Source organism: Ursus americanus, chromosome 21 (assembly GCF_024610735.1).
Source record: "Ursus americanus isolate L20-20 chromosome 21, mUrsAme1.1.p, whole genome shotgun sequence".
NCBI classification, from domain to species: domain Eukaryota; kingdom Metazoa; phylum Chordata; class Mammalia; order Carnivora; family Ursidae; genus Ursus; species Ursus americanus.
The window spans coordinates 47,172,665-47,411,218 of record NC_142147.1 but is presented as its reverse complement, the minus strand read 5'-3'; the positions used below and the strand labels follow the sequence as shown (position 1 = coordinate 47,411,218).

Below are 238,554 nucleotides of genomic sequence, written 5' to 3'. Positions count from 1 at the left end.
GTGTTTGAAGCCACAGCTTGTGGTCATACAATTCCCCCATCTAAAATGTGCTATGCGGGGGGAGCGCCTGGGGGGCTCAGTCAGTTGGACTGCCTTCCGCTCAGGTCACGATCTCAGGGTCCTGGGACCGAGCCCCACATCGGGCTCCTTGCTCAGCGGGAAGCCTGCTTCTCCCTCTCCCTCTGCCTGCTGCTCCCCCTGCTTGTGCTGTCAAATAAATAAAATCTTTTTTTTTTAAGATTTTATTTATTTATTTGACAGAGAGACAGCCAGTGAGAGAGGGAACACAGCAGGGGGAGTGGGAGAGGAAGAAGCCGGCCCCCAGCAGAGGAGCCTGATGTGGGGCTCCATCCCAGAACGCCGGGATCACGCTCTGGGCTGAAGGCAGACGCTTAATGACTGAGCTACCCAGGCGCCCCCAAATAAATAAAATCTTAAAAAAAAACCAAGATGTGCTATTTGGTGGTTTTGGGTATATTACGTTATTTTTAAAAATTGTGGGAAAATAGAGTTGACAAAAATTGGCCATTTTTGGCATTTTTAAGCATACAGTTTTGTGGCATTAATCACATTCACAAGGTTGTGCAAAACTGGATATCTGTAAGCAAAAGAGTGAAGCCGGACCCTCACCTTATTCTCTATGTGCAAAGTAACTCAAAGTGGACCCCTGATGCTTTTTATAGAGGACCTAGTTAAAAATATAAAAGAGAGAGAGAAATAAGATGGGCTCTCCCCAGGGTGTCTGAGAAACTTGAGGGCTCATGTCCCTGTGGGCCTCTTTCTCCTTTTCTAAGCGAGCTCCATGCCCAGCGCGGAGCCCAATGTGGGGCTTGAACTCACGACCCTGAGATCAAGACCTGAGCTGAGATCAAGACCCTTGGGGCGCCTGGGTGGCTCACTCGTTAAGCGTCTGCCTTCGGCTCAGGTCATGATCCCAGCGTTCTGGGATCGAGCCCCGCATCTGGCTCCCTGCTCAGTGGGAAGCCTGCTTCTCCCTCTCCCACTCTCCCTGCTTGTGTTCCCTCTCTTGCTGTCTGTCAAATAAATAAATAAACTCTTAAAAAAAAAAAGTCAGACCCTTAACTGGCTGAGCCACCGGTGCCCCCCCCCCCCACCCCGGTCATTCAGGTTCTTGCTCCTATACCTCTGGTTCTGTCCCACATGCCAAAAGTCCACACAAAGTCAGCCCCTCCCCAATTCCTGCAAAAGACCTCCCTTGCACACAGCTATTCAAGGTGTAATAAATTAACTTTAATAAAGGATTTGGGGCTGGGGATGGACAAGGGTTTATGTAGCAGCAATGCCTCCCTGACGCCGTGGAGCCCTATGGGCCTTGCCACCCCCTCACTCCTCGCATTCTTCTCTGTTCACTCTCTCCCCTCCATCCAGCGCAGGTCCCAAGAACTTGTGTTCTCTTACACGGCAGCTCATGCCTCAGGATCGAGTTTAGTGTCCTGGCCCACGGTCTTAGTTCCTGCCAAGTACTTCCCCATAGACGGGTCTCGCTGTAAGAGGAATTCTGGTGCCTGCTCCCGAGATCGGAGTTCCTTATAAAGGAAACGGATCCGTTGCACCTGAGCAATCTGCCTCCCAGACCTTGGGCTGTATCCTCCCTGGTCTGAGGGCTGTCCGTGTGGTTTGCACAGCCGTCGCTTTCGCTCCCCCAGGATCTCTTCCTCCTTGTTTGGGACACTTTGCTTTCCTCGGTGGGTGACTGGCTCCCATTCTCCAGGGTCCTGTCAGGCCCAGCACGCTGGCTACACATGCTGTCCCGGGACCTGAGTCTTGGCAGAAGGTGCCAGGATCTTACATCCTTCAAGTGCACGACTGCCATTGTTTTCGCTCCTTGGACAGTGCTGAGCGGCTGAGCGCCAGCCTTGGGTTCTCTTCGGGACAAGGGTCTGTGGCTCTTTCTTGTAACCACAGGGATGCCACAGATAAAGAGATTTAGAAGCTCCAGGTCAGAGGTCGAATTCTTACAAAAGTTCTCTGGCAGTTGGAATAGTCTGTGTGGCCCCACAAGGCAGGAAAGGGTTAATCTTGCCCAAAGGGAGATTGCGCCCTTTGCCCCTGGCTCTGGGAGGTGGCCCCTAAGCCCTTGGAGTGTCTTGGCTGATAGGAGTCTTCGTCTGGGGCTCTGGGCTGCCCCACAGTCCATGCTAACTGTGTGATTCGTGGCGGGGCCCTGACCTGGGGTGGTGCTGGAGACTAAGGTCAGCTCCGTGGCTGGTGACCAGGTCTGCAATGATGCGCCCCCAATAAACACCCTGGAAACCGAGCTCAGGTGAGTGTCTCTGGTTGGCAGGACTCTGCGTGTTGTCACATATCATTGCTGGAAGAAATCAGTGCTGTCTGTGCAACTGAGCTGGTGCCCGGTCTCTCCCGGATGGTGCCCCACGTGGACCGTAACCTCCGCTGTTCATGGTAATAAACCGTAACCGTGAGCACAACGGCTTCCCTGAGTGCTGCGATTCCTTCCAGCGAATGACTGCTCCTGAGAGGGGTCATGGGGGCACTGAACTTGCACCTGTCACTGCGTTGCAGGGCAGGGGGGACATTCTTGAGGTCTGGCATGAGAAGGGTGGCCAGTCTCTTTGGAGGGAGACTTCATCCCCTGGGGCTAGGAGCCAGCTGCGAGGGCCATGTCCTCCCCAGCCCCAGTCTCTCTCTCCAACCGTCCTGGCGCTGTCACCTGGTGCTCTCTCGGTGGATCCTGGGAAGAGCTGACATTGGTGTCCACAACCGTATAGGAGACATACTAGAAGGCAGATATTCAAACTTTAGCCTCAGGGCCCTTCCCAAAAGAATCTGCCCCCTGGAGCCCAGCACGCGAAGAGCTGCAGTCCTGTCCCCTCCCCTCTCCTCTCCTTGGAGGTCAGGGCGGTGCTTCCTCAGTTGCTCTTAGCCCAAAGACCCAGAAGTGATCGGGGCAGCATTTCTTAAGGTGGGGTCATAAGTGGGGAGGGAAGGGGCACCTATGGAAATGCAGATCCCCAGCACAGACCCACCAGACCAGATGCTCAGGGCACAGGGCCTGGGAACTTGCATTTTTAGGAAACTTTTCAGGACAGTCTGCCCAGCAGGAAAGGTTGGGAACCATGGCTGGAGGCATTTGGAGAAAAAAATTCAGGACCTGGCTCCTGCCACCGTGCTGGGGTTTGGTTAAGTGCTGCAGATGCCCAGAGATGCCTGTCCCCTCCCTGGGAATGTCCAGGCAACGAGTCTGTGGTCCGTGCAGGCCCCCACACCCTCCTCAGCCCCACCGCCACACTTACGCCATTAGCAGAGGAGCTGTGTTGGTCCCGACCTAGGGAAAGAGGAGGAGAAGTTTCAGGAATGAATGACAGTGCTGGAAAGCATGGCGAGAGGACACATGCGGGTGGCAGAGCCCCTTGAATTCTCAGCGCCAGCTCTGCTATTGACACGGGGCGTGGGGCACTCCCCACAGTGGTTATTTGTAAAGCAGGACTGGGGTATAAGCCTCACCCAGTATAAATAAATATTCATTCAGCATGGATTCTGGAACCTGATAGAAGGTTTCAAATCCCAGCTCTGTCCTTTAGGAGCTGTCCGACCTTGGGCAATGGACACTCTGTACCTCAGTTTCCTCAACCATCCATCAGGGATTTATTCAGCAAATAGGAAACGTCCGCTTTGCTCCAGGTGTCTTCTGGGCGCTGGAGATACAGCTGTGAGCAAAACAGCCCCAAATCCCTGCTCTCACGGAGCTCGTACTAACCGCAGCAGTGGTACCGGCAGCAGTAATCAGAGCCTTACGTACGCACAGCGTGTGGCTTACGATGGGCCAGATGCTGCGCTAAGTGCTTCACCTGTATGATCGGGTACAGCTACTCCCATTTCACAGAGGAGGAAACTGAGTCAGAGAGAGTAGGTCATTTGCCCTTGACGACATGATTACTAAAGCAGTAGAATGGAGGCCCAGACACAGGCAGTCTGGCTCCGGAGATGCCATGCTTGGCAAACACTTCCCCAAGTGCCTCCTGTGTGCCCAGCCCAGTGGTCGGCATGACCATCACAGTTCTGGCTCTGCCCTCCTGGGGATCACAGTTCGCTGCAGAGACAGACGAGTCCCCACAGAGTGGTGTGTCCCAGAGTGGGCAAGGGTTGGGGTGGGGAAGCCCAGAGCAGGTGCTTGGCTCACTCTAGGAGATCGGGGAGGGCTTCCTGGAGGAGGAGGCCTCCAGCTGGGATGTGAGGAGGCAGTTTTGTTTAGGGGTTGAGGGAACAAGCTTTGTAGTCAACAGAACTGCCCTCTCCTCCTGACTTTGGGGCTGTGTGCCCATTGGCAGACCTCCTCTCTGCGAGCAAACATTTCCTCATCTATACAGCGGGGCTCACTGCTCGGCGTGCAGAAAGTGCTCGACAAAACGAAGCTCTTCTGCAGCTCTTCTCATGAAGCCAAAGGACTTCACCAGAAGGAGCCATGGGGAGGGTGATCCAGGCAGGGGAACAGCCTGTGCGGAGCCCTTCAGTCACGAGCATCAGGCCCTTAGGGCTGGGATTAGGATGTCCGCTGCTGCCCCTACTCCCTAAACATTTGTAAAAAGGCATCAACGTTCCAATGAGCAGGATTTTCTGAACTTAGTGGCCTCCTGTGTAACATGGGGGAAGCTCACGGTACTGAGGATTCAGCAGGAGGCTGCCGTACAAGGGGCTGACTCTAGATCATGGCAGGGGGTCAAGCGTGGCCCCATTCGCCACTGATATGCCAGAGAGGAGGGACTCACGGGGGCGTCTGAACAGCCGGAAATAAATCAGGGACACCAGCAGGGCCACACCGACCACGACTCCCACCACAGTCAGGGTAATGATGCTCACAGTGGACCAGCCTGGTTGTAGCACCTGGTTGGAAGGTTCTTCTGGAAGAGAAGCGGCAAGCACGGTTAGGTTCAGAGGCTTCTGGGGTCTTCACCTGCCCCCAAAACATTACTCCTCATCCTTTAAGGAAGCTACCACTCTGCCTCTCCTGGTCATGGTTCAGGGGGGCTTAACCCTACCCTCTGGTTCCTAGGATGGGACTCTGACCCAGGCCTGGCCGGTCAGAGCATTCTGTTCTCCCTGTTGCGATCAATTCACGGGGTGCTGGGACCCCAGCAAAGCCAGTGACAGTCAGCCCTGGGACTTCGGCTAGAGCTACTGAAAGTGGTGTTATTCTTTCCCCTGGGATTACTGAACGGGTGAGACGAGAGGCTGTAGCTGCCGAGGGACATCTCCCCTCCCTGAGGATGCAGAGAAAAGCAGAGACACGAGATGTAAAGGAAAGTTCCTGGGTGTCACTGTTGGAGTATCTGGATCCAGCCGTACCTGAAGGTGCATTTTCAATAAAGTCCCATTTTTGCTTAGACTATTTTGAACTGTGCTTCTATCACTTGCGATCGATAAAGACTCCTGCCTCATATGCTTGGAAAGGCCTTTCTGAGTCCCTGGGGACAAGCCTCACACAGCCACCCAAGCCTGGGTTTGCAGAGGGGGTGTTTCCAAGAGGCTGCACAATGGTTCCAATGGTACAGATGGCGAATTAATGGAGAGGAAAGCTGACTCCACTGGTCCTTTCATGAGGGGGATTAGGGGAAGGATGGGAGTCAGAAAGCATTCTTGTGTCTGAGGACTCCCATAACCAGGAACCACCTCCAAACTCCCCCCTCAGAGGGAATCCTGCTGTGACCTCCTCCTTCGGTCCCTCTGTGCTTGCCACCCAAAGGGCTCCTCACCTCTGACCTGGATGGTCAGTTCTGCCTGGCCAGTCCCTAGGGCGTTGGTGACACGGCAGATGAAAGTCGTGTTGATGGACTTGTCCACGGTCTGGATCAGGAGCTGCGAGTTCTGGGCCACAGCAGAGGGTGGCAGGGACCCATTGGTCCTGGCAGAGACAGAAGGGGGAGGAAGCGGCAGGTGTGAGCCCTCACATGTACTCATGCCATCTCTGATCTCAGTGGAGAGCACCCCTGGAATTTCCTGACTCTTCCTCTCATACCCATATCCCACCTATCAGCAGGTGCCGGCCGCCCCATCTCCAAAACCTCTCCAGACTCCAACCACTCCACAGGCCTCCCTGGCCACCACCCCAGGCCGATCCCCCTGCTCCCGGGCCGCCGCGGCCACCTTCTCACAGGGCTCCCTGCCTCCGCCCCATCCCTCTCTGTCCCCACGTGCAGCGGCTGGCGAGATTTTGTTAGAACTAACTTGTTCACACCCCTTCACTCTTCAGAGTCCGCCCGTGGCTCCCGCCTCACGCAGTGTCAACCCAAAGTGCTTACGTAGCCACAGACCCCAAGCGCTGGCTGCTGACACCATCAACCACACTGTCTGTGACTCTCCCCTTTGCTCTGTGTCCACGGTGGCCTCCTTGTTGATCTTTGAACACTCCCACCACAGGGTCTTTGCACACGCCGTTCCCTCTGCCTGGAATGCTCTTCCCCTGGGTACGTGCCCAGCTCATCCTTCCTTCCTGCAGGCCTCTGCTCAGATGTCACCTTAGCGACACCTTTCTTGGCTGCCCGATTTCAACTGCAACGCCCTCCCCACCCCAGCCCACCCCACCCCACCCCGCTGTACCTCTTCCACAGTCTTTATCCCCATCTGACGCGCTACTGACTTCCCATCGTTATTTTGTTTGTTTCCCTCCCCCACTAGAGTGGAAGCCTCAGGAGGGGAGGGGATTGGGTCTGCTTTATTTACCAGGGCATGTTGGCCCGTGCGATCTGGCACACAGCAAGCAGTCAACGCACTTCGGTTTAGTGGACAGAGAAGACGCAAGCATCCTGCACGGCCGGGCCAGAGCCGGCACAGAAACCCAGCCCTGTGGCTCACGAGCCTGGATCATGGCGCTCTGAGGCCGGACAGGAGGGGCGTCTGCCAACACCACCGGAACACCTTTGGCCGCGATTCCTCTGACTGACCGTAGAGACGCGGCTATGGCTATCCACATGTGCGTGGGTGCAAGCGGGACGCGAGCCCCGTATCCCACGTTCAGGGGTAGTTAAATAATTGGCAGCATGCGCATCGGACGGAATGGGATCCCAGCAGCACTGGAAAGGGGGCTGTGGGGACTCTGACGTGCCTAACAGGTGAAAGACGGATGGATGGGGAGAGGGACGGACTGATGGACGCGAGAGGGCAAATCCAGTAAAAGGTGAGCGGGAGAATCCGCGGGGTGGGCTCTTGAGAGCTCACTGGGGAAGTCTCACGTCTTTTCTGTATGTCTACTGATCACCTGATGAAATGCTGGGGCAGATGGGGACGGGGATCTACGTGCTGTGACGCGGGAAGGCGACCCTGAGATAGAGGGCAGGTTTCAAGACGGTGCCCGTGGCACGGCTTTTGTTGAGAAGCGTAGAGAATAAAACACGGGGGGGGGGGGCGGGGCATATAACAAACGGTAACGGCGGATATTTCTGGACACTTGACTTCGTCTTATTTTCTTCCTTTTGCTCATAACCGGATTGTCTAAAGCTTCTACAATGGCCATAAATTATTTTGTAATAAGAACAAAAGCCCGATACGGATTGTGTAAAACCATCCATCCCTTTGCGTTTTCCTGTCCCCCCTCTTCACCCTGGCCTTGGTACGAATCTGAGGAAATCTGAGTGCTCTGCGCCTCGGCTTCCTCACCTAGAGAATGGGGACAGCACCCGCTCCGTCAGAAGTGACTGAGTGGCTTACACGAGGTGACCGGGGAGGTGGGGTGGCCCAGCTCAGAGGTTAAGAGGATCGGTTTGGAGCCACATGCCGATTTGAGAGTCACTTTTGTACCCTTGTGGTCGTGGGACCCATGCAGATGATGGCACCTACTGGGGCCCAACTTATCTTCAACCTCGGGCACGGTGACGGTGCGGCCCGTGCCGGAGTGTGGGGGTCACACAGGGTGAGGCGACCACTGGCACACCGCAGACAACTGAAAAGAGCGGGTGTAATGGTGAGCCTGCACTAAACCCCCTCATAAACTGTGCACACAAGACAGAAATTTTACTGGGGCCTAAAGCTGACTTCTCTCTTTTTACTTTCTTGTACCTGCCTCCTCCCTCAGACCCAAGAGTCCTGCCCCTGGCCCCCTCCTCCCTCAGACCAAGGAATCAGGCCCCTAGTCCCTCCCCCCTGACGCAGGAGCGCAGGCCCCCAGCCCCTCCTCCCTCACACCCAGGGGTCCAGGCCCCCGGCCCCCTCCTACCTCACACCCAGGGGTCCAGGCCCCCGGCCCCCTCCTCCCTCACACCCAGGGGTCCAGGCCCCCGGCCCCCTCCTCCCTCACACCCAGGGGTCCAGGCCCCCGGCCCCTCCTCCCTCAGACCCGGGAGTCCAGGCCCCCGGCCCCCTCCTCCCTCACACCCAGGGGTCCAGGCCCCCGGCCCCCTCCTCCCTCACACCCAGGGGTCCAGGCCCCCGGCCCCCTCCTCCCTCACACCCAGGGGTCCAGGCCCCCGGCCCCCTCCTCCCTCAGACCCAGGAGTCCAGGCCCCCAGCCCCCCCCCCTCAGACCCAAGGGTCCAGGCCCCCAGCCCCTCCTCCCTCAGACCCGGGAGTCCAGGCCCCCGGCCCCTCCTCCCTCAGACCCAGAAGTCCAGGCCCCCAGCCCCTCCTCCCTCAGACCCAGGAGTCCAGGTCCACCCAGGACTCACGTGCTCCAGTCATAGCCTGTGGGCTCCGGTTTGCTGCGGACGTCACAGCTCAGGGTGGCCTCACCGCGGCCGAGGTACCAGTTGTCATCGTAGCCGGAGATGGAGACCTCGGGGGGGTCTGAGGGAAACAGACACACAGGCTCAGAGACAGGGACCCTTCAGAGGGGCCTAAAGATACATGGGATCATGTCATAATGAGAAAAGGCCTCAGTGGGTTTCAGGAACAGCCCAAGACAGAGAGGCCCGTGAGGAGTCTGGGGCAATGGATTCCCCCAGAGAACAGAAGGCCAGGAGTCCTCGGCACGGTGGGAGGTAGCAGGTGCTGAGGCGGCTTCTGGGGACCTGTTTCTCTCTAGTCATTTTCCCGGGTAGCCAGATCCTGGCATGCCATGGGTGTCCTGTGAGAAAAGGCCTCTTAGATGCTCATAGCACACGGGAGCATATTCAAGGCTCTGACAAGTCCTGCCGGGAAGAATCCTGGATGACCCTGCTTCAGCCCCTGTTTATCCATCCCAAATGTGATCGACAGGGAAGACTTTTCAAAGTCCCCAAGGGGAGGGCCAATGAGACAGCGTGGTTTTTTTTATGGGGAGGAGCCAGGGTTGATCCCCTCCTCCCTCAGACCCAGTGGCAATATTGAGGGTGTCCAGGGTAGACAGTGCCTGAGGGAATCAGTGTAGCAACTGGCCAGGAGGGAGTAATCATATGGCCAGTGTAGACGATGGCAAGGCAGTGTAGCAAGTGGACAAAGGAGTTGGTGTAGACAACACAGGAAACAGTGTAGTGATGCGGGCAAGGTCAGTGTAGACAGCTGCCTAGGGAAGCAGGCAGAGGCCGTGTGTGTAGGCCAGGTTCAAGGGAGCCGGGAGAGACAGTGTGGGGTGTCGGTGTAGACAGAGGCCGGGAGAGCCAGGGGACACAAGCCGGGGTGCAGCGTTGACTGTGGCCTCAGAAGCTGGGTACAGACAATGAAAGCCAGTGGTCGTGGTCCGGGGGGCCCGTGTAGGCAATGTGGGGGTGGGGTTGGAGACAGTCGGGTAGCGGCCCTTGTCCTTGCACACATTTGGGGGGCACTCACAAGGCACATCGAGAGTCACGGGCAGCAGGACGGGCTCCTCCAAGCTCTCATGTTCCACTCTGCAGGTGACAGTCTTGCCATCTGCTTGGCTTGAGGGTATTAAGGTTAAGAGGCTGGTGACGGTGAACGTGCCAGGCAGGTGTCCCGGCACCTGGCTCTCGTTGGCCTTCTCATCCAGGTGTGGCCAGGAGATCTTGGCGGGCGGGCGACCCTCACTGGAGACGCAGCAGGCCACGGGCACAGGCTCTGGGCTGAGCGGCCTGAGCGGGACCTCCTCAGTCTTGACCTCGTTCTCCGGCTGGGCTGCGGACGGGAGCAAAAGGGACTGGTCAGTCCTCGCCTGCGGTCTCTCCACAAATAGCACCGCAGCAGAGGGGCGCAGCTAGGTGAGCACGCCGGAGGGCCGGATTCAAGTCCCGGCTCTGATCCTGAGCTGCGGCTTTGGGCATGTCTGTGCTCAGTGTCTTTGTCTGTCAACGGGAGAGAATGATAGGATCACAAGCGAGGAGAATATCAGGTACAGCGCCTGAGATGGTACTTGGCGCATAATAAGTGCTCAGTAAATGCTATGATTACTGGGAATTGAATACATGGTCTGGCTAGAGGATGGGCAATGTTGGGGACCCAGCAATGCCTGAGGCAGCCCCAGGCCCTGGCTCAGGGGATACACAGTCCAAGGGGAAGACAGATTTGCCCAGATAGCGGTAACCCAGAGTGGGCAAGGCTGCGACGGGGGAGCCCAGAAAGGGGTGCCCCAGTGTTGGGGGAGTGATGAAGGAGGGCTTCATGGAGGAGAGGAGGGCTGAGCAGTGCTCTGGAGGTTGAGAAGGGAAGACAGGCTCGAGGTCACTCAGTTCTACGGCACAGAGCTGGGCTTTCACAGGAGGTCTGACTCCAAACCTATCGTGTGACCACCTCTTCATTATTCTGGTGATTCCCAAACCTGGGGCTCCGCTTGGTTCCTTCTTCATTATTACTTGTTACTGTAGTGTTATTATGGGCTGGAGATTTCTCTTACATTTGACTCACTGGTTGTGGGGTTTTTTTTGGGGGGGGGGAGATAAAATACTGGTAGTTTTCATTTTACATAAAATTTCCAAAACAATGATTATACAGTATAACAGGCATCTGCCATGAATAGGTTATTCATGGAAATTTTAAGTTAAAATCAGCTTCTAAATTTAAATTAGTCATCTCTGCCTAATGAAGAGAAAAAACAAATCACAGGTGCTGGGAATAATCTAGATTATCTCATTTTCCCCAGCTGTTGAAGCCCATTTCCTTGATCACTTGGGCTTAAGGTCAATTTATTTTGCTTTTCCTGACTTGTACTTCACTGGGCCCTTCTGAGGGATTTCACAGCTGACCTCAGCCTCATGCGCTTTTCAACGCATTATTTTATTTTATTTTGTTTTATTTTATTTTATTTTATTATTTTATTTTATTTATTTTTAACACATTATTTTATAATTTGCAAAACGCCGTTGCATTTTATTCGCAATCGGAACACTACCCGCTCCCAATGTACCGGCGAGGAGGCAGCAAAGAACATGACTCCCTGGTGTAGATGTTCCCTCCCAGCCCTAACTGATGAATATTTTAAAAGGCGTGGCATCAAAATCTCAGCGTTCCCTTTCTCTGATGGGTCTCATCAGCTTTTATAAAAATAAAACAAAAGGCATAAGCAAGGCTTAGGGGCTCGCTGCAATTCAACACCTTTCTTTCTAGTTAATGTGCAGTGAGGAGGGTTGGTCCGGGTCTATGTTGGCACGGAGTTGGGGAGGGATTCATTCCAGACACGAAAAGCTGTGTTTCCAGTTGCTTCTGATTCACCGAGGGGATCACAGCGGATGCTCTCGAATGTGGCCCACAGCCCAAGGGAAGCTCTCACAAAATTAAGGAGGTGGATTAATTTTTTTTTTCATCCGCTGCTCGAGATTTCCCAGCTGTTACTAAGATACCTAGCACGCTGACACTGTGAGCCCCACCACCATCTCCTATCATGCTGGCCTCCTCGGGTTCACGGCCAGCGCCCCGGGATGCCTCCAAAAAGGACGTTTACTCTGGTTCTCGCGCTTTGGTGGCCTCGGGTGTCTGTGGCCCACTCTAAAGCAGTCAGGAAGGGTCCAGCCCCCAGGGCTAGACCCTCTTTCCTCTTGGACTACCTGGCTTGGTAGATTGCTATCAGAGGCGTCCTGCCCGGGAGTACCCAGAATATTCGATTCAAGAATTTGATAATGAAAATGTTCTGGTGCCAATCCTGTGACCACAGCATTAGGATGACTTGTTCGTATTCCTCTGAAATCAGGTATGGTCTGATCATGTAGTAGCATGGGTCCACCCTGTTTCTGCTCTACTAAAAAAAAAATAAATAAATATATATATATATTTTTTGAGAGATGGCATAAGTGAGGCTTGCACAGGGGTGGGGTGGGGGCAGAGGGAAAGAGAGACTCCCAAGCAGGTTCCATGCCCAGCATGGAGCCTGACTCGGGGTTCGATCTCACGACCCCGAGATCATGACCTGAGCCGAAATCAAGAGTCAGACGCTCGACGGACTGAGCCACCCAGGTGCCCCTCTGCTCTACTAAACTTCTGGCTGCAGTCAGAGAAGATGATATCTCAGCTTCAGAGATATCAAACTCCAACTTTTTCCACCTTTCCAATAGGTCTTCCGTGCTCTCTTGGGTTGTGCTGGTCACACATCTAACCACGCCGGAAGTACCACGTAGCCGTTTAAGAGCTTCCCGGGCGTGGCACAGCTGCATCTTCAGTGTCAAGTGTGCCACTGAGATCCACCAAAACCGCTTTGAACCCACAGCGAGCTGCCATCCTTCATTCCCCCCACTCCGTCCTCAGCAAAGGCTCTGCTAACAGGAAAGTCAGCACGGCGACCTCGAATCCAGCCCAGGGCACCAGTGAAGCAGCCGCTAGATGCCAGGAACTGGGCCCAGGGCCGCTCACGGGTTCTGAGCTACCTGCATCCCGAACTGTGAAGACCTGAAGTCCCAGATTTGCTGAAATGCCAAGTGCTGCCTTTGGCTGGGTGCTGTGGGCACCTTTCCAAGCACTTAACGGTACGGGAGTCCGTTTCGCAAGGCCTGGATCAGATCCCTGCCTGCGAACGGTAAGTATGCATCAGCTCTTACTAATCCTCATAGGGATCTCTACTTCACAGAGCCATAGGGACTTACTCAATTGCTAAGAGGAAATGTTCTGTCATATTCTCCCTGGTGCTCCGGATCATGACTCATGAGTCCATGACAATACCTGCGGGGCATCTGGGCCCCAGGCGGGGGGGGGGGGGGGGGGGGGGGGGGAGCCTCCCGTACTGGGTGTCAGAATGGCCCTCTTTCCTGTCTGTGTATTTCAACTCTCCCTTCCTACCAAGGCGAGTAACAATGATTGACAGCCATCAGGAGCTCACAGGGGCCTCTGTTCTAAGGGTCGGCTGGATCAACTCCTGAGACCCTCAGGACAGCTTTCTGAGGGCAACACTATTGTTACTAACCGTATTTTATAGGTGAGGAAAGGAGAATCAGAGATGAAAGCATTTGCCAAGCAGGTGGTAGCCAACTGGGATGCAAACCCTGGCCTCCCCCCTTCCCAGGCCCCTGCGAGGGCTCTCGCTGTCTCCCCCTTCCTACCGGCCACCCCCATGCTCTGCACTCAGTCTGCAAGATCTTCACCTTACTGTCCAGGATCCCAACTCTTCCTAGCCTCCAGCTCCTTCCCCCGACCCCCCATCTCCTCCTTTTGTCCCCACAGAATCTCCCCGCTCCATCCCTGCGTCTCCTCCGCCCCCCTCAGCCCTCCACCCCCCTGCAGCTCTCTTCTGTCCCGCCTCCTCTGCTCACCGAGCACGCGGAGCCAGGTACGGGCGCTCCTGCTCCCCTCGGGGAACATGGCGAAGCGGCAGGTGTAGTTGGCTTCATCTTCGGCGCTCAACTCCCGCAGGGCCAGCGACCCGTCCCGCAGCTCCTCGCCCGGCCTGGCGGCCACAAACTCCAAACGGCCGGGCTCGGGGAAGCTGGGGCCCTGGGTGGGGTGGAAGACGGCCACGTTGAGGTCGTCCCCCGCCGCGTTCCGCCGCGTCCACGTCACCTGCGTCACGCGCACCTCGTGCTCCAGCGGCTGCAGTTTGCAGGACAGCTCCACCGTGTCGCCCAGGCGGCCCCGCACCTGCGCGGGCGCCAGCACGCCGACCGTCCCGGTCCCTGCGGGGAAACGCGGGGCGGGTCAGACCTGGCGTCCGCGGTCCGGATGCCTAGGGGCGCCCGGGAAGGACCTCCCTGGAAAGGCTGGACGGGGTCGGGGTCGGGGCTACCCGGCCGCGTCTGCGCGCAGCTTCGCTGGGCTGTGATTACCGTATTTCCCCGATCTCGGCATCATCGCTGCTTTAAATTGTGGCCAATATTGCGGTTAAAAACTTAAATGTGTCATTTAAATCACTTTAAAGCGCACAGTTCCATGGCACTAAGTTGTGTATGTAACTATCGCGACTGTCTAGTTCCAGAACGTTTTCATCAGCTCAGTCGATGCCACTGTGACGCTGTCATTAACTTAAGCACCTCTGACTGAGGGTTAGAGACTAAACTCTTAAGTCTTAGAATCCATGAAATATGGTATTATTATTATTATTACTATGCATGGACCCCGATTGGGAGAAGGTTTGTAGGGGATCCTGGCACAAGAAGGGAGGCGATTATAACCCAAGGATTCTGGATCCCTTCTGATCCAAACTTTCATTCCGATCCGAACCTTCAGGCAGGTTACTTAACCTCTCTGATTCTTTTCCCTAGTTTGTAATGTGGGACTAATAACAGTTAACACTCACAGGCTGTTCTGAGTGCTTCACACATCTCTCAGCATTTAGTCCTTAAACAGCTCCTTAAGGCAAGCACTACCATCAGCCCCACTTTATAGACGGGGAAACCAAGGCGGAGGGTCACAGAGAGGGTAAATGGCAGAAGAGGGATTTGAGGGGGCGCCTGGGTGGCTCAGTTGTTAAGCCTCTGCCTTTGGCTCAGGGCGTGATCCCGGGGTCCTGGGATCGAGCCCCACATCAGGCTCCTCCGCTGGGAGCCTGCGTCTTCCTCTCCCACTCCCCCTGCTTGTGTTCCCTCTCTCGCTGGCTGTCTCTCTCTGTCAAATGAATAAATAAAATCTTTTAAAAAAAGATAAAGAAGAGGGATTTGAACCCTGCAGTCTGCACTTAGGAGTCTTGACCTCTAATCCACCAGGCTCCATATTAAAATCTTTCATCCTCAGGCCTCAGCACATAGTAGGTCAATATGTCTTGGCTCTTACTGCTATTAATAGACACAATGCTATCCATTCTTATTATTAATAATAAAGATACTGGAGAAGGTGGGAAAGAGGTAAGTTCTTTGAACCCCGGTCCTGCTACTCAGCAGCTGTGAGTCCGTGTGTAGGTGGTTTCACTTCTCTGAGTCTCAGTTTTGTCATCTGTAAATTGGGGATGGTTCTAGCATAATAGGGTTGCTGGATGGATGAGGCGATGAAATCTACGTAGAGGGATTAACATGTGTCAATGACTCTGTCCTAGCGGACAGGGGTGCTGGGAGCGTGCTGTGTGGAGGAGGGCACGGTTTAGACACAGGCAACTGGGGAGTGGCGAGCATGTTAGCATGGGCTTGAATACCAGCTTGGCCACTGATGGGCTGCGTTGCTCTGGGCACGCGGGTCTCCATCTCTGGTGCTTCTCATCCACCAGATGGCAGGTCTCCTCCCTGGCAAGGCTGCCATGAAGATGACATTGGGTGAAGTGTAATGACCACACTCAGGTACCCACTCTGTGTAAGACACTGAGCTGCTTCCTTACAAGTGGCCTCCTGCAACCCTCTCCACGGCCCCATGAGATGTGCGCTCGTGTTTTCATCCCCACTGGACAGAGAGGTCAGGTGCACCTCTGAGGGTCAAGCCACTTGCCTAGGTCTACCCTGCGCCCTGGCTCCCGGGCACCAGGCTCTCCTGTCCTGGTAGAGGGGGCTCTGGCCACTATTTTGGCTCACTCATTGGACCTGCTACTTCTTGCTGGTGCCTTGGGCAAGTTGCTTCCCTTCTCCATGCCTCAGTTTCCTCATCTGTAAATGGAGGTGACAGTGGGACCCATATTGGGAATCTCCTTAAGAGGTTTGGGTTGGTGGCTCTCTGTGAACTCCTCAAGCCTTGGGCCCCTCTTTTCTGGAGAAGTGCCCGGTGTTCTGGGAATCACCTTTTGGGAAATGCTGAGATGAGGGACTGTGGCTTCCCCAAGTCTGCATTCAGTATTAATATTGTTCATATGAATTATTATCATTATTGTTCTTACCGAGTGCATTCGACTTTGCTCAGCAGCCTCCCAAGACACAGTCTTACAAGGTAGGTAGAATCCCCACCCCACCTCCCTCCGCCATCCCCAACATAGTTTAGGTAGGCAGAGAGCTTAGGAAACTCTCCTGAGCTCACACAGGTATTAAATACCAAAAGCTGGTTTGAAACCAGGGCCATCTGACTTCAGAGCTGTGTCCCCAGGGCCTGGAACACTGTCTGACACATAGTAAGCGTTCAGTAAACGTGTGGGGAATGAACGCATGCATGCATGCATGAATGAATGGCCATCCCCTTAGAGCCGTCCATTTGGGGTCAGAAAGGGGAACGGGTTATGTGCCCCCACCCTCTCTGATGAAGTCAGCGGGCCCAGCCTGTTGGGGTGTCTGGCCACGGTGAGCAGTAGCGGGAGGTGAGGTGTCTGGGCAAGAGTCATTCATTCTCGGCTGTGGGCTGTGACTTCCCGAGGCTGACGGCTGTGCTCTAAGGAACTGTGGCAGATTTCTGGGAGGCTGAGGGCCCCTCCCCCACCCGGTTCCTCCAGCCCCGGAGCAGGCCGACCATCCTGCCAATGCGGAGGGAGAGAAGGAGCGGCGGCCGCCGCGCCGTGACGGCGGCGGTGGGGGGGTGTCACTCACCAGCTTCCGTGAGCACCCAGAGCAGCGACAGCAGTGGCAGCAGCAGCAGCAGCGGCCACACCATACTGGGTTCCTCCGGCAGCTGGGTCGCCGTTCCGGACCAGCCTCCTTCCTGGTTTGCTGGGCTCCTTCTCCCTCGCCCTGTCGCCGCGGACTGGGAGCTGCAGTCTATAATCCGCGGCACCCCAGCCGCAGCAGCGAACAGGCGCGTGGAAGTTCCCGATCTTCACCTCTAAACGGAGCCGGGGGAGAGGGCGGGGCGGGGCGGGGGGGGGGGGCGGGGGGCTGCTTCCGCGCCTGCGCGGCGCCGCCGGAGACACCCTGGAAACAGCATAGCGGTGGGAGCGGCAGCCTGGAGATCTAGCGGGTGCTTTCTTCTTTTTTATCGAGGTGTAATAAACACATAGTGTATTAATTTCAGGTGTACAGTATAGTGATTCCGCACTTGGATACATTTCTCGGTGCTCACCGGGACAAGTGTACTCTTAATCCCCCTCACCTGTTTTCCCCATTCCCCCCACCCACCTCCCCTCTGGCAGCCCCCAGTTCCTTCTCTGTATTTAAAAGCCTGTCCCGTTCCCCCACCGGTGTTCTGCTTCTTAAATTCCACCTAAGTGAAATAATTTGGTGTTTGTGACTTACTTCACTTTTTAAAGGTCAAGGCTGCTAAGTGCCACAGCTGACCTTCCAACCTACAATCAGGCAGATCCTGAGTTCTTTTTTTTTTTTTTTAACTTAATAAATTTATTTGTTTGCCAGAGAGAGACAGCGCGCCAGAGCACAAGCAAAGGGAGAAGCAGGCTTTTCGCTAACGGAGGAGCCCGATGTGGGACTTGATCCTGGGACTCTGGGATCATAATCTGAGCTGAAGTCAGGTGCCTAACTGACTGAGCCACTCGGGCGTCCCCAGATCCTGGGTTCTTAACCACCAGGCCTAAACCCTCTGGAGTTTGGAGGCAGACAAGGCCTGGGCTCATACTGGGCAAGTTGCTTCCCCCCACCTTCCTCATCTGAAAAATGGACAAGACGACCCTCACAGGAAGGTATGTAAGGCTTAAACAAGTAACTGCTTAGCCCAATTCCTGGCATTACAGTTTGTACTCAGTCGACAGTAGCTGTAACAATAACAACTAGTTATCAATGTTTTTACAGCTATCACTGAATAATAATGTTGGTGAGAATGATGATTCACCCATTCTCCATTCAACAGAAATTTACTGAATCAGGCCCTATTCCTGGCACAGGGAAGGGAGCAGAAAATAACACAGACAAAAATCTCTACCTTTGTGAAGCCCACTTTCTACTGGAGGGAAACAGATGTTGACAGATGAATGCAGAGAACACCATCCTGTCTGGTGGTGATGATGGTTCTAGAGCCACGTACAACAGAGAGAAAGACGAGGGAGAGAGCGAGGGAGGGAGAGAAAGATGAGAGAAACGGAGACACTCAGAGACAATGACTAGGAGGTAGGGAGAGAGAAAGAGAAACAGATACAAAGAAAGAGACACAAGATGAGAGACTAAGAGAAAGGACAGGCAGACACAAGCATAGAGAGAGCGAGATGAGAGAGAATTGAGAGGTGAGAGAGAGATCTAGAGGGTCCTGTACTCAGACACAGAGCTTGGGAGCCTGCCTGCTCCCCAGCTGTGCCCATCCTGGCTATGGTCCCCACCAATCCCCCTCTAGCAGCTCTGACCCCTGTTCTGTAACATCCCTCTATCTTTCTGGAGAATTCCCCTTTTAGGCTTTGGCCAGTTTGGAGGTTTTTGTCTCCCGCTGACGTCTTTGACTCAGAGCAAGTGCCCACTCATGGCGCATGGCCATGAGAGGGTGGCTCTGATGCCTTGTGTCTCTCGGCTTGGACGGAGGTGAATTTCTGAATGGAAACATAGATGCTAGGCTCTGGGAAATCTCTGAATTTTCTGGCACTCTCGTTCTGGGGTGCTGAGTTATCTCTGAATCCGGAACCTGTGGCTGCTGCTACGTTCCTCCCCTGGACCATGCTGTCACCCTCCGGGGTTCCCCCTCCTCCAGGGCTCCCCAGCTCCCGCACATGGGAGCTCGGCTCAGAGCTCTGGGTGGCCAGAGGCTGCCCCCTCCTCTGCTGATGCCTGAGCTTCAGATTTGGGGCCCCCCTCATCCCCTACTCTACCTCTTCCCCACTGGACATCTGACTCCTCTTTGACTGGAACGGAGCCTCTGTTTGAAGTCAAGCCATCAGAACCCTGGTCCTAAACAATGTCACGTGAAGGGAACGATATGGGCCCTCAGTCACTGGAGCTCAAAAGTGGGGTCAAGGCAGAGCTGAGGGTCAGGGATGGGGTGAAAGTGAAGGATGGAGCCAGAGATGGGGTCAAGAAAAGGGAGCGTCTCAGGGACGGGGCTAGGATGAGGGGAGGGTCAGTGGGAGGGGGAGGGCCTTCGGTGGCTGGTATTCCTGCCCCCCCATCTCCCCCCCAAAAAGTTGGGTCAATAAATACTTGGGAAGGCCAAAAGCACTGTGCTATCAAAATCGCTGAATTAAAGTAAATGTCTTGTTTCAGGTCTGGATGAACCTCAGTGAGGATGTGATGGCGGGAGATTTTTGCCAGTTGGAATAGGTGGGTCAAGGCAAGATGTTCTCCCATTCTCTATACAGCCCCTCCCGGGACCCCTCCCCACCTCTGAGCCCTGGGGGTGGGCTGGGATCTCCTTGACACCACTCTCCTTTAGTCAAAGTGTTCCTGGGCGAGAACACACCAGCAGTTTTGAACCCTGTCCTCGGCGCATGGGCCTTTCGGGTATTTCCAATGCTTTGCCCGCGCAGAGGGTGGCGCCCCAAGTAACCACGTCCACGCCACTGCCATTTCCCGGGTGTGGGACGCAATCCGTTCCACGTGTTCCTACAAGCTGATTGGCTGGGCCCAACGGCATGCGCATTTGTGGTTTGGAAGGATATTGCCAAATTGTTCCCCAGCGCTCTTGCCAGCAAGGTAGAGGGTAGCCTTGCAGCGCTTACTACGGGGTATCCTCGTGGCAGTAAAGTGGAGCTTCTAAAATTTCAGATGTGAAGCTTTGTCCCAAGGGTCTGATGTAGGAACCAGGAGGCTGGGGGGTGGGGGAGGGGGAGGGAGACAGAAAGAGTGGGCAGGGGAGAGAGGGGAGAGGGAAGAGGGGAACGGTGGGAAAGGGAGGGGGGGGGTCCGGAGTGTGACTCTTTTGCTTCAAATTCTGGCTTCACCAATTAGTAGCTGGTGATCCTAAACAACCCGGATTATTTATCTTGCCTCCTTTTTTCCTCATCTATAAAGTAAGGGATCAAAAAACCATGTGGTGGCTAAATAAGGTGTTTGAAAGTAAGTTATGCGGTTAAACAAGTAAATTTGTTCAGGTGCTCCACAAATGGCAGAAATTATTCTTGGTGTCCCGGGGCAGAATTTTCTTCTTCTACACTCTGAGGCTAGGCAGGAGAAGAGATGGAAAGAAAACCCGAAAACCAGCACCACCTGCCTGTCCTTCCCCAAGAACCTGCTGGCTACCAGAGTGGGCATTTCCTGTCCGTCATCTCCCGCCAGCTCCCACTCCCACGTCCACTGGGGCGGTGGGGCGTAGAGGTGCCTCCCCACGGTTGTTCCCTCTTTCTTCCCTTGCAAATCCCGCAGGCCTCTCACAGCCCAAGGAAGGAAATGAAACCTGCCCTCCCCAGCCTACTTCTACCACTGGTGACTAATCAGAGCCATACCCTCTGACAGGCAGTTCTCTGTTGTATGAAGGACAAGGTCCGGATTGTAGCTCCTACATGACCTGGCCCCTGATGACAGCATGTCACTTCCTCTTCTACTTTGTAAGTCAGTCAGCCAAAGCCCTCTAAATAAACGGTGTTTGCTCACCTTCAGGCTGGGATACGTTTCCTCTGACCTCCACCCGGCAATGGCTACTCACACTTCAGTTCACGACTGAGCCCGCGCCTCCTCCCAGAAGCCTTCCTGGTTCCCCAAGCTGGGCAATCCCTCCTCTGGTGTTCCTAAGCGTCCTAAGCTGTAAGTTCCACGGAGGCATGGCCCAGAGTAGTGAGAATTCAATTCCCTCATTTCATTTTTTAAAAAAAGATGTATTTATTTATTTGAGAGAGGAGAGCAAGGGCAGGGCAGGGAGGGGCAGAGGGAGAGAATCTCAAGCAGACTCCCCACTGAGCTCAGAGCCCCAGACACAGGCTTGATCCCACGACCCTGAGATTATGACCTGAGCTGGAATCAAGAGTTGGACACTTAACTGACTGAGCCACCCAGGTGCCCCCAACTTCCTCATTTCTAAAATGGAGCTAATAATAGCATCCACTTTCCAGGATTTGGGCTAATAAACAGTAATGATTCATTAAAACCCTTTAGCATAAATAATACCTTCTAGGGACACAGTTGCTCTTGTTAATCATCTTAATGTGTTTTCCAGCACAGCTGACCCCTTCCCCAAGAAGCCCTCTTGGACCCCCGGGGCTGGATCTGGATCCCCCTCTGGGCTGCTACGTCCCAGCCTAGACTGCTCTGGGTTGTCACTGCTGGGGATGGTTCTGTTGCCCTCACTGGACGGTGAGCCCTGGGAGAGCCCTGGGTCCCCAGTACTGCCCAGCACAGGGCTCTATATGGACCAGGGACCGGAGGAAGGCATGTTGAATGAATGAATGAATGAACGAATGAATGAATGGCTTTAGCAATTATTTGATCTGACTGTTACTTGTCTGTTAGTCCTCTTTCCCACCTTAGCACATACAATTATGTTTCCTGTCGATGCTGGAATTTAGAGGAAACTTACTTATGAAGTTGTGTGTATGTGTGTGCGTGAGAGAGAGAGAGAGAGAGAGAGAAGGAGGGAGAGAGTGTAAGCTTGAGAGCTTGCGGAAGAGAGTTTGGGTGTGTTCCAAGAGGGAAGAGATGGGGGGGAAACGGGGAGGGCTGAGGACTTTGGCAAGGAATGGGCTGGAGTTTTGGATTTTGGAGATGGAGTCTGTGAACTCTGCGAAGGAAGAGGCAATGTCTGTTTTTTTGGGGGGGCCATGTCCAGCATCTAGCCACCCAGAAGATCCTCGATAAATATTCATTGGGTGAATGAATGAACCAGATGTTGTTAAAGTAGCCTAGGAATCTTGCTGTGTTCCTATAATTGTGGATCATGGTATACTTTGGGCAGGTCTTGAACCGGAAATAAGTTCTTTTTGTCCCTTTCAGGGTTGAAAGAGTCTGACTCATTGCTGATAAACATGGGAGACAAATATGGGACTGCTGTCACCACTCTATCCCAGACTTGATACTTAATACCAGCATTCCTTCCTGGGGCACGTGGGTGGGTTTCCAGAACTCTCAGTACACCACTTAGAGTAGCTACTGCCAGTCTATCAAAAAGGGTAGTTGAGGGTGCCTGGGTGGCTCAGTGAGTTAAGCGTCTGCCTTAGGCTCAGGTCATGATCCCAGGGTCCTGGGATCCAGTCCCACATCGAGCTCCCTGCTCAGCGGGGAGTCTGCTTCCCCCTCTCCCTCTGCTCCCCTTGCTTGTGCTCTCTCTCTCTGTCAAATAAATAAATAAAATCTTAAAAAAAAAAAAAAGGTAGTTGAGGAGGAATTCACCTTTGCAAAATGGATGTGAAAATGGAGAGGAATTGTGGTCGGAGGTTACAGCTAGAAATTCTATCTCCCTTCTCCCACTTCTTCCTTCTTTGATTCTGCTTGTGGTCCTCAAGCACACAACAGCCGATATGCCTGCCTGGGAGGAAAGTTCCAGGGTTTCTTTGTTTTTGTCTTCCACCCGGATACAAAGTGTGTAATGTCTACACTGTCACAGAATTAGAATGGGGGCAGGAGGGGCGCCTGGGTGGCTCAGTCGTTAAGCGTCTGCCTTCGGCTCAGGGCGTGATTCCAGCGTTCTGGGATCAAGCCCCGCATCAGGCTCCTCCACTGGAAGCCTGCCTCTTCCTCTCCCACTCCCCCTGCTTGTGTTCCCTCTCTCGCTGGCTGTCTCTTTCTCTGTCAAATAAATAAATTAATAATAATAATAAAAAAAAGAATGGGGGCGGGATTCTCAATTTCCTTATCCTGCATCTCCTACTTTTGACAGCACTTTCCACCCCCCTGGAGGGGGGGAATGTTGGGATATGATTTTGCTGTTCTTGGCTCACATTTTCACTGTGGCCCAATTCCTCCACACCTACACGTGGTCACAGGCTCCCTCCTAGTCATGGAAGCTTTGTTTTGCCAAGTGTCATTTAAATCCTTGACTTTGTGGCTTTAATCTTAGTGTTAGATGTATCCTTTGGTATCAGACTGGCTGCAAGGAACCATGGAACTAATGGTGTAAGTAAGAAAGAGGGGTATTTCTTCTTTCATGTACAAAGAATCCAGAGGTATTTAAGACAGGGCTAGTTGGATGGCTTCACGGAGCCTCTGGGCACCCATTTTTCAGTGGGGTGTTGTTAAATTGGCTCTCCAAAAAAAAAAAAAAAAAAAAACCCAACCAAAAACCCCCACAAAACCTCTGATTTGTACTGTTTTCCAATTTCCATGGTGGCATGCTGTAGCAAGTTTCATTGAGCACATACCGTGTGATGGAGATCTTGCTATGGTGCGGCTGACCAATGGATGAGTTAAATATAAATATTTAATGACACGATGTGGTTAAATGCTATCAAGCAGAACACGGCTAGGACACCGTTCCTGTGGTGCACTGAATTTATAACAGGGGTCATGAGGAGGTCTCTTTGAGGAAATTTGCCCAGTTTATTATTACTTTTTAAGATTTTTATTTTATTTATTTGACAGAGAGAAAAACAGCCAGCGAGAGAGGGAACACAACAGGGGAAGTGGGAGAGGAAGAAGCAGGCTCCTAGCGGAGGAGCCTGATGTAGGGCTCAATCCCAGAACGCTGGGATCACTCCCCGAGCCGAAGGCAGACGCTTATCGACTGAGCCACCCTGGTGCCCCTGCCCAGTTTATTTTTAGGCATGGGGAGGGACTTCCCAAAAATTCTCAGCTGTTCCAAAGGGCAAGGGAGCCAGACTTGCTACAGGCTTGGCCAGAGGACGGCTGGACGCTGGCTGGTTTGGACGGTGGCTGCTGTGTCATGACCCGGCCAGATTTGGAGCTGCAAGAACTAGGTCCCGTCCTGTCACCACCCATGCAGGAAATGACTAACTTCTTCTGTAACAATGGAGGGAAAACAGAGGAGAGAAGGGGTACAGCGCGATGCCTCAGGTGACAAAGGAACTGGTTAGATGTTAGGGGTTTCCAAGCAAATCTGAGACCTTGGACAGACCAGGGCAAGGACCCCAGAGTCACTGATCTACACATATGGGTGGTGGGGAGATTTATTTATTTATTTATTTATTTATTTATTTATTTATTATTATTTTTTAAAAAAAGATTTTATTTATTTATTCGACAGAGATAGAGACAGCCAGCGAGAGAGGGAACACAAGCAGGGGGAGTGGGAGAGGAAGAAGCAGGCTCCTAGCAGAGAAGCCTGATGTGGGGCTCGATCCTATAACGCTGGGATAACACCCTGAGCCGAAGGCAGACGCTTAACCGCTGTGCCACCCAGGCGCCTGAGATTTATTTATTTTTAACAATGAGTTAGAGTTGCGCTGTCCACTACAATAGCCAGTAGCCACAGGTGGCAATATAAATTAAAATTAAATTGAATTAAAAACAAAAATTGAGGGGCACCTGGGTGGCTCAGTCGTTTGGCTCAGGGTGTGATCCCAGGATCCTGGGATCGAGCCCCGCATCGGGCTCCCTGCTCCACTGGGAGCCTGCTTCTTCCTCTCCCACTCCCCCTGCTTGTGTTCCCTCCCTTGCTGGCTCTCTCTCTCTCTCTCTGTCAAATATATAAATAAATAAATCTTAAAAAAAAAAAACAAAAATTGAGTTCCTCAGTTACACTATCCCCATTTCAAGGTTTCAATAGCCACATGTATTGGGGGGTGCAGATACAGAATATTTCCATCGCCACGGAGAGTTCTATCGGACAGCACTGGTCTAAGGCTCGGATTTTGGAATTGGGTAGACGAGTTGACATCATGCATGGCTGTGTTACCTTGGGCAAGTCACTTGCCCTCTCTGAGCTTCACTTTTATCCTAAGTACACAAGCACAATGACCACTACCTGACACAGGAGATGGGAGCTCATGAAAGAAGAGGAAGGGGGTTCTGGCCCCGAGGAGGGAGCAATAGGAAACTGGGGTGACTGGAAACAGAGATTTCAGAGCCAGGCAAGCTGGCTTGGAGAACGGCTCCACCTTGTGCTACCCATGTGACCCTGGACAAGTCACTTACCCTCTCTCTGAGCCTCCCCTGCTTTGTCAGTAAAACGGAGGTGGATTCAGTGAAGACGATATGACCCATGTACCCATGTGAACCTAGGGTGCACGGTATTGGGGCTGGCAGACGATGTTTGAACTCAGGTCTGCTCCTATTACTACTAATCATAGTGACGTGAGAGGTGGCTTTGTGTTGGTCACAAAAGCACCGATGCTCCTCAGATGTCAGAGACATCCACGCCAGAGCTTCATCCGTACTCCTTTCCCCTCAGCCCGCCATCTACCAGGATTCTCCAAGAGCTTGAAATCAAGTGGTGAATCTTACTTACAAATGGGCCATGGATTTCTGGGGGTTCTGACCACCTCCCCCACTTCTCTGCATCCAGGTTTCTTTTTTCCTTTTCTGAAAGGGAGCAAAAATAAGCTGCATGTGTAGGAGACATTTTGGGGTGTCTGCCCAGCTTACAAGGCAAAACTTGCCCCGTTTTCTTTTCTTTTTCTTTTTTTTTAAATTTTTAAATTATGTTATGTTAGTCACCGTACAGGACATCATTTGTTTTTGATGTAATGTTCCATGATTTATTGTTTGGGTATAATACCCAGTGCTCCATGCAATATGTGTCCTCCTTAATACCCATCACCGGCCTATCCCAACCCCCCACACCCCTCCCCTCTGAAGCCCTCAGTTTGTTTCCCAGAGTCCATAGTCTCGTGGTTCATTCCCCCTTCTGTTTACCCCCCTTCATTCTTCCCTTCCTTCTCCTACTGATCTCCCTGCTATTCCTTATGTTCCATAAATGAGTGAAACCATATGATAATTGTCTTTCTCTGCTTGACTTATTTCATTTAGCATAGTCTCCTCCAGTCCCGTCCATGTTGCTGCAAATGTTGGGTAATCATTCTTTCTGAGGGCTGAGTAATGTTCCGTTGTATATATGGACCACGCCTTCTTTATCCATTCGTGTGTTGAAGGGCATCTCGGCTCCTTCCACGATTTAGCTATTGTGGACAATGCTGCTACGAACATTTTGCCCCGTTTTCTGAGCAACGAGCCCCCACAGGCAGGGCTGAGCCCCTTGAATTCTGCTTGTACAATCCTCCTGGCTCCCACCCCAGCCACAGGAACGGGACCACGGTTGACACCTGACGTGAGTGAGCCAATCAGATGCCTTCTCCAGGGGTTTTGGGGACAAGGCGAAGGGATTCTGTGGACTTAGAAGTTATGGGATTGTATCTTTCCCCAGGTGGAGAAAAACTGAGCACCCACCTGCAGAGAGAGACAGAAAGAGAACTGTGAATCCCATGTACCCAGAGAAGAGGATGACACAGGGCGAGGGCTGGGGGCTGAGAGGGGCAGAGAGCTACTACCCTGGTTCCAGCAGCATTCCTGTTTTCTGACCACACACTGCCTTCAGTGGGAGCTTGAAAACTATGGCCATAGATTCTTTCCTTCTCATCAAGAGGTGGTGTCCATTTCCTACCCCTCAAATCTGGGCTGGCCACGTGGCTGGCTTTGGCCAGAAGAATGTGGCAGAAATGATGATGTGCCATTCTTTTTTTTTTTTTTTTTTAAGATTTTATTTGAGAGACAGAGCACGAGTAGGGGGAGAGGCAGGGAGAGAGGAAGAAGCAGACTCCCCGCTGAGCAGGGACCCCCCCCCCCCAGGTCAGGATCATGACCTGAGCCGAAGGCACACGCTCATACAACTGATCCACCCAGGCACCCCAGAAATGATGATGTGCCATTCTTAACCTTGGTCCTAAGAGGCATTGGCCCTCTGCTCTCACTCCTGGAATCCCGCCTCTGTCATGTGAACAAGCTTGGGTCGGCCCGCTACAGCTAGCTGATGTGCAGGACAGGTTAATTGTTCCAGACAACTGTCCCAGTCCAGGCAGCCCCTGGGTAACTGCCAACTCATCGCAAGTGCATGAGTAGACCCAGCAGAGGCCAGAAGTATGGCCCAGCCGAGCGCAGCCCAAACTGATAACCCCGCAGAATTGTAATCGAAATCCATGGCTGTCTTTTCAAGCCATTAAATTTGAGGGTGGGTAGTTTGTCACACAGCAAGTGCTGATATGCCCTTGGAGTTTTGGAAGTCTTCCTGGATCCTTGTATTAAATTCCTCCTTTTGGGGCGCCTGGGTGGCTCAGTCGTTAAGTGTCTGCCTTCTGCTCAGGGCGTGATTCCAGCGTTCTGGGATCGAGCCCCGCAGCAGGCTCCTGCACTGGGAGCCTGCTTCTTCCTATCCCTCTCCCCCTACTTGTGTTCCCGCTCTCGCTGGCTCTCTCTCTCTCTGTCAAATAAATAAATAAATAAAATCTTAAAAAAATAAATTACTCCTTTTGTTTTTATTGAACCTCTTAAGTGAGTATCCTTTGCTTTCAGCCCACGAATTTTATGAAATGTGGACTGCTTGTGGAGATGGCTTCCAGGGATTTGGTGAGCTGGGCAGAAGGGACACTGGCAGCTGGGGAGAGGGACAGAAAGGCAGTCTCTGGGACTCTCAGCAAGATGAGAACATCCCAAAGACAAATGATCAGGAGGGAGGAGGTCTCATCTGGAGCCCCCAGGAACTGTATCCTGTCCCAGCCCCAGGATTCTCTTGCTGCCCTTCCTGGCATCACCTCTGAGGCTGACAGACAAGTGCCCACTTCAGCAGCACATCCGTATTCTTTGTCTGTTAGTCCTATGAGAGAGAGAGAGAGAGAGGGAGAGAGAGAGAGAGAGAGAGAGGGAGAAATCGTCATCATCACCACCACCATCATCATCATCACCACCATCATCACCACCATCATTAGCACCATCATCACCACCATCATCATCATCATCACCATCATCATCACCATCATCATCATCATCACCATCATCATCACCACCATCATCACCATCATCATCATCACCATCATCACCGTTATCACCACCATCATTACCACCATCATCATCACCACCATCATCATCATCACCACCATCATCATCATCATCATCACCATCATCACCACCATCATCATCACCATCATCACCACCATCATCACCATCATCATCACCACCACCATCATCACCATCATCATCACCATCATCACCATCACCATCATCACCACCATCATTACCACCATCATCATCACAACCATCATCACCATCATCATCATCATCATCACCACCATCATCATCATCACCATCCTCATCACCATCACCAACATCATCACCATCATCACCACCATCATCACCACCATCACCACCATCATCACCACCATCATCACCACCGTCATAAATGTGGCTGACAGTTACTGAAGGTTTACATTGCCAGGCACTGTTCTCAGTACTTTACTCCCACTGAGTCATGTAATCCATGCACCTTCCCTTTGAGGTAAGAATTACCATATCCGTGTTTTACAGATAGGGTAGAGGGCTAGCCTGGCTTCAGGGCCCATGGCCTTAACAGCAAACACCAGGGATCTCTCTTGGCCCTCGGTGGGTGTGATGGACATGGGTGGGGCTTCCCCTCAGCCCACAAGCCTCTTCCCCGAGGACTGCTCCTCCCCACTGGTAGGGGCAAGACAGCCACGCCTGTCCTTGTGACCTCATCTCCAAGGCTGCGGTGACTGGAAGACGCTGGTTCCTTGAGGCTGGTTCCTCCTGGCTGACGTCAGCATCTGCCCATCATTGTCTGTCTTGGCCGAAATGGTGGGAGGACAGGAAGTGAGCCCTTCTGCCTGCTCGTGGAGGCAGGGACTGGATGTCGCATCCTTCTCCTCTAAGAACGTGGTTGTGGATTTGAATCTGGGATTGGTTCAGGGTCAGCCATTTGTCAGCTGCGTGTCCCTGGACAAGGTGAGTTTCTCTGGTTCACTCACTTGGAAAATGAGGACAAGAACGTACCCCTCCCTCAGAGTAGCTGTGACTTGAAGGCTCTTGGCACATATTGAGGGCCTGGGAAGCTGCAGCTGCTGCAGGGATGAGGACGATGCAGGGGATTCAGGCAGTGGCCTGGCCCTGCCTCACTTCTGGAAGGTTCCACTTGGGACCAAGGGACTGGAGACCTGGCCCCAGCCTTTCCCACTTGATCCACAAGGCCTTTGCAAACCATGTCAGCTTGTAGTATGTAAGCTATGAAGGCTTGTGTTGTTATGGCAGGAAAAGAGGCAGTGGAGGGCAGGGGCGAGAACTAGGAGTGAGGCAGCGTTCAGGGTTTGAATCCCTCTCTAGCTGTGGGGTCTGGGCCAGTCACTTCTCTCTGAGCCTTACTTTCCTCTTTGACAAAAACGAGATCTTCTTTCTTATCCATTGCCCCCCCCCCCACTTGCAGAGCTCTTGTGGAAATTAAATAGAATAATGTTTGGCAAGAACATAATAGGCACTCAATACATGGTAAGATATTAGAGTATTGCAGTAATAGATAATACATCTAGGATTGAAATGCAAGTCAGATCCCAGCCCTCCTCTGCTCTAAACCCTCCATGGTTCTCATGTCACTCCGAACAAAAGCCAAGTCCTTATATGGCCAAGACCTTATGCTGTCTGTCCACCCCAACCCCCATTCCCTCTCTGATCTCATGCCCTATTTCTCTTCCCATTCCTCACATCACTCCAGCCACTCTGGTCTCCTTGCTATTGCTTGAACACGCCAGGCAAGTCCTACCTCGGGGCCTTTACACTGGCTATTTTCCCTGGTGGGTATGTCCTTCCGCCAGACATCCACTGACATCTATCCTTCCTTTGCTCAGTGTCTTTGCTCAGATGTCACTTTCTTGCGGAGGCCTTCACTGACTTAGTTAAACTGTGCCCCACCCCAACCCTGGCCTTACTCCCTAGCCTTACTCCGCTGCTTAGCACTCATCATTACCCAACACGCTATCTATATTTTACTTGGTCACCACGTGAATTGCTGGTGTCTCTGACTAGGATGCAAGTTCGTGAGGTCCAGGACTTCCTGCTGCTCTTCCCGTGGTTTCCCCAGGGCCGGCAGAGCGTGCACTGGACTGATACGTGTAGAAGGAACGACTGTGACGCTGACCACATCCCAGGCACAGGTGTAGCTGCTTTAGAAATACTAGCTTGTTTCACCCTCACAGCAGCCCCGAGCATGGCATTTTGCAGATGGGCAAACTGAGGCACAGACAGCGGGGCTGACTTGCCCATGGCCTCACTGCAGGTAAGGAGTAGAGCTGGGATTTGAACCTAGGCAGATGAGCTCCAGAATCCTTTTCTGTCTCTTTGTTCCCTGCTGTCACTTTGGGTGGATGCATCAGGGGTCAGTATCCTCCTCCCTGAGTCTAAAACTTCTTGGATGAGGCTACGGGTTGGGCTTCTGTCTTGCTGCAGAGTAAGCTGTGTCTTGTGGGGGCCGAGCGGACGTGAGGCCATTGCCGGGGTGAAGGACAGCACATACCTTATGCTGTGGACTATGGTAAAGCCTATGCCTCCGATCAGCATTACGGCCCCTATATTTCCAGCCAAGAGGAGGCTGATGGCAGCTCCTCCTGACACGGAGAGAACGGGGTCTGGCTCGATGGGCTCAGCATCTGTGGGATCCACGTTGTCTTCTGGGGACCAAGAAGGGGAGAGACTGGAGGAGCCATCCTCCCTCCACACCCCCACCTCCCACCATTTCACCTCCTGCATGCGTCTTCAGTCGACACCCTCCTCCCCATCCTCTGGTCTCCACCCCATCCTCCTCCTGGCTCTCCTGACCCAGTCTCTCCCCCTCCCACCTCCCCACCACTAGAAGCCAGAGGGGTCTGTGGAAAGCTCAAACTTGACCCTGTTCCTCCCCTGCTCAGAACCTTGTTGTGGCTTCCCAGGACCTGGGGAGGAAGCATCCCTCATTTTGGCCTTTGAGGCCCTGCCACTTGGCCAGCCTCAGCTCTCTTTCTCTCCCTACCTTTATAACTTATTTCCATTGGACTCTATTAAATTTCCTAAGCTCATCTCTCTTTCCTACTTCCTGGCCTAGAATGCCATTTATGCCATTTTCCTCCCGTTGGCCTGGATAATTCCTATGTATCCTAGTATCAGCTCAGATGTCCCCTCCTCCAGGAAGTCCCCCCTGACCTGCTTGCTGAGTCAGGTGGCTCCTTGGGTCCCACATCCCTTGGCTCCCCGACCCCAGTCTTGCCCACTCTGGTCATTACGATTTGTGGATGGTTCTGTCCCCCACTGGCCTGTCCCCCACTCAAACATTGCTGTTTGAGGACAGGGCCAGGGCTGTCTCCAGAATGTCCCCAGCACCGCCCAGCACGGGCTGCTCATGTAGTAAGTAGCCAATAAACATTTCCAGAATAGTTGATGAATAAATCAAGGGGGTCCTGAAAGTCATTCTCAATGAACTTATCAGAGTCACCAGCTGCTACAGGATTTAAACTTTTTTCTCCCAATGAATCACCCCCAAACCAAATCCTGAAGCTCCTGCTGGACCCTGTCTGGGAAGAAATGGCAGCTCTCTAGGACCCAGCCATGCCAGGCTTTCCATCACCCCTGCCCTTTCCATGCTCTGGACCTTTGCTCCTGTGTTCCCTGCTGCCTAAATCCCTCCCCTTCTCTACTGGCCAGATCCTCTGTACCATTCCAGCTCACTCCAGGCCTCTTGTCCTGCATGCATAAGTACACACAAAATCATATTCATGAGGGTAGCTGCTATTTAAAGGGCCTGCTTTCTTTCTTCTTCTCCTTTTTTAAAGTAGGCTCCATGCCCAACGTGGGGCTTGAGTTCATGACCCCAAGATCAAGAGTCACTTGCTCCACCGACAGAGCCAGCCAGGTGCCCTTAAAGCAGCTGCTTCCTAACAGGTGTCCTTCTGGCCTCATTCCTGTATTATTTCTGCTCCTTATGACAGCCTTGCAGAGGTATACACAGTCACCCCCATTATACACAGGAAGAAACAGAGGTTCAGAGAAGGGATGTCCCTTACCCTAAGTCACCTGGCTGGGAAGGCACAAGGGCCGGAACTGAATCCAGGCTTAACCAGCTCCCAGACCACTTTCCTGATCTCAACTGGCTGGTCCTGCTACTGCCACCTGGGGCTCCACACAGGCCACCACGTACAGTAATAGTCACAAAATTAATAATAATATGGATAATGGTAGTTGCAGCCACGATACTAGCTCGTGCTTTCTCAGCACTCACTAGTGTTCAGTAGCACTGGGCACTATTATTTTAAGCTGTTCACCTCCTTATCTCATTGAATGCTCACAACTACACTTTGGGGTGGGTGCTATTATTTTCCCAGTTTACAGATGAGGACACTGAGGCCAAGAGAAGTCAAGGCAGTGGTTTAAAGTCACACAGCAAGGAAGTGGTGGAGCCAGGATTCAAATTCCAAAGCTTGTGCTCAGAACCACTCATTATCACATGCATTTTTTTTTTTTTTTTTTGCAGGTATGTGCTGAAACCCAGAGAGGTCAAGTTCACACAGCCAGCAAATAGTTGGAGCCAGGACCTAGACAGCTGCCTCCAGATTCTGAGCTGAGCTTTTGGTAGAGTTCAACTCTGTCAGCGGCAGCCTCTGTAAAATGGGCTAAGAATCCCCACTCTGCCAGGCAGATGGAAGGATGGGATGACATCTTGGCTAGACAGGGGCTCAGAATGGACTGTTCTGGAGGTGGCTCAATGCAACCAAGGATACAGAAGTGTGGGGTGGGGGTTGGGGGACTCACGTGGCAGTGACAGCGTCACAGGATAGGAGGAATACTGTCCCTGGCTGTTCTTGGCCGTGCATACGTAGGTGCCCAGCTGCTCCCAGGACAACTTCCGGATGATCAGCATAGACCCCGTCCTGTAGGGCTCCCCATTGAGGGTCCAGTGCAGCACGGGTTTGGGGGTGATAGAAGAAGCCAGACACTCCAGGATCACTGAGTAGTTGAGGTCACTCTGGATAACGCCCTCGGAGGCATAGGGGAATGTCAGCAGCATCACCGCGTTGGAGCTGGCTGTGCAAACAGAGAGCAGGGTCGCATGGATGGAGACCACTCAAAGAGGCTGAGCACTTCTTTTGTCCAACACAGGGACATTCATTCATTCATTCATTCATTCATTCATAAACGTGTTTGGAGTTCCTGATTGGTGCCCAGTGCTGCTCCAGACACGAGGCTATAGCAGAGCTGTTGGAGTCCCCAGCCCAGCCCCTCACCCTCACCACTTCCAACTGCCACATTACACCTGTTGCCTGAGCATTCTCTGGCCGTCAGAGCCTGTTCTGGCCAAGGAGGAAGCAGGCCAGAGAACTGGGAGATGGGCATAGCCAGGGCACTATGCGATGACTGGCATGGGCTGGTATATAAATATCCCAGTTGCTCAGCCCTCCACTGGCCTGGGCTGAGGCCAAGGAGCTGGGAGGAGTGGCTGGATTCTGGATTAGTTCAAAAGCAGAGTCCACAGGATTTGCTGATGGATTGGAGAGAAAGCGAGGAGTCAAGGGGGGACCTCCAAACCTTGGGACCTTTTCCACTGGCTGTTGGGAACCCTCTTTACAGAGATGGGGCATCTATAATAGTTCTCTTCCCAGGTTAGAGACTTGAGGTCCAGGGGCTGTTAGGCCCAGGCTTCACGGTCAGAGAGAGGCACAGCGAATATTTGCCTGGAAGTCTGATGTCGTGGTGAGTACCAGGAGCCTCCACACTGAGCTGATTTCCAGTTTCAGTGCCATATGATAAAGTGAAAAGAACTTCAGCTCAAACCAAGAACTCATGAAAGGGTTGTGAAATCCCCTGTGTTTGGTACGTAGCGAGGGCTCAGTAAGTTGGAGCCAGTCCTTCCTGCTTTTCGGTGTTTACTCCAGCTGACCTCTCTGCAGGAGTACTTTCTCCCATTCTTCACGGAACAAACTTCTGTTCCTCCTTCAGGTCCCAGCTCGGATGGCCGCTCCTCTGGAGAGCTCTACCCATCTCCCAGGCTGGGTTCTCGCATGTCCCTGCCCACGAGCCCAGCATCACCCAGGACAGAGAAGGCAGTAAAAAAGGATTTGATGCATACATAAGAATTAGCGTTAGTAAGTGTTTTGTTGAGTGGAAATCTCAGGCCCCGCATGGTCTGCCCTGCAGACCACTAGGTCTACCTGTCTCCCCAGGCTACACTGAAAAGCCAACAGCCTCTCATGGCCTGCACCCCCTACCTGGCTCTGCATGCAATTTCTCCTGCTCTCTGGATCTCTCTTACCCCTCCAGGCTTTCCCATGCTCTTCTCTCTGCCTGAGAACTCAGTCCCTCTCGGCCCCACTCACCCTGGCCAGGTATCTGCTCTGTTGCACTCCTGCGTCTTCTGCTGGTTTCCAGCACTGTGTCTTGAGCTGTCCCGCTTCCGATGATCAGACTGCTTTCGGTGTCCAGCATCTCCTGGCTGGTGTGGTTGGGCCCTGGGAGGCCCTCAGAGGGGAAGATCAGGCTTTCTTGCCGGGCCTTGTGTCCTCGGAACCAGGAAGTGGAGAGAACACCATTCGGGCTTCCGGGGAAAGGCAGGCGGGCACTGGCTCCTTCGGTCAAGGGGTCTGGAGATTGGGGGGCGGGCAGCTCCAAGGAGGCAGAGCAGGCGCAGGATGTGATCAGGATGCCTTGGAGGAGGTGGGAAGGGAAAGGAGAGGGCAGAGGGAGCAAATGGGACCAAGGGTGAGCTGCTGCCCCAGCCCTTCCCGAGCTGGCAAGGAGTGTGGCATGTCGAGAGTTGATAATGGTGTTAATGACAGAAATAGTGTGTGTGTGTGTGGGGGGGGGTGCCTGGGTAGCTCGTTCGGTTAGCTGTCCGACTCTCGATTTCTGCTCAGGTCATGATCTCGGGGTCCTGGGCTCAAGCACCACTCTCAGCGGGGAGTCTGCTTGAGGATATTCTCTCTCCCTCTTCCTCTGCCCCTCCCCCTGCTTGCTAACTCTCTCTCTAAAATAAATAAATCTTATGAAAAAGAAATAAAAGGGAACATTCACTGAGCACGTCCTACAAGCCAGACACTGTTCTAAGCACTGAACATATATTATCTTACTTACTCCTTACATCGACCCCACCAAGCACACATTACTCAGGGTTTCCTGCAGATCCGTTCTCTGACCTCTTCTGCCCTGCTCTCTTCCTGAAAGGCTGACTTCTTCGAGCTGCATTGTCAGGTCCCCTTGTCTTTTGCTTGGGGTTGGCTTCTGCCAATGGGAGTGACTTTGAGGTAGTTGGTCCCACAGCTCCCTCCCTGCTCCATCAACATGGGGCTGAGCCCCTCTATTAAAGCTGTGATTGGTGTCCCTCTCCATATGCCACTGTCTTGGTGTTCTGGGGGTCTGCTCTTCCTCTTACGGCTTCTAGTGCAGAGGAGGTAACAGCTTTCTGCTGTGGCTAGCCTCTGGGCGCCGCACGATCGCAGGTGGGTTTACCTACACCCTGCCTACACCTCCTTAAATAGCCCCTTTATCAACCCCCCCTCATTACTCCTTTTGAGTGGACCATTTTCCTGCCTCAACCCTGATTAACACAACTATTATATCCCCAGGAGGATTGAGGAAATGGAAGCTCAGGGAATTGAGGACATTGGCCAGGATGTCATAGGTGATAAACAGTGGGGCTGTGATCCATACCCAGGCAGGCAAAATTCTGTCCGTGAAGTAGACCAATGAGTGTGCCCCACCATCCCCGGTTGCTCTCACTTCCTTTAATTAAATTTCCACGTGGCTTGGTGCTTGGAGTGGAATCCTCAGGGTCTGGCTCCAGACCCGATGCCCTTACCCACCCCACTCTCCTGCCTCTCATTGGATTGATGGCTATTGCAGTAAAGACACAAGGTCCAGCCATAAAAGACTGAAACATTTGAGATGGAAATGTAAAGAACTTCGGCCAAGTGGAAAAACAAAGCAAAACAAATACCACCCACCAAGTCAAAAGAACAATGACATATCAGGAAAAATGATTTGCAACAGATCTCACAGACCAAGAGCTCATTTGGCTAATATGTAAAAAGCTCTGAGATATCAACAAGAAAAATATCAGCAACCTAACAGAAACATATACAAAGGATATGGGTAGGCAATTCATAGAAAAGAAAATCCAAAGGTCTCTTGACATTGGGAAAATGTTCAGGTGTGCTCATGGTAAGAGAAACACAAATTATTATTATTATTTTAAAGACTGTATCTATTTATTTGACAGAGAGAGACAGCACAAGCAGGGGGAGCAGCAGGCAGTGAGAGAAATAGACTCCCTGCTGAGCAGAGACACCCCGCCCCCCCATGTGGAACTCAGTCCCAGGACCCTGAGATCGTGACCTGAGCCAAAGGGATTCGCTTAACCAACTGAGCCACCCAGGGGGCCCTCCATATCCTTTGACCCTGAAATTAATCATCAGGGAATGTGTTCCACAGATATACTTTATCAATACAGAATGACTAACGGGCAGGGTCATTTGCCACACCTTTGTTATAATGGCTAAAGACTGGAACTACCCAAGTGCCTGTCCATAGGGAACCAATTTAATAAACTGTGGTCCACTCACACAGTGGAACAACACACCTGTACAAAAGGGTGAGGGAGAACTCCGGAATGGCATGAACTGAGAGGGAAAGATCTCCCAGAGTATGTAGTTACGATGCGAATGCACGCTGCTGCATAGGTCTTATGGTACGCTACCTTTGCTGTAAAAATGGGAGAAAAGTAAATACGTATTTGCATTTCCTATAAACACACAAAGAAACCCTGGAAGGGTACGCCAAAACAGTGGCTCTCTGTGTGTGACGGTGGGGAGGGAAGGGTCAGGGGAACTGGGTGGGTGCATAGGACGGAGACTTCACTCAAGGTCTTTTCTGTATCTTTGAGATTTGAACCGTGGGAATGAACAACCCATTCAAAAATTAAGGAAAATTTGAATAAAGGAAATAAGAGAGCATAAGTGTTCTCAATAGTCTTTCACACACACATACACGGGTGCGCACACACAGAAATGCACACACACCAGAATGTAAGATTCAGAATTGGACGGCCAGGGTGCAAGTCCCGAAACTTACTAGCTCTGGTGACTTTGGAAAAACTACTTATCCTCTCCGAGCGCCAGTTTCCTCATCTATAAAATGGGAATGCTAATGCCTCCAGTGATTTTTACGTGGGGATGATTTGCTCCCCCCAGGGGACACTGGGAATGTCTAGAAGTCTTTCTGGTTGTCATGACGTGGGGTTTGCTGCTGGCACCCAGTGGTGGAGGCCAAGGCCAAGGAGGTTGCTCAGCCTCCTACCATGCTCAGGACAGCCCTGGCAACAAGGAAGCATTGGACCTCAAATGTGAGTAGTGCCGATGTTGAGAAGCCCCGATCCAATGCTTGTAAATAAATGGCTTAGAACAACGTACCAACAAGGTGACTGCGAAATCGATGCTTGACATTATAATTGTAATTATCATCACTAGTACCTTACTTGCTTCTGTAATTGCAAGTCCTTGGGGTGCTGTAAATTTGTCTTTTAAAGATTGAAAAAAAAAAAAAGCAATGTAATAAGTGGTTCCATTTTAAGGATCAGGAATACCCAGTGACAGAACAAATGTGAAAGCATCAGCTCTCTTCTGGAATGGGAAATGGTAGCGAGGGGTAATGACTCCCAGGGCAGCATCCCCAGATACAGACAGTGCTGGGCTCTGGAAGTGGATGTAACGGGTTGCAGAAGGGCAGCTGCGGGGGGAGGGGGCGGAGAAGGGGTTCAGCTGACACCGCGTGCTGGCTATGTGCCAGGGACTGTGTCAGATTCTCCCAACCTCGACCTCACTGGTCCCCTCCACAACTCTGAGGTCAGCACTAGTCTGATTTATAGGCAGGGAAACTGAGGCACAGTGAGCTTGAGTCTCAGACCCGAGGTCAAAAGTGGAGAGCTGGGAGGCCTTTACAGGGCCTTCTGGGTGGGTCAGGGGGCTCACTGCCCACCTCGTACCTCCACTGATTTAATCTCTGAGTTGGCAGCTGGTGTGGTTTTTCTTTTTAAAAAGATTTATTTATTTATTTGAGAGAGAGTTGGGGGAGGGGCAGAGGGAGAGAGAGAATCTCAAGCGGCCTCCCCGCTGAGCATGGAGCCCCACACGGGGTTTGATCTTATGACCCTGAGATCACGACCTGAGCCAAAATCAAGAGCCAGACACTTAACCACCCAGGTGCCCCTGGTGTGACTTTTCTATTCCCCTGCTCATAAGCCTTCTGTGGCTCCCCAGCGCTATCAGGACACAGTGCAGATCCCCTCGCGTGACACCCAACTACGTCTCCACACCCCTCCCACCACTCTTCCCTCATTGTCTGTATCAGGCGGACTGAACTCCATGCAGTTGCCCTGGCCTCCAGGCCTTTGCACGTGCGGTTCCCCCTACCCAGAATGCTGTTCCCATAAATCTTTATCTAGCTGTGATTCCAGTTTCAGCCCAGGCAACCCCCTTCTGAAGCCTTCCCTGACCCTCAGGGATGCTTGGAGATAGACACTACAGCGTCCGGGCAGGGACATCAGGAGATGGAGTGATGGGAGCTCTTGCTGCAAAGTGACAGGAACAAAGTGTTCCACCCAAGGACCTGCTCAGGATGTTGCTTTTCTATCTTGATGGAAAAAAATTTGCATTCTTACCCAGTTATGAAACAATTTGCATAAGCGACACCACATTTTCCTGAGCTCTTATTTCGATTTTGACAGCTTTGAAAGGTCCTTTTCTGGCCAGCACCTCCCCAGCTTCAGACCTCAGCCCTCTTCTTTGGGCCCCCCACATCCTGCCCTACCCACTCGGGGATGGGTCTGTCTTCTCTCTGGACTGTGAGCCCCAGGAGAGCAGGGCTGGGGCTGTCTTGGTCGCCGCTCTGTCCCCAGCACCACCCCGTACAAGCTGGGCACCCAGCAGGCTCTCAGGAGTGTTTGCTGAATAAGTGATTGAAGTGGAAGATCTCAGGTCACCCAGTCTGTATTCGGGGATGGAGTTCTTTTTTTTTTTTTTTTAATATTTTATTTATTTATTTGACAGGGAGAGAGACAGCCAGCGAGAGAGGGAACACAGGGAGGGGGAGTGGGAGAGGAAGAAGCAGGCTCCCAGCAGAGGAGCCGGATGTGGGGCTTGATCCCAGGACTCCGGGATCACGCCCTGAGCCGAAGGCAGACGCTTAATGACTGAGCCACCCAGGCGCCCCTCGGGGATGGAGTTCTGACTCTGACACCATTGCAGGTGCCTGGTGATTCAACGAGTGTCCCCAAGGCACCTTAGGAAGACCTCACGTCTTGGCGACCCTTCCTCCGGTTGCTGTAGAATCATGGTTTCACTTGTAGACTTTGAGGCCACTAGACCTGGGATCATAACCCTGACTCTGCCACTTATTATTTCTGGGCTCCAGGCCTCAGTTTTCCCGCTCATCAAGGAGGGTCGTTGATAGTAATCATTTCACAGGAGTGCCTGAGATTCAATGAGATCATGAATTTTCAGGGCTGAGGACAGTCTCATTTAGGTATTATATAGATTTTATGTATACCTGTGTGTGTATATATACACACGTTTTAAGCCTGCAGGTTGAAGGGTGGAATTTCAGAGGCAGAGCTGTAGAGATGATTCCAGAACTCTTACTTTTTAGGAGTGTGGCTATTTCAGTCGGGGATACTTCCTGAATCAGCAGATATATATATAGACACACACCAGATATTACACTTGACTTCTCCCATGCCCCAACATTTCCACAGAGGTCCCAGGGGCTGAGAACAGAAGAGCAGTGACCGAGAACCTCCATGCCCAACTAAAGTCTTGCTAACAGGGATTACATGTCACTAGCTCTGCCAGCACCGGCCACTCGACCCCTGCCAGGCTGTGGGAAGGGAGAAGAGGAGGAGGCTCAGAGTGAGGCTTTCTGGGGGGAGAGTTGAGAATGAACTGCGAGTCTGCCCCAGGGGAGAGGGAAGGCCTGGGTCTTTCCTCCTCTCCAGGCCAAGTGAGGGCAGCTCCAAGGGAACCTCTCCCAGAGAGCTAGAAATGTGTCCCCTGGAATTTGCGGGCACTTAGACCTCTAGGTCTCCAAGTGAGGGATGGCGTGGAAAGGGCCTGTGGGGCAGAGGGAGTAGAGGCTGGAGTGGAAATGACCCATGCCTCCAGCATTCTGTGTGACCACAAAGGGGTCCTCCTGTTTCCCGCGAGGCAGTGGTGGATGCCTTCGCAGGGAGCTGGCTGGAGGCTGTCTGGCAAAGACCCTTGTGCGACAGGGCTCCCAGGGGTTGACCTTGGCAGAAAGAGGCTGGAGGGAGCTGGGAGATGGTGGCGAGCCCAGTTCATGGAGCCATGGGAACATACTCTGTAGTGACGAGGGTCCTCAAAGTGCCCCCCACCCAGACAGATCCAGCAACATTGCCTCAACCACACAGAAGGACTTGTCTCCACCTCACAAGTACAATAGCCAAGTAGAAACCTTCCTGCCCCCGTCCTTGCCTTCCTCCTCTCTGCCCATGGTACATTTCTGGGTGGGGAGGAAAGGCACAAAGAGAAACTGGCCTGAGGCCCCCCCATGTCCCACTAGACTCTCACTGCAGCGGGACACGGGCCTGAGCCAGGGATGAAGCAAAGCTTTAAACAAGGTGGCATTTGGGGTTTTGAAACTACATGGGACCAGATCTTTTAAGACCTGGAAAAGGAGGCAATTCATCTACTTTCTGAGAGTGCATGTGTGTGTCATCTTTGGAAAGTGTGGTCTTGGTAGCCAGACCATCTGGGTTCAAATTCTCCCTCTGCCACTTCTAAGCTGTGTGGTCTGGGGAAGGCACATAAGCTCTCTGTGCCTCAGTTTCCCCCACTATGAAGTGGGAATTGTATAGCCCTTGCCTCATAGAATTAAATGCTACTTCATGAAAGCACCTAGAACAGGCTGGCATGTAGAAGAAGTCAGTCACATGACCTCTTGATATTATGACTTATTTTATTTTTTTTAAAGATTTTATTTATTTACTTGACAGAGATAGAGACAGCCAGCGAGAGAGGGAACACAAGCAGGGGGAGTGGGAGAGGAAGAAGCAGGCTCCTAGCGGAGGAGCCTGATGTGGGGCTCGATCCCAGAACGCCGGGATCACGCCCTGAGCTGAAGGCAGACGCCCAACCGCTGTGCCACCCAGGCGCCCCATGACTTGTTATTTTATTATTATTAAGATTTTATTTATTTATTTGAGAGAGAGAGCACGAGCAGGGGGAGGGGCAGAGGGTGAGGGAGAATCTCAAGCAGACTCCCCACTGAGCAGGGAGCCCATGCCAGGGCTCCATCCCAGGACCCGGGATCATAACCCAAGCTGAAGATAGATGCTTAACTGACTGAGCCACCCAGGCACCCCTATTATTATGTGAGTGGAAGGAGGGGCACAGGGAGAGAGAGACTCTTCAAACAGACTCTGCCATGAGTGTAGTGCCTGAGGTGGGGCTCCATCCCACGACCCACGAAACTGTGACCTGCTCTAAAACCAAGAATCCCACACTCAACCGAATGAGCCAGCCAGCGCCCCTATCTTATTATTATTATTATTTAAAAATTATTATTAGATGTAGATAGCTGGGGTAAGCCATGGTGCTCGGTGAAAAAGGGCTGGACACGGGTGGTCCTGGTCCTGAATTCTGATTCTGCCCTCACCAGCCAGCGATCTTGGACAGGTGACTCTGCCCCTCTCCAAGCCTCACTTCCTTCCTTGGTAAAAAGGGACAATATCGCGGCCTCTTGGGGGGACTTTAAGAGCTCTTGTGCATCTGTCAACTGACTAGAGGCAGAGCTCTGAGAGGGGGCAAGTCTGACTTGGATAGAGACTCTCCCTGGGGGTGTCCTCTCCCTGTCCCCAACAGTGAAGCCACTGTTCCTTACGCACCTGTCAGAAGTAGCCTCCTCCAGGCAGGGCTGTGGCCAGGTCCGGCGTCCAGAGGACACCTCATGCCGCGTTCTGTCCAGGCGCCGGCGCAAGGGAGGTCACCCTGTCAGGAGTGGGGCCTCCTAGACAGCACAGTCAAGTACGCAGCCTTGGCTCCGCCCCCGTCCTGACCACACCCCCGCTTCCCTGACTGGCTCTTGCCGGGGGCTGGGAATTCGCCACCCAGACCTGCACTCTTCTCTAGCACTGGGTTAATGGTAGTGGTGGGTGGGGAGCACTCAGGGGCAGGATTCTGGGAGAAGGGGTTCTGGGGTTTCACTCCCTTTCCTTTCTGCCTCCCCCTTCCAGCCCTCCTGGAGGGGAGAATGATGAAGGTGGAGGGTGGGGCAGAATTGTCCTGCCTCTGTCAATTCGCATCAGAGGAGAGGAATGGCCAAAGGTCATCAGGTAGGGGGTGGCCGGGACCTTGCTTGCCACCTGTCTTGGCTCCAGACTCTGGGACTATCAGCTCTGAGGCTCCATTTTCTCCTGTAAAATGGGGATGTTGATAATAGTGACCGCCTCGGTCAGAGGGGCCCAAGGACATCAGATGCCCAGCAGAGTGCCTGGCGTAGAGTAGGGGCTCATGAATGGCGGTAGCTATTAACCTGATGCGAACTATTGCTATTGGTATCCAGAATATGATGGAGGCACGTTCAGAAGCCCCTTCTCAGGGCCTTGCTCATACAATATTCTGAATTTTGGACTCTGGGAGAATAAGCCCCAAAAGCTTCTTTCTCTCATCCTTTGGATCCATCCTTTCCTCCTCAATAATTGTATTGCTGAAACTAAGTGAACACCCACCATATGCCGGGCACGGCACTTGACCTTTAGGGATTGTTGTTTAATTGAATCCTCATAGCAACCCTGCGGGCTCAGAATGATCATCCTCGTTTCCCAGTGGCGCATGGAGATTAAGTAATTCACCTAACCTCACACAGCTACTCACAATGGCTTCTGTCTGTTCTTGGAGGGAGTCACCCCAGGGCCTTAGTCCCTGCTGCTCCCTTTTCTTAGCACCTCACACAAATCATCTCACGGCTGATTGCGTCTCATTGTTCCAGTGTCAAATCAAATAGCAACTCTTCCAAAGAGCCTTCCCTAATGCCTGCGACAGGGGAGGTCCCAGCTTCTTGCTAGCAAGACACACTGTTTTCTTTTCTTTCTTTCTTTCTTTTTTTTTTAAGATTTATTTATTTATTTATTTGACAGAGAGAGAGACAGCCAGCAAGAGAGGGAACACAAGCAGGGGGAGTGGGAGAGGAAGAAGCAGGCTCCCAGCGGAGGAGCCCGACGTGGGGCTTGATCCCACAACGCCGGGATCACGCCCTGAGCCGAAGGCAGATGCCCAACGACTGCGCCACCCAGGCGCCCCTCTTTTCTTTCCAATATTTACTACTATCTGAAATTATTCATTTCTTTGTCCATTTGTTTATTATGTCTCCGCTGTCCTACACCCACCTCTCTAGAACGTCAGGAGGGTAGGGGTTTTGTCCAGATTTTGTCTGGCTGTGTCCAAAGTGTCTAGAACAGTGCCAGGCATATCAAGGGTGCTCAGTAATTTTTTTTTTTTTTATAGTGGATGAACAAGGAGTAAGTGAGTGAGTGTCATGGGAATGTTGGAATTTGAACTCCTATCTGACTCAGCAGCTCATGCCTTTCCCTCCCAAAGAGGTCCAGGTTCTACCCTGGGGCAAAGTTTCACCCACAAGTCTTTGAAAATAGTCATTATCAAGTGACTTGGTGATATCTTTATTAGCATTACCCACACTGCCTTTTTAAATGATTTTTGTGAAGGCCTGCTGGGGCGATTAACCAAGCCAGGGGATTATCAATGGGTGGTAAGCAAATATTTACAACAGGATCAATAACCGTCTGAGGATGAAGAGTCTGGGGTTTTAGCTTGTCCAGCTTTCAAGCTCTTTTACTGGGATAAGAGCATCTGGAGTTTGCATTGAGAAACCAGCCTTCTCACAGTTCCAGGGAGAGGAGGCCCAGGCCTGGCCAATTAGAGCACTTCATCTTCCAACCACAGTGATTGGGGGAGGGTTGGGCACACGACCCAAGCCTAACCAATAAGAGCATTTCAACCCGGTGCCTCAGTGATAGCTGCACACACCAGCCAACACAGGCCCAGGAAAAGCAAACAGAAGACTTCTATTGGAACTCTGGGGAATAAAGCATTTTCTTTCTGTCTGGCTCACAAAGCCGAGGGAACTTAGTGTGGAGCAGCTGGGGGCCCTCTTTCTACCATGAGTAGAAAAGCTGCCTAGAATGAGGCTAACACGTAAGAAAGCAAGCCAGTAGATGGACAGATTTCTGATGACATCACTTAAACACCTAGATCCAGCTGTGCCTGAAGCCAGTTTTGTGTCATCTGAGTCTATATATTCCCATTGATCTTCCCGGAAGTTTGACTTGCGATTCAGTTACTTGCTTCCCAAAGAACTCTGATGGAAACGGAAGGTGAAAAACAGAGTTTTCTGCGAGCACGTGATTCAGGATCTAGTGGAGACTGAGGCTGGATAAGGGATGCCTTGGGGGAGGAGGAGGATTCAGCAGGTCTGTGTTCCCCAAACCTCAGCCTTCCTCATACCACATCATAATTCCTTCTATGTGCGCACTCCACTTGCACTTTTATTTATTTACTCAATATTTTGCTTAAAAATGACTCATCTAAAAGAAGTTCTACTCAGTTTTTAAACAATAACACCCATAAAATACATCCTAATAGGCTACTTGCATCAATGCAGATGATAGCAAAAATGTAACGATGAAAATGGAACGTATCTGTCCACATAACTGCAAACAATTGTGGTGCGTCATCAAAAGAACATGCGCCCTAATCCGTTGCACCACAATGTGAAGACACTTGCTGCTGAACTGCACCTTAAAAATGGTGCAGTGGGAGGGCGCCTGGGTGGCTCTGTCGTTAAGCGTCTGCCTTCGGCTCAGGGCATGATCCCAGGGTCCTGGGATCGAGGCCCACATCAGGCTCCCTGCTCCGCTGGGAGCCTGCTTCTTCCTCTCCCACTCCCCCTGCCTGTGTTCTGTCTCTCGCTGGCTGTCTATCTCTGTGTCAAATAAATAAATAAATAAATCTTTAAAAAATGGTTAAGATGGTAAATTTTGTGTCTTGAGCTTTTTAAAAAAAAAGCCATTAAAATTTTCAAAAATTATTTAAAGAAAGAGAGAGAGAGAGGGAGAAAGAGAAGACGACAAGGAGCAATCAGTACGTAGCTTGCCTTTATGGCCCAATCAAGGTAGGATGGAGTTGAAATCAACCCTTGCTGATACTCCAAGAAATAGCTAAGTTACATTTGCAGAAATCATAACAAACCATCATCAAGTCCGTACGTAACTTGGGGAAAGGATTAACTAAGTAGGAAAACAATGCAAATGGCAGATATAACATCTAATGAGTCACTTCTCTTTCACTAGAGTCAGATAACTTAGCCAACGGAGCAAGTTTAACCTGGCTAGTGATGTTATGTGGATATTATGTAGGCCCTGAAATGATATAAGAAGAACACTTCAAGAAGAAAAGGAAGAAGCAGAAGAAGAAGCAGAAGAAGAAGCAGAAGCAGAAGCAGAAGCAGAAGCAGAAGAAGAAGAAGAAGAAGAAGAAGAAGAGGAGGAGGAAGAGGAAGAAGGGGAAGAAGGGGAAGAAGAAGGGGAAGAAGAGGAGGAGGAAAAGGAGAAGAGGAGAAGCAGGATAAGGAGGAGGAGGAGGGGAGGGGTGGGAGAGGGAGGAGAGCTACTTCATCTCCATGATATCCCCCCCAAACCCAGAATCGCAGTCTAAGTATGAGAAAAACTTAGCCAAGCCTAAATTGAGGGACATTCTACAAAATACCCTGTGTTCCTTAAAATGACCATGGCCATGAAAAAACAAGGTAGGACTGAGAAATTGTCACAAGGAGACTCAGGAGACATGAAAACTAAATGCAATGTGGGATCCTGGATTGGATCCTGGAACAGAAGGACATTAATGGAAAAATTCGTGAAATTCAAATAATGTCTATAGAGTTAAAAAAAAAAAAAGAACACGAGTTCCACTTGGAGGACAGAGTCATGACAATTGCTAGCATTTACAAAAGAACATGAGTCCTGCTTGGAGGAGAGAGTCATGACAATGACAATGACAAACGCTAGCATTTACAGACAACTTGACTCTGAGTGGGGCGCAGCACTGTAGGGCAGGGGTTGCCATTCTCCTCTTACGGAGGAGGAGAATGAAGCACAGAGAGGGTAGCCAGCTTATGAGAGGCCACGCAGCTGGTACATGACTGGGCAAACCCAGGTGCTGGTTTCCAGAATCTGTGATCTTAAGCATTACACACACCAATCTTTTAGTCACATGGGGCTCCTAACATCCATAGTGTTAGATACTGTTTCTACTTCTTCACAGGAAGAAAAAGGGATACAATGAGTGTGGTTCGATACATTGTCCAAGGCCAAACGCTCCTAAGGCACACTTACTCCAAGCCAGCCTCACTTCCTGCTGTCCTGGGATGAGGCACAGGTCAGGTCCTGTTTTCTTGGCTCCTTTAGCCCTTGCAACATCATCATTCATGTCTCCTGGTACGCATGCGCAAGGGCTTGGTGTGTTGGAGGGGAGCAGTAAAGCATCATTTCACTAATAACAGGATAAGTAGCCAGTGCTGGGGGGCTCTGGACAAAGCTGAATTGTAAAAGGCAGCCGGAAGGCCAAAAGGACCCCCTGTCCCGCCAGGGGCTAGGTTTCGATAGGGTGAGGTCTTATCCCATATGTTTCATGTCTCCATGGAAAGACTGGTCAGGGGCAACCCCAGATCCTTGCAGGGGTTTGGAAATATCTGCTTTCGTTTTGGTTGTCACCCTGCCTGAGGACAGAACAGTACTGATGTTTACTGGGCTAAATGTCCTCACAATAATAGGGGGACTGTCCTCTGCGACATAGACTCGTCTCACCTAAAATGCCAATAGTGCCCCAGTTAGAAACCTGGAGTTGGAATAAGGCTACAGCTTTTGTCCCACTTCCTTGTTATGAGATTGATGAGTCTGGGAGAGGAAACAGCTTGTGTGGCTCAGAGATGCCCTCCCTCCATTTTTGGATTTGCCTGTCTCTAGAAATAGTCCATTTTAGTCTGCCACTTCCTGCCATGTGATAAAGGGCCTACCACAAGTAAGATTATATGGAAGAGAAACTAGTGGGGCCCTCACCCCTGATCTATGAGCCCCCTCTTTCACAGTTAAAGAAATTCTCGCTGGGCACATGGTTGCCTGGAATAAATTTCCCAGCTTCCCTTGCAGCAAGCGTGGCCCGGAGGCCAGGTTCTGGTCCATGAGATGTGAGCAGAAGTGCAGTTTTGGGGTCATGCCCTTAAAGCCTGGGCCCTTCCTTTCTTGTTTTCCCTTTCTTCGGGCTACGGTGGGGACACGGTGGTGTGGCATCCTGGACCATGAGGACAAGCACAGCACCACAGGGATGGCCAAGAACAGGATGGAAGAGCCCAGGCTCCTGACACCGTCACAGAGCAGAGCTGTACACCAGCTTGCACTGTTACAGCAGAGAGAAATACATTTACATGTATTTATATGTAATTAAAGCTATTCTTATTTTGAATCTGTTACACAGAGCCAAATTTATATCCTAAATTAAGGTGCTCAATTTAAGGGAGCAGAAAAAAGGGGGAGGTGATGGCAAACCCATTGGGCCCCACAGCTCCATCATGTTTCCTGATAATTCTTTATTGTTCAGGTAATAAAGCCAACATGTTGTCTTCTCTTTTTTACTTCTGCATCTCTCTCTCTATATATCGGTTCTGCCTTTAGGTCAGGATGAAGGGTGATATTCATTGAGCTCTTAAGTCTCCACCCAGTTGCTGGTAGAAAAGTCAGTACAAAGAAACTAGAGATTATCTGGAGATTTTTCCGCAAAGCAGGCCCTACTTATGCAAGGGAAAGACCAGATATGGGTTTCCCCCTGATTGTAGGAAGCCGAAGAGAAAATGTCCCAGGGGTTTTAGATTGTGGATTTGTTTGCTCAAGCCTTCTTTCTCCCGTGCCTTTCCGTGCTACAGAGGCCGGGAAGCTAAAGCCACACTTCCTCACTCCCCGTGAAGCCAGGGTTCTGCCAATGTGACATATCTCATGAGATTTGGAAAAGGGAAGTGAAATGGGAGTCGCACTGATGATGCTTCTGCCACCGATTCTGACAAGCACCGCCAGTGACTGGCTTTGTGCATTTTGAGAGGCTCTTTTCTGTGTGAATCTAGAAAACGTGGCGTGGTTCTGGAGCCAACAACGCCAGGAGCAGCAGCTTTTCGATTCCCCACTTTTCTATGATGGTGGCGGTAGCAGCTCCCCCAGTAGGTCAGTTCTGCAACTTCAGATCTTCAGCCTGGGCGGCCTGAGGGAATCGGCTTCCTTTTCCTTCCCATCAGAATGCACCCACCCAGCTAGCTCTCTTTCCCTAGGCTGGGTCTGTCCCCTTGAGCCTCTCAGAATTGGAAGCAATCCAGTTCCTAAGTCAAATCAGATGCACAAGCATGTCGCAGCACCAGACCTACTCTCTCAACATTTAGAAAATACAGGTGCGCCAGCATTTCCCATGTGAAAGCAATTTTCTTGCGCTGCTGTTTCAGCCACAGCCCATAGATGAATAGGAGAAAAACACAAATTTAAGTGACGCGACACTATTTGTTTGAATAAGAAGGTCTGGCAGAATTATGATGTTCCTTTTAGCTCCACGAGGTTGGGAGGAGAGAGAAAAGACAATGAAAACTCCCAAGTCCTTGTACTTTTCAGGAAAAGGGAGTGTCGATGTACATATTATTAGCAAGGGCAACAGATTATTAGTTAAGACAAGCAATCCAGATTTTAGAGGTGTTACGGACTGAAGTTTGGTTCCTCCCCATTCATATGTTGAAGTCCTAAATTTCAATGTGACTGTATTGAAGACAGGACCTTTAAAGAGGTAATTAACTTTTTTTTCTAAAGACTTTATTTATTTAGAGAGAGCATATGCATGCACACACGAGTGGTGGGGAGGAGCAGAGGGAGAGGGAGAGAGAATCTCCAGCAGACTCCATGCTGAGCACAGGGCCCAGCATGAGGCTTGATCTCATGAACCTGCGATTACAACCTGAGCTGAAATCAAGAGTCAGATGCTTATTTGATTGAGCCAGCCAGGCTCAATTACCCAGAGGTAATTAACTTTAAATGAGGTCATAAGGGTGGAGGCCTAATCCAACAGGACTTCCATAAGAAGACTAAAAGACACCAGGGATATGTGCACACAGGGCAAAGGCCATCCGAGGACACAGAAGGATGTTGCCCATCTGTAGGCCAAAGACAGGCCTCAGAAGAAACAAACTCTGCCAGCACGGATCTTGAACTTTCCAACTCCAGAACCACGAGAAAAAGATTCCTGATGTTTAAGCCACTGGTCTACTCAGTAATATTTTGTTATGGCAGGTCTAGCAAACTAATGTAGGAGTTTGAAGGTGGCTGTCAGAGGATGCAGCAACATCAATCGTTGAAGTCTGGGTGTCTTATAAGACTTCTTTGTTGGGAATACATTTACAAGGACGGTCTCATGAGTCAGAGTCTGCTTTTCTGAAGCTGCAGAAGAGGACAGAACATATTCTCTTTCTTACCTTGCTGAGGTTTTTGTTACCAGCAGTTAGAACAGCCTGGAGTTCCAGTCAACATCTTGAGCACTATGAGTATAAAGAAGCAGCTGTAACATGGTAAAAACTTTCACAATGCACAGGAAATGCAAATTCTAGGATTATTGGGGAAAGTTTTCAATTGGCAGTAATCACGCCTCAGATAAACATCATTGGCTCTGACAGTGCCACTGTGCAAAGCTTATGAATAATAGGATTATTAACAGGTAAACACAAGGCATGCAACACTTTTCACCCACCAAGATAAAGAAACAAAGTAGGAGAGAAAAATAAAAACTTTGGTTTGAGTTGTTCCAGGCTGGCTTTGAACCTGGGCCATCTTTCAGACTTAATAACCAGTCACTTTATATCCCATTTGGAGGTTAATGGTGACATTTCGCTAGCCCGCATTTTGGAAAATATCTACATTTGGATAATGGCCTTGCCTCTCAGAGTTACATTTGAAAAACTCTTGTGTTCTTGCAAAGCTGAGGAGTCTACAATGGTGAGGACTCCAGTCTTCAAGTCTACTGCGGGGTGGGGGGTGGGGTTGGGCTTCTTCCCCTTAATATCCATCTGGTATTTTAAAACATTTTAATGGACATTCTAGCTCTCCACCTGTGTCCCTTCTCCTCACTCCATCCCACGCTTAACTGAGCCTGGGGTATGATCAGATGAGCAAACCAGGCTTCAAAATATGTTTGGATGGGGGCGCCTGGGTGGCACAGCGGTTAAGCGTCTGCCTTAGGCTCAAGGCGTGATCCCGGCGTTATGGGATCCAGCCCCCACATCAGGCTCTTCTGCTATGAGCCTGCTTCTTCCTCTCCCACTCCCCCTGCTGTGTTCCCTATCTCGCTGGCTGTCTCCCTCTCTGTCAAATAAATAAATAAAATCTTTAAAAAAAAAATGTTTGGATGGGGGCGCCTGGGTGGCTCAGTCATTAAGCGTCTGCCTTCCGCTCAGGGCGTGATCCCACCGTCCTAGGATCGAGCCCCACATCCGGCTCCCTGCTCCGCTGGGAGCCTGCTTCTTCCTCTTCCCCCTCCCCCTGTTTTTGTTCCCTCTCTCGCTGGCTGTCTCTGTCAAATAAATGAATAAAATCTTTAACAAACAAAAACAAAACAAAAACAAAAACATGTTTGGATGCTTCTGGCTGCATAAAATGGGTGTCTTAACTCAAAATGGTTTGAAACTCTGACATGTACTAGCCTGTGTAGCAGGGATTCCTATGATGGGGCAGTTCCTGGGCTGGTCAACACCGTGGCTCAGTGATAACTCCGAAATCCCAGGTTCTGCATCTTGCTTCCCGGCTCTCAGCATTTTGCGCCCGGAGGCCGACTCCCTACACAGGCCAAGATAACCACCACGTGCTAACAACGGAGGCTTCAGGCAGAAAAAGGGAAGCTCCCTTCAAGATCCAATAAAATCTTTCCCATCATCCCCCATCAGACTTCCTCTCACTCGACATTGGCCAGAGCAAGGTCACATGACTGTTCCTGGGACCGGGAGCATCTGATTGGCTCAGCCTTTGGCCAATCAGGATTTGTCCTTTCCCAGCGGGCTGCCGTCTGGAAGCCATGGCCCAGAGAAGGAGGGAAGAGGCTTTCGCTCCGCGCTGGGTCTCCTCCCGCGACGAAGGCAGGGAGGAGGGGGTGCTGCCGAGGCTCCCCAGCAGCCTCCGCCAGCCTCCCAGCTCTGCCGCATGCGAGGCGGCTCCCGGACCTCCAAGCCCCAGTTCACAGCCTCCCTTCCCGCGGCCCAGCCTCAGGCTCTTCTGTCTGCATTCCTTGACCCCTAAATGCAGCCCCATGGAGAGGTCTGGCTGGCTGGGGACTGGCGCCTCCTGCCAACAGCCACGGGAATGAGCCATTCTGAAAGTGGGTCTTCTACCCCAGACACGCCATCATCCTGCCTGAAAACTCGAGAGGCTGTGAGCCAGCACTGCCCAGGTAAGTGGCCCGCAAGTTCCTGACACACGGAAACTGTGTGCCATGATAACTTTTTAAACCGTGAATATTCAGAGTAATCTGTTGCACAGTAGATACACCCGTACCCAAGGGCACCAGGCAGATTCAGTGAGGTAATATGGACGCATATGTGCTTGGTGTATGGACACACTCATTTTCAATGCTACCCATTACTATTTTAATTTTTACCGTGGTTTATCAAACTCCCCCCTTCCCCCCGCCCCGCGAAGGTTTAAAATCAATCTTGTATGTGTACGCTTAGGCTTAACTGAGAGCCGTGTGTCGTCAGCCTTTGGGAAATGGGAAGCAACACTGAACAATGGAAATATGTGAGCCGTATGTGTTTTAAAATTGTCTAGTGGGCGCCCTGGGTGGCTCAGTTGGTTAAGCGTGTGCCTTCGCTCACGTCATGATCTCAGGGTCCTGGGATCCAGCCCTGTGTTGGGCTCCCTGCTCAGCAGGGAGCCTGCTTCTCCCTCTGCCGCTCCCCATACTTGTGCTCTTCTCGGGCGCTGTCAAATAAATAAAATCTTACAAAAAAATAATAAAATTGTCTAGTAGTTACATTAAAAAGCAAAAAGACAGGAAAATTATTTTCACCTGTTTGGCACTCCCTCTATAAAGTCAATTTCAGGTGGTCATCATTTTGGTTGATTTGGATTAGTAATTGTATTGAAGCTAAATGTAATATAGAGTTGTGAATCCTTGAAAATTATATCTTGAAACGTGAGTATTAGGAGCCATTAACGTAAGAAAAACTAGATGAGACTATAATATTCTTATATATGTGGAGAGTCACTGTTTTAGTGTTTCTTACCAAAAATGGATTGTCTTGACACACTGTTTTCAAGTTTTCATTTAAATTCCCATTAGTTAACATAGTGTAAAATTAGTTTCAGGTGTACAATGTAGTGATGCAACACGTCCATGCAACACCTGGTGCTCATCACAATGAGTGCACTCCTTAATCCCCATCTCCTATTTGACCCATCCCCCCACCCACCTCCCCATCAGTTTGTTCTGTAAAGAGTCTGTTTCTTGTTTTGCCTCTTTATTTCCCTATGCTAGTGTTTTCTTTCTTAAATTCCACATATGATTGAAATAATACAGTATTTGTCTTTCTCTGACTGACATATGTTGCTTAGCATAACTCTCCAGCTCTAGCCACATCGTTGCAAATGGCCAGATTTCATTCTTTTTAAAGGCTGACTTATACTCCATTGCGTATATTTGACACATCTCCCCCTCCCTTTTCTAGGGTTAGGGTCAGAATGAGGGTGAGGGTATGTACCTGGTATCCTGCAGTTCACAGACGTCTACAGAAAGTTAAGGTTAGGAGTGAGGGGTTTGGGGTAAGAGGTATGGTTAGGGTATTTGCCTGGCATCCTGCAGTTTGAGACCTCTCCAGTGAACAAATCCTCAGACTTCTGCTGGAGTGAGTGTATAGGCATGGCTGCTATCTACCCAGCTGAAGCAAGGAAGGGATTTGGGGCTCTAAATACTTTTTTTTTTTTTTTAAGGTTTTAATTTATTTTAGAATAAGTGTGTGTGTGGGGGGGAGGTGTTGCGGGAAGAAGGGCAGAAGAAGAGGAGCAGACCCCACGTTGAGCACGGGGCCTGACTCAGCTGGATCACACAACCCTGAGACCATGACCTGAGCTGAAAACAAGAGTTGGTCGCTTAACCAACTGAGTCACCCAGGTGCCCCTCTAAATACTTTTTAAATAAGTATTCAGTTGGTTCTTTTTATCTCTCACACCATTTTCAGGAATATTTACAGTTCTTAAATATTTGGAATCTTCTTCAGAATAACTAGCTTCTTCTCTCGCTTTTAAAAAAATTGTGTGTTGAGGAACCCATTTTCTCAGATCTAGGGTGAGGGTGAGTGTATGTGCTTCATACACTGCAATTCGAAGACCTCTCCAGAGGGTTAGGGGTAGGGTTAGGGTTACAGGTAGGGTATGTGACACACTGTTTTTAGTAAAAATGTGTGGTACTCATAGAAATTCATACTCAGAGATTTCTATCCTATGAATCAATGCCAGAAAACGACAACTATGTTCCTTAAATTATTTTCTTTTGTCCAGAGGAAAACAGTGACATCTTTCGTCTGGTATTTGAAGTCCTTTGTATCCTGACCTCTGCTGACCTTTCCATTCTGACTTCTGCCAGGGTTTATGGAGGCGTCTACTCTGTATGTGGCTGCAGCCACAATACCCTAATTACTGAGCAGGCAAAAAACCCTCAACTTCCTCTACTGTCCCTTTGATAACGATCTACCACCTGCCCCTCCCCCAAAGCACTGCACTCCCACTGCTTTTTGTGGCACTCATCACGTTTAGTTGAGGGAACGCCTCCACAGCTGCTCTGAGCTACCCAGAGTAAGGATGCTGCTGTGTTCTCTGCATCCCAAGTTCCCCACGCAAGGGCCCACAGGAAGCACTGAGCACATACTTTTTTGATTGGTGTGGCAGGTGCATTATATGTCAGAGAGAGAACTCTCTGCTCCTCTGTATCAGAATCCTCAGCAGAAGCTTGGTGAGCCTGCAGGTAGCTGGGCTCCATGCCAGCCCCACTCAATCAGTATTCTGCAGAGGTGGGTCTAGGTTTGTGCCCCTGGGGGCAGAAGCTCCACAGATGATTCTAATGTGGGAACAGCTGAGTTCGTAAACAGGTCACAGTAGACTTGAACTACCAGGGAAAGTTGGTAGAGGAGGGCCATGTGCCACACTTTGAAGTTTGGGCAAAGATGGAGCAGATCAAATTAAAAAAAAAAATCAACTTTATTGAAGTACAATTTACATCCATTAAAATGCACCCATTCTAAGTACAAATTATGGTCTATTTTGACCCATGTATCCACCACCATAGTCAAGATACAGAACATTTTCGTGACCCCAAAGGATACCTTCGTGCCTCTTTGCAGTTAATTCCCCCACCCCAGGCAGGCACTAATGTGCCTTTTAGAAAGATTAGATTTGCCTCCCTAAGGATTTATTAGCTGAATTACCTGAATGCACCTTCCGTACATTTTGAGCACTCCTTTCACTCAGCATAATGTTTCTGAAATTCAACCACGTGCCTTCCAAAAGGCGGCTAGTTCTTCTAGCCACGTGCCTGTCTGCTGGTTTAGGGACACCACAAGAAGGGTGCAGCCATGCCTTTGCCCCTGCTCTTCCCTTTGCCTCGAGCACCCTTGCCCTTTCTCCAGGTGTCCAAAAGATCCCTGATGCTTTCTGCTCTCACCCCCAATTCCTCCTCCCTAGAGAACAAATGTCCCTAGGCCAAGGGACTAGTTAGTTCTGGTAGTTCAGAAGGTGCTGCCTGGGTCAGGGCACCCTCTGTACTCTTCCCAGAGGCTCAGAGAGGCCTCCAGCTCCTCTTCCTATCCCGGCATCTCCAGTCTGTCCTCCACATGCCACCAGATTCTTCTTGTTGCTTGGCTCTGACCTTGTTCTGGCTGTAACAGCGTCAAGCTTTTGTTATTATGCCCCCCATCCTGAGCCACCTTACCAAGCTCTTCTCTGGAAGCTGATACGGGAATACACCTTCTCCATCTAGTTCTCACCACATAACTCTGTGGACCAGGAGGCCACTGTCTTGCGGAACCCCATTGGATGTGCTCTGTGTAAATGGCACCTCATGGTGGTGGAGGTGTATATTGGGCGGGGGGGTCACAGGTGAACGCTCCCTGTGGCTGCCACATGGGAAGACTGGGTTATTGATTAGTGTTGGCTCCTAGCCGGTCAGGAAGGGACTTTGCCCTGGGTGGGACTGGGTTGGTTTCTCTCTGAAGAAGAGAGAAGGCAGGCCTCTTAGCAAGATTAACAAGACAGGAGGGAAGGACCTGGCAGGCTACTGTTGGCCTTGTGCTGATTCCCCGGGCCACCACCTGGCCCAAGTGAGCTACACCCACTGGCCCACTGTTGATGATTTCCTTTTGGTGAAATCGGTTCTCTAAACATCTGTCAGGGAACTTCTCAGTTTAGGGGGCCCGAGGATCTTAAGGCTCATGATGCCCTCCACCTCTGCAGAAGGAGTAAGATTTTGGAAGAGAGTCCCTGATATCCATGCCCCTTTCTTCCTTGGTAATACAGACCTTGCTTTGTAAATGGACACATTGGAACCCAGCAAAAATTACATTGTCTACGTTCCCCTGAACTAACTGTGGCCATGTGACTACATTTTGACCAATAGAAGTAAAAGTATTATATGGGACTTACAGGAATTGCCCTTAAAAAAGTTTTTCTAATCCTTTCTTCCTTTTCACTACTGACTGGAATGTAGATGTGATGGCTGGAGCTCCAGCAGCCATCTTGGGTCACAAGTTATGGACTGAAGATGACAGCAATAATGTGAAAGGAGGCTCGGTCCCCTTGATTATGAAGTTCCACATTAGCCCTGGGCACTCCACCTCCAGACCCCATTTATATAAAAGCAAATTAAACTTCTGTCTTATTTAGGGTATTTGATTTTGGGGTTTTCTGTTATTTACAGCTGAGTCTAGTCATGACAGAACACTCTGTCAGGGAGGAGAAATGCAGGGGGCATCTTGTCAAGGCAGGTTCATGCCTTGTGATTTTTTTTTTTTTTTTTTTTCCCCAAACACAGGGCAGTGAGCCACCTTGAGGTAGTTTAAGGAAACTGAGGGATTTGTTATAAGGGAATTCCAAGATAGAAGTGGGGCTGTGCCTTAGGGACACCCAGAACCAAAGGCTCAAACTGCCTCAGGAATATTTTTTTCTGTCTCCCATTTGCCTCTGTGCCCTGGATTCATTCTTGTCTCTTGCACACTGGCTTTCCCCACAGAGGCCAGAACATGGCTCCTCATAGCCCTCAGGTTCTCTGAGGCTCACAGTTTTGGGCACTTGGAGGGAGATGGATTCCCTCGGGCTCACCTGACTGAATCCCGAGTGAGCACAGGTGCAGTCCTTTGTTTCAGCAGGGCCTGTGGTGTGCTGGAGGGGTCCTGACCCGGGAAGGTTGGAGCTTCCCCGCATCAAGGCCTCTGGAGACACACCCACTGTGAGCTCCCCCAGCCTCCACCCCCCCTTCCCTTTTGCCAGTGTCCCTTGTCCTGATTGTCCCAACTGGAGTAGTCACTCCGCCTTTAAAATCTGGGGCTCCTGGACGAATTGAACAGTGTGAAGAAATGTCGGTAACGTAATAGGCACTGGCGTAAAAGCCTGATAAAACTGTTTATTCCTGAAACCACTGAGCTCAGCAGTGTGTCTGTCTGTCTGGGTTTGAATCCCAGGCTCTTCACTTGCTGGTTGGTGGCTGTGGCCTTGAACGAAGCACCCCTCAGGCTTCCTTCTGTCATTTGAGAGGAGGAGAGCCTATTGTGAGGACTGGATGGGACAGGGCACATGGTGCCGTTGCCACAGGGTAGGTACTTGCCAAATGTCAGTTATCAGGGTTGTTCAGACTCCGCCCCTTCCAGTGGCTCCTGGAACCTGCTCCTACTTGCTTGGTGAGCTCTCAACTATTCCTCTAACGAACAAGCCTTGAGATCAGCCATGGTGGGAGTATGCACACCACGGGGCTTGACAAGAATAACAAATGAGGGCTTTTACTTCTTTCCAGGGAACTACAGTTGACCTACAACACTGGCTTGAAAATACGGGTCCACTTATATGCAAATTTTTTACGGTACATAGTTTACCAGCACACCACTGCCTTCTCTGTGTTTCCCGAATGTTCCTCTCTCAGGCCCACCTCCCTTCCGAGACCCAGAACAATCCATTCACCTGTCTCCTGTAAGGTGCCACGTGCAGACCCACAGGTCCCTGAAGCCCCCATGTGGGAATTCAACTTTGTCACCTCCACTCTGTGCACCTCTGTGCACATGAGACAGGTTCATGGGAGAAAAAAAACCCCAAAGTTTTAAGTATGAGCCCACGGAAGCCCAATATTGAAACTGAGACCTGGTCATTACCAAGGCACACAGTTTTTATATTTTTTTTTAGACAAGGACCATAAATCTGTGAAGAATTGACTGGATAAAGAAAGCTTAACTTCCGGGAGCTTCAAGTACTAAGGAATTCTAAACAGAGTTTGCCCTGGGGTAGTAAATTAATAAAAAGTAACAAGGTTGTTTAAACAGCCTTCTTGGTCCTGAATTTCCTATATCTGGTGATAATAAGGATGTCTCTTTACTTCCTGGTACAGGGAGGGCATCTTTCACATGGGACATTTATTTCCTGCTTTCAGGGGGACAGAGGAGGGTCTGAGTGTCCTTCTTGCACAGGCTGACTCTTAAAATAACTTTAAAATCAATATGCCAGGGGCGCCTGGGTGGCTCAGTTAGTTAAGTGTCTGACTCTTGATTTTGGCCCAGGTCATGATTTCAGGGTCGTGAGATCGAGCCCCTCGTTGTCTGCTTAGGATTCTCTCCCTTCCTCTCCTTCTGCCCCCCACCCAAAGTAAAAATAAATAAAGTCAAGGGACGCCTGGGTGGTTTGGTTGTTTAAGCACCTGACTTCGGCTCAGGTCATGAACCCAGGGTCCTGGGATTCCCTCCCCCAACTTGTGTCCCTTCTCTCTCAAATAAAATCTTTAAAAAAATCAGTACGCCAAAGTGGCACGTTGTAGGGCCACCTGCCCTTGGCCCTTATAGGCTCATCTGCAGCTCTTCTCACACCCCCATCCAGTCTAAGATTCCATTAGCTCTCCCTCCAGAATTTCTCCAGAATCTCCCATTGCTTTCCCTGCTCCCCGCCCCAGGCAACCACTGGTCAGCTTTCTGTCACTATAGGTTAGTTTGCATTTTCCCATCTTTTATGTAAATGGAACCACACAGCCGGAACTCTTTGCTTTTGTCTGACTGCTTTTACTCAGCATAATTACTGTGAGCTTTCTCCACATTGTTGTGTCATCAAGAGCTCCTTCCTTGTTCTGTGTGGTAATCCCTTCTATGAATACCCCACAGTTTATCTGGTCTCCTGTTTGTTTTGTTTTTAAAAGATTTTATTTGAGAGAGTGAGACAGAGCATAGGTGAAGGGGGGAGGGTCAGAGGCAGAAGGAGAAGCAGGCTCCCTGCTGAGCAGGGAGCCCAAAGTGGGACTGGGACTTGATTCCACGACCCTGGGATCATGACCTGAGCGGAAGGCATACACTTAACCGACTGAGCCACCCAGGGGCCCTCTGTTACCCTGCTGATGGACATCTGGGCTGTCCCAGCTTTGAGAAACCAGGAATACCCTGGTCAGAGTGCTGCCACCTGTGGTCTGGGTCATGGCGGTCACATCGCTGTGCTCCTGCTCTGGTCCCCTTACGTCTTTCTCCCACTCATAGCCACGGGGATCCCATTAAAACCTAAGTCACATCTTGTCCTTTCTCTGCTCTGTGGCGAGCGGCGTTAAGATCCAGGTCCTCACCACGCCCACATGCCGCCCCCTCCCTCCGGGTTAGCTTTCTGCTCACCTGCTCCCTGTCCTCCGTCTGGGCACACCTTCCTTGCTCTTTGGTTCTGTGCACCTGCATCATGGCCCATGCCTGGCTGCTCCCTATGTCTCAACGCTCCTCCTACAGATGTGCACTCAGTTCCTTCTCTCACCTCCTTCAGGTCCCTGTGCAAGTGTCGCCTCCCCAGAGAGCCCTCCTGACACTTCTCATCTCCCTTCCCTGCTTTAGCTGCGCAGCACTGACCACCGGCTCACGGACCCTATCATTTACTTCCTTGCGGTGTTCGTCGGCTGCCTCCCCCCGGAGGTCACCTCCCTGAGGGCGAGCACTTCGTCTTGTTCACTGCCACAGCCCCCGGACTCCGCTCAGTGCCCGGCGCACAGTAGGCACTCACTAAGTAACTGTGGAATAGCCCGGGTCTGACTGGCTGTCCCAGTTCTTCCAAGCTGCTCAAAGCCCCATCCGAATCTTCCTTGCCTTCCAAAAAGGCAGCCTTTTCTTCCCCTGGTGATCACCCCCTCACCTGTCACCACTCAGTCCCAGCGACCTCTCCTGAAAGTGCTCCTGGGCACCCAGGTGCTGGCGCTCCACACTGTTTTGTTAATACTCTCATTAAGGCGTATTTTTCATGCTGTCAAAAAGCAAGAGGCAAAGCTGCCTTGCCAGGTAACCTGGGCCGATAGAAGGTACACATGTTCTTCGGTGGCTCAGACTTCGAGTCCTGGGCTCGCCTCTCCACTTTCCCCTCTCCCGTCTCCGTTGTGGGTGAGTTGCTTTGCGCATAGGCACCTGCTGCTTCCTCCAGGGTATTGTGATGATGACTCGTGCCCCACTCTGTTGTGAGATGATTCAAGGCACATAAAGTCCCCGGCACGGAGAAGAAATTTGATAAAAGTCCATTCCCTCTGTGCTGGGGGCCATCCAGATGGGTCAGGCCCGGTGTTTGTGTTTGGGAAATTTATGGTCCTGTAAAGGAGACAAGGTCAGTGCTGTCAGGGCCCTAAGGGAGAGGAACCGCTGCTCTGAGACTCTTGGAGGGTGGGTGCCTCCTGCTTGATGCAGAAAGGTGGGTCTTTGTTCCTTCCTTCGTGCATTCATTCACCATCCAACCACGATGGCGAACCTTGCAGCTGGAAGGAGTGGGTGGGGAGTGGCCATGGCAGCGAGGAGCATCCCGGTGGAGGGAGTGGAAGGGGCACAGGGTCAGTGTCAGGGCCACTTTGGGAGGGACAGTACCACTTGAATCTCCAAGAGGAGGCCTGACTTTATCCCTGCCAAACTGCAGAACTCATTGTCCCATTTTTCTACATAAAACCCTTCAGTGGCTCGTCTTTGCTCCTGTATCAGGATCAGGTCTGTTTGTCCCCCATGTGGCTTCTGTGACCCCCCCGCCATCCTCTCTTGGACCTCGTCGCCCCTGTACTTGGTGCACCAGATCGCTCACACTTCCTGCATTTCTTTCACATAGATTCTGTCCTTTCCCCGCTGGTCCTGGTTCCCACACTCCCCTGGATGTCAGCCCCAGATGGGTCGGAGCCTCCGCTCTGCTCCCATGTCCTCTGTGGTTTTCACGCCTGTCCCAGCTCTCCTGAGTGTATTCTAGGTGACAAATTTCTTACCACTGACCCCACTCGGTTGTGTGAGTCTTTAGGGTGGGACTGGGTCTTAGCCAGCAGTACCAACTGTGTCATTGGGAGGAGGGGGGGATTGTGGACCCAAAGAAGTAAGTCTGGGTGTTGGGTGGTTCACGGTGCCTTCAACAAAAAACAGAATTACACTTAGTTTTCACTCATTTTGTGCCTGTTGGTGCTATTATACCTGCTACTGAAAGGATAGACACCCACCCCCACTGTGTCCTCACTACTGTTCTCCCCAACACACCTGGCCCTTTGAAGGGGCTGCCCTTCTACCAGCAGGTGGTCTGGATTCCCCTCCTAGTGTTGGCTCACAGACACGTGTACCTGGGCCCACACCATGCTTGAAAAATATTCTCAATGAGTTGCCAGCATTTACAAATGCAAAGATGGCGTGTCAAAGTCCAGATTTCTAAGTTCCGTTGAAAAACAGCAAGATTGGCCACGCTGGTCCACCTCCCTGCATGGCAGCCAGTATGCTGGTCCTCCTTGGGGGCCCTCCTGGTCGTCCGTCCTGAGGGCCGCCCCCTCTGTGCTGCATCAGCGAGCTCCTTGTCCTCAGGGTTTCTAGTCGGGTGCCACCACGGAAGCGTCTTTGAGAGTCTGGAGGGAGAAGATGGTGTCTCAGGGTTTGTTCCCCCAACATCACCTCGGCTGGCTGTGCTCCACTGCAGAAGGTCACAGCTCCATGGCGTGGCCTGTCCTCCACCCACAGCCTCGGTTCTGGCTCTTTCTGGGTCCTGGCAGCCCTGCCCCTGCTCCTTCACGCCTCTTAGCTATTGGTAGTCCCTAGGAGCCGCCACATCCATGACCGGTTAGCCCTGCCCACAGCTCCTCAAACCATCCATGCTTTTCAGATAGTCTGCAGGCTCTCTGTTGCCTGCCAGGACACTGCCTGCAACACCCTGAAACCCATCCTCTCTGTGCCTCTCAACCCTAACCCATGGTGTTCAGGGACATCTGTGGGGCATCATATAGACGCAGAAATATGCACCCATCATGAGCGTAAAGCTTGATGAATTTTTGCAAACTGCACACACCAGGTTTAACGAGGACCTGGATCAAAGAACATTTGCTCCGTTCCCAGCCCCCGTGCACACCCTCCCAGTCATTACCCCGCAAAGGGAACCTCCGTCCTGACTCCCAGGGCACAGGTTTGCTCCGCCTGCTCTTGTACTTTACGTATAAATGGAGTCCTCCGTTGCGCACTCCTGGGTCTGACTCTTTTTGCCCAACATCACATAGGCAAGACTCATTCATATGACTGCATTGTTGAACCCCGTGAAGTTGCTGATGTTCAGCTTCCGGTCCATGCAAACAGCCCTTCGTACGGTTTCCCCTGCCCGAGTGTTCGTTCCCATCCTGTGCAGACTGCTGTCATCCAAATAGACCGCAGTGTGTGTAGCGATCCCCTCGGGCGGGCATTTGCGTTGTGTCGTCCTATTTGCGCTGTGCTATCCTTGCAGCAGACTTGAGAGGAGAGTGAACTCCGTCTTACAGCGGTGTTTCTCTAAGTAGTGTGGAAATGGACCCTGGAGCCCGAGGGCCGTGCATTTTATGAAAAAGTAGCAGGGAGCGCGCTCCTTTGTGCAAGTGTGGGATAGTCCCTGACGTGTTTGAATCTGCAGTCAGGGACTCACTGGCTTTGCTGCTTTATGTCACCTGCTTTGGACTGTGGATTTGTGGCCTTTGCTTCTCTGACATTTGAGTGCTTCTTAACGAGAGGGGTGACAGCAGGAAGATCACACACAGGCTCCTCCTGCAGGTTACAGGACGGGTTGCGGCCCCGCTACTGTGGGCGGGTGCTGCATGCTCCCCCCAGAAGGTCTCTGCAGGGTTGGCATGCCCACCCGGGTGCCCAACACGCCCTGCTGGCTCCCTCCCTGGGAATCACCCTTTTCCAGAGGGAACTGCATGCCCCTCCCAGGTGGTCAGCCATCGATCACTGCGGGGCACAGAGGCCAACCCCCACATTGCTTTCCTGGGCCTCCCATAACCAATACCACCAGCTGGAGACTCGAGCAACAGCAAGGTACTTCTTCACAGTTCTGGAGCCCAGAAGCCCAAAGTATGGGCGTCAGCAGGATTGGTTCCTTCTGGGGGCTGGGAGGGACAGTCTGTTCCAAGGCCACTCTCTGGGCCTCTGGTAGCCTCAGAAGCTCCTTGCCTTGTAAATGGTGTTCTCTTTGTGTCTTCACTTCACCCTCCCTCTATGCCTGTTGACCCCTGGGTCCAAATTTCCCCTTTTCATAAAGGCACAGTCATATTGGGCCCGCCTTGCTGACCTCATCTTAACTTACCATCTGCAAAGACCCTATTTCCAAATAAGGTCACATTCACAGGTCCTGGGAATTAGGACTTCATCTTTTTTTTGGGACACGGAATAACCCCTTTGCCTCAGTTTGGGCCAGCCCAACCTCAGGGCTCCCCAGGGGACGGGGGTGGGCTCAGAGGGGGCAGAGGCCTGTCCGTACCCGGGCAGATGAGCTTTGCTCTCCACCAGGCCTGCCTTCCACACCACCTCACAGGCCTGGATCCGGGAGCACTCCCAGGCGAACTGCACATAGCTTCCTGTCTCAGAGTCTGTTTCCAGGGAAACCGGAGACTCTGGGTAAACGCAGGGACATGGAAACTCCCAGAATCAGCTTTGCTGGCAGTGAAGGCTGGTGATATCCTCTGAAGGGCCGTCAACCTTAAAAGTCAAACTTCTGTCAATTTACCAGCAAAAGATGGGTTTATTCAGGAATAAAAGAGAATTGCAATCTTGGACGAACGATCTGTGGCCAGACCAATCGTTGGGAAGTTCAGGAAACAAAGAGGAGGCATGCTTTTTTAAGGAGAGAAGGAGTCGGTTGGGAAGGCTTGTTATGAACCAAAGTCCACTGCAGTAAACTGGAAGTTCAAAGTGTGGTGGCTTCTCACCAGGAAAGGAGGAAAGAGTTCCTTCCTCAGGCTGGAGTAGTGTCCACGTGCAAGGTCAAGTTGTGCTCTTCCCGTTGGGTCTGCAGTTGACCACAGGTGGTAGGGTGAGAGAGTTCCTCTTGCCTCCATTTTAGTGAGGTTTCCTTCATTTTCATAGGGCCCATGTCTGGTGACCACCACTTGAAGACAGGCCTGTGTCAGGCTCTGCTTCTGTAGCAAGGGCAGTAAAGATGTCGGGCTGGATGGCCAGGGTTCAAATTCCCGTCTTGCCGCACACTGGCTGTGTGAGCTTGGGAAGTAACTGAACCTCTCTGGGCTTCAGTTTCTTCATGTCTAATGGGGATAATACTAATACCTTCTTTGTAAGGTTGATGTGAGGACTAAATGAACTCCTCCAGTAAAGCTCTTACAATTGTGCCTGGCATATAGTAAGCACTCAATAAATGCTCACTGTCATTATCCCAGTTTAGATTGAGCCAGTCTGCGGACAGTGCCTCCACACTCCCAAAGGCTCCTGACCTTCTGCTTCCAAGTCTTAGGAGACTTCTGATGACCAGCCAATCTTGCCTTCATCCCTGCTGGGAATGCGTTTTTATTAGTCCGAGTGTCGTGAAATTTCAATCACATCGAATGGACCGTGAAAATAAAACTTAGTTTTTGTTTTAGAGAGAAAAGGTGCTTAGGTAAATGGCCTGGAAAGGCCACAAAGTCTTGCCAAAGTTTATAAACTAGAACGAGAGAGCCACAAGTGTGCACCATAATCCCCATCCTTTTCAAGGCTCTGCAGGTTTTGAAAAAACAAATGTTTGCTGTAAATGCAAAGTTAAATCCAAGTGCCCTTCACATTGTTGTTTAATTGTAACTTTGCATGTTGAAATAGTTTAAGACTCAAAAGGAGTTACAAAAACAGGACTGGGAATGTCTGTGTGCACCTTCACCCGGCGTGATGTTTTTTTCTCCCAGCACTTCTGACAGCAAGGGTGGCGGTTTCTTTTCTCAAACCAACAACCAGTGTCTGATTCTCCAACACGGAGTGTCCTGCAATCTAACTCTGGCACTAAGCACCCAGAGTTAGCGTCAGACCCCACAGGTGAAGGGCTCAGTCCCACAAGACTGCCCCCACTTCAAATGCCACTCCCAAGCATTGAGTCCCCAGGTTACCCACACTTCTGTCTGACTTGTCTACAAAGTTGGGGGGTTTCCACAATCCTCCTCATTTTCAGGTTCAGTAATTTGCTAGAATGGCTCACAAAACTCAGGGAAGCACTTAAACATGCATTTTTCTGTTTTATTTTAAAGGATACAGCTCAGGAACAGCCAAATGGAAAAGATGCAGAGGGCAAGGTATGGGGGTGGTTACAGAGCTTCCGCGCCCTGAGTACCCCGCCCTTCTGGCACCTCGGTGTGTTCACCAACCCCAGAGCTCTCCGAACCCCGGTGTTTAGGGCTTTTATGTAGGTTAATACAACCTACATTATGTACATATAGTACTTAATGATTGATTAAACCATTGGCCACTGGTGATTAAGTCAACCTCCAGCCCCCCTCTCTCCTCCCTGGATACCGGGGCGGGGTGGGGCAAGGTGGGGCTGAAACTTCCAACCCTCTGACAACGTCTTGGTCTTTCTGGCGACCAGCCCCCAACCTGAAGGCCCCCAGCCACATTACTGGTGTACAGAAGACTCACTCGAGCACTCTGGAGAGTCCCAAAGGTTTTAGGACTTGCATACCAGGAACCCAGAACAAAGACCAATATTTAGTTTTTATTGTTTTTAGCTTTCCCCAGTGATCATATTTTATATAACTATACTACCTTGTAAAAATCAGCAAGTTGCTTTTTCTTTTTTTTCCTGAATAGATCTGTTAAGTGCATCTGGTCCAGTGTTAAAATCAGGAAATCGATGTTGGGACGCTACTACTGATTCAGGACAGAACTTCTCGTGCTGTTTTGTGGGTTTTTTTTTTTTTTTTTTTTTGGAAATGTCTTTAAAATACTTAGACGAACACAAAAATTAAGGAATGAAAAACCCCTTTCACGATGGGGTGAATTGTAGGTAAACTAGGCAGAGGGGGGTGGGTGGATCTTCGGCTAATTGGTCTGGTGGGCGCCAGCTTTCGGCAAATTCCCCAGCAGCTGTGGGCTGCTCGGCTCTAGTCTGAGCACCAGATGGATGCGGGGTCTGAGTGTCACAGGCTGGACCCCTGGGTGCAGCCAGTCTGTCCCATAAAACCTTGTGCCCGCAGATTGAGACAGAGGCCCGCCGTGTGCTCTGTGTCTCTGCCCACGGGAGAGATACAGAAGTAACAGCTGGGGCTTCAGGGAGCCAGTGGTGAGGAAGCCAGGAAGAGGGGGGTGCATTAATCAGCTTTGTTTGTACAGATTTCCCGGTCCCCAGTTCCCTGTCTCTGGTGACAAGGCTGCCTTCTTTCCTCCTGGGAGGGGACCTTTCATGTGGGAGTTTTATGACCTGTTTCAGGGAGTAAGTGTGAGTGTGACCTTCCTGCTTCTGCCATTTCTTAAAATTTCTTCAGCCTCGCGTATTTAATATGCCCAGGTGCCATATTTGGAGGGGGACATGTCCTGAACCCCATCCACACAGAGACTGTCTCGATTTCCAACCCAGGTTCGGAGTTCCTGATGAGGGATTTCTGGCCTCAGTCTTGCATACTTACCCTAATTTTGTAGCTTCTAAGGAAACGGGGCGCCGAGTCCTCTTCACGGCCCGGACCTTATGAACCCCCTTCCTCGCAGCCCTGCTTCTCTCTGTGCCCATCAAAGCACCCTGTCCTTTCAGTACCCCCAGCCCCGCCTCACATCTAGAACCTTGTGTCTTTCCTTTGGAGGAGACTCCCAGCGGGGATTCGAGCTTCCTTGCTGATGAGGTTGTGGAATACACGTGGGGTGGAGTCTGGAGCCGGCGACCAAGAAAGAATTCTTGAGACGTCTTTGGTGCAAAATGGTGGTTTATTAAAGCACCGGGACAGGACCCGTGGGCGGAAAGAGCTGCTGCACCGGGGTTGCAGGGGTGGCTGAATATATACCATGGGGTTGGGGGAGGTAAAGAAAAAGGGAGGTTGAGAAAATACTTGCATATGTTAAAGAAGACTCCCAGGATACCGGAGGCCCTGCCATTGTCAAGTTAAGGTTGTTTACCCCTCTAGTAAGGCATTAACCTGAAGATTGCTGGGAACTTCCTGGAGGCTGCAGATTATAAGGACATTTAATTGTATTTACATTCCCTTCTGGAAGCTAGGTTATTGATAGAAATGCTTTGTTCTTGTAGACTGCTAAGACATTTGTAAACTGAGGGAGACTCAAGTCTTGCAGGGTTGTGGTCTCCATAGGTTCACTATTTCTCCTTTAAGGCAGCCAGGAGTGCCTGGGGAATGTCACATACATCCCATGGGGCGGGGTGCGGGGTGTCAGTTTCTGCTTTGTCCTCAGCTTGCCTCTGCTTGCCTCATCATTGCCATGGCATCAATAAACCTCACTTGTCAGTTTGCCGGAAGTATTCTGCACATCTTTATCAGATAAGCTTCCTCATGCCCCCTGGTTTTGCTGTGAGGGCCTAAGAGCTAATCCACAGAAAGCACTTCAGAGAGTTCTTGGCTCGGGAACTGGATGAGCCACGTTCTTTATTTTTCGGTATTAGGAAGCATCTGGGGCCTTGCTGATCCTGGAGGGGTCCATCTCCCAGGGCTAAGTGATTCCTAGAGATGGCAAAAGGCTTGCCTGTGAGTGTGCCTTTCCTACCTAAACTAATCAACCCTGACCAGTTTTTTCTTTTCTTTCTTTCTTTTCTTTTTTTTTTTTTTATAGTGGGGGCTCTCCTGTTTTCGGCTACTCCCCTGCCTGAATCGTCCCAGGGCCAGGTACCAGACAACTAGGGACTGACCCTACACCCCAGAGCCCGCTGAAATTATTCATACTGGCCAATTTTATTTTATTTATTTATTTATTTTTATTATTTTTTAAAGATTTTATTTATTTATTTGACAGAGATAGAGACAGCCAGCGAGAGAGGGAACACAAGCAGGGGGAGTGGGAGAGGAAGAAGCAGGCTCATAGCGGAGGAGCCTGACGTGGGGCTCGATCCCAGAACGCCGGGATCACGATCCCAGAACGCCGGGATCACGCCCTGAGCCGAAGGCAGACGCTTAACCGCTGTGCCACCCAGGCGCCCCCATACTGGCCAATTTTAAACCCACTGAGCCTGCTTTACACTACTCTGCCCATTTCCTCCTGAAGAAAAAAAAACACCAAAAACCCCACAATAAATACCCTCTCTCACTCCCCTCATCTCCCACAGAGACCAACCTCATTGTTCTTTCACGTGGCCCTTCCTGGGAACTGTGAGTAAAAAACTGTTTCTTTAATGGCAATCTCCTGATCTGTTGGCCTGATCCTACCTGAATGAAAGGAAATTTTACATTTTAAAAAGTCCCACTGTGCTCACAATCTCATCTGTCATCACATTCACCTCGGCTTGCTCGGGCTGTTCCCGAATCCACCGCCCATGCTGATGGAGTCCCGAGACAAAGCCGCCATTCATGCAGAAGATGCCTCATCTGGGTGCTTGCGTAGGGGAGCTGGAGAGAGGAGCTGGATTCCTGGGGAAGGAGGAGGAGGAGGAGGAGGAGGACCGGGATGCCTGGCCTTGCCCCTTTCCCCGGGGCCTACATGCAGAGCTACCTGAGCCCAGAGTCTCCCAGCAACCCGCACCCGCCTCCAACCAGCTCCACCTGCTTGTGCTCTTGACCAGGTGAGCCTCAGGGCTGGACATCTTTTCAAATTGAGTGCCAAATGTGTGTGCCTGCATTTTCATCTGGAGAGAGGCCTGAAGATCTTGATCTTTTTTTTTTTTCCTGACTCTCCAGGGAATCTGACCCCCCTCATAGAGGAACAGTCTCATTTCAGATTTGCCTCATCAGTGTGGTGTGACAGTCACACTGGTAGTTGCCTTTGCGGGGGGAGGGTGGGGGTGGTGACTGGGAGGTACATAAGTCAGCCTCTGTCCCTGGTAGGGTTCTGGCTCATACTTATGTTGGCGTTCACAAGAATTTGAGCTGTATATTTGGCTCTTACATACTTTTCTCTAAATGCATTAGGAAAATTTGGGAGTGTGGTAAAGCAGATGTGGCAAAATGTTCATTGTGAATTTAGGTAAAGGGTTATAGATGTTCATTTTTCTACTCTTGTCAGTAGGTTTAAAATTTTTCATAATTTAAAGTTGGGTAGAATTACCAAACCCCCCCCCCCCATACATTAACACTAAAACCGTAAAGCTTTCCCAAAGAAACAGTCAGGAGTCAGACCACCTTCTATGCCCTTGCGTGTCCATCTGTCTTCTTTCTGTGGCGCAGGCTGGCTCACAAAACTTTTATCCTCCCCTTTCAGGAATTAAATCTGCTTCCCCACAACCATCACCTCCTGCAACACCCCTGCCCACCCTGCTAAGTCTTCCCAGCTCTTCCTGGGCCTGGAGCTTCAATGTTCTGTAAGTAGACTCAGAGCTCAGTCCAGGTCCCAGCGCTGCCACTTTCTAGGTGTGTTTGTTACCTATGCCGTGTAACAAGTTGCCCCCCAAATGTGACTTAGGCAACAAACGATTATCTCACCGGCCTGTGGGACCCTGAACCAGAGCCACGCCCAGTGAGCCGCTTCCTGAAGTCCTGACCCATAGAGATTGGGAGACAGGATCATGGCTGTTTCAAGCTGCTCAGTGTTGGGGTCATTCGTTAGGCTCCAGTAGCAACTGGGACCCCAACCCAGGACACTTCAAAGCAAAAACAACAACAACAACAAACCCCATGTCTTAGGACACAGTGCATGTTTTGAGAGGCCTCAGAAGAGAAAGCAGACAGAGTCAGAGCCTCATTAAAGCCTCAGTTCCCTTGCCTCTGTGGCTCTCTGCTCACCTTTTCCTCTTTTCTTGCATATCTGCTTCCCCTGTGTCTCAGTGCCCAGCATGGGGAAAGGAGGCCGCCCCCAGTGTCCCTTTTCAGAGCCTTTCTTCAAGAGGCTGAGCTAGAATCTCTTGGTTTCAATCCCACTTTCCCTGGGAAAGAGACTCTGGCGTCCATACTGGGATTCCGAAGTTGCATAGGCAGTGCCCAGCCCCAGCCCCAAGGAACCCTGACATCAGGCCCCTCCTCTGCCTGTGGCTGGGTGCCCGGGCTGGGGCTGGAGTTGGGACACTGTGCGAGTCTGGGGCCCCCAGAAGCAGCTGCTATGACCAGGCTTCTGGTGCACATGGCCGAGTTGGTTGTATAGTCCCAGGAGGCTCCTGTAGGGGGTGGGGAAGTGAGAGGGAGGGAGGCAATCCTGTGGGTGCTTGTGAGCAGGGTACTTCTGTTTCCTGTGGGCTGGGAGGTCCTGCTGGGGACCTCCAGGAACCACTTGCTAGAAAGCATTGCCTCTGAGCTCCTGTCCTTGGGGACAAGGAAGCTGTTATGGCCCAAATCATGTCACACCCCCCCCCCCCCAAATTCATTTATTGAAACCCTAACCCTCAGTGTGACTGTTTTTGGAGATAAGGGCCTCTTTAAAGGTTCCCCTTTCCCACTTTGTAATGAATTAATAATTCACAGGGAGCTATTCTGAGACTGTAAATATCATAGTCCTTATCATACTTTCACTTTGTTAATTTTATTAATCAGTATTTATTTATATATCAGTATGGACTCGTGGCTTCCTATTTTATTCAGTGCCTTGTATTTGTTACAATCTGTTGAGGGTTGAATTGTGTCCCGCCCCCTGCCCCACGTTCAACTGTGGAAGTCCTAACTCTCATGCCTCGAAATGTGACCTTATTTGGAAATAGTGTCATTGCAGATAGGATGAATCATGATGAGGTTATGCTGGAGTAGGGTGGGTCCCTAAGCCAGTATGGCTGGTGTCCTTCTAAAAAGGGGAAATTTGGACACAGACACACACACACAGGGTTGAAGGCAGAGGTCGAGGGGGTGCTTCTACACATCAGAGACTACCTGCAACTCACCAGGAGCCAAGAGCGAGCAGAGAACAGATTCCCCCTCGCAGCCTCAGAAGGAACAGACCTTGATCTGGGACTCTAGGACGGGGAGACGATCCTTTTCTGTTGCTGGAGGCCCCCAGTCGGTGGTCCTTTGTTACATCAGCCCTTAGCAATGAATATACACTATTTTGAAGCTAAAATGATCCCGTGTTTGCCCAGAAGAGCTCAGCTGGCTTCTGCATCCTGTCTGTGAGGTCGCATCTCTCCTTGCGGATGTCTTTACTTTCTGGCACAATAAGGTGTTCCAGGCTCACTTTGAACTTGCACTGCCCTGGCCTCAGAATGAGCCATATCCTCAAAGAGCCCCGGTTCCTTTGAGCGGTTAATGGTACTTGGAGGCCAGGGTCTGCTCGCTCTGTGTCACTTAGTACACGTTTATGTCAGCCTTGACTTCTATATCTCCGACTACGCGTTGAAAACCTCCAGTTTTCAGTCCCAGCCAGGGCCCTGGTGTCCTGCCAGCTCGCTCTCTCCCTTCCTTTGTGTCTCCCTGCTCTGACAGCCAGGAACCCAGCTCCCAATTTCCTGAATTCATTTATGTACTTGATTGGCCCTCTTTTTTTTTTTCTTTAAAGATTTTATTACCCAGAGAAAGAGGCTGAGGGAGAAGCAGGCTCCCTCTGCAGGGAGCCCGAAACGAAGCTCGATCCCAGAACCCTGAGATCATGACCTGAGCTGAAGGCAGACACTTAACCAATGGAGCCACCCAGGCACCCTTGATCGGTCCCTCTTGCAGGTTGTCTGTAACCCTCCCTCATGCCTGTCCCCTGCCCCCTTCACCCTAACGGGGCTCTAACTCCCTGCTCTGGGCCTCCAGTTTCCCCCTCAGCCCCTGCCTAGTTGATCTGTCCCACCTAATGGTTTTGGATTCGAAATATTCAGGGAGGGGCAGGGGCTACACTCTTACCTGCGGAACTGCTGTGTCTCCCAGGTGGAGGGGTCAGGACTCCAGGGACACAAGTTGACCCCATGTCTGTTCTTTCCTCCCTGTTCACGTAGGCTGCTGTGACAGCCATGCCTCTTGGATGAAACATCGGGCAGGACTCTTTTGTTTCAGATCCTCTCTCATAATAAAAGGGCTTGATGCTACCTTTTGTCCCAAGAGCCTTCTTGGTTCAGTAGTAAAAGTATCTAGCCCCATTTCATCATGAAACCTTGGATTGTTTTACAGATTCTTGCCTCCCCCAGTGACAAGAGCTCCAGGCTGGGAGCTGAGGTCAGAACAAAGAGTGTGGGGAATTCTCTCCTATTTTCCCTGCTTGGGCTTCTGACCCCTCCCCCCTAACCCCCTCCTCCTTCAAGACTGAGCCATGGGGGCCCCTGAAAAGCCCTCGATGGGTAGGCCCAGGTGGGGCAGGCCCCAGAACTGCCGCTGTCTCCTCAGAGGGGCCTCTCATGTACTGAAACGGAACCCAAGCCGCCAGCTCTGGAATCTGTGTGCCCCTCTCTGCGTAAAAATCACAGTGATAAACTGATGCTTTCAGTGCACTTACTGTTTGCTGGGTACTCTTCCAAGCACTTGACATGTGCGCCTCAGGCTGGGTTCTCTAGAAGGCAGACGTGGAGACTGAGTGCGCTCTGCAAGAGGTCCGCTCGGGAGACACGCCTGTGGCAGGAAACTAGAACCGGGAGAGCAGACCACACGCAGCTGTGCTGATGTCCTGGCCAGCGAGGAGCTCCGGAGCCAGGACAGCCCCTTAGAGAAGTCCTGTGTTGAGCAGAAATATCCAGACTCCAGTAGCCCCAGCAAGCTCAGTCACTGACGATGGGGCCATCCCCCAAATAGCAGAACCACAGTGCAAAGCCAGGACAGAGCCTTCACACACAGACTTGAGAATGGATGTTCGGAGCAGTGTTTGCGTAGCATTATTTCGTAGCATTATTTATGACAGCCCCACCCGGAAAGAATCCAAGTGTCCATTAAAAGATGGAGAAACAAATTGTGCAACATCCACACGGTGGAACACCACTTGGCAATAAAACAGAAACCAGAGAGGGAGACAAACCATAAGAGGCTCAACTATAGGGAACAAACTATAGGGAACAAAGGATTGCTGGAGGGGAGGTGGGAGGGGGATGGGGTAACTGGGTGTCAGGCATTAAGGAGGGCACGTGATGTGATGAGCACTGGGTGTGATATGCAACTGATGAATCACTGAACTCTACCTCTGAAACTAATACACTATATGTTAATTGATTTTAAATTTAAAAAAGAGAATGAATTCTTGATCCACACAGCAGTTGGGATGACTCTCAAATTCATGATGCTGAGCAAAAGAAGCTGAACCGGAAGGACCACATAACCTATGATTCCGTTTCCATGAACATTCCAGAAAAGAGGCCTCAGAATGTCCAAAACTGGCACCAGCAGGCTTCAACCAGGAGAACTCGTTTCCGGGATTTGAAACCAGAGAGTCGGGCGCCCTCTGGCAGCTAGCTTTGAGACAAGTCAGGGACCTGCGACAGCCATTTTCTCCCCTCGAGGGGACAGAGCCGGAGAGAATGATAATAATAAACATTATATATAACATATATAACTATATATTCTATCCGTATGCAACATATATACTGCGTGTGGAAGAACGCACACAAAGCCACACTGTGGGCCAGGCAGCTTTCCCAAAGGAAGAAAGTTCGTGTCATCACTCTCGTATATGAGAACGAGATGAGGAAACAGGGAGAGGGAAGTCACACAATGTGTGGGTGTGAAGTGTGTGGGGTGTGAAGTGGTTCATCTGACTTCGGGGCCAGGAGAGAAGCTACACCGAGGGCTTGGGGGCCCTGGCTACTCAGGCCCGTGAGACCCAGCCTTGTCCTGCCTTTGATTTGGAGGCGCCCTCTGACCTTCTGACAATAAACCCCTTTCCACTTGAACCGCTTCACGTTGGACGTTCCTGCCTCTTGAGGCTATCAGGGCATTGGCAGTTCATCGGCCTCCTCGGGGGCCCTGACTTGCTTTGGCCACTGCGCACTGAGGGCGTTCGTGTCTTGTGGTCAAGGGGATGTGGTGGGGGTGACCCATGGCACAAAAGCTCCCAGCTGTCTTTGGGAGTCCCCTACCTCTGAAGGCTTGAGTGGCCTTGGCGGGCACTCAGGGCTGTCTTTAGCAACCCCCGCTGGATGTGACCGCTGTCCTCCATGACCTCGGATCACCTCACACAGCTCCCATGAATTTTTATCCCATGTGGCTGGGTATAATAATAGAAACAGCTGCAGCAGTTGCTCTCACGGCCCTGCCCGTGTCCCTCGGGTGTTCTGTGGTACTCGAGTGGACTTCAGTGTGCATCTTGGCACCTGTGGGCTGTTTTCTGGAACCACGGAAGACCACTCTGCCTGCACGGGTCAGACTGGGAGTGCCACGGAGCTCATACCTACGGGAACAGCCTTCAGGTAACGCCTGAGAGAGATTGCAGCACGGACCCCCAGCGCACTCGCTCCTCGGGTGTGCGCCTGCCCTGCTTCCTTGAGTCTCCCTAGAGGCTGGAGCTCTGGTTACCTGCGTGGCAGCTGGCATAGCGGCCACCCTTTTTAATCTATCCTCCCTTCTCTGTATCATCCCCCATCACTGCTCCTTGAACTTCCCAGATTAGGAAGTCTCAGAGTAGTCTTCTGGGGGATTCTAAACTAAGCCAACAGCTAATACTTCTGAGCCCTCCCTAGGAGCAGGCCAGCTCCAAGCACACGTGATCTCATTTAATCTTGGCAACAACCTCAGGGGTGGGTACGACTGTTATCCCCATTTCAAGGGCGAGGAGACCGAAGCACAGAGAGGCAGGCTGAATAATGCCCCCCTAAAGATGTCCACATCTTCACCCCTCGCACCGGTGAATATGTTACCTCACGTGGCAAGAGGGACTTTGCAGACGTGATTGAGTTAAGGATCATGAGACGGAGCTACCCACCTGGATTATTTGGGTGGGCCCATTGTGATCATAAGAGTTCTTACAAGAAGGAAGCAGGAGAATCTGAGTCAGAGGAGATGGGATGACAGGAAGGGAGGTTGGAGCACTGTGAGGAGGGGCCGCGGGCTGATCTAAAGGAAAGCAGGCGTGTCTAGAAGCTGGAAAAAGCAAGGGGATGGATTATCCCCGAGAGCCCAAAGGAATGTGGCCATGCCAAGTCACATGAGCTTTCTGACTTGCAGAACTGTGAGGTAATACATCTGCGTTCTCTTAAGCTGCCAAGTTTGTAGAAATTCGTTGCATCGGCCGCAGGAAATGAAGCCAGTTGGCAGCTGCATGACTTCTTTACGACCTCACCTGGAAAGTCGTGCGTCACTTCTGTCCTACGCTATTGTCAAAGCAGTCCCAAGCCAGCCCAGATTCCAGGGAGGGGTCATGGTCCCATCCTCTCCGTGGAAGGAGCGACACAGACTTTGCAGCCATTTTAATAGCTTAACAGCCTCGTGATCAACCTGTATTGTTATGTCCACCTCTCAGATGAGGAGGAGGCTCAGAGAGATCTAGTAACTTGCCTGAGATCACTCAGCTAGAAAGTGGCTAAGCCGGAATTCAAACCCAGAGTCCATACGTTGAAGTGTTTCCAATTCGTTCTTTGAACCCAGTGTGTTCAGAGTCCTCTGTTTCCAGAAGCCAGGCCGTTGACATCTGTCACTTCCTTGATTGCTTCCGTGTGAGCTGGGTCTGGCCAGGCGCTGATGACACACGGCTCTGCCGTCAGTTCAGACACACTACCTTCAATTCCACATGTATTTTAGGAAAACGAACACCACAGAACAAAGACTTAAGAGAGCTGGAAGCATGTAATAAACAGAAGTTGAATCCCCGTTTCCAGACCCCAGAATAAATGGAGCAGACAGAACAGGGAGTGAAGATAAACCTGATGGCCTCCAGGCGAGGAAAGAGGATTGCCAGAAGTCTGAAGCTGGAGGGACACATCACAAAAACGACCCAGCCAGAGGCATTTGTTAGGACAAATCTACTAGCTGAAATAGAAAGCTCAACACAGGGCTTAACAGACTCCAGGCAGCTGATGGATGAAAAGTGAGCTGCAGTGTCAGCTCAGAGAACTTCCCGGAGACCTGACATGGTCTGGGAGCAGCGGTGAGGAGCAAGGGCGCCACCCTCCTGCCTCTAGTCACACTGGCCAAGAGCCGTGGGAGAGAAAACAGCCGCCTCTTGGGAGGGCTGTAGGGAAGGGATGCCCCAGGGGCGAGTAGGTCTACCTTGGAGCAAAGAGACAGCGGCAAAGAGGTGCTGTTGGTGAGAGCCCGAGTTTCTGGGAGCACAGAGGAAAGCTTTCTGGAACTGTGATAAGAGGTGGGATTTGTGAACAGGAATATGGGGATTAGAGTGTAGAAGGGTGACCAAGGCTTCTGGAACCCCTTGTGATTACCAGAAATTGGGGTGAAGGTCAGAGTTGGTTCAGAATTGTGGAGAGTGGTGGCGAGGCTGTGGGTGCGGCGGCAGGGAGGGGTGAGAGGTTCCTGTCAATGGAGGGTGACAGAAGTGTGCAGGGCACACCTGGCCATCCCCCAGCCCTTCAGTTTGCTGGGGTCATCTTGTCCTGTAAGTTTTAACTGTAATTGCAAATGCATTTGCCAGTTGACTTGGCCTCTGGACATTTATTCCACAGATATACTTGCACAAGTATGAGCTTGGAAACCGTTCACGTGTCCATACACAGGGGACTGGTTGTATGAACTATGACACGTTCTTACAGTGGGACCCTATGCAGCATTGAGAAGCTGTGCACCATGTGAAAGAAAACTCTGGGATGTAATAAGGGGAAAAGAGTAAGCCGCAGAACTGTGTGTATTATATATAGACCCTCAATGTGGCTTCTGAGCCCTCAGGGCTCAGTCCTTTGTAGTCGTGTGTCTCCCAGTGCTCCCCCTGTTCTGACCCTATCCCTCCACGGTAGGGATCTGGGCAGCCTTCTGCCTTTTGGGCTCATCCTTGGGTTGATCAAAACCACTCCTCCACTAGACTTACCCCTCAAAGGTGGACCCCACTATTACTTTTTGACAAAGGCAACCTGGTTCTGGGGCCTCCCATCATCAACTGGAAGATCATCCTGGAGCCAGTCCCCCAAACTTTCTAGTGTGTCAATAAGTCAACGACACCCTGAATAAGTCCATTCCTGCTTGGATTAACTAGAATGGACTCTCTTATCTGCAACCCAGAACCCTTACCGATGGAGCAATAAAGGGGGTCGGCAGCCAGGAGCACAGCTCAGATCATGCCGCATTGCTGGAGCAGAGGGGACATGGCCGCCAAGTCTGCACGTCATGCTCCCTTAGCCTGGGCAGCCACCGCTCAGTGTTCCAGTGCTGGACCCTGTCTACACCAGTGCCTCTGCTCCCTACACAAGGATTCATTGTCCTGCTTCTTTGTGTCACTAGCTCTCAATCTGAAGTCCAGAGAGGGCGGGTCACATTGCCTGAACCCAGAGCATATGTCTATTTCCTAACTCAGTGGAGGCTGGGAAAGTGGACATCAGAACTTTGGGCTTCCTTTAGGAAGGATGAGCTCAGTCACTGCCAAAACCCACACGGTGCCCATTCCTCCAAACACAGGAAAGAGTTTCAGATGTCAGGCAGCTAAAAATCCCAACAGGTATACACCATACCACATATTAGTTTGGTATGGATCTTTCTAGAGCTCTCAAAAATATGTTTACATAGGACTCTTTTGTTATTTGTTTTGTTATTTGTTTCCAATTAATGGTATGTTTTGGGACCTCTCTACATCAGTAATATACCTTATTAATTTTTTAAAAAAGATTTTATTTATTTGAGAGAGAGTGTGAGCATGCAGGTGGAAGGGCAGAAGGAGAGGGAAAGAGAATCTCAAGCAGACTCCCCACTGATTTCAGAGCCCAATGCGGGGCTCCATCTCACGACCCTGAGATCATGACTTAAGCTGAAATCAAGAGTCAGATGCTCAACTGACCGAGCCAGCCACGCGCCCCCATACCTTATTAATTTTAATGACTTTCTATTGTTTTATAGCAAAAATTTACTACAGTTTATTTAATCACTGTTATCAGTTAGCATTTAATTTGTTTCTAATCCTCTGCAATTAAGAGCAATACTTCAGCAAACATCCCGGTACCTATATTTTGTGCACATGTGCAACTATTTCTGTTGGATAGACTATTTGAATTTGGAATTTCTGGGTACAAAGGGCTCATATGTGATGTGTTTTAGTAAATACTGTCATCCCAGAGAGTTTATCGGTTTACTTTCTCTAACAGCGTTTGGATGAGCCTCTTTTCCCAGTGCTGGATATAATTCATATTTCACCGGTTATTGCCCATCTGCGTGTGAACATTGGTACCTCAACATTTTTTGGAAAGATTTATGTATGTATGTATGTATGTATGTATGTATGTATGTATTTATTTATTTATTTAGAGAGAATGCAAGCAGGGGGAGGGGCAGAGGGAGAGGGACAGTGAATGTCAAGCAGACTTCAAGCTGAGTGCCAACAGCCCGATACGGGGCTCAGTCCCAGGACCCTGAGATCATGACCTGAGCCGAAAGCAAGGGTTGGATGCTTAACCAACTGTGCCACCTCGGCACCCCCTCGACATTGTTTTTTTTTTTTTTTTAAAGATTTTATTTATTTATTAGAGACAGCCAGCGAGAGAGGGAACACAAGCAGGGGGAGTGGGAGAGGAAGAAGCAGGCTCATAGCGGAGGAGCCCTATGTGGGGCTCGATCCCACAACGCCGGGATCACGCCCTGAGCCGAAGGCAGACGCCTAACCGCTGTGCCACCCAGGCGCCCCCCCCTCGACATTGTTTTAAATTGCATTTCTATCAGTGGTAAAGCTGTGTATCTTTTCCTAAGTTTATTGGTCCTTTGGGGATGGGTGTCCTTGGGGAATTGCTTATTCATGTGTTTTGCCCATTTAAAAAATTATGCTGTTTTCCTTTTTCCTATTGCTTTTCAGGAGGTCTTTGTATATTAGGGGATTTTTTGTTCATTTACTTATTTGAGAGAGAGAGAGAAACAGCGACAGAGATCGCACGAACTGGGAGGGGAGGGAGAAGCAGACTCCCCGCTGAGCAGGGAGCCCAACGTGGGGCTCGATCCCAGGACCCTGGGATCATGACCTGAGCCAAAGGCAGATGCTTCCCTGACTGAGCCACCCAGGCACTGCATATTAGGGCATTTTAAGCATTTGCCTGGTAAATATTATCCTTGTTAATGCTAGTGAGTTGGCACACCAATGGGGCAGTGCTGGAGAGTGGCCACCAGGGGGCAGAGCTGCCCTCAGCCAAGAAGGAGATTTCCTCTAGGTCTTGGGAGGGATGTTCAAGGGATCTCCTTGAGGGAGGACTTGCTTTGACTCCTTATATCCTTTGTGTCTTCCCTTTGAGAGAGTCCTGGTTAACTAAGGGGACATCAGTGGAGATGACCACTGGTAAGTTTTCTGGGCCTCATCCAGGGGCAGTATGGCATGGTGGTTAAGAACACGGCCTTTAGCATCAGACAGACTTGGGTCCAAATCCTACATCTTCCCCTTGTGAGCTGTGTGGCTGGGAAGTGACCTGGCCTCTTTGAGCCTCCATTACTGCCTGTGTGCCGTGTAGGGATGAAAACTCTCACTTTGTATTAAATAGACTACTCGGCGCGGGAGCTCACACATTGACTCATTACATATGTTTTGAGCACCTACTATATACCAGGCACTGTCCTAGACTCTGGGCATACAACCGTGAACGAAACAGAAATCCCAGCCCTCAAGGAGCTTTTTTTTTTTTTAAGATTTTATTTATTTATTTATTTGACAGAGAGGCAGCGAGAGAGGGAACACAAGCAGGGGGAGTGGGAGAGGGAGAAGTAGGCTTCCCGCCGAGCAGGGAGCCCGATGCGGGACTCGATCCCAGAACGCTGGGATGACCTGAGCCGAAGGCTTAATGACTGAGCCACCCAAGCGCCCCGAGGAGCTGACATTTGGGGGAGGCAGATAATCAGCCAATATAGGGCAGCAGAGAGTAAGTCAGACGGCGAGGAGTGCTCTGGAGAGAAATAAACCAGGGAAGTGGGCAACAGGGAGCTGGGTGCACATAGAGTGGTCAGGGAAGGCCTCTGAAGAGGTGACATCTGAATAAGAACCTGAATGAGGTGAGGGAGGAAGCCTTGTGGGTACCTTGGGAAGACTGTTTGGAGCAGAAAGAAAGCAAGTGCAGAGGCCCTGAGGCAAGACTGTGGCCTATTTACAGAACAGGAGAGAGGCCAGTGTGGCTGGATGGGAGACAGTGGGTGGGGGGAGAAGTAGGATGAAAGCAGTGACGGGGCTACATCGTGGACCGGTGAGGGGCCACTGTAGGGACTTTGGCTTTTATTCTGAGTGAGATGGGAGCCATGGGAGGCTTTTGAGCAGGGGAGGACATAGCTGACTTGGTGTTCATAGGACCCCTCTGGCTGGCTGTGTGTGAGGAACAGACTCGGGAGGGTGAGGGCAGGAGCGGGGAGCCCCTTGAGGAGGCAGCTGAGGTGGTCCCAGCGGGAGATGGTGCTGGGGCTGGCAGAACCCTTGAGAAGTTGGTGGATTCTGGGGAGATCTGAAAGCTGAGCCACGGGTTTTATGCATTCCTTATAAAAATGAGTTTCCTTTTCCTCCTGACCATCCCACCTCAGGCTCCTGAAGTAGGTTTTTCCTTCCCATCTCCTGCCTGGGCCTTCAGATGGGCCCAGACACATAGGATCAGACTTCTGACTGACGCTTCAGTCAGGACCTGGCTTCAGAGCCTTTGTGCCATCTGGAGAAATCGCTGGTTCTCTCTGGGCCTCTCTTTCCCATTGATGTAGTGGGATGCGGAGCATCCGGCAGGCTTTCCTTGTGTTTGCCCACGCTGGGGACCACTAGCCTGAGCGAAGGGCAGGAGTCCTGGGCCAGGGATCTAGGCAAAGAGGAGGAGATAAAGGAACATTGAACAGTTGTAAACTGAGCAGGACTGTGCCAACCCCGCCCTGGGTCAGCTGCCGGTCACTTGGGCATGGCCCTCAACAGGGGGACAGAAGGCTGGGCCATCTCCCCTCAGGGCAGAGGCTCCAGGCAGGACACGCCACCTGGCTCCCTGTGGGAGGCCCAGGGGTTGTCACGGGCTGTTCTCTGCTGATTAAGTTCCCTTCAGAAGGAAGGACTTCTGGAGAATTTGAGGAATCACGACTCAACACCTGGATGTTCCCCATGGCTGGACTGAGCCCTGGATGGGGGCCCTGCTCATAGGGAGCGGCTGGGGGCCGAGGTGGGGCGGGCATTTCTTAGGGGTCTGTCCAGCCTTCAAGGCCTGACTGGCCCCACTTCCGACTCCCCAGAACCTACATACTTGACAAATACTCGTCATGTCAGATCCAGGGATGGAGTTTCTCTCTACTGAGTGATTATGTCTGAAAGGGAAGCTGCGGGGCAAGGTGGCTTTGACTGAGACAAGTCCAATCCTCACTCTACTTCTGTTGGCTCTGTGACTGAGGTAAGGCACTCCACTTCTCTGATCCTCTCAATTTCCTTATTCGTGAAATAGAGCAACAACTATATTCCCCCTTAGGGCTGCTGCGAAGGTCACGTGGACACTGTTTTGAGTGCCTGGAAAATAGCAGGGGGAGGGGTTAGGCCGTGGTTACTGGAAATGATGAAGAGATGAAGATAGGGAATGAGGATACAGTCCAGGGAGTGATAATAGTCCTGGAGGGTCACGGAGCGCTAGGATAGGCAGACGCTGCTCCAGGGGCCTTCATAATCCACTCATCTGCTCCTCACAGCCCTCTGTGCAGGAGCGCTGTTAACGTTAGCCCCACTTTCCAGATGGAGAGATTGAGGCCTGGAAGCTGCATAGTGTAGTCGCTGATGCCCTTGATTCAGATCCAGCTCTGCTGTTTACATTGCAGGAGCTTTGCCAAGCCTTTCAAGCTTCCAGGGCCTCAGCCTCCTGATCCAGAAAATGGGTAGAAACAACCCCTGACTCGTAAGGTTGCTGTGAGATTGAATAAGTTGCTCTTTGTAAAGTACACAGAACAGTCCCTGGTACACAGTAAGTGCTTAATACACGTTTAAAAGAAGACTCGTCGCGCACTGAGGTAAAGTTCTCAGACACCAATCTGAGCGGCGGTGCAGGGCTGCCTCTGCAAGGGAGAGCGGTAGCGGCTGGATTCTGGACATAGCTCTTATTTTGCTTTTTTTTTTTTTTTTCCCAATCAGAAGAGCAAGGACAGATGCCTGGAAGCGTGGGAAAGGAATACAAAGGGATGGCAAATATCTTGAAACTGTAAAGCAGGCTTGCGTTCTCCCCTATGCAGGGAGTCAGGCACGGGATAAGGCAGGAGCAGGGTATTTGGTCTGGCAATCGCCAGGCGCAGGAAGGGGGTATTGAAGGTTACATTTTGTCCTAGCTCCTAACTTACGCCCTGCCCCTGGGGATCATGGGATCCTGCTCCTACCAGGCCATTGCGTTCAACAGCCCGAGAACAGGAACGCTGCTGACGTTTCGGCTGCTGCCAGTCACCCCTTAGGGCTTACAATATACTTTCTAAGACTAACTCCACAAAACTGCCAGAGATGTGGGTAACTTGCGCAGAGTCACACAACCATGTGAAGTGGGTGCGAATCTGAGACTGGCTCTAGAATATTCCCTGTTGATCACTTGATGTTGCCTTTCAAGCACTAAATGAGGGCGTTTGGGGATCTGGAGGAGGCATCCAACCTGCTCCCAGGTCAGGAAACTTCCGGGAGGAGGTGATGTCTGAATTCACTGCTGAAAGATGAACGGGCAGGGGGAGAACAGTATCTCCCTGCCCCCCAACCTCCCACCCCCCAAAAAGGGGAAGGAAGGAGCTTAGGGGAAAGAAAGAAGTAAAAACATGCACATTCCTGTGGTATGTCTTGGTTTATGGAGTTCAATGGATTGATCAGCAAAAGAGGAAAAGCTGGGGATGGGGAGGGGGACAAGGGATAGATCAGGAGGAGTTGTATATATGAATCTATTTGCACATCACAGATTGTTTTCTTAGACCAAATTCCTGAAAGTAGAATAGCTGGGTCACATTTTAATTATTGATACATGGTATAAAACCAACCCTCAAAAGGACGTGTCAGCATAGCCTGCTATGAAGTACATATTAGAGTGTCCATTTCTGAATGTCTTTGCCCACAATGAGTATGATTGTTTTCAGATGTTGTGGTGATTTTACATCATTAAAGTTTCCAAGGGGAGGATGTTTCCATTCCCTTCCAGTGGAAGGCACAATGACTGAGGAAGAGGGACCTGGAGGGATGTGTAGGAAAGGTGCTAGGTGGGGACAGATGGGAGGTAGGAGGAAGTGATACCAGTTCATGGGTTCAACATATGGATAGATGCCAAGTGACTATTAGTTTTGAGATGCTTCCAATGGGGCAGAAATCCCAATTGGAAAACAAGACCCCCTGAGACGGTCCCCATCCTCTTTCCCTCCAGTGACTGGAAACTCACTACCTCTCCTCCTGACTTGCCTGTTACACTATCTGGTTCCTCACTCACTTTTCTGTTATCGTCTGTGTTAGTTTCCTAGGGCTGTCATGACAAGTTACTATAGACCTCATGGGAACGAGCAACAGAAGTTTATTCTCTCCCAGTGCCAGAGGCAGAAGTTGAAATCAAGGTGTGGGCGGGGCCGGCTCTCTCTGAAGGCTCTAGGAGAGGATGGCTCCTTGCCCCTTACAGCTGCTAGTGGCCCCCGGGGTTCCTTGGCTCATGACCATCACTGGTCTCTGCCTCCACGTCCATTTTCATATGGCCTCTCCTTTTTGTCCGTGTCTCTCTTCTTGTCTCTTACAAGGATACTTGTCACTGGATTTAGGGCCTACCTGGATAATCCAGGATAATCTCGAGATTTAATTTAATTATATGTGCAAAGACCCTTTTCCAGATAGGGTCACGTTCACGGTTTGCAGGTGGACATATCTACAAGCCAAGGAAAGCCAAAGGTGGCTGGTAGGACCCAGAGGCTGGAAGAGGTAAGGAAGGATTCCCCTAAGGGTTTCTGGGGGAGCGTGACACTGCTGACACCTTGATTTCAGACTTGTGGCCTCCAGTACGGTGAGGGAATGCATTTCTGTTGTTTTAAGCCACCCAGTTTGTGGTACTTTGTTATGGCAGCCCTGAGAAACTAATGCAGAGGTGGGAGGTTGTTAGAAATTGATGCCTGTGGAAGGAAGGTGAAGGAAGCAGGACGGGGCAGAGGGAGAAGTTAAGCAGCGATGGCAGTCCTGACAAAGCTTCAGCAAATTTAGCAGGGAGCTCAGGAGAGAGCATTGCCCCTCAGCCTTGTCCCACATCAGTGCACAATGGCCAGGCCTTGCTCAGTCCCCAGATACAGGCTGCCCTGGGAAGGGTGTGTCCTTGGGGGAGGTGGCAGCTGGAGGCTGTCTGCTGAGGCACTCCCCATGGATGGTGGCAAGGCCCTCCTGGAAGATGTCTGTCCATCCCATCTCTGTGTCTGTCAGTTACACAGTTAGAAGCACAGATTTGGGGACTGGAAAGCAGGGCTGTTCCAGGAATCCCCTCTCCCCTTCTCTGGTGCTCAAGACTTCTTTCTCTCCCCACCACCCCAGCCTCTCTCCTAGGCTCCTGGGCAATGCCAGTGGACTTCCAACTGACCATCACATTTGTTCCATCCCAACCGGTGGAAGGAGATAGTGTCACTTGGCTGTTTAGGGCTTGGCTGAGTGTGGGCTCCTGTCCTTCAGCTGGTTTTGAAGAGGGAGCATGGAGATGGCCCAGCAGGTCCTAACCTTCCATGTGATCTCGGGGGGCCTGACCCTTGGCCCTGCCTACATGGGCTGGAAAACAGTGAGGCCAGATGGGTCCTTGTACATTGTTGTGCTCAACCTCACAGGCGTGGGCCCCTATACCCTATGGAAGATCGTGGTGGACATGAACCATCTGATGTGGAATGTCTACTAGCCTGTGCTCAGTGAGTCCAACTGTCCCCTCCCCAGCAACCAGAGGGCTCTTCCCAGCCTCTAATCTGATCACGCCCCTTCCCTTTTCAAAACTCTTCCGTGGCCCCCTAGTGACCCAAGGACAATATGTGTATTTGCTGGGATATTTGGCTGCTGTGACACAGATTCAAACTAACAGGGACTTAAAAGATACAGGCTTGCTCCCCCACCTGCTCTCACTTGGCAGTACAGGTATGATAATTTTAGAGTGGATATAAACTGCTCTATAGCATCAGAGGCCCAGCTCCTTCTAAATCCTACCCCACTCTTAAGGAGTAGCCCTTGTCTGCATGGATCAAAATGGCTGACCACTCTGTTCCCATTCCAGTCTGGAAATGGGAAAAAGGGAGGGGGAAGTCCCTTTCCTTTAAGAACATGAATCAGAGATTATGCCCATCACTTCTACTCACATCCCATTGGCCAGAAGTTAGTCACATGGCCACACATTGCTGCAAAGGAGGTTGGGAAATGTAGTTCTTATTCTGGGAGGCCATGTGCCTAGCTAAAAATTGGGATGCTATTATTATGGAAAAAAGGGAAACAGATATTGGAGGAAACTAGCCATCTCTTCCAAGGTAGGGTTGGAAAATAGAAACTTTTTTTTTTTTTAAGATTTATTTATTTATTTTAGAGAAAGAGCAGGGGATAGGAGCAGAGAGAGGAGAGAGAATCTTAAGCAGACACACCGCTAAGCATAGAGCATGACGAGGGACTTGATCTCACAACCCTGAGATCATGACCTGAGTGGAAACCAAGAGTTGGACACTTAACCAACTGAGCCACTCAAGTGTGCCTCTAGAAACTTCTTTGTTAGGAAAAAGCACAGATTGAAAATTTTGGCCCTCCTTTGTCCTTGTCTTGATTTTAATGTAAAGGAAACAATGAAGGCCAGGAATCTTGTATAGAGCTGGAGAAGAAGCTGCTTTCCTGGGTGGACAGATTCTATATTTGTGCAGATGGGACCAGGAAAGGCCTCACTCTGAATTCATTAGGACCAAATTCAGAGACCTTGGGTCAGCTGATCCTAGTAGAAGCAAATCATCTGGGCCTTGCCTTCCTCTGAGGGGATTTCCTTGTTTTCCCTGTAAAGAGATGCAAACTCTTTTGCCTGTATATTATTATTTTTTAAATTGTGGTAAGATACATAGAACATGGAATATACTATCTGAACTATTTTTAAGGGTATAGTTCAGCATGTAGTTCAAGTATATTCACATTGTTGTGTGACCATCACCATCGTCCAGTACCCGTTAAACGTGAATTCCCCATTCTCCCTGCCCCCAGGCCCTGGCAACCACCATTCTACTTTCTGTTGCTATGAATTCAACTACTTTAGGAACCTCCACTCCCCCCTCCAAATGGAATCATACGGTAATTCTCCTTTTGTAACTAGCTTAGTTCACTTAGCATACTGTCCTCAGGGTTCATCCATGTTGTAGCCTGTGTCAGACTCTCCTTCCTCTTTAAGACTCAGTAATATTCCATCCTGTGGATTTTTTTAAAAAAGATTTTATTTATTTATTTGACAGAGACAGCCAGCGAGAGAGGGAACACAAACCGGGGGAGTGGGAGAGGGAGAAGCAGGCTCCCAGCAGAGGAGCCTGATGTGGGGCTCGATCCCAGGACCCTGGAATCACTCCCTGAGCCGAAGGCAGACGCTTAACGACTGAGCCCCCCCCCGCCCCCCCACCCCATCCTGTGGATAGACCACATTTTGTTTGTCCATTCATCCAGTGGTGGACTAGAGTTGCTTCTACCTTTTGGCTATTGTGAATAATGCTGCTGCTGTGAATATTCTTGCCCATTTAAGAAACCAACCTAGACCACCTGTGGACACTCCCTACGTGACCTTGAATTTGGGGACTCCAGATTACTTGGAATCATGTGACAGATCTGCAGCATGGCAGGAAATAGTTCATGGAATTTATGCTCGTTCTTCAAGAGCTGTAAATGGCATCACCAATATATTTCTTTCCCTCTTCAGGTCCTTTATTCTATCACTCATTTAGATAAACTCTTCAAAGCATTTCACACTTTCGTTTTCCCAACAGACAGGTTGGTCTTTAGAGGAGAGAAGTGATTGGTGAAGTGTGGCTCCTTCTGTAGTGAGCTCCCAGGTCATTGGTCTGGCACACGAGCCCCACCATCCTGTGCACCCTCCTCTTGCCCCATTTGCTGTGCCCAGACTCTACCTCTCTATCTTCTCGTCGCACCTGCTTACTTGTTCTTTCTCGGACAGGCCATGTTCTTTCTCACCTCTAGGACTTGGGCCAGGCTCTGCCTCCTCCACTGGACTGTGAGCCCCACAAAGGCGTGGACCGGGCTGCCTTGGTCCCTGCTGTGCTACTCAGAAAATACCAGTTAAATGAAGTAACAGATGGATGATGGGAGGGTAGATGGATATATGGATGGGCGGAAGGATGAATTAATGGTGGTTCCTTGATCCAGAAGATATGTTCAATCTCCTTCTTTGCTTGTACAGGCCACAGTGACATCTTTTCCCAGAGATAATTTTTTAAAAAGTAGCTCATATTTTGGGTGCTTGCTGTTCCTTTCAGATCTCAGTTCAGGTGGCTCTCCCCTACAAAGCCTTTCTGACTCCATGTCCCTGCCTCTCCAGAGCTCCAAAGTCCCCACTCCCCTCACTACTCTGGGTCATCCCTATCTGAGAACTGTAAGCCCCATGAAGGCAGGGCCGGGGCTGTCTTGGTCATCGCTGGGTCTCCACACTGCCCTACACTGGACTGGATATTGGATAGATGCTCAAGGAATGAATATTAGATGAATAAATTAGTGAAAGGAAGGATAGATGGCCTGGGTCCTCTCACTGGCTACTTATCCCTTTGTTTCCCTTCACCGGTTCCCTCCAGGAAGCCTGCCCTGATTTCAATCTCATAATTATTTAATGTCCCCCCCCATATAAGTTTGTTGAGGGTGGGATCAACTCTCTTTTTGCCAGTGCATCCCCTCCAGGAGGCCCTTCTGAGCCCCAGGCAGGGTCAGGTGCCCTCTCTGCATTCCCCCAGTCCTTTGGGCTCCTCCATTCCAGCCCTACTCACTTTGGGTTCTACCTGTCTGGGGATGGGTCTGTCTTCCCCTCCGGACCTTGAGCCCCAGGAGGGCAGGGCTGGGGATTTGTTGGTCATTACTGTGACCCTAATAATACTCAGCACAGGATGTGACCCAGAGCAGATGCCCAGTGCTTGTTAAATAAATGATAAATGGAACAAACAACATTATCCATTGACTAATACTTTGCATAACATTTGGTTTTTGTTTGCATCATCGACTCTGCATACACAGTCGACCCTTGAACAGCATGGGTTTGAACCACGCAGGTCCACTTATACATGGAAGGTTTTCAATATAGTACAGCACTATAAATGTATTTTCTCTTTCTTACCTCCTCCTCCTCCTCTTCCACCTCCTCTTCTCTTCCTCCTCCTCCTCCTCTTCCTCCTCCTCCTTCTCTTTCTCCTCCTCCTCTTCCTCCTCCTCCTCCTCCTCCTTTTTTTAAAGTAGGCTCCATGCCCAGCATGGAGCCCAGCATAGGACTTGAACCTACAATCCTGAGATCAAGACCTGAGCCAAGATGAAGAGTTGGACACTTAAGTGACTGAGTCACCCAGGCACTCCAGTCTTTCATGTGATTTTCTTAATAACATTTTCTTTTCTCTAGCTTACTTTATTGTAAAAATACAGTATATAATACATAAAACATACATGATATGGGTTAATCAACTTTATGTTATTGGTAAGGCTTCCTACAACAGTAGGTTGTTAGTAGTTAAGTTTTTGGGGAGCCAGAAGTTACGTGTGGATTTTTGACTGTGTGGGGGCCTGATGCCCCTAACTCCCGATTGTTCAAGGGTCAACTGTATTGGAAAAAAAGCACATATGTGTCTGAGAAAACAACTCATTCAGTCTGCGGAAAGCATGAACTAGGTGATCACTGGAGTCAGGTGCAGAACATCCCCTTCCCCTCCCCCTCCCCCAGGCTGTAGCCCAAGGGCAAAGACCACGGGTACATCAGTGGGCAGTCACTGTCTGCAGGATTCTGAGCTAAGGGTGTCACATACATGAACTTATGTCATCCTCACAACAGCCCTATGAGGCTGGCATTGTTGCCAGCCCACTTTTGAAGAAAACTGAGGCCCGGGGGACAGGTCAGTGTGGGTGAGCCAGGCAGTGGCTTTGCTGGATTCTGTATCCATCCCCCCTTCACAGAGAAGCTGGCCCACCCACCATCACAGCCTCCAACTTGGCTCCTCTGGGAGTTGCAGGACTCTGTTACCCTGAGCTGCCAGTCCCCAAGCAGTGATGCCACCTTCCAGTGGTTACACTGACGAGGAGCCTGTGGTGGGCAGTGAGCAGCTGGAGCTGTCCCTGGACCAGTGGGAGCTGACCATCCACCCATCGAATATGTGCTGGGTACTGACATAGACCATAGCCCCTTCCCTCAAAGAATGTAAAGACAAGTGTGTCCTGGACCCATATGGGTCCTTACTGGTGCGAGGCCAGGAACCCTGCCATCACCAGCCTCACTGAGCCCCTGCCCCTTAGTGTCATCTGTGAGTGCCCATCTCATACCTCTTGCCTCCATCAGGGTCACTCCCCAAAGACCCACCTTGCCGGGCAGATTGGGCTGTGGGGTGCTGGACCCAGGGACACTGGTGGGGTTATAAAGGTAGCAACAGCTGTAGATGCCCATGTCTTTCTAAAGCCTAAACTGGATCCCGGCCCTCTCCTCCTCAAATCCCTTCCATGGCTCCCTAGTGTCCCCAGGAGGAAGTCAAGCCTCCTCAGCTTGGGCTACAAGGCTCTGTTACCTCTCAGGGCCTCGTTTCTCACTACTCCTTATGTCCTGCCAGCAGTTTCCCTAGCACACCATGGTCTGGTTGATCCTCAGGTTTTTGCACATGCTGCTCCCTCTTTCTGGCAGGTCCTCTCCCCCACTGTTCTCATCCTTTGCCTAAATAACTCCTCCTCACTCTTCAGGTTCTGGCTCAGGCGCCCTTTTCTCCAGGAAGCCCTCCCTTCCTCAGCCTGGGTCAGGCACCCCACCCCACTCAGCCTACCCTTGGTCATTGCTATCAGGGAAAACCTAAGACAGTGCCTGGCACATGGCAAGTGCTCAAGAAACGTTTTCTGAAAAGATGGATAAATCTATTTATTCTCAGATATGTGTCTGCCTCTCTCATGGGCAGAGATGGTGCTATGTTAATATTGGTTCATTTGTCCACTCCACGTATAATGACGAAACATCGAATATGTGCTGGGTACTGACATAGACCATAGCCCCTTGCCTCAAAGAATAAAGACAGGTGCTGAGCCCACTGACCCAGAGAGGGGAGGTGAGTTTCCCAGGATCACACAGCAAGTGAGAGCCCAGGGAAGGGACCAGGTTGAGGGTGAAGGACAGGTCCCGGCAGAGACCCCAGGTCCCTGGTTGTGGCTCTCTTTGGGAATTTATTTTGGCTGCTACAGACGGTCCAGACATGCCCACAGTAACCACCACTGATGTCAGCTTCATAGCTGGTTCAACCCCACCCTCTCCTGCTCTACTGTGTGCAGCCCTCCGGGCCAGTACTCACTGATGATCAGTGAGAAATCGGGGCCCCCTGGACAGCAGGTTTTCTTGGCCACCATCCACCTGGGCACAGCTGAAGTCTACACCTGTGAGGCCACCAACCTTGCCACAGGCAACTGCGGTGCTACAAACACACTGATTGTCATCCCTGGTGAGAGGGGAGTCTGGAGGGAACTTGGGGAGCCTTGGGAGCCCACTCACTCCTACCCCAGGTCATTCCACAGAGACGGAAGGAGTTTGGTGGGAGGGGATACTCATGGTCATAGAGAAAGTAAAGGGCTGTGACCACAGGCCTTCCTCCTCAGCCCTTGAGTTCCTGAATTTCATCCTTCATCTTAGGAAAATGCCCTGAATCTCTGGACCTTGAGTTTCTGTCCCTCAAGGTTTTAGCTCCAGCCCACAGGTGATTAATATCACCTCCTGATCAATCAGACCCCATTCTTTTATTCATTCACTTATTTATTAAGTACTTAAAATGTTCCAAACACTGTTCTCCCATGGGGAGTCAGTGAGTGCCATCTCCAGCGCCCCTCGCTTGCTCTAGGTCTGGGGCATGGAGATGGTAAGGTTGAATGAGGAACAAGGGAATGGACTTCCCTATTCGTGTGTGTGTGTGTGTGTGTGTGTGTGTGTGTGGCAGGGAGGGAGGAGGGGATGGACATTAATGGTGGAAAGGCTGGTGTGAGTCATACTGTGGAGGCCTCCAACACTGAATCAAAGACTTGGGATTTTATCCCTTTGTTATGGGGAGGCAGGGAACAACTGTACCCCTAATTCTGCACCCCTTCTTCATGGCAGATGAAAATCCTTTCCCTCTGTCTTCCCTTCCAGATCAGGGTGGCTGTGTTTTCTCACCTGAGAAGGTAAGTCAGGTGCTGGTTATTGCCGATAGGGTCAGCAGGTGCACTGGAACTGGTCTTGGGGTGGGGTGCAAAATGAAGGAAGTGCGGAAGGAAGAGCTTGGAAGCTGCTGAAATGCCTCTGGAGATAAACTCCTGCACCTTCCTGTCCTCTGCCCTGCAGAAGAAGCTCAATGCTGGGCTGGAGGACCCAGGGGCTCCAGATGTGGGCGGCATGAGCAGGGGGCCCACTGGCTGGTCCAAGGGCCCCCGTTGACCCCAGTCCCCCTTCTTTTTATCACCCTCAGAAGTTATATGAAGAGTGAGAGCTTTGAAGGGGTTGGGGAAGGTCACTGCAGAAAGTCAGGGGAAATCGAGGCAGCTCCTTTTCAGCCTGCCCCAGCCCTGGCCATTCACTTAGAATACATGCCCTGGATGGTGTGAATGTGACTCCATTGGACGGTCAGCTCCATGGGAGCAGAGCCTTGTCTGTTTTGTCTGCTGTTGGGTCCACAGTGCCTTGAACAATGCCTGACCCGTGGTAGATTCCTGATATATGCTTGTTGACCAGTTGAATGAGTGGATAGATATTCTTAGGACTGCAGTGAGGACTGGTGCATAGGCTTTCAAAGCAAAAGGACTGGATTGGGAAGATGTATCACCATCCAACACTGAGGGCTTTTATCTGGCGGGATTCTCCCACCACTGTTTGTGGCTCTTCCGTCCTCTTGTCCTTGGGCTTCTAGGCTCAATCCGTGAAGGCTAAGACGTGGGGAGGGGTAGCATAACATAGAAGCTGAATCACTAAGTTATATGCCTGAAACTAATGTCACATTGTGTGTCAGCCTAACTCAAAAAAATTCTGAAAAATGCGCCCCCATTTTCACCTATGAAACTGTGCAAGTTAGTGGTGTGTTTTTATTCTTTTGGTTTTTGTTTTTGCTTTTCTTGTATTGTTGGCTTGTCACTGTCTCTCAGTGGTGGTGTTTTCAAAGATAATACCCAGGGTGGTTGAGTGTGAGGTCATTTCAAACACTGAGTTGTAACCTTGGTAGTGGACAATTTGACATGTGTAACAAAAAGCCTTGAAATTCGACCCACTCATGTGTCCGATCATAGCTGTGTGCAAAGTCAGAGCTACAAAGGTGGACATTGTAGCTTTCTTTCCTTTTTTAAAAAATGGAGGTATAATCCACATGGAACATTGTATTCGTGTTGGGGTGTACAATACAATGATTTCATCTACGTATATAGAGGGTGCAAAACGATTACCACCATAAGGTTAGTCAGCATTCACGACCTGACATAGTTACGAATTCTTTCTTTTAAGATGCAAATTTTTAAGATCTACTCTAACAACTTTCAAATATACAATTCAGTCAGTATTAGTAACCGTGGTATAGCTTTCTTCCTTAATATAAAAATAATCAGAGCTAACGGGAGCATTCAGAAGTCCAACAGTATGGTGCTAGCTATTTTGCATCTATATCTGCAGCCATAAGACAAAGTTACTGAAGAATGCTTCATGACATGGAAAGATGTACCACGTCTGTTTTATTCCTCATCTTTTATCATGCTTGTGAACATCTTTTAATGTAGATAAATATTGTGCTCCAATTTTACTTCTCAGACTTGCAAAATGTCCCATTGAGTGGATTTACCACAGTGTATTTCGAGAATACTCTATTTAGGCTGCTTCCCCACCTTTTTGTCCTCTTTCCATAAACAATGCGTCCATGATTTGCCCAGAGGCAAATATTTTCATATATCTACAATGATTACCTTAAGATAAATCCAAGAGGAATTGTGAGGTCAAAGAGAATGCATGTCCTTTGACACGTCCCGCCCAGAAAACCTGCTCCCATATACACTCATCCTCGCCAGTGCTAGCTGCCGTCATTTAAAAATTCTCAACCACTGGTTTTCAAACTCACTTTGTCCTTTGTTGTCTCCCATATTGGTCAGGTGATACATGCTTGTTGACCCTCTCTGCCCCTCCACCCACTTGCCAAGCAGACCTCAAAAAACAAAGATCAAGGTGACTTGAGTGTCCCTTCTGCAGGTTGCTTCCTCATCCACCCCTAGACCTTTGGACCCCAGCTGCGGAAACTGCTTGCCAGGCAGAATCTGAGGCGAGAGGAAGCCACCTTTTCCTGTCCTCTTGTTATCACTTGTTCCGATAAAATCACGTCTGTGATCTTCGAGGCTGTTTGATGCCAACACCTCCATACCAGGCTGCAGGTGCCTAACAAAAATTAATCCAGCGGGGCGCCTGGGTGGCTTAGTCGTTAAGCGTCTGCCTTTGGCTCAGGGCGTGATCCCAGCATTCTGGGATCGAGCCCCACATCAGGCTTCTCTGCTGGAAGCCTGCTTCTTCCTCTCCCACTCCCCCTGCTTGTGTTCCCTCTCTCGCTGGCTGTCTCTATCACTGTCAAATAAATAAATAAATCTTAAAAAAAAAAAAATTAGCCCAGAGACCAGGCTCGTGCCAGTGGCCTGTAACTCCACTTGCAGCCAACACCATATGCCTCAGGTGGCACAGAGGACCTCTGGGACACATGGAGGCTGTCCCACCTGTCCGAGGGCACACGGCCACATTCCTCATCAACAAAAGCAGCGCACGCTGCTCTTTCTGGCCGGATAGCTGGGTCATTGCAGGGTCTGCAGGAACCTGCAGAACTTTGAGACCCCAGCCTGGTACTGGTGGACCCTGCCCCAAATCTCAGGCCCTCTTCCCAGGTTCACCTCCGATACCCTGGGCACTCCTCACCCTCATTGGGACGTCTGTGCACAGAGCAGCAGGAATGATGGGCTCTCTTTGAAGATGAGGAAAATACAAGGACCTAGCAGTGGGGAGGGGCTTCTCAGACACGCTTGCTCTTCCTCTAGACCTAGACTCCAGTTGGAAGAAGTCAGAAAAACAACTAGATCATCAGGCCATCATGAAAACATGGCTGTCTCCTGGAGGGTCTCTGTGGAGGTGGTGGGCTTTGGAAATGGCTGTCTCGCAGGTAACTGCTCCATGCTCACAGTTTTCTGGTTTTCTTCCCCCCACATCTTTGCATCTTCGGAAAACAGCCCTTCATTGTTCAGGTGCTCATGCCCCCGAACTCAAAGTCTTCTCTCACTTTTCCCAGATGCTTGCTCCCCGCCACATATCAGCCAGCAAATCTTATTGGCCTCAGGATCTCAGACTTCACATTCCCAGTTTCCTCCATTTTGGTTCAAGTCACTGATCTCTCTTGCCTGGACTGTTGCGGTCACCTCCTCACTGCCTTGCTTCTGCCTTGCCAGGGGTTGCTGCATGTAACTGTACATACAGCTGGGAGCACTGTGGGTGTTACCTGTAACAGGCAGGGCAGCTCAATCCTGGGAGCTGAGCAATGTGGCGACTCTACCCTTGGACTCCAAAATCCATTCACTGTGCAGCCAGAACGAACACTTCGGAGCATAAGGCACACATCGTGTTACCCCTTAGCTCAAATCCTCCAGCGGTTCCGTAACTCGCTCAAAACACAATCTTTACAATGGTCTACAGGAGCGGGCAGGAATTGTTCCCAACCAGGGCTAATACTGCCCCCTAGTGGATATTTGGCAACGTGCGGGGGGGGGGTTCATTCTTTGGATGCCTGGAGGGAGCTTCTCGTGTAGTGGAGGGCCAGACGTTCTAAACTACTTGCAATGCGTAGGAGAGTCCCACATGATGAATAATTGTTAATAATAATAATAATAATAATAATAATAATAATAATAATAATAGTAATAATAGTAATAATAATAATAATAATTCTTACCACAGTTGCCAATAGTACCTGTGTGATGTGCCTCCCTTACCTCTCTAACCTTAGCTCCTACCTCTATTCTTTTCATTCACTCAGCTGCAGCCACACTGATCTTTCTGTTGTTCCCTTGAAACAACACCCTCACTCCTGCTGCAGGGCCTTTGCACACGCTCTTTCCTCTTCCATTTTTTTTTTTTAAAGATTTTATTTATTTATGTGACAGAGAGACAGCCAGCGAGAGAGGGAACACAAGCAGGAGGAGTGGGAGAGGAAGAAGCAGGCTCCCAGCGGAGGAGCCTGATGTGGGACTCAATCCGGGAACGCCGGGATCACGCCCTGAGCCAAAGGCAGCCGCCTAACGACTGCGACTGCTGCGCTACCCAGGCGCCCCTCCTCTTCCATTGTTGAACTCCTATGAGTGAGAATCTAAAAGGAGCTAATTCCAGTGTTGAATGCCGCCAAGTGGCCCCTGCGATAGGGCCCCTTGCCTCCTCCCTCAGCCGTCATGATTTCCTGCAGTGGGCAGGTGTCTGCCCAGCCAGCCATCACTTCCATTCCTCCCCAGGCCATCGAGGAGAACAACATCACCCTGTCTGTCCAGGGGCTCCCTCAGAATCTCATCTCCCGCAGGTGGTTCTAAGGAGCAGCCACTGCCCTGGTTACCTAGATCCTCATTTTTAAGTTCATCAACAATGACCATACTCCAGCACCAGCCCACACTGGCTAGAGACAGGTTACCTAGATCCTCATTTTTTTTTTTTTAAGATTTTATTTATTTATTCGACAGAGAGAGAGACAGCCAGCGAGAGAGGGAACACAAGCAGGGAGAGTGGGAGAGGAAGAAGCAGTCTCGTAGCGGAAAAGCCTGATGTGGGGCTCGATCCCGTAATGCCGGGATCATGCCCTGAGCTGAAGGCAGACGCTTAACTGCTGTGCCACCCAGGCGCCCCCAGATCCTCATTTTTAAGTTCATCAACCATGACCATACTCCAGGACCAGCCCACACTGGCTGCAGACAGCAGTGCTGATGGTTCCTTGACTATCACTGGCATGTGAGTGTCGATGACGGCATCTACACCCTGCAGCTCATCTCTTTTGATGGGACCAGTGGCCATCATGCTGTGCTACTTGGTCAGGGCACTCCTGGGGGGAGGACTCTCTGGTGACACAATTCTCAATAGTTAGCATTTATGAAGTGCTATCTGTGTACCTGGTACTGTTCTATACCCTCTACAGATGGGGATGTGATGGGCTCCTCACTACACCTTTTAGACTAGATTAATGAATAGGGAAACTGAGGGTCAGAGAGGCTTAACGACATGGCCAGAGACACCCATGAAACTGGGATTTGAGCCCAGTCTCTGCTTAACCCTAAAGTCCTTTTTTTTTTTTTTTTAGGACAGCATCAGAGTGTTATTATATATGAGTAAGATACTGTTACTCCCTCCCCTTTGTTAAAGTAACACACTTGTTATCTCTTGTCTTTTTGATAATAAGGGCTGTTATTTATATTTTATAAAAGTGTGATGCCGTTCAGTGCCATCAGGGATGTGGAAGGGAGCACTCCCAGGTGTGGCTGGTGTGAGTGCAGGGAAAAGCCTTTTCTGAGGGCTGTTTGGTGTTCTCTGTCAAAAAACATTTCAATGTTTTATTTGGGAATAATTTCAAATTGTGGCAAAAATAAAAAGTACAAAGAACATCCACGTCCCCCTTACCCAGATTCATCTATTGTTAATATTTACCCCCTTTCTCATTTTGTGCTCTCTGTCTCTCTCTGTCTCTCCCCATCTCCATCTGAGAGTAAGTTACAAACGTCACAACGCTTTACCCCCAAATACTCAAGTGTGTATTCCCTAGGAACAGGGATATTCTCTTACATAAACACACTATGGACTTCATAAATTTATAGCGATGCAATACGTTTACCGAATCATCCCTCCATATTCCAACACTGTCAACACAACAGAGAGTCCTTTATAGTGTATTTTCCCCCCAGCTCAGGACCCAGTCTACAGTCAGGAACTGCATTTTGTGTCCTGTCTCTTCAGCCTCCTTTAATCTGGAATTTTCTCACAGCCTCTCCTTATCGTTAATAACATTGATTTTTTCTTTTAAAAGAATATACCTCCCCCTTTATGAAATACATTTCTCATTCTATGTTTGTCTGATTTTTTCTTGTGATTAGGTTGAGATTAGGTATTCTCATCCAGAACACTGCGTGTGTGATGCTGTGTTCTTGGGGGCATTGCATTTGGGGGGGGGGGCACCATGTCCATCTGTCTACCATTGGTGATGTAATTTTGCCCAATTACTCCTCTGTATAATTACTGCTTTTCTCCTTCCTCCCTTGTAATAAATAAGCATTCTGTGGGAAGACACTTTAAGGCCATGTCCTGCTCCTCACCAAAACTCCCTCTGAGGTTTGGCATCCATTGATGGTTCTTGCTTTGAGGTCTTTACGAAGACGGTTGCAGGTGATGATTTCCTGAGTCCAACACCCTCAGCATTGACCAGTCAGCACTTGGACTTCTTCAGTAAGCAAGATCCCTCCCCCAGCTCTCTTTTGTATCATCTAATTTATTTCCTTCCTCCCTCCCTCCCTGCCTTCCTTCCTCCCTCTCATCTGTTACCTGTCATCTATTGTCTATCTATCTATCATCAGTATACACTCATGAATTTCTTTTTTAATGGTTTATAACTCATCACTGTACTTAATATTTTGGTGCTTAAATTATTCCAGATTTGGCCAGTGAGAGTCTCTTTAATTTTCCTGTGACACACCCATTCTTTTAAAGCACTTCCTTCCTTGCTGGCATAGGATCTTTTAGGCTTATGTTGTGCATCTCCTGCTCCACTTCTGGGTATATTATGCAAAGAAAAAAACACTAACTTGAAAAGATATTTGCACGCCTCACCATGTTCATTGCAGCATTATTTACAATACCCAAGATATGGAAACAACCCAAGTGTCCGCTGATGGGTGACTGAGTACAGAAAATGTGTAAATTATGTTGCACTTAAAATTTCTGTTTCCATGTTTTTTATTGCTAGTAGACAGGAATGCAGTTGAATTCTGTATGTTGATCTTGTATCTTGAGACCTTACTGAACTCACTTGCTGGTTGTAGGAGTATTTTGTCTTCGTTTTTTGTGTGTCATTTAGGATTTTCTTCGTAGACCATCATGTCACCTATAGACAGAGACAGTTTTATGTCTTCTTTTCTGATATGAATGCCTTCTATTTTCTTTTCTTGACTTATTACATTGGCTAGAACTTGTAGTACTCTGTTGAATGAGAGTAGTAAGACCAGAGATCATGACTTGTTTCTAATTTTAGGAGGAAAGAATTCATTCTATAAGCATCAAGTGTAATGTTAGCTGTAGTGTGTGTGTGTGTGTGTGTGTGTGTGTGTGTGTGTGTGTGTATAAGTAGATACCCTTTTTTAAGTTGAGGAAATTCACCTCCATTCCTAGATTTCCGAGAGTTTTTATCATGAACAGATACTGAATTTTCTCAAATGCTCTTTCTGCTTCAATTTATATGACCCTGCGATTTTTCTTTATTAGCCTGTTAATATGTTGGATGACATTAATTAGTTTTCAAACATGAAACTGGTCTTGGATCTCTGGAATAAACCCCACTTGGTGATGGTGTTCAATTCTTTCTATATATTTCTAAAGTCTATTTGTTAATATTTTGTTAAGAATTTTTGTGTCTGTATTCATGTGGAGATATGGCCTGTAACTTTCTTTCTTTGTTTTTGTACCATCTTTGGTTTTGGTATCAGGGTAATATTGGCCTCATAAAATGGATAGGGAAGTATTTCTCCCTCTTCTATATTCTGGAAAAAATTGTGTAAAATCGCTGCTGAGTCTTTAAACAGTTGGTAGAACCCTCATGCAAAACCACCTGGTCCTGGTGATTTCTTTTTCTAGAATTTCAAATTACAAAATCAGTTTCCTTAATTGTTATAGGGCTCTTCGAATAATCTGTTTCACATTGGGTTACTGATGGTAGGTCATGATCTTTGAGGAACTGGTTCATTTCCTCTAAATGGCTAAATTTATGTGTGTAGAGCTGTTTGTCATATTCCCTTATTTATCCCTCTGCCGTCAGCGGGGCCTGATGACATTGTAAGTGTGCTGCTCAGTTTCCAAATGTCTGGAGAATTTGCTGTTATCTTTCTGTTAGTTATTTCCAGTTTGAGTCCACTGTGGTCAGAGAACACACTACACTGTATGATTTCCATTTTGTTAAATTTGTTGAGGTTTGTCTTATGGCCCAGGATATGGTTTATCTTGGTATATGTTCCATGAATGTTTGAAAAGAATGTGCATTTTACTGTCATTGGGTGGAGTGTTCCATAAGTATCCAGTAGATCTTGCTGGTCGATGGTGGTGGCGTGTCCTGCCCTATCCTTGCTGATTTCCTATCTAGTTGTTCTACCAGTTCTTGAGAATAGTGCGGGGCTATCCAACTCCAATTGTGGATTTATCTATTTCTCAATTCAGTTCTATCGGTTTTTCTTCACATAGTTGTCAGCTTTGTTATTTAGTGTGTACACATTTATGGTTTCTGTCTTCTTGCTCTTTTATTGTTATGTACCGTCTCTGTCCCTGATGAATTTATTTACTCTAAAGTCCACTTTATCTGATAATAATATAGGCACTCTGGCTTTCTTTTGAATAACGTTTGCATGGTGTATCTTTTCCCGTTCTTTTATTTTCAAGAAGACATTCTATTGTATTTGAAATGAGTTTCTTGTTGGTATTATATAGTTGGCTTATTTAAAAAATACAGTCTTGGGGCACCTGGGTGGCTCAGTCAGTTGAGTGTCTGATTCTTGATTGTGGCTGAGGTCATGATCTCAGGGTCATGAGATGAGATCAAGCCCTGTGTCGGGCTCCACACTCAGTGCGGAGTCTGCTTGAGATTCTCTCTCTACCTCTGCCCCCCCCGCTCTCTCTCTCTAAAATAAATAAACAAACAAACAAGCAAATAAATAAATACAATCTTTAAAAAAATAGTCTTCATTGTAAATTAAGACTCTCTCCAGTTTGCCATTTATTTATTTATTTATTTATTTATTTATTTATTTATTTTTAAAGATTTTATTTATTTATTTGACAGAGAGACAGCCAGCGAGAGAGGGAACACAAGCAGGGGGAGTGGGAGAGGAAGAAGCAGGCTCCCAGCAGAGCAGGGAACCTGATGCGGGGCACGATCCCAGGACCCTGGGATCACGCCCTGGGCCGAAGGCAGACGCTTAATGACTGAGCCACCCAGGTGCCCCCACCATGTGTTTGTTTAACAGACACTTAGCCTTTATTAGGTACCCAATTAGGGACTTGCAGACTCATCCTGTCTGAGGTCCAAAGTCAGATAGAGACCAAGGACTTAAATTTCCCAGAAATTCCAAACCTTAGAACACCAATATTTGCAGAACCGAGAGGACTTTAAGATACCTTTCATTCTACAAATAACAAAACTGAGAAAGGGGAGGGGCTCAGCCACAATCTCACAGTGTTGGGAGTAAAGACAGAGACTTGAACCCAGCTTTCTCCCCCTCCCTCTCCTCCCTCCCTCTTGAAAAATATGAACTCCGCCGGATCCTGAAGGTTACTCTAGTTGATGCAGTGAACATGACAGACCAGCATCCCTGTCCTCGTGGAGCTGAAGTTCCTCAAGGGGCAGTGAGGGACACAGACACAACAGTGAGGGGGCTGCTGCAATAGTTGGTTCGGCCATTCATTCATTCATTGGACAAACCTTCAGGTCGTGTCACTGTGTGCCCCCCTCAATGTGTTGGGCTTCCAGCCCTGAGCTAAATGCACAGTCCGGTGGGGGGGGGGGACAGTGGTCCTTACACTCCATACTCTTCCCAATTAGGATGTTTTTCTCTTGCTCCAGATGGTCCTGACACCCCCACCGTGACCTCACCAGACCCAGATTGTGTGATTGGTTCCAACCTCACCCTAGTCTGCGTGGCTGACTCCCAGCCGCCTACCCAGTATGTGTGGAGCATCGGTGGGCTCTCCGGGCCTGACGGCTAGACCCTCTTTACTCCCAGTCTCTCCAGGGCACACTCGGAGGTCTACACCTGCAAGGCCTCAAACTCCATCTCCAGTTTGCACAACAGTGGGGATGCCAACATCCACATCTCAGGGATTGTTACGCTCTGAATGTTTGCGTCCCCTACAAATTCATATGTTGAAATCCTAACCCCCAAAGTGATGGTGTTGGGAGGCGGGGCCTTTGGGAGGTGATGAGGTCATGAGGACAGAGCCTCGTGAAGGGGATAAGTGTTTTTATAAAAGGGGCTTCAGAGAGATACGACACAGTGAGAACCAGGAGGAGGGCCTTCTCTAGAACCTGGCCATGCTGGCACCGTCCAGAACCATGAGATATAAATTTCTGTGGCTTGTAAGCTACTTTGTCTGTGTTTCGTTATAGCAGCTCCAACAGACTAAGACAAGTATGATGCTAGGTTTGAGGGTTATTGGTTAAAAATGAAATCCCCAGGGGCGCCTGGGTGGCACAGCGGTTAAGCGTCTGCCTTCGGCTCAGGGCGTGATCCCGGCGTTATGGGATCGAGCCCCACATCAGGCTCCTCCGCTAGGAGCCTGCTTCTTCCTCTCCCACTCCCCCTGCTTGTGTTCCCTCTCTCGCTGGCTGTCTCTATCTCTGTCGAATAAATAAATAAAAAATCTTAAAAAAAAATGAAATCCCCAAAATTCAAAATAGAGAAAAAAATCAAGGGATCCTTCTCTGCCCCAGGATTTTATTGGTGGAGATAGGTTTAATTTTCTTTTTAGGATTCTTTTCTTGGCTGTTCCACTTCTCTATACATTCAGCAAGGTTTTTCTAACCTGTGCTACGCAAAATAAGTTTTTACATTATTTTTTTTTAAAGATTTTATTTATTTACTTGACAGAGAGAGTGAGAGATACAAGCAGGGGGAACAGCAGAGGGAGAGGGAGAAGCAGGCTCTCTGCTAAGCAGGGAGCCCAACGTGGGGCTCGATCCTAGGACCCCAGAATCATGAACTGAGCCAAAGGCAGATGCTTAACCATCTGTGCCACCCAGGCGCCCCAGGTTTTTACACTCTTAAACCAACAAACTGACTCTTAGTTGTAGGGGTTGCTTTTTAAAAATATTGTATGCTACTTTTTCATATATATGGATTTTTAAAGATTTTTTTATTTATTTGACAGAGAGATGGAGAGCATAAGTAGGCAGAGCGGCAGGCAGAGGGAGAAGCAGGCTCCCTGCCAGGCTCAATCCCAGGACCCTGGGATCATGACCGGAGCCCAAGGCAGATGCTTAACCACCTGAGCCACCCAGGCGCCCTTTTTCATGTACTTTTAAAAGATTTTATGTATTTATTTGAGAGAGAGTGTGAGAGAGCACACGAGGGGGGAGGGGCAGAGGGAGAGGGAGAAGCAGACTCCCCGCTGAGCAGGGAGCCTGACACTGACACGGGACTTGGACTCAGGACACCCAGGATCCTGAGATCGTGACCTAAGCCGAACGCAGACACTTAACCCACTGAGTCACCCAGGTGCCCTCTACCTCTTCATCTTTTAAATAAATTTCACAAAATTATAGGAAAAGTAAAGTATACAGATAAACAAGGAGAAAAAACGTCTATAGTTAAGCCTCCCAGAGACAATGATGTGGCTTTTCTAAGTCCCTTATTTTAGTAACTACATTTAAATATATGTATTTAAAGATTTTATTTATTTGAGAGAGAGAGAGTGAGCATGAGCAGGAGGGAGGGGCAGAGGCGGAGGGAGAAGCAGACTCCCTGCTGAGCAGGGAGCCCTGATGTGGGACTCAACCCCAAGACCCTGGGATTATGACCTGAGCCAAAGGCAGACGCTTAACCAACTGAGCCACCCAGGCGCCCTAAATATATGTATTTTAAACAAAAATAGTATCATACTGTATTTGCCATTCTTTTACCTCATTTTAAACTTTAATCTTCTAATCTTTAATAGCCTTCTATGCTTTTTTTTAAAAGATTTTGTTTATTTGACAGAGAGACAGCCAGCGAGAGAGGGAACACAGGCAGGGGGAGTGGGAGAGGAAGAAGCAGGTTCCCAGCGGAGGAGCCTGATGTGGGGCTCGAACCCAGAACGCCGGGATCACGCCCTGAGCCGAAGGCAGACGCCCAACGACTGTGCCACCCAGGCGCCCCGATATCCTTCTATGTTAATATAGAGCCCACATTACATCCTACATTTGGAGTCTTTATTGAACACATACTGTATGTTCAGTGTCGAAGGTAAAGAAAGGAAAAGAAAAGGAAGAAAAACCCTATAATTCCAGAGATGACCACTGCTAATATTTCGGTATATCCTCTTATAGAGTCATTCCCTGTGCCTATTATAAATTAATAAAGACATGTGTGTATTTTCTCTTACACAAGGAGGATGTACTATGCATACTGTTTTGCAACCAGCTTTTTTAGTTTAACAAAATTTCATGAATATTGATTTAGAACAACACACATGGATCCACAGTGCAGCTTTTAGTGACCACAAGTCTTTGCGTGATGGGTGTGGGGTAACCAGCGTGGCCAGTGTCCTGTGGCAGAGCTTCTAGGCCCCTCCTGTGGGCTTTGTCCGGTCTTTCCCCATTCATGTGACAAAATCTTCTAAATACTGAGTTTTTAAAGGGCCTGGGCTGTTCTGCTTTACCTCCAATTTCATGTTTATTCAGTGTTTTTAAATTTCCAGAAAATATTCACCTCTAAGAGTCATACCACTCTGATCTCTTAAAAATAGGTTTATATAGTAACATTGTGTGTCAACTATACTTCAATAAAAAAATGTAAAAAAAGTACATAATTACATAAAATCTAGAAGAAATCATATCAGGTTCTAGGCCTCCATCGTCTTTGTGGAGTGGGGTTCACTGGTGTATACCAGGGGATGACTAGAATTTACCAGAAGGAGATTTCTCTTATTTCCAGATCAGGAGTTTCCCATTCACCCTGTGGGTTTATCGGGAAAGAGATGGGCATCTGGGGGTCAACTGGGGGTCTTGGAGTCTCTCTCTTTGGAAGGGAGGAACCCTAATTCAGAGCTGGGATTGGGGAAGGTAGCCAGGATCGTGACGGGCAGATTGGAGATGCAGAGTCCGGAGAGTGGGAGGTGGTGCCGTTTCACAGGTGAGCTTCACAGGCAGTGTTGTCTCTGGTGAGGCAGTGGGCATAGAGAGAAGGGGCCAGAGAACAGAGAATTAAAGCATGTAACCCACAGGATTTGGTGACTGATTGGGTGTTGGAGGTGAGTCAGGGAAAGGACGGCATCCAAGAGGATGTCCAGATATTTGAATTTTAGAGAAAAAAAAGAAATTGGAGGGAGGGGGTTTTGCTGACCCTGAGTGAGGAATCGGGTGTCCCACAGCCAGAGGAGGCTGAGGCATTTCTGGGTTGTGGAAGTCAGACAGAAAGCTCCTTCTGTGGGTAGGGTTGACCAAGGTTTGGTTTCGTTTCATGTTGTTTCATTTCTTTTCTTTCTTTTTTTCTCTTTCTTTCTCCCCCCCCCTTTCTTTCTTTCACAGTGAGGGCAAGGATTTTATTAATAAATGATACTGATTAATTAGATCTCTATATGGAAAAATAATTTTCGTCTCTACCTAACTGCACACAAAATTTTCAATTCCAGATAGATCACACATGTCAATGTGAGAGATAAAACAGGTAGTGACTTCTTTCTAGATATGTCTCCTAAGGCAAGGGAAACAAAAGCAAACATAAACTATTGGGACTTCATTGAAATATTGTGTAACATTTCTTACTTCTGGCCAATAATTTCCTTTAAGGTTTCTTATTTTTCAGGGAGGTGGAGGTGTCATCCGGATTGTAACAGCCTCCAAGACCCTGCCCAGAGGTGCTACATCCTTCCAAAGCCAAGAGGAGAAACTGAGGCTTGTGGCAGTGGCCGGCTATTTCAACAGATCTGAGGTTATTTGCCTAGTAGAGTAGAGGATTGAGACCTCATGGTCTCAACATGGCTGCCTCAACTCTAGATATCCGGCCCTCTCACCACATCACAGCGGTAAGCAGAACAGATGCCCACGCCCCAATCTGTGACTATGTTACAAATCTGTGGCTGTGTTACGTGACTTAGCAAGAGGAACTTTGCAGATGTAATTAGGGTCACGTACTTCAAGACAGGCAGGTAGCCTGGATTACGCAGCTGGGCCCAGTCGAACAACACAGCCCTTCAAAGCAGAGAACTTGTTCCAGCTGGAAGCAGTAGAGAAATGCAACAGGAAGAGAAGCCAGAGAGATCCCAGGCGTAAGAGAGGTTTGTCGTGCGTTGCCGGCCCTGAAATGCAGGGCTCTCATGCAAGGATTGGGGGGAGGCCCCGGGAACCAACAAGGGAACGGGGACCTCAGTCTCAACAGCTCCAAGGAACTGGGTTCTGCCAACACTCTGAATGAGCTGGCGAGTGGGTTCTTCCCACTCACGAGGGGCCCAGCCGGGGACACGTTGATGTCAGCGGGGAAGCTTGCAGAGCCGGCCTGAACTTCTGACCTGCAGAACAGTGACATGATGAATTTACGTTGTTTTAAACCGCCGAGTTTGTGGTGATTTGCTGTGATTGGTTAAGGCAGCAGTAGGCAACTCGCACAATCAGAAAGATTTTATTGATTTATTTGAGAGAGAGCATGAGAGGGGGGAGGGGCAGAGGGAGAGGGAGAAGCAGACTCCCCGCTGAGCAGGGAGCCTGATGTGGGGACAGGACCCTGGGCTCATGACGTGAGCCGAAGGCAGACGCTTAATGACTGAGCCACCCAGGCGCCCCACACAGTTATTTGAATACAGGAAGCAAGGGATGGCTCTTTGGGACCCCGCCTCCATTTTTTCAGAAGTGAAGCAATTCTCAGGAGCCTCCAGACACGTGCTTGATTCACCTTGTCACTTCCTTCAAGTTGTTCCTTGAGACTTGGTGGGTCTCCCAGGGTTGCCCTGCATCCTGCACGTCCAGCATGCTGACCCCTTGCCCTGATCCCTCAGGTCACGCGGCACTTTCTAACATCATAGATGATTCAGTTATTTAATCACGTGTCCTGCCTGTTGTCTGTCTCCCTCTGCCTCTGCCCATCCTTGCATAAAAGGTGATTTAAGGGTATTTGTTTTGTTTGCTGGTGAGCTCTGAGCACCTAAAACAGTGCCTGGCACAGAGTAGAGCCAAATAAATCTTTGCTGAGCGAACCGGGCGGGGGGCAGCCATAGAGAGGTGGTATGGGGTGGGAGTCCCGCGTGAGGCTGGTAGGTGAGGGTGTGGAAGCAGGAGGGCCCTGGGTATATTTTCACCTGTCAGAAACAAAGCGAAAGTTGTACAACAGGGAGGGGCCCAGAAGTTCCTCTTTCTTGTTGGGGCAGGACAACACAGAACGTGCCCTGGGGAGGGTAGGGAGGGGATTCTGGGAGAGAAAACCCCGCTCCTGTATGAAAGGGCAGATTTGGGAAGTCCACTCCAGTGGCGGCTCTGTGCTCTTGGGTGGGGCAGAGGTGAGGGAGAGGAGAGGGCCCCAGGATGGGAGTGGACTGAGCAGAGGAATCAGGAGGGAAGCCCGGCCAAGGAGTGAATGGATAGTCCGAAGACCCAGGAACCCCGGGAGGAAAAGGATGGAGAGATGGAGGCCTTGAATGCCGGCTCGCATGCACAGGTGCGCCCGGCACAGGGAGCCGCAGCCAGTGGGAGAGTGGTGAGCTGATGAGGCCACAGGCGTTGATTGAGCTGGGTGTACAGAGCCAGAAGCCACGTTAGGACCTGGGAAGGCAGGACAGACGGAGCCAGGTAGACCAGGACATGTGGCCTGATAGGCCGTGTGACCTCAAGCAAGTCGCCTCCCCCTCTGTGAGCTTCAGTGTTCTTAACCACGAGACAGAATGCTATATCCTCTAACCTACGCGACTTTCCATGTTTTTAAACATTTTATTAATTTCTTTGACAGAGATCAGAAGCAGAGCAGAGCGAGAGGGAGAGGCAGGCTCCCCGCTGAGCAGGAAGCCCGACATGGGGCTCGATCCCAGGACCCTGAGGTCATGACCTGAGCTGAAGGCAGCCGCTTCACCGACTGAGCCCCCCAGGCGCCCGACTTTTCATTTTTCCTTCGCCTATATCACTTCCTGATATCCCACATAACGTACCTAGTATGCTTATTGTTTATCGTCTCTGTCCGCCCTGGAACTGGATTTTCTGTCCATGTTGTGCCGAGCACGCAGGGTAGGCCCAGGAGGTGCTCAGGACACGTGTGTTGAATGACTGAGTGAGTGCACACTTCCTTGCAGGGGCTGCCGTCATCACAGTCACAGCACCTAGTGGAGATTCACACGTCCGTGCCAGGCACTGTGCCAGGCACTTGCCCAGCATTAAATCCTCTCATTCTCACAAACATCTGCACAGACGCCCCGGTCTGCAGATGGGACACGGAAGCTCACAGACAAACCACAGCTGAGGCGTGGAGGACTCAGGCCCAGCCTCCCACTCGGAGCCGCAGAGCCTCCAGAGAGGCAAGACCGTCCCCACCCCATCTTAGAGCCGAGGAAAGTGGTCACGAGGGAGGTGGAGTGACATGCCCTGGGCCACACGGTTGGCGAGTGGTGGGGCCAGGGTTTGCATCCCCGCAGTTGGTCTCCAGAGCCAGTTTGCTCAGCCACGTGCATCCCTGGAGCAGACACTGGGTGACTGCCTGTGGCATGAAGGAGACCCAGACGGGCAGCAAGCTGAGGCAGCTGGGTGACCGAGCTCTCCTCGTGATGCCGCAGTGCCTCTCTTGCCCTAGGGAATCATTTTAGAGTTTTCTCAGCCTTACCGTGAACCACCTGCCCTCTCACTTCCTCTTTTCTGGAGCCATCCGAACTTTCCTCTGTGCCTCAAGCTCAGCAATGTCCCGCATGCTGCCCTCTCTGCCTTCCAGACTCTCGCCTGACCCATTCCTGCATCTTCCAGGTCTCAGGCTTGCTGTCCTCTCCTCCAGGAAGTCCTCCCTGACCTCTAGTCCAGGTCAGGCACCTCCTCTGGGCCCGCCCAGCCCAGCCCAGTGCACGCTGGGTTGGCACTGACTGGGGACAAGCCCGTGAGCTCATGCTAGCAGGGCTGGGGATGTCTTAGTCACTACTGTGTCCCCAACACTACTAAGCACAGGGATCAGCACAGAAGAGGAGTTCAGGGAATATCTGTTAATGAATGAGGGAGTGAATGAATGAATGCATACATGGATTGATGGTTGTTAATGGTTGTTCCCTGGTCCAGTTGATCACCTCCAGTCTTCTTGGTCTGTGTGCTCCCAAAGACCATCATCTTGTCTTGCCCATAGGGAATTAAAAAAAAAAAAGCTACTCTCCTGTATTGAACCTTTACTGTGTCCCCCGTCTCAGCTCAGATGTCTGCTCCTCCAGGAAGCCCTCCTTGCCCCTTCTCCCCAGGCGGGGGTCAGGTACCCCCTAGGGTTCTCCCAACCCAGCTCATTCTGCGCTTCCTCCTTTGTGTTTATGACCAGTATCATTTCAGCTGACGTAATATTTTCAGGCTGTTCATGGTGAGCTTGGTACCGAGCTTGATTTTATTAAGCTCTCAACAATCAGGAGCCACCATTATTGTTTTGCTCTCATTACTATTGACTATCATTATCTTGGTTCCTGGTCTCCTTAACTCTAATATTCTCCAGTTGACTCCCTGGCACCCCTTCTACCCGGATTGCTTCTGCATCCTGGCAAAGAGGCAGGGAGGGGGCCTTAGGAGGAGGGGGACATAATTCTCAAGGGGACTCAGGACCAAAAGACAGGGATTTCTGTCTTCTTTTCCATCCTGGTGGAAACCCCAGGATTCCTGGGACTCTTGTTCTCTGTGCTGGACAGAGGAAGGAAAGAGAGCCCTGGGGTGGAAGGGGGAGGTGGGTCCAAAGTTCCTCCCTGGCGCCACCACCCGTCTGTCCCAGGAGCCACTGTCATCACAGTTAGGTTGCCGCAGGGCAGAGGGGAAGAAGAGGAAGCTGGAGGGGTGCAGCTGGAGTGAAGACAGTGTCTGTGTGTGCAAGCCAGGGCACGCTGGTCAGGTGCCAGGACCCATGGGGCTTGCTGACTTATGGGGCCACCACTGGGCGGGAATCCTGCTTGCAGGTGAGTGCAGTGCTCCCTTCAGAGGGGGCTGGGGATGGTGTGTGTGTGTGTGTGTGTGTGTGTGTGTGTGTGCGCGTGCGTGCACTCGCGTGTGTATCCGCAAAAGAGAGAGACAGACATAAAGAGAAATCGAGAGACACACATACACAGAGAAATGAAGACAAATACCAAAGAGATTGACAAAGGTAGAGAGAGACCAGAGATAATGACATATACAGAAAGAGTTGGAATTAGAGCCACAGAACCAGAAGCCTAGACAGAAATAGGGGGACAGAGAGGCAGAGAGTGAGAATGAGAGGAGAAACTGTAGCAGAGGGAAGAACAGGGAGGGACAGATAGGAGAGAGGAAGACAGAGAACAGACAGAGACAGCAGGGCAAGTGTACAAACGCAGAGAAATAGATTCAGGAGAGTCGTGGAGACAGCGAGAGAGAGCCAGAGAGAGAGGCAGGGAAAGAGCTGGAACGTGACGCTGAGACAGGAGAAGACGGGCAGAGGGAGGATGTGCCAGCCCCGAGTGGCCAGGTCACACCTCAGTCAGGACAGGGGATGGATGTGACATTGATGCTTAGAGTCTCGGAGGCAGAAGGAAGAAACTAGGCTATTTTGATAAGAAAAAGCATTTTGGAGGCAAAGAAATGATTTTGCAATATGTGATGTGCAAAACTCAGCCCTGCTTTGCTGTGTGGCCCTGAGACCGGCTCTCCGCCCTGGCTGACCCTGGCAGGCTGCAGGGGCTCCGGGGTTCCCCGGAGGGGCTGTGAGTTATCAGCTTCTCTGCTAAGTTTGCTTTGTGCACAGAAGGCAGGACCCTGTGGGGAGGAGGCGGGAGGGAAGGGGCCAGGTAAAGGCTGTCTGCTGAGGGAGATTTATCTCGAATGGGTGTGATGAGACCCACCGTTGATGCTTTCACTCGTAGTATTTCTTTTGTCCTTATAATGGTTACATGAGGTGGGAACTGTTATTACTCCATTTTACAGATGGGGAAACTGGGACTCACAGGACATTACCTGCCCCCAAAATATGACAAAGCTGGGATTCACAGGCAGACAGTCAGGCTCTAAGCTTGTGGACTTAACCTCTAGCAGTATTACAGGCAGAAAATACAAACATGGCAATAATAATAATGACTGAGCACTTACGGTGTCTGTTTTAAGCACGTCACATCTGATATCTCATGAAGCCTCACAACAACCCGATGAACTAAGTTAAGTTCTATTCTCCCCATTTTGCTGTTGAAGAAACTGAGGCTCACGAAGAGAAAGCCTCTTGCCCATGATGATAGACCTAGGAAGCATGAGAGTCAGTATTTGTTTCCAAATATCCTAAAAGTCCATGCCCTTAACCACTGACTGAGCAGGGAACCGGGTAGGGCTCGGCCAGACCGGAGTCCAGTGAGGGCTGGAGAGAAACATAGCTGCTAGCCTCTGGGAATTGGTCTGAGAGGAGGGGTGGCGGGTATCAAGGTCAGCTGCACATGAGCATGGCAGCTGGAGGTGGGGGGTCCCCACTCATGCCCACGGTCTCTTCAAGCCTGAATGTAGATTGGCCAAATGGAAAACCAACAACTCTTGCTATCTTGTTCCCTTTTCCTCCCGGGAGGGAAATCTCCACCTGAGGGCAAGTCTGCGGAAGTACCAAAGGTTAATTCCCCCCACCAGAGATAATAGAAGTTCCTGTTTATTAGGGATCAGCTCTGTGCCCATCCCTGGGCTCACAGGAGGAATTTTGGTGTTAAGAACACATTCCTTAGGCGCTGGCAGGCCAGGTTCAAGTTTGGCTTCTGCCACTGAACTCAAATGGTCTCGGAAAGGGACTCCACCTCTCGGAGCATCTCCTTCCCTCTGTGTGGAATGAGGAGACTGGTCATGTACCTCCTGTAGGGTGAGCATCCTGGGAGGGGGCACAGTGACCCTCGGGGGCCCCATTACAGCTTGCCGCTTGCCAGTGTTCATTACCACAGCCACCCTAAGATACAGGTGATATTATGGCCATTCTACAGCTGGACAAATTGGGGCTCAAGAAGATTACAAACATGCCACAAGTCACATGGTCAGTGAGTAATGGCTAGGAGTCAAGCCTTAGGGGTGAAGTGTCATGTCCGTGACCTAGACCTCCCTCTATGAAGACCATAACTGAACCCCCTCCACACACACCTCTCCTTCTCTGAATGCCTCTTCTCTCTTCCCCGCCAGCCTCACTTTTGACCATGTGGAGTCTGCCAGCTGCAGCCCAGCTCACCCTTGCTGCCAGCCCACTTAACATCACCCAAGGTGAGAAGGATGTTGTTCTGTCCAGGTCTGGGACCCCAGACTCGTGGCCGATTCAGAGACGTGGGCACAGAAAACAAGGCTATCGTTTTGATGCCTGCCTTCATCCTTAAGCACCCATCAGGATTCCATGCCCAGAGTCCCAACAGGACAAATCTGATTGGCCCGGCCAGGCTCTGGCAACAACCGGTCAGATCAGTTGTATTGGGGGCAGGGGTAGAGGGGTGGCCTGTGGTTGTGGGTGGAAAGGTTGGCTACGAAGTGGGCAGTGGGATCTGGCTGGCATCCCAGTTACAAACGTGATTCTCCTTACATCTGATACTAATTGACCCACTGTCCTCAGATCCTTCTGCTTTATTTGTCCAAGCCGCTTTAATGAGGCTCAGAGAGGGGAAGTAAGTTGCCCATGATCACACTTAGAATGAGCAGCAGATCTAGCATTTGAGTCCAGGCATTGAGCTCCCCTGTCTTCTGGCAATTCCGGTCCAGTCTCTCTGGGTCCCTCTGGAGCTACGTTTTGCTTGGTCCTCCTCTGTCTCTGCCTCTGTCTCCTCTCTATTTCTCCCCGTGCAGAACTGCTGGCCAGGCCCACCATTTCAATCAGCCAGGACACTGCCATAGAGCAGAGGGGACAGGTGACCCTCTTCTGTGACACCAAGAATGCCAATGTCACCATCCACTGGTTCGCCAACAATGTCCCCCTGGTGTTCCATGAGCGCATGCTGCTGTCTACAGATGGAAAGAAACTCACCATCCTCACTGTGCGGCGGGAGGACTCTGGGACTTACAAATGCAAAGCCGAGGGTTTCCGCCAGGTCCAGAGCAGTGACCCCACCTTCCTGACCGTGAACTGTGAGTCCCTGTCTGTTCTCCCCAGCTCCTCACTGATACCCCTTTCTGGGTAATTTCCTCTAGTCTCACAGCTTCCGATACCACTGAAATGTGGACTTGTCTACCCTTGGCTCCAGATGTATAACTAACTCCTTGTTGTCTCTACTTGGACTCTACTGGAAACATCCAAGTTAAAATATCCAAAACTAAGTTCCTTAACCTTCAGATGTTTGCTACAAAATCTTGCCTGGGTAGGGGCAAGGAAAGAGCATTTGCTGGTATGCTTTAGATGTGTCTTACGATCCTACTTTACCCAGGGAGAAGGCTGACGTTTAATTTCCATTAGACTCCTGTATCTCCTTTGTAATTGATCCAGAGCTTGGGTGGGGAGACGAGAAATATTAATATTTATTGACTCCCGAGGTCTCCCTAAGAGAGCCGTTGCTGATGTGATCGTTACTGCTGTGATTGTTCTTGTCCTTCCAGATGGTCCTGACCCATTTGAAATCAAGTTGGATTCTGGTGTATCCAGCAGGGAGGTGGTTGAGGTGCTAGAGGGCTCCACCATGACCTTCTCTGTGGAAACGCAGTCTTATCCACCTGCCGTCCACTCCTGGTTTCTCAACAATAACTCGGCTCCATTTTCCACCACGAGAACATTCACCATCCAGGCCATGTCCACGGAACATGAAGGCATGTATAGGTGCTTGGTGTCTAACAACGCCACCCACCTGCTCCGCCTGGGGGCTCTTGAAGTCCGAGTCCTTGGTGAGTCTCTTTGCCCTGTTCCTCTCCTTCGTTCCTCTGAGAATCAGAGCTACGCCAATATCCCAGAGGTTCAGGGGGACCCAGAAGAGTGGGGATTTCTTACGTGGCTGGAGGCAGAACAGGGCTCTGACCACAGAGAAGGACCCGGCTCCTGGCTCGGCCCATCTTCCACAAGACCTTGTTGGCTCTCTGTGGGCTGGCCGTTCTTTGATTCTGCGAAAGCTGGTGGGGGGCTGATTCTCTATCCATACAAACATTAACACAGTAGTCACATATCTCAACACAGAAATAGTAACCACATATGCACAGCACCCTCACACACATGCACAACACACACAAGACACACGTAATTCACGCACAATGAATACACCACAACCAACACACAACATGCATGCAAAGCACACACAACACGCATACAACACATAACGCAGCATTGACCTACATCACACGCTTACACAGACCCCAACACATGCAAGCAACACACTCACACATACACACAACACGTGCCACACACGGGATATACTGACGTAAAACACAGACATACGTATCGCACACGCAACACATATACCACAAACAGCACCGCAAACACACATACACTGTTGTGTAAAACATACATGCATGCAACATGTAACACACACACAACACACACATTACAGTCACTCAACACCCTCACATACAACACAGAAAATACACCACACACTATGCATTCGATACCCTCTGCGCACGTACACAACTGACACACGTTACACATACTCAGTATCTACATACCACACACACAACACAGTCACACACAAAGCGTATAGAACACCATACAACACATGTGCGTAACACATATGATACCACACACGACATACACTCATATGCAGAAAATATACACACGCAATACACACTCAGAGTGATAGTCACAAAACATCTGTACAACACACACAAACTCATACACACATGTCCATACACCGTACACTCACCATACACACGAAACCCATACCATGCATAATTGTCACACAGCACACACTCATACCTTCCATACAATGCAATCATAGGCAAAGAACACACACACACACACACACATACACACACCACCCACAACACATACACACATATTGTTGGAAAGCCCTGTGGCACCCGCCTGGGCAGGAGACTGGGGAAGGGTCCCTGACCCCCACCCCGTGTCTCTGTGTGTTTCCAGAAATGCTGACCAAGCCCAGCGTTGTGTCCCCAAGCCTGAATCTCATGGAGAATGCCAGCTCTGTGACCCTGACCTGCCAGACCTCCCACAAGGGGGCTGGAGTCCTGTGGTTCCTGAGGGGCCAGGCCCTCCTGCCTAGTGAGCACCTGGTACTGTCGGCCGACAACAGGAGCCTGGTTATCCACGGCCTTCAGAGAGATGACACGGGCCCCTATGAGTGTGAGGTCTGGAACTGGGGCAGCCAGGCACGAAGCGAGCCCCTCACGCTCACCATCAGCTGTGAGTCACCCAAGCCGGACCTTGTCCTCTTCTTGTCCTCCTTCCCTCCCTTTTGGTTGCTACTTCTAGCCATTTGTTCCACAATTATTGAATACCTGCTCTGTGCCAGGCATGTCTGGGCACGGGACAAGGCAAAGCCCCCGTCCTTGTGGGGCTTACATTCTAGTGGGCAGACACACCTTAAACAGCTAAGCAAGGGAGAGGCATGGTGTGTCGGGCGGGGACAAGGAGAACCACGAGGCAGCAGGAGGGACAGGAGAAGTTGGGAGGGGAAGGTGCTGCGGTCTTAGGTGGGGTAGTCAGGGGAGGCCTCCCTGAGGAGGCGGTGTTCACGCAGAACGTTGCAGGCAGCTAAGGAAAGAGGGCGCCGGGGGAGGGAGCAGCGTGTGAGGTGGGTGATGAGCAGTGGGCATAGGAACCCAAGGAGGCCAAGGCAACCACGCAGGTGAATTAAGGGGAGGACGGAACAGGAGAGGTCGGGAGGTGAAAGGGTGGGGGCAGATCCTGCAGGGCGCCGTGAACCGTGGAGAGGGCATCGGGAGCAACAGAAGGCTCTGAGGGGAGGGAGGAGAGGATTGGACTTAGCTTTTCACAGGGCATCCTGGACCTTTGTCTGTGGGGTGGAAGCAGGGGAGAGGGAGGAGGTTGAGAAAGTGGTGCGTTTGTTTGGGTCCTTGGAGAGGCAGACTCCAAGGTAGGATTAAAGGAGTGACACGTGCAAGGATTTTAGTAGGAGGAATGCTCCTGTGCAGAAACGTGGAGAGGGAGCCTTGGAAGGCTGGGGGAGCCAGTGACCGAGACGCTTGTCCCACCCTGAGCAAGCAAGGGAGGGGGAGGGAGAAAAGGTTGGGTGGAAGCATGGAGACCACCATGCAGTCTGAGGAACATCATCAAGGCTGTTGGGGAGCTCTGTATCTCTAAGGAAGGGGCCTGCCTCAGTTTCCCCAACACGCTCAGGTACAGGTCAGGTGCAGCCCGTGGGAGGGCTGGCAGTGGATTTCAGGGGCTGGGCACTTGGTTATTGAAACTCCTGCTGTCAGAAGTCTGCAAGGCCCCTTGTCGGGGTGGCCATAGTTGTCTGTCAGGGGAATGAGAAGTGGTTGGACCATGGGACCATGGATTCATTTTGAATCTAAAACTCAGGATTTGCTGCTGTTGACACAAGTGAAAGAGAAAGGGACAGACTCCAAGGTTTTTGCCTGAGCCACTCAGATGATGTAGCCGCCATGAGCTGAAGTGGAGAGGAGGTGCCTGCAGCAAGAGAAAGTAGGGTCCACGTGTATACGTGTTAAGTAACGGGGCGTAAGGAGATGGGGGTTACATACACCGCTGCTCTCTTGTTCCCTTCCCACTTCAGTCCTGAAACTGAAAACTGCTCTTTTGCTCTCCCTCTCTGCTGAGCAAATGTGGGGTGCTTGATACATAACAGCCATGACTTTTGGAGCTCCCAGCCTACTCGGGATGGAGAGGTCGATAATCAGGCCAAGACAAAATAGTGTCAAGAGGGCTGCCATGGGACGACAGGATTTGGGCAACCCAAAGGAAGCCCCCACCGGTCTGGGGGATGTGGGAAGGCTCATTGTGAAAGGTGGTGTCTACCAGGAGATCCAGAGGACGAGTAAGTTAGCTAGGTAGAGCAGACTCCGGGAAGAGCATTCCAAAGAAGGAAGAGAATGTGTGAAGGCTCTGAAGTAAGAGGAACCATGATAAAGAAGGAATCCAAGTAGGATCTTTTTTCTGAATTGAGAGTGGGAGGTGTGGAGAGGTGAGAGGTGGGGCTAGAGGGGTCTGCAAGGGCACAATTGTGAATGAGCTCATCAGCCATGGCCTTTGTGCTAAGGGTACTGGGGAGCCATGGAGGGTTCTGAGCAGGGGAGGGATAGTATCAGGTTTGTACTTAGGGAGCCCCTCTGGCTGCTGTGTGGAGGATTTGACACCGGGATGGGAAGATCCTAAGGGATCCTGTTGGCCATGGGGTTCGGATGGGGAGAATATCAAAGGATACCTAGGAGGGGATGGGGGCAGGATTTTCCTCCTTCCTGGAGTGTCCCAACCAGAAACTCTTTGCATCCTTCTTTCCACTAGTTCACATTAATTTAAATAAGACAAAGACCCAACTCTTAGTTTGCATGAGAAACTCAACAGCCATTTCGTTTGCTTCCTTCGTGCATGTGGGAGGAAAGCCAAGTGCCAGTGCTGTCCTTCTGGCTTCAGGAAGGAACTCCACAAGTATCTCTACTTTGGAGAATACACGGATATAAATTTAAATATTGCAACAGGGCTATTTGCTCTTCAGTAAGAAAGTCCATCAGAATGGTAAAGTTTTTGGAAGCGTGGGGCTATGCTCACAGGACACAGCAACAATTTGGGAAGCCTGGGTGCTTTATGAGGCTCCCTGGTGAAGCTCGCTTTTGCAAGGGCAGGGGGTTTGTGTTTTATTTTGATGCTGGTTTTGCTTTGGGTTTCTCCCTTCCACGTTGTAGACCTCAGTCTGCCTGCTTGGCAACTAAGGAGGAAAAGGGAACATCTTGCCAAGACTCCTTTCAATGGCTGTTGAAAGAGCCTTTGTTCTCCAGGCTACCACCTAGAATTCTGTTAGTTATACCTGAGAAGGGAGGGAAAGGGGTAAAGCTTCCAATACAGAAGGAGAGCAGGCATAACAAGAAAACTCACCGGTGGATAATATTTGCCTTTGCACACAGACGGCCCCGATCAAGTGGCCATCACCAGCGGGGCAGCGTCCGGGGTGGTCAGCACCATCAAGGCGGAGCTCAACTCCAGCCTGACCCTGCAGTGTCAGGCGGAGTCCCAGCCGGGCGCTAAGTTTCACTGGACCATTGAACACTCCACCACTGTGTATATGGGGGAGCAGTTAATCATTGGGGTCCTGACCTGGGAACACCAGGGCATCTACAACTGCACGGCCTCCAACCCACTGACCCAGCTGGCCCGCTCTGCTTCGGTCTTAGTCAGAGTGGTAGGTGAGTACCTCGGTGCCCCTTCCCCTGGGGTCCAGGCAGCTTTCCCCAGAGGGCAGCCCCACTCTCTAGACTTCTAGTGTGACAACGAGTGTGTTACATGGGGCAGGTTCCCAGTCTGGAGCTGCTGAATCCCAGCCTGTAATGCTTGGGAGCTAGAACCTCTCCTTCCTAGCTGCGTGCCCTGGAAAACCCTCTAGGTTGCTCTGAGCCTCAGTTTTCTTACCTGGAAATGGGGATTGTGGTGCCTTATCTTCCAGAGTTGTTTAGAAGTACAATGAGTCAGGGAAATAGTCAATGAGGGAAGGAGTGAACTGGTAGGAATTATATTAATTATATATTTTTAAAGATTCCATTTGCTTGAGAGCGAGTGAGCGAGAGAGAGAGAGAGAGAGAGAGAGCGAGCAGGGGGAGCAACAGAGTGAAAGGGAGAAGCAGACTCCCTGCCTGGCAAGGAGCCCGATGCAGGACTCGATCCTAGGACCCTGAGATCATGACCTGAGCTGAAGGCAGGTGCTTAACCGACTGAGCCACCCAGGCATCCCTAATTATAGGAATTATATTAATAACAACTGGGTGTGACTGGCCCTGTATTTCTGTCCTGAGTTCTTGAGAGGGCAACACAAGTGTCGCCGTTAGCCAGAGTTTTGTATCCCAGCTCCAATACTTACTGGCTGTGTGACCTTGGGCATGCTGCTTAACCTCTCTGGACCTCTGATTCCTTGTGGGTAAAACAAACATAAGAGTTGTGCTTATATCATAGGGTCATTGAAAATTAACCAACATTTGTAAGGTTTTTATGGCAGTGCCTGGCATATTGTGTTTATTAAACAAATAAAATTATTCTTTATTGAGCCTGTGCCGCATGCCTGAAACGAGCCTTTCCGTACACAGTATCAGCAAACGCTGCTTGGGTGCCCCCTGCCAGCCAGCTCTGAGCTGGGCCTGCTAGCATCTCTGTTGTGTAGGAAAGACTGAGCCCTGTCCTAGGGTTCGAAACCAGGCTGGCCACCTCAGGAGTCATGTTCTTAGTTGTGACCGAGTGGAGGACCCTGTGCAACTTCCCAAACTACCTTATTTAACCTTCAAAACAACTCTCTGGTCTTGTGAAGACCATGTGATGAATGGAGAAACAGAGGCTCGGAGGAGGAAGCAGTGAGAACGGTTGCTAGTCATGGGGGTGTTGTAGGATTTGAATGAGATCATGTGTGAAGGCCCCGTGGAGCTTAGAGCCTGATGGATGGCAGCTTCTATGGTCATCATCATCGGATCATATCATCGCCTTTTATCAAGTACCGACTGTGCGTCAGGCATAGCACTCTTACTCTTACGTGGGATCTCACTTAATCCCCTCAAAGCCTAGAGGGTTGCCAGTGGCTATGCTTGTTTGACACAGAAAGAAATGAAGGCTCAACGAATGAAACTAAGAACCCCCAATGCATCCTGGAAGCCCCCTCCTGCCCCTCCAGAGCAGAGAGCCCCTTCCTCTTCCCCCTGCTCCTCATGGCTGCCTTCCTAATCCCTGCGGCTGGACTTCACCCCTTTGGGAAGGCTTCTGGGCAGAAGCCGGATGGGCAAACACAGGCCCACGTTAATGATTACAGCTGCCATTTATTAATCCATCAGCTGTGGTGTGCCCGGCATGAGCATTCACGATCTCATTTCATCTTCACATCATCACTGTGCGGGGGGTACCATTTCCCTCACTTTGCAGATGAGGCAATGAGACTCAGAAGGGGAGGTCACTTGTCCGTGGTCACAGGGCCCAGAGAGTCAAAGGTGACTCAGGCATGAAAATGAGGGGGAAAATGGAGAGGGAGAAAGCCAGGTTTCTGGTTTTCAAAGTCCTTTCCTCTGAAAGCCATATTTGATCCATCATCCCCAAGCAGTATTGTCATCCCACCATTAACTGACCACTTTCCATGGGTCTAAATACTGTTCTGTGTTAAGCATGTTGAACATTCCATAGTTGGAACATGAATACCCTTCTGTTGAATCTTTTCAGCAACCACTGACACTATTATCCCTGTTTTACAGAGGAGACAAGTGAAGCACAGGTTAAGTAGCATGGTCAAGGTCACACAACTGAGATGTGAATAGGCCATTGACTGCAGAAATGACTCCATAAAATGCTGCCTCCCAGTGACTGGAAAACACGTGTTCATCAAGTGACAGTAGAGATAAAGCCAGAGCTTGGGAATGGGGATGGGGGCAGGCATGAGGGTGTGTCAGACCAGGGTCCTGATTCTTTCTCCTTGCCCAGCTCCCAGGTCATCCCTGTCTGCAAGAGTCATTGCTGGCATTGCCGTCGGGGCCCTGACTGTCACTGCCCTGTCCGCAGGGCTGGGCTGTTTCGTCTGCAACAGAAACGCCAGATGGTAAAGCTGGGAATGGGGTAGGGGCATGGCCTGCAGGGGGCCTGCCTGGCCGGAAGTGTTGCTGACTATGGTGCTGAGGTGTGTCTGTAGCAACTGGGGAACTCAGGGGGTTTGGGATGTTGCCCAAGAATGGATGTGAGATATGGGTAGGGCCTGTGAAAATGGCAAGGGCTGGAGGCAGAAGAATGAGGGATTTGGGGTTTCAGGTTCTCAAGGAAAAAAGCAGAGGACCCCATCCAGGAGGGAGCAACACCCACCTCTGCGGAGGGGCCCCATGCAGAGTCCTGTTCCAGTAAGTGACTTCATGGCTGATGCGATGGGGGGCTGGGGAAGGTGCTGGTATGGGGAGCCTGGGCCTCTGCTCCCAGCTTTGCCACTAGAGATCATGGATGAGACTGGAGCCAAGAACTCTGAGGAGTTCTGCCTGTTCCAACAGCCAGAGCAAAAAATAGGGCATTTGTTGCCATTCTGTCCTTCTTCACTCTCAGAAAACCTTGCTAGCTGATCGCTGTAGACAGAAAGAATCAATCACAACTCTCATCCCTGCTGAACTCAAAGTCAGCCTTATAACCCGTCTCAACACAGTGCTTCCTGTGCCCTCTACTGATGGATGGGAGCTGACTAAAGGCAAAATGAAACATCTTCGACATCTCTGGGCTAGGATTCTGGAAGGATGCCTCCCCCCAAAAATGGAAGCCCTAGAAACTGTCCAATCCAGCTCAGTTTTACAGAGAGGAAATCCATGTCCAGGAAGGATAAAGGATAAACCCACGCTACAGAGGGCCCACTAGGGCTAGGTCTTAGATTTCTGCCCTCATCCATCTCATCACACAGCCACATCCACCCAGAGCTAGATTTCCAGGACATTTCCAGGTCAAGCTCACTGGAGCTATGATGGGGAACCCAAGGAAGGAAAGAAGGGAGGAAGGGAGGAAGGGAGGAAGGGAGGGAGGAAGGGAGGGAGGGAGGGAGGGAGGAAGGAAGGAAGGAAGGAAGGAAGGAAGGAAGGAAGGAAGGAAGGAAGGAAGGAAGGAAGGAAGGAAGGGTGGGTTCTGCCACTACCTTTCTGGGGATAAGAGTGACCAGGAAAAATGGCCCCTTCCCTCACATCTCTTCCTAACTCCAGCCCCAGGCTGGCCTTCCCTTTCTCTAGACTGGCCGAGGCCCATGTACGCCACCTCACCTGAACCTCAAGGACAGGTTGGAGTCAAAAAGGTGAGCAATGCTCCAGAGGGACCCTCCCTGTTCCCCTGATTATCTGGCCCCTTCCCAGCCCAGCAGGGCTGTTCCAGTCCCATCTCTTGGGTTGGGGAGTGAGGCATGTTTTCTTGAGGATATCCAGTGCTAGCTTGGGTCTCTTTGCATCTCCTCCCCCGCCTTCTCTGGGGATCCCAAGATCCTCCCTCACTTTCCATCTCTTCTCCTTGTCTTCTTGCCCTTCAACATGACAATGCCTTGAGCTCCTCTGGGAATCAGGAGGGATGTAACTGCCTCTGAGGCCAAAGCTGTTTCTGAGAATTTCTGGGAACGGTCCCCATCCCAAGCCCATGACCTCTTCAGTACTTTCTTTTCCCCCAGGGGCTGCCACCAGACCCCCAAGCGCAGTTTTATGAGGTATGTTGGCCCTGCTGGGTTTGATTTAAAAAGCTGCAGTGGGAATACAGTCTGAGAATGTTGTATTTGACAAGTCTGAGAAGCCATCCTGCATAAATCTTTACCGTACATTGCAAGGCCAGGGATGGGGAGGAAGTGGCCCGAGGCCTCAGAGGCACCTGGGTCAGAGTCTAGGTCTCTGGCTCCTACTGTGTTCCTTTTACCTCCAGAGCTCTGAATTGGATTGCAAACAAGGTGGTTATAGCTAGCACATGGTGGGGTGCAAAGGAAGTTCTGGAGTAGAGGTTGCAAATATAGCCAGGTGAAAAGACAGAGTTCTAGGTTGGGGGCAGGGCCTTGGGTCCTAAACTTACATCCACTTCTGATTCTTTGTAAGAATCTGGTGAAGCCTATTCCTCCCTGGGGTCTCTGAAGAGTGCAGGCTGGCACTTTCCAGCCCCTGTGATTTTAAGGCAGTCTGTGCCCATGGTCCCTAACTGATCTCACCATTCACTTGCAGAAGGATCCACCATCAACAACCCCCAGGAACTATTCTCATGGCCCCAGAAAACCACTGCCCAAAGTTGCATTGGATCCATTGGTCCCCACTCTACCGAAAGGAAACATAGAGTCAAACTATGAGGTAATTTTATGCCATCCTGAATCTTTGGACAGGTGGAGAGCTGTCACCAACCTGTCTTTTCCTCCTTGCTGAAAATCTGTAGGATAAACCATCAAGAGAATTTTCCCTTCATTATTTTTCAGTTCCATTCCCATCCCATCATGTTCTACTTCATTTCATTCTGTTCCTTTCCAGTCCACTTGATTTTACTCCGTTCCATGTTTCCATCACATTTATTTTCACCCCACCTGTTAGAAGGTGGAGGAGGGGCAAGAATGTATCCCCCAAATTGAGAAGTTTCTCAGAGACCAGAAAACAAAGCTGGTGCCTCCATACCATTTACACAGAGTTTCATTCGGGGTAGCTTACCAACAGGGCATCAGGTGAATGACAATCAGGCAGCAGCGCAGCAATTCTCCACAAAGTCCTGATCTCAGTCCACAGATTGTATACAGTGAAGTCACAGGGTCTAACGCTTAACAGACCTCTTGCCGCCACCTGTGCACCAGAAGCGGTGGGGGTGGGGAAGAAACTATGTTATTTTTACCAGTTATCTAAACAACTTTAGGGAAGACCAGAACAAGACTTCCCATATTCGTTGGGGGGTAGGGGCATACCCTAACCTGCAAGGGGCCAGGAACATGTAGCCCCAAGCGAGGTCATCTCACAGACGTGAGCAAGATGGAGTCAGTCCTGTGGGCACTCCTACACCACCCATTTCCTTTCTGTCCATTTCACTTTACTCCTTTTTTTTTTTTTTGAGAGAGAATACATCCAAGAGCTTGAGGGGGAGGGGCAGAGGGAGAGAATCTCCAGCAGACCCTCCCCCCCCGACTGTTGAGTGCAGAGCCCAATGTGGGGCTCAGTCTCACAACCCTGAGATCACCACCTGCACCGAAACCAAGAGTTGGACGCTCAACTGACTGAGCCACGCGGGCGCCCCCAACTTTTCTATTTATTCTGTTTCTTTTATTTACATTTTTTTGGACACCATGCCATTTATTCCACTCCACTCCCTGACTTCAGTTTCCATTCTATTCCATTTCCCTCCATTCCTATCCCCTTCGGTGCATTGATAACCATCTATCCCTTTTAATTTGTTTCCTTTTTGAATCTTTTATTTTTTTCATAGTTACTTCTCTACATTTCTCCCATGGGGGATTTGAGGTAATTCACAGCAAGCGTATATACCACACTATATAATGGTGCTAAATTACAAATAGGAACCACAATTAGGAAAATACTTTTAATAATAGCGGGAAGTCAAGGGATGGATAAGAAAATAAATATGCTGGACCTACATAGTATCTGTCCCTATATTTCTCATTTGTCTTTGACTTTCCTGGTAGCCAAATTAAAAAAAAAAAAAAAGCATCATCAGTTTTATCACCCAAAAGGAAGAAAGCTATTAGCTTATTCAGGCAAATGGGAAGTAGAGCTTCCCATTGGAGGTTCAGATAATTCAGGTGATGCTTCCTGGTTCTAAGGATTAGTGAAGTTATTTCAGAGGACACAAGTGACAACATCCATCTTCAGGACTAACCAGATTACTCCACGTCTGGGATAGACTTTAGACAGTATCCTCTGAAGGAGTCAGTGGCCAGTCAGACTTTTAGGAGGCAAAAGAGGAAGGCCAGGACACATTTGGAAAAGAGAAACTTTAGGGACACAGAACTCCAATAATTTAGTGTCTGAAGTCCTGCCTCTTAGCCGAGCGACAACTGTGTTCCTGTTGGGCAGTCACTGGGCAGACCAGTGACTGTGGAGGGGAGATTGAAGGGTGGCTGGCTTTAGTCTAATGGACAGATGATCCATTCTCAAAAGATGTGAATGTCTTATATATCATAGTCAGGGATTTTAAACATTATCTTTTTTTAAAAGTAGGCTCCACACCCAGTGTGGGGCTTGAACTCATGATCCCAAGATCAAGAGTCCTGTGCTCTACCAACTACGCCAGCCAGGAGCCGCCATAGTCAGGGATTTTAATAAAAATACAAATCCTCTGAAAGTGATTGAGAGAACACTGGGGAATCTCAGGTAACTCAATTTCAGAAACTACGTGTGGGAGGAGAGCTACATTTGTTCCCTTTTATCAGTAAAGCAAAAGCTCTTCCTAGAAGTCTCGCTCAGGGAAATTCCTCTTCTATCTCCTTGGCCAGCATTCTGTCACATGGTATTCCTTGTTGCAAAGAAGGCTGAGAGAGTGAGGTCTTCTGCTTCCTAGTCTTGTCAATAGAAGTAGACAAGGGATAAGATATGGGGAAGAGTGTTGGGTCAGCAAACTCAGTGTCTGCAATATTCTGGAGGGATGACAAGGAGCAAACCATGTGAAGGGTCTGGAGTGGAGCATTCCAGGTTGAGGGGCATTAAGTGGAAAGGCTCTGAGGTGGGTGTATGATAATCTGTGGCTGCATAACAAGTTACCACACACGTAGCAGCTTAACACAGCATATGTCAGTGTCTCAGAGTTTCTATCCAGAGTCCAAGCACGCTTAGATGGGCCTTCTGCAAGGCTGTAATCAAAGTGCTGGCCCAGGCTCAGGTCTCATCTGAGGCTTGACTGGGGAAGGAGCCACTTCCAAGCTCACATGGTTATCGGCAGCCTTCGGTTCCTAGCAGGCTGTCATAACAAGGGCTTCAGTGTCTTACTGGCTGTCCGCTGGAGGCTGCCCTCCATCCTTTGCCATGTGGCCCTCTCTGTAGGCAGCTCACAAGATTGCATCTTGCCTTTTCAAAGCCAAGACAGAAGTCGCAATCTTACGTAACAGAATCAGTACCTGCCATCATGCACAGCCTGCCATTTTGCCATATTCTACTGGTTAGGTGCAAGTCACAGGTCTTGCCCTGAAGGGAAGGGGATGACATAAGGGCACAAATAGCAGGAGGTGAGGATTATGGGGGACACTTTAGAGTCTATCGTCCATGGTAGGGAAGTGTATGGGCCATTACAGGAACACAGAGGTACCAGCATGACTGAAGCATAGTAAGATAGGAGGAAGATCTTTGGAATTTCCAAGGATGGAGGACAGTGCCAGAGTGTCGGGGCCTTGGACTAAATATAGCAAGTAAGCCAAGAAGGCCTACCCAGGGAATGGAACTCATCTTTTCTCTTTGTGTAACAGGTGCTCGTGAATCCAGAACACAACCTTTACTGCCAAATCAACCCCTGAGTCTAACGGAAGCAGATTTCCTTTCTCCAGAAATCCTAGAGGAGTCATGCTCAATCACATCTTCAATGAAATTTATTGGGTGCCTCTGATTTTCCAGCCATTCTCTTTGTAGACCTCGTGACATTCTGTTCTAATGTGTTTTTCAAGCTCTGGACCCTAGCTGCCACCAAATCTTGGGCTTTTGATTCATGTTTCTTTAAAAGCAATAAAAACAGGGAGAATGTGACCCAGAATAAGAGGGCCAAGATTCGAGCCCCAGCAGCTGGAGATGCCATAGCTGTGTCACGAGGATGGGCAAACACTGGTGGTGGACACAGCAGCTGGGCGTGGAGGATGTGAGCCAGCCGGAGATGAGCAGGGGAGGAATACAGTGGCCAGTCTTTTCAAATCATGGCAGAAGATGAGAAACAAGGAGATATTAAGAGATGATGACAGGAAAAAACAGAATGACGTGAGAGACCAAGGCACCTGGGGAGGAACAGATGCAAGGTGCTTAGAATCCCAGGGGATTCGGGGGTGGAGGCAGTGAGAGATTTGGTGAAGCTAGAGTGAGGAGTCAAGGACGACTCCCGGGTTTTTGGCCAGAGCACGTGGATGACCGGCAGGCCACTTTGAGGCAACAATGAGGGAGGAGCACATTTGGGATAGAGAAGGAAAGTCAAGAATTTGCTTTAAGCATGTCAAAAATAGATTAGCTGGAGAATAAAACAGGCAGTTGTTCATAAAAGTCTAGATAGAGCAGGGTAGGAGAGATACATATCTGGGAGTTGTCAGTGGAGTTTAAAGTTATGGGGCTGTAGGAGATCTTGTGTCATGGTTCTCCAAGACCACCCTCAGGCTGGATGATTTGCTAGAAGGATTCACAGGACCCAGACTATTACACTCATAGTCATGGTTTATTATAGCAAAAAGATAGAGAATAAAATCAGCAAAGGGAAAGGACCTGGGGTGAAGTCTGGAGGACACCATGCATAAACTTCCGAGTGTCCTTTCTCAGTAGAGTTACCAGGGAATTCCCCCAGCAATGATGTGTGACAACACTTGTGAAAGGTTGCCAACCCAGGGAGCTCACCCTGAACCTGAGTGTTCAGGGTTTTTATAGGAGGTCAGTCACATGGGCATATATTATAGGACTGACCTGCCACTGAAGCTCCAGACCCCTAGAGAAGGAAAGCTGGTGTTCACCATAGAGCACATTGTTTGTATAAACTATGGACAAGCTGGTGCAGCATGGCTCAAGGCCTCAGGCCTGCAAAAACCCTTTATCATATAGAACATTAAGAGAGCCCGGTTCCTAGAAGCCAAGCAAGAGCTAGTTATGGAAATAGGCCCTTCTTGGGTTTGAATACTCCAGGCCTGTTGAGTTAACCCTTTCCCCTACAGATTGCAAAGAAAGTGGATAAAGACAGAATAAGTAGGGGCTGGTAACTAAGCCCTGGGTCCCTCCAATGTTTATAGTTTGAGAAGAGGAAAAGGGCTGTCTCCCCCCCCCACACACACACTGCCAAGAACCTGCCACCCCCCAGTATCCCGGGGACAGGTTATACTCCCCATCTAGTGACTCTTGCCTTTATCATCCAGCATTTAGAGCAAATGGGTTCTTGACCTTCTTGTTTCTCAGCACGAGTTGAGCCCCCACCCAAATCCTGGCCAACAGAACTCAATCCCCAAACAGCTGATAGAGAAACCTCTGGGTTCAATGGGCATCTCTCTAGAATGAGTTCCTGTTCCTCAGTCATATCTGTTCTGAAGTCTCCATAACATCCAGGTTAGGTCAGGATTTGGGCGCTCCTGGAAGTAAAACTTACCGTCTTGTTGATAGTGAAAGAAGAAAAAAGAGCAAACAAAAAGCGAAGTCAGTTTTAAATTATATATTACTAATGCATTAATGTCTGAATATCTCAAATTTTAAAAAATCGAAAAAATACAGGAAAAAAGGAAGATGAGCTCATGGTCAAAGCATCCCCTCATGATTTTGTCATATTTACGTACTGAATCTGTAATCATTCTGCAGGATTTGATGTCTTTACAACACAGCTTGTAGTATGGTGATTCTTTATCTTTTATGTCTGTCGTTGGAGTTTTGAAGGTTTCTTCATAGGCTTCATGTTTTTGCTTCTATTATGAATAAATATAAACTGTCCTGTCTTGTTTGCACACTCAGTATTGCTTATGTAGAGGAAAGATGTTGATATATGGGCAGGGGGCAATATAACGTAAAAGTTAATAGCATGAACTCTAGCAACAGACTTCTTGGACTCAATCCCAGCTCTGCCCTCACAATACAATCCAGGGTAAGTTACTTAACACTTCTGGGCCTCAATGTCATCTTCCGTAAAATGGAAGTAACAGTCCAACCTTGTATGAATTGTTATGAGGACTAAGTGAGAAACATTTATAAGGACCTTAAAGCAGTACCTGGCACAGAGTGGTATATAAATGTTTATCATTATCTGTTTCATATTCAATGCCTTTCTAGCCTCTTCTTGATGTTCATTTCTTTTAATTAATTCTCTTGGGTCTTGTGGTTTGTAATCATTTCTGCTAATCATAGTAATTTTGCATTCTCTGTGTCCAGTGGTTATGACGCATATCTTTTTTTGTTTGTTTTTGAGAGAGAGCGTGCTAGCAGGTGGGAAGGGGCAGAGGGAGAGAGAGGATCTCCTGGGTGTGGAATCTGATGTAAAGCCGGATCCCATGACCTTGAGATCAAGACCTGAGCCGAAATCAAGAGTCGGATGCTCAACTGACTGAGCCACCCAGGTGCCCCATGATGCGTATCTATTTTCTACTGAAGTTTTGCTTTGAAGATCGGTCCCTATCTTTTGGACACATGCTGAAACACTTAGAGACGAAATGAAATAATGTGTAGGATTTGCTTCAAAACCACTGGGGGAGGAGGACAGTGGAAAGCACAGGTGGGGCTAGAGATAAGAAAAGATCCAGTGGAAAATTAAGTTGCTTGACAGGCCAGAGAGGGGTGCCCTTTAACCAGTCTCTCTACTTTTGTGCTGGAAATTTAAATAGCAAAAAGTTTTTTTTAAAAAAATGTTACCTATTTCCATTTAAAAAACAACATATTTAACCCTAAAACATTAGAGGCATGCCCATTTAAAAGAGAACACAAGCAAGAATGTCACTTCTGATATTGTGAAAATGATAGCCGACACAATCTAAATGAAAGGAAACATCTGGTCAAAAATACTGGCAAGGAAGAGATGAAATAATTAGCTGTAGATGATTGTCTCACTAGAAAAGCCAAGAGTATCAAAGGAAATACTATGAGAATTCCTAACATTTCAGGGGCACCAGGGAGGCTCAGTTAAGCATCTGTCTTTGGCTCAGATCATGATCTTGGGGTCCTAGGACTGAGCCCGGTGTTGGGCTCTCTGCTCAGCAGGGAGTCAGCCTCTCTCTCATCTGTGTGCACACACACTCTCCTCAAATAAATAAATAAAAATCCTTTAAAAAATTCCTAACATTTCAGTAGGTTAACCAGATACAAAATAAATATTTTTATTTTTTAAAGTTTTTTTTATTTAAGTAATCTCTATACCCAATGTGGGGCTCAAACCCACAAACCGGAGATCAAGAGTCGCATGCTGTACCGACTGAGCCAGCCAGGCGCCCCCAACCTAAATCTTTTTTTTAAAAAAACCACGATAACCAATCGTAAGAAATTTTGGGGGGTAGAGATTACCTTTCAAATAGCAGTAATTTGTTGTTAGAAGTTATGTGAAGAAAACTACAGGAGTACTTTGACAGCACTAAAAAAGAAAAAAAAAACCTTTAAAATGCCATATTTTCATACAGCAGGGCTCCATTGTCAGCTTCTCCCTGGTGGGGTGAAAGTAAACATCGCTGTTTTCTCACAGGGTGATTGTCCCAGTTAAGGAGATGTTAATGTGTTTAACAAAGGGCCAGGAATCTTTATTTATTCAAAACAAACCGAATATTTATTGAGCGTCTATTACGTGCCAGGTACCTTAGGATGCTGGGGATACGGCACTAATCAAAGTAAATACAAATCTTTCCCCCTGTGCAATTGATAGTCTCATGGTGAAAGCAGATACACAGCAGACCAAATAAATACCTACAAAATATATTATGTTAGATAGTAAGAAGTTCTCTAGAGAATAAATAAAGAGGAGGAGGGAGGCAGGGAGTATGTGGGTGAGTGAAGGGTTTGTTTGCAAGTTTACAACGTTAATAGGGGAATGCCCGTGAGAAAGTGACATCTGTCTAAAGACCAGATGGCCAGAATCCAGGGGAATTCTCAAAGGAAGAGTCTGCCAGCCAGCATGAAAAACAAGCACGTGCAAAGGTCCCGAAGGGGGAGCCTAGTGGAGTTGCCGGAGAAGGTGGAAAGGCCAGCGTGGCCGCAAGGGAGAGAGAAAAATGGTCAGGAGATGGGGCAAAAAGCGAAGGGGAGGGTTAGAGACCAGATCCTTAAAGTCTTATAGGCAGAGAAAGAACTCTATTTAAAAAACAAAACGATTCTTGCTATTTTACTATCATGAGCGACAAAAACATATCAGCAAGTCAGATTCTTGAAGGACTTGACAGCAGCTCCCCGGACTGTGTAACGGGCTTGTAGCCACTATCTTTGGGCTTGAGGACCGAAAAGGAGACGGCGCGCCAAGAGTCTGACAAAGCAGCGGGAGCCCGGGAGGGGACCGTCCAGGCGGTCCCAGGCCAGCCTTTTCCAAGTCAGCCACTGCCCCCGCATGTACGCCTGGGCCTCCAGGTCCTGCTCCTCGTCTGGGCGCCCCACAGAAACTAGGACGCACACAGTCGCAGCCCCCAGCAGCTACCCAACCAGACGCGTCTAGCCGTAATCCCCACGCTCGCCTCCGGGAGGTGCTGGACTCCCGCCTAATCGCTGCCGGCGCCGCTGAGGCTTCTGGGAATTGTAGTCCCGGCTCACCGAGCCCAAACGCACTTCCGGGTTCGGCCAGAAACGCAGCCATTGTCCCGGGCGCGGGTGCTGCTGTCGCCGCGCACCTGGGTTCGGATGTCAGCCGAGCCGCTCTGCGGATGCTGACTAGGGGAGGGGACCGAACTAACTTAACCCGAGTCTGTCGTGTGCAGAATCGGCGCAGGGGGTTGCTTAGCCCGACCTCGTCCTGCCGCAGAGCTGTACCGGGCACTGAAGCTGGGACAGGCCGGGCCTGGGCCGCGAGCCCGTGGACGCCCAGGTCGGTGAGGGGCGGGGCGGCGCTGGGTGTCCCGTGCGCGCATGCGCAGGGCGTAGGCGGGAACGTGGGGTTGGGAGTGTTGGGTGGGCGACCTGGGACCTTCGCGGGCGGCGCTTCAGCCTCGGGTCCGCGAAGTAGGTGGAGATACTGGTGCAGCTGCAGATTCGGGACTGAGGGCATGAGCGAGTGCTTGTTCGGATAGTGCTCTTGTCCCAGGCCTGAGAATGCCCAGGTTGGTGAAGACAGGCCATATGCAGGGATGTGGGGAAAGCCGCCTTCCCCTCCTCCAGTGCCAGGCCGGTATAGTGCAGGATGTGAGGACTGAAGCCTGGGTTGATAGCAGATTTGGAGGAGAGGGACTGTGCCACTATCCCTGTATTTTGAGTAGGAAGCATGAGATGGGAGGTGAGATTCTGGGCCATTGGCTTGGTGACCCGGGGGCTCCCTGAGTGGTGGAGAGACCAGGTTTGAGTTGCACGTTCTTGCTGCAGAAGAGGCAGTGCTGCTTGAGCGAACCCTCTGAGAATCGTTGATGGGCTGCAGACTCCTACCTTAAAGGAGGGACCAGGGCCGGGAGGCGGCTTCTAGGCGGAGCACTCCCTGCACGTGCTGGGGCGTGGGGTGTGTTTGGGAAGTAGGAATTTGCACTGGTGATCCTGGGACCCAGGTAGGATAGCGCAGGGCTCTAGGCCGTTCAAGTCTGGTGGAGACTTTGGGTTGCAGGTGCAGGATTGGTCCACGAAGGACAGAACGGCAGCAGCTGCATGAAATTGACAGCTGTTTGGTAAGGAAGCAGGGTGCCGCGAGCATGAGCACAAAGTAGGCGTTCCCAGAACCTTTGCTCAGGGCCTACTCTGCTTGCAGGCACGAGAATGCCCAGGTTGGTAGAGGGACAGTCTGGGCTGCAGATTTGGACCTGGAGGGGACTGTACTCTGTGGCACCCAGGGGCTCACATTTGGGCTGGAGGAAGCAAAAGGGCCCAGTTCCCATGAGAGCTGCTCTGTCATGAGCTTGAGAACCCCCAGACAGTGAGTGCCCAAGTCCCGGGGCTGACTCTGGAATTCTTTGCTCAAGCTACCGTTAGGGTGTTCTGATATTCTGGTGTGCGAACAGGCAGTGAGGCAGGTGACACTGGAATCCTCCAGAGGCTCGTGAGTACTTGAGGTATCCTGGGTATTGTGGTGCAGATGCAGCTTCTCATCTCAGGAGCAGGGACTGCACAGTACCCTTGGGCTGGCGGAAGGCCCAGGTTCCGGATGCAGATTCTCGGTGTGAGCCTGCTCTGTGTTGTGCCAGCAAGAGGAGGGAACCAAGGAGGGCGGCCCCGTGCAGTCGCTGCTCGAGCTGCAGGTTCTGGTCTTGGGACGCCTGGCATTTGGGCAGAATGGGGAGACATGGGTGGTCCTAGGACTCTGGTACTGCCTGAGATGCCCAGGCGAGTGGAGGGAGCACCTGAAGATTTGGGGTTGCAGAGGATTAGGGCTGCTCCATGTCCCCTTGTGCGCGCGCACGTGCACACACACACACACGGGTATTTGGACTGGAAACAGCCTGGAGGTGGGGATTAGAGGGTGCTGGGTTCTTTGTGCAGGGGGTGCCCTAATCACAGCCTGGTGGTACCCAAGTTGGTGGGAAGACAGGATCTCCCTAAGCAGCAGGTGCCCAGAAGGACATTTGGGCAGGAATCTGGGCAGGTGTGGCTCACGTAGGGGCCTGTGGATGTTGGTGGAGGAAATGGTGTCTGTGCAAGTTCAGCCGCATTGTGAGCCCACACTATATTGTTGGAGTGAGAATCCAGTGGGGGTACGGGGGTGTGGGTAAGAGGGAGAGATGCTAAGATGGTGTGTGGGCTGGGATTTGCCAGGGGCTGTTCTAGTCTCAGACCCAGAAATACCGAGCTGGCACAAAGATAGCCGAGGTCCACGTTCTGGGCCTCGGAGGGGGTGGCACGTGCTGGGGTGTGTCAGGAAGCTCCCAGGCCCACGCCCGCTCTGCTGCTGATTCAGGCCTGAGGATACCCGTGTTGGTGGAGGGACCAGGTCTGAGCTACGTGTTCGGGGCTCAGGCGGGTTTGGGGCTGGGAATCCGGCTGGGGCTGTGCTGGTAGGGGCCAGTGGAGCCCAGAATGGTGGGGGCACCACGCCCTAGGTGCAGCCAAGCTCCATGCATATGCTTGGTTATTTGAGCAGGAAGTGGGAGGTGATTCATGACAGGTTGTGAGAGGGTCAGGCCACGTTAATGGAGGGGTGGGATCCTGGGAGGGGTGGGGCTGTGTCACCAGCTTCATGCATTCAGTCAGGGAGTGTGATTCTGGGTGGTCAATCCCAGAAGCCCTGCTCCTTGCCCGAGGAAGGGGTGCTGGTTTAGGGCTGCACATCCAGGTCCTGGCGGGGAAGAGCGCACACTAGGTGGTCCTCGGTGTGCTGGGCATTTGTGAGGATCCCAGAACCTAGTGGGGCAGGGAGGACCTGACGTGTACTGCCAATTTTGGTGGAAGGCAGAAGGCTGTGTTTGGGCATGACTTACAGTTAGGGGGTCCAGAGGCCTGGCATAGTAGTGGCACACCAGGTTGGGGCTGCAGAGTCTTGGCTTGGGAGAGGGACTGAGGGACTCTAGCTGCATGCACAGCTTTTCAGGCAAAAACCTCTAGATGCAAGCTTGCCACGGGGAGTGCGTCCTGGAAGCAGAGACTCATCCAGGGAGGGGGGCGCCATGGTGAACCTGGGCCAGGATGCTCTTCTCAGGGCTTCTACCCTTGCAGCTCGGGACCCTCAGGCCTCTGCCTGTGCCTGGAGGAGAGCATGGAAGAGCGGGATGAGAAGCCCCCAGAGCCCCTGAAGACCTGTGCGCAGGTGAGTGGAACTTCCCTCCCTCAAGGAGACCCAGAGCTTAGAGCTTGCTCCTGCCCAAGCCTCACAGCCCAACCCTGCAGGCGTGGGAGCTGACCGGCCCTTCTTTGCAGTGTTTTAGGGGTTTTTGGTCTCCCCCGACTTGATACACTACATTTTAGGAGGTTCCCTGCATTTCCTCACCCTTTTAACCCCGATCATTCTTCCCCGGAGGAATTTGGCACCCTGTATCAGAGGCTCTTCGAGTACTGATTCCGCTGTGGCCAGCAGCTCTCAGTTTTGCTTGGGAATGAGTAATGGGAAAAACTGTTTGAGAATGTGCCGTGCGGCAGGGGTGTTAAAGAGTTATAGGGAGGCCATGAAATGCAATATGCTGTGGCCAGTGACGTGATAATGCATATTTCCTGATGCATAAAGTTATGTAGGATCTATGCTAAGTAAATAATGTTTAGAAATGAGCATCTTTTTTTTTTTTTTTTAAGATTATTTAGAGAGAGGGAGAGAGAGCACATGTGAGCAGGGGGAGAGGGAGAGAGAGAATCCCAAGCAGACTCTGTGCTGAACATAGAGCCCAACGCAGGGCTCGATCTCACGACCCTGAGATCACAACCTGAGCCGAAACCAGGAGTCGGACACTTAACTGACTGCACCACCCAGATGCCCCTAGAAATGATCATCCTTTTTTTTTTTTCTTTTTAAATATTCAGTTATCCCAGGCAGACTCCGTGCTGAGCATGGGGCCTGATACAGGGCTCGATCTCATGACCCTGAGGTCATGACCCAAGCTGAAAACAAGAGTCAGATGCTTAACTGACTGTACCACTCAGGTGCCCCCAGAAATGATCATCTTTTTTAAAATATTTATTATTTTTTAAAAGATTTTATTTATTTATTTGTCAGAGAGAGAGAAAGACAGAGCACAAGCAGGGGGAGCAGCAGGCAGAGGGAGAAGCAGGCTCCCCGCTGAGCAAGGAGCCCAGTGCAGGACTCAATCCCAGGGTGTTGGGAGAGATCATTGTTGTTTTTTTTTTAAAAGGGATGTAGTTTGTGTGTGTATAGAAAATGTGTTAGAAGACTGTAAATATGCCAGTTAACAAAGATTATGTGCAAGTTACACCCCAAGCGACTTTATGTTTTCATTTACTTATCTATCATTTTCTGCTTCTGTACGGCACATTTTAAGGTTAAGAAATCAACAATTTAAAGCATTTCCCTACAACAAATATTCTTTGAAAACATGTAACTTCTTAAAAATGTTCAGTTAGAATTTCACCTCCCCCTTCCTAAACGGTTCAATCCTGAAGCCATTAGGTGGGGCACAGCTGGGCAGGGGTCTGCGGTTGAGGGAGGGCTCCCTCCGGTGGGGTGAGGAGGGTGTCCCTGTGGGGGGGGACTAGTGACCAAACAGGGTGAGGAAGGTGGCATCGAGAGAGCCCAAGTGGGGTGAGGTGAGTGTCCGTCTGGGGGAAGGGGATCTGCTTTGGGGTGACGGAGCCAGAGCAGGTGAGAAGGGCATCCACAGAGGGGACAGCCCAAGTGCCGTGAGTCTGTGCAAAAAGTGGCCCATGGGGTGTAAGATGTACACCCATGTCAGGGTTGGGGGCACCTCACAGCGTGGTGCATCACAGCTGAAGCAGGATGAGGTTATCAACTAACGAGGGTCGCCTAAGGTGGGGTATCACAGCCCGAGCCCAGGTTGGAAGTCGAGGGCATCCACACGGAGTCCCAAGTCCAAACCGCATGAGAGTGAGTCCCTGAGAAGAGGCCACCTGTCTGCAGAGTCAGAGCCCGAGGAGGGTGAGGAGGGCCCCTGGCCAAGTCCAGGTGGGCCGAGGGGCATCTGTGTGGGAGAGGGAGCGGCAGTGGGGATGGGAGACGAGTGACTCACAGGGGCGTTGGTCAGGTGAGTAAATATAATAAAGGTCATGGGAGCAGGGTTCTCAGTCAGATGTGGCAAGAGGAACAGTGGAATGAACTTCAGTGTTCAGTGGGGATTGTGGGGACTGATGTGGCTCGTGGTTTTTAGTAGATGTAGCTGTAGAAATACGTAGAGGTGTGTGTGTGTGTGTGTGTGTGTGTGTGTGTGTGTGTGTGTAGAGACCTACACACGTATACTCCTATTTCCATCCACTGTCAGGGCCTAGGAGCAGTGACGTTCTGATACCAATATGCCCGCCTGGTGCCCAGATTTCCACCTCTTGCCCCAGAATTTATGGGCTTACTGTAAATGGATATTTAGTGTTCCATGTTTGCTGTTACAAATAGCACTGCTGTAAATGTTCTTCTGTCTGATTCCCTGTACAGTTGACCCTTGAGCAATGTGGGGATTAGGGACACCGACACCCTTTATAGTCGAAAATCCATGTCTAACTTTTGACTCTCCCAAACCTTAACTACTAATAGCGTACTGTTGACCAGAAGTCTTACAGATAACATAAGCTATCAACTAATGCCCATTTTGTAACTTTTTTAAAAATTGTATTTATTTATTTGAGAGAGAGGGAGGGAGCATGGGCAGGGAGAGGGGTGGAGGGAGAAGCGGACTCCCCGCTGAGCAGAGAGCCCGATGTGGGACTTGATCCCAGGACCCCAAGATCACGACCTGATCCGAAGGCAGACACTTAATGGACTGAGCCACCCGGGCACCCCTACATATTTTCTATCTTATATGTATTATATGCTATATTTTTATAATAAAATAAGCTAGAGTAAAGAAAATATTACCAAGAAAATCATAAAGAAGAAAAAAATACATTCACAGTACCGTACTGTATTTATCAGAAAAAAAATCCAGTTATTAACGGATCCACGCAATTCAAGTTGGTGTTGTTCAAGGGTCGACTGTACGCATGTGCAAGAGGTTTAGAGGGAGTGATGCATTTAATTTACATAAGTACATTCACACTTTGTCAAAGCTACAAGTAAAGTATGCTTCGATTGTGACCATTGGCGTTCTACTTTAAGCTAGTGACTTTGGGTATTTTTCTGGGAACCTTTGTAGTCCTTTTGCCATTTTTTTCTCTGTTACACGACTGAACTAGCCATCTGTTCATTATAATTTTTACTTTCATCGCATATTGCCTAGCCAGTGTAAGTAAGGCCCCGTGGGAGGTGCCAGGGAGCAAGATGACCTAGTTCTCACAGACAGAAATGCACTTCTTGTATATTCCAAGGCTACGCAGGAGAGAGAAACATCTTCCTTCTTGTATTAGTCATCTGTGGTTTCATACCCCAAAGCTCAGCAGCTTAAAACAGGCAACGTTTATGATCACACATAGTTCTCAGGGTTGGGGCCTGGGAGCAGCGTGTCTGGGTGTTTCTGGTGCTCAGTGTCTCTGACGACGGTAAATTGCCATCACTTGTCAGCCCAGGCTGCTCTCTTCGGAAGGCTTGACTGGGTAGGAGGACCCCCCTTGCCAGCTCACTCACGTGGCTGTTGGCAAGAGGCCTCAGTTCCACACCACACAGACCTCTCCCCAGAGCTGCACACAACACAGCAGCTAGTTTCTCCTGGAGCAAAGGACCTGAGAGAGAAGAGAGAGAGAAGAGAGGGAGTGCTTAATTGCACACAGCCAAGGTGGGAGCCACAGTGTCTTTTATCATCGGATTGCAAAAGTGACACAACATCACTTCTTTTTTTATTTTATTTTTATTTTTATTTTTTTAAAGACTTTATTTATTTATTCGACAGAGATAGAGACAGCCAGCGAGAGAGGGAACACAAGCAGGGCGAGTGGGAGAGGAAGAAGCAGGCTCCCAGCGGAGGAGCCTGATGTGGGGCTCAATCCCATAACGCCGGGATCACACCCCGAGCCAAAGGCAGACGCCTAACCGCTGTGCCACCCAGGTGCCCCTGTTCTTTTTTTAAAGTTTGATTGACTGATTGATTTATACGAGAGAGAGAGCATGGTGGGGGGATCAGAGGGAGAAGCAGACTCCCCACTGAGCAGGGAGCCCGATGCAGGGCTCGATCCCAGGACCCTGAGATCACGACCTGAGCCAAAGGCAGACGCTTAACCGACTGAGCCACCCAGGCACCCCAGCATCACCTCTTCTGTAATCTGCTAGTCACATAGACTCAGCCTGGTACCTGTGGGCAAGGACTACATAGGGTGTGAATGCCAGGAGGCTCGGGATCATTAGGGGCCATCTTGGAAGCTGGCTAGCACACTTCTCAGCTCTGAATGTCCTCTAGTAAATTTTAGTCATTATCAGAAGATGCACCAGTACTTTGTTTGGGCTGATGGCTCTCAGTTACAGCCCCGGCAGGGAGAGAAATCAGGGGAGCCCAAGTCTTGGTGCTCAGTGAGGGTTGTCAGTCCAGTGAGCCAGCGTGTTGGACGTCACCTGGGAGGTTTCAATGACTTACACATTGGAAGTAGCTGGGCCAGGGAAGGCCGTGCCTGCCTTCGGGGACTGAGACCAAAACCCTGCCACGCGGGTGGCAGAGCCTCACCTGTCCCCTATCAGTGTCAACATGCAGAGTTGCTCTTAAGTGTTCTCATCATCCAAAAAAATCATGACTGTGTGATGTGCTGGACATGTTAACTAGCTTGTGATACTCATTTCATAGTGTCCACATATCTAAAACATGTCACGTTGTTCACCTTAAGTAGATAGTTTTCGTCAAGCGTACCTCAGTAAAGCTGTAAAATAACTAAATAAATTGTTAATAGTGGGGGGGGAAAGGCTTTTAATTTCATTCATATACCCCAAACCCTGCTGTGTGTCTAACCCTGTCAAATTCAGGCAACTCACATTGTGCGCCTACTCAGTACTGAGAATACAAAGATGAAAAATACACAATTCTTTACAGCACCGAGCTCGTGACCCAGGGAAGACGTGTAGAAATGGAAGCAAATAATACAAGGAGAGTGATTTTGTTGTTACAGTAAAGATCCGATAAAAACAGCTAAGAAATCCTAAGGGAAGAAGAGATGAGACTTTGTGCTGTCCGGGAACGCTTCCTGGAAGAGAGGGCCTACATGATGAGACTTCGAGCGGTGGGGTAGAGGAAAGGGGTGCAGTTTGGATCAGGCAGTTGGTGCTTGGATCATCTCTGGTGAACTTCATGGACTTAAACAAGTTTACTAAATGTTATTACCATTAATCTCTGCATTGCTGAAAGAGACATATTACTCCTCTCTCCAAAAATGTTTAGGTAATTGGGGACCTAGGGTGGCTCAGTCAGTTAAGTGTCTGACTCTTGACTTTGGTTCAGGTCATGATCTCAGGGTTTTCGGATTGAGCCCCACATCAGGCTCCCTGCTCAGTGGGAGTCTGCTTCTCCCTCTGCTCCTCCCAACCCACCCCCTCATGCTCTCTTTCTCTCTCATATAAATAAAATAAATATCAACCACTTTTGCAGCGAGGGAAGACTTGTTTGGCATTGTCGCACATCAGGAATGTGATTTCTCTCCGCAGCTGAGTTTCCGTGATACACGAGTCAAAACTTCTTGGCTCCCTTGGACCATCCGTTTTGAAATTTTGAAGTTGTTATTTTGGCCTTTGAGTTTGGTTTCTTCATTCCTGTTCTTTGGCACCCGGAGCTCTTTGGTAATGCCCACGCGGCCACTACAAAGCACTTTAAGCATCCTGCTGTTTGCGCTGGGCAGTCATGCAGGCAGCTTGTCCGCTGAGCTTTCTCCTTGGGCCTTCTTTACGATGAGGCAGCTGCAGCGCACAGAGGAGGGGAGGCGGGGGAGGCGGAGAGAGAGCGAGAGCTCGGGCATGTGGGTGCAGCACTGCAGGGAGGTTGTAGCAATGTAAACCCCCACTGAGGGGGTATGATGCTCTTGACTGATGGGCCACCAGGGTGGGAGTCCTTAGCAACGGGCAGAAGAAACAGTCCACGCGGTCGGGATTTTGGTTGCAGAGAGCAGTCTGAGTGACTAAATAAATATAAAGAGGATAATGGGAGCTGGATAAGGTACACAAATGGAGAGCAGGAAGGCTAGAATCAACTGTGTTGTTGAATTGTAATTGGAGGCGTGAATTTATAGCCTCTAATATATACAGAGAAGTAGTTACAGAAATAGAGATTCGATATTATCTGATTTAAAGAGGCGAGCATCTTTTGGTGTATTCATTGGCCATTTTATTTCTTCATAGGTGAGTTGCATGTGCATTTTCTTCTGTCCCTTGCCATTAAAGGCACCTTTTTAACTGATTTAGACCAAGCCTTATAGTATGGATTCTTACGGATGGTGCCTTTGTCGTGTGTGGTGCTTTTTGCCAAATGTTTTATGAAGTTAATTTTTGGACCTTTTTCTTAATGATTCTTTGGTTGTGCTGTATTCCTGTTTTATTTGCTTATAATTCTGTGATCCAGTAATTCCGACAACATGGTTGTACAGTTCTTTTCACCCACATAGTGTCTGGAGTCACTCAGCTCCGTATAGCTGGGAGCCGGGCTGGCCTAGAAGATCCACAAAGACCTCATGCCCATGTCCAGTGCCTCGTAGCCCCTCCAGATGCCCCCTGTCGCTCCACGTGGCTAGCTTGAGCTTACCAATGGAAGGGAACAGAAGTTTTGTAGGTGGGATGTGTTAAAACAGGTGGTTTTTCAAATCCGGGCCTACTCACAGTGGGAATTTTGAGCCACGACCTAGCTTCCTGGTTATTTTCCTTTTGCTCATCTGTTTTGCTTTCTCAGGACTCTCTCCTTCCTCAAGAGATTATCATCAAGGTCGAGAGAGAAGATGCTGGGTCACTGGCCCTTCCGTCTCAGGTGAGTTGGCCTCTCTAACATTAGGACTTGTACATGGTTGGTTGGTGGCAGGGACCAGGTTGAAGTGAGCTGGGAGATGAGCAGAAAGAGAGGAGACGGAGGTACAGGTGGACAACTTTTACAAAAACTTAATTAGTTCTCATGTCACGGATTGAAGAGAGTGATAGCTGTAAAGAGGTTTGAGGCTGAGGGCTTTTTTTCCCCCCTTTAAAGGATTGAAAAGCTTTGACTGTATTTCAGTGGTTGCAGAAAGAAGTAAGTGGAGAAAAAGAAGTTAATTAGGAGAGGAGTTAAAACGACAAAGCAGAGTCCTTGATTAGTGCCGAGGACTTCTTTCATGTGAACATGTTGGCTCTGCAGAGGAGGGAGGACCCGTACAGGAAGAAGGAGGGTGTGGGAATTCTTGGAATGCTTGGATTCTTCTTTGGGAGCAATCCGGTGGCTATCTGTTGGGCATGGGGCTGGGAATTGGAATGGAGAGGTACTTGACATGGGTAGAGAAGGCTGAAAACAATACTGTTGGATTTTGAGAGATAGGCAGCCCCAGGAGGTATAACAGGGTTGCTGGTTAGTCCAAAAGGATCATTCTGGGGCGCCTGGGTGGCACAGAGGTTAAGCGTCTGCCTTCGGCTCAAGGCGTGATCCCGACATTATGGGATCGAGCCCCACATCAGGCTCCTCCGCTATGAGCCTGCTTCTTCCTCTCCCACTCCCCCTGCTTGTGTTCCCTCTCTCGCTGGCTGTCTCTCTGTCTGTCAAATAAATAAATAAAATCTTAAAAAAAAAAAAGATCATTCTGAGATAGTGACCACTGACCACTGATAGTACTCTACCCAGCTGCTCTTGTGAGTTTTCTTTTCCAATGGTATTCCGGAACCTTTCTGTAGATCATAGATTGGCATTCAGATTTGTTCCTATAGCCAGGTACATTCAGTGAAAGCCCATAGGGCAAGGTACTGTTTGAAAGAGGATTTCTTAAAGATCAAATAGAAAGATTATAATGAACGATCCAATCTCTCTAATTGGAAAAATTAAGATGGAAAAGATAAATGGGGCATTAAATGGGACAGAAAAGAATATAGACCAGTGGTTAGTAATAGTAGATACTTGAATTCAGTAATGTCCCTAAACCGTCAAAGAATGGAAAGAGTAAGGGAGAGCAGTCTGGTGTCGTAATCAGAGAGTTCTGTCTGTGTGACTTGAGAGGTGGAGTACTTTATGGTGATGTCAAGGTCAGGGGTCTCACCCTAAGAGTAGGGTACTGAGGAGCAATTCTAGGGGCTGGGAGCTGGGCTAGAACTAGGCGTTGATGGCTGAGAACACATGTTAGGCAAAGTTGAGTCTCCATCCCAGCCACTGACTTCAGACACATGTGTTAATTCTCTATGCTTCTAGCTGTTCACCTGAAAAAAAGGTGCCGCTACTAGTATTTTCTCTCAGGGACCTTGTGAGAATTCAATTGAATGATAGTTCATGCAACGTGCTTAGCTCTCAGCCTGAGAACACACAGAAAGTGCCTCATTAAAGTCAGTTAGTTTTAGGGGCACACCTGGGTGGGGCAGTCAGTTAAGTGTCTGACTCTTGGCTTCAATTCCTGATCTCAGGGTCATGAGATCGAGCCCCGCGTTGGGTTCTGTGTTCAGCATGGAGTCTGCTCAAAATTCTATCTCCCTAGGGGCGCCTGGGTGGCACAGCGGTTAAGCGTCTGCCTTCGGCTCAGGGCGTGATCCGGCGTTATGGGATCGAGCCCCACATCGGGCTCCTCCACTATGAGCCTGCTTCTTCCTCTCCCACTCCCCCTGCTTGTGTTCCCTCTCTCGCTGGCTGTCTCCATCTCTGTCAAATAAATAAATAAAATCTTAAAAAAAAAAAAATTCTATCTCCCTCTCCCTCTGCCCCTCCCCTCTAAAATAAATAAATAAATCTTTAAAAAATAAAGTCAATTAGTTTTGTATTATTATCAGAGAACTCTACAAATGGATGCTAGAGATAGTGCAAGATGAGATAATACAAGTTCTTGAGGTAGAGGATAAATCCGAGGTATTATAGTTTTTCAGGGGATGGGGGTTAGTGTTCAGGTGGTTGGTAGGACAAAGGTCCAAGGAGTAAGGTAAACAGTGTGAGTTTTAGTGTAACTGGGAGGACACACACCTTCCACCTTTGATGCTGAGTGACCGTGAGCCTGCGGGGCCTACAGAGGAGGGGGTCATTGGGGGAAATGTAGGTTTCCATGAACACGGGGATATAGAGGGAACATTTGGTGATGATGTTGAAGCTGTAGGATTTCGTTATTTAGAAGTAGAGTGCCCAAGGACACAGTTGAAGGGCTTGGGAAGGAATTTTGAGGAATGAGGAGCTTGGCACAGGTGAAAAGAAAGATAGAGTAAGTGGAGATGAAAGTCAAGAAAAGGGGCGCCTGGGTGGCACAGCGGTTAAGCGTCTGCCTTCGGCTCAGGGCGTGATCCCGGTGTTATGGGATCGAGCCCCACATCAGGCTCCTCCTCTAAGAGCCTGCTTCTTCCTCTCCCACTCCCCCTGCTTGTGTTCCCTCTCTCGCTGGCTGTCTCTCTCTCTGTCGAATAAATAAATAAAGTCTTAAAAAAAAAAAAAAAAAGAAAGAAAGTCAAGAAAAACCAGTATCCACACATTGAAGGGACTTTTCAAATGGGTGTGTGATAGGCCTGTGAGATTCAGGTGAGAGAGAGGACTTAAATCAGAATTCTGACCAAAAGTCAGATTATTTTGATATAATACGAAGTCTGTTGATCCTATGGATTCACTCATTGAAATCATTTGCCAAATACGTATTTCGTAACTACCGTACACAACGCTATGCTAAGCACTGGGGTTACAGTTACAAGCTATCACTACCTTACCCATGCCCTCATGGATTGCGGCCCAGTGACAAAGATGACCACTATGCAAATGAACAGAAAGTGTGGTGAGTCTTATGATAGAAATCCGTGGAACTTTTGGAACATATAGCTGGGGGTGGAGTCGGAGGGAGGGGTGCTAATCTAGTTTGGTATTATTTATTTGACATTTGAATAAGCTTCATTTTTTTCTTTTTTTTTAAATAATAATATATTTTTATTATATTATGTTAGTCACCATACAGTACATCCCTGGTTTTTGATGTAAAGTTTGATGATTCATTAGTTGCGTATAACACCCAGTGCACCATGCAATATGTGCCCTCCTTACTACCCATCACCAGCCTATCCCATTCCCCCCCCCCCCCAGGCCCTCAGTTTGTTTCTCATAGTCCATAGTCTCTCATGCTTCATTCCCCTTTCTGATTACCCCCCCTTATCCCTTTCTTCTCCTACCGATCTTCCTAGTTCTTATGTTCCATAGATGAGAGAAACCATATGATAATTGTCTTTCTCTGCTTGACTTATTTCACTTAGCATTATCTCCTCCAGTGCCGTCCATGTTGCAGCAAATGTTGAGAAATTGTTCTTTTTGATAGCTGAGTAATACTCCATTGTATATATGGACCACATCTTCTTTTTTTTTCATTTTAATGTTTTTTTATTATATTATGTTAGTCACCATACAGTACATCCCCAGTTTCCGATGTAAAGTTCGATGATTCATTAGTTGCGTATAACACCCAGTGCACCATGCAATACGTCCCCTCTTTACTATTCATCACCAGTCTATCCCATTCCCCCCCCCCCCCCCGCCGAGGCCCTCAGTTTGTTTCTCATAGTCCGTAGTCTCTCATGCTTCATTCCCCCTTCTGATTACTCCCCCTTTCTTTATCCCTTTCTTCCCCTACCAATCTTCCTAGTTCTTACGTTCCATAGATGAGAGAAACCATATGATAATTGTCTTTCTCTGCTTGACTTATTTCACTTAGCATTATCTCCTCCAGTGCTGTCCATGTTGCAGCAAATGTTGAGAATCCGTTCTTTCTGATAGCTGAGTAATATTCCATTGTATATATGGACCACAACTTCTTAATCCAGTCATCTGTTGAAGGGCATCTCGGCTCCTTCCATTTAGCTATTGTGGACATTGCTGCTATGAACATTGGGGTGCATATGGCCCTTCTCTTCACTATGTCTGTATCTTTGGGGTAAATACCCAGTAGTGCAATGGCTGGATCATAGGGTAGCTCAATTTTTAACTTTTTAAGGGACCTCCACACTGTTTTCCAGAGTGACTGTACCAACTTTCATTCCCACCAACAATGTAGGAGGGATCCCCTTTCTCCACATCCTCTCCAGCAATTGTTGTTTCTTGCCTTGTCAATTTTTTGCCATTCTAACTGGCGTAAGGTGGTATCTTAGTGTGGTTTTGATTTGAATTTCCCTGATGGCTAATGATTTTGAACATTTTTTCATGTGTCTGTTAGCCATTTGTATGTCTTCATTGGAAAAGTGTCTGTTTAGATCTTCTGCCCATTTTATGATTTGTTTATTTGTTTCTCTCGTATTGAGTTTGAGAAGTTCTTTGTAGATCTTGGATACCAGTCTTTTATCTGTAGTATCATTTGCAAATATATTCTCCCATTCCGTGGGCTGCCTCTTAGTTTTTTGGACTGTTTCCTTGGCTGTGCAGAAGCTTTTTATCTTGATGAAGTCCCACAAGTTCATTTTATCTTTTGTTTCTCTTGCCTTTGGAGACGTGTCATGAAAAAGGTTGCTGTGGCCGATGTCGTAGAGGTTGCTGCCTATGTTCTCCTCCAGGATTTTGATGGATTCCTGTCTCACATCGAGGTCTTTCATCCATTTAGAGTTTATCTTTGTGTATGGTGTGAGAGAGTGGTCAAGTTTCATTCTTTTGCATGTAGCTGACCAATTTTCCCAGCACCATTTATTGAAGAGACTGTCTTTTTTCCACTGGATGTTTTTTCCCGCTTTGTCAAAGATTAGTTGCCCAAAGAGCTGAGGGTCCATTTCTGGAGTCTCTGTTCGGTTCCATTGGTCTATGTGTCTGTTTTTGTACCAGTACCATGCTGTCTTTGTGATCACAGCTTTGTAGTATAGCTTGCAATCCAGCATTGTGATGCCCCCAGCTTTGTTTTTCCTTTTCAACAATTCCTTGGCGATTCGGGGCCTTTTCTGGTTCCACACAAATTTAAGGGCTGTTTGTTCGAGCTCTTTGAAGAATGTCATTGGTATTTTGATCGGGATAGCATTGAAAGTGTAAATTGCTCTTGGTAGCATGGACATTTTAACTATGTTAATTCTTCCGATCCATGAGCATGGAATATTTTTCCATCTTTTTGTGTCTTCTTCAGTGTCTTTCAAGAGTGATTTGTAGTTTCTAGAATATAGATCCTTTACGTCTCTGGTTAAGTTAATTCCAAGTTAACGTATGATTTTTGGTGCTATTGTAAATGGGATGGATTCCCTAATTTCTCTTTCTTGTCTCATTGTTCGTGTTTAGAAATGCAACTGATTTCTGAGCATTGATTTTGTATCCTGCCACATTACTGAATTGCTCTATAAGTTCTAGTAGTTTGGGAGTGGATTCTTTTGGGTTTTCCATATGGAGTATCATGTCATCTGCGAAGACAGACTGTTTGACTTCTTCTTTGCTGATTTGGATACCTTTTATCCCTTTTTGTTGTGATTGCTGTTGCAAGGACTTCTAGTACTATGTTGAATAATAGTGGCGAGAGTGGGCATCCTTGTCATATTCCTGTTCTTAAGGGAAAGGCTTCCAGCTTTTCCCCATTGAGAATGATATTTGCTGTAGGCTTTTCATAGATGGTTTTTATGAGATTGAGGAATGTACCATCTATCCCTATACTCTGAAGGGTTTTAATCAGGAAAGGATGCTGTATTTTGTCAAATGCTTTTTCTGCATCTATTGAGAGGATCATACGATTTTTGGCTTTTTTCTTGTTGATAAAATCTATCACACTGATAGATTTGCGAATGTTGAACCACCCTTGCATGCCAGGGATGAATCCCACTTGGTCATGATGGATAATCCTTTTAATGTACTGTTGGATTCTATTAGCAAGGATCTTGTTGAGAATTTTGGGTGATTTTTTTAAAGGTTTTATTTATCTATTTGAGAGAGAGCGAGGACAAGTGGAGGAAGGGCAGAGGGACAAGCAGACTCCCTCCTGAGCAGGAAGCCCAATGCAGAGCCCGAACCCAGGACCCTGAGATCATGACCAGAGCTGAAGTCAGACACTTAACTGACTGAGCCCCCCAGGTGCCCCTGAACAAGCTTGATATTAAAGGGACCTGTGTTGGGGCGCCTGGGTAGCGCAGTCGTTAAAGCGTCTGCCTTTGGCTCAGGGCGTGATCCCGGCGTGCCGGGATCGAGTCCCACATCAGGCTCCTCCGCTATGAGCCTGCTTCTTCCTCTCCCACTCCCCCTGCTGTGTTCCCTCTCTCGCTGGCTGTCTCTCTGTCACATAAATAAATAAAATCTTTAAAAAAAAAAAATAAAGGGACCTGTGTTAAACAGTGAAGGGGAGTGTTTTTTAAAAGGAAGTATGGACTGGAGCTTGGAGTTTGCATTGGAGCTTGGACAAGTATGAACATGCAGATCCACGTTCAACATAGGTGGCAGTATGCAAATGATATTTCTGAATCCCGTTTTGGGCTAATCGTGAAAACTTTCAGTGAAATGCATGGGTCCCAACTTAGAAAAATGCAGGTACAGCAGTATTTTGCACGGAATTACCTGGGATTCAAGGACTTTGTCCCGTTCATGAACCACAGCTCAGGAACACTAGGTCTACTTAAAAAGCCTTTAGTGACAAGTGGCATAACATTCCCCGGCTTTGGCTGCCTTTGGATAAGGACAGATCACACGCAGCACTTTATTGGATCAAAATGCCTGCCCAGTAGTCTTGGAAATCGGTCCTTTCTATCTTAGAGGAGGCAGTCCAGGAGACCCCCCTCTACATGACAGTAACAACAGTGCGTCTCCTAAAGGCTCTACAGTGTAGCTCTGAGTGTGGACAAAATAGAACTGTCCTCTCAAGACTGAGAGTTCAAGATAAAGGTCACATTGGCTGTCAATTAATTTTTCAGAGTTCTCAAATCTAATAATCTTTGCTTAGAATTTTTTTTCATTTAAGCTTTAGGTAGTTAATATACAGTGCAATATTGGTTTCTGGAATAGAATTCAGTGATTCCTCACTTACATACAACACCAGGTGTTTATCATAACAAGTGCCTTCCTTGATAGCCATCACCCATCTATCCCATTTGCCAGCCTTTGGCTTTTTGTTAAGTGAGTTGCTAATAGCTTTTCATATAGTGTACAGTTAATTCACCAAACAACCCATTGAGTTGGGTATAATTAAGCCTAAGAAATAGAATTGAGATAAACTCACCTTAGAAGACAGATGGTCAGCTTGATACATATTTTTAAAATTCAGACCTTTTTTTTTTAAGATTTTAAAAAAAATTTATTAGAGCATGAGCCAGAGGTGGGGGGAGGGGCAGAGGGAGAGGGAGATTCCCCACTGAGCAGTGAGCCCCACATGGGGCTCCATCCCAGAACCCTGGGATCATGACCTGAGCTGAAAGCAGACACTTTACCGACTGAACCACGCAGGTGCCCCGACCTTTGCTCTTAATAGGTGAGAAAACCCATCTCTTTTCCAAATCCAGTGTTCTTAACCTATACATACTGTCTTTCATTAAGGCCCACATTTCATCTTCTATCTCACGCATCAGTAAAGTAAAGCCTGTGGGCCAAATCTAACCCACCACCTGCTTTTGTAAATAAAACTTTATTGTAACATAGCCACACTCATTTGTTTATATATTTTCTGTGCCTGCTTTCTTGTTGCAGGAGAGCTGAGTAGTTGTGATAGAGACTGAATGGCTTGCAAAGCCTGAAATATTGACTCTCTGACCTTTGACAGAAAAGTATGCCGACCCTGTTTTGTTAGCTTCTTGGGAATTTGGAGGGAATTCCTAAGTGGGAATTTTAGATTCACCAGCGTAAAAATCAGAATAAACATTTTCTTCAAGGTGAACAAGAGAGCAAACAATTTATATCTGTTCTGACCCAGTGTTTCTCTTTGGGGTTGTATAAACAGGTCCAGCATCCAAAACCCAAAGGGGCTTATATAAAAGGGACCTGTACACCTTGCCTAGAATCCTTCGGACAGTGAGGACAGTTTCCAGGCCATCAAGGTTTCCTTCTTCCGTTTGTCGAACTTTTCCTCCTTTGTGAACATCGGAAGAAAATGATGCCCAGCTAAGCGGGAATGTGTGTCCTATTTTAGGAAGGAGTGAACTTCAAAATTGTGACTGTGGACTTCACTCAGAAGGAAGAAGGCACTTTGAACCCTGCTCAGAGGACCCTGGACAGAGACGCGATCCTAGAGAACCACAGGGACCTGGTCTCTTGGGGTAAGAATGAATGAAGTTTGTCTATTGAAATGATTCCAGTTGATTACGAGCTATGGAGTTCAGAGGTCAGAATGATTTTGACCACACATAGATTCGTGTGTGCTTTTTATTCCCCAATGAAGATTTAATTTTAATTTGTAGGGTATCAAAGGCACAGATTCTTGGGTTTGAGCTTGTGCAGTCTTCATAGTTCCTAAAGGCCAAAGACAGGGACCAAATTCTGCAGTGATTTTCTTTGGTCTCCAGCCCAAACACCCTGAGTCTATATTGGTCCCTATGAGCTTCTCAAACCAGATGTACTCTCCTTGGGGGAGCAAGAGGATGAGTATAAACATTTCCTAACATACATATCCAGGGGAGAAACACACACTTAGGAATCATTACAGGTATTGAAGGTTAATTTCAAAAATCCCCATAGGGCATGCTACATTTCTCCATCTCCCACTCCTAGTGGACTGTATACGTTGCCACTCTTTCCAGGTGTACTCTCTGTGCTTGACCTAGTAGACACACTGGCTTCTGCTTCTAAGCTAACCCCCATTCTTTCTCACTTGCAACCACAGGAATCCATCGGGCATAATAGCCCCTAAGGCATTTAGGGAACTTAGGATACCAGTGCCCTCATTCTTTGTCTTGGTTCACCAAGTAGTCTGCCCATGTCTTACTGACACGCCTCCAGAAATTCCTAGAAATGTACATACTGTTCTCTATTTCAGTGAACATGTGTCTAGCACTAAAGAGGGTAGAAAGGACTCTGGTTCTTTTGCTAAGATTTGCAAAATTGTTTTGTTATTCTGTAGATTTTGTACAGGTGACCTAATTTTGGAATATGAAGATATTCGGCATCTAAAGTCTTTTTATTTAGAAATACTGAATTTTAATACCATGTTATTGTTGGGCTCTGGTACTTCTCTGCTTACTGTTCCATCCCACCCTTCTGTTTTCTTAATCCAGGTTATAGGACCATAGCTGAAAACAAATCCATATATGTTTTGCATATCTGTTTGTTAGCTTTTCCCCCAGTATTCCAATTCTAACATCGTTTGGCTAGGATGTTTTATTTTGCTTTCTTCTAGACTTGGCAACGGCACTTGGAAGGAGAGAATCAACATCAAAGCAGAACATTTTTGATGATGAACCATCCCATCGAGTGAAGTTAGAAAGGTTGACAAGAGATGATCCTTGGTTATCTTCGTGTGAAGAAGTTCAGGATTGTAAGGACCAGTTGGAAAAGCAACAGGAAAGACAAGAGAGACTTTTGAAGGAAATGGCATTTACTCACAGGAAAGCGGTTACTTATGAGACAGTCTATAAAAGTGATGAACTTGAAGAGAAGAGTGGTCTGGATTCCAGTCTTCTTTCACCCCAGATGATACCCATAAGAAACCATTTTCATAAACATGCCTCACATGTTAAAAAATTGCATTATAATTCTATCGTAAACACTCATGAGATGATTAATGACAGTAAAAAACTCTGTGAGAATAATGAACATGGAAACCCTCACCAAAACATTCACCTTATTCAGTTTACAAGAACTCAAACAGGAGATAAATCCTATGGATTCAGTGACAGTATTCAATCTTTTAGCCATGATGTACCCCTAAATACACATCAGAAAATGCACGCAAGAGGAAGATCCTTAGATTTTAAGGAATGTGGGCAAGTTTTGAACCACAGTATATCCCATAATGAACAACAGATAATACCTGTTGAAGAGAGTCAATATAACTGTAGTAAAACCTCCCAGAGTTCATCCCTTGCTCAGAACATGAGAAGCCATTCTGAAGAGAAACCCTTTGAATGTAATCAGTGTGGGAAATCCTTCAGCTGGAGCTCTCATCTTGTTGCACATCAGAGAACTCATACGGGGGAGAAACCTTATGAATGTAATGAGTGTGGGAAATCCTTCAGCCGGAGCTCTCACCTTGTTTCCCACCAGAGAACTCATACTGGAGAGAAACCTTATAGATGTAACCAGTGTGGGAAATCTTTTAGCCAGAGCTATGTTCTTGTGGTGCATCAGAGAACTCATACTGGAGAGAAGCCTTATGAATGCAGTCAGTGTGGAAAGTCATTCAGGCAGAGCTACAAACTTATTGCCCATCAAAGAACTCACACCGGAGAGAAGCCCTACGAATGCAGTCAATGTGGGAAATCATTTATCCAGAGCTATAAACTTATTGCACATCAAAGAATTCATACTGGAGAGAAACCCTATGAGTGCAATCAATGTGGAAAGTCCTTCAGTCAAAGTTACAAACTTGTTGCCCATCAGAGAACTCACACAGGAGAAAAACCCTTTGAATGTAATCAGTGTGGAAAATCCTTCAGCTGGAGCTCTCAGCTTGTTGCACATCAGAGAACTCATACTGGAGAGAAACCCTATGAATGTAATGAGTGTGGAAAATCCTTCAACCGCAGTTCTCACCTCGTTATGCATCAGAGAACTCATACTGGAGAAAAACCCTATGAATGTAACCAGTGTGGGAAGTCCTTTAGCCAGAGTTACGTTCTCGTGGTACATCAGAGAACTCATACTGGAGAAAAGCCCTATGAGTGCAGTCAGTGCGGGAAGTCCTTCAGGCAGAGTTCATGCCTTACTCAACATCAAAGAACTCATACTGGAGAGAAACCCTATGAATGTAATCAGTGTGGAAAAACATTCAGCTTGAGTGCTCGACTTATTGTACATCAAAGAACTCATACTGGAGAAAAGCCCTTTACGTGTAATCAGTGTGGGAAAGCTTTCATTAATAGTTCTAAACTTATTAGGCATCAGGCAACTCATACTGAGGAGAAACCCTATGAATGTAACTAGTTTGGAAATCTTTAGGCCAGAGTATTTTTTTTTCCTTTTTCTTGCATTTCTTTCTCCTTCCCTCCATTTTTTTCTTTTCTTTCTTTTTCTTTCTTTCTTTCTTTCTTTCTTTCTTTCTTTCTTTCTTTCTTTCTTTCTCTCTCTCTCTCTCTCTCTCTCTCTCTCTCTCTCTCTCTTTCTTTCTTTCTTTCTTTCTTTCTTTCTTTCTTTCTTTCTTTCTTTCTTTTCTCTTCTATTCTCTTCTTTACTTTCTTTTAAATGTCAACCTTCTGTTATTGTGTACCTGGAAGTTTGTTCTGGAGAAGAAAGAAAAACAGTGAATCACATGTTTTACCTAATAATTTTTTATTAAAAAAGTCAAACTTGGCCTTTATGACACATTGCCACATAAGTAGTAAATATTGGCACTTTTCCTTGCAGAAAGCACTCTGACCTGAATCTGAGGAAATTACCATTAAATGGTCAACTTACTATGGAATGATTGCAAGTGAGGTAGACCTTTTTAACAATAAAGAGTAAATGAGAATGCAAACACTGGTGGGCTTGTTGTTGAGAAATTGGGAAATTGCTATAGTTATTGGAACCTAGACTGGAAAACGGTGTTTCAGTATCATTTTATGACATGATTTCCCCAGTAGCTACTTTGTAATCTGTTTTATTCAGCACTTTTTATTATATGTGAAGATTTTGTAAAGATTAGGAAAATGGCTATGATACGAAGTGGGGAAAAGTGCAGGCCAAGAGTATAGAACAGTAATTTGTGGAACCATTGTGATACTTGTGTATGGATCAGAATTGAAAGTGTTTCTGGGTGTATCTATTTGATTTTTAGGTTTATGCCTGGTTTTCTTCTCTTTTGGAATGTGTGCTGTTTTACTATAGTAAGTAATATAAGGAGTAAAAATTAGTCAAAAACAAAAAGTAAACCAAAGATTTCCATCTTTGACCATTTAGGAAAGGCTAGGTGGCTAGATAAGAGATCCCTCAGGGTTCTGAGATTTCCATTTGGATTACCTTGAACAGGTCACTCCTTAGGATTTGGATTCCCAGGGATTTTCCTCATTGAAACTATTTCCCTGGGAACGGGGAACTGGAAACTTAGGCCAGAAAGGGTTTTATATGAGGGATTGAGAGTATGCAGTCTGTGTGAAGGGCATATTTTTATATTTCCAAAGCAGTATAAAGGAGCTCTATTTTTAAGGGACCCCCTGCCCCCGTGTAGTCTTGTCTTTTTTTCCTCTGGAATATGTTTCCTAATGTGAGAGTCTTCTGAGTGGGAGAGCACTATCATGGCTAAGTGCTCACCAACTAAATTAAGCTTGCAAGAATGATTTTAGGTGAGATTCGTAGCTATTTGTTGGTTTCTAAGATGTGGTTCACACGTCTTTCTCTCCTTTGCCCCTAAATCATAAATTCGAATCCTATGGATTATCATGGGCCCGAAACCTCTGATCCTAGAGAGTTAATAACAAGTAAGCTGAGAGTTGAAATGGGAGACCAGAGAAGAGAGATGAATTCTCTCGAGGAAGAAAGAGAAACCAAAAGTGACATCCGATAGTGGTTGCCCTCAGTAAAATTCTGTCCGCATAAGATGACCCTAAGCGGAGCCATCTCTCTGAGGAGTAAGCCAGAGCACAGCACACATGACAGTGATTGAATTTCTGGGGGAACAGTTGTTGATGGCTCAGAACTGGCTTCACATACACCCTGAGATCTTTAGTCAGTTGGTGGATGCGGAGGTAGCTGAACAGTACGGGTTCTCCATCATTGCCTTTTGGGGAGAACATAAAGTGGTGAAAAATCCTAATTTAACAATGGGACCTAGATAGGCTTCTTTCTCCCCAGATTATAGATAAAACCAACAACAGTGCTAGGACGATTTTTACTGAGTATGTCGAATCTTACTTTGAAGGCAAGAAGCCATTATTGTACACATGAGTGTAAAGCCAAGTGGGCAAAGAATGAGGGCTCTGAATATTTCAAGTTTGGGAAGTGATTGATTGCAAAGTAAACATTGAAAATATTTCACTGAAAGTGTGAAATTTTTAAAACTGCAAAATTTTTGAAGTATGTGTGTAAGTTGTGTGTGTGTGTGTGTGTGTGTGTGTGTGTTTCTGGCCAGCTTGAATATGTGAGTTGTCTTTGTGCACTAAGTCATAAGGTTTATATCAGTTTCTCAGTGGGGATTAAGGATTGCCAAGTGTATTGAAATAAGATAGATTCAATTAATAAACAAAAGTGTTAATATGTATCATTTGCTCAATAATTTCCCTTGTAGGAAAAAATATTCTTTTAATTTAAAGGTAGTCAACCAAAAATCCCTGTATCAATAATAAGTTGAAGGCATGCGACAACATGCCAAAAATATGTAATTAAACTTCTGAACCTAAAATTTAAGGTTAAAAAGGGGATCAATAGCTTGATTTTAATGACATCCATATGGCGTGTATATAGGTATAATGACATACGTCCCTTGCATACAAATTTTTGTCTATGTAAAATTCACAAAAATGAAGCTGAACTTTGCCATAGAAGAATTGATAGAGATTTTACAAGCCAAATCTCTTTCACCATACTCCAGTAAAGTTAGAAATAAATGAAGAGTGACCAAAATGTTTTTAACTACCTAGATGTTAGGAAATAGTCCTCTAGAACCAATTTTTCATTTCCCCCAGTGTTATTGAGATAAAATTAACATACAGCACTGGGTAAGTTTAGGGTGGAGAGCATGACCTGACCTACAAGTATTGTGAAATGATTATCACAGTTACCATGCATCATCTCATATAGATACAGAACCAAGAGGGTTTTTTGTTTTCCCTGCTATGAGAACCCTTAAGATTTACTCCCTAGCAATTTGCAAATATACCGAATAGCAGTGTTAACTATAGTTGTTCTATGTCTTCTCACACTCCTGCTCAGCCTTTACTGCTTTCGCACTCTTACCACCTCATTTTGGGGTTTGATATTTCAGCTTACTTCTAGGCTTGAAAAGATAAATGTATTTTATTGGATTTTTGTTTGTTTTTAAGTTTTTTTGGGGGGGTTGTTTTGTTTTGTTTTTAGAGAGAGAGATTTCAGCTAAGAGAGGGGAGATCCAGATTTTTAAATACTGTTTTCAGATACACTTTTGTATTTCTTTTTTTTTTTTTAAAGATTTTTTTATTTATTTGACAGAGATAGAGACAGCCAGCGAGAGAGGGAACACAAGCAGGGGGAGTGGGAGAGGAAGAAGCAGGCTCACAGCGGAGGAGCCCGATGTGGGGCTTGATCCCATAACGCCGGGATCACGCCCTGAGCCGAAGGCAGACGCTTAACCGCTGTGCCACCCAGGCGCCCCACACTTTTGTATTTCTAACTGGATTTTGTGCTCAATCAATAGCATCTCTTCTGTATGTCTTAACATACCAACAAGGCCAGTTAAACTACCTATGCCTTTAGAACTTTTTCTTGAAAAAAATCAGTGTTTTTCCAGTTTGTCGACAGAGGTCGCACCCAGACTGTTTCGCTGTAGGAGACTCAAGGGATCCCATCAGTAAATAGTGCATTACTCTTTACAGACTGTAGCAACCTGGGTTCTGAATTGGGAAGCACATGAGCCAATGCTAGCCAATTGATTCAGTAAAAGGAGTTTATTAAAAGGATATTAGGTGGGTCCAAGAATTGTCAAGAAGCAGTAAGAACACGTTCAGGGATTTACAGACAGAAACAATTGCTGGAATTATGCTCTGGAGCCTATCAGAGTTCCTTAATGTTCTCAAAGTTTCTTAATGAATTTTCTTAATGTAGCTCTACATTGATTTCTTTTGATTCCAAGTCTGAGACAGGTGCCTCAGTCTGGTGGATCATAAGCTGTGCCTGCACCTGAGCTGTGAGGTAGTTTGAGAAGTCAGAGGTATTAGCCCTTGTATTTCCTGGAGTCTGTACTGGTAGGTGGGGTTGACCTTCTACTCATACTAATGCAATTGAGGATTTGTCGTTTGTCGAATTTTATTCATTCGCAAAGCAGCGGCAAAGGAAGTTTCCAGGATAGCCCTCTCTTTTGCCTAACCCGTAAGTCAACATTTTCTTCACGTTCTATACTTTGACTTAAATATGCAGATAGACCCTCCTATGTAACACAATACAGCTATCTCTCTTAAAATAAAAAACATGCTCGTTCTCTTCCCCATGTAGGGATAACCCAGAGCTTCACATCATTACATCCACTTCCAAGTCTGGGATCTCTGCGTGATGTCCGTTTGTTTTTCTTTTTTTCTTTTTTTTTTTTTAAAAGATTTTATTTATTTATCCGACGGAGATAGAGACAGCCAGCGAGAGAGGGAACACAAGCAGGGGGAGTGGGAGAGGAAGAAGCGGGCTCATAGCGGAGGAGCCTGATGTGGGGCTCGATCCCATAACGCCGGGATCACACCCTGAGCTGAAGGCAGACGCTTAACTGCTGTGCCACCCAGGCACCCCCCGCTTGTTTTTCTAGTGAAAAATTTGTCATGTAAAAAGAGGGTTCAGATGCTGGGCATGAGAAAGGGGGAGAGATCATAAAACCGGGTCAGATTAGCAAGCTAGTATTAAGTAACTTTGGTTGTTGCCAGTAGATATTCAAAAGCTCTCAAACTGTTTCTATAAAACTGGGAACAAGTTGGTGACAGTTTTTATTGCTTAGGATGATTTAATCCTTATTTGGATTAGCTTGAGGTGTAACTAAATTAATGAACTATAGATTTTGCTGTAAAAATAGTGTACTGTTCCATTTAAAATGTTGATTTTGGCATTTACCAAGCAGATGTTCATGTTGAAACAGTAACGTTGGATTTTCTGTCTTGTAGCCAATGTGTTATTGATTTGTGGTCCACTGAGGATGGTATTTAGGTGGAAATAGGTTAGCAATCGATAAACCTTTCTGTACTAATATCACCTGTCTGGACTCCTTAGCGAACAGCTTTTATGTTCTGTTGAATGAATGTTCATTCTGAGGTCATGATAGCCTTCATGATCTTTCCTCAGTTCTTTAGGGAGCATTCCTCGAATTTAGATGTTGGATCAAGTTCTTGCAATTTGGATATTTGCTTGGATATTGTTCCTTTCTCTTGCCCAGGTTCTACGAGTTCATTCTCTGATAGTGTTTGTGCAGGTCTGGACTGTTGATACCATTGCCTTTGGTTCATTGCAGATCAGACAGGTTCCTGAATCTTCTGACCATAAACTCTCCTTCTCGTTTTATATTTGGTTTGTCCACACTTTTCTCCACCATTACTCGCTTTCTGAACTGACAAGGACCATGCTACTCCTACAGGAGGGATCTTCTGTGGCAGGCTGGAACTTTCTAATGGGTGTACGTAGCTGATTTTTCTGTACTTTTGAAAAACTTAAAGCACATGCCAGTAACCTGAATTGGTTATTTTTTAAAATTGAAGTATCATAAACGTTCAATGTTACATTAGTTTCAGGGGTACAACATATTGATTAAACAATTCTATGCATTATTCAATTCAATGCTCGTAAGTGTAGTCACTACCTGTCACTATACAATGTAAAATAGTAATAATACGTAGATATGATCGTAAGTGGAATGTGCTGAAATTTTAGTAGCAGGGATTAGGTTAAAAAAGGACCAGACCTAGAGAAAAGCCGAAGGATATTTTTCTGATGAAATACCAAAGCTTTTTATTTGTATTCTCTGATATTACTGTTTTCTACTAATCGTATAGGGATTCCATCATTGATCCTAGGTGTACTCTCTGCTTTAGTATTTATGTTGCACTGGGGTGGAGGGAGTTGATACCTCTTTTCATAATCTGGTGGATAGATTTTAGTTGTTGCTGATAGCATGTGTCATCTTGGCCTGTATACAATACAGCCAATTCCAAGATGTCCTCCCAAGAAATTGGACACCCAGTCACCACAGCTTCCCCGTGTGGTGCAGCTTCTAACTGTGTATGAGTGCCCCGTTCTGGCTTCTCTGCCCAAATGGGAAGAGGGGATGACTACTGCGTGGGGGGGGGGGTATTGTTCTCTGTTATTCCTGGATCAAGTCCAGGTGTATGTTTTTAATAAAAGGAAAACTAAAGTTTCTAGCTTGAAATGAAACTAAAATGGTGGATTTGTGTTCATGAGATGTTCAAATTGGTCAGAAAACACTGCATTAGAATAAAAATGTTTAAGTAGGAGATGGAGACTAGGTTAAAACTAGAGCTCAATTGGAATCAGCAGTATTAGCACTAGGAAAGGCTACACATTCATCCCAGGCAACCAGCAATCATGCAGCAGCAATTGGTGAGCAAGGGCTCATTGGTGAGTAGCTTCGTTGAAGGCAGACAAATAGAAATGGGCTTGTAGTATCTTGTGGATCATAGGTAAAAACATGTTCAGAGACATTTTGGTGCTGGTACAGAGGCTATAGGGACCACCAACCCAAGCAGAATTCCTATCAGCCAGGCAGGAACACTGTGAGCATGGAGAAACCATTAGTCATGAACCGCTAGGCCAAGGTAGGTCTATATGGATCCATTGCGAGATGTAGTATCAAGAGTGTCTAAGAAAGGCACTATTGTAGTTTGTTCAGGCTGCTATAACAAAAATACTATAGACTGGATGGCTTAAGCCTTGAATAAGAGCAAAGCACCAGGGGCGCCTGGGTGGCTCAGTCATTAAGTGTCTGCCTTCAGCTCAGGGCGTGATCCCAGGGTGCTGGGATCGAGCCCCACATCAGGCTCCTCCACTGGGAGCCTGCTTCTTCCTCTCCCACTCCCCCTGCTTGTGTTCCCTCTCTCACTGGCTGTCTCTCTCTCTCTGTCAAATAAATAAATAAAATCTTAAAAAAAAAAAAAGAGCAAAGCACAAGCAGATTCAATGACTGATGAGGACTCCCTTCCTGGTTCATAGGCGGCCATTTTCTTGCTGTGTCCTTGTATGGCAGAAGGACAAGAGAGGTCTCTGGAATCCCTTGTATAAGGGCACTAATCCCATTCATGACAAATTCACCCTCACAAATTAATCACGGCCCAAAGGCCCCCATCTCCTAATACCATCACATTGGGGTTAGGATTTCAACCAATGAATTTGGGTAGTGGTGATGTTGGGGGGACATAAACATTCAGTCCATGACAGGCACGAACTTGACTTATAATAGTCTTCACAAAAGATATTTTATGTTGATCAGCCCAAATTTCCTGCAGGCAAATGTTGGTTAACATCAAAGTTTTGGACAAATGATTAAAAAAGGCTTATTGTAGGTCCATCCAGGAAACAGAACCTTCACTAGACTGATGACCTGGAAGCTCTTTCATCACACACTGAAAGGGGCATCTAATACCCCCGCTCAGGCCTCTCACACTCAGAAGTTGGCCTTTTTATTACTTGCCTTTCTGGTGGATAGGCCCACAGGCTATGTAAGAACATATGAAGATAGCCATTAATAAATGGGCCCAACCTCAGGTGTATTTGGTCATATTTATCACTGAAGGGACAAGATTTTCAAAACGTGATTGGGATTATTGACAATTCACCTTCAGTGAGAGCCCTTATTTGCTCTTTGTTAAAGCTTAAGAAGAAAACAAGAAAAAAAGGTTCTAATTAACATGGCCTGTCTCATCACATGGGGGTGGGGAGTGGGGAAGGCAATGTGTAGATTAATCAACCAGGAGACAAGCTATAAAGGGGGAGAAATACAAATGCCAACTCTAAAGAAACATTAAATATGTGGACTTGGGAACTAAATATCTAAGTGGGATTCCAGTTGATATTTCTCCTTCCAGAATGGTTTCCTTAATTCCCCCTGCTTCTAACAGCTGCTCCCATTGTTCAAGGTTGGAGGACCTTGTATCACACAGCCAGATATGCAAGAACCTGCTGAAATATGGGTTTACTTCCTCTTGTGGAAAACAGTACCCCATCTACCACCCATCTGGAAAAATTAGATGGTAATTGGTTTTCTACTACCCCATCCTGGGTTGGAGCATATGTGGTTAATAGCATCTCTTCCCAGTACAGCCAGCTGGCCCCCAGTGGGCGTAATTTTACTGGCTAAGTTTGCACCTTTGAATCCAGGTTACCCCAGCATTAAAAAAAAAAAAAACATTTAATTTACCCTAAAAGATCCATGTTATTACTGGGGAGGGGAAAAGACTGGGCATTTTTATAAAGAATTATATGTGTTCATCTAAATAAATCAACGGTGCTATTTGCAATGCCTCCCAGAGCCACTGTAATCGCGATGCTGAAACTTACCAACGAAAGCAACTTAATAATGAATCTTCCATCTCAAGGTCTCCTTGCTCCGTAATTTTTGTCCTTAAAATCTACTGGGTAGAGTAAGTGAGGGCATCTCCTAGCCAACACCCCAGGGAACGGGAGAGAAAAATGAGTCCCCACTTCTTAAAAAAAAAAAAAAGATTTTACTTATTTATTTATTTTTAAAATTTTTTATTTAAATTCACTTTAGTTAACATATAGTGTATTATTAGTTTCAGGGATAGGATTTAGTGATTCATCGGTGGCATATAACACCCAATGTTCATTATATATCAAGGACCCTCCTTAATGCCCATCACCTGGTTACCCCATCCCCCACCCACCTTCCCTCCAGCAACCCTCCGTTTGTTTCCTAGAGTTAAGAGTCTCATGATTTGCCTCCCTCTCTGTTTTATTATCTTATTATTTATCTTATTTATCTTGGAGAGAGAGCAGATGCGGGCAAGCAGGATGGGGAAGGGCACAGCGGGGGAGAGAGAAGAGCAGACTGCACTGAGGGCAGAGCCTGATGTGCGGCTGGGTCTCACGATCCTGAGATCACGAGCTGAGCTAAAACCAAGTCAGTCCCTGAGCCCCCAGGCACCCCAAAATCAGCCCCTTTGAGGACCCTCAACAGGTGGGGCCAGAACCTGTCTTGTATGATCACCAAATATGACTCCGGCAAAGTTTTGCTTCAGAGATGAACCCAAAAGGCTTTTCTCGACACCATTTTCTACAATGAAAATATCACCTATCCCCCTTCCTCACACACATATACACACAAAACTGACTCATTGATAAGATGTATGAAAATAAGGTTTAGGGGCACCTGGGTGGCACAGCGGTTAAGCGTCTGCCTTCGGCTCAGGGCGTGATCCCGGCGTGGGATCGAGCCCCACATCAGGCTCCTCCGCTATGAGCCTGCTTCTTCCTCTCCCACTCCCCCTGCTTGTGTTCCCTCTCTCGCTGGCTGTCTCTATCTCTGTCGAATAAATAAATAAAATCTTTAAAAAAAGAAAATGAGGTTTAATCTCATTTGTGATATTAAATTAAAAAGTTTTTTTGGTTTTTTGGTTTTTTGGTTTTGTTTTTTTAATTGTACAAACCAGTTCCAGAGATGGAGGTACAGAAGGCGGGGTTTGGTAAGACCCACCCTTCCATTCATGCTGCTGAGAGGGCAAGTTGAGATAGCCTTCCTAGAAAGTAATTTAACAATATAATCAAGAGCCACTCATATACTTAGATCCTTTGTTTCAGTCATTTCTCTTGACAAGGATAAATGCCCACGGAGCATCACTACAATAAAATAATGAAAAATTGGTTAAGAAAAAAGGAAACGTTGGGGCACCTGGGTGTCTCAGTCATTAAGCGTCTGCCTTCAGCCCAGAGCGTGATCCTGGCATTCTGGGATCCAGCCCCACATCAGGCTCCTCCGCTGGGAGCCTGCTTCTTCCTCTCCCACTCCCCCTGCTTGTGTTCCCTCTCTCGCTGGCTGTCTATCTCTGTCGAATAAATAAATAAAATCTTTAAAAAAAAAAGAAAAGAGGAAATGTCAACATTAGCAAAATGGATAGAAAAATTTGGCTTATCCATGATGGAATATCATGCAGACATTTAAAATGTTTTACAAAGAGTTCGTAATGGCATTGTCTGACCAACAACTGACATTGGATCCTACATGTCTATAGGATAAAAATCTGTTACTCAGCTTAACAGAGAAACAAAAAAATTTCCTGTGTGAGGCTGTTATTTCCCTCTTGGCCAACAATTACCTTCCGCTCCTGGTAGAACAGGACCCTAATGGCCTCATGCCCAACACATTTAAGTATGATTCCCAGGTCTTATCTCTATCCCTGTTCTGCCCCATTCTCTGTGGTCTAGTAGTTTTAATCAGAAGAGAGTGTTCTCTAGGAAGATGCATCGGGATGCCTGGAGGAATCTTCTATATATGCAACTCAGGATTTGGAGCTCACATAACACCTGACATGATCAGGCAGAGATCACAACCACTGCAAAGTAGAAGTCTGAGTAGAGAGTGTAGACGCAGGGTTGTTGAATTCTGAAAATAATGGTCTGGTCAGGAGCAGGGGCAGGGCCAGCTTTCCCCCAATCACACAGCCCAGGGCTGTCTTTCATAAACATGCAGTATAATCCATGATTTTAATCCCATTAAGTCCAAGTATTTAAATAATCCCCCTGCACCCCGAAATCACAGAAAAATATTCCAAGTTAGGAAAAGATGAAAAAATGGTCATTAGTCCTGGAAAACATAAAAGAGGGTCATGTTTGGAAATGAGCTTTGATCAATTTCTGCCACATTGTAGAGATGGAGTTCTAAGTCTGTCCAGATCATTTTGCCCCATCCCCAGGAAGCACAAAGGGGATTTAAGAGAAACAGATGCTCAGGGGGGAAATTTTAACTGACCTCATATTCATTGTATGTATCATCTAAAGGAAGGAATTATGTAGTTGAATATTAGGTTTCCTGGTTTAACGTGTTGAATGTTATATAAAAGTGATGGGTATCGTTGTAAATGTCTATTGATGTAATGTAAGATTCATCATTTGCTAAGCAAAAAGAATGTTTCCAATATCTTAATAAAATTTTATGGTTCATAAGTTGGATTTGACACAATAAGTAAATATTTAAAATATCTACTGTGACCTAGGGTTAAAAGAAATGAGAAAACTCTTCAAATTTAAAATAGAATGACAGCAGATCATGCCAAGTGGCCAACATTTATCCTATAGGTTAATGAAACAGAGAAGCAGAAATTAAAGTCTTGTAGTTCATTTCAGGAAGCTTGGAAAAGAAATTTAATGAAGGAATAAAACAAATGTTCATATTTCTTTAACAAGGTGCTGGATGGTGGGAGAGTGTCAGACATAACCTCCTTCTCATCCTTAATGTCTCTGAAAGTCTTTGGAATTGAGACACCAACCCAAGGAACCAGGAAGGGGGTTGTCCTGAATGAGCCCACAAGCAAAGGAGGGTGGGAAATAAGATTTACGCTTTGATGTAAACATTTACATAAAATCACTTAGCTGTCACAGGGCACCTGGGTGGCTTAACCGGATAAGTGGCAGACTCTTGATTTTGGCTCAGGTCATGATCTCAGGGTCCTGGGATCGTCCCCCCCCCCCACTAGTGCTCCGCACTCAGCGGGGAGTCTGCTTCAGGATTCTCTCCCTCTGCCCCTCCCCCTGCTCTCTCTGTCTCTCAAATAAATAAATCTTTAAAAAAATGACTTATCTGTCACAATTGAGCATTGTAATTCTCAGTAATTAACATAACTTAAACATAATTTAAATAATTTTCTATAATTTAAACAATGAATTAGATGACCTGATTATCTGGAACCGCTAGCTCAAATTGCTAACCTAATCACCAAAAATGCGATCAATCCCCTCCCACCTAGCTCCTATTTCCCCAGATAAGAAGAGAATTTTATTTATACGGTGTGTATCTTTTTTTTTTTAAAGATTTTATTTATGTATTCGACAGAGATAGAGACAGCCAGCGAGAGAGGGAACACAAGCAGGGGAGTGGGAGAGGAAGAAGCAGGCTCATAGTGGAGGAGCCTGATGTGGGGCTCCATCCCATAACGCCGGGATCACGCCCTGAGCCGAAGGCAGACGCTTAACCGCTGTGCCACCCAGGCGCCCCTATATGGTGTGTACCTTAACTTTAAAAAGCAAAATCTTTTTCCCCTTACACAGTGGTTCTCAAATTTTGCCATGCATCAGAATCAGAGGGAGGGTTTCTGATAACACAGATTTCTGAGTCCGCAGACACCTGACCCCAGGGATTCTGAGTCAGCAGGTCTTGGCAGGGGTTTGAGGGTTTGCAACAATGCCGCTGGCCCGGGCTCACCATCTGAGAATCACAGCGCTAGAAATGCTTCCATGGAGTTAATTTATATTTGGCTCGCAAAAGTTCTAAGTTCTTATCCTAAACTGTTCCAGACTGTAAACACGAAATCAAATCAAATCAAATTTTGTCCCAAACTTTAAACAGGACATCAAGTTTCTGCTGGGCTGAGCCTGGCGGCGGGAAGCGAAGTGCGTGGCGCAGGTGTAAAACCCCACCCAGGCCCCGCCCACTGCGAGTCTTCCTCTGCTCAGACCCTACCCAGGGGAGCGGCGGTCCGAGGGCTTAGCTCGAGCTCCCTGCGTTTCTTCCAGAGCTCTACTTGCGTGGAGTCGAATTCAGAAGACAGGACCGAATACTTGGTACGTAAGTCTGTCTGTGTTTCCTTCGTTTATTTTGCATTTGTTTAGAGGGCGCCCCACCCTCCACCACACACACACACACACACACACACACACACACACACCCCGCTACTCTCCATTACTGGGGTCAGAGAAGGAGCAGGGTGGGAGCTGCCGTCATGATTGCGTCTGAGGAGAGTGTAGCTGGCCCCTCTGAAGGGTCCCCCAGCCCAGACCCTGCGGACTACAGCCAACCTCAGGCAGCTTCTCATTCCCGTCTCCCAGCAACACGTTCATAATGGGAAACGGCTCACCAGGGTCGCTGGTCTACGTACCGTCCTCCCCCAGAAGTTCCCCAGATTCACCTCCATCATTACCAACATCTCACAACTTCACATTGGCCTCTCCAAACCATGCCAGACAATCACCAAAGCCACTGGGGTCTGCCGTGTCTTCTGGGGTTTCTTCGGAGTCACCATACCTACCGACACTATACTGTGTCTTCTTACTTTTATCACCAAACACTAAATCCAAAAGGTGGGTGGGAAGTGTGCTCTGAGTTCAGACCTGAATGTTTCCGTGGGAGGCGGGATTAGGGGCAGGTACCCAGAGGCCCAAGGCCGTGTAAAGGACCAGTTAAAGCTGCAGATGGGAGCATGGGAGGGGGGCAGCTTTGTGGCACGACTGGGCTGGGCGCATGCGCATGTATTGGGCCGACTCTGGGCGGGAGCCTCAAGTAGCACAGTTCTTCCAGAGGCAGAAAATAGCGCCACCTGGGTGTGGGGGTGTGGCTTCGTTTTTACCATCGCGCGTGCGCGGCAGTGGGTGGGAGGCTCGCCGCGCACCTGGGTGTTCTGGAAGCGAGGCAGGTGAACGGGCCTCCCTAACCAGGGCTTCATCACCCGGGGCCTCCCCCTGTGGCGGCTGTGGTTCGACCTTTGGGCCAGGGTTTCCACTCTCCCCCCAGCCTGGGGTGACACGTTTCATGGCTGCTCCCAGTTTCTTTCCCCGACCCGGTTCTCTTAGAGGGAGATTCCACCCGCGATGCCTTTCGTGTGTATTGTCACGGGGATGAAACCAGGAGCGCGGGAAGGTGTTTCTGTGGCGGTTTTGTGAATACGGATAATAGCAACCGTCCCTGGGAGATGCAACTGTAGCAGGAAGGTGGAGGGATGCGCGGAGATGGTGACATTGGGAGCGCGGCTTTGCTGATGGGCAGGGGCCAGTCTGGTCTGTGTTAGGAGATAAAGCAGGTTACAGTTACCGTTCAGCGTACGATCACACCTTTTCCTTTGAGCATGTCTATATGTCGTATGCTTTGGAACATACAATATATATGTGTGTCTTTACATCATGCTATTACAGATTTTATGTTTCCATTTTGTAAACATTGTGGTGAAATATACATATCATAAAATTTACCATTTTAACATTTTTTTAAAGTGCGCAGGTCAGCGGCACTAAGTACATTCACATTGTGCAGCCATCACCATGCTTCAGCTTTTTATCTGTATTTCTTTTTTATAGTGCATTTCCTAAGATAAAGACTGAAAACAGTTTCCTCCACCAATTAGGCTGCTTCTTTAATCCATCCAATAAAACAGACTATGTTTTTCATAACCATTTTAGTGAATAGTTAGGGTGTACCTGTCATGTGACTATTCTTAGTGCATAAAGTTTTTGTCCAGCTGATGTTTGGAAGGATTTGGTCCAAAATATTTCTTGTTAAGTCTTGGTTAATGCCTTTTTAAAAAAGAGAACAAAACTTTGTCTTGAGATACCTGTGGCTTCACATGTGCTGTAAGAAATAATAGAGAAATCTCCTGTACCTTTTACCCTGATTTTCTCACTAAACGTGTTGCTGAACCATACCACAGAATCACAAGCAGGGTAGAGACATTGATAGGATCCAGGGATCATGTGCGGAATCCCCAGTTTCCCTTGTGCTCATTTGTGCTTGGCTCTGAGTGTTCAGTTCTGTGCAATTTTATCACCCACGTAGGCTCACGTATCCACCACCACATTCAAGATACAGAACAGCGCCATCACCACAAGAATGTTCTTTACAGCCACACCCTGCCCCCCACTTAGCACCTTGGCAACCACTGAACTATTCTCCATTTCTGTAATTTTGTCATTTCGAGAATGTTTATAAATGGAATAATGCAAAAGGCAGGTAACCTTTTGGGATTGGCTTTTTTTCTCTCAGAATAATTCTCTGGAGATTCGTCCAACTTGTCTTGTTTATCAGTCGTTCATTAATTTTTATCACAGAGTGGTAGCCTATGGTTTGGATGTGCCAGTTTGTTGAACTGTTCACCCATTGAAGGACATCTGGATTGTTTTCAGATTTGGGCTGTTTCAAAACAAAACTGCTGTGAACGCTTGTGTACGGGTGTTTGTGTGAATATAAATTTCCATTGTTCTGGGGTAAGTCCCAAGAGTGCACTTGTGTAAGGCGATTTCATATTTAGGGTTTTTTTTTTTAAGTTTTATTTATTTTAGAGAGAGAGAGCGCGAGCGAGAGAGCACGCACAAGCTGGGGGGAGGGGCAGAGGGAGAGAGAGAGAGAGAATGGAGCCTGCGGTGGGTGTCGGTCTCACAACCCATAAGATCACGACCTGAACCAAAACCAAGAGTTGGAGGCTCAACCAACTGAGCCACCTGGTCGCCCTAATTTCATATTTAGTTTTAAAGTAACTTCCAGGGGCACCCGGGTGGCTCCGTCGTTAAGCGTCTGCCTTCAGCCCAGGGCGTGATCCCAGGATCCTGGGATCGAGCCCCACATTGGGCTCCCTGCCCTGCTGGGAGCCTGCTTCTTCCTCTCCCACTCCCCCTGCTTGTGTTCCCTCGTTCGCTGGCTGTCTCTCTCTCTCCGTCAAATAAATAAATAAAATCTTAAAAAAAAAAAAGTGACTTCCAAGTCGTTCCAAAGTAGTTGTACCATCATGAGTGATGTGAGTGATCAACGCGAGTGATCCCGTTTCTCTGCATCCTGTCAGCATTGGGTGGTGTCACTACTTTTTACTTTATCGATTCTAATAGATTTGGAGGGATATCTCATCGTGCACTCCCATAGTGATTCATGAAGTTGAATGTGCTTACCTGGCATCTGTGTATACTCGTTGGAGAAATGTCTGTTCATTTCTTGTCCATTTTCTTTTTTTTTTAAGGTTTTTTATTTATTTATTTGACGGAGATAGAGACAGCCAGCGAGAGAGGGAACACAAGCAGAGGGAGTGGGAGAGGAAGAAGCAGGCTCACAGCGGAGGAGCCTGATGTGGGGCTCGATCCCAGAACGCCGGGATCACGCCCTGAGCCGAAGGCAGACGCTTAACCGCTGTGCCACCCAGGCGCCCCTCTTGTCCATTTTCTAATTTCTAATTATATTGTTTAGTTTTGTGCTAATGAGTTTCTTACATATTCTATATACTAGCACTTCGTTCGCTATGTGCTTTTGGGGGAACGTCATCAAAAAGACATGACTGTTGATTGACCAGCATGTCCACAGCCTGGACACAGGCACTTGGAGGCTCCTTACCCCCTCCCCTGTCCTTGGGATGTGGGTTCTCCTTGCCTTTCCTGCTCCCAGAGGCCGCTCCAAGGACATAGCCTTGAAATGATGACGTGGTGTTGAAAACATCTGCGTGGTATAAATGACTGAACACTTGTAGGTCCTCTTTATAAACTTTGAAGATTTGGAGGATGAGTGTGGGGATCCATTCGTCTTTCAGCCACCCAAGACAAGCCTTGTTTGTAAGTTCCCTTTACTTATTAAAATTGCCACCTACCAAACTGGTGTGGCCTATCTCTTTGGTCTTTCCCTGCCCTCTGAGTACTGGGGCTGATTTTAGATTACACCAGGCAAGCTCTCAGAGGGTGGCGAACCAACAATTGGCAAGACAGCGAGGAGGCAGAAGAAATGGGCCTTGGGAAAGAAGCATCCATGGGGGAAATCCTGTGTTGGCCATTGACCTCTTTGTGGGGAGGAGTAGCCCGTATGTTAGATACTTGTGGACCATCGCATGAGTACAGGCACACCCTGAAAATGCCAGCCGGTGTGCTTGTTGGAGTAATTGTGCGCTGTGCTCTGTGACAAGGAAGGGAAGCATATGGTGGTCACAGTGGGCTGGCCTCTGTTAGCGTGCAGTTCAGCTGGCCACTGATGCCCAACTGGAGGCTGCAACTCATGTCAGAAAGTTAGAAGACAAGCTGAGATGAGAAAAACACATGAGAATGTCCGCTAGTCTGGTGGCTTTGGGCTGACAGACATGATGGGAGCACAGGGTAATAAGTGAGAGACCTTCCCATGCCCTTTTGCAAAGCTAGGAGGGTGCAAGCTGCCTTAGACTAAGGCCCGGGTGCTGGTGACTAAGCCTGATGGGGCTGCTCTGACGCAGAATCCCTGGGATGACAATGAGCATGAATAGGGGGTTGTGGGATTGACAGTGAAGTGGGTGGAATGCCCCATGCCATCCAACTCTTAATACAACGGAAAACAGAAGCACAGCAACAGCAACTCCAAGCACCAGAATAGCCCTCAGTTCAGGAAACACTTATGTTGAGAGAATACACTTCCACTGAACTTACTGATACATAGCTGCCAAGTTTCAGCAAAAGGCCAGGGAAAACATCCAGGCATGGCTGGTTGTGGCTATCGGATACCAGGGGTGGTGCTGTTTCTCTGACCCAGCAGGAGGTAGAGAAAATGAGCATCATCACCACACCCCCTGCTCTCTCAGCACCTGTGTGGTGCCCAGGGGATTCTGGGTACTCACTTCCTTATAGGTTGGATTATTTTATCCTGCAGGGAGGCTTGACCCAATGAAGGATCATCTCCCTGGGCATGTGGGACCCTGGAAATCTATAAAGGAGGTAAAACAAATTCTCAGGGATCTGGGAATGAGACAGGTGATCTATGCTCCTGTTTTTGAAGGTCCTGATCAGAACACGTTCGCTGCAGGAATAAAAGCCAAGATTCTCCATTTTGCCCCCCAACACTGGTATCCATGCTGAGCCCAGTTATGAAGTAAGATATTTACCGTGTTGGGCAATCCATTGCTGAACTGGGGAAAACCGACAGGTCCCGGAAATGGACATGGGTGACTGGGAAGCCTAGAGATAGAGAGGAAGCCCAGAAATCCAAAAGGTTATCCCAACTCCCTATACAGGGTCCAGTAGAATAACCTGGAAGCAAATATGGTATGATCTCGTTGCTGCGGGAACCCTACCTAAGCAGACAGGTTGGGTTGGCCTATAGAAAGCCTTAAAACCTGAGCAATGGTTTAGACCTGTCTCATCTGCTCCTATCATCCCTGATGCCCCACCTGCTCCAGTAGAGGCCTCAGGATACAGACCTATTTGGGATGGGTGTCTCCCTCATCCTGGGCATAGGATGCAGGCCAAGACTGCCTCCAGGTGAGGGCCATTGGAGGTGATCAGAGGTCCCTTGTTGAGCTCGGTATTCATTGGTCCTCCAGAAATACATAAAATCCTGCAGCTCTGGTGAATACTGAAGCTAAATGTACTTTAATGTATGGTAACCCTCAGAGGTTCCCTGCCCCCTCAGTGCCATCGATAGTTATGCAGGACAGACAGTTATAGTCAGAAGGGTCCTCCTGGGCATTCCCCACCCACCCTGAGATTATGAGGTTTTTATATTTCCAATACCAGAGAACATCTTGGGCATTGATATCCTATAAGATCAAGCTCGGAAAATCTCTGATACTTCCAGGTTCGAGTAATCAAACCCATGCTGAGGGGAAGTGCCAGTTGGGAACCAATAAGCCTGCCATCCCCACACAGAATGGTAAATATCAAATGATATAAACTGCTTGGGTGCTTTGGGAAACCATCTGAGAACTACACTGGGTGGGTATTTGACACCCTGCCCATAGTAGTTTCAACAGCCCAGGATGACCAGTAAAAAAGCCAGATGGCTCATGGCAGATGACAGTGGGCTACTGGACACTAAATAAGGTAGCGTTCTGCATCCATGTGGCTGTGCCCAACATTGCCGCCATCTTGGACACCTTAGCCACAGTCCTAGGAATGTATCGTGCTCTACTGGACTTAGCAAATGCCTTTTTCACAAGTCACAAGATCAACGTCTTCACATGGAAGGGGCAACAGTGGACTTTTCAAGTGCTCCCCCAAGGTTAACTGCATAGCCCCACTGTATGTTATGGGACGGTAGCCCCAGACCTGTCCCTGTTCTCTTTCCCCACGTCAACGAGATGGTGAGAACATATGGTGTGTGTGTGTGTGTGTGTGTGTGTGTATGTATCTTTACACACATCAATAGTCTTCTTGTCATGTTATTACTGGGGACTTTATGTTTCCATTTTTAAAACATTGCGGTAAAATATACATAGCACAGCATTTACCATTGATGTTGTGATGTTAACATATGAAGATTTGCCTCTGTCTCAGGACACCTTGCAGGCTCTGCTGGAGCATCTGCGAGGGAGAGGTAAGGCAATGAGCCCACAGAAAATTCAAGGCCCGGGCACCACTGTAAAGTTTCCGGGAGTTGTCTTGTTGGGTCAGACCGCTGTTGACCCTGGAGCTGTGACTGATAAGATGCAAGCCTACCCAGCCCCTAAGATCATGAAAGAGGTGCGCCCCATTGTAAGGACATTGGGGTTTACAGAGGACCTCTATTCCCCACCTGGCGCAGTACCTCCATCTCTTATATCCCATGTGGGACTGGGGATCAGAGCAGCAGGCTGCCTTCGAGAAGGCGGAAACACTAGGGAAGCAGACTAAAGCTCTGGGCTCCCATTTGCGTTAAATGCATTCATGACTCCAGAAGGTATGGATTGGGCACTGTGGCAGAAATGAGACATGCAGACAATACCCCCAAGATTTTGGTCTAAGCTCTGGAAATGGGCAGAAAGCTAATAGACCCTGATAGAGCGCCAGCCCCCAGCAGAGCACACAGTACTCCTCCAGGTGCAGCCTCTCACTGGGGAGCAACCCATTGTGATGAGAACTTCCCTATCAAGGGCCAGGTTAAATATATGTGTCATCGACCCACCTTCACCATGGCTCAAACCCCCACTTGACTAAGTGGCATGGCTGTTTGCAGCAGAGCAGTGCCCTGTCCACAGGCCCACTGTCTCTAGAAATGGGGTGCTGCTAGGCTCTATGGAGTATATTTATCTTCCAGATGCCCCCACCCCTATTCCTATGGCAGCCCCACAGCCTGTAAGGAAGGGGCAGGGGAGATTCCTGCTGATGCCTTGTATACTGATGGGTCTAGTCAAGGGAACCGCCCACACAGCCTGCAGTCCTCCAGCCAAACACCGACACCATCTGGATGGAAACAGAAGCAAACCACAGCAGCCAGTGGCCTGATCTCAGAGCAGTCTGGCTGGTGGTTGATTGATTACTCATGAGCCCTGGCCGTTAACCCTCCTACACTAACAGCTGGGCTGTTCTAAAGGGATTAACCGTATGGCTCGGACAATGGGAAGCTGAGGGGTGGATGATTATGAATAATCTCTTGTAGGGTCAAGATCCGTGGAAACACCTTGGGTCCATCTACAAGAGCCTAAGACAGCCCTCACTGTTTTCCATGTCCTGGCTCACAAGGTGCTGATGCGCCCTTACAATCAGGAGGCGGATGCCCTAGCTCAGGTAGCGTTAGCTGCTGACCCTTCAGTAGATACAGCATGTTGAGCGCGTAGAAAGAGTGGCCACTGCAAGGCTCAGGTGGCATGGCATATTGCCAGAGATGCTAGATTGCCCTTGGTTAATGCAGCAAGAGCCTGTCCTGTATGTTCTCAACAACACCCAGGGCAACTGCCGGAAGTCTCTGGGATCGTCTACTGGAGTTCCCAACTGCTGGGGGATTGGCAAATTCATTTTATCCCCCCTCCCTCCACGAGTGAGGCTTCCAAATATGACGGGTTTATAGGGACACTGCATCTGGCCTAACCCAAGCTTTCTCCTGCCACCATATAAACCAGGCTGCCACCATTAGGGGGGTAGGGAAACTGAGTACTGCGTATGGATACCCTCATTGAATAGATAGTAATTGGGTGTTACATTTCAAAGGTCATAGTATGCCATACTAGGCAAAAAACATACCATTAAGTGGACATTTTCTCTCTCCTATAACACACAAGAAGCAGGGTTAATAGAAAAAATGGAATATTAAAGTGACAGATTAAACTATTAACAGCTAAAACCACTTGGACCAGATGGACCAAAGTATTGTTGCAGGCTTTAATACATTTGAATGATCAACCAGTAGGGCCTATTGCCCTATATGCCAGACTGGGACCCCAGCTGAGGCACTATTGTATTGTATTGTAGAGGTGTGGAAGTCACAGGAAACAGACACTGCTCCCATTCTCACAGCAGATCAGCTCAAGGTTATGCTGCTGAGAACACCAATCCTCATCACACCTGGAAAAGGAATTCTTTACTATTGAGTTCTCTAGGAGATGATGAGGAGATGGGTTGTTAACCTTGCTCATGACCTCCCCAAACCACCGGAGTTTATGACAATGGTACAGTCTTTGGGTCTTAAGATATAGGACACAGAATCTGCCTTGTCGGGGAGTTCATTTATAGAAACACACCTTTACACAAAGGGACAGACATAATCTCTGGAACATATTAGAGAGATTCAGACCCTCTTGCACTCAGGATAATCTCAGCTGATGATGAGAATGGTCACTAATTCACTGGAACCTAAAACCACAAAATTCAGGGAGAGTGAAAATTGGGCATCTAGGTGAACGAATACAGACAGTAATTCCACTGTCTTCTCTAGTGTGGACGAGTGAGAGAGGCCTGGCAGCAGACTGTCAAAGACAATGGAAGTTGTGTTTAAGATACAGAAAAGTTTTAAGAGTCTGTTTTTATTTTTTTTAAAAATTTTTTATTATATTATGTTAGTCACCATACAGTACATCCCTGGTTTTTGATGTAAAGTTCGATGATTCATTAGTTGCGTCTAACACCCAGTGCACCATGCAATACGTGCCCTCCTTACTACCCATCACCAGCCTATCCCATTCCCCCCCCCCCGAAGCCCTCAGTTTGTTTCTCAGAGTCCATAGTCTCTCTTGCTTCACTCCCTCTTCTGATTACCCCCCCTTTCTTTATCCCTTTCTTCCCCTACCGATCTTCCTAGTTCTTATGTTCCATAGATGAGGGGAACCGTATGATAATTGTCTTTCTCTGCTTGACTTATTTCACTTAGCATTATCTCCTCCAGTGCTGTCCATGTTGCAGCAAATGTTGAGAAATCGTTTTTTTTTTAAAGATTTTATTTATTTATTCGACAGAGATAGACAGCCAGCGAGAGAGGGAACACAAGCAGGGGGAGTGGGAGAGGAAGAAGCAGGCTCATAGCGGAGGAGCCCGATGTGGGGCTCGATCCCAGAATGCCGGGATCACGCCCTGAGCTGAAGGCAGACGCTTAACCGCTGTGCCACCCAGGCGCCCCGAGAAATTGTTCTTTTTGATAGCTGAGTAATATTCCATTGTATATATGGACCACAACTTCTTAATCCAGTCATCTGTTGAAGGGCATCTCGGCTCCTTCCACAATTTAGCTATTGTGGACAATGCTGCTATGAACATTGGGGTGCATATGGCCCTTCTCTTCACTACGTCTGTATCTTTGGGGTAAATACCCAGTAGAGCAATGGCTGGGTCATAAGGTAGCTCCATTTTTAACTTTTTAAGGGACCTCCACACTGTTTTCCAGAGTGGCTGTACCAACTTTCATTCCCACCAACAATGTAGAAGGGATCCCCTTTCTCTAAGAGTCCTTTTTTAGTTCTATTACATAGAACTCCTTGCCCAACCTAACACTATCTAGAGACACTGAGTATTCACAGTGTTTGGATTTATTGCTACCCTAAGCAAACCTTAGTATCTTTGTTGAAAAATCAATAATAAGCAAAAGGGTTTAGTTCTAATCTCTCAATTGATCTGTTAGATGTAGATTTTGTTATCAAGTCAAGGAAGTTCCCTCGTATCCCTATTTTGTTGAAAGCTTTTGTCATGAACATTCGTCAAGTGCTTTTCCTTCCTTCTTCTTAAAGATTTTATTTATGTGTTTGACAGAGAGAGACAGCCAGCGAGAGAGGGAACACAAGCAGGGGGAGTGGGAGAGGAAGAAGCAGGCTCCCAGTGGAGGAGCCTCATGTGGGGCTCGATCCCAGCACAGGGGGGTTACGCCCTGAGCCGAAGGCAGATGATTAAGGACTGAGCCACCCAGGCACCCCTGAGCCACCCAGGAGCCCCATGTCAAGTGCTTTTCATTTTATTGAGATGATTTTTTTTGTCTTTTATTATATTGATTTTATTATATTGATATGATGTGTTACATGACTTGGTTTTCAGATGTTAAACCAACTTTGCATTCCTGGTATAAATCCCAGCTGGTCATGGGGTAGTTCAGTTTGCTAATATTTTGTTGAGGATTTTTATGTCTTTGTTCATGAGGAATAATAATCTATAGTTTGTTCATCATGGTATCTTTGTCTGACTTTGAAAGCATGGTAATACTGGCCTCATTGATTGAGTTGGGAAGTTTTGTGTATGTTTAGTATTTTTACTTCCTTAAATATTTGATAGAATTTACCAGTAAAGCTGCTTGGGCTTGGGCTTTTCTTTGTGGACAGATTTTAATTACTAATTCAACTTCTTTACTTGCTATAGGGCTAATCAGATTTTCCATTTCTTCTTGAGTCATTTTTGATAATTGATGCCCTTCTAGGATTTTGTTCATTTCGCCTAAGTTGTCTAATTTAATGGCATAAAATTATTCATAATGTCCTTTTTAACCCTTTTAAATTTTGTATGATTGGCAGTAGTGATATCCTCTTTCATTTCTGATTTTGATCGTGTCTTCTCTTTTATTCTTGGTTTATCAATTGTATTGATGCTTTCAGAAAACTGTCTTTTGGTTTCATTGGTTTTCTGTTTTCTACTTAATTGATTTCTGCTTATCACTTTCTATTTTCAGGTGATACTAAACCACTTCATATTTAATATGAGATCCTCACAACAGGTAAACTTGACGTGAAGGCTGACACTTCTTCTAGAGCCTTGGGACAGATTCATCTGCCCTCCTCTTATAGGGGCTTTTCCTTAGTTCTGCAGGTAAACACACTCCAATTTATTGCTTTCCCAGGGAAATAAGAAAGTTCCAAAAATGAGATCTCATTAACTGTACTCAAATGAAAGGCTGATCTGTTCATTTGTCATAGAACTCACACAGTTTCTGTGGAGGAAGTGGATATTCAATTGAGTCTTAAAAATTGGGTAATGGGGCGCCTGGGTGGCTCAGTCATTAAGCATCTGCCTTCGGCTCAGGGCATGATCCCAGCGTTCTGGGATCGAGCCCCACATCAGGCTCCTCCTCTGGAAGCCTGCTTCTTCCTCTCCCACTCCCCCTGCTTGTGTTCCCTCTCTCGCTGGCTGTCTCTATCTCTGTCAAATCAATAAATAAAATCTTTTAAAAAATAATAAAAATTGGGTAAGGTTTCAAAAGGGTTGCAGGGGATGGACTTTTCAGAGTGGTCAACAGCAGCAAAGACAGAGAGTTGTAAAAATGGCAGAACTTGGGCTGGGAACTGAAACTGTTCACACTCAAGTAAAGAAGGGTGGGTTTGCAACCACATGCCTGGAGGCATGTAATGCTGTGATTGGGTTATTTTTCTAAGCAACAAGGGCCCTTGACAAGTCTTGAGAATTTGTCAAAACAATTCAATAGTTCATCTGGAAAAGAGAGTGCTAGAATTTCTAGGATTAAATTTTTTAAAAAACAGAATAAGGAAGGAGAGGTAAAGAAATATGTTATACAATAGTAATAGCTCTAATTGAAACCTTTTATCCTGGCACAGAAAGACATCTCTATCATTGGAAAAATTGTATCCCAGAAAATCTGTAAGTATACAATAATGTAGTAAATGAGTAAGATGACATTTTATTTTTTATTTTATTTTTTAAAGATTTTATTTATTTATTCGACAGAGAGAGAGACAGCCAGCGAGAGAGGGAACACAAGCAGTGGGGTGGGAGAGGAAGAAGGAGGCTCATAGCAGAGGAGCCTGATGTGGGGCTCGATCCCGGAACGCCGGGATCACACCCTGAGCCGAAGGCAGACGCTTAACCGCTGTGCCACCCAGGCGCCCCGTAAGATGACATTTTAAATCAGTAGAGAAATGATGAGTTTTTCAGTAAATTTTGTTGAGAAAACTCGACAACCATTTGGTGAAAAAGAAAAGTAGATCTCTCTTTCACACCTCATACTGAAATAAATCACACAAGAATAAAATAGAAAAATAAAACCTCTAAAAGTTGAGTTGACTATATCTTCTTGTTTTCCATATTTCAATGCTCTGGCATTTGAGGTCTTGATCCCAGAGAGACTGCCCCCTCCCAGGGCTAGCTAATTCATAGATTGCAATCTAATTTCTGAGAGTGCCTTTGATATACAAACAAACCACTCCAGAGCCCACACCCCCAACCATGTCCTTTATTAAACTCACACACCAAGGCAATATTCCCCTGCCCTAAATCAAACCAGGACCAAGCACTGGACACCCAGGGACCACGCCTATGGCCCAGAGCCCGCCAAAATTATTTAAATTATCCAGTCCTAAACTTATTCATCATATTTACCCTGATTCACCCATTCCTTCCCTTGAAAACCCAATAAAGGCTCTGGACAATGTTCTGTCCTCCTCTTCTGTCTCCTGATCAACCCTGGTCCTTCTCCGTGAGGCCCTGAGTGGTGTGCCATTCATTCTGTTTCTAGGGATCTGTGAGTATAAATTTCTTTCTTCATGACTACTGTTTCTTATCTGTGTGTCTTACCATGCCTGATTAAAACAAATCTCAGGTACATTTTTAGAAAATAAGTGAATATAGACGTGTACTTATTGGATATCAGGGAAGGAAGTCTATAATCATATAGAAAAATACAGAATCCAAAATGAAAGGACTGATCAATTTGATCAAATAAAGGCTTGGTGGTTTTTAAAGACATCTTTATAAAAGTCCAAACTGTAGAAAAAAATCATCATACAGGACAGTCATTACCATCTGTATGCAAGGAGAACTTACAAATAAATAAACAAAAGATAAGGGGCAAAGGATAGAGAAAGGCAATTTATGGGGCGCCTGGGTGGCACAGCGGTTAAGCGCCTGCCTTCGGCTCAGGGCATGATCCCGGCGTTGTGGGATCGAGCCCCACATCAGGCTCCTCTGCTATGAGCCTGCTTCTTCCTCTCCCACTCCCCCTACTTGTGTTCCCTCTCTCGCTGGCTGTCTCTATCTCTGTCGAATAAATAAATAAAATCTTTAAAAAAAAAAAAAGCAATTTACCCACCACTGACATATTGACATTTATTCAACATCTCCATGAGCAAAGAAGTGCAATCAGTAAGTTTGGGCTCTCAAATTGGAAGAAATTAAAGAAAACAATTATTCCTAGTTTTGACACACTGAGATTGGAAGTCTAACTTCATTGGTGAACAAGATGGTAACGGATCTAAAACTAAAGAATTCTAAGCAAGCACTTAAAATGAATTTATTATTTAGTGACATAGAGAGCTTCCCATGATACATGACGTGAGAAGCAAAAACTGTCCTAAAATATTATGATGCCAATTTCATGGGGACAAAAATTTTTAAATATATATTTACTCAAAGAGTAACTCTGGAAATACATAGGCCAAGATATTAATGATCCTTGTTTATGGATGCTAGGATTACAGAGGACTTTAATTCTTTTTCTTACTTTTCCTCCTTACTTTTTTTTTTAAACATTCTTTTTTCCTTTTACTGTTTTTTTTTTTTTTACCATTGATCATGCAGTGCTTTTGGAATTAAAATATATAATTAAAATGTATATTACATACATATAAAATTTACACCAAAACATCAATGTTTTTTATTCCCTGGTGATGGCATTATGGATTTGCCTGTTGGAGAGTAGTGTCAGATTTTCTACAACGTGAACATGTTAGCAGCCAGTAATAACTTTTTTTTAAGGAAAGAGAAGAAAGGTGTAGTGCTGCTCCAAAGCTGAGAGCCAGAACATCATGCGTCCTCCCACAGACCAGGGTACACCTGCTGGGCACTCCGCCTTCCACCTGGCCTTGGGCGGGGGCTCCAGGTGTGTGCTTTTTTACGTCACCGTCTGGACTGTAAATAAGACCGAGCGCCGCAGAGGGTTCTGGGAAGTGTAGTCCTGGCCCCCAAGAGTCTCCCACTTCCGCTTCCGGCCACCGCAGCACTGCCATAATTTCTTCTGCGAGGGTGAGTGGGTAATGGGACGTGGGGCTTCTTGGAGGTCTTCGTTCCGGCAGCAGGGACAGGGGCCGGGTCTTTAGGATCTGGGGGGAGGGGGCGTGTGGCGGAGGTCAGAGCCGGGGGATTTCGACAGCTCCGCCTGGCGAAGAAGAGGTTTGAGGAGGCGGATGCACCGGGCATACCGGGTTGGGATGGGGGGCGGGGCTCGGGCCGGCAGCGCTGGACACCCCGAGGCTTGGGAAGCAGCAGTTCCTAGTCCGCAGCTGTGGCTTTGAGACGGGCATCGCTCGGTTTGGGAGACTCCAATCCAGGCAGTCTCAGATGGATGCTATCTGGAATTCTTTCACGGTAGCCGCACACCCACTTCTGTATGAATTTCGGACTTTCCTGTGAAGTCATTTCCATAAGGAGCTGCAGAAGTTGATTTTCGTGTTCTGCATGTGTTCCCTCGAGAATTACTAAGCGCCGTACAAGTTTTAAGCGATTATTCTGCTGATGTAGTGGTCTGTTTTTTGCAGCGTCCGAGGCTCACGGGTTGGATTCCACTCTGTCACACAGCATAGGAGAGTCACAGCTCTCAATTCAGATTTTTTTTTAATAGTAGATCTTTAATCCATATTGCATGAATTTTTGTGTATGATTTAAAGAGGGGTACATAAGAATTTTCCAATTGTTACAACTCCAGACGTTGAAAAGACTCTTCTTATTGATCTACCATTGTTGTCAATACCACTATTTCTTGGGACGCCTGGGTGGCGCAGTCAGTTAAGCCTCTGCCTTCAGCTCAGGTCATGATCTCAGGGTCCTGGGATCGAGCCCCTGCTCAGTGGGGAGCCTGCTTCTCCCTCTGCCTGCTGCTCCCCCTGCTTGTGATCTCTCTCTCTCTCTCTGATAAATAAATAAATAGATAAATAAATAAATAAATAAAATCTTTTTTAAAAATACCACTATTTCTTGATTACTGTAGCTTTAGAATAAATCTTAAAGTCAGAAGGAATGAGTCCAGATTTTGTCCAAAGTTTTCCTTCTTTGAGTAGGATTGTTTTGGCTATTCTATTTGTTTTCTTTTTCTTTTTCTTTTCTTTCTTTTTTTTAGTTTCAATATATATTTTAGTATCAGTGGGTCAAATTTTGCAAAAAGATTGAGATTTTGTTGAGATTTTGATTGAGATTGCTTTGGAGAGAGCAGATAACAACTTTGAGTCTTTTAACTGCATGAACATGGTATATCTTTAGGTATATATTTAGGTGTTTAAAAAGAGTTTTAAATATCCACTGCTTTATTAGTTTCAGGCGTATAATGATTCAACAGTTCTGTAGATTGTTCAGTGCTCATCAAGATAGGTGTCCTCTCATTCCACCCACCTCCTCCCTGGCAACCACCAGCTTGTTCTCTGTGTTTAAGAGTCTGGCTTTGTGTCTCTTTTTCTTTTCTTTGTTCTTTTGTGTTTTTTCTTAAATTCCACATATAAAGGAAATAATATGGTATTTGTCTTTCTCTGACTGATTCATTTCACTTAGCATTATACCCTCTAGGTCCACCCATGTTGTTGCGAATGGCAGGATTTCACCCTTTTGTATGGCTGAGTAATATTCCATTGTATATACAAATACCACATCTTCTTTAGCCATCTATGGATGGACAGTTGGGGTGCTTCCATAATTTGGCTGTTGTAAATAATGGTGCAGTAAGCACAGGAGTGCATATATCTGTTCAAATTAGTGTTTTTGTTTTCTTCAGGTAAAAACCCAGTTGTGGAATTACTGGATCATATGGTAGTTCTATTTTTATTTCTTCGAGGAACCTCCATACTGCTTTCTTTCCACAGTGGCTGCACCAGTCTGTATTACCAGGATTCCTTTTTCTCCACATCTTCACTGACACTTGTTACTTCTTATCTTTTTGATTCTAGCCACTCTGACAGGTGTAAGATGATATCTCATTGTGGTTTTGATTTGCATTTCCCTGATGATGAGTGATGTTGAGCACCTTTTCAGGTGTCTGGTGGCCATCTGATTGTCTCCTGGAAGCTACAGCGAATGCAGGCTTGTAGACAAGGCCCACGGCAGGAATGGCTTGGACCCTCTGTCTGAGCCCTCTAGGGAGGGAGGTTCCCTTCTGGTAGCAGGAGTAGATTACAGGAAGGCTAGATTCCATTCAACTTGTGCTCAGAGATTGCTGCCTGTTGTGTCTTGGGAAGGGTGATAAAATCATGTTATCTCCTGGCTTATTTTTATTTCATGGCCTTGCCTTTTTGGGACTGTTCCTTTCTCAGAGAGAACTGCATGGAAGAGAAAGGAATAACCCCCGGTCTCTTGACATTAGAGCTGCAAGTGAGTAGAATTTCGATTTCTTGTTATTTTATGGCAATGCCAGCTCTCTTCCCAAATAGGGCCCACTCTTCTGACCTTACTCTTCATACCGTGGTCTTGACAAATGCCCATTCAGGCCCCTCAGCCATGGCTGCCTTCCCCCCAGAAATGTTTTTTTTTCCCTAAAGTTGGGGGAATTTCCTGGTGTCTTGATTTAGTGTATTCTCTCCCTGGCTTCTAGTATTTGTTCATTTAGTCAGTGAATCACTCAGGTTTACACTATGTCAGGGCTGTGCTAGGTGTGGGAAAGAAATAATTACAGTAAGTGTAATGGTATGCATTAATTAAGTGCTTATTATATACCAGTTATGCTGAGGGCTTTCGTTGCTGTATCCCTAGTACCTGGGACAGTACCTGACGTATAGGGTAGCCTGTCAATAAATATTGATATTTAATTTGCTCAGCAACTTTTAAGTTAGATATTTTTAGTCCTGTGTTACAGATGAGAAGGCTGAGGTATTATAACCAGAAGTCAGGGCCTTTGCACCGGCCCCTCCCTCCGTACTCTTTCCATCCCAGACCTTTGCACGGCTGATTTATTTTCACGCAGGCCTTGGAGACCTTCCTCGACAACCTGATTCGTGCTGCCCCTGCCACACCTGCCACCTGTGTTCTGTCCTAGAGAACTTCTGTTCTGGTTCGTAAACAGTTGGTCTTATTTTCTTCATCGCCCTTTTTGTACTCAGAGATCACCTCTTTAGTAGATTTGTTTACGCACCAGAATGCAAGCCCTGTGAGGACAAGTACCTTGTCCATCTTACTTGCTTCAGTGTCTCAGGGCGTCCGAGATACAGTGAGACACCGGATGTGTCTTTGTTAAACAAGTGGGTGCCTGTATCCCTAGGTGAGTGCTAGGATGAATGAATAACAGCAATGATAGCGGCTGGCTGAGGATTTTCTATGTGCCACGTCCTAGGCTGTGGGCTTTACCCATATAAGTATCCATGTGTCTGTGTGTGAGAGAGAAAGACTGAATTCTTCCAACTCTGCGAGTAAGAAGTCCTGTCTTCACTTCACAGCAGAAAGAAAAGACTCCTTCAGAGATTCGTCCCTCTTCTGGTGTTCACACAGCTACAAAGTGGCTGAGCAGAATGTACCCCCAGGCCTTTTGCCAACTCCAGTATTGAGTCAAGACCTGCAGCTTCCCACCCAGCCTCCCGTCTTGCTATCTGGATCGAACCCCCGTAATTTACCTGTGTTCCTTCCGCCTCAACTCTGGCCTCCTACTTGATTTCTCCTTTTCATCCGCACGTGTAATCATTCATCTAGTCCTGTTATTTCTACCTTGCCAACGTCTCTCACTCCCATCAGCCCTTTATCCCACTGCTGTGTCAACCGTGATATCATGGTCATCTTCTTTCTCTCCCCAGTGTGCACTCCGTATGGTAAAGGAGTATATCTTTCTTTAAACCTAAGCACCTGATACACAGTAGAATTTCGGTGAATGGGTGCTGTCTTCTCAGCTAGAGTGTCAGCTGCGTGAGCACAGTCCTTGCCTGCCTGCCTTGACCACCACTATGCCCCAGGCCCAGTGCGGTCCTTAGTGTATAATTGACTAAGGGAACACACGGCCGGACAAAACCATTCTGCTCTGCAGCTGGTATCAGAGAACCCAGGATCCCAGGATCAGCAGGCTGAGTTCACTTCAGTCCCAGTTTCCCATTTATATATGTATTGGGTGCCTATGTTGTGCCCACAGCAGACTAAAATCCCAGCCCTCACAGACTCCTATTCTCATGGGCACAGAAAGATAGTAAATGAGACACACAGATGGTAGGTTAGGTGATAAGTTTCATGGGAAAAATGAAGCAGGGAAGACGCTTTGGGAGGGCTGGCAGAGAGACTCTCAATCGTAAGTAGGATAATCAGGGATGATTTCAGTGAAAAGGTGATTTCACTGGAAAGGTGGTGAGTAGGGACCCAAAGGAAGTGAGAGGCCTGTGACACTGGGGAAAGGGTACAGCTGTGAAGGCCCCGAAGTAGGGGCCTGGCTGGTCAATGTGAAGAACAGTAAGGAGGCCAGAGAGGCTGAGCAGAATGAGAAAGGGGAGGGATAAATGGGAGATTGGGTATGGGGAGGTCAGATTGTGTAGGGTCTTTTGGACATTGAAAGGACTTTAGGGAAGGTTTTGAGTGAGGTGAAGTTCTTGGCCAGTGAAGTGACATGCCCGTACTTGTATTTTTAAAAGATCATTCTGGCTGGGGCGCCTGGGTGGCTCAAGTTGGTTAAGTGTCTAACTCTCGATTTCAGCTCAGGTCGTGATCTCAGGATCGTGAGACTGGGCCCCGCATTGGGTTCCTCACTCAGTGTGGAGTCTGCTTGAGGTTCTCTCTCTCCCCCTGCCCCTCCCCCTGCATGCATGCACTCGTGCTCTCTCTCTCAAATAAAAAAATAAATCTTAAAGAAAAATCATCCTGGCTGCTGTGTAGGAAGTAGATGGTAGGGGGACAGGAATAGAAGCAGAGAGACCAGTTAGAGGTCAACTGCTGTAGTTTAGGCAAGAGATGATGGTGGTTTGGACCGTAGTAGTGAGAGAATCGATCGGATGCTGGCTATCATTTGAAGGTTTTTGCTGATGTTGGATGTGGCGTATGAAAAAGAGAAAAAAAAATCAAAGATCATTTCCAAACATGTGTCGCGCTTATTTGGAAAGACAAATCTGGTGTTTGGTTTTGGGTGTGTTAAGTTGGAGACATCTTTTAGACAGCCACGGGGACATTTCAAGTTGGTTTGGAGTCATCGGCGCGTGGACGCTATTTGACGTCCCGAAGCTGGGTGTGTTCACTGAGGCAGTGAATGACTAGAGGTAGAGAAGAACTTCGCGCACCAAAGCTTGAGGCAGTCCTGACTTTTGGAGGTCGGGGATATGAGGAGGAACCACGAGGAAATTCTGTGTAAACTAGAAACCCCCGGAAGCCCTGAAAGCCAGCTGTCAGAGGAAGCTCGAGTGTTAGTGCCTGCTCCCGTAAAGCATGGGCCCCGAGAAGCCGTATCAGCATCGCCTGGGAACTTGTTAGAAACACAGACTCTTGTGCTCCGCTGCGGAGCTACTGAATTAGGATCTTTGGGGGTGGGCTCCCGCAGTCTGTTTCAACAGTCTCTCATGGTGATTTTTGAGCAGGCTAAGGTTTCTGGAGCACGGTCCTCGAGGTCCTGAGGAGTTGGATTTAAATGGCATTGGCCGGGAGGACACTGTTAGAGATCTTTGTCGTCCCCGTAGGAGGTTAGCAGGTGGCCCAGCCTTGCACACTTGCTTCAGAGAGCAGGCCCTCGTGCAGGGCAGAGCACAAACCGTGGGAGACAGGGAGGCGCTTGCCAGAACGGGCTATGCAGAGGTCTCAGACCGACAGTGAGGGGCAAAGTGGAGACGTGAGCTCCTGAAGCCATCCAGGGTAGGGGGGATCTTGGAGTGGGCCCCCCAGGGTGCGTGTCTCTCTGAACCTGCCCTGTGGCTTGGGTCTCAGGAGAAAGCAGATCAGGCAAAGAGTGGAAGGGAAGGAACTCACGGTCTGTGTGTTTGCACTGCCTACTGACTGGTTCCGAGCTGGTTCCGAGAGTTCTGGTCGACTCTGTGCTTCACATACCATTGATGGAATTTGTTCAATGTGTCCAATGGGCCGGACCCGTGCAAAATGGAGAACACAAATCAAGGAAGAAGGCCCTGTTCCCTTGATGATTTAGAGATCTCTCTCTCTCTCTCTTTTTTTTAAAGATTTGTTTGTTTCAGAGGGAGAGAGAGAGAGAGAGAGTACGTGTGCTAGCAAGGGGTGGGGCAGAGGGAGACAGAATCCTGAAGCAGACTCCCCTGCTGAGTTCGGAGCCCGATGTGGGGCTCGATCCTGGGACTCGGAGATTGTGACCTGAGCCAAAATCAAGAGTCAGCTGCTTAACCAGCTGAGCCCCCCAGGTGCCCTGATGATTTAGAGATCTTAACAGGGCATCTGTGTTAAAGGTGGCAAGCCAGCAACTTCAACAGCGTGATTCTGGGTCCCCGAGTGACTAATTTAATCTGGTGGCGGCAGGAGAAGGTCTCACTTGGAAAAGGAGCTCTTGAACTCCAGTCCATGGGCATAATGCAGGGGGTTCATGAACTTGAGTGGGAAAAAAAATATACACTAGTTGAGCTGAAAAATTGCATTTCCTTTCATTATGAATGCAGGCGACAAACCACAATAGTATCATCAGAATCCGGAAATCTGTTTTCCATGCAAATCGTAGATATTTTTGTATTATAGTTGGTGCAGATGTTTCAAAATATTGCTTACGCTCATTACTGTTTTGAAAATACAGTAGCTAATTAACTCGATATTTAATGCGTAAAAGGAAGCACATCTCTGGTGTTTTATTGTTTTTGAACATTGTATTCTAGTATAATTAGGCTTTAAAATAATCCTGTGTGTTTTATTTTATGCATTTTCAACGTTATTCTGAGTAAGAGTCCGTAAATATCAACAGACTGCCAAATCAGGCCGTGGAACAGAAAAGATCACGAACTCTGATTTAAAAGACCATTGCTAACCTGTATCTTGATTTATAGAATCCTTGAGGACTGTTTTTTTTTTAGTTTATTATTATATTATTATTATTATTATTATTATTATTATTTTAGTAGTCTCTACACCAACGTGGGGCTCGAACTCACGACCTCGAGATCCAGAGTAGTATGCTCTTCCGACTGAGCCAGTCAGGCGCCCTGAGGACAGGGATTTTTAATTGTTTTTATTTCTGCAGTGCTCACGGTATCGCATTAGTAAAGCGTTCACACTCCGGATTCTCCTTCATAGAACACAGGTCTCATGTCTGTGACGTCTGCACCCTTCCGTCAAGCCCTTTGTCTCACTACGACACTTCTGCTGCTAGGCCCTCCCCACAGAAACTTCTCAGACCGTCTGCAGCCATCTGCAGCCTTCTTGGCTCTGTGGACCGTGAATCTCTCCGGAGCAGGGACTATGCAGACAGCGACTCGGTAAGCCTCCACCTGGTATCCAGAGTGTGTGCACCGTACTGGAGACCCAGAACTTTGGGGCCCAGAAGAAAGGACTGGATGAAGTCGAGTTCCCCTCTTGAGCCCACAGGTCCCTGGAGCATGGGAAGCAACCAGGCCGTGGAGTGTGAAGGTGGAGGCAGGGCCCTCCTTCTGAGCCGGACAGCCATCCGACACTCCTCAGAGCGTGGAGAACCTCAAGAATGAAGAAGGCCCGGATCTCCTGCCTCTCTGGCTTAGGAAGATCAGAGGAGAAATAAAATCGGGAAAACCTAGGAGAGGCGGCCATGGAGACTTGGACCTCAAGGCCTGGGGAGAGAGGTGAGAGTTCAGGAAGGGTATGTGGTGGGGAAGGAGCGGAGCCGGGTGTGGAGTGAGGACAAGTGAGGTGGAGGAAAAGAATCCAGTGTGCGAACAGCAGACATTGCTGGGGTCCCAGTAGATGGTCCGTGAGCCCAGGCGGGAGCCCCCTCTTCTCATGGCTTCCTTCTCCTCCTGCAGCTGTCCGCTCTCAAGCCTCAGCCCTTTCTCAGGATGGGAAGGACAAGACCGAGTTTCAGGTGGGTTGAGATCTCTTTTCTCTCCAGAAAGAACACTCCAGGCGTCAGAGCGTAAAAATATCCCCCTCCCTTGTTAAAAGGGAAAAAGAGATAACCGTGTATTGGACGATAATGACATTGCTCATTGCATTTATCCACAGAGTAGCCATGTGAGACAGGGGATAGGAGCTGGGTTTAGGAAGGAAGAAATGAGCAGGGAATTGTGCATTTGAACCCGGGTTGGTGTGGCTGTAATCTGCCGTTCCGCTCCACGTGCTCCTGCCAGTCGATCGTCGTTTCATCTAAGGGCCCGAGCCTAAATTATACAGAGAGGTGACTCTCCAGACGATGAATCCTTCTTCTCTGCCCGAGGTTTTCTCCCCCGTGCGACGTTTCTCTGATTCATTTACGGATCTTATAGTCTCCCGATTATACACCCTGCCAAAAAGTACCCCAGGAACCAGGTTAAAAGAGAGCATATTAGGGCGGAAGACATTTCATCGATCACAAAATGATAAATTCTAATATCTTTATTTTTGAAAGAGGGGTTCAAATGCCCAGGCATTCTTGTTCAGGAAGGAAGAAAAGAAGAAACACAAATGGCCAGTAATGATATGAAAAGACAATCAACCTCTGTTAGTCAAAGCAGTACAGGCTGAAACAAGGTAGGATTCTTTTTTTTTTTTTTTTTTTTTTTAGCAGATGACCAAAGATTTGAAAGGTCAGTATTCGCTGTGAGCCCGACGGAGAAACGGGTCCACGCACACAATTGCAAGGGGCATTTTTAGTCTTTCTGGAAGTTACGCATGCTCCGGTATTCCCCACTCTGCAAGTTCATTCGGAATCAGAGCAGGTGTCTGCAGAATGGTCATTGCCGCATTGTTCATAACCGCAAAGAAAGAAAAAAAAAAAATAACTCCATGGACTCCACGTCCATCCATTGGATTGACGTTGGATTGATGGATTATTATGGTTTCACTTGTTCTCTTGTCTCGATTTTGTGCTGCTGTCCAGTGAGGTAAAGTGGATGAAACTATCAGGATGTAGAAAGATGCGTTCCCCCCCCTCATTCTGACACACACACACACACACACACACACACACACACACACACGGTAGATACATGCATCTGTGTATTTTTTCCTTTAAGTCGAAAGAAAAAGAAATCAAAGCAGTTGTAAAATCTTAAGTACGTATTTTTGTTAGCACACGCGAGCTTATTTTATAAAGCTTTCTCTTTTTATGGAAAGACACGGAAAAATTTGGAAACTTTGGGTCATTTTTACAATATACTTTAATTTTCAATATTATCGATGAACTCGCTGCTCTGAGGGCTGAAGAAACGAGCACTTCTTTACTTCCCACCGTCTCCCGATATGATACTGTTACCATTATCATTACCTTCTGATTTGTCACTGCTGCTTCGCACAGTAGACCTGGCTCAGTCCTGTGTCTGGAGGTCCTTGTCCGCCACCTGCCCTTTTTACCAGTTTCTTCATTCCTGGCTTCATTTTATCTGTTGGTTGGCTTAACGTCACTGCGCAGTTTGCTTTCCCCAGAGACGACTCGCGGGGCTTGTACCCACTGAGCATTCCCCGTGCTGAAAAATGTCTGTTGCCTTGATGCCCAAATGGCAGATTGTCTAAGCTGAAAATTCTTCATTCATACCTTGAGAACGGGTGTTCAGTCTTGGGCTGGCCTTTTCCTCATGGCTTCTGCATTCGTCTTCTGGTGAACAGAGTTTATTCTGGCTTATTAGTTACTTTAGCATCCCCCCCCCCCCCAGAAAGGTCTGTTGTGGTATACTTGACAGCATCTTGGCTGAGTGTATTTTCAAAGGTCACCCCTTTACTGCCCTTGCTCTGCGATCTTCTGGCATGAATTCTTTTTCCGCCCGGATGTCTGCTGTTACTATTATCGTACTCACTTGGACCTATTGGAACTCCTGTTATTAAGGGTGAAACTTCTGGATCTATCTTCCGTATCCTTTAACTTTTGTTCTCTTCTTTGGAACTTTCCATCATATTCCAGGAGGCTGCTCTGTGCTCCTTTCTCTGGCTTGTGCTTCGGTGACGTTCGTTCTGCCGGTTGGCTCATCTCTTGAGGTTTTATTTTCCTGTAATCATAGCAGTGATTTTTTTTTTTTTTACACTTCTGAGAATTCTGATTATATTTTTTGGGGGGGGGCAAGTTTCCCCCCAAGGCCTTATCGGTACGGAACGTGTTTTGCTAATCCGAGGGAGGAGGGTGTGTGGCTAAGCCCGCCCACGTATTTCACAGTTCGTCACAGTCGGTGCGCGATGACCGTGTTCCATGTTTGCGGTTGTGTTTTCCCATCTGTGAATTGCTTATGAGACGCTTTCGCCCATCTGCATTAATGAATAAAAGGAGCTCTTTCAAGAGTAGGGTTGTTAACTCGCCCATCGGAAGTGTTAACAGTTACTTTCTCTCAGTCTTGCCTTTCCGAATGGCGAGTTGACCATGAAGAAGTGTAACATTTTCACCTAATTAAATGATTTGTCGGTTCCCCTTTGAATATCTGGCCTGACCGGTTCCAAGCTTAGTCAGAAAGGCACCTAAATGGGTTTTTATTTAGATTAAAAACGTTTTAATCTCTAATGTGGCTGTAACTTGTTTTTGTAAGTGGCGTGGGGTTGACATTTAATTTCATTTTCTTCAAGAGGGATAGCCAGTCATTACAGTGCTGTTTGTTATATTTACTACTCATTTGCAAGTCAACTGAAATGCTACCTTTCTCATTTATGTATTTTTGAATATATTTATACATGTATATGTACATATATTTAGTAGGTATGTATGTTATATGTACGGAGGAGGAGAAAGAACAGTCAACTTCGCTTTCCTCTGCGGGGACTGCTTCTGCCTTCTGTGCTCTGGTCCGCTGAGTTCCTTGTATGTCTCTGTATTGTTTTACTATTTATATTGAACATGTACTTTCGAAGTTCAGAAGCTATTATTCTTCCTGTCCCTATTCATTCAGCAAACATGTGTTGGACACCTACTATGGGCCAAACATTATTCTAAGCCCTGGTGATATATCAGAAAGCAAAACCGATAAACGCCCCTGCTTTCATGGGGCTGGCATTCTAGAAGGGGAGACAGGTAGCAGATAGGTTAAAAACAAGTTCATCGCTCTCAAGTGTCTCGAGGGGCCTAGGCAGGGTGAATTGAGAGAAGGTTCTGCAGTCATCTAAGCAAAGACAATGGTGAGTCAGATTAGAGAGGCGAAACGGAGAGATTTGAAGTCTCCTTTGGAATAATAATTGGCACATTTTTTTTTTAATGAATTAGATGTAAGAAATAAAGAAAAGGAAAGAATCAAGGACACCTTGAAGATCGATGGTACTTGTGTTTACATCAGGGAGGTTAGAAGAAAACTGTTTGGGAGGAAAGACTCACTTCTGATTGGGCTGTTTCTGCTTCACGATACCTTTTAGACACCCAGGTGGTAGTTGGAGTCGGCAGGGCTCAGTGTAGATGGCAGGGCTGGATATAAAGATTTGAGAGTTATTGGTGGGTCCACATTGGTTTAATTGTCAGACTGACTGCCTCTTGCCCAAGCTATCTCTCCATCTTTACGCTGCCTCTCGTCTCGGGATTGAGCTAGGATTCTGCTTGGAAATGGGCTCTCTCCGCACTCTTTTTCCAAAATGGGGATGTGGGTTCCTCTGGTCTGGCCCCTCTGATCTCAGTGGGGCGGCAGGATAGCAGAATGGTTTCCACATGGAGAAGCCAGGCTGCCTGAGTTCAGTCCTGACTCACCGCTTATTATGTGGGACCCCAGGTTTCTCATCGGTGAAGCAGGATAACACTAGTCACTACCTTGTGAGTAGTTATGGATACTAGAGCAGATGAGAGAACATTCCTGACACCAGAAAGTTCTCACTTTCCATGAGTTCTGTGAGGATTAAATGAGATCAGTCATATAAAAATACTTAGGCTAGAGGGACGCCTGGGTGGCTCAGTCGGTTAAACATCTGCCTTTGGCTCAGGTCGTGATCCCGGGGTCCTGGGATGTAGTCCTGCATTGGGCTCCCTGCTCAGAGGGGAGCCTGTTTCTCCCTCTGCCTGTGGCTCCCCCTGTTCGCATGCTCTCTCTCTCTCTGTGACAAATAAATAAAATAAATAAATCTTTTAAAAACAATACTTAGGCTAGAGCCTGCCTCACAGTAATTTCTCTGTAAATAGAAGGTATTAATATCACCTGCTTTATAGACTCATTTCTGGTCCCCTGGTGACTCACATCTTGGCCTTTATAGGACAACTGTTAAGGGTTAGCGGCTCAGGAACTAGACTCTGTGTGCTCAGCTTGAACTAGACCTCTGTCTCGAACCAGCTATGTGACCATGGCCACATGACTTCACCTCCTGGTTCGGGGTTCCTGAGACCACCCGCACATTCAGAGCTGTGCCGGACCCAAGGGGCTCAGCGTGTAGTTGTATTCATGGCTATACGATTTGTTACAGCACCAAACACCTGTTGGCACCTGGCTTCCTCCAGACTTCAACCCACAGGGCTTTTCCCTTTGCTGATTCGCTTTGGTTTTTTAACCACACTAAGTCTTCGCTGGCGTAGATGTTGCAAAATATTACTTACGCTCATTACTAATTTGAAATTACAGTAGGTGGTTCATTCTTGATACTTATTGTGGACAAAGAAGCACATCCTTTGTGTTTTATTATTTTTGAACATTGTATTCCCATATACTTAACCTTTAAAACGGTCCTTTGTGTTTTATTTTATGCATTTGTGACAGTATTCTGAGTAAGCGTCCGTAAGTATCACCAGACTGCGAAAGGAGGCCATGGAACAGAAAAGATCACAAACTCTGATTAGAAGACTGTTGCTAACCTGTGTCTTGACTTACAGAATCCTTGAGGACTGGAGTTTTTTTTTTTTAAGTTTATTATTAATTATTTTTTTGGCTATCTCTGCACCCACCGGGACTTGAACTCATGACCCTGAGGTCAAGAGTAGCATGCTCTTCTGACTGAGCCAACCAAGTGCCCCAAGGACAGGGGTTTTTTAATCATTTTGATTTCTGCAGTGCTCACAGTATCGCATTAGTAAAGTGTTCATACTCCAGTTCTCCTTCACAGAAAACCTTGGGCCATGGTCCACGATTGAGGATGACATGGCATGATTTGAAGGGGCCTCATTTGGTTGTGGACACGGTTGCAAAAACAGCCATTGGTTGCTTCTGTTCAGCGTGGACTTGGAAGCCCGTAAAAGGCGTGTGTGGAGGGGATGGGGGGCTAGAGCAGCAAAGAACAGGATTTGCCCAGCTGCTGATGGAGGGGCGAGGGGCTGGATGGTGAAGAATAGTCATTCTGGCAGAGAAGGTGGTTTTGGGGTGTGTGCAGACACGCGCACTCTAACAGCATATACTGTTGGAACCGTTGTTGTGGAGGACAAGCTGGCGTTCTACAGTTGGAGTCAAACTGTAAGATGAACGACCGTATGATTGAAGCAATACAGCCCTATGGAATTGCCCTCAGAAGTGCTTACATTGAGCAGAGTAGTTAGGGCTCCTTGCTTTGCTCTTTGGATAAACATGGAAGGTCCGTTGGTTACAATCGACATATTGGCATCAGACATGAATAAAACTTGATTTGACCTGCTGGACGGAGCAGCTTCCTGCTTGCTTGCCTACTCTTCTTAGTGACTCCAGGTTTACCTTTCATCTGGCGGGTGTTTGTGTTAATGGTGTTTCACGTTTTAGGAGCCATTGACCTTCAGGGACGTGGCGGTGGTCTTCACGGAGGAGGAGCTGGGGCTGCTGGACCCTGCCCAGAGGAAGCTGTACCGAGACGTGATGCTGGAGAACTTCAGGAACCTGCTCTCTGTGGGTGAGGGGAATGTCTGGGTAATGGACACTTACCTCGATTGGCGTGTTCCTGTTCCCTGGGGAAAGGGTATTTTTGGTCTTTATATACACGTTAAATCCCATTTTTTTATAGAACTGTTATAAAGTAGTTTCATTTGGCCAATCTCGAATCTTTTCTCTGTGCTTCAAAGACTTCAAAGTCATGGAATTGGGGCTACATTTTCTGATTATTTTTTGTCCCTCAAAAATGCCCCTAAGCCTTGTATTTTCAGGACAACAACCTTTCAAACCTGGTAAGATACTGTACCCTTTGGAAAAAAGGCAGAAAGACTTGGGTAACGGAGAGAGAAAATCCAAGAGGAGCACACCCAGGGAAGAACCGTGGAGCCTGGAGTCCTGAGCAGGCAGGGAGGGGGTGAGCTCGTCACATAAGGCCCCTTCCAACCCTCAATCTTGCCTGTGGACACTGCGTACTATTGTAGGCAATTGTCCTGTGACCTCATTTCCGCTACTCAGTTCCCACCTTCTCATGATTCCGTCATGCTTTTCAGAGAATGACGTGCCCAGAGTGACGGAGGGGATCCCTGGACTTGCCTCCTTCTGATAGAAACAGCCGGGCAGTGTAAGATAAGCCAGTTAACTCCTATGTCCTCTTTATACCCATTGAACCCGTTTAACTCCTATACCCTAGGAGTCCTCAGTAATAAACAGATTTGTGTTATTTCGGCCCTGAAGGTAAAAATCACCAATATGGGGCACCTGGGTGGGTCAGTCGTTAAGCGTCTGCCGTCGGCTCAGGGCATGATCCCGGCGTTCTGGGATCGAGCCCCACCTCAGGCTCCTCCGCTATGAGCCTGCTTCTTCCTCTCCCACTCCCCCTGCTTGTGTTCCCTCTCTCGCTGGCTGTCTCTCTCTCTGTCAAATGAATAAAGAAAATCTTTTAAAAAAATTGCCAATAAAGAATATCAAAAAGCACGGACCGTTTTTTTTTTTTTAAACTTCTCTGGAACTACACGGTCAACATGACAGTTTGACAGCTTGCAGGCAGTGACAAGGATACGTTGAATATTTATATGCCTCCAGTGCCTTGTGTCGTGTGGATTCCTAACTGACATGCTCCCAGAAGACCGGGACACAGCTGGTGCACTTTGGAGGATTTGGTGCTTCGTTCCTCCCCCCGGGTTCAGCTCACACGTGCCCAGAATTAGAGTCACTCTGGGAGACCCCGCTAAGTGCAGCTCTAAAACGGGACTTCTGTGTTTGACGCCCCGCCTACCCCTTCCGCACAGTGTGGCAGGGTGACTGCACCAGGTTGCTCACTCTCTCTGTGCCTTGGGTCCCTCATCCGTAAAGCGAAAATGTAAGGGTCCCCACCTCAATGTTATTCCGAGGGTGAAAGGAGTTAACGGGTGTGTATCGTCAGCACGAGTGTTGCAGCAATGTTGGATATTACTGTTATTATCAGCAACAACAGCAGTAAGTGGAGAAGTGAATTTTCTCTGCAGAAGTCCGTTCGGAATTTCTCGCTTGGCAAGTAGATGATGAGACGTAGTTTGTTACTAGTAGGATCATATCATGTTTAGCTTTAAAGTTTGTTAACAGGAACCTCTTCCTTTTTTTAGACATGAAAGAAGTGCCCTGGTGGTTATGATACACACAGGTGAATTTTGCTCTGGGCTTATTACTGGTCCGAGTCTGAAAGGCTGACTTGCCTTGAGATCCCTGAGCCAATCTTGTATTTGTTCTCATCTCTGAATGGTCTTTCACCCCACAGGAGACAAGAATGAAAAGGAAATGGAGTATATTCAAGGAAGAGAATTAAAGTGCCTTTCCTACAGAGAGCTGTCCTACTGGAAAATCTGGGAACACGTGGCTGGTGAATTAACTGAGAATCAGGATCATAGAGTAAATCTTCAAGGGAAAAGTTTCCAGTTCTCAGAAGACGCTTCTCTGTGCCAAGGGTGGGAAGGAGCACCTGCTCGGGGTTCACACATTGACAGTCTGGTGGGCAGTCTTCAGGGACCCATCGGCTTGGAAAATCAAGGGTTTCTACCGTGGAAAGCTGTAAGACCGGTATCCGCTCAAGATTCTTGGATGAAAGCCTTTGTGAATGAGCCGTGGAACATTCGAGAAGGGTGTAAAAAACTTGACAGGCAAGATATAGTATATAAACATGAAGGGGACAGTTACGGCTTCAGCTGGATATCACGGTGTCACGATGCCCACAGATTACCGGAGAGAGAGACACCCTGTAATTGGGATCAGTGTGGAAAGGACGGCGTTAAAAAGACCCTACTTCTTCGCCCTCACCCCCAAGAGTATGACCGGAAAAGAAAGGAATGTGGAAACGGCTTCAGGGAAGAGTCACGACCCCTTCCCACTCCTCCAAGAGGGCCCTCGAGAGAGAAACCCCATAAATACGAGTTCGGGCTGGGCTCAAGGCCCACCGCCCACCTTGAGAGACCGCAGAGGACCCCCGGGGGTGAGAAATCCTCTCCAAGTAAGGAGCGCGGCCGGGGCCTGAGGCAGAACAGTCGCGGGCCCAGCTGGCCCCGGGCCCCGGCCGGGGAGATGCCCTACAGATGCGACGTGTGTGGGAAGGGCTTCCGCTACCAGTCCATTCTCCTCATTCACCAGGGCGTGCACACGGGCCGGAAGCCGTATGCGTGCGACGAGTGCGGCAAGGCGTTCGGCCGCAGCTCGAACCTGCTGGTCCACCAGAGGGTGCACACGGGCGAGAAGCCCTACAAGTGTGGCGAGTGCGGCAAGGGCTTCAGCTACAGCTCGGTGCTGCAGGTGCACCAGCGGCTGCACACGGGGGAAAAGCCCTACACGTGCGGCGAGTGTGGCAAGGGCTTCTACGCCAAGTCGGCGCTGCACAAGCACCAGCACGTGCACCCCGGGGAGAAGCCCTACAGCTGTGGCCAGTGCGGGAAGGGCTTCACGTGCAGCTCCCACCTGAGCAGCCACCAGAAGGCGCACGCCGGCCAGAAGCCCTTCCAGTGTGACAAGTGCGACAAAGGCTTCAGCTACAACTCGTACCTTCAGGCGCACCAGCGCGTGCACACGGGCCAGCGCCTCTTCGAGTGCGACGTGTGCGGCAAGAGCTTCAGTTACAGCTCGGGGCTCCTCAGGCACCAGCGGCTGCACACGGGCGAGAAGCCGTACAAGTGCGAGTGCGGCAAGGGCTTCGGCCGCAGCTCGGACCTGCACGTCCACCAGAGGGTGCACACGGGCGAGAAGCCCTACAAGTGCGGCGAGTGCGGCAAGGGCTTCCGGCGCAATTCAGACCTGCACAGCCACCAGCGGGTGCACACGGGCGAGCGACCCTTCGTGTGCGACGCGTGCGGGAAGGGCTTCATTTACAGCTCCGACCTGCTCATCCATCAGAGGACGCACACGGGCGAGAAGCCCTATAAGTGCGCCGAGTGCGGCAAGGGCTTCAGCTACAGCTCGGGGCTCCTCATCCACCAGAGGGTCCACACCGGCGAGAAGCCGTACAAGTGCGAAGCGTGCGGCAAGGGCTTTCGGTGCACCTCGAGCCTCTACAAGCATCAGCGCATCCACACGGGCAAGAAGCCCTACACGTGTGAGGAGTGTGGCAAGGGCTTCAGTTACGGCTCCAATCTGCGCACCCACCAGCGGCTGCACACGGGGGAGAAGCCCTACACGTGTGAGGAGTGCGGCAAGGGCTTCCGGTACGGCTCGGGGCTGCTCAGTCACAAGAGGGTGCACACCGGGGAGAAGCCGTACAGATGCGACGTGTGCGGGAAGGGCTACAGTCAGAGCTCACACCTGCAGGGCCATCAGAGGGTGCACACGGGCGAGAAGCCCTACAAGTGCGAGGAGTGCGGCAAGGGCTTTGGCCGCAGCTCGTGCCTGCACGTCCACCAGAGGGTGCACACGGGCGAGAAGCCCTACAAGTGCGGGGAGTGCGGCAAGGGCTTCAGCTACAGCTCGGGCCTGCGCAATCATCAGCGAGCGCACGCGGGCGAGACACCGGACAAGTAGGCGTGCGTGGCGGTGGCGCCCCCAGCCTCACACTCCCCTGAGCGCCAGCGCACGAGGAAGCCTTTGGGAGCGTGGGGTGGAGGTGGGGGGGCTGCCCTGGAGGTCGACCTGGTCACGGCGGCCCTCACGGCGGCCCTCGGTGCAGAGGAAGGGAAGACCTGGAAGTTTGTGAAACGGGAAGAGCGCTTGAGTTGCACGCTTCCGTCTCCAAGACTCTGTCGCACAGCCAACTGTCCTCAAAGAAGTAGGACGGGGCCTCAGTAAAGATCGTCACACTCCTCAGAGTTGGCCCAGGAGGGAGCTTTTATAGATGATACGAGCGGGTCGTGGACATGGATTCCTTGTGGGGGGTGGGATGGGAATACCTACAGATGGGACAAATGTAGGAAAGAATGGTCACTTTACCAAAACCAGTTTTGTGTGTACCTTTTAGATGATCGATTTTACGAGAATCAAAAGATGACATTACCATCGGTTGAAGCCAGTCACTTTTAGAAGAGCAGGAACAGTGAGAGGGAGGGTCCCCCTCTTGGCAGGTCTGGATAATGTGTCTCCATCACGTTTTTTATGTCGCGTTCTGATGAATGTGTTTTATCTCCTAGAGTTAAACTCTCCTAGAGAAGTTGTACTGAACTGCAGGGCCATTTCATCAGGGTTGTTTTGTTTTGTTTTGTTTTGTTTTGTTTTGTTTTGTTTTGTTTTGTTTTGAAGTAGGCTCCACGTCCAGTGCAGAGTCCAACATGGGGCTTGAACTTATGACCCCGAGATCAAGACCTAAGCCGAGATCAAGACCTAAGCCGAGATCAAGAGTCGGCCGCGCCATGGACTGAGCCACCCAGGCGCCCCTCATTTTATCAGGTTTTAAAAACAGAAGCCAATTGGCACTGCATTGAATTTATTGGTTCATTTGTTTTATTGCTATCATGAATATGATACTTCTGCCCTGTTTCATTTCATAGTCTTTTGAAACAGATAAGACAACTATTAGAGCATTTTAAAAAATCAGAAATACCATTTTAACTTGTCGGAATAGCCCTGGTAAAATAGAGTCACCCAAACCACCATCACTGGGAATCAATGGAAACATGCACCTGTGCATTTATTGGTGGGGGTGAAAAAAAGTAGTCTTTTTTGGAAAGAATTTGTCAGTGTATAAGTTCAATTTGTATAACCTTTGAAGTGGCCATAAGTGTGTAGTAATTGATACTTGGGAGATAGTTGCACATGTGGAAAAAGATGTGTGCGTATGGCTGAGTTTCTTCGCATTTCCTTACCATGGCAGAAAAAAAGGTTAATACGCTACATGTCCTAAATTAAGGCACGTGTAAATGCGTGGAAACCACTAAAAATATACAGGTACACCTACGTTGACATTGAAGGTTGCCCACAAACCATTCTGTGAACCAGGAAAATTGGAGAACCACTTTAGTATGGCCCCATTTTGTTAATACGTTTTTGCGTATCGTGTTTATATAGAGAGAAAGACAAAAAAAAATGTGTGAAAGGTTAGTATGATAACTGCTAATCTCTAGTAAGTGAGATGTGGGGTGTGTAATACATTCGTGTACTTTTATGTATTTTACTTTTTAACAAAGAGTATATATCAATTTTATAACAATAGTAAAGCTATTTTTAAAAGAAATTCGTCTGGTGGAACAGTGCCTTATGGTCAAAGATCCATGTCACAACCTCCATCATTTTGTAGTTGTTGCTTTTTCTACTGTTTACTTAGCACCTAGTACCAAATATAAGGTATACAAATGAACGGAGAAATTGGTGACTTAGTTGCTTTCCTAATTAGATGCTGCGTAATTTTTGTTGGCGTGGTCGGAAACGAGGGTGGTCTGGGTGATGGGGAGGAGCTTCGGTGCTCCACTCTGCATTCTGGCCCTCTGGGACCAGTGCGCCCCCAAGCCTGGCTTCCGAGAAGGCAGCGCACCAGGATATGTCCCCTCTAGTCTGGCTTCCTCACCTGGGGCGCTGTCTGGACTGAGCTCTTCTCTGCTGCCTGGGGCTGCTCCATGAAGACTCGCAGTTGTAGGCATGTCAGGGAGGTGGGGAAGGTCACTTTCTCTCTAAATGAATAGTTCACAGAACATGTCTGGGGGTCAGAAGCAAAGCATCCGGAGCTGAAATGGTTAGCTCTCTGAAGAGGCTTGGAAAAATCTCAAGTGTTTTTGTCTAATAACAGCTGCATCATTCCAGTCATGAGGTGGGTTTTATAGCCAAAGAACAAATGTAGACACCGTCCCTGCCCCTCAGACCCTCAAGGTTTGTGGTTGAAAAGTTCAGCTCACTAAAGGGATTTCCAAAGGAGGACCGCAGATTCTTTTTTTTTTTTTTCTGTAGTTTTATTTATTTTTTTAAAAGCTCCAAAATTTTAATTTTATTTATTTATTTACTTACTTACTTATTTTTTAGTTTCAGGGATAGAATTTAATGATTCATCAGTGGCATATAACACCCAGTGCTCATGACATCACATGCCCTCCTTAATGTCCATCCCCCAGTTACCCCATCCCCCCACCCACCTCCCCTCCAGCAGCCCTCAGTTTGTTTCCTAGAGTGAAGAATCTCCTAGGATTTGCCTCCCTTTCTGTTTTTATGAAATCTGGCCATTTGCAACGACGTGGATGGGACTAGAGGGTATTACGCCAAGCAAAATAAGCCAGAGAAAGACAAATACCATATGATTTCACTCATATGGGGAATTTAAGAATAAAACAGATGAATGTAGGGGAAAGGAAGGAAAAATAAAATAAGATAAAAACAGGGAGGACCACATGTTCTTAAATTGGCCTGGGCAGGATCTCCCCAGTGTTCTGGAAGTAGCTGGCACATGGTGGCTGCAGCTAGTCATCTGAGTGCTTGACCAGGGCTTAAAGGATCTGCTTCCAAGATGGCTTTGGGCATCATAGAGCTTTGAACAGGAGGCCTTGGTTCCTCAGTGGATGTCGGAAAAGGCTTGAGTTCCTCACCACATTGGCTTCTCTACAGGACTACACCTACTAACATCATGGGAGAATGATTCGGTTGGAATGGTCGAGCCAACAATCGACCTTCGTAGATATGTACTAACCATTCTGTCTGCTGGAGGCTGTCCTCAAGATCCCGCTGGGTTGCCTAAAGTTTACCCAGGTGCCAATGGGCTGCTGCTATTTCAGTAGCTCAAGGGATACAAGAGCGTCCAGGGGAGTGCTGTAACTGCTATGGGATCTGTTGGTGTCGGGGGTAAAAGTGCAGTGCTTTCTCCGCAAAATCAGGAACACGTGAAGTAAGATGTCACTCTCTGTTGTCAGTCTTTGAATGTTACATGGTAGGAAGGTTAATACAAGTTTCAGGGCGTCTGGAGAGTAGTAAAAGCACCATCCTCGGGGCAGAGTCAGAAACGGAATGGTAGTCTGTAAAGAATGATGGTGAACAAGTTGACTGTAGCTGTAGTGGGGCAGTAGTAGAGAATATAAAGTTGATCGTAACAGTAAGGTCGTATTCTACCAACAAGGTGACATGTGATCATTTTAGAAGGCAGAGTCAGAGACTTAAGATATGTTTCCTTTTTTAATTTTTAGAAATATTTGTTTGAGAGAGAGAGAACCAGAAAGACAGAGATAGCAAGAGAGAGCACGAGAGGGGAGGAGAGGGAGAAGCAGGCTCCCCGCTGAGCAGGGAGCCCGACGCAGGGCTTGATCCCAGGACTCTGGGATTATGACCAGAGCTGAAGGCAGACACTTAATCGACTAAGCCACCCAGGTGCCCCAAGAGATCTACTTCCAAGTAGCTTTTGTGGGTCCAGACAAATTGTAACTGTTCCTCAGAATAGTCCTTAGCCAGAATATAAATATCTCGGGTATATAAAACCCAGCCTAGTGTTACTTCATCATGAGATGGAGAATGAAGCATGCCAACTCGGTGAGACAGTCTACCAGCCCACTAGAATGAGGTGGTATGATGGTAGGTCAGAAATTACGTTTGGTTTATTTGCACTTGGGAGATCTGCATCCAGATGCGTCTCTCCAAGCACTGGAAACACCTAAGCCTGTCATTGCCTTGGACCCCAGGCAGTCAGGAGTACATGCATATCATATTCAACCTCCTGACTTGTTCCTTCTGACTGACATTTGGCTGATCAGTAGGCACAATGTGTCTAAGCACTGGGGATACAACCGTTATAGTGGTTGGACCAGAATGGCCAAGTGAGAAAATAGTAGAAGAGGAGGTCAAAAAGGAGAGGCTAAAAGGGAATACATGAACTCAGAGGTGGAGTTTGGACATATTTACCGCAGATATCAGGCTCGTTAAAGGAAACCTCTTTCTCCATCCAGTAAATCTTTTTAAGGGTCACTCCCCTCTCTGTGGCAGACCTTACTAGATTTTTTTTTTTTTAAATCACGATGAAACTGATGTGAAGATATCAAAAGACAGAGCTAGGCCAAAAGAATTTCGCTGTCCCCTGTATGTGCCGTGAATTGCAACGCCAAGCTATATAGCTGGGTATTATTTTCCCAGCTCCCGCCCACTGCTTGGAAGTGGGGGTCTTCAGTTATCTATCTGGTCTAGGACTAGAGCTGGTAAAGACGCAGTATGTTCTCACCCGTTTTTGGGTGCTTTCCTCCAGGCCAGAGCTGTGGGCCTGCGGTGAAATCCTTATACGGTTTTCTTACCGCATGACGGCACCGAAAGAAAGATACTTTCTTTAACAGTGATCTTAAAATGTAAAAGGTAAGTGCCAGCGGGAGACTTCTCAAAGAGAATCTGAAAACTTTCCGTGTCTTTGTGATTTGTGGAAATATGTCTCTTATAAGACACCCCCGCCCCCCGCTATTTCTTGATTCAAAACAGAAGGCATTGGTGGTTAATTCTGCTTCTCCAAAGAGCAGTCCTGTCAACAAGTGTGGAAGATTTTTCAGAGTCTCCTTCAATAGAAACAAACCGTGGAAAAGTTATTTAAATGAGTTTTAATTGAAAAACTGCGTGTTTATAAAAATTAAAGGTACGTCCGCAGAATAAGAACCTGTAAGGGTTTTCACGAAAATGGTTGCAAGTGCTCATGTCCACGTGGTGGGACGTTGAACCTTGCACCTCCTTTATATCACGGGTGGACAGTGCTTTGTCTTAATTATTGTTAACATTTCACTGTTATTTTATCACCATTGCGATTGTTACTATTATTGTTTCAGATAAATGGCAAGAGTGCAGGTGGCCCCCGCAGGGACACGGATCCCCAGTCCGCTTCTCGCGGGTACGGCCGCCTCTGCGGCGCAGGGGCTTCTGGGGGTTGTAGTCCACAGGCTTCTTGCACATGCGCTTTGGGTCCAGGCGCTCGCTGCGGGCGACTTTGTTTGGGGCGCTGAGGTGAGTCCGGTCCGGACCGCGCCCCCTTCGGAGGCGTCAGGGGCGATGGGGGTGGTGGGTGTGTGTAGCTGCGACCCGGCCCTGTCGACGGGTGGGAGGAGTTGGAAGTGGGGACTGGTGGCCAATGGAAGAGCCTCCTCGGCGGGGCGGAGTGTTGAGGGGCTCGCCCGGCATTCCTGGGAAGCGGTGGGAGAGCTTGAGCTCGGTTTGGGGGGACTGACTCCGGTAGCGCTGCTGCAGGTTTCGGGTTAGGGGCTGTGCATCCCCGCGTCGGGGTCGGTGTCAGTCTTGGAATGTGCTTATCTCTGGCCCGGGGCGAGGACAGGAGGGCGTTGGCTCAGGTTTGGGGGATAATGGTTTGGGCCAAGCGTGCCTGACTGCGGAGAGGAATTGGCCCAAGCAGTTCATCTCTAAGTATGGGGGCCCGCTTAGGCTGTTCATTCCAGGGGGGCGATTCGGGCTCAGCAGCCCTAGGTTCTTGGAGTCTTGGATTCTGAACGCCGTGTTTGGGATTTGGCAGTTCCAACTCCGGGGCGGGGGGGGGGGGGCATCTTTGTTCCCCCAAACTGGGTTCACTTCTTGGTGGGTGTTGAGCCAAAAGACACAACTAAGCCAAAAAAATAGGAAAAGGAAGGATTTTACTTACAACAAATAAAGGGGAACACGTGGGGATATTCTCCAAAGCAGTGTCTTCTGGAATAACAAAACTGGGGAAGTTTTAAGGTAACGGTGCATTCAGATTCATGAAGGGGCTTGTGCGATGGGGAATTCAGCCTGGGATTGGGAGCAAATACCATCTTAGGGTGACAGAGTCCAGGTCTGATCGAAGTCATAAGGGCTGGCAAGGGTCAGCTTCATCAATTCTCTGGCTCCTGTTGGTCTGGTATCTGGGCGCTCAAAGGGGTTTAGATCCGAAAAAGACAGCTCAAGAATGTGCTTCCGGTCACTCCACTTTTGAATCAGCACTGCGAGTTTTACCATTGATTGATTGTCCCTGATAGGATCAGGCTATCTCCTGGCCTGACAGTGGCTCTTTATTCTTACATTCTTTTGTTCCCTTAAAATTATTAACTACTGAGATGTATTCTGCAATTTCAGTGCATCCCAGGAAGTTCTTCATTCCTTGAAGAAGCACCTTCCTGGTGCTTTGGGCAAGTAGTGCCAGTCAGGCTTAGATCTCAAGATGGCTGGGACCCAGAATGAGTAGAATGACTTTTCGTATGTCAAGAGGCTATGTCTCATCTTTCTTGGAGGACCCCTAACTCTTTCTGCTTACATCTTGACTTTTCTCCTCTCTAGTAAGAAATCTGAATGCAGTTTAAAGAGAGCTGCCCCCAATTATTACCCCATCCTCACCTTGCATGCCGTGAGGCAGGGAATGTAAACTTTGAGGCTTATAAGACAAAGAACAAATGGCAAATTGTTCAATTGCAGGCAACAAATTAGAAATTTGAGCACTGACCCTACATTTGATAAAATTAGAGAATTGATGTTAGTTATTTTAGGTGTAATATTAGCACTTTTAAAACTATTTCATATCTTTTAGCATGACATAAGGCAGTCTTTCTGGATGAAACAATATGATGAATATGGTGTCAGGAATATGCTTCCAGATAATATGTGAGGATGTGGGGACGGGGTAGAGGTATAGCTGAAACAAGGGTGACCATGTGGTGATAATTGCTTAAGCTGCATGATTGGTACCTGGGCGTTCATTAGACTCTTCTCTCTACCTCTGCATGGCTTTGAAGTTTTTATGATAAAATATTTTTGAAACAGTTTCCCCGTTAACTAGCTAGGAAGTGTCCTGAGGAAGCACAGAATGTTGAATTTACTCCTAGTTGCATATTGTATGTGGGGGCCAGATGTTGTGAAATCCCCCTCAGACTAGACCCCTGGGCCCTGGGAGTCACTGTGAGCTCAGGGGTGTGGTCAGAGCTTCAGGCATTTAATAAAATTACGAGGTTTTCTTCCTTTTGTAATGAAATTGATTCATAGGTATTTTATGTCTTTTGTCTCCTGCGAATGGGATAATTTTATCTTCTATCTCTGCAAATGTAGGTGTGTTTTTTCAATACCTCAAACCTAATATTTCCAAAACTGAGCTCTTGATCCTCCACAGAACTGGCCCCTATAAAACCTTGCTCATTTCTGTAAATGGCATCTCTATCCTTCCAGTCAGTGAGGCCAAAGCCTCCACTCCCTGCCTTCCACCCCAGATTCAAGTGATCAGCAGATCCCACTGACTGTATCTTCAGTATAAATGCAGACCCCAGCAACTTCTCACTGCCTCCACCTCTACTTTCCTGACCCAAGGCCCCAGCATCCCTTGCTGGGATTATCGTGATAACCTCCTACCCGGTCTTCCTGCTCCCCACCTCTTGCCACCGTTAGTCCATTCTTAACAGCAGCCAGAGGAATTGTGTTGATACGTAAGTGAGATCATGTCACCCCTCTGTTCAGAATTCTCCTGTTGTTGCGTCTAATGAGAGTCACAGCCACAGTCCTTAAAATGGCCGAGAAGACCGCGTACCATCTGGCTCACATTGACTTTGATTTCATCTGATCGCTGGTTTCCTCACTCACTCTTCAGCCACATGCCATGCATGCTGCCTCCTCTGGGTGCTGATGCTTTTGCTGTTCCCTCTGCCTAGGATGCTCTTTGTCCAGATGTTTGTATTGTCCACTCCCTTACTTCATGAGGTCTTTGCCTACAGATCACCCCAGTGAGTCTTCTCCTGACCTCCCATTTCACTCCCTATCCCCCTGCCCCATTTTTTTCTTCATAGCCCTTATTACTGCTATATCTTCAGTGTCCATATCACTGCCTGGCAGACAGTAGGCACTTAATAAATACGTGTTGAACGAGGAAATGCCATCCTTGATCTCCCTGAGCTTATAGCCAAAGGTGGAAGATAATTAAGCAACCACAGTATTATAGTGCTATGATAGGAGAAATGCCAGCCACAGTAGGTTATCTGCCATGGTCTGAATGTTTGTATCCCCTGAAATTCATATGCCAAAATGCTAAGGCCCAGCGGGATGGTCTTAAGAGGTAGGGCTTTAGAAGGTGATCATGGCATGAGGGCAGAGCCCTCATGAATGAGATCAATGCTCTTATAAAACAGGATCTAGAGAGCTCCCCTCCCTGTTCTGCCATGTGAGGATACAAGAAGAAGTCTGTGATACAGAAGACGGCTCTCCCCTCATGGTGCTGGCGCCCTTGGACTTTCAGCTTCCAGAACTGTGAGAAGGAAATTTGTTGTTTATTTTATTTTTTTTTTAGATTTTTTTTATTTATGTGAGAGAAAGAGTGAGTGAGAGAAAGAGAGAGAGAGAGAGAGCAGAGGGAAAGGGAGAGGGAGAGGGAGGAGCAGCCTCCCCACCAAGCAGGGAGCCCGACGTGGGCCTCGATCCCAGGACCCTGGGATCCTGACCTGAGCTGAAGACAGATGCTTAACCGACTGAGCCACCCAGGTGCCCCCAAATTCTGTTGTTTGTAAGCCACCCCATCTGTGGTAGTCTGTTAGAGCGGCTTGAACGGATGCAGACGGTACCCAATGTAGTGGGGGTTATCAAGGAGGGCTTCCTGAGGAAGTAACACCCAGACTGGGACTTGAAGAATGATAATAATAGCAACACAGCATCCAGACTCTGAGATTCTCCGGAATTTGGCCCCTGGTGATGTTCCCAGCATTATCTCACCCACCCTGACCTGTTAGTCTGCGTCCTGGCCTCTGATGGGACCCCAGCATTCCACATGCATGTCTTTTCACCCACACGGCCACTCTTGCTCATTAGTCTTTTCCTTCCTTGTCAGTTTGGCAGGCGCCTGTTGTTTCTTCAGGCCTCAGTTATCATCTCTTGAAAGCCTTCCCTGAGAGCCTGGGCCCCTCCCGGGCTGTGCTGGGTTCCTGTTCCCTGGGTCTTTGTTCGATTTTGTGGAAGGTCTATTGCAGTCCTTCTCACATTCCGGTGAATTTATTTGCTCACCTCTCTGCCCCCTAGTCTGCCTACCTTTGGATCAGAGACTGGATTTTACTTTGACACCTGGGGCACTGAGCAGGCAGCCCTGTACACGAGAGCCAGCACGTCTCGACTGGTCATTTTACGCTAGGCCCTGCTCTGAGCACTTCCCATGTAATGACTTACCGAGTTCCCGCACGACACTGACAAATAGGTTCTCTCAACATCTTGTCTTGTACACGGGAAGGAACTGAGGCACCAGGAGATAGTTTGCCCCAGGGCACACAAGCCAATGGATGATGAAGCCAGGCCTCAGACCCAGGCAGTCTGGGTTCAGTCTGCTTTATTTTTTTTTTTTTAAGATTTTATTTAGTTGAGATAGCAAGAGCGAGAGAGAGAGAGAGAGAAAGCATGAGCAGGGGCAGAGGGAGAAGCAGGCTCCTCACTGAGCAGGGAGCCTGACGTGGGGCTCCATCCCAGGACCTGAGCCAAAGGCAGATGCTCAACTTACTGAGCCACCTGCCCCCCCTTTTAACAGCTAGGTTCTGACTCCCGTGCACATGTGTGCAGGTTGGGTTCTGCACGAGGAGACCACACTGCGCTGTGCCGTTCACATAGGATACACACACAGTTTTTCAGCAAGTAGCGGTAAAAGTGCTTTCTTTGTTCTAACAAAAGCAGTATATTACAATAATTTTCCAACGAGTGGGAGAAAAGCATCTTGAAGAAGGGCTGCATTTTTCTAGGAAGTCCAAAGGCAAATTGGCATGGGCTAGAGACAGCCCTGCCTGCAGTCCTGCCGCAGGCCCTTAGGGCTGAAGTTAGATCTCATAGAGTCCTTTGGCTCAGATACTCACGGATCACAGATACATACCCTTGTCATCATCCCATGAGGTTTACTCTCTCACACACATGGAAGAAGTGGTCTTTATCCTGTTCCCCAGATGATTGCACACGATTGCTAGGTACATCCGGAAGAGTTCAGGTTAGTGTCTCTCCTCAGTCCTGAATCCTCTAGAAATTCCGAGAAAAAGAGCCAGGAATCTGGAAGCGGGATTTGGGGGCTTATATTTCCCATTGTGTTTCTGGACAGTTGCAGTTCCAAATTCAACTGCTGCTTTCCCCCTGGGTCTTCTTCCCCTCAAGAGGTTGCTGTGGGCACCTGGTCTCCGTCCTGCTGCAGTGACTCAGATCAGAGTGATGATCGGATCGAGTGAGCGTCTGTGGGAGAGAGCTGTGTGTGCTTGGGCAGGTGGGGGAAAAACAAGGGTCTTGGGGCATCATGTCCCTAAGGCAAATTGGGGGGGCGCCTGGGTGGAACAGCGGTTAAGCGTCTGCCTTGGCTCAGGGCGTGATCCCGGCGTTATGGGATCGAGCCCCACATCAGGCTCTTCCGCTATGAGCCTGCTTCTTCCTCTCCCACTCCCCCTGCTTGTGTTCCCTCTCTCGCTGGCTGTCTCTACCTCTGTCGAATGAATAAATAAAATTTAAAAAAAAAATAGTTCCTAAGGCAAATTGGGGTTCCACACCCCCAGATCCACTCGGTTCCTCACCCCCAAATCCACTTCACCTGTCCATCCTGCCATCTGCCCCGAGAGCCCGCCACTGCCCTCTGGCCTGGTTGTCTTCGGCCAGTGGGAAGTCACAAGAGGAGAGTGGAGAGAGAGAGGGAAGAATGAGTTGGAGTATCTGGCCTCCCCAGTTCTCTCTCTCTACGCTGGCTGCACTTCTCAACAAAAAGTTACAGTTCCCATCAGGGACCTTTTGCACACTCTTTTCCAGGCCCCGGAATCACCCCTTCAGGCCCAGATGTAGTAATGGCAACGGCCTGTCACTCCCCAGCATAGTGCCCTCTCCCCCATGGCTTCCTTACGCCCAGCCTACACCACTGTAAGTAGTCTGTTTATTAACTGCTCGCCTCCAATTTCAATGTGCCGTGTGGTTCCTGCTGGGGCCCCGATGTTAGAAAGGCAGGGAGGGCTTGAAACCAGAAATCTGGGAAACCAAACTCCCTCCCACATGTGTGTGGGTGCGTGTGTATACGTGTGTGCACATAAATCAAGCTGACCCATTGCTGGCTCTTAGGAGAGAACAGATTCTGGAAGCGGAGAGCCTGGTGTGCTTGTGTCTTTGCACGCGTTGCACGTGCATTTAGAGTGTCAGAGCTGATTCCATTTCTGTGTTTGTCAATCTCAAGAAACACCGAGGGCTTGATAAGCGGCAGGATCTTTACCTGGTGCGGCAGATAAAGGACAAAGGCTCGGTTGTGTCTTCAGGATTTGTAGGTTTTTTTGGACAGGGTTAGGGAAAAATGTTACTTGGTAGGTTTTAACTATTAAAAAACTGTGTGATTGGCCCCATACTAAGAGGTTTAGCAAATCTTTGTTGGAGCCCAGAATAAGGGTGATTAAGGCTTTCTACTAAAGACAGGGAAGGGGGAGGGGAAGAGTGAGATTTGCTAAAAGTCATTTCATATTCTGTTAGCCTGATTCTGTCACTCTGTAAGCTGCTAGAACATGCAACTCAAGGGGTGGCCAGCAGACTGGTGCCAGTTGGAGAGCTAAATGTTACTGCTCTAGGACCAGATAATTTCAGAAATTGAGTGGAATCATTTAAATATCGGTATAGCAGTTTCGGTAATCGTGTGGTAATTGATTACTCTAATAGTGTTTTAAATAGGCCTGTAATTTGTATGCCTCTGTATTTCCTTTTTCTAGAAATTTCTTTTGAACCGTGTTTTACCAAAATATTAGTCGGTGACAGATTTGAAAATAACCGTGAAAAGAATATGAAACTGATCCTTCAGCACAGGTAGTTTTAAGAAAACATTATCTGAGAGGACAGAGACCTGGTTTTTGGTTTTTGTGTTTTAATCTTTGAGGGTCCCACAGTGCCTAAGGCAGACATTGTATGCACTAAGTTTCTCCTGAAACGCCACCATGGTTACAGAGTTTATCAGACAGGAAATAAACACCACGGTCAAAAATATAACTTGAGAAGAGCTTAAAATAAAGGGACAGTTTCCCAAAGTGCAGGCAGGGTGTGGTCATCAAGAAAGGATATTGCAATTTCCCAAACCTCGCCATAGCAGGGTAACTTACTATCCCTAGGATAGAAGGGCTAAGAGACGAAACAGTTACCAGACCTGGGGACAGATTTGAGACGAGGGCCACTGACAGGTGCTATGACCTTTGGTCAAGGGACATGAAACAGCCAGTCCAAAGCAACCCCCAGGGAAGAGCTGGGGGAATAAATACTCTGATTTCACTTCTGTCCCTTCCCTGGATCTCCTGCTGACTTTCCCTATTGGCTGAACTCAACCAGAAGCTGGAGGGCAAGGGGATTCCCTGATAACAGGCAGCACAGAGAAGAGAGTTGGGTGCATGCAGAGTCACAAGTTCCCATGGCTTCCGTCTACCTGCTTCGGTCCAGCTGCAGTCCTAGAGACTTCCTAGTTCAGGAGCCTGTGAGCTTTTCCAGAGCAGAGAGCATGCCTTTCATGCCATAGGTATATCGTCAAATATTTGCAAAAGTCACAGGGCCCCAGAAGATCCAACAGGGGCTGGAGAGAGATCATTCTGGAAGGCAAGAGTTAAGATCGGAGCTAACTGAAAGTTCTTTAGAGCAAGTCTCGCATGCGAAAGTAGACTCAGAAGGAGGTCCCCCGTCCATCCTGAGATCCCTGTCCAAGTCAGAAATTCTGGAGCCTCTTTTCCAGAGTACTTAGGATATAGGTGATGCCAATACATTCACAAGTCTGAGAAAAAGAAAAAGTGTGGCAGTTTGGACCCAAATGGTTGGGGAGTGAGATAGGAGTTACATGAGAATCTGGGTGGAGTGGGGGCAGGGGACAAGGCCTGAGACGGTGGGACGGAGTCTGTTGGGAATGAGAAGAGAGGTAAAGATATCTCGGGAGAGAAGAATGTGTGAGAAAATTGTACAGATAAGGAGAAAGCAGGACTCATTTACGGTCTGTCAAACCCCTGCTCTCATGGATTCTTTCTTTGCAGCTCTGCTTTCTCGGGATCCCGCTCCTTCCAAGAGGAAGACAGTATGATTAAACTCCAGGTGAGTTAAGGTTTCCTTTTTCTCTCTTAAAGGCCATGTCACTTCTGAGGAGCTAGACCCCTCTATTTTCCGAAAGGAAGTTGCCCACGTTTGAGTGACGGCTCCGTGCGAGGCACTTTGCCTGGCTCGGAACAGCTGTGTGAGCCAGGTGGTATTACTCCCTTTGCAGAAATCAGGAAGCAGGCTCAGAGACGTCTAGATGTCTAATTCGGTGCTACTCCAGGTGAGGTCTGCACACAAGTGCCAGTCCATGAGCTGCTTGTCACTGACAGATCAGTATGGCAATCAAGAGTAAGAGTTCAGAAGCTCTTTTTTCTTTAAAGATTTATTTATTTATTCTAGAGAGTGAGAGAGTGTGTGGGTGGGGGGAGGGGCAAAAGGAGAGGGAGAGGGAGAACCAGACTCCCCACTGAGTGGAGTCAGCATGGAGCCTGACATGGGGCTGGATCCCACGACCCTGCAATCATGACCTGAGCCAAAACCAAGAGTTGATCGCCTAACCCACTGAGCCACCCAGGCGCCCTGCATTCAGAAACTCTTGCAGCAGTGTGGTATTGCCACGGCGCCCGAGCGCATGGTTGCTATGCACATGACCCCACTTGGAGTAGCGCTGGGTCCAGTCCACTACATAAGAAGCAAGATTTGAGTATGGATGTATCCCTCAGGATTCAACCAGCGAAGCAGGAACAGCATGAGATATATATTGAGATTTGTAAGAGGTTTATTTTATGTGCCTTTGGGGGGGGGCCGGGCAAATCGGAAATCTCAGGGCAGGTTGGACTGATGCTACTATCTACAGGTAGAATTTCTTCTCTTAGGGAAGCCTCAGTTCTGGTCTTGAGGCCCTTCAACTGATTGGCTCAGGCCCACCCAGATTATTAAAAATAGTCTCCCTCCAAGTCATCTGATTATGGACTTTAATCACATCTACAAAATATCTTCACTGCAACACCTAGATTAGTGTTTGCTTCTGTAATGGGACCGTAGTCTAGCCAAGTTGATGCATCAGAAAGGCCATCAGAGGGGGCGCCTGGGTGGCACAGCGGTTAAGCGTCTGCCTTCGGCTCAGGGCGTGATCCCGGCGTTATGGGATCGAGCCCCACGTCAGGCTCCTCCGCTATGAGCCTGCTTCTTCCTCTCCCACTCCCCCTGCTTGTGTTCCCTCTCTCGCTGGCTGTCTCTATCTCTGTTGAATAAATAAATAAAATCTTTAAAATTAATAAATAAATAAAAAATTTTAAAAAGCCATCAGAGGGTAAAACAAGGATTTTTTAAGTCATGAAAAATGTTTTAATTCTGAAAACACACAAAAAGAGAAAATAGTACTGTGAATCTCTGTGTGTAGTGTCCATGGTTCAGGTCCAACATTTTGCCACACCTGCTTCATCTGCCTCTTTTTCACTTTCCTTTTTTCTTTCCCGAAGAAGTTTATTTTATTGAATTAATTTAATTTTAAGATTTATCTATTTATATGAGAGAGAGAGACAGAGACAGAGGCTTAAGCAGACTCCACCCTGAGCACGGAGTTCGATATGGGGCTTGATCTCGTGACCCCGAGATCACGACCTGAGCTGAAGCCAAGAGTTGGACGTGCCAAAGCATTTTAAAAGAAGATCCTGGACAGCATGTCATTTCATTTTATATCGGTTTTGTTCTGAGCTCATTACTTTCTCAGAGTAGCTGGTGTGCAAGGTAAAAGAAATGAGCTCCCGCTCGTTTCCTCTGCCTGGAAACCATCCTGCCCGAGTCCACACTGAGTCCCATTAGGTTCATTTTCCATCTTCGACGTTACTGCCGGCGACTGTTTCACCAAATGTTTCACACTGTACCACGCAGGCTACCGTCTTTTCCAGCCTCTGCTAACAGTTTCCCCAAGTGTTGCCTCTTGGTCCCAAAGTCAGTGCGGGAGATTTATTTGGTAGCGCTCTGCTTACAATAGCGGTTTTTGTATTGGTAGCACGGGCGTGCTGGGCGCCGGCAGAGGAGCAAGGAAGCAAGTGGAAACATGCAAGACCTCTTGAGGCCCGGGCTCAGAACTGGATCAAGGCACTTGGCCAAATCCAAAGTCAAGGGGCAAGGAAATACCCGCCGGTCCTTGAGTGGAGTTGGGGAGCGTGAGGGAATTTTGCTGAATAGCAATCTAATTTACCATACACCTCTGCGTATTTCAGTATGTATTTCTACTGAAAATACAAAAAATGGCTGAGATTATCCGTAATTCTTTGGTATCATCTAATGCTTTGGCAATGATCAGTTTTCCCTGATTATCTAAAAAATGCCTCTTCGGTGTCATTCAGTGGGTTTCCTCTAGCTACGATGTTTCCTGTAAGTGGGAGCACTCTGTGCTTGAATAAATTTAGGTTCCAGATTTTACAAGAGGACTTCATAGGTGGTGCTGTGTGCCAAGAAAAAGATTTTAAAATCTTTGATTATATCTGTATTAGTTTATAAATTTGGTTTATTAATATTTTTGGACTGTCTTTGTACCTGCACATATGACAGTCTCTGCGTAGGATCACAGCAAGGGACCTGTCCAGCTGCAAAGGGTGGTGGGAGATGGGTGTTTTGTTTTCCCAGACCGTTGAGGCCAAGAAGGGAGAAGGGGGTTAGGCTGGGTGAGCCTGGCATTCCTAAGCCCTTCTCCCTATGTCTGTCCCACATCGGCTGTCGGGTATCTGTACTTCCTGGCCCACTCGCTCCATGTTGTCACCTCCCACGGAGGAAAGCATTGCTGCTAGGATATCCCGGGTGGTTTAGGAACAACTGAAACTTATTTTCACAGCTCTGGAGACTAGGAAGTCCAAGGTCAAGGAGCTGGCAGATTTGGTGTTTGGTGAGGTCCTGCTTTCTTATTAATAGGTGGTCCTCTTCTTGCTGTGTCCTCACATGGCAGAAGGGGTGAGCTCTCTGGCACGTCTTCTATGAGGGCACTAATGCCATTCGTGAGGCTCCACTCTCATGACCTAATCACCTCCTCAAGCCCCCACCTTTTAATATTATCACCTTGAGGGTTAACATTTCAACATATGAATTTTGGGGGGACACAAACATGCAGTCCATCACACCTCCCCCAGTTTTTGTTTTTGTTTTTTTAAAGATTTTATTTATTTATTCGACAGAGATAGAGACAGCCAGCGAGAGAGGGAACACAAGCAGGGGAAGTGGGAGAGGAAGAAGCAGGCTCATAGCGGAGGAGCCTGATGTGGGGCTCGATCCCAGAACGCCGGGATCACGCCCTGAGCCGAAGGCAGACGCTCAACCGCTGTGCCACCCAGGCGCCCCCCCAGTTTTTGTTTTTAATAATTGTCAGGTTTTGGTGGTCGAACAATAGCTAGTATAAATTCTTTGTGAAATACGTTGTAGCTACTCACAACTTTGGTTGGAAGCATTTGCAAGGTACAGAGTCTATTGAGAGGACATATCTGTGACCGTGTAACTGGGCGGTGTAATAAGTGCAGTGATAGTATTTTATTTTAAAAAATTTTTTGGGGGGTCAGGGGATGGCTGTTAATATGAGATTATTTTTCCCCTCGATTTTTTATTTTGAAATTTTTTAATTTATGGAAAAATGGAAAGAACAGTATAATGTGTAATCTTCACCTAGGTTCACAAGTTAACAATTACATAAAAGTTATACGTATACACACACACATAATGTCTATATTTCATTTTGCTGACCCAGTTGAGAATAAATTGCAGGCATCATTATTCACCCTAAATACTTCAGTCTGTATCTACTACGAATAAGGGCTTTTTCCTACATTTCCGCATTACTGTCATCACACTCAAGAAATTTATTTTTTTATTCAAGTAAAATTAACATACGGTGTTATAATAGTTTCAGGCGTACAATGTAACGATTCCACAATTCTATACATTTCTCAGTGCTCGTGATAAGTGTACTCTTACTCTTTATCTGTTTCCCCCACATCCGTACCCACCTCCCCTCTGGCAACCACCCAGTTTGTTCTCTGTATTTAAGAATCTGTGTTTTTTGGGGCACCTGCGTGGCTCAGTCGGTTGAGCGTCTGCCTTCAGCTCAGGTCATGATCTCAGGGTCCTGGGGTCAAGTCCTGCATTGGGCTCCTTGCTCAGCAGGGAGCCTGCTTCTCCCTCTCCCTCTGCCCCTCCCCCTGCTTGTGCTCTCTCTGTCAAATAAATAAATAAAAATATTTTTTTTAATTTGTTTTTTTGTTTGTCTCTTTTTTCCCCTTTAATCATTTGGGTTTTTTTTTTTTCTTAAATTCCACATGTGAGTGAAACTATATGGTATTTGTCTTTCTCTGAGTGACTTAGTTCAGTTAACATTATACCCTCTAGGTCCATCCATGTGGTGGCACATAGCAAGATTTCATTCCTTTTTATGGCCAAGTAATATTCTATTGTCTTTGTACACCACATCTTCTTTATCCATTCATCTATATCGATGGGCACTTGGGTTGCTTCCGTATCTTGACTATTGTAAATAATGTTGCAGTGAACATAGGGGTACGTATATCTTTCTGAATTAGTGTTTTCATTTCCTTTGCGTAAATGCCATGCATAAAAGTAATCTCAAAATGGATTAAATACCTAAATGTGAGGCCTGAAACCATTAAGTTCCTAGAAGAAAACATAGGCAGTTGTTTCTTAGACATTAGCCATAGAAGCATTTTTCTGGGTATGTCTCCTCCTCTGGGAAGGAAAACGAAAGCAAAATTAAACTATCGGGATTACACCAAAATAAAAAGCTTTTGCCCGGAGAAGGAAATCAGCAACAAAACCAAAAGACAACCTACTGGATGGGAGAAAATATTTGCAGATGCCATCTCCGATAAGGGGTTAATATCCAAAACATATAAAGAACTTACACAGAGCGCCTGGGTGGCTCAGTCGTTAAGCGTCTGCCTTTGGCTCAGGGCGTGATCCCAGGGTCCTGGGATCGAGCCCCGCATCGGGCTCCCTGCTCTGCTGGGAGCCTGCTTCTTCCTCTCCCACTCCCCCTGCTTGTGTTCCCTCTCTCGCTGGCTGTCTCTCTCTCTCTGTCAAATAAATAAATAAAAACTTAAAAAAAAAAAACTTACACAACTCAACACTAAAAAAATCCCAAATAATGCAATGAAAAAATCAGCAGAGTACACGAATAGACATTTTTCCAAAGAAGACGTGCAGATGGCCAACAAACACATGAAAAGATGCTCAACATCACTCATTATCAGCAAAATGCAAATCAAAACCACAATGATGGGCACCTGCGTGGCTCAGTGGGTTAAGCGTCTGCCTTCAGCTCAGGTCATGATCCCAGGGTCCTGGGATCGAGGCCCACATTGGGCTCCCTGCTCAGCGGGGAATCTGCTTCTCCCCCTCCCTCTGCCCCTTTGTCCCTTCCCCTGATCATGCTCTCTCTCTCAAGTAAATAAATAAAATCTTTTTTAAAAAACCACAATGAGATACCACCTTACACCTGTCAGAATGGCTAAAATCAACAACACAAGAAATAAGTGTTGACCAGGATGTGGAGAAAAGGGAACCCTTGTGCACTGTTGGTGGGAATGAAAATTAGTGCAGCCACTATGGAAAACAGTATGGAGGTTCCTCAGAAAATTAAAAACAGAACTACTGTGTGAGCTAATAATTCCACTACTGATTCTACTGTTTTTTTAATACTTAGTTACTGATACCCAAAGTGCTTCCAATTGTCCCAATAATTTCCTTTTTACTTTTTTTTTAATATGGCAGCCAGTGCTTTTAGTTGCCTTGTCTGCTTAGTCCAATAGAAATAGATTAATCTGCCATGACAGAGAAAATAAAATATCAAGTCTTGATGTACGATAGGGAATGAACACCCGGCCACCGCTAGGCTAGGGTATCAGTACAAACTTTTTGGTGGACAATTTGGATAATATCAGTCAAAATGTAAAATATGCATACTCAAGTAATAAGTAGTCTTTGGTCTAGGAATTTATTTTATAGAAATGCTTTTATAAGTACTCAAAGACAGATGTTCATGGATGTTTATTGGAACATTCTTTGTGTGACTGTGGATGGTTAACGGGGACGCAGGCAATGTGGAGAAAAGAAGAGAAACTTGGCCTACCCAAAACTTTGAATTTCTTCTATGTTTCTCATTTCTTTTGCACTAGTAAGGGTCCGTTCAGGACACAAAAAAGGACACTGGCTATTTGAACAGGAAGAATTTAATGGAATTGTTGACGAGGTATGGAGTTGTGAGCCAGGTAACTGAGGGGTAAAGAGAGAACTCTACAATATCATGGAAGTACCACCTGTGGGAAGTAACTGCCAACCTGGCTGAGGGAACCAAAGGGAGAGATTAAATCACGGGAACTTGGAAACTGAGAGAAGGGGCCTTGTGGAGCTGAAATGCAGAACTGTGAAGAGGGGTTGCTGGCTGGCTGGTGTCTTAGAGCTCAGCGAAGAAGCCTAGGGGTCAGGGACCCAGACTTCAGATATCTCTAGGGAAAGGGACTGCTACCACCAGCGGAACTTAGCATTACAGAGGTGATACCCCAGAACAGGAGGCAAACCGGCAGGAACAAGTCCCTTCTTTCTCCCCCAACCTTGCAGAGTCCCTCCTGCGCCCCCTAGTGGCAGAGCCTCACGCAGAGCCGTTCTCAGATTCAAAGTGTGATTTGCAGAGTCGTGGCTCCCGCATTACAAGTATAGTTTAAACTGGAGAGTTTGGAGCAGAAAGACAACAACCTAATGACCCGCGAAGCTTCCAGCTGTGCCCTTCTGCCAGTGGTCATCTGTGGATGACCCATGTGGCGTGTGCTTGATGTTTCAGGAAACCGTGACCTTCAAGGATGTGGCTGTGGTCTTCACGGAGGAAGAGCTGGCGCTACTGGACAAGGCCCAGATAAATCTGTACCAGGACGTGATGCTGGAGAACTTCAGGAACCTTGTCTCAGTGGGTGAGGACAACAGCCCTCTGTAACTAAGCAGCAAACCACTGGTCCTGTTCCCTCAAATAATCAGCTTCAAACCACATACAGTATTCCAGGGGGAGCACAAAGAGAAACTTTGGCCACTGGTGAGAATACTCGAGAGACACACATACCAAGGAGACCCCTGAAGTTAGTGAGTTTTAACAGATTAATGTGCGTGACTGGCCCCCGGTGAGGTGTTGATGAGGGAACTCACATCTTACCCCCCCCGGCCCATGGGCCTCCAATACAGTTAGGAGGCCACCCTGGCCTCCTCTCGTTTTAGGCTGTCATCTGCTCTCATGTTTCCCAAAGCGAGGTTGATAACATTCACACACTGGCATGGGCCTTGGTTGCTTCTGGAGAAAAACCAGTGTTTTGGGTTAGCTAGTGTTAAAGGAACTAAACCAGGATCTGGTGTATAGTGAATGTGGTATAAGTGTCAGCTTATTTGCTTTCTCGTTGATAAATATCCAATTTTAATTTCTCAGAGGCTCATACACAAATATGTATTACCTTGGTTTAGTTTATGAGATATTCCTTCTTTTACAGAGGAAACAGCTGAGGCACAGAGTAGTTAAATAACTTGCCCATGGTTACATAGCTTGTAAGAAGTAGGATGTAAACCCTCCTTATCTGGATGTTTTGTTTTGGTTTTAGAGAGAGAGAGAAAGTGTGCATGCATATGTGAGTGGAGATGGGGGGAGCAGAGAGAGAGGGAGAGAACCTTAAGCAGGCTCCATGGCTCAGCATGGAGCCCATTGCAGGGCTCAATCTCACAACCCTGAGATCATGACCCGAACCGAAATCAAGAGTCAGACACTTAACCAACTGAGCCACCCAGGCACCCTAGACCCTGCGCTTTTTAAATAACCATGTGAAAGTAAGTACCATTATGTCTATAGATTATAGACGTGTGGCTAGTCTGCAGGATTCAACACTGTCAGTGAGTCTGAAATCAAGCTACTCTATCATAATCATCAGTTTTTAAAAAGCAAGATTGGTTAATGGACCAGAACACAAAAGAATTTGTCAGAGTACGTTGCACCTAGTAAGGTAAGTATCAGCTGGTGAAACTGTTTTAGTTAACAGTCTGTGTCTATTTGTGCATACCGGGTCACAGTGCAAATGCTTTTCTTACTATGGATATGGTCAAAATAACTAGAAAACGGCTCCTTTAGGCCTCTTGTGGGTAGCTCAAAGACCCCTTTCTCTGACACCACCTTACACACTAATGTCACTCTCAATAAGATGACTCAGAAACCACCACCTTGAACCAGGAGCAGTGTCCAGATGGTCTTGACCATAGTGTTCATGCCATTCTGAAGCCTGTTTTGGGGTGCCAAGGGTGTGACTACCCTCTTCTGCCTCATCTCCCTATGTTTTATGGCCCTGTGGTACAATCTTGCTTCCGTGGGGCCAGGCTACTAACAGTTCCACATTGCCCATTCTCATAGTCATGGGTATTTGAGATTCTGCGATTATCTAAAGAGGAGATGTTAAAGAAATGGATTATTGGATCTTAGAGCATGTGACTCTTGATCTCAAGATCATGAGCTCAAGCCCCACATTGGGAGTAGAGATTACTTATTAAAAAAAGAAAGAAAGAAAGAAATCACTGGATGGATTACGGGATCTTGGCGGACTTTATCTCTTCATGGAATCCAGAGAACCTCAGAGAAAAGGATGTCTCTTTAAGCCTGCCTCAAAGGTGTACATGTGCCTCCCCCATCAACCCCAGGACGATATTTGACAATGTTATCCCTATATCAGTCCCCATTGCTGTTTTAGGCTGACCACATACAGTTGGGCAGGTTGTGCAGAAACGTACATGATAATCCCACCTCATGTGACAGTAATGTGAAGGCAGGGGGATTAGCAGGAGACAAGACTTGTTGCTTGTTTCTGCAACTTTATATGGTGTCTTGGAAGGTCTTTGTGATCCTTTGTGTCTGTCGCCATGTCTAGCACTCCCATTATTGTATTGTACACACACACACACACACACACACACACACGCACCATAAATCGTATGGGAGTCTTCCCCCTCCCCCCCTTTTTATTTGCTTCGAGAGTGTGCGAGTGGGAGGAGGGGCAGAGAGAGAAGGAGAGGGAGAATCCCAAGCAGGGTTCATGCTCAGCATGGAGCCCAGTGTGAGGCTCAATCTCACAACCCTGAGATCGTGACCTGAGCCGAAATCAAGAGTCCGATGCTTAACTGAATGAGCCATCCAAGCACCCCTTCCCCATTCCTTTTGTAGCAAAGTGATTAAAGGTGTTTTATCAGCTGCTCGTGTAGGAGGGAGGTGAATTTCTTTCTTTATAAATTGTTCCCAAGATTTCTTTTCATTTCCCTGCAACATGTGAGTTTTAATTGGCAGCCCATGGATTAGAAGTCCTGTGATTCTGATTGTTTCCTAGATCAATAGGAGCCAGTGACAGCTTCCCACTCCATCCTACTTCATTTCTCAAAACCTCTGCAGGGATAACTTACTTGTTCTCTTAGCCAAATTCTCTTTCTCCTCATAGGAGACAGGATTAAAAACAACATTTCACATCTTCAGGGCAAAGGGTTGAGTTATCTCTCCCAAGAAGTGCTCTACTGCTGGCAGATTTGGAAACAAAGGGTCAGTGAATTAACTGTGAGTCAGGAGTATGTCATGAATCTTCAGGGAGATTGTCCCCAGCATTTAGGGGGAGATGTTTCCCTCTGTGAAAAGTGGGCGGGAGCGTCTCTTCAGATTTCTGAAGAAGAAAACTGTGTAATAAGTGCCATTAATTTAGAAAAGCAAGGTGGCACAGCAGGGAAAGGCCTGACACAAGTCCTTAACCCAGAATCTTGGAAGGGAGCCAACATGGTGACGGAGCCTCAGAATTCTCGAGGACAGTGTGGGAGAATCCATGTGGAAGAGAAAGTGTGTGGATGTGCTCAGTGTGATGACAGCACCAGTCAGACATCACGTGATCATGGTGATTCCCAAGAATGTAAAGAAGAGGAACCTCATAGATACACTGACTGTGGGAAACACTTGGCTATGAAATCAGCAGTCAAACAACATAACGGGGTCCCTGTGGTTCCACAGCCTGTCAAATGTAAGAACTATGGGGTGGGCTTCAGAGATGGTGCAGACCCCCCTGTTCATCACAGCGCTCACATAGGAGAAAAGTCTTGTAGATGTGACCAGTGTGGAAAGGACTTTAGTCAGAGCTCAGATATCGTTGTTCACTGTAAAACTCATTCAGATGACAAAGCTTACGAATGTCAAGAGTGGGCAGAGGGCTGCAGCCAGAGCCCAGACCTTCCCAGATATCAAAAAGGCCCCTCAGGAGACAAACCCTATAAATGTCTTGAATGTGGCAAGGTCTTCAGGCGCAACTCCTCTCTTCACAACCATCACCGGGTCCACACGGGGGAGATGCCCTACAGATGTGACGTGTGTGGGAAGGGGTTCGGATTTAGGTCGCTGCTTTGTATTCATCAGGGAGTACACACAGGGAAAAAGCCCTATAAATGTGAGGAGTGCGGGAAGGGCTTCGATCAGAGCTCCAATCTTCTTGTCCACCAGAGAGTCCACACTGGAGAGAAGCCCTACAAATGCAGTGAGTGTGGCAAATGCTTCAGTTCAAGCTCTGTTCTTCAAGTCCACCGGAGGCTGCACACAGGGGAGAAACCTTATAGGTGCGGCGAGTGTGGCAAGGGCTTCAGCCAAAGCACACACCTCCACATTCACCAGAGAGTTCACACCGGGGAGAAGCCCTACAAATGCAACGTGTGCGGAAAGGCTTTTGCATACAGTTCAGTTCTTCACACTCACCAGAGGGTTCATACGGGAGAAAAGCCTTACAAATGTGAGGTGTGTGGTAAAGGCTTCAGTTATAGCTCATATTTTCACTTACATCAAAGAGACCACACCAGAGAGAAGCCGTATAAATGTGACGAGTGTGGTAAGGGCTTCAGTCGGAATTCAGATCTTCATGTGCATCTCAGAGTCCACACAGGAGAGAGGCCCTATAAGTGCAAAGAATGTGGGAAGGGCTTCAGTCGTAACTCATACCTTCTCGCTCACCAGAGAGCACATGCAGCTGCAGTGCCACATACATGTCGTGAGCATGGCAGTGGCTTTAGTTATAGCTCAGACCTTCTCACTCATCAAAGACTGCGTGAGAGGACAGAAACGTTCTCAGTGTAATTCTCCAAGGGGCCAATCAGGAAAGCAAGCAAGTCCATGTATTCCAGGTGATGGAGGCTTACTCAGTCGCTGGGAGGGCTGGGGCAGCAGAGGACAAGGACGCTGCCACCCATGATGTCATTCTGCAGCTCTGAAGCAAGGGTTCATAAGAGTATTCCAGGGAACTGCTGTGGATCTCAAGAACTTCTACAAAACTCCCACCAACTGTCACATGCCACAGGGGCAAAGTAGTGATAATCGACAGATGGACAGTTTGTGGCAATGACGATAATTGGAGATCAAATTTCTGTGAATGGATATGCCCAGGAAGGAAATTATAATTGAGATGGGTACAGTGAGGACTTCAGGCCAGCCAAAATCTGTAGATTTTTTTTTTAAAGAGAGTACCCACTAGAAAGATATTTAAAAGAGTGCTTATGTTCTTAGTGTGGTAAGAATATTCGTCGATTCTCAGGCTTTCAAATCCATTAGATTTTCTACACAGGGAGAAGCTCTATGAAGTGATATTTTATGGGCATGGCTGTGTGTTCATCTTGCTGGTTCCATTTCTTGGTCACGTAGAGACTCCATTTCCCAGAAGCCCTTGCAGTTAAGAGCTGGTCCATGTGATAGAGTTCCAAGCAGCAGACTACGAGCAAAAGTAATATAAGTTACTTCCAGGCCTGGCCCTTAGAAACATCTTGTGATGTCCTCCAGCCATCTTTCCTGTCATAGTGACCTTGGAGGCTTGACTGGCAGAAGGTGGCTGTCTGACCTGTGTTGTACCTTGTTTTCCTTGAGTAAGAAATAAACATTTATTGTGTTATACTATGACATTTTGACAGTTTATTTGTTGCTAGTATTGCCCAGGCTCTTTAGCAGCAATGTATTTCATGGTCACTGGAGTTCACATAAGAAAGCAACTTTATAATTGAGTTCAAAACTTTTAAGTCGTTAAGGCTATATGTGGCAGTGCAGCTATCTTAAATGGTGTGGCTACGACTTCTTTGGTGAGAATCTTCATTCATTGGTGTGTGCATAAAAAAGAAATGCTCCAGGTAATGTGCTTGTGATGAAACTTTAGCAAAAGTGCAATCTGCAGACATAAGAAATCCCACACAGTAGAGAAACTCTGTAAGGTGCACTAATGGGAAAAGCTTGTCGATAGGAAGTTAACCAGACTAGGTGTCCTGCAAATAGCCTTAATAAAGTAAATCAAGTAAAATTAATATTTACTGCGGTGACTAACAACTTACAGAAGGCCAAGAGCGTCCGTTGTCGGAAGCTGGCACCACCGCTTCTCAACAGTCTTGTTTAATAAAAATGGGGTTTTAGAAGGTGCTTGTTTTGTCAAGTTCCTTCAACAATTGTGATTTATTTTGGAATTATAGGTGGATTTGGGAGGAGGAGATACACTCACGGTATCTTTTTTCATCTTCAAAACTAATGTCTTTTGTTGTATCTTAGTTGATCTATAGGTTTCTTCATTTGGATCATGTTTTCTTCTTAGTTTTTCTTACATTATAATTTCCTATGACTTATGGTTTATATATGGAACAACCATTCAAAATCAAAACCATCCCTAAAATGTTGCTTTCTTACTGATCCAGGTGAGCAACAGTGAAACATTAATAAAACTCAGTGTCAGTAAGGGAATGGAAAAACCGGGGCGCCTGGGTGGCACAGTGGTTAAGCGTCTGCCTTCGGCTCAGGGCGTGATCCCGGCGTTATGGGATCGAGCCCCACATCAGGCTCCTCCGCTGTGAGCCTGCTTCTTCCTCTCCCACTCCCCCTGCTTGTGTCCCCTCTCTCGCTGGCTGTCTCTATCTCTGTCAAATAAATAAATAAAATCTTAAAAAAAAAAAAAAGGGGGAATGGAAAAACCAGTGGTTGGTGGGGAAAAATACAGGTGCAACATTTCTGGAGAGGAATTTGTCAATATGTATCAAAGGGTATAATGTGCATTATCTTTGAACTAGTAATTCCACTTTTCAGAATTTATCTTTACAGTGTAATTGCACAAATGGGAAAGATGGTTTCAGAAGGGAACATATTCCAAGAATATTTACAATAATAAAAATTGTAAACAACCTGAAGATACATAAGAGATTGAATTAATTTTGGTACTTCTGTATAATGAAACAAAATATCACCATTAAAAATGATGTAAAAATTTCCAGATATAGTTTGGAGGAAAAAATCACGTTGTGAAAGATCATTACAGGATGACCCCTGACTAATACCCAAGTTTTAGAGCACAAAATAGCACTGGGAGTGGTCCCTTCCATCACTCTACACTGCACTTTTCAGCGTTGTTTCGAGGGTTGTTTGGACTGTTTAATCCAAGTGGGGTTATGCAAAATGTAGGAAATGCTTTCCCCAAATTATCTTCCTTTCTCTGTGTTCAGATGCTTGTGATAACAGTTTTGTCACTAGACATTCACCAATCCTTAATATGATGTTTTTCTGAAAAGCGTTGTGAGTAGAGCTCATGGTGGAGAGGGGAGGTTGTTTGGAGAAAGCAAGTCCTGGTTTGTGAGGTTTTGGTTTAGACAGATGCTTCCAGAGATGGAAGGCAATGGGCTTGCCCTATCACCGGGTGGCTACCGTAGTGTAGCTCCTTGCATGGGTAATTACTGTAAATGGACTGTGGGAAAGCCAGCTGTCCTCTCACTGTGTGGCCTTCCTTTGCATCTCTGTGCTGATTATTCTGTTTTACAATCCTTGGCTTGCTGACCCTTATCCTATATGTCTTCCTATGTAACCCAACATTTATAGACCAGTAGCTGGGATTTTGGAAGTGGCAATCATTATAGTTCAGTCTAGGGGCAATGTGCCAGGTTATTGCCTTCCAGTTCCAAATTCACCCTTTGATACATACTCTATGATAATGAAAAAAAATTTCTTTGAGCATTTCTCCTTTGCAGTAAACACAATGTTACACTTTGTCAGCCGAGGGTGTCCGAGGGAGATTGCAGGAGGGCGGGATCTCCTGATGTCTGTAGCAGCTGCGTGGTCGGTCAGCAGTGTGGAAGTGAGGACATCTGGTCCTACTCTGCACTAGCCAAACACCCAGAATGCACAGTTCCTTGATGATCTTGCAGCTCTAGCCTGTTGATCACATTCCCATGGACCTCTGGTTGTGGACCCTTCACATTCTAGGCCTTTTACTCACATAGGCACACCCATTCCCTCTGCACATCCATGTACCTGGCCACTGGCTGTGGCTCATCTGTTCCCCAAATGGTTGCCATCTGTACCCTTCCTCATTCTGCATGCCCATGCGTCCAACACCCGTTGCAACTTGCCTACAAACCAACCACACTCTAGAATGTTGCTTCCCACTTGACCAGAAACCAGGGACCACCTCTGACTCAGGCAAAACAGAAAACTTCTCTGCCACCCAGTAGGCTACAGCTGTATTTTCTTCATAAAGTCTGAGTCTGATGTTTTCTCCAAGGTTCTTTCCTCAGAAACTCTCAGTATTGTACCACATAGAGTTTTAAAATATTGTATGGTTACTTTTTAAAAGTTTAATAATTTGTATATTAAATTTCCATTTAAATCACTGTAATTTCAGTCCCCTTATTGGACTCAGACTGATCAGGTGGCAACTGTAATTGCTGTTTTAATGGGAGTTTTAAGGTCAAAGAGTACAATGAGCTTCAGGCAAATCAACAGTGGTGGAGGAGAAAATAAAAGAAATATACGCTAACTGTCAGCCTTGATAGCTGCAGACATAAAGGGCTTGGAAGACTGGCCTCAACATCTATAGGCAAACTGGAACACATCATAAGAAACCTGGTGTGGGAGATCTCGGTGAACAGATTTCTTACACCTGATGTGGACAGAGCCATCCCAGGGAATAAAGTTACATCTTAATAAGGTGATCTGCTATCAATAAGATAATATGAATGTGGGAAAAGGTTAAGTCAGAGGTGAAATCCAGGGTAATCATGGTTTGGTATTTACCAGGGAAAGAGACTTTTGGGGTCCAGGGTTGGTGCAACTTTTCCTCAGGACAGAGATCAATCTTCAGCCTTGGTGTAGGTGCCACACACAGTATTCCTGTTTGGCCAGGAGAAGCCCTTGCATGTGACATTTAGTGTTCTTTCTCAGCTTTCTTGAGGTATAATTGATACACAAAAACTGCAGATATTTAATGTTTATAATTGAATGAGTTTAGACATGCGCATAGACCTGTAAAACCATCACGACAATCAAGGTAATGTATCTATCACCTCGAAAAGTTTTCATCTGTCTCTTTGTTTTTGTATTAGGATTTTTTTGTGGTAACATGAGATCTACCTCTTAGCAAACTTTTAAGTGTATAATACGGTATTACTGATTTTAGGCACTATGCTGTACAGCAGATCTCTAGAACGAATTTACCTTGTATAACTGAAGTACCAATTGAACAGCTCCCCACTTCCCCCTCCTCCTGGCTTCTGGTAATCACCATTCTATTCTCTGCTCCTATGAATTTGACTAATTGGGTACTTCATTTAAATAGAATCATGCCATTTCTGTTCTGTGACTGGCTTATTTCACTTACCATATAGTCATCAACATGCTAAAGAATGAAATTGGACCCCTATCTTAGACCACTCACAAAAATAAATATAAATGAATTGAAGACTTAAATATAAAACCTGAAACCATAAAACTCCTAGAAGAAAACATAGGTGAAACTTCTTTACATTGGTCTTGGCAGTGATTTCTTGGATATGACACCAAAAGCACAATTGACAAAAGTGAAAGTAGACAAGGGGATGATAACAAACTAAAAAGCTTCCACACAGCAAAGGAAATAATCAAAAGAATGAAAAGGCAATCTATGGAATGGGAGAAAATCTATGCAACACATATATCTGATAAGGGGTTAATGTATAAAATACAATAGCAAAAACCAACACAACAACCTGATTTTAAAATGGGTGCAGGACTTGAATAGACACTTCCCAAAGAAGACGTACAAATGTCCAACAGGTTTATGAAAAGATGCTCAGCATCACTAATCACTGAAATGCAAATCAAAACCACAATAAGATATCAATTCACACGGGTAGGATGGCTATTATTAAAAACAACAACAACCCAAGAGATAATAAGTGTTGAGGATGTGGGGAAATTGGAACTCTTCTACACTGTTTGTGGGAATTAAAATGGTACAGCCTATATGGAAAACAGCAGTGGAGATCTCCCCCCAAAATTAAAAATGTAACTACCATACAATCCCATTTATGGATATGTACCCCAAAGAACTGAAAGGATGATTTATCTGCATTCTCATGTTCATTGCAGCGCTGCTCCCAGTAGCCAAGTTAAGAAACAATCCACATGTCCATTGACAGATGGACAGATAAGTGGATACAGAAAATATGGTATATACATACAGTGGAATATTATTCAGCCTTAAAAAGGAGATCTTGCCATTTTAACATTTAGCTTTGTAAATAAAATTCTGAAAGAGAGTGACATCAGCAACATGGTAGAATAGGAGTTTTCTACAATCATCCCTTTACCCCATAGAGCATTGATTTTGACAACCATCCATGAAAAAGAGTACCTTTCTGGAAGTCCAGGAGTCCAACAAAGTTCCAGCACACCTTTGTTGTTTTTTATTATTATTTTTAAAATTATGTTCAATTAGACAACATATTATACATCATTAGTTTTTTTTTAAAGATTTTATTTATTTATTTATTTGATAGAGACAGCCAGCGAGAGAGGGAACACAAGCAGGGGGGGTGGGAGAGGAAGAAGCAGGCTCCTAGTGGAGGAGCCTGATGTGGGGCTCGATCCCGGAACGCCGGGATCACGCCCTGAGCCGGAGGCAGACGCTTAACGACTGCGCCACCCAGGCGCCCCTATACATCATTAGTTTTTGATGTAGTGTTCAAAGATTCCTTAGTTGCGTGTAACACCGAGACCAACACACCTTTGAAGCAAAAATAGACACACTGAAAAGGGTAAGAACAGTTTCACTTTACCCCACAACACTACTCCCCCAAAGTGGCACAGCTTAGTGGCAAGAGAGATCCTCTTTATTTCTCTCATGGGGAAAAGTGAAAGTATGTGAGTGAGTACCTGTCTCGCCCAGCTGTGTGGGATGCTGGCCCAAAAGCCCACTTCTTTCTGTCCTCACCCACAACATTTAGGTGATTTGGACTATTGAGAGAGGCTGGGAGCACAGAAACCAGGATTAAGAACTCATCAAAGGGATGCTACCAACCACTCTGCAGTTCATCCCACGAACCCCTTTTCAGAACCCAACAGGAAGCCTGCCCATAAGCTGCTGGGAACACGCCATCTGTGGACCTCCTTTCCAACTGGCTCACAGACATCCTCCCCCGCAACAATGCTCTGCACACCTCACTGCCCTGAACGTGGCTGGCTGCCGATATGTGCTCCCCAGGATGGTGAGTGCAAGCCTTTGCAGATGGCTAGTGAGCACCTGCAGAAAGCCATCCCAACCCTGTGAGATTGGGAGAAAACTCATGAATTTGAGCATTTCAGAGAATGCCCTGGGAAAACAAGTGGGAAGCTCTCATCATTCGACCTGGCTTTGAGGGATCAAGAGAAGGCATACATTTTAAGAACTTTCCCCAAGAGGGAACAAAAGGTATAGAATGGGCAGGCACATCCATAGAACGGGTCTAAGAAATCCTCAAAATTCTTGGCCAAACTGACTGGTGAAGCTATTTCTCTCCTGAAGCCAGTCAGTAAAGACTGAAGATGGTGTCTTCATTAAATGCAAAACCAGCAATGCAAGACTCCAAGAAACACAAAAAAATCAAGGAAATATGATAGTACCACCAAAGAAACAATAATTTTCCAGTAACCAATCCCATAGCAAGGAGGTCTAAGAATTACCCAACAAAGAATTCAATATAATTTTTTAAAGAAAGCTCAGCAAGCTACCAGAGAACACAGACAACTCAATTAGATCAGGAAAACAATATGTGAACATAACTAGGAGCCGAGCAGAGAAATAGAATTTTTTTTTTTAAAAAGAGTTGAACACATTCTAGAGCTAAAGAATAAAGAATGAATGAAATGGAAAAAAACACAATAGAGAGTGTCAAAATGAATTTGATCAAGCAGAGCAAAGAATCTGTGAACTTGAAGACAAGTTGTTTGAAATTATCCAGTCAGAGGAGAAAAATATCATATGTTCTCACTTATATGTGGAATCTAAAACAAAAAAACCAAATGCATAGAAACAGAAAAGATTTGTTTCCAGAGGCAGGGAATGAGGAATTGTTGAAATGGGTGGGAGTAATCAAAAAGTAAAACCTCAAGTTATATATTAAGTCATGCAGATATAATGTACAGCATGGTGACCATAGATAATAATACAGTATCGTATATTTGAAAGTTGCTAAGAGAGTAGATCTTAAAAGTTCTAGTCATCAGAAAAAATTGTAACTATGTGTAGTAATGGATGTTAACTGGACTTATTATGATGATACTTTAACAACATATACATATATTGAACCATTATGTTGTACACCTATAACTAAAATAATGTTATGTCAATTACATCTCAATTTTTAAAATCAGAAAAAAAGTTAATGAAAAATGGTGAATTACAGTAGCTTTATTTTTATGGCACTTTATACTTTTCAAAGTGTTGTTCTATACATTATTTTATTTTGCCAGTTTTATTCAATATGCAAATGTAATTTATAGATAATAGATCATCAAACCTAAATCAAAAAAGTCTTGAATTATCTTGCTAAACTTGAACTTTTAACTCAATAAGAATTATATATGATCATCCCAATTCTGCATCAGTGTTCTCTGAATTAATGAGGTTTTGCTCCATTGTACCTATAATAGATCTGACAATTTTATGGCCATCTTATATCCCAGAGTGCCACTTCCACCTACACATTAGTAATAAATACTGCTTCTTCGTCTAGGAAATTTTGTCCAAACAGAGCATCCCATTTAAAGAAAAAAAAATAGTGGCAATGTCAAAAGCTGGCAAGGATGCAGAGAAACTGCATCATACATTTTTTAAAAAATATTTTATTTATTTATTCGACAGAGATAGAGACAGCCAGCGAGAGAGGAAACACAAGCAGGGGGAGTGGGAGAGAAAGAAGCAGGCTCATAGCAGAAGAGCCTGATGTGGGGCTCGATCCCATAACGCCGGGATCACGCCCTGAGCCAAAGGCAGACGCTTAACCGCTGTGCCACCCAGGCGCCCCTGCATCATACATTTCTGTTGGGAATTTCTTTGGAAAGAATTTTGACAGTTCCTTAAAGAGCTAAACATGTACTTACCATACACCCCATCTACTGCAGTCCTGGACATTTACCACCGAGAAATAAAAAATTAATGTACAGACACACGTAAAAAATCTGTACATGAATGTTAATATTTATTTATAATAGCAAAAAAGAAACAATCAAAATATTCCTCAATAGGTAAACGGTTAAACAAACTCTGGCACGTCCACATTAGGGAATACCACTCAGCAATAAAAAGCAGTGGATTGTTGATACATGCAACTACTTGGATGGATCTTGAGATCATTTTGCTGAGTGAAAAAGCCAACCTACTGTATCATTTCAATTATATAACATTCTCAAAATGACCAAATTACAGAGGTGGAAAATGGAGTTGCGGCATGCTGCTACCAACCAGCATCACGAGAGAGTGTCTTATTGCATATTGCTAGCCTGGGAAAAGATCAAAATTCAAAGTATGGTTTCTACTCAGTGGGTACTGTTTTCACACCATTGTAAATGGAACCACTGTAAGTCAGAGCATGTCTGTACTTATTAGGTGAACAGTGGGCTGGCTGGATGGCTACTGTGGGCTCTGCCGCCTCCCATTGCATTTAAGAATTCTTTTACTCTGAAAAATCTTTGCTTTTATCTTATTCTAATATATGTGAAACTTCAAAACTGACATTACTAAATATTCTTTTTCCTTTCATGGAGAGAGCATCTGTTATATAAGAGATCATATAGTCTGATTTGTGGTAATGGTTTCCTTGTTTTAAGCCCTGTTTTTACATATTTGCTGTTATTTCTTTTTGTTTCCTTCTCCAAAGGGAAACTAATCCAGGATTTTTGCTGTGGTTTAATTTAAGGGAATATGGTTTCTTGTTCAAATATTTCCAGTCCCTTCTATGAAGTATTCTTGCCCCCCCCATGACCCTGTATCCAACCTAGGCTTCAAATAATAATTCTACTTTACAGGAAATTTAGAAGATTGGGGGAGAAAGTTTAAGAAGGCCATTAGACAAATGCAGACTTGGATACCTAAGGTGACATCTTGACTTCTACAACAGCCCAAGAACATGAAAAGTGATGGTGGTGTGTGTTGGGGAGGGTAGATACGGTTTTAGAATAAATAAGTTTCAGGTGAGATGATCAAATACAATTAATCTGTTTGGATATTGATTGGAATAAACTAGCTGTAAAAAGCATTTTTTCAATAAACAGGGACTTAAACTGGCATACAGATTAGATAATACTAAGACTTGTTCATTTTGTTTCATAAAGTAATGATTTTTTGTGTACATAAGAAAATATTGTTATTTTTTAGCGATATATATATGTATATGTATATATATATAGTATTTGGAAGGAAATGATAATGTCAAGGACTAGCTTTAAAATACTTAAGAAAAAAAATTAAAAAATGGTAAGTGAAGCCAGAGTGGGAAATATTTTTTAAGTGTTGAATTTAAGGTATATGCATTTGGTGTCTCATGTTACTATTCTCAATACTTTTTTATTATTATTTCAATTAAAAAATTGTTTTCTGCCCAGAAGGAAAGCGGTAAGTAAGTACTTTCTGTTTCACCTGTCACAGTTATCTGGACTCCCATCTCCCACCTCAACCTACCTCTCCTCCTGAATAAAAGAAAAATACTCATAGCAAATATATAATATCAAAGAGCAACACAGGAGTAGTCAAAGCGAAGCCTGAGTTTGAACTAAAAAATTTTAAAGGAAATAGCCTTTTTCCCTATTAAAATATCTTCTCCAACTCCTTGCCAGTGCAGTTCCTTTCACTTGTCAAATACAACATTGCTGTCTCTGTTTTATAGCCTAATCTGTGCTTGGAATTCCTTGTGGATTCTTGGCATCTTGAAATAAACAGTTCATGCCAGATAGCAGTCAGAGGTAGATGAATACAGGCACATGTAAAGAGGCAATCAAGTCAAACCAAGTCTGAGATAAAATATTCCTTATGCAGCTCAGACCAAGCCCTTTAAAATCTTGTCTTTTGTCATACACATCACTTTTCTGCTAAAAAGGGTTAATTTCTTTTCATATGAAAAGCTTCGCTTTTTTCCCACGTACTAGTTCTTGGGGGAAAAAATTACCCCCCCAAAATAATAATAATAATAATAATAATAATAATAATAATAATAATAATAATAATAATAATAATAATAATAATAAATCAAAGGCTAATAGCTCCGGAGAAGAGTCTCAGGTAGAATTTAATTAAGGAAAAGAAATATAGGCGGGCCCGCGGAGGATTCTGGGAGTTGTAGTCGGAAGCACTTCCACTCCAGGGAGGCGGGGCTGTAGTTCTAAACCGCTTTAGGATTCTGGGAAGTGTAGTCCAGAAATTCCGCGCAGGGGACGACAGATCCTCTCCAGCAGTGTGGGTTGTGTCCCTCGTGTGAGGCTAGGCGTTCTGGAAAGGGAGTCGCAGGAACTTCCGCTCCAGGGTTGGTCGCGGCCATTAGTCCCCATGTAGTGATGAGACTTGAGTCCTAGCAGCGATTCTAGGCCTCCTCAGCCTAGGCGAGGGACGAGTGGTGTCCCAGCCTTCTGCCTTAAAGGCGAAAAGTAATGTCGGACGGAGGATAAGGGGTAGAGGTATTTGCGTTTCCCTCTGATTAGGCAGAGCTTCCTAGACTTTGGGGCGGATCGCGCGCCCCAGCTTGGCGGCGGGCTAGGGTTGTGAATCACTGTTTGGTGGTCTCCTGGGTGCTGAGCCCCTGCAGCCCTCTCCTGGACTAGCCAATCAGCGTTGACTTTTCCTAGCGCTGTAATGTTGGGCGAGTTGCTCTCTGTGAATAAGTTTCCTGGGTGTAATTATAGCACTAACCTAGTGGTCTTGTGAGAGTTAAATGAAGTTACTTCTAAAACGCGGGAGAACAGTGATGGCACACAGAAAAGCTTGCTTCTGGTTACGGGTGCACAGTGCTCCAGCCAAAGTAAATGTAACAATTAGCAAGTCTGTATGAAAATTTTAAATTTCCCTATATTAAAAAGACACCATACATAACGGGTGTAATGGACGTACGGTAAACTGGGCTGAAAATATGAACAACATATATGCTAGAAAGTGGCTCAATAATCTTGGAGATTCATAAGATAATGAAACTCCAAAAGAAATATGGATATGAACACAAAAGATGTGACTAGTCAGCTTGTAGCTCAACACCCTGACTGCACAACCTGTGGTCTCCAAGCTGATACTAGAGTGGAATCTACAATGCTGGCCTTTCCAGTGGAAATCTACAATGGAATCTACAATGCTGGCCTTTCCAGCATTCTGTAAGATCCCTGTGTCTGAAAGACAGGAAGACTAGGAAAATCAGTGGATCCCATTAGGGTTCACTGAACACATTGCTGTTCTTTTCTCAAGTTTATAAGAAGCAGTACAGTATATTTGCATATGAACAAAGAATGCAAGGACAACTTAAATATAAGTAATTAGATGGACTGCCTGGCAGCAGTCCATAGTCTATATGTTGTATAATTGGAGTAAGCATAGTGGGCTGAAAGGTAAATTCAGGTCCAGAGAGACCTACAGATGATTCAAATTGTATTGGGAATGCACACACTTTGCATATTTTTTCTACCCTCTTTTAGAGGTCTGAACACAATATATCCATAGGATAGGATCTGAGTTCTTATCTTCTGCCAATTATTTCATGAAGTGCTTTCTCAGTTTCATTTTTACCATTTAGAAATTGATCTTTAACTAGTTAATTGTCCTATTTAGGAACAAAACCTTTGCCCAAAACACAGATCCTTGGTGCCACTACATTGTCAAGCCACTCAAACTGCTCCCAGCCTTTGGCAACCATGCGTTTGATTTCTTTTCCTATAGTTTTTTTCTTTAGCAGTATACCATACCAGTAGAATTGTAAAATGTACACATTTTTGTCTCAATTCTTACACTTAGCATAATACTTGTGAAATTCATCCTTATTTTTGCATAAATCTAGTAATTACTTCTAGTTTATTTCTTTTTAATGGTTGACTAGTACTTCCATTGTATGGATATACCAAAAAAAAATTTTTTTTAAGTTATTGATGGGATTTTGATTAGGAAAAAATGAGAAAGTAATCTTTTGCTTTATATTTCCCTGGTGACATATAATGCAGAGTATCTTTTCATATGCTTATTTGTCATGTGTATATCTTCTTTGGTGAGGCGTCACAAAGTCTTTGACCCACTGTTAAAATGGATTGTTTGTCTTCTTGTTGAATGTTGAGAGTTCTTTGTATATTTTGGATAAAGGTCCTTTATCAAACGTCTTTTGCAAATATTTTCTCCCAGTCTGTGGTTTATCTTCCCATTTGTCTTGAGGTTGTCTTTTGCAGAGCAGAAGTTTTAATGAAGTCCAGTTTGTCAACTATTTCTTTCATGGATCATGCCCTTGGTATTGTATCTACAAAGGTACAGCCATCTCCAAGATCATCTAGATTTTCCCCTGTATTATATTCTAGGAGTTTTACATTTGCATTTTACAGTTAAGTTTGATCCATTTTGAGTTAATTTATGTGAAGGATGCAAGGTCTGTCTAGATTCTCCTTTTTTTTTTTTCTTTTTGCATTAGGACACCCGATTGTTCCAGAACATTTGTTGAAGACTATTTCTGAATCATTGTTTTGCCTTTTCTCCCTTGTCAAAAGTCAGTTGAGTGTTTTTGTATGAGTCTATTTCTGGGCTCTCTATTGTGGTTATTGATCTATTTATTCTTTTTTTAAATATTTATTTATTTATTTATTTATTTGAGAGAGGGAGAGAGAGAGAGAGAACAAGCAGGAGGTGCAGAGGGAGAGAGAATCTCAAGCAGACTCTGCACAGAGCGTGGAGCCTGACACAGGGCTTGATCTTATGACCCTGAGATCACAACATGAGCTGAAACCAAGAGTCAGATTCTCAACCAACTGCACCACCCAGGCACCCCTGTCTATTCTTTCGTCAATACTTCCACTGTCTTCATCACTGTAGCTACGCTGTAGCATAGTAAGTCTTGAAGAAAAGCAGTGTCAGTACTCCAACCTTTTTTATTCTTCAATATTGTTTTGGCTATTCTGGGTCTTTTCCTCTCCATATAAAATTTAGAATAAGTTTTTCAATATCCACAAAATAACTTGCTAGGATTGTGACTGATATTGCATTGAATCTACAGATGAAATTGGGAAGAACTGACATCTTGACTATATTGAGTCTTCTTATCCATGAATATGGAATATCTTTCCATTTATTTAGTTATTCTTTGATTTCTTTCATTAGAGTTTTGTAGTTTTCCTTATATAGATCTTGTACACATTTTGTTAGATTTGTAATTAAGTATTTCATTTAGGGGGTTGCTAATGGTATTATGTTTTAATTTCAAATTCTACTTCCTCATTGTTGGTATATAGGAAAACGATTGACTTTTGTATTTGTATCCTGCAACCTTGCTATGATGGCTTATTAATTCTGGGAATTTTTTGTCAATTCTTTAGGACTTTCTACATAGATGATCATATCATCTGTGAACAATGACAGTTTTATTTCTTCCTTCCCAACCTGTATATTTTTAATTTCCTTTTCCTGTCTTAATGCTTTAGCTACAACTTCCATTGTGGTGTTGAAAAGAGTGTTGAATGGAAACATCCTTGTCCTATTTCTCATCTTAGTGGGAAACCTTCTAGATTCTCCACATTAAGTATGATATTAGCTGTGGGGTTTTTTCATGGCAGTAAGTGCCTACATCAAGAGACAAGCAAAATCTCAAATAAACAACCTAACTTTACACCTCAAGGAACTAAAAAAAGAAGAACAAAGCCCAAAGTTAGTAGAAGGAAGGAAATAACAAAGATGAGAGCAGAAATAAATGAAATAGAGACTAAAAAGGCAAATAGAAAAGATCAATGAAACTAAGAGCTGGTTCTTTGAAAAAAGGATAGACAAAATTGACAACCTTTAGCTAGGCTCACCAAGACAGAGGGAGGACTCAAATAAAATTATAAATGAAAGAGAAGAAGTTATAACTGATACCACAGAAATATGAAGGATCATAAGAGACTATGAATAATTATATGCCAACAAAATTGACAACCTAGAAAAAATAGATAAATCCTTAGAAACATATAACCTACCAAGACCAAATCACGAGGAAATAGAAAATCTGAATAGACAAATTACTAGGAAGGAGATTGAAATAGTAACCAAAAACCTCCCAACAAACAAACGTCCAGCAGCAGAAGGCTTCATTGGTGAGTTCTACCAAACACTGAAAGTATTAATACTCATCCTTCTCAGACTCTTACCAAAAAAAGAAGATAAGGGAACACTTCCAAACTCATTTTTCAAGGCCAACATTACCCTGATACCAAAACCAGGCAAGGAGGCCACAAAAATAAAATAAAATAAAATAAAAAAATAAAATAAAATAAAATAAAATAAAATAAAATAAAATAAAATAACAGGCTGATATCCCTGATTAACATAGATGCAAAAATCCTCAACAAAATATTAACAAACCAAATTCAATAATACATTAAAAGGATCACACACTGTAATCAGGTGAGATTTATTCCAGGGATGCAAAGATGGTTTAACATCTGCAAATCAATCGGTGTGATATACCACATTAATAAAATGAAAGATAAAGATCATATAATTTCAATAGATGCAGAAAAGAACATTTGATAAAATTCAAGATGCATTTGTGTTAAAAAGTCTCAACAACATTTCTAAAAGATTTTGCCTGCTGGCTCATTGTCACTTGTCTAACACTATACCTGTCATATAATTCTTGCTCATTTCAGTATCCACATTCACAACCTTGGTTCCTTGACATTCACACCACCTGTGATCTTGTCTTTCATCCTACCTGGGGAACTCACTTCCATGGTCATAATCTAACCCTTAAATCACCAGTAGCTATAATCCTTCCAGGATCTCTATTCAAAGCATCATCCTCTGACCAACATATCTTCCCAGATTTTTCTATTCTGTTTTACCCTGACTTTGACCTCACCAATTTCTATAATTTATTGATCCTACTACCTTTTCAGTCTCCCTTATTCTCCTCATATCCTAATTTTTGAAATATACATGGAAATATTAGGGGGAAAATAATGCACTGTGATGGTTTGCTTTAAAGTATTAAAGACAAAAAGAAAGATAAAATTGATAGCTCAAAGAAGGGTGGCAAATGCTGATAATAATTGTTGAATCTGGGGGATGAGGGATAAGGTTATGGAATATTTCACCCTCTTCTGTACTTCTGTATATGTTTGAAATTTTTCATAATAAAAAGAAAAGGTGGAAAGTAGAAGTGCATTTTTGTTGTCTTTGGATTTTCTGGATTTGAGTTTAACCCTCACCAGCTCACCTTAATGAAAAATCATGGTCTCACTGGTTTCCATATTTTTAAGACACTTTATTGTATTTACAATATTAAGAGTAGGATGGAGATAGGTTATGTGATGCTTGAACTTGAACAAAAAGTTAATTCAAATTTTATGCAGTATTTATCTGCTCATATTAAAATAATGTCTCTGTATCAATACAGTTCCTTTCGTTTGACTGACAACCCACATTTCATAATGAGCCATTAAAGTCAAGGAAAAGGCAAAAGTTATTGCTGCTTCTACTTTATACTTCGATAAAACTTGCATTACTTTGTTACCCCAGGCCCTGGGGTGGTTGCTGCTTGCTGCAATTGTTACCTGCACTGTGCCTCAGAGTCCTTTGTTTGCCCTTCCAGTAATGTAGTCACTAACGCTACATGTACAGATTCCTCTTCCAGAAGGCCAAGGACATGTTCCAGCTGACCCTGTGCCAAGAGGGAAGGCACAGCTGCTCACGCCTGACTCGGCTCCCTCAGAGGAAACTCCACCACCGCCACCCTTCTCTGGAGCAGAAGTGACTCTGGCCACAGAGCTTGGAATGTGCTCCCAGAATTCCCGAGGAGACTAGGGTCACGGCCATGCCCCCCGGAACGGAAGCTCCCCGAATACCCGGTGCTCTTAGAAGAACCAGATGGCGTAGAGGAAAGATTGGATGCAGATTTTCCATTCCACCGCCATAAAACAGAGTAAAGAAAGTAGTGAGAGACAATACTTTATTAGATGCGCATATGGCAGTTTTTAAATTATCTTTTTGTTATTGAGTTCTGGCTGAATTACACTCAGAAAGCATGTTCAGTATTTTTTTTTAAGATTTTATTTATTTATTCGACAGAGATAGAGACAGCCAGCGAGAGAGGGAACACAAGCAGGGGGAGTGGGAGAGGAAGAAGCAGGCTCATAGCGGAGGAGCCTGATGTGGGGCTCGATCCCATAACGCCGGGATCACGCCCTGAGCCAAAGGCAGACGCTTAACCGCTGTGCCACCCAGGCGCCCCGGGAAAGCATGTTCAGTATTATTTCAGAAATGTGAAATTCACTGTTATCCCTTTATGGCTCATCATGTGATCCCTTTTTGTAAATATTTTATGTGCTTTTGAAAAGATGTGTAGTTTGTAGTTGTTGCCAGAACCTTTTGTTCCCCTACCCTCAAATGCGTGTCAAAAATGGTACAGAGCTTCTAGGCTTTTCGGCTCTTTGACTAGACCATCACCCCAAGAGAAAAGTTGCCCCAAGCGCATGATTCCTCCACTTTTTCTGAATTTTAGCCCACTAATTCATCATCTTGTCTTTTTTTTTTTTTTTAAAGATTTTATTTATTTGACAGAGAGAGACAGCCAGCGAGAGAGAGAACACAAGCAGGGGGAGTGGGAGAGGGAGAAGCAGGCTTCCAGCAGAGGAGCCTGATGTGGGGCTCGATCCCAGAACGCCGGGATCACGCCCTGAGCCGAAGGCAGATGCTTAACGACTGTGCCATCCAGGTGCCCCCATCTTGTCTTTTGATCCTCTCAACAGTTTTAAAAATGTGTCTACCCATAATCCGCCAGATGTTTATTCCAAATTACCTATTTTGTTATCATTGGAAGTGTATGTGTACTAAAACATTCCTTGTCTATTGCATTTTAAAATTTTCCTGTAATTTTATCCAAAACTACCTTATTATCAGATTGATCCTCCTTAATATATAAACTATTAGATAAGTATTTTAAAAAACATTTCCTTTTGGAAGAGGTTAAGTTAATCACATGGTATGATTCTTTTCTTCCAAGGTTTTATTTAAATTCCAGTTAATTAACAGTCAGTATAATATTAGTTCCAGGTGTAGGATTTAGTGATTCATCACTTACATACCACACCCAGTGCTCATCACAAGTGCCCTCTTTAATACCCATCACCCATTTAACCCATCCCCTGTCCACTCCCCTCCAGAAATCCTCAATTTGTTCTCTATAGTTAAGAGTCTGTTTTATGGTTTGTCTGTCTTTTCCCTCTGCTCATCTGTTTTGTTTCTTAAATTCCCATATGAGTGAAATCTTAGGTATTTGTCTTTCTCTGACTGACTTATTTTGCTTGGCATAATACAGCTTGAATGTTGCAAACATGAACATGAATGTAGCAACATGAATGTTGTAAATGGCAAGATTTTGTTCTTTATAATGGCTGAGTAATATTCCATTGTATATATATACCAGACCTCTTTATCCATTCATCAGTTGATGGACATTTGGGCTCTTTCCATAATTTGGCTATAATTGGTAATGTTGCTATAAACATTGGGGTGCATGTGTCCCATCGAATCAGTATTTTTGTATTCTTTGGGTAAATACCTAGTAGTGCAATTGCTGGGTCTAGCGTAGTTCTATTTTTAACTTTTTGAATTCTATTTTTAACTTTTTAACTTTTTTTTTCTCCAGAGTGGCTGCACCAGTTTGCATTCCCACCAACACCATAAGAGGGTTCCCCTTTCTCTTCATCATCACCAGCATCTGTTGTTTCTTGTTGTTTCCAGTTTGGCACCCTGTATGATTTCTTAAATTGGTTCTGGTCCTTTAAACCACTGACCATTTTCATATAATGGACTTGATGAGAGAAGAAAGTCTCTAAGGTCCTGAGATAATAAGAGAAGCCAGTTTAGATTTCTTTCTAAGTCAGCATGACAGTACATAAACTTTGTTTAAACCTGAAGCCTGGGGCACCTGGGTGGCTCAGTCATTAAGCGCCTGCCTTCGGCTCAGGGCGTGATCCTGGCGTTCTGGGATCGAGCCCCACGTCAGGCTTCTCCGCTGGGAGCCTGCTTCTTCCTCTCCCACTCCCCTTGCTTGTGTTCCCTCTCTCGCTAGCTGTCTCTCTCTCTCTGTCAAATAAATAAATAAAATCTTTAAAAAAAAATAAAAAAATAAACCCAAAGCCTGACTTATGGCCCACTGAGCATACATCGTGCACCAGCTTTCTAAATGAGTGGCTTAAAGGAAAACCATCTTGTCCTTAAGATACCAATCAGTGTTCCTATTCTCTGAATTCCTTGACGTTAAAACTTGTGATTCCTGCATATATGCTATCTATAACCTTTTGAGCTTCCACAAGATGTAAAAAAGTATAATAATCCTCTGAAAACTGTTCATTCTCCAGAACACTTTATTCCCTGTAAAGAGCGTGTTTCCTGGGCAGCTATCCTAATTTGGCCTTAAATAAAACTCTCTTTCTTATCTTTAGAGATTGTAA

At 47.5% G+C, this 238,554-nt stretch overlaps 6 protein-coding genes, 1 long non-coding RNA gene, 1 other non-coding gene and 1 pseudogene across 29 annotated transcripts; 5 read left to right on the top strand and 4 right to left on the bottom strand.

Moving 5' to 3' along the window:
• Nucleotides 1-2,106: 2,106 nt before the first annotated feature.
• PVR (PVR cell adhesion molecule) lies at nt 2,107-16,926 on the bottom strand. Of its 2 annotated transcripts, none has more exons than XM_045813561.2 (8): nt 16,686-16,926; nt 13,572-13,931; nt 9,715-10,017; nt 8,637-8,754; nt 5,733-5,881; nt 4,749-4,880; nt 3,276-3,307; nt 2,107-2,758 (listed from the first exon to the last, which is right to left on the bottom strand). In XM_045813561.2, the coding sequence occupies exons 1-8, from the start codon at nt 16,747-16,749 to the stop codon at nt 2,621-2,623; spliced, it is 1,296 nt and encodes a 431-aa protein (XP_045669517.2). In that variant the 5' UTR covers nt 16,750-16,926; the 3' UTR covers nt 2,107-2,620. The 2 variants fall into 2 exon arrangements, with proteins under 2 accessions (XP_045669517.2, XP_087727012.1); XM_087870886.1 differs by having other exon boundaries at nt 4,749-4,877.
• Nucleotides 10,045-13,297, bottom strand: LOC148108286 (haloacid dehalogenase-like hydrolase domain-containing protein 2 pseudogene; annotated as a pseudogene).
• Nucleotides 16,927-17,070: 144 nt separating the features above from the next.
• Nucleotides 17,071-22,213, top strand: LOC148108285 (uncharacterized). The gene is made up of 4 exons (XR_015720859.1): nt 17,071-17,728; nt 19,230-19,286; nt 20,562-20,705; nt 21,115-22,213. It is a non-coding gene; the product is annotated as an uncharacterized LOC148108285 (long non-coding RNA).
• Nucleotides 22,214-25,634: 3,421 nt separating this feature from the next.
• IGSF23 (immunoglobulin superfamily member 23) lies at nt 25,635-41,902 on the bottom strand. Of its 4 annotated transcripts, XM_045813926.2 has the most exons (6): nt 41,755-41,899; nt 34,181-34,507; nt 32,619-32,891; nt 30,355-30,508; nt 27,593-27,654; nt 25,641-26,234 (listed from the first exon to the last, which is right to left on the bottom strand). In XM_045813926.2, exons 1-5 carry the CDS (start codon nt 41,816-41,818, stop codon nt 27,621-27,623), a joined length of 852 nt encoding a protein of 283 aa, XP_045669882.1. In that variant the 5' UTR covers nt 41,819-41,899; the 3' UTR covers nt 25,641-26,234; nt 27,593-27,620. The 4 variants fall into 4 exon arrangements, with proteins under 4 accessions (XP_045669970.1, XP_045669882.1, XP_045669715.1 ...); XM_045814014.2 differs by lacking the exon at nt 30,355-30,508 and having other exon boundaries at nt 25,635-26,234; nt 41,755-41,902; XM_045813836.2 differs by lacking the exon at nt 25,641-26,234 and having other exon boundaries at nt 27,481-27,654.
• Nucleotides 41,903-49,517: 7,615 nt separating this feature from the next.
• On the bottom strand, nt 49,518-49,651 carry LOC123785014 (U4 spliceosomal RNA). Its single transcript, XR_006777584.2, has one exon. It is a non-coding gene; the product is annotated as a U4 spliceosomal RNA (small nuclear RNA).
• A 1,361-nt stretch (nt 49,652-51,012) lies between these two features.
• CEACAM20 (CEA cell adhesion molecule 20) lies at nt 51,013-126,954 on the top strand. 14 transcript variants are annotated; one of them, XM_087870882.1, is made up of 14 exons: nt 72,498-73,806; nt 102,621-102,866; nt 104,427-107,608; nt 110,918-110,995; nt 111,566-111,844; nt 112,310-112,591; nt 113,778-114,056; nt 116,759-117,037; nt 119,298-119,412; nt 119,619-119,704; nt 120,539-120,627; nt 120,991-121,026; nt 121,526-121,648; nt 124,750-126,954. In XM_087870882.1, exons 3-14 carry the CDS (start codon nt 107,491-107,493, stop codon nt 124,795-124,797), a joined length of 1,812 nt encoding a protein of 603 aa, XP_087727008.1. In that variant the 5' UTR covers nt 72,498-73,806; nt 102,621-102,866; nt 104,427-107,490; the 3' UTR covers nt 124,798-126,954. The 14 variants fall into 14 exon arrangements, with proteins under 14 accessions (XP_087727010.1, XP_087727003.1, XP_045670267.2 ...); XM_087870881.1 differs by having other exon boundaries at nt 102,621-102,933; XM_045814227.2 differs by having other exon boundaries at nt 102,621-104,646; nt 106,557-107,608.
• Nucleotides 126,955-129,727: 2,773 nt separating this feature from the next.
• Nucleotides 129,728-159,788, top strand: ZNF180 (zinc finger protein 180). 2 transcript variants are annotated; one of them, XM_045814652.2, is made up of 5 exons: nt 129,728-129,995; nt 132,758-132,848; nt 139,501-139,575; nt 147,794-147,920; nt 148,997-159,788. In XM_045814652.2, exons 1-5 carry the CDS (start codon nt 129,835-129,837, stop codon nt 150,739-150,741), a joined length of 2,199 nt encoding a protein of 732 aa, XP_045670608.1. In that variant the 5' UTR covers nt 129,728-129,834; the 3' UTR covers nt 150,742-159,788. The 2 variants fall into 2 exon arrangements, with proteins under 2 accessions (XP_045670608.1, XP_087727001.1); XM_087870875.1 differs by lacking the exon at nt 139,501-139,575.
• A 17,634-nt stretch (nt 159,789-177,422) lies between these two features.
• Nucleotides 177,423-197,034, top strand: ZNF229 (zinc finger protein 229). 4 transcript variants are annotated; one of them, XM_045814837.2, is made up of 6 exons: nt 177,423-177,477; nt 184,630-184,811; nt 184,921-185,150; nt 185,331-185,389; nt 191,112-191,238; nt 192,991-197,032. In XM_045814837.2, the coding sequence occupies exons 3-6, from the start codon at nt 185,117-185,119 to the stop codon at nt 195,225-195,227; spliced, it is 2,457 nt and encodes an 818-aa protein (XP_045670793.2). In that variant the 5' UTR covers nt 177,423-177,477; nt 184,630-184,811; nt 184,921-185,116; the 3' UTR covers nt 195,228-197,032. The 4 variants fall into 4 exon arrangements, with proteins under 4 accessions (XP_045670793.2, XP_045670879.2, XP_087726999.1 ...); XM_045814923.2 differs by having other exon boundaries at nt 184,914-185,150; XM_087870873.1 differs by lacking the exons at nt 177,423-177,477; nt 184,630-184,811; nt 184,921-185,150; nt 185,331-185,389 and having other exon boundaries at nt 191,121-191,234; nt 192,991-197,034.
• Nucleotides 197,035-215,558: 18,524 nt separating this feature from the next.
• Nucleotides 215,559-220,536, top strand: ZNF285 (zinc finger protein 285). Its single transcript, XM_045815044.2, has one exon. The coding sequence runs from the start codon at nt 218,197-218,199 to the stop codon at nt 219,724-219,726; it is 1,530 nt and encodes a 509-aa protein (XP_045671000.2). The 5' UTR covers nt 215,559-218,196; the 3' UTR covers nt 219,727-220,536.
• The last annotated feature ends 18,018 nt before the right edge of the window (nt 220,537-238,554 follow it).

What these genes read in the sequence shown, in the direction of transcription:
- PVR (XM_045813561.2), bottom strand. Translation starts at nt 16,749, where the DNA reads ATGGTGTGGCCGCTGCTGCTGCTGCTGCCACTGCTGTCGCTGCTCTGG. An exon ending in TACCTGGCTCCGCGTGCTCG is followed by an intron (nt 10,018 to 13,571) that starts GTGAGCAGAGGA and finishes TCCCGTCCGCAG; the next exon opens with CCCAGCCGGAGAACGAGGTC. An exon ending in ACAGCTCCTCTGCTAATGGC is followed by an intron (nt 2,759 to 3,275) that starts GTAAGTGTGGCG and finishes TCTGCCTTCTAG; the next exon opens with TATGTCTCCTATACGGTTGT.
- IGSF23 (XM_045813759.2), bottom strand. Translation starts at nt 41,818, where the DNA reads ATGAGGTGTCCTCTGGACGCCGGACCTGGCCACAGCCCTGCCTGGAGG. An exon ending in AGAGCAGATACCTGGCCAGG is followed by an intron (nt 32,892 to 34,180) that starts GTGAGTGGGGCC and finishes CTGTTTGCACAG; the next exon opens with CCAGCTCCAACGCGGTGATG. An exon ending in TGTGACGCTGTCACTGCCAC is followed by an intron (nt 27,655 to 32,618) that starts GTGAGTCCCCCA and finishes TCTCTCTCATAG; the next exon opens with GACTAACAGACAAAGAATAC.
- CEACAM20 (XM_087870884.1), top strand. Translation starts at nt 107,491, where the DNA reads ATGTCCCGCATGCTGCCCTCTCTGCCTTCCAGACTCTCGCCTGACCCA. An exon ending in TGCAACAGAAACGCCAGATG is followed by an intron (nt 119,413 to 119,618) that starts GTAAAGCTGGGA and finishes TTGGGGTTTCAG; the next exon opens with GTTCTCAAGGAAAAAAGCAG. An exon ending in GACAGGTTGGAGTCAAAAAG is followed by an intron (nt 120,628 to 120,990) that starts GTGAGCAATGCT and finishes CTTTTCCCCCAG; the next exon opens with GGGCTGCCACCAGACCCCCA.
- ZNF180 (XM_045814652.2), top strand. Translation starts at nt 129,835, where the DNA reads ATGCTGACTAGGGGAGGGGACCGAACTAACTTAACCCGAGTCTGTCGT. An exon ending in GCGAGCCCGTGGACGCCCAG is followed by an intron (nt 129,996 to 132,757) that starts GTCGGTGAGGGG and finishes CTACCCTTGCAG; the next exon opens with CTCGGGACCCTCAGGCCTCT. An exon ending in CAGGGACCTGGTCTCTTGGG is followed by an intron (nt 147,921 to 148,996) that starts GTAAGAATGAAT and finishes GCTTTCTTCTAG; the next exon opens with ACTTGGCAACGGCACTTGGA.
- ZNF229 (XM_045814837.2), top strand. Translation starts at nt 185,117, where the DNA reads ATGGAGACTTGGACCTCAAGGCCTGGGGAGAGAG. An exon ending in CTCAAGGCCTGGGGAGAGAG is followed by an intron (nt 185,151 to 185,330) that starts GTGAGAGTTCAG and finishes CTCCTCCTGCAG; the next exon opens with CTGTCCGCTCTCAAGCCTCA. An exon ending in CAGGAACCTGCTCTCTGTGG is followed by an intron (nt 191,239 to 192,990) that starts GTGAGGGGAATG and finishes TTCACCCCACAG; the next exon opens with GAGACAAGAATGAAAAGGAA.
- ZNF285 (XM_045815044.2), top strand. Translation starts at nt 218,197, where the DNA reads ATGAATCTTCAGGGAGATTGTCCCCAGCATTTAGGGGGAGATGTTTCC.